This window comes from Triplophysa dalaica, chromosome 14 (genome assembly GCF_015846415.1).
Source record: "Triplophysa dalaica isolate WHDGS20190420 chromosome 14, ASM1584641v1, whole genome shotgun sequence".
In the NCBI taxonomy this organism is placed as follows: Eukaryota; Metazoa; Chordata; class Actinopteri; order Cypriniformes; family Nemacheilidae; genus Triplophysa; species Triplophysa dalaica.
The window spans coordinates 4,117,738-4,325,393 of record NC_079555.1 but is presented as its reverse complement, the minus strand read 5'-3'; the positions used below and the strand labels follow the sequence as shown (position 1 = coordinate 4,325,393).

The window sequence follows — 207,656 nt, the reverse complement described above, 5'->3', positions numbered from 1 at the left end:
TGACACTGACACACACTCTACCGGAAAGAGATTGAAAGCCCAAACTGCATGTTGCCTCCTATTCTGACGAAAAACAGCTGGGCTTTCCAGAAAAAGCACAGCGAAATTGAGCAGTCCTCTCAGAAGGTTAACAAATCAGCAGGGCTCCCTTAATGCTTTCCAATAACCACCTCTTTTCCATCTCTGCCTCGGTTGCTCATTCTTTTGAGCTCGCTTCTTAGTCACATGACGCTCGGGTGAGGTCAGGAATGGGGTGTTAAGGTTATGCTGAAATGAGCTAATGTGCAGGCTAATGAGGGCATCGTTTAAACACACAAACACACAGTGGAACAAAATTAATGAGGGAGTCTTATAGACTCGATGCTTTTCATACTAAGATTCGTACAAAGATATTTTCTACCCCCAGCTAAACCTGTTTACATTTATAGATAAAAACTCAATGTGGGTGATTTAACTTTTAACAGAAAGATGATAAAAAAGCTGAAAGTATTTTGAGAAGAAACACAAGCCATATTTATATAATACAATATAATATAATACAGAGTTATATTATTATTCATTACACACATCCTATATAATTTCTTGTGGATTGTGTGAATGCCTCATTTACCCACATTTTTATTTACTTGTATCTCATTTTATTTTTTGTTACATGTTTTATTGTGTCTGTGCTCAGATAACTCTGTCACCAAAACAAAAACTTTGCAATATTGTTCATTCGATAATTTGTTGATTCAATCATTAAATAGTTCATTCATTCATTCTATTATGCGTTTATTAAATTATTGAACTTTTCATCCAATTATTTGTTCATTCAATTTTTTTACTATTTACTCAATCATTCAATTACTCGTTCATTCAATCATCCAACTATTTATTAAATCATAACATTTTTGTTCATTCAACATTAAATTGTTTATTAATTCATTCATTCTATCATTTATATATAAATTATTAATCTACTCATTCAAAAAATCATTCAATCATTATTTATTCGGTCGTTCGTGAAGGGGCAACACGCTAAAACATCTCAAAATACCTTAGCAACGCCCTAGCAACCACTAATACCACACTAGCACTTTACATTATTTCGTTTAAAAGTACACATTTCATATTGATTATAATTGTTTTGTTTTTGTCACTTCAAAGTATTTCAAAGTTGAATCTCTATATCCGCACTTTAACTGTGATCAGATAAAATCTAGTTACCACTGAGAATAAATCATGCTAAGAAAGATCAACTTCTCATCTCATCAACCCCCATTGACATTTGTTTCAGCTCTTGTTTTTCAAACATCTCTTTAGCATGCTGACAGAATTTTGGAATGAGTTCGTAGTCATCACCCCAAAACCGCCGGGTGAACGACAGAGGGGGTGTAAAACAAAAGACGAAAAGTCAGAACACAGGCTCTGCTGAGCGATTCATCACAGTCATCTTTAACCTTCTCCTCTTTCTCATCTGCTGGGGCTGTGTGTACTTCAGGACCCCCGGCTTGACACAAATGCGTGTGTATGTGAGCTCCCCGTCGGTGTCAGGCTGTCTGTTTCTCCATGTAGCTCCGATACAGACCTCCCGCCAGCATCATAAAAAACTCACCCCTCCCACAGCCGACACCACGCTGCGAGGTTCTCTGGGACTGTGTGTCACACACGACTGCAGGCTGGTACCTCCACACCCTCTGACAAGCCTCGACTGCTCTTTTGCCTCCACGAACAAACCCATTTTCCACTGCGGCGCTTTTCGACCATTCTGTGGGCGTGAAATCAGTTTAATTCAAATCAATATGCTTCATTTCGTTTAAATGCTTTCAAAGGAGTGTGTTGTCCGTTTTTCTTTTTAGAGTAATGAATTACAACAGGGTGTGTTTTGTGTCCATTTAATTTGTCTTTTCAATTATTATGGTATTACATCCAAATTCATGCAAGGGAAGTCAAAAGGGCTTGGAATGAACAAAACTATCACCTGAATGAGAATATGCTTGAAAATTTGTCTATTTAGCACAATTGGTATGATTTACCACATAACTGGGCTGTTAAAATGTCAAATAAGAGACGGAAATGTCTCAACCTCCGAAGGTGTCAATTCTGAAAACTACAGCTACATTTTCCTCTCAATGCAACTCACTGTCAACCCAAGACTATACTCTACAAATCTTTTTTTTGCTGACTTAAGTTTAACGACTATCAAATTAAGTCATTTTTAGCAATAATTCAGCAAAAAATGTGTATGTATTATCACCATGTCCAACGATGGGTACGTTCTCGCAACCCAACATTAATTCAGTAAAGTAAATCACTGAAAAACTCAAAGTATTCAAAGTATCTATAGCCCAGGGACAGCAGATGTAAATTAGCTATTAGCTAACTCGGATGCAATTACATTTTTGTAATTATAAACAATAAACAAACAATCTATAGACAGAAATGCAATATAATATACATAACTATATCTTAAGAGGTGTATAAAGACCTTAGATAATGAAGTCTCATGTTTTTATTACGTTAGAATGAGCTATTTCTATTTACATGCACCGCAGGTCCCCTTACATGGAATTTGTCATGTTTATATTGTAGCTATAAACGTGCTCTAAAAATGCCCTAAAAAATGCTTTACAGAGCACGTTTCGTAAAAGACGCGAAAAAGTGACGACATCTTAGTCCTGTGTCAGCCACCATAGTGCTTCAAAAGGGAGAGGTGGAGTGAGCCATTGGTTGCAATTTACAAACTCGACCACTAGATGTCTCACAACTTCATACATTGGACCTTCAAGACAGCATAGATATTAGGGCTGCACGATAATTTATCGCGATACCCCTAAATCCTATTGACATCAAGCTGGCTGCGATATGTCTTTTTATTTTTTAATGCGTAGCTTGTCCGTGAAGCACGGCTCTGGGATCAGTAGGAAATACTGTAGGAGTCGCTTATAATGTGCATTTGAAAAAGCAAAACCCGTCAAAAAAGAACATTATAAATATACTTTTTTTATCATAAAAATAACTGATGAGGCTTCAATAACAGTGATAAAAAGATGTCCTCAGGCATTTCCTAGATTCTAGAATGTGTTATGGTCTTCTTCTGCAGTGCGCATTTGGAGTTTCGGCACAGGAGCGCCCTCTGGCCTTCGAATGCAGCAGCAAGCTGTGCATAAATCATGTGCTATTTATCGTTGGTTTATTTCAGCCCTAATAGATATTGTATCATAATCCAAACATTAGTAATGGTATGCTCCTCTAATCTAAAACTAGACGAATTCTCAACCCAACAACGGCAAAATTCTAATCGTGGAAGAATCTCAAAGTAAAAATACACTGTACATAGTAAACAGAAATACCTTGCTGCGTGTTTTAACATTAAAACAGAAACTGTTTCACAGAAGCCATGTTCAGTGGGCTGAAGAAAGAAACCTTGATATTTGATCAATTGATTAAGGTTGTTCTTATATTAGCATCTTTAGCTCCATCCCTGGATAGAGAGGCAGGAGCGACCTTGACTTCCCTGTGGACTCTCTCCTCATTCTACTGTTGATAATTAATTATAGCTGCTAATTATTCAGCATCAACCAATTACAAGGTTGAAAGAATCCAAGTCATAGGAATATACGTCTCCAAAGAAACACAGAGAAAACTGCAGATATTCTTTTGTTTTAAGCGGAATGTACGGCCAATTTGATGCTTCGGGTTTTAAAGGGTTAGTTTCCCCTAAAAAATGAAACTGGCTGTTAATTTACTCTTAATTTACCCTCAGGTCATTCAAGATGTAGGTGACATTGTTTCCACAGTCGAACAGTAAAGAAGAAATCTGAAATCGAGGTATTCATAAAATGCAAGTCCATATAGGTTCATTGTCCTTGAAAGTGTAAAAAGCACATGCAGGCACAAAAGTAATCCCTGCGGCTTTTGGCGTTATACTGATGTCTTATGAAGTGAAATGATCGCCCCTTGCAAGAAACTGAAATGGTACATCATTATAACCAGTAATCCATAGCATCAGCCAAACGTCAATGTGACCTCTTGGATAGCTTTAGGATGAGAAAATGAACAGCTAACATTCAGATGAACTAACGCTTTAAGGCTCAATCACACCAATAACGATAACTATAAACATAATTATATGAATGAAGTTATTAAATCGTTCTTAATGTTAGAGAATTTGTCAGCTGGCTAACAATAAAACTTTTACAGCAAATAAAATTGTTTAAATTTGAAGGGCTCACACACATTTTAAATGTGAGACTTAAGCGCAAGAGCTTAGGATGAACATAACCTTATCATTATAGTTATCTTGATAGATCTCATTCTTGATTCTTATATTTACAAATATAAAAATATATTTGACCATAAATATATCTTCACATATATTATTTGATTTTAACTGAATTAAAGGAACAGCTCACATTCAAAATGAAAATTCTGTCATCATTTGCTCACCCTTTGATCTTCATCTGCAAAACATAAAAGAAGATATTTTGAAAAATGCTGGTCACCAAAACCCGTTGGTCTTCATTGTCTTCTACTGTATGGACACAAAACCAATGCAAGTCAATGGGGACTAATGGTTTTCTGTTACCAGAAATACATTTTTCAAAATATCTTCTTTTGTGTTCTGCAGAAGAAAGAAAGCCATACAGATTTTAAAGACAAGAGGCCTTGTAAACAATGACAGAATTTTCCTTTTGAAGTGAACTTCTCCTTCAAGTATACAAGAAAGGTCCCATTTTATGCTATTAGATAGCAGGTACAAAACATTTTGTTTTTTAAACACTTTTTTTACCACAATTTCCGGGCCTTGTGTTTCTACCCACATGGGTTTGATTCCTGGGTCTAAATTTGCCGGTCTAAAATTACCATGAGTAAACACAGCGTTCCATTTATTTCCCAGAGGAATTTCTGAACAAATGCCTTACGTGTTGTCATTGTTTATTGTTTTGAACTATTTGGCTTTTGTTCTTCTCTAGAATATATAAACAGCATTTTTTTTTACAATAAAAATAGACTCTCTTTCCCCATCCAATTCCCTACTAAGGGATTTGAATTATTGTACCAAATAAGTTTTTGTTCGACCCTGTTTACACACACACACTCATTCACAGTAAACGTGTTTGCTTTGAAGCTATCGTGCAGCTGGACCGGTCCTCAACCTCAGGAATTCTGACTCAGCAGCAATAATGCGCTTTCTCCTCGGGACCTCAACACTGTGTCCTCATTAGGCAGAAGTCTCTGTAAGTAAGCCTGTAATTGCTTCTTTCTCTGCCGGCAGATAAAGCACAGGTTTCTCATTGTGGTGAGGTCTACCCTCAGAGGACGCTTGTTTCTCGGGAGCTGGGCTCTCAGTAATCTCGGTCTTAATTGGACAGCGCGTGCCCAGAGCTCGAAGTAATCTCATCGTGAACTGGTGCTTTCGAGCCTGGGGCGGACAGGTGAAGCCGTGAGCAGATAGGGGCTCTGATAAAGAACAACCACACAGACAAGAGCACACGTACTGTGAAACCGAAATGCAGAACAAAAAACGTGTTCAGTGCGCACACACGTTTTTATAATGACTTTTATACTGTACAAACCAAACCATGATGTTTGTCTATTTTCTAAACCTAATGCTCACTTTATGCATTTTTACATGTAAATATATATAATTAAAATAATATATATAAATTCAATGAAATCAAGTCAATTAAAATAAAATTAATAAAAAATAAAATACATTTAATTATAAATTTTATTTATATTTAATTTAAAAATATATATTTTTTAATAAAAATGTATAATTTATAAGCTACTCACTTCACAGGGTTCCCATTAGGTCAAAATTACTGGAATTACATTTGGTCCCCACAACATACAGTTTATTCTTACCACACTCACACAAAAACGCACGCACTAGAGCAGGTGTTTCATAACAAGTTTAACTTTTCTACTGTCACTTATTTTACCAATTCTACAGTCCAATGACAGACAGGAGCCAGAAGAGCTCAAACACAAAACAACAAACTCAAACTTTACACTTCCTCATACCGCTAGACGATTGTTTACACTGGCACACCTAACAGTGATCGTGTGTAATGTGCCAATATGAAGGGTGAGGGGGTGCAAGGTGCTAAGCGCTGCGAGTAAATATTACATCACGAACTTCAAACAATGCACAACCCTTTGTAACTCAATTTTAAAATAGCTGAATTAATGTATTTAAAACCTCTTTAAAACTCTGTTTTGTTATTAGGGACTTGATATCATTAACATTTTAACCTTGAAAGCAGTTTGTAAATATTTTGTGCGTGTTTGTCATTGAACCGTGTTCAGCTATGCACGGCTACGCCGCCTGTGTGTTTGTTCAGACCTGTTGGGTACCTGCTCCATTTATAGCAGCTGATCCTGTCAACGGAGCAGGAGCCATCTGGCAGTGAAAAGACAACTTTGATCTGATTTTTTTCATCCAAACAACCTCTCGTCCTGGCCATTATGGACTAGACAGTCCTAAAAGGGACTCCAATAGCTAAAGTGGTTCAGAAAATGTCTTCCCTGAAGTTCTGTATACACATGTACTGTATATGACATGAAACTATAAAATTAAAATTCTGTCATTATTTACTCATCCTCTTGTCATTTAAAATCTGTATGACTTTGTTGAACATAAAAGAAGCTATTTCGCAGAAAGCGCCGGCACCCATTCACTTCTATTAAATGTAGCCTACACAAAACCAATGCGAGTCAATTGGTGCAGCTTGACAACATTTTTCTAAATACAATCTTTCTTGTAAGAAAGTCATAGAGTTTGAATGAGTAAATGATGACAGGATTTTCATTTTTGGGTGAACCATCCCTTTAATTGTACTTTTATTGACTTAGTGAAGTAAATGTGTATTAGTACATACGATTAGTATATGAAATTTGCAGTAATATACATCAACTTTAAAGAACCAGCTTTCCTGTAGCTCAGTGCTTAGAGCATGGTGCTAGCCACGCCAAGGTCATGTGTTTGATCCCATGGATTGCAAATATACAGAAACATATGTCCAGTATAATGCAATGTAAGTCGCTTTGGATTAAAACGTCAACCAAATGCATAAATGTAAGTCATAGCGATACATCTGTCCAGCTTTCCAGCCATCTATCTACTCATCTCTGTGTCAATCCAAAGATCTATAAATATACCCGTCACATGAAAAAAATCACCAAATGTCTGTCTATGTGAGATTCCAAACCCGTCTGTCTTATTCCAATTCTCCTTTTCGCCTCTCTCTCTCTCTCTCTCTCTCTCTCTCCTGCTTTGTTTTTGTCTTTCCCACAGCTCTCCCCTAAATATCACTAACTCCCCACCCCACACTGTGCTCATTCTGTTCCTCTCCCTCCTTTTGCTTTCCTCAATTTTTCACAGCCTCCCTCCAGAGTCCTGCCATCTTGCTCGGTATATAAAGGAGATGAGCTTCCTAATTCAATCTGCTTGTGTGTTACCTCTTAACAAGCCCTTTTGCTGCAAGATGCCATCTGATTTCAATACTTCACTGAACAAAAAATTCAAATTACAACTAAACCCCATCACGCTCTTATTTCAATCAAAACAATACGATTTAATGTCCGTGAATACAAGTGTAGTATTCTGAGAACACACACGTCTACTAGGAGAGGTATCTATACTATTGATTTCAATGGAGCATTCAAGGAACAGGTACCCAAAAATTAAAATGCAGTCTTCATTTACTCCCCACAAATTGTTTAAAATAGTTTTCTTCTGATAAAAACAGAGAAAGATATTTGGAAGAATGCTTGCAAGCGAACAGTTGTTGGCCACCATTGAATACCATAAGAGGAAAAATTTCTTTGTTCTGTTAAACAAAAAACACACAAAAAGAAGAACACAAAAGAAGATATTTTTAAGAATGTAGGAAAGCAAACAGTTCTGGGGCACTTCAGACAAAATTATCATTTTTCCTGATAGTTAATGGTTGCCAATAACTGTTTCCTTATATTCTTCCAAATATCTCTATTTTTTCATTATTATTTTTGGGTCAACTGTCCCTTTAAGATTGATGTTTATTGGATAAGAAGCCCCAAACACAGTCGTATGCAGTAAGTTGCCTATTCCCAAATCATACCCATTTTGTAAGTTAGGAACATTGACTGTTTAGTATTTCAAATATTGTGATAATCTTACATCATAGAGAATGTTAAAGCACATCTTTTCCATCCCAACATAAAACGCACCAAGCACCACTGATGCGTGCACGGGTATGTAAGCTTCATCGATAGCACACGTGTTGTTTTCTTCCGCGCGGTAAAGACTGAGCCCCCTGTTTCATATTCATAATGTTTGGCTGTGTTTCCTGTTTGGTAGAATTATTCAGCCGGATGTTTTTTTAATAGGTCACACGCCAGAATGTCTTTTGACAGTTTGCTTTCAAGGTTATCTCGAACTCATGCCCAAAGGGACTTTGGGCTTGTCAGAGTAACTGCAGGCTTTCTCCTACATGGCTTGGCCCGTGGCATGTGCTTGACACAATGAAAGCAAACCCTGACAGTATCACCAGAAAAGGTCTATGCACATAAAATTAAGCTGACAGGAAGCTGACTAGCAGGAGGCTGGATAGTTCAGTGTCAAGAGGTGAGAGAGGACTCAGAGATTCTTTGTTTCTATAAGCACAACAACATACAAGTAACCGGTTACAGGAATAGTCCATCCAGAAAAAAACTTTGTGCATGTGGCTTACTTCTGTGGAGGAACTGGGGACTGGAACTGTCAACACAATCTCAAGACAAACAAGTCACTCTATTACGAGGTGGCTAATTTTGGCTAATCCGTATGTATTCAAACCATCTCATTCGTACATTTCAGTTTAGGATTTGCCTTCGCACCAGTGACGTAAGGGTTGGGTCGGGGATTCACTATTGCTCTTTTTGAGTAATGGCATGTTTTTGTATGATTCACAGCATACTATTCGATAAAGCCATCTCAAAATAGTTACGAATTCCTGTGAGATCAGGTTGGAACTGTTCACCAATTTCAAAAAACAATATGAAAATCTGAAGAGAAACAATACGTCTGTCAGAGAAAACACGTACAAATTTGACCTTCTTTAGCACGATACATTGCATTCACGCTGAACATTTTGTTCTTTTCAACACTGGGTCAAAAATGAACAGTTGAGTTAAAATTCACCCAACAGATGCTTTATATTTGACCCAACGATGGGTTAAAACAACCAAAGCTATGCTATGCAGTGGTGCTGGATGTCCGGTGGACAGCCCGATCCGCCTCCTGGCGGTTGGCGATGGCTCATCCGTGTGAGGGCAGCGGCAGCGAATCAGTCCGCCATTTCCTGCTCCTCACCTTCATGGCTGTTGGCAGCAGGATTCTGGCTCACGGCCAACGGCGCTGACTCCTCCGCTCCCTCTTGGATTGCCGCCACCCCACCTCGGCCCAGGAGCACGGCAGCGAGCTCTCCGTCCCAGCCGAATCCCCGCTCCAGAACCACCGCCTCGGGCAGCCACTGGTGGATGTCGCTTGTCCGCGCTGCCCGAACTTCTCAGCACCGCGATGCCCCTCAGCAGCGAGGGCTCTCAGACAGCATGTCTCTCCTTCCTCCCGGGTTTCGGCATCCGTGTAATAAGGTTCATTAAAAGGAAGGAGGCGGGAACCGGAAGACAGTTAAAATAAAGGTTTAATATAAATAATAACAGCCGGCGGCCCCTCAAGGCCGACGCCAGCGATAAAAACAAATCACAAACAAAAACACGGAAGTAAAATGACAGCCGGCCGCCCCTCACGGTCGACGGCCGGCGTATAAAACATAAATACAAACGTAAAACATGTTCGGGCCCGGTATTCTCTCTTAGACGGTTCTCTTATATGCTCCCGATCTCCTACGTGATTAGAGACCGGTGCGTGCACAGCTGCCGCTCATTAACAATTACTCACCGGTCTCGAACCACGGTCTCGCCCCGCCTACTCCACTACATAGTCATTTACTTCAAAAGCAAGAAATGAGATCTACTTATGTACTTTGTATAAACTCATGGCCATTCGCTCTCCAAATGTCCATTAATATAGAGACACAGATGACGGGTGCAACCATTTAATTACTATTTTACCTGCAGTCTCAAATCACAAATCACATTAAGTCCAAAGCAATGAATAATGGCAGAGCAAACCTGTAAAGGCAACAAAACATTCGGGTGGAACAGGAATTACAGACCACTCCGTTCTATTTCCTTTTACACGTCATTCTGCGCAAACAACTGAAAACAAATTATCGCTGTAGACTTAATACACACACCCTTTAGTGGCAGAGAATGGTTTGTTTTAAGGCATTGCTGGAAAATGAAAAAGTTTGTTGGTTAATCATGTTTAGAAAAACACATTGTCGGGAACATTTACTTTCTCATCTTGACCAAATTCCAATAAATTGCTTTGTGCATTTGAAGGATTTTAGGCTACTGAACAGCTTGCTTTAAATTTGAGCGTCCTTTGATGATTTCAGAGCTGAATAACGCAGGTCTGCAGAATGGATATGCACTGGGTTTCCTTCTGATGTTCCAGAAAAACCAAACCACGAGTTATTGTTAAAGAGCGCCAGCTGTGTGCACACAGGTCTCGAATCACGTAGGAGATCGGGAGCATATAAGAGAACGAGCGACCAGACCATCGGTAAGAGAGGACCGGGCCCGGACATGTGGTATTCCTGATTGTGTGTTTTTGTTTTGTGATATGTTTTGTTCGCCGGCGGTCGGCCGTGAGGGGCCGCCGGCTGTTATTATTTATAGTAAAACTTTCATTGTCTTCCGTTTCCGGACTCCTTCCTTCCTTTTATTGAACCTCGCTACAGTATTTTGTACAATGTGGGAAAGAAGAAAGTTATAATTTTCCTAATTATGGTAATCAATGCTGTCTGTTTGGAACTGTTTGGTTACAAGCATTCTTCCAAATAGCTTTCTTTTTGAGTGAACTGTCCCCTAACATAATATTAATGTAAATCAACGGGACAAACTTCAAAAATACAAGTTTACAAAAGTAAAAACACCCAAGGCTGAAATGATCTACAAGGTTAGTTTGGTATATTATTTATTGGTATATTATTAAAACATTTTTCATTCTTAAAATGTAATATTAAGGGTATAATGATGAACTAAGCTGCAGTAATATACAGACATTGCCACAACTAATTGTAACTACCGCCAATCCCAGAGCAGGAGCTTTACCGCTCTCATGAGTCGGGTTGGCCCACGCGCATGTTGACAGGATGAGTTACATCCCAAATAAAGTGTAACTCATGTGTGCCTTCCTACAGTTCACTAGAGGAGAGACAGCACAGGCAGAAAAGTCATGAGACAGCATTTCTTTCAGCTAATATAGCTCTCTCACTCTGCACTCCTCCGAGACTCCCAGAATCCTCTCTACCTATCTGCTGCCTCAATATTTGCCCATTAAAAGGCAGAGCCTGAGTTTGTAGTGAATAATTGAACGCTGCTGCGCTCTGGTCGGAGAACAGAAGCCTGCTGATCAGAGACTCATAAAGGAGTTTTGACAGCAGCCAAAGGGATGGGAAGGACGGGGGGGCGGTCTCTGTTTTAATACAGTGTTTTTACAAACGGAGACCACCCAAACACACGTTTGGATAAATCTCTGAACAGATCTGGTCCAACTTCAAAGAAATACAAACCAATATAAAATGTACATAAAAGAAGTTGCTTTTAATGACCGTTACAATTTTTGCATTCACATACTTTCATGGCTATTGTTTTTTCATTTTTCTTTCCGTTATTTCCCTTTAATTCAGTTATTTCTGTTTATTCTCATCATCTTTATATTTCCATTCTTTCTGTTTATTATTTCTTGGTCTTGCTATTCTGTCTTCTTTTTTTTCGTTCTTGCTGTAGTTTTGCTCATTCTTTCTTTCTCTCCCTTTATTCTTTTATAATTGTTACTTTCTATTTCCTTTTTACATTTCCTTCCTATCTTCTGTTTCCTCCTTCCCTCTTTTTTTACTATTCTTTCCGTCCTTTTTTATAGATCTTTTTCTTACCTTCTTACTATTCTTTCTTTTCTCCCCTCTTAAAACTCTTTCTATTTCTGCTATTTGAGATGTGAACCGGGCAAGTTTTAGTGCACCTGAATTTCCTGGAGCTCAATCTGTCTGGAACACAATTACAGAGCAAAATGTAATTCATGTTGGCAGAGAAACACACTTAGTCAGTTATGTTATGCACATACAAGAGCTTAAATTCAGGAGGAAACTTTTTACACACATTTCTATACACACATTGGCACATCACTAATTGGTGGAGGGAGGTTTGGACTGAGGGTTCAGTGGCACACTAGCTGTGTCACTCACATTCGTACCTGCCTAATGAGTCTCTCTCTCTCTCTCTTTCTCTCTCTCTCTTTCTCTCTCTCTCACACACATACACACACAACGTTCCTGCCCTCCATCTCTGGAGCATGCTACTGTTTTCCTCATGAGCAGAGTAGCAAACATACCGTTTAAATGACTGTGGTCAAAATCACCATCTGGGCTTATTAACTAGAAATCTGGAGTCCAGGGGAGTGTCTGATCTTCTACTTTCTAGCAATTTTACAGTGTACAAAAATAATCAGCGGGTTAACGCGACAGCTGCAGGAGTGAAATAAGAGGCAGACATAGACATATGATTTCTTTAGTAAACCGAGCATGTTGCGTCTATCGGCATAGCGGGCACATTAAATTGTGGATAATAACAAATCTGACCATGGATCTGAATGTGTGAGCCGTCATACGTGGAGATGGAGATGGTGGTCTAGTGGACTAAACCACTGAACTGGTAAATCAAAGGTAGCTGGTTCGATCCCAGCAGCCACCACCAGTGTGTCCCTGAGCAAGACACTTTACTCCATGTTGCTCCAGGGGGATTGTTCCTGTAATAAGTGCACTGTAAGTCGCTTTGGATAAAAGCGTCTGCCAAATGACTAAATGTAAATGTAAATGTCATACGTAACTATAGAGAGATTTCATGAGTTACTCCCTGTAGTTTTTTTGAAGGACTGGAATCCTTGTGAATATGTGAAACTCTTGTTTGTTCTTGGGGGGATCTGAAGAGCTCTATCTCTCTCTTTCTCTCTTTCTCTCTTTCTCTCTTTCTCTCTTTCTCTCTTTCTCTCTTTCTCTCTTTCTCTCTCTCTCTATGCGTGAATCTTCAGGGTTCGAAAGAAGTTGATCCCTTGACACTATCAAACATATTTATTACGCAGAACAGACATGTCCCAGATGGTTACAGTGTCGTTCAAGCACATACTAAAGCCAAACAAAAACAGATACAGATTTTTTTTTTTTTTTAATTGACATTTTTCATCAATGCTCATACCCAGCTCTCCAATTATTGAAATTTCAATCATACAATAAAAAAAACATTGGTTTAAAAAAAAGACAAAAAAACTAGACAGTGGATAAAAATGTAAAATCTGTTTTGTACATTTATTTATAATATATATAATAAAACGTTTATTGTTATACAATAAAATAGATATGAAAATATATAATAATTAATATAAATGATCACTAATATTTTTGTACATATATATTAAGTAATATAAACAATATACAAATAATATGGTTAGTTTAAATACATTTTTGACAAGTTAAAAAGTTTAATTGAACATCAATTTCATAATTTTTTATAGATTTTTACTGCTCTCTAAAATTTGAGAATCTCAGACTATTCAAACGTTTAAATCTCAATGTATATATTTAATATTCCATAAATCTTGATCAAAACCTGTTGGAACAGTAGCCAAGCACTGTTTAAGACATCTGCCCATGCCCAATATAATATGTCATATTAATTTAAAGAAGAAACCATACACCCCCACCGCCGTGCATCAGTAATGCTCCCTGCAGGGATCTGTAGTTCTTTTTAGCCATGAATAATTTACCCGAGGGAGTACTTAACCATATACTGAAAGCAAGAAGATGACCCAGACTAGTCCTCTCTCAATGATCTCGAGTGAATAATGCATCGGTATTACGCAATGATATCATTTGCATTGACTCTAGTCAGAGTCACACACAATTACAGTAAAGTCGAGCAGAATGCAGCTGCGCTATTTCAGTAAATCTGCTGGGTAAAGTCAGACCGAAATACTCCAAGATCACAACAGCGCAGAATTCACACTATGAAGCTTCAGTGCATTCAAAGCATATGAAGCTCTTGCAAAGACTTGTGGGGTAGAGATTTTACATGATTGGTTTACCTTCGCCTCGACTGAGTCTTCAAAAGAACCTTGAGGGAATAATTTATTGAAAGAGCTCACCGTTATTGCACATAACACGTTTTAAAGGACCAGAAAAGACTGCTAAGAACAGGAAGGACGTGATCAAGAATGACTCCAGATCCGGACTTGAATGCGTTTTGTAACCATCACTAATCGAATGGAGTAAAACTAACAGTGATACAACAGCGTGAGATGTAACTACAGATAAGGTTGATGATCCTCATCTATTACTCTAAGCAAACTCCCTGCATAGCACTGCTGAGGTAGATTGGAACAGGGTAATTACCAACATTTACACTGCGGAAATCTTTAGAGCTATCATCATAATCTTTGTTTATCGCCAACAACATTTTACACACAAAATAATCACCCCAATTCCATTCGCTAATTAGGTCAATACATTCAATCCTTGGGGACGATTCTAATGAGCCAACCTGCAGGATGTTGAAGAAATTAACAAAGCTAATAGCTACATTAAATTCGGCGTAAAGGGAAATTCACTGTGTAAATGGGCAGTAAAGCAATATAATAGGAAATATATATATAAAATATGCAACGCCTCATAAAACAAATAACGGACATTTTTATAGTACAATACATCACAGAGATGGCAAATAAAACCAAGCAAATTATTTAAAACTCAAAGCCAGTGAGAATAAAAACTTGGGCTCACAGCCCAATTGTTCAAAAGTATTGGATTGAATAAAAATTTAGATTTGATAACATAATCCAGACCTGGTTTTAATCTGGATGAAACCTTCTGTGTTCAAAGACACCTTCGATCCCCAAAACAGGATTATCCTGATGTCAGCAAAAGGAAAAAATTTCAAGAACAAACCATAATAAAAAAAGTATGTTTTGGACACAAATAGATTACAGACCTTTCCAAATTTTTTATTTAATAGGTTGAATTTTTTTTATTGCAATATTTTTGTATTGTAGCTATTCCAGTCCAGGGTCTGTTGAATTTAAACAAAATCAAACCACCACATTTATCTTTTATAATAAACTCACTTCCACAATTACTTAATTTTATTCTGCACAGCAGTCGATATCAAACAAAAATTATATTTAAATGCAATTTATCATTATAATCATCAGAGAAACCTTAAAAAAAAAACATTAAACCCAAATTTGGGATTTCCAAATTCTGATCAAATCTTTCAAACAACTAAACCCAAGATGTCCAAAAAGATGAGATCTTTAAACAGCATCAATGGCATGCTGTTGGTTCCCAAAGACAGAAATGTGAACTTTTTTTTTATAAAAACCAAAAACCTGACTGTACATTGCTATGACCCCCTATGTTTTACAAAACAAAGAAGAGTCCACTTAAATCTTCCAAACCCTTAGCTATGACCCTTCTTTGTGTCCAAACAAGCATTTTTAGTGAAAGTCAAAGGAGAGACACTCCACATCTCTGAATCCCACTGATACAAAATATCCATGAAACTGTGAACACTGTTTCTTTGGTTTTATCAGTCAGGTACATCAAGCACACTAGAGCACACATGGTTCAAATGACTCCTTCACCATCAGAGTGAAAAAGACTGAGGCACACTCACTTTCTCCTAAGACCTCACTATCCTTAGAGTCTCTCACTCAGGATCCCCCATGGAGCAGTACCCTCATGAAACTTCCACTCAGAGAGAAAGAACCCATGATCAAAGCATGGTGGAGACAGCTATCAAACTCATCCAATCTCCCAAGGACACGGGAGAGCGAGAACTGGTGTCTGACAGAAATATGGTGCAACATTAAAAAGTTATCAGCCACTGGATGAAAAAGTGGCCTTTTCAGAACAGAAAATATCTGGAGGATAATAGTTAAGAGATATTTGATGTGTTCTGCTGAAAAGCAACAATAAAACAACAATATAACAAGGGATTGGTTAATACAGTATGTTACTGTACAATGGTAAATGTAAATTAACCGATCAAGTATATTTAATACCATAAAAGCTGTGTGTGATTAGTTGGTTATTTTTTTAATCGACTGACAGAACTAAAATAAACATGTTAAAGAAAATAAATAGTGTATGTTTAATTTCACTATACATGTGCGGTTGATCGCAGCTAAAACATTTAAGGGGTTGAAAAATTTATCTATTGACAGCCCTAGTAAAAAACATTTATAAAATGTTACGTTTAAATGCATTTTTTATCATATTTTGATGTGCTTTAGATCAATATGGCATAATCCAAAAAAAAAAAATTCATTGTTTATACATCCAGATGTCATTTAAAAGCTGTATTGATGATACTGAGGTTATTTGTCCATACAATGGATGCCAATGGGGTCCAATGTTGTTTGGTTATCAACATTCTTCAAAAAATCCTCTTTTGCGTTCCGGAGAGGAGAGAAGAGTCAGATGATTAAATAAAGAAGAGTAAATGATGATTTTATTCCCTATATCTAAACCATAGTTTGTGTGTCAAACTGGACAATATTAGAAAAAATATATAAATATCACATCAATCATAAAACATTAAATCTTCCTATGTTCCATAATTCTCAAACCTTATTAATGCTTACAACCACATGTGTTGCCTTAAAACACCCTGCATCGGATGGCTTCTCGATACATCTTAACGTATGTGTCGCAAACCTGTACGACATTAGGGTGAATAAATGATGACAGAATTATCATTATTGGATGAATTATGACTGTAACTCTCATTCCTCCGTTCCTCTTGATACACTAAATCACAAGACTAAGATATTGGTTAAAACACCCTGCCGCAAATTACCGGAAAGAGCATTCAAGAGTTTACGCGAAACTTTCCATCACTTCATTTCATTATTACTTGCATAATATTCATAAACCATCACTCCGTTGGTGTGCGGCGCTTGTACAATGATGAATTCTGTCAATCAGCCTGTGCCTGGTAAATAAGGACGCCAGCACAAACACATTAAGCAAGACACCAGAGCCCCGTTCAGCCCCTCATAGGTCAGTCGCTGGCTCTGCATAGCACCCTGATGAGCATTTTATGGCAAATGTAATAAGCCTAGTGGAGAATATGTCAAAGGTGACAGCAGACACAGGCTGGCTGAAGGACGGATCTGTTATACGCCGCAACTGTCTCTTATGCAGATAGATTAGAGTCTGTCGCATAAAAAATAATTGTCCTTGAAACATATTGCTGGGGTCTTGTGATGGATTTTTCCTGCTTCTGTCCTGGGTAATTGAAGCTGACCTTAATAAATTAGTAAGACAGGTTGTTGTCTCGACAGAGGTGCTAAAGATTAAGCTGACATCCTGAGGAGGAGATTCAAGGAATTAATAGCATTTATTCCATTATTTCTCGCTCTTCACACACACACACACACACACAGGCACTCGAAAGGTTTTTTTAAATCTGGGATTATTACCACTACACACTGGTCCAGAAGCCCTTTAGTTTCATTGGTATTTATTATATTTTTTAAACAGTACACATATAATTAAATCTTAAAGATATTAGTTAAACATCTGATTCAATTATAAATGTTCAGTTGGTTGTATTTTGTTCAAATGTTTAAGCAACGATAAAGAATTGGATCAGCATTGCTTACGTTTTAGAAGTGGTGTATATAATTTGATTTTACAAAAACTAATAAAACATCTCTTTTTATTCACATAAAATAAAATGTTGGGATAATCATTATTTGTAATATAATATATAATACAAACAAAAATAAAATGCAATAAATGTATATAAACAAAAAAATAATAAGGAAAGAAATAATAAAATGGAAAGAAATTTTAAATATGAATAGGACCATTAAAGTTGAAATTAAATAAAACATAAAACAAAACAACAAACAAAACAATAAAATTGTTAAAATACATAATATTCTTTTTACAGATTTTCTTCTGTTAATTGCAATTAATTGTTATCTGACTTAATAAAAACGATACAATTTTATAGGTTTAAATAAATATTTATCCTTAAATTATATTTATTTTTTATATAAATATATTATAATATTTATTTTAGGCTATTCTTCCATTTACTCAGATAATTACATTTCTAAGATTCCAACTTTGAGACAAGCATGATTTTATAAATATTAAATATGTTAAATATTTGAAAATCTTTTTCTTATACTGCAGCAGTTGCCAAATTATGAGTCCTAAAGCATTTGGGTACCTATCTTAATCTATTCTAAACCCCAACAGCCTGTCACCCACCCACAAAAATGATGTCAAACTGAATTACATAAAGCGAATGAGGTTTTAGAGACCCAGTGTAGGAGCCGGCGGTATGATTTGCACATTTGATCTGGTAAACAGATTAATAGAACCTTGCATAAAACTAAAGGAACACACTGTTTTCAGTTCAGCACCTATTTACCACCAGAGATTTGAGAGTCTGAGGAGAGAGACAGATCTGATGGTGAACACACTCAGAAATTCTTCAAGTTCTGTCAGAAAACCAGAAGAACTGCCAACCGTTATAAATACCCCACACAACAAAAAACGTATAGTGAATAATAAAATTGAGTCACTTTAAGAAGCATGCACAGAGTATGACGTAAAAAAACTTTTTTCTATTTGTTTTAAGTTAGCAAGGACGAAAGTCAGACAACTAAAATATGCTTTCTCCGTAAAAAACTATTTTTGGTGACACAGAATTGATAAACTTTAAAGAGAGCTAAATGATTGATATGCATTGTTCTCAATACATTTTCGGCACTAGCAGGTGCAACTCAGAATTTTTTTCCTATGCTTTTGAGCCATTATTAAACAGAAGAATGAAAAGGAAACTGCAATATTGTCTTGGTAATTTCCCCAGAAAGAGGACATGTTATGAGAAATATAACTTTCCGTCATCTTTGAAAATAAAACTTCATTGCACTGTGGAAACTTTTTAAAGTCCATTGTTCTTTTCAGATGGTAAAAAACATTTCAGTTTAAAGGGGTCATATGGCATAAATGTGTGTTTTTCTATGTCTTCGGTGTGTTATAAGTTGCCCATGCATGTATTAGACACGTAAAATTGCAAAAATTAGTGTCGGAACAATAGATGCATTCTATCTAAAAGCGAATGCTCACCCAGACCTGCCTGAAACGCCTTGTGTAACCACAACCCCACAAATCTACATCAGTTCGTGGGATGATTTGACTAAGACCGCCCAAATAAATACGCAAGTAAGGTGGGTGTACCTGTCTGTACAACTGCTTTGGAACCTGATGTTTCAAACATGGTAAGAGGCGTTGCATTTCCGTCACATGCTTGCAGTATTCGACCAATCACTGCGCACTGGTTAACTGTCCAATCATAGCACACCTCACTTTTTAGAGCGATGTGGTTTGTAAAAATCTGCGTGTTTCAGAGAGGCGGGGAAAAGAGAAGATACAAACATGTACGGTATGTGGAAAATACAGCATTTTTGAACCTTAAATCGTGTATATACATTGCATTACATCTAAAACAAACGATATTATTCTTTTTAGGCCCCGTCATATCATCCCTTTAACAAATGCTCACATAACCGGACATCATTTTTACAGTCTAAATTTAAAAAGGTAATACAGAGGAACAAGTATAAACAACCAAGAGTAAAATCTGGAAAAAAAACATCAAACCTTATTAAATCCAAGGATCAGACATACATGTTTTACATTACAATACAATTACAATAACTAATGTCACATACTCGAAATGTAACTACAGATAGCAGGCTAGAAAAAGCTAAAATTGACTTAAAACCATTTAAAAATTTACAAATGATTCCCTGAGCTGTCTGTAAAAGATGAAAAATTCAAGAGAATGTTTTAGGTTTTAGCACATTTCTAATAGCGCTTGCAGAGCAAAAGGCTGAATGCTGAGACAAGGTTTAATGAAGAGAAGCACACGCACACAGCAGAAGTTTCCTGCAGGCCTTTCAGAGAAATTAGACTACATCAGCTTCACAGTTTTTGTACGATGTAACAGCATATGGTTCGGCACGTGAGCTCACAGCTGGCTGGTGATGTGCTGCGCTCTCGACTGAAGCTAAAGTGAACTTAAAGTGCAATTCACATGCAACTTAAATCAAACTGGCCAGCAGGGTAAGACTGTCCTCAAACTTAATTATCTAAGGCAAGGCTTTGCAGATTTGTCACACACTGTGTGAACTGAGACGCAGGAGACGGGCTAACATCATGAGTACCGAATGTAGAGAGCTGGATGTGGCTTCATTTTCAGTTTTCAGTGTTTAAATTGTTACGCATTGAATACTTCATCTAGATGTCTATCTAGCAACTTTTGCACACACAAAAAAGTATGAATCTGTCTTTGAGATTTAAAGGTTACTTACTCTCAGGTTGTTCCAAACCTGTATAAATGTCTTTGTTCTGTTGAAAACAAAGTAATTTTAAATAATGTCAGTACCCGAACCGATCTCATACCCCATTGACTGCCATACCAGGGAAAGTCAATGGGGGATGAAACCTATTTGGCTACTGACATTCTTCAAAATATATTCAAAATGTTCAGTTAAGTTTGTATTTTTCGTAAAAAGTAATTCAAAGCATTATCTCTTATATCAAAATATCTTTAACTTCACAAGAAACAAATTTGGTTATTTCAGTCCAAATAGAGTATACAGCATTCATATGAATTATTTAGCATCAAACGGGGAGCGAAAGTGGGTCAGCAGCTCAAACACCGGTGGATCATAATATTCTTTGAATTTAACAACTTCACTATATAAACAGGGCTTAAAAACATGCAATGTCCTAGTATGAGCCATTTAAGTTCACCTCAACAGGTTAGCAATGAAAGCATCTTCATTTAACTCTGAAGACAATAAAACAGAGCCAACAACAAACAAGATTCACATGGGACAGGATACCAAACAAAACAATAAACAGCTGCACATCAGGGCCATCAATAAAGTTAACAGGGCCCTGGACATGACATTTAAATTGCATTTATTCATTTGGCAGACGCTTTTATCCAAAGCAAGTTACAAGTAGGAGAGCATATAAACATCAGGAGAGCATTGCACATCAGTCCAATCCAAAGGACAAACAAAAGTATTCATGCCAAATGTGTGGTTCGCAATGTCAAAGCCAAATGTGACAAACGTGAAATAGAAAATGTTGTCTTTACTCCCCTTATAGTGTTTAAAATATGCATGCTTTTGTTTTGTTTCTCTGGAACACCATGGGAAACGCTCTCGCGCTAGTTTGCCCTGTTTAGTAAATCTGGCCCCAAGTCTGTTAAAATACAACAACATAAACACACCACGGTAGCACAGCACTCCACACAACACTCTACACTCCAAGTGTTCAAAAGCCATCCGGTAGTTTTGTGCAAGCAAGACACCAAAGAAATACCACAAGTGTTATGGCTACTTTTATGCTGTGTTTTATAAATATTTTTAGCTTGACAGTCAAGTGAACTGCTGTATGGATCAAAGTTTTGAAAGTCTTTATTTGGTGTTCCACTTTGAAAATAAAAGCATACGTAAGGAACAACATCAACGTGGATATACCACTCCTTTGATATTGCTGAAATGTTTGTGCCACATAAACAAGTGATAATGAGAGAGAAAGAAAAAGAGAGAGCGAGAGAAGAAACGCCAGCAGACGGGCAAACAACATAAAAATCTCCATTCTGCTGCGGTCCCTCTCATTAAAGTGACGTTTTGACTTTGAATCCGAGCCAGCTTCATGCACGAGGCCCACGACGGACATCGCGCTAAAAGCGTCCATTCGAGCGTGCGTCCATTTGTCTACGTCTTCTTCTGCCAGGATAAAAACCCTTTGTTTCCTACTTGTGCCATCACGTTGAAGGGCTTGAGTAAATCCTACAAATCAGTGAATAACGGCACTCAAATTAGTCAACAAACAAACCGCCGCAAACAAGGAGTGAGTGTCTGCCATCGTGACTCATAGCTTCACGCGGTGCATCTTTGAACACACATCACAGAAGGCGAAATCCTGTTTTATCCCACAAACGTACGCAGAAAAACATGATCCAAGTTGTCTAATGATTATAAAACTTTGGAAAATTGTGCTTTTTGGTTCAGCATCAGTGTGAGTAGGCGACAATTCAATGGTGCGAGGAGAGCAAATCGCGCGGTACAGTGATTCAACGAGGCATTGTGATGCGTCAATGCGAGTAATAGTGCTGTCCTTTGCGATATTTGTCCCACCAATGATTCTGTTTATTAAAGAAAACTCATGAAAATTAAATATCGATCTCACGTTCACTGGAGATATTGATCCGTGGTCCTTCGGATGCCCACTGACGTCTCAGGAGGGGGACAGGGGGAGTATTCGGTCCGGTGGAAGTCGCGCGGTTTCACGGACCACCTTCGCTGCAGACAAAGTTTTATTTTACAAGAACTGCCTAAGCAGAAAGCAATTACCAGACTGTGTCACTGTAGTGTCCTCAGGAGAGATTACTTGGTTGGAGGCAAGGACTACCTCGGGATGAGAGAATGGGGGCTTGACTTGCTATTCAGAGGGCTTGGTGTGTAATTTGAATCTGCAGATGTAACAGCCTGATCAGAGAACCTAGGCGTGATGAGAAATCATGGGACTTGGTGTAAAAAGATGGTTCATCTTATCTAAGGATACAAAACGAGAGAGAGAAAAACTAGGAGATTATTAAATCATTATCGCTTTTGTATATACTGATTGTCTCCGTACTCTTGTCATCAAGCCATGTTCAGTGTCGCTTTCGTGTTGCTTAGAAACACAAATTAGACTCAACTATTGCATATGTGTTGTAAACACAAACACATCCTGCACTCCGGATTGAATCTGACTTAAACATAAGCAGAACGGAGCACACACCCTCTACGGCAAGATGCAACCCATCCCCGGCTATTGTGTTCTTGAAAAGTGGGCTGTAATTCCATTCTCAACAAACATTTGGCATAAAAAACTGACTGAAGTATTCAATTGAATCTTTTCTTCTATCTCAAAAACAGATGACACAATGGTGCGAAGGCAACTATTCTTGCATCAGCGTCGAGAAGCACAATGAATGTTTAGCGCTCCTAATTGCGTCTAATAGTGTCTCTCTTAAATGGCCATTGAGCAAAATCACATTTTTCCCACAATGCAATTTATGCGAGAGACGAAGAGAGATGCATGCACAATACAGCCTCCTTTGTGAGCAGAATTACTCATAGAGTCCTTGCGCTTGCCATTGTGCCGAGCAAATTGTTTTTTGGAGGAGCCATTGACTTTTTAAGTGAGGAGAAGCGTTCAATAATTCAAGGGTCTAAATACCTGTCTGAAGACCCGGAAAGCGGCTGGTAAGTGGAACAGATTTCCCTTGTCAAAGAAAATCATAAAAGTGAGATTGTACTGTTTAGCAGATTGAGGTATATGAATGCATTGTGACCGAATTTAGCAAACCAGAAAGATTTGGCAAGGCCATGTTTGCCACCATTTATTACAATGAAGAGGGTTTGATGAGACAAAGCAATTTACTTGGTTCTGCTTGGTCAGTCACTGGTTCTGAGACGAAGAGAAAAACTAATGGTTACAATATTGTTGTGTTTTGATTGAGAAAGCTTTGGCTGGCTTTAATTTCATATGCTTTATTTGTATATTTTGTAAAGAATATAAGTGGCACCTATTACTGCTGTAATCTGGTTCTTGTACTCTTAAAATCTGAGTGCTACAAAGGGTTTTTCACAGTGATGCCAAAGAAGAAAATTGTTTGGTTCCCTTAAGAACAATTCACTCAAAGGTTCTCATAGAGCCACTTCTAAACAATAAATGATCTTTTTCCACAACAAATAACCTTTCGGATGTTTAAGGGATGGAAACGAAGATATTTTGAGGAACGTTGGTAATCAAACAACGAAGGACTTGTTGACTTCCATCACATAGACATTACACAAAATATGTGGTAGACATTACTGTAGACATTTCTCAAAATATCTTCTCTTGTTTTCCACAGAAGAGCGAGTCATGTAGAGGTTTTGAATGACATCAGAGTGAATAAATGATGACAATTTTCATATTGGGTTGAACCATCCTAAGTTCTTAAATCAATATACATACTTTTTTATGAGATCTATAATTGTATTGCCCATTTTATCGTCCATTTAGATATAAAAGCCTAACTGCCTAAAAAAGCACGATTTGAGTGATCCCCTTAAAGAAAATCAATCATCATAGTGCTCATCTGAAAAGCGTCATACTTATGTAAAATAAGTCTCTTTATGATATTCTCTCATCCACACACATTTCCTCACACACTACAAAAACCCATGGAGGTATTCACAGAGACTACGGACGCCAGTAATGGGGGTAATTACAGAAGACGTGACCCCGTTTCCACTACCCAAGCGAGTAGGCTATGATTCATAAGCGACTGTGAAATCGGAGTAATGGGAAAAAGCACAAACAAAAGCTGCCTGCAACTCATCGCAGCTGGATGTTTGTGGTGGAGGTGAAATTCAGGCCACAAAAAAAATAACCATGGCAATAAACGTGAGAAAAAGTTGGCACATTTTAGCCAACAACCCTTAAGCTGATGAGAGTTGTAGCATAATGGCTGACTGCTGTTTAATGGGTGATCAACTTAATCGGTAGGCCTTACACCTAAAATGGACAAAATGCCCTCCAGGTTGCATTGCCCTTTTAAAAACTACACTCCGCTTCCTCTCACACTTAACACAAGAAAGCTTTTATTGAAACTGAGGGCCACTGTTGCCGAATTATTCATCCCGCAAATACGTTCAATAAAATCATACGTTCAAAATCTGTAGTTCTCAGTGGCTGTGATTTATAAACCTCCACATCTTCATGATTGCAGTTATTGTTGCTGGAGTTTAACAGCAGATCCGTAGATTCTCCGCTGTCCTTGTTAGATGTTGTCTACTCAGTTCGAAAAGGAACGGTTGTACGCTTTCATTAGGTCAAGTGGGAGTTGGAGTATTCTGGGATATTCCACTCACAAGTGGATAGCACTCAACTTCACCCTCTATTTCTCATTCTTGAAGTCTGCTTGTAATCTCGTCGACAAGAGATCACCAAACTATCTTCTTCAAGCCTTTTTACTACAGTAAACATGAAAAAAGCATTATTTAATGCGATTTCTGAAGAAAGCCCTATGTGATGAAAATGTTAATTATTTTGAAATTATGTTTAATCATAAGAACAAATGAGTGGTGTTTGCAAAGCTCACCAGCACTATGCTAGGCTAAGGTGAGTGGTTGCTAAGCACATTAAAATATGTGCGACTTAACGGTGCTGCGAGTATGTTTTTGAAAAGTCTATTGACAGAAATGTATTATAATCTACATAACTATGTCTTCAGAGTTGAATAAAGAATCACATTATAATGCGTTATGCTTTCATTACCTTTTCATTAGAATGAGCTATTTCCATCTACATTCACCGCGGGTCCCTTTACACGGAATTCACCATGTTGTTTCTACAGTAGCCCCAAACGGACAAACTGCTCTACAGAGCGCGTTTCGTAAATACATTATCTACTTTGTAAAAGATGCAAGAACTTGACGACATCTTAGTTCTGTGTCAGCCACCGTAGTGCTTAGAAAGGGAGGGGTGGAGTGAGCTACTGGTTGCAATCGCAACCTTACCACAAAATTTCATACACTGGACCTTTAACGCTTAGTTGACCAAATATGCGTAATTTGTGATGAAAAGAACATAAGCATAGAAGTTACAGAAATAATACATAGACGATCTAAAGGCACATAGATACAGATACACAGGTGTGATACTTTTTATCTACTAAATGATACGAGTTACTGGTCTTTGCTAGTATGCAATACAGAATTCACACCATCTCCAAATGTACACAGTGAGTAAATCACAGTTTATATATGAAACTCGCCACAGTAAACACTTTCAAATATACACCATATCTATACACTGAATACCTATGGAGGGGGGGGTACGGCTGCTCAGCGACCATGCTGCAAGGATAGAGGTTTGTACTGTAAAGCCCCAGCTAAGTCTCTTTATGATTTGGACACAGCGGTGCATATTAGACACAGAGTCTTATCACCGAGGACCATGTAGGAATAACTCCTCCTTCCCCGAATGTCCTCACACAGCAGAACCCTCCAGAACGGTTCTCCTTTCCCCCGCTGACAGATTCATTTCAAAGAGTATTTACACACAAATAAATAAATAAATGTGCACGGCGATAAGGATGAAAACGGCACATTATACCGAACATTTCTTGAAGTTAGCCTGCAAAAATATTTTCTGTGTCAGTCAGGGCTTGCTATGGTAGAGAATGTTGGACTATTTTTACAAGGAGAAAAGCAATATAGATGGTTTCAGTGGCAACAACATAAACAAACGTTACGTGGCCCACATTAAACTTTTGATAGACTTCCTCAATAATTGTTGAGTATTTCAATTTAATTTAATAGGAAACATAGTACAATTAATATACAATAAAATATTATTATGAATTAATATTCATATAAATTCTATATCAACTAAATTGTTATCCTCTAGCAAATCACAGACGGGAAGTTAACTGACCCGAGTACATGCAGGTATCAATCACTTAATTCATCAATGCAAAAAAGATTTCTCTAGGACAAAATCTGCAAAATCTCTTACAAAAACATTTCCCTAAATCCCTTTTTGATTTTTGATTTGATGCATGAATGAACAGTATCTTCCAAGCACTCTGCTGCATATTTCGGAGTGACCTGAGCGTTTAAACCTGGGTGACTTGATATAGCTGAACCGAAAAGGCACAGGTCAAAGGTCAATTCAACCTCATGTGACTCAAGCAGCGCCTCATCACCTGCACTCCCTATGGTGCCCAAGGCAACTAAAGCTAGTCTCCATGGCAACGGCAGCATCAGCAGTGCAGTGTCCTTGATTTGAAGATGGAGGAGAGATATGAACACAAATTGTTCCCTCTTTCTCTCTCTCCTTCAATCCCTTAGGTCAACTTGACAAGCAAAGTCGAGTGTCTATTTAGGCAACAGATCAGAGCAAGAGCACTCAAAGTTAGAAGACGAGGTTACTGTACCCACTGTAAGACTCCTTGAGGAGCAGTTGTGTGTACTCACGAGGCGATGTGCCACTGTGTTTTGATGCTGCTCGCAGCGAGCTTTGTTTTTCATCATGTGCTGCAGTATGCAGGGTTGTGATTCATCGCGCATGTGTTAATACCACGTGTGTGCTGCACGGCCATTTGTGGCGTTGATTTGCCATTTTGCCACATAATTGTGATACTGTCAACTAACAGAAAGACAATAAGAAAAATTCCAAGCAATACAAAAATTAGTTATAGTTTTATAGTAGTGTATAGTTCTGATTTCAGTTTGATTTATATATTTTATATTTGCTTTTATTTTTTGATTTTTATGTTAATTTTCGCAATATTGGCATATGCTTTTGTCCTTTTAATCGAATTTCAATTTATTTGATTATTTTTTATGTTTCTATATAATATTTTTTCATTTTAATTTTAGTTTATTATTATAATTTTAGTGCTTTAAACTTATTTCAGTTTATTTTTGAGGCAACACTTCAATTAATAATATAGTTCAAGTTTTTACTATAATTTTTTAGTCTTTTTATACTTTTTAAGTATCTAAAATAACCTTGTTTAATTGTATAGATCACCTTTTAGAGCAAGTTAATGACGACAGAAGTTTCAATTTAAAGCAAATGATCTGTGGATGTGACTATTACACCGGCCAAATTTAGACACGTGAGTGATAATTTCTGGTTTTATTCAAGCACAGTCCCTACAATGATGTTTACAATAATATAAAATAAAAATTGTAAAATATACACATAGAAATAATATATACATATATATAGAACACCGATAGAATAATGATGAAGATTATAATTCAAGTCACATTGAGCAGTTTAAAACACATTTGATTTTTCTGCCCATGACCTCGTTAATTTCTATTGTATGGAAGTGGCTGGAATATCTTAATATAAGTGGAAAAGACATTTTTAAGCTGAACTTTTTCATGAAAACAAAGCAATAGAAAAGGCCTCATCAAATGATGAGTTTTACTGGCATATAAAGGCAATTCATGACTTTTTATGTAATAATTAATCTGAACTGAATGCAGTGTAGTGAATCATTACATTTTCCCTCTTCGTTGCCAATGAACAAGATACAATGTATGACTCTATTTCAGAACTCAATTTACTTCAGATACACCCTTTAAACTTTAAAATTGAGTAATTTTCTTTCTTGCTGCATTCGAACAATTGCATCCGTTTCATTTTTGGATATCTTCATTCAGGGACTGAAACTCTGTCAGTTAATGCCTCAAAAAAGTGAAATAATCAGTCAACCAACACAGTTAAACCACAAATATTATTTAGTTTCGAATTTCTTTTCGCACGGAGATGATTGATACTGTGGTATCAACCCGAGCTGTATGATAGTATCCGTTTAACACAGCAATAAAAATAATTCTCATTCAAAGAAACCCAACGCTGTCACATCATATGCAACGGTTGCTGAGAGACAGCTAGACTGCAAGAACAAATAAAAAAAATTTAACTAGTAAAAAGAACCGCCTCGAACACATTTGAGTGTTCCTCCCACGGGTTGAACTCTCTCTACCTTTCTCACCCCTTCTTTCTTTCTTTGGGTTGTTTAAGGGGACAGAACATTCAGAGTCATTTTTATACTCCATTCACCCACCATGGCGAAGTAGAAATCAAAGCCCCTGACAAACAGAAATGTGTTATTGGCTTTATCTTATTAAGCATCTGCTCAGACGAAATAAAATAAAAAGTGAATTTAAATAATTCGTCATACGAAACTTTAAATAAAATTTCACAGTTGCTTTAATATGCGGTTTTCAAGCAGACATCGCCAAACATGTACTGTATTAATAAGTGTTCAGTAGAGCTCAAGGCTAAAATTCAAACACACAGATGGTAATTAGAAATAGAAAAATGTATACAGTGAGATTATCAGAAAGACAGCACATCAAATTTGCCATTAACCGCATTAACCTATCACACATCTGTCTATTCACTGTAATATTCTGCAATAATGTATTCAATTAATTCCAAGCAAAGAAAGGCTGAAATCACGCTACGATAAGCTAATGGTCATGAACTGCTCTGTCTGAGAACTTAACCACTTTTTTATACTGAAACGTGTGGTGTACTCTAATCTGTGTTCCATTGAGCATCAGAGGAAACGCTGTAAAAAAAACAATTTGCCATATGTGAGAATCAAATGAACTGGCACCCCATCATGCAAAAAAATTAAAAGAAAATAAAAAAGCGGATAAAACCCTAGGCGTCATTTTGTGGGGTCATTTGCATAGCCACGGTGCTGTATCAAACATTACGGACGTTGCCAAATCATTTCCTTGAAAACTCCCCGCAAAACAAGATTATGGAAAGAAAGTGAATCTTAAGTGTTTGTTTACCATATATTAGTTTGCTGGTTTATGTGGAGGAGTTTTGAGTTGGTGTTGTCCTGGCAAGCGAAATCCACACCTACAGTTTTTTGTGAGATCTCAGATTTGATCTCGCAACAGTTGGAATGAAAGATGCGTTCTCAAGCCAGAGAGCCAGGAGGCCAGGTTTTCAGATCACGAATCAAAGTAGTACTTCTCAAGCAGCATAGGGACAGCCAGCGAACTGTAAAGTGCAAACTAAGTTCTTACATCTGAAAACGTGATACTTATTTCAAAGCACTGGTTAGGATTAACCAACACAATGACTTCTGATGCCCAAACCCACTGGAAATTATACAAGTGGCTCTTTGGCAGGAATACAATTTGTTATTAGCTAATTACAGTAAATGCAATGTAAGAGGACATTTATATAATAGTCCTTACTACATATATCAAAATGCCTTTTTTGGTGTAAATATGAAGCATAATATTAAAACGAGTCACTCCGGGCATGTATTCTTCAATACATTTGTTTCAGTGGTGTAGTGTTGCCGAGAGAAGTGGGTAGACTATTCATTTGTGTCCCCATTTTTGAAGCGGCCCTGCACAGAATAAACGCCTCGGTTTTATAATGTAACCAGGTTTCCACCCTGGTTTTATGCACATTTTGAAGTTCATATCATAAATGAGGGAAGACCACAGAAGACCCTCAGATTCGGCTATCAATCCAAACGGAGGATTTAAGAAATACCGATTTCCCAAAAAAATGTACGGCCTTGAACTATATATTTGCATTTTACGAAGTTTATAGTGCAAATTAGATAACAATAGCTAACGTACAACAATGTCTGTTTTTTCATGATTATCAGCATCGGTAGAAAAGTAAACTCATGGTCAATTATTTGATACAAATATTGTACAATCTATGTTTCATGAAGTAGCATTTGGGGTTGAAATGACAAAGGTAAACCAGTGATAACAGATTGTCCAGTTTTGAGTGAACGATGCCTTTAACTTTTTGTGTGTTCTTAAAAACATACATTTCCTGTAGCTCAGTGGTAAGAGCATTGCGTTAACAATGCAAGGTTGTGGGTTCAATACCTATGTAAAATGTATAGAATAAAGCAATGTAAGTCGCTTTGGATAAAAGCGTCTGCTAAATGTAAATGTATGTATGTAATGCATGTATGTACATACATGAAACTACAAAAGTTGTAGATATTTGTAGTTTTAAAAAAATGGTCAAATTTTAAGAATATAGAAAAAGCTACTTTCATTACGCACTTTCACAGTTAAACTGACCTCGATCTAGGCTTCTGTCAAAAGCAACTCCCGCCTTCTTTCATTTGATTGGACAGTAATGCTCCGCTTCCTTCATTTGATTGGCCATCTCAATTAGATCGATGAGCGCTTGTAAAAATGAGGTGGATCAGATCTGAGATCAGTCATAGGCGTTTTCTAAAATATTGGCAGCAGTTCATTGAGTCTGTCCCGTTATTCACGACTTATGACACATCATGGAAAAATTACAGAGGGTATACACCGCATACCAGTGCATACCCTGTACTACACATGTGGGTATACGCAATGTCGACCGATGAAGAAGTGGGTTTAAGCCGTATACCCTCCACTATTGATTTGTTTTGATGTAAAGGCTATTTTTTTTATAAAACCTACATTTTAATGACATTTCTTCTTTAAATAATTGAGTTGCATAAGAGTTGAGTAACAAAATTAGCAAAAGCCAAAAGTGGCCAGCACATAGTGCACCACCTTCAATACTAGTTAAAAGACGTATTCAATGGATGGACCTCATAAAGTAAGCTTTCTACTTAAAAACACAGAACAAAGTGCACAACACAGACATTTCATATGTGATATACTACTTCAGATCAGCTCATGGTTAATTACATACGTGAGTGCATTTAATGGATTCAAGGACTCTACATAACAGTTCAGTATATAAAAATTCTTTATTATAGGTCCCTTCCACATTACCTTGGATTTAACCAACCGTGTATAAAAACAGAATGATCGCACAGGACGTCATAACAATTAAAAATGTTACAGCTATGGGAAACTGACAAATATACCGTACATGTTTTCTGTAGAAATGTAGATATGTAGAAAACTATATATGTAATATATTATTATAATACGTAATCTATAATACGTATAATCATGCTCTCAAACCATTGGACATATTTATGCTTTATTTGTCAACTTCCCATATGTGAATACAAAAACATCTATTTATTAAAAAAGCAACACTGAAGCCCAAATTTTAATTCCACCCGATAGAAGCAAAATGAACGAATGAGAATAAAAGTGTTTTGCTTTAAACTGTTCATCATCTTTAGTGATGTTTATATAGCTTTTTCAACTTTTTCAACTTGTTTGTCCTCACCAAAACATCAAAAACATTTTTTGTCGAATACGCTTTAAGATTCCTTGAAATTAAGCCAAATGTAAATATTTATACGAATCATTTGATTTGCATCTATCGAGGTTCCTCCCCTGCCAAAAACAATTAAATAGTACAATTAAATAATTCATAAATAACTTTTTCCTGAAAAATAACATGATACTATTGTGGTAAAGTTATTAAACTTCTCATAACGTCGCAGAAGTTAATTAAAAAAAGCTGCTTACTCCCATTAGACAAAAACCACAATAACAACATGTCCCTACTGCAGTGTAGGCACATGCAAAGACCAATCTTATCAAACCATTGGCTGAGAATGTATGAGTATTGTTGATGAACCATAATGGCGACTGCATAATATTACAATCACACACATCAAGTAAAACAAGTTCTGTTATGACAACTCCCGGAGGGTGGAGCTGGGGATGGAGGAGGGTTTCTGAAGCATGCTGCTCGCTACGACAATCACTAGCCAAGATTTAAACATTGAGGAGCAAGCTCATTGGCTGCTGATACAGAAGGAACAAATCAGCTGCGCCGTGTGGTAAAGTTATTGTGTCAGATTGGTTTAGACTAAAGGACTGCGCCATCTAGAGTTTCATGCCAGAACTATCTCTGTCATTTATACAAGCCTGAGTTGCAAACCTGTGACGGTAATCATAATTTATCACTGCATGCATGCATACAGTATGAAAGCACGTTTGAATGTCAAACACTTATACGGTTGCTTTGAGAGGGATTACATGCATGTATGCTCACATGCTTTCTGACATCACAGTTTGTGTACACAACCTGTTTCGATGCATAAGCGTCTCTTTGAGAAATCCAGCCTTTATGTAAGAGAATCATCTAGGTCAAGATACCTAGAGGAACAGACATCATTATAGATCCAGAACACCCTCGCTAAACTTAAAACCGCCTGTTCCAAATGAAGGTGTTAAACGAGATGAGATGAGATTCAATTTGTCAATATTGTCATTACACATGTACAAGTACTATGCAACGAAATGTATCATGGAGATCGTGGAGTAACGGAAAACAGCGTTACGTAATGGAAATATTATAAAAGGTATTCGGTTATACTTTTTTCAAGGCAATCATCAGACTTTCATTACATTTAGTAAAATGGGATCTTTAAAGTGCAAGAATTCTCACACATCATCAGTGGCGGACTCTCGGCACAGATGTTCGTCTAGACTACACCAGGCGTTGGGAAAACAATTACCTTTGCAATTTCGTTTGGTGACGCCAGCGGTGCAGAAATTACACACATCATCTTTAACTAATGTGGTGGAAAACATGCTAAAACAAGCTGGGTTCTCATTCCGAGAGCAACGCTTAATGTCTATTTCCTGGAGACAGTCGTGCTTAGCAGGGCTGTCCGTTGTCATCGGCGCCAACGGCAGGTTCTACATTACTCTAAATGAGAGTCAAAGGTGAAGCGAACACCAAGACTGTCTTCAAATTGAAGATGGCAGCACTGCACATTTTGATACGACCGGGTCCTTCAGCCTCCACCAGAAGAACAAATGATTTGTCTGTCTTTCCCATTCTATTCATTTCAATGCTTCTCTTGGTCTCAATGGTACGGATGCTCTATCGCCATCCTCTTTGAAGTACGGATGGAGTGCAGAGTGAATGGAAGTACAAGGGGAGGCCGATGACTGACACATCAGTGTGCATCCGACCTGCTCTCCGTCCTCCGGAGTACACAGGAACCCTTCTTATTGTGTATGCTACAACTACAGCTCTCAGCGAAGCCGTCCGCTCATTAAACATTCATAAAGCGAAATCTGTTTTCCTTTTCTTTTCCTAAACACCGGCTCAGCTTCAAAGAGAAAGTGTGAAGGAGACCTTTCTATATTTATAAGCCCTTATACAAATCCCCCTTCTGCTTGAGCGGTGGAGATATGAACCATATGGGTCCAGAGGACTTTCGCTTCGATGAAGACCCTTTGCGCACATTAAAATTTAAAATGAAACCAGGCTTCTGTGTCTTATTCCTAGTAGATTTCAAGGCAACTGTTTCAGTCTCCATTCGCCGCCCGTCATCCCGAATTTAGCCGCGAACATTACCATTTGTTTTTAGGCTTATTAGCTGCCAATTAGTTTTGCAAAAATCCCCCGTTAGATCAAAAAACACTTGTTTACAACTAGTGATAAAAAATGTACAATATGGTTATAACATACTGAGAGGGAGTTTAATCGCAAACTATGCAACGAATGTATTTAGTTAAATATATTTATGACTTAAACTAGAAGGTGTTCTCTATGACACACATTTACAAGTACAGCTATAGAAAAACAGAAACGCAGTCATGGAAACACAGTCACAACCCTTTCCGTTCAACATGAATCAAAAACCTATATTTTTAAGAAGAGCTTCCTTTCGGAAGAATACATGGCAACGCAATCGTCAGATCAAAAAGTGTCTACACCTCTCATACAGTACACTGATAACCTTCTCTTCTTTATTTCTGTCATCAATCTATATTCGGAAGCCAGTCATTCTTCTCCTGGGAGCATTCAGGGTTGTGTGGTAATTTCCTTTTAGAACAGAATGAGATGAGCGAAAGACAAATGTAGATCTAAAGTGCTGCATTATAACACGATACATCATTGTGCAGAATACTAGGTCTTAATTTGTGGGGTATACGTCACAATCTCAAGGCTGGAATTGTGGCAAAAAACAAGGCAAGGCAAATAGTACCAACAGCCTGGAATGGCACAGGTACTTTAAAAAAAAAAGTGCTTCAAAGGGTTCTTTGATGCCGTAGAGGAGACTTTTGGTTCCATAAAGAACCTTTAACATCTGAAGAACCTTTCTGTTCCAAATAAGGTCGGAATATAAAAAAGTAAGAAAGAGACTGAATGGTTCTTTGTGGAACCAAAAATGGTTCTATGGCATAGCTGTGAAGAACCTTTCAAGCACGTGTGTGTGTGGTTAAGGTGCACCTTCATTTGCATCATGAGAACCAAAGACAACAGTATGTGTTGAACCACTGCAGTCGTCATGTAAACCCCAGAGGAGGCTTAATCATTTATGGACACCCGCCGAGGGCACGAACGCTGACTTCCTCACATCACGCCATTCTAGAATTGGCACAGCAGTGCGCCGAGAAATCCTCAGAAATTTCATAGTCGGCTCAGATGATGATACTGTGGCTGGGAAACGGTATGACAGAATCTTTATAACAGACTTAAAGATGAGTTCTGTTTGCTTGTTGCACAAGAAACATTCTCGAGCGGTTTACATGGTTCAACTGTGAATACATCTTTCTTGACACTGTTTTTGTTAAGCCTGTATCAATGGCTTTGTATTGACCGAACCAGCTGACACCTGGACGCTCCCGCAGACGCTTATTCCCACACGCACCCGTCCCCTGCAGTACTCTGAAGAGATGAAGACAGTCGTGCGGTTGTGGTGCTGGTTTGCGTCTCTCAGGTCTGCTCTTGAGAGCGTCAGGATAACTGCTGCATACTAAGAGCTCAAAACAAAGAGCTGTCAAGCCTTCAAAGAAAGACTTTGCCTGAAATCGAAAATAGCAATACAGCACGAATGAGACGAGAGAGAGAGCTGCTTTCTCTTACCTGTGTGTGAGAACGATAGCGAGAACGACAAACAAAGATTAACGCTGCACGGAATGATAGCAATTAGAAAGAATAAATGAAGTAAAGAATGACAGAACATTAAAAAAAGATAGAACAGGGAGAAAATGACAAAGAGAACGACAGGTCTAGTGGACTGTGCCCCGCCATCTTCTACAGCTTCACTTCGGGTGAACCGTGTTCGAGTCCCAACTTGTGGAACTTTCAAAAAAACCTGTCTCACTATCTACAATAATATAAGCTATTAAGGCCAAAAAAAGAAAGAATGATATAACGTCAGAATGAAAGATCAAACATCTAAACTAGAATAGAACGTCTAGAGAACAAAAAAGCATGATAGAATGTTAAAAAGAATGATATGCAGTGAAAATTATGGAGCAATATAAAGAACAACTGATCGACAGATTGAAAGAAAAACTAAATAAGGATTGATGGAACATAGATAGTACGATATAACAAAAGACAAACAATAATGAGAATGACAGTCTGAAAGATCAAACAAATGGATAGAATGATGGCTAAATAGAAAAACATAAGATTTTATTTATTTTTATATAAGTTATATAATAGAACAATGAAGAGAAAGATAGAGAGAATTATAGAACGATAGAAAACATGATAGTTCGGTATATAAACTGATAAAACAACAGACAAAATGACACAACGATTGCATAAAAAACAGAATCACAAAAAAGCAAAGAGAATGACAAAATGATGGACACAAGAAGAGAATGATTAATGGCAAGACGATAAAGTGCATTATTGAATAACATAGTAAGGCAAAGAGAACGACAAAACAATAGTGATAATTACTGTAAAACAGTACACGAAAAACAGATACAATGAAAGAACAATGGAGAACATGATAGAATGATAAAAAGAATGACAGAAGGACAGAAAGAATGATAGAACAGTAAATGGACTGATAGAATGACAGAACAATAGCATAAAAAAGCAGAACAACAGACGAAATGATGAAAATAGAATAACAGAATGATAGATAGAATAGAATAAGTGGCAGAAACGATAGAGAGAATTATGGAATAACAATAACGGAAGAATGGTAAAATTAAAACAACCGAGAACAACAAAATGAGAGAAAACAACTGAATAAAAGTGAGAAAGATAGAACAATGGATAGTTAAAAGACAGACTAGGAGAACTACGGAACAACAGATAGATTGAAATTATGAGAGAGAGAATGATATAGGATAGAAAGAATGATAGCACATAAAAAAATAAAAATAAAAAAATAAAATTTAAATGGGGTTAAGAAAAAAAAGAGTCAGTGTCATATAGGCAGTGGTCCAACATCACCTGACTCAGGTTTAGTAAATCAAGAGCCAGTAGATCAAATCCATTCAGAAGCAGCTGTTTGGAGGGGCAACGGAAATAGATGAGCTGCTGCAAAGTGTCTAATTCATTATCAATCGCTAATGCATAAACCAGAGCTACACGCCATCGCCACCTGCCCACAACAACACGACTGCGAGAGAACACGACGCTCCCAAAAACTAAACCATGACAAAGACAAAGAGAGAAAAACAGAGAGAGACTTCCTCTCTAAATTCCTGCTGGATTTGTATCTGTTCTGATGGCTCCGAATGTGGGCAGACATCATGCAGGCAGTGTCAGGAATTAAGGTCTTAGCTGAGGGCTCGCTTGTCTTTCCCTTTCACTGACAGTTTCTTCTGAAGAGATTACCTCTCTCTCTCTCTCTCTTTAGAAAGAGTCTATTAAATATATGGCGCTCTCGGGCCCAGAGAATCCATTTCCAAATCATATCAACTGCACTCAACCCAGAAATGATGCTCAATGTAATTAAATCTAAGTAATTAAAGAGCAGGAAAAACTGAGATCCCATGACACCCGCATAAATGTAAAAATGACACTGATGATAGAAAGAAAGATAGAAATATTGAAACGTAGATAGATAGATAACACACACACATGCGCACACACACGCACAGCAAGGGAACAAAGTGCTACAGCATTCGAGCATCTGCTCATCCTCCTCCTGCGGTTACGCTCCTGACACTGACACTTTTTTATAGGATTGTTATGCTCGCAGGCGCGCAAGCTTGATTAGTTTGAAATGAATGCAAATTAATTAATTATCATATTAAGACAAAACACGATTGAAAGTCAATTTTATGCCCCCAGGAGTTCAAAAAGAATTGACAGCCTTGTCAACACGGGAGGAAAAGGCTGTGCGCAGATGAACAGGTGAGATGCTGTGTTTGTTCTTCAGTAACTCATCTCATCCTTCCCTTAAAAGCAAAGCGAGTGACATTTTGCTGAACTTTGAGCGGTAATGGCCACTGTGTACTAATGAATGTCACACCGACGGCTCGTGGCATTTAGCCGCTGCAGACTTAGCATTAACTGCCTTTAGAACTTAATTTCTCAAAATATAACAACTTATTAACCAGAAACTATCCACAAAGATTCTCACCATCAAATCATATGATTATGCATAACACTGTAGGATCGTGCGGTCCTGGAGATGACCTAGTAACCAGAGCATCTTAGCATCTACATAACAATGTGACAAAAACACTTGCAACACATCACAAGTGTAACACCCTGGAGATTACACGACACATTAAAGAGACAGTTCACCCGAAAATAACAATTCTGTCCTCATTTGATCACCCACTTGTCCTTCATTTTATTCTGCAGAACACAAATAAGATATTTTAAAGAATGTCGGGAACAGAACAACGGTAGAAGATATTCTTCAAAATTTCTTCTTTTGTGTTCTGCAGTCATACAGAATTTTCAGCATTCGTCAATTTTCATCACTTTAAAAAATACCATCAAGCATCATCTCAGAAACAAAATAAAAACACGTTAAATACAAAAATAATAAGCAATAGCAAACCTAAAGTTTTGCTCATTTATTTGAGTTTCATTCATTTCAGTTTTTTTCTGTCAATAATTTCAGTTAGGCAACATTTCACATTTTTCTTTGGTTTAATAAAAAAAATATTTTGGCCAATAAAGTGAATAGTTTTAGACAATAAACTAAGATGACCTTACTTACTAAACTGACTCTTCTTATGCCATGCTCTGCATCAACACGACGCCACATTTTACAAATAATAGTCGTAAAGATCCAATGTGAACATCAATTGACAAAGAGTTTGTTGACATCTCACTGTTCTATGGATTGTTCAATTCGATAAGAACTCAAAACACATGAAGTTCAATATCAATATCAATATTACAGCACAGAAGTGAATTGACCTATTCAATCCATTAAAATGTTGCACACAGACCTATTAAACGTCCAGATTTACGCCAGATATCTCCCAATTATTAACTTATTAGACAATCTTTCATATTATTACCATGTTGTTCAATCTGCAAGGTCAATATTTGTTCATGTAAACCTAAAAGGATTCAATTAATATAAAGAAAATAATCCATGAGAAATCCATGCGAGACTGAGATGCATTTCACCCACCGGTCAAGTTGTGCAAGTGAGGATCATTTCTAATTAAAACTCAGAGCATAAATTAAGTTGTTTATTTATTGCTGTTTGCTTATTTAGAAGGTCGTAACATCTTCTTATTGTTGACTACTTGTTCCTACTTGTTGTAGTTAAACTTTCTTCATGTTAAAAAATGAAACGCTGGCAATTTTTGTCCGAAGAATCAGCAATATTATTATAGCTTTCCTGTAGCTCAGTGGTAAGAGCATTGTGTTAACAACGCAAGGTTGTGGGTTCAATCCCAGGGGATTGCAAATACCTATGTAAAATGTATAGGATGAAGCAATGTCGCTTTGGATAAAAGCGTCTGCCAAATGCCTAAATGTAAATGTAAATGTAAATATTACACGACTCATCATTATTTCCCAGTTATCAGAGGTGTGACAGTATCCAATTTGAAGAGTTAAAAAAATCTATATTTGTAGAGATGTAGTGTTGGCAGTTGTGCTACAGAGTGCAATATTAAACGAACCACATCGTGAATCAAGTATTCATAACAGAACTATTTGCAAAGCGACCATTCTGCCTCTCAAAACAGATAATATCTTACACAGAAGTAACTGTAACCATTGTCCTATTATTAAACATATTCGTTCACAGTAAGTGATCTTCTCTTCTTTGAAGTGGGTTATAATATCTGCTTGAGATACTATTGTCGGAGATTAATTATTCAAAAACTCAAATGTTTCATCCATGTGGGTTTAGCATCTTTAAAGAACAAGGAATCACTGCACACACACAAACATTCTCACAGAGGTCTATTCATTTGGCTAAAGGACCTAATTACACGGACGACTAGGTCATCGAGTTTCTCTCCTCCTATTGGTGGAGAATGATGATGAAGGTAGCTAATCGCTTTTCCTCCCAGTTTCTCATTTCGCCAGTTTGACACATTGTACCCCACATCTTCAACCGCCACAACCTCCATCCTTATGGCTTCATCTAAATGAAACAAAGTGTTTTGCGGTCCAAACAGAAGTAAACCCACGACATATCTTAAAACTGTTTAAAAGTCTGATGAGCGCTGCCGTCAGCTATTAACGCACCCCCGCATGGACGTGCAGGTCCAAAACGCCAACACAACACCCCAAGTGTTAGCACATAAACATCAATGTGCCATCCTCTGATGTTTTGAGCTAAATTTTGGAGAGGCTTTCTTTTGTTAAAACAGTGTCACTGTTGAAACAAACATTTGAGAGATCTGCTCTTTCTGTAAAGCTTTTTTTACAGTTTTGTTTTTGAAAAATCCTTTTTCTGTTCAAACTGCCGGAGGCTTTAATGAAATACTTAACTTCACACAAAACATTGTCAAAATATGTGAATTTTTGAAGAGTCTTCATGCATGCACGTCATACATTTTGGCCCTTCAATGCTTTTAAGACGCAAACATTCAGGGGCAATGCAAGAAACTAACTATTTACCAGAAAAGAATGACAACATGGATAAAATCACATTCAGAGACAAATCAAAGTGTTGTTTTCCCATCTTGCATCGCATTCACAAGCCTCTGCCTCTGATCTCTGGGCCAGTGTCTATATTTGGCTTGTTCTGTGAAATGTTTACTTGCATGAGTTAAAATCAAAAGTAAATATTTCGGCTTTAAGAGCCCCGAGGTTTCAGGTCCTCAGAGAGTGAATTAAAGAATAACTGTCTGCTTTTATAAACATTCTGTTCCTCCTCCGCAGTCCGACCGCATTGTGTAAGCGCAGTCTTAAATGTCCCAAAACGCCAAACACAGGGTGCAGCTTGAGATTTTTTTGTTTTTGTATTATCATAATCATATTTCTGAATATACAGGGCAATATGGTTTCGTGAGATTCTGTAATATCTGATGAAATTCACAGGCAAGCGTACGAGCAAAGATGAGATGTCATATCACGGCAGTAAGACAAAAGAGTTATTAACTGGTTATATTTTACTAAGGCCAAGGCTGTCAAAACTGTGTCAAAATAAAGACAAATGCAGACTGCTCCAGCACAGATGTGAAATTTATGGTAATTCTGTGTGCGTGGCTGTCATTCTTTAACAGGTATGATGATATGATATTCAGGCTTCTCTAACATTACACAGAGCAAGATGGGCACACGCATCTGTATTTAGCCGTGTGATGGGAACACGTTTCATCCAAAGGTAAAAAGACCACACTTGCCTGTTTGCCACTTTTTATGAGATTGTAATATGATATAATACGGTCATAAGTTCATATTGTTTAGAGAGTAGAATACCTTTAAGGATTGTTATTTTATAGATTGTAGAATAATAAAAAAACAATAATGTGATGATGAGAATTATGTTGTGAATAAACAAATCAAAGCTATATCAGTCAAACTCACACATGTATGCATTATTCTATGCCATTTTGTGGTATAAATAGGGTTAGTAGAGCATTAACATGAAAAATTCTGAAAAGATAAGTGCACTTCAAGTACCCGGATGATGCACTTTTTCAATCTAAAATATGAAGCGTGGAACTGTGGACACGTCACGCACTCAAGCAGACATAGTTTTGCTTACGTAGCGGAATGGAGGAGGGGCTATCGCATGTTGCTCGAGCAAAACTCTACTGCAGAGTGATAACGCTTCAATCTGATGATGACTAAAGTAATAATGGGCAAAACATGAATTACTATATTACTTTTACAATGTACAAATAGATTTTTATTCACACGCATTGTGCCGTGCGATTGACGTCATTTGTGCCCGTCTGGGAAAACAATATACTTCTGATTAGTAAACCATTTGGGACGATACTACCGATCTACAACGTATACACTACAATAGTTTAAGTGCATAGTATGTCATTTGGGACACAACTAGGGTTTTACCATGATTATTTTTGAAAAGTATGCTGCAAGGCCTCTTATTGGCTGCATAAAAAAAAACATTAGTTTTTAGCCAGATTTATCTCATCACAATCATATTTTTGTCTACAAATATACATGTAAGCAAATGCCCTTATACCATATGATTTTTGATATTGAGATCATGAAATACATGTCAGTCAAGTGTTCCTAATCTTTTTAACTGTAGATTTAACATCACTTTTTTGCAAATTCCACATATTTTCAAAATGTATCGAATACAAATAAATGTACATTTTAAATTCATAAAATGCATACAGATGATAAAACGTAAGCAGCACGGCTCATTCGGTCAACCATTCGGTCTGATGAATATTGTTACATCGTCACCTTGGAATTATATGGTTCAATCTGCATTCTGAGCAGTTGTGACATCATAAGCATCAAAGTTTTTACATTCTATATAACTTTATAGGTAAAACGTTTTTCTTTTCTTAAAAAAAGTCCCAAAACGTTCAGAAATGAAAGAAAGTACAACCCACAATGTAAATAAGTTCTCACAGAACAAAATGTGAATAACTCAATTTTGACCAAAACCTTATAATTTCAAGACTGCAATATGGACCGTTTCATCAGACGCGCGCGCGCATGGACTGCACTTGCAGTCTGTGATTGGTTAGTGTCTAATAATATTACTATTTTAATTTTATTTAATTTATGTTAATACTAATTTACAGATTTTTATTTTATTTTATAATATTTTTTTTAAACAAAGGTGTGTTGATTTTGTTCTGTGTTCATTTTATTAAATAAAAAAAATTCCTGCAGCTGGTCGCATGCAAAAAATCAGTTGGTACATTGACTTCTAGCGGTTGAGCTTGGTATCGCAGTCTAAATTCGAAATTTTGGAGAGACAAGTTTAGCCAAGGGTTCTTCTTGGTTTCTTTTGCTTGTTATCAGAAATAATCTAAAGGCACTCGATTGTTTGTGAATGTGTACTGGAAGTTATGAGCAGTCCATGAACACGCAGTAGCGTTTGTCTATGTTGTCACTTTGAAACCGTCTATTTATTCTTTATGTGGTGTGTTGGAGGAGCTCAGTCTGTCCATTCAGAATGTAATCCCGTAAATCGAGAATTTACACTACCTGCCGTTCCATTTGATCTTAGCCCGTTTTGTTCCCACCAGAACATCTGTAGCTTTACCACAAGAAGTGTGTCGTGTCTCAAGGGTCATTGATTTGATTTCTATCTGTAGTTAACCGCCGATATGCCCTTGAGCGAAGCACTTCGCAGCTGGTTGCTCCGAGGTCACCATAGAACACACTTCAAAGCAGAGCAAAGGTCACCATCATTGTCCAATCCACGTCCCTTTATATCTGAAAACTTGCATAATTGCATTTACAGTAAGCAACGGAGTTGTAGCAATAAAGGCCAATATTGACAAATCATTTAAACTCTAATGATGAATGCCCCGGTATGGTGCATTCTGATCTGATATTAGAACTGCACAGAAGTACATGAACAGATCTGTTTCTAACAAAAGATCTTTTGTTGTGTTGTTTTCCTGATAGCTTTTTTGATACACATACTTGGTATAGTTGGCAGATGAGTCTAAATTTAATTTAAATTTTTAAATTTAATAAACAACAAAAAAAAAATCTCTAAGCAAATGCCATCATACTGATTCATGTAAATATGGTTGCGTCTGTTTTATATGCATAAGAGACACCGAACGAGACAGTTTCCAGCGAGCTTCGCTAATGTATCCCAGCACTTAGAAAAGCGGGCCGCCCATTCGGAGCCAGAGGGCTCGAACATGTCTCGGATTCAAAAGCAACTTCAGAAGCATACAAATAGGACTCGTAATTTAAAAGGGGACAGACATTTTAGCAGTAAATTATGCGTTAAAACTGCACAGGTGGCAAAAGGGAGTTACGCAAGCAGCTGGGAATTCACACATCATCGGCGGCGAAGACGCTCTTCTCAGCCATGGACCACAACCAACAGATGTTTCTCCGTCTTAACATTTGTCTCCCAGCTTCGTCTTCAACCTCAGACAGCTTAATCAAACAGTGGTGAGATTATGCCGAACAAAAGTGCTCGCTCGTATAAAACCAGGCAGCTGTTGTGACTAATGATATGTCAGCTGTACAGCTGTCAGTCAGCGAATCCGTTCTGTCTCATTCAAGATAAAAATCAAAAACATACGTTTGCAATAAAATCAGATTACAAAGAAAGTACAGAGCAGTCATCGGAATAATACGCTTTGTAGCATCCCTGAAGACTCTTTAAAGATTTCCCGAGGCACAAAGGAATGACGTTCAAGGGCTTATTTATTTTATCCCTAATGCCGTAAGCAGAGGCGATATAGAGATCGTGTCTTTTTAATCGGCATTGCCGCATATCTCGCCATGACTCAGAGAAGCTTCACACATATTGTGATGACGTACACGCACACAAACTTAGCAGGGAGGTTATCCTGCCCACAGCATCCATGCAATAAAAATATTAGCACGCATGTGTTCGCCTACATCTTGTGTACTCCCAAAAAGAGTCAATGGTTAAAACCCCCAGAAGACTAACATAAGCTTCAAGAACCAGCAGCAAAATACAACATGTCCTCAGGGCATCAAAACAGAGAAAATAAAACGCCTAAAAACAAACCCTCACGCCGGCTCACTCCAAATTCAGCCTTCAACTGACTGACAGCAAAGACTACACTGGCTGTATTTAACTTAACCTTTCACGCCCAACCGAGGCCTGCATTTCTGCTATTTTTATATCTCAGTTGCGGTTTGTGGTTGAGACTGATCTGTGGTTCAACATGCAAGGGATTCAGACAACAGGCGAGGAAAGAGAGGAAATCACCACGCCAGGTGTTCAGAGCGATAGTGCAGTACAGAAGAGGAGATGAGATTTCCGAGGACACGGAGAAAAAAGACTTCTCGCATATCAGCTGTACGTTTCAGTTTCAGGGGAACGAGTCAAGTGAAACATCGCTCACAATTCTGTTGTTTGAAAAAAGGACATAACTCGACGATGCCAGGAAAAGACAGCTAGACAGACACACCGAGACCTTTTCATCAACAGGGTACCACACATCTCGGGGGCCCGCCCACAAGAAGTGACATCAGACAAAGGTGTTATTTTAGATGTTTTGGATTTGGATATCAACAACTGTGAATATTGTTAAAATACAACACACGATGCCTAGTACTGAAACGAACTAGTATTAGTGTTGCAGATAGATTTAATGAACATGGTTCGATTGATAAGACCATTAAATACTACTCCAACACAAAACACCACACTACAAAAAGGAATTTAATAAAAGCGTTTTAATGGAAACCATTAACATTTCTGTGATAGCTTCTATTGGGTTTTTTCAGCAGGGTAGTCATACTTCTGTAGTTATTTTGATAATTCAAAAGTAGTGTAACGCATTACAATTCAGACAAAGTAATATTGTAATATATAACTAATTACTTTTAAATGACAGTAACTAGTAATTTATAATCATTACATTTCGGAAGTAACTTGCCCAACACTGTCAGTGACGTGAATGAATGAAAGTAAATCAATTCTGCAGCAAAGATTCTGGAATGGAGCTCTGTTCTATAATCTTTAGTTTGTATCACAGGAAAGAAGATTACCTGCCAAAGTCTGCACCTACAGCGTTTTACACAGCTGATCCACAACAGCTTAGTGATGACAAACAGGGTGCACATTGCTCCTGTGCACACAAAACAATACACATTCCACTTAGTGATTTATTTTTATTTTTAGGGGCTTTTTGCCTTTTTAATACCATAGGACAGTGGAGAGCAGACAGGAAAGCGTTGGATTAGAGACGGGTAGAGGGACCAACAAATGACACTCGTGACAATCAAACTCCGCTTGTGCCGCAGGTGCGCTGACACTATATGTCGGCACACTAACCACAGGGCTATCGGCGCTGACGACTAAGTGATTTTTGCCTGCAATTCTGATCCTTTTTAAAGCAACTAACTCATGTGCAGCATTAAAAATACTGTGTATTTGGTTTCAATGAAGTCTAAAAAAAATCATAATGCTGTCAAAGTTAGCACTAAATAAAACATATATTTTTGTATATATTTAAAATATACTTTGACATAGTCCCCAATGTTTCACATATGCATTTCAGAGCAAAGGCTTTCAATAATAATAAGTGATAAAAATGGCAGCCATAGACGTCATCTTTTCACCTTACTTCTGGACCAAACTAAAATGTATTTACTTTTCCCTCTAAAGTGAAAATGCATTTTTGTTTGAATTACATTAGGCAACGTGAGAGATTTTAGTACTGATCAATATGCTGACAAAACAGATTTTCAGCATCCTCGTGCGTTCCCTCCATGGCGCCCGTTTGAAGAGCCAAAAATGGATGAACTGTCAATAAAGTCCAGGCTTTGACCCTCATTGTCTATCAAAAAGAAGCCCTATTGACCAGATTGTCCAAATGACCTTTTTAAAAAGGACTTGAGTCACCAGCTGTCTCTAGAGACACGCTTGTTTGCTGATTATAAACAAAACAAAAGAGATTTTGTGTAAAAAAAGAGGACGGTATGAAGCTGTGCAAGCCCATTACAACAGAATACACAGCAAGAAACTGCTCAAGCAGGCTGAAGAGGAAGCATTTGAGGGCAAACAGACTAATAATAGTAAAGAATGCTGAGAGATTTAAGGGTCTGTGTACTTTCCAAAAAACAAGATTTACTGTGTGAGCGTGACGTATGGTCTAAATATAGCAGCATGTGATGTCACGCCTTCTACAGGGAGCTGTGAAGAAAATTGACGAGACGTTATTCTCAGTGGGCTTCCGCCCAAAACCGGGACTGTGTTGCTCAAGCTCCCTGCAGCTTTGATGCGTCAGCAAAAACACGCTGGTCAACAATACAAAAGCTGCACTGATGCACCTCACAAATGCACCGTGAAAGGCACTTATGAAACAACCTTATAAACGCATTTTGATACTTCATTATTCTACGTGGAATATAATTGGAAAGAAAACGTAAATTATGGGAACGTTGCAAAAAATCTGATTTTGTGACATAGTTGTCACCCATTAAACTCAACAGGGCTTGGTGACGTACCTGCACAGCACGTTTCTAGTTTTGACATGCTGCAGAGCTATTTTCCCGTCTGTTGGAAAGAAAATAATTTTATCTGCAAATGTTAGATATGTGAATGGATTGATTTAAATAACTTCTGACACTAAGGTGACACTTTAGTTCCCTGGGGATAAAATCTGAACCCGCTGAGAACTATGTGTATGTGTGTCACACAGTTCTAGTAAAGGCTTTAACCACCACAACTCTGAATATCTAAAAATAAAGTAATTTTACAGTATACATTTATGAAGTGAATACAATATTCAGTTTGTACGTATAAAAACCATTATGTTGAAAGTCCCCACAATTTCCAAGTGTGTGGCAAGTATAATCTTTGGTTTAGTAATATTCATTGTACCGCATGACATGATGACCTTCGATCAGTATTGGTAGCCTGTGGTTTGTAGGTTATTGCATATAAGTCAGATCTCAATCTCTGCCAAGCTGCAGGTAGCAGACAGAAACACACACGTATGCGCACGCACACGCACAAACTCACATAAAACACACACAGAACAGCAAGGATGTTGGTGCTACAGGCCTTATCTCATCAAGTGTAACAGTGTGTTGAATGTATGTTAAATAAAGTTCAGAGTTATCATTGTGAAACTTGATATTATGTCTTTTGAACATTTAATTTCCCCAGCCCTACAAATGAATATATAAATGAGCATTTATAGTCAATTTTATATACTGTATAGCCGCAGAAAAAATTAAGACCATTCCAAATTTTTACTTTAAATCTGCCTTTCTAGATGATTGTGCTCATTTCAGTATTGTGCTCATTCCTATTATTACCGAGTGTTCATTATACAAAAACAGTCCAGTGTAATTTCAACAAAATCAAACCTCTGAAGTCATTCAACCGCAATGTGAAAGATACATGTACAACGATTACTGTTGTACTGCTTAAAAGTGAATATGAACTTGTTTTCTTTGCAGTATTTGAGGTCTGAAAAAGGTTTCTCCAGTTTTCATTTCCTCCAAATAAATGTAATTAAAAACAATATTTTTATTAGAAATTTGGTAAAAACATTGTTAGTAGTTAACAGAATGAAACGAAAATTATTGTTTTTCCTAAACACATACCTACTATATAAATAGTCAATTTTGAAATACAAAAAGGTCTCTGAAATGGTCTCTTTCCACGGCTGTATACAGAAGTCAGTTTATTTACTTGATTATAGACCAGAGAAAATGTTAAGAAAGCCTGGGTTTAAAATTCACAATGTGGCTGTAAACATTCTATAATCATCCCATTCAATCATTTGTAATTGTTTTATTATGCTTCAAAAAGAAGTGTTACGAGGCATTAAACTAAAACAACACGGTACGAAATCTGTTGCCTTAGACATTATTTTGTGGTCATTATACAAATACATGAACGCTGGAGTTGACTAATCAGATTCAAGTATGTGAGACCCAAGTAAGGTCATGTCCTATAAGGGTTATATAGTTCTGGAAGACTGAATTGGCTCTGAAACATGACTTAAACTGAATTTCACCCGATCGAACAGAAGGCATAAGCGATCAGTTTCAGCAATTCACTCGGCCTTCATTCAAATATATTGTTTAATATGTATTAAAACTTTTTGCATGTGTGCTTTGTCGTTGCGCTTCAAGTGTAAACTGAAGTTCTGCTTTGAGAAGAATTTAAGGAAGCTTGACAAAGAATGACAAGACATGAGACATGAGACTATCAAGGATTAAGAAAACATTGTAACCTAAATAATATTAATCAATCTATGCTTTTTGCTTGTTGATATTTTTATAATAAAACACTGCACATTTTGATGGTGTTCTCCAGCCTGGGACAGCATTAAAAGTACATATTGTACAAACATACCCTCCAAACATCACTTTTGACCAGTATTGTACATTCAGTATCGGGAGTGAAATTACACTGATAACATTATTTGCAGAACTAGAAGGTCAAATTTGGGTTGAATAATTGGAAGGAAATTAATTATCATCAAAAGTTAATGCAATCCCAATAAACGTCTTATTTGTCAATAATAATTGTCCTGATTTATGATTCTAAGGGCAAGAGCAGTACGCTGCTTACAGTTTTGTGTAATGCAGAGAAAATGCTGGAATAAGAGGTAGATACGTTTTCAATAACAATCCGCCTGGGCTGCGTTTCCCAAAAGCAAAGTTAGCTAACATCACAAGTTCCGTCGTTCAACAATTCAAGTGTTTCCCGAAACCCTTGTTACAACGATCAACCGCAAGCAGCATCGCAAAGTTGCGTGGATTGAACTACAGGTCTAGAGCTGTGGTTAGAAGCATACAGTAGTTCCTTATAATTATGATGACATGTAGCCTTAAATACATCATGCTTTTGAGCAAGGTAAGGCCGTGTTCAGACTTGACTTTTTTTTCGAAACTGCTAGCGTCTGTTTTACATTATAATCAAAGGACGTCTTTTTCAACTCTGCAGCTCAGGGCGTCTTTTTAAGTTGAAAAAAGTTAAACTTTTCTGAAAAAAAACGCCCCATGTCAAGCTCCTTTTCACAGCTAACCAATGCCAAGAGGGTAGAGTGTCGTTTTCATAAAAAAATGCCAGGGAGCTGATTGGTCGAGCAGGATCAAGCTAGAAAAAATTAAATGGCGGCCGGCACGTCGGATGGAGCGTAGTTTTGAATAAATGTAAGTTGAACTTTCTTTGTTTCAATCACTTTTGACTCCATTTCTATCGAGAAATTAGTATTCTATTTTTGCAAAGACACTCTCTGTTTGTAATTCAAAATTACGCTGCCTATCGGTTTCTCTGGGCTGCCTTCATGCACAGACGCTGACGACAAAGTCATGGCGTCGGGCTGCTTTTTGTAACCAAAAGCGTATGCCATCTTTTTCTTGTCAAAATGACGTCAAGTGTGTTCAATGCTTAAGCAAGCAAAATGCAGTGTTTTTTTTAAAGTGAGCATGCACCTGGTCCTACGGCCCTATGACCCAGGGGAATCCCTGGGAGGAGTTACATAGGAGAAAACGTATGAAGAGTAAAATATTGCAAAATAAAACAACAGAGCAAAAATACAATATTTTTTTAGATGCAGTGTAGCCTATATTATTTAAAGCAATAACATGACATTAAATCGATCTCATTGGATTAATTAGAAGATGGTATTAAGATGTTGATGTCATCAACTATGTTGTTGAACCAACGTGACAAAGTTACTATGTTTTCGGAGAACAGTAGTAGCTAGTTAGTTTCTCAAACGTTGCATCGTACTATGGTGGTCAACCAGCTAGTTATGTTGTTGTTCACCCCTGGTTGTTTCCATTTAATCAAGAGACTAGGTAGAAAGTGATGATGTTTGGGGTCATAAAGGAAAAAAAATCAAGCAAGAGTAGGGAAGCCTTTTTGAGAGTGAATTCGTCAGGCTGACCCTGCAGAGAGATCTGCGCTTCCAACCACAGGAAATAAAGCAGGGAATGCGCCATCTTACAATCAAAGGAAATGAGGCGGGTGCTGTGCCAGCCATTGGGGGCTATAACCGCCACAAAATAAGAGTGGGAATATTAAGGGGGGAATGGGGGCTAGAAGGTGCAGGAGGTTTGGAAGACCAGGGCTGTAAATGAAAGGCAAAAAAAGATGGACAGGGAACAACAGCGCGGGGCCAGTTGAGCTTGGAGATGAAGACACTGCAGAGGCAGCAGCAGAAAAAGAGATCATTTTAGATTTATTGAGATGCAACTGTGCTTAGGGGCTGTTGCATCTGAGTGAAGTGAGTGAAACTGTAGAGTTGCTGATGTGGAGGAAAAAGTGCCTGGTGAAGGTATAAACCCAAAGTTTATTTGATTCAGCTGGTCAGTAAGTTCAGAGAACCTGTTGCAAGAATTGAAAAGTTTCTTGAGTAGCTTTCTGTGGATATCTGGGAATATACTGAAATTCTGATACTTGGAGATAGTTCACCCCAAAAACATCTTGACATCATTCATTTATCCTCTTGTCCTTTCAAACCTGTATGACTTTCTCCCGCAGAACCCAATAGAAGATACGTTGAAGAATGTTGGTAACCAAACAATGGCGGTACCCATTGGTCCATATAGAAATGAATGGGCACCACCATTGGGCCTCATTCATGAAACATTCGTAAATATATTTGTAAATTCCGAGTGATTTGCACATAAAACTTTTTTCTCTAGAATGTCCACCAAAGCGCTTTTAGCCAGCGAAAATAATAATACTTTGTGCTCTTCCAAAAACGACCAGCTGGTGGCGCTTGAGAATGCTTTGGAGATGCTACGAATTATTCTGGAGATGCGTTGGTTGCTGTGATTTAGAATATCCACAACAGTTAGCCTACTTGTTACTAGTATCTTATTTCAAATAATAGTACTTATTATGAATATGCAGTAATCATTAATATTAACTGCTCCATTGTTGTGTATAATAGTTGGTCAATGTAGTATTTGTCCCGCCTCTTTTCCACTGTGATTGGACGGCTGTGTAAAAAAAGACCGTGATAAGCTCTGCGTTTTACCCAAAGTAAAAAAAAAAATGATAAAAGACAGGACAAAAGAACTCGTGAAATATCATTATGATACATACTGCATCATGCAGTGTCATCAGTTTGTCTAAAAGACTACAGAGCGTTACGTGCGGTCTTAAACAATATTACCACATGGAGTGGTAACACAAGTGTACATCTACAGTATTGAAGGTGCAGTTATGAAAGGTAACAGAGACGCACAGACGATGAGTTACATAGTTGAGAAGTGACAGGTTATGGCCGCATGTCTGCAGCGTTTGCGCAGCATATAAAACGCTCCCTCTGCTGGGAGACAGACGGCCAGCAGTAAAGCACCGGCGTATCTGATCTCTACCATCGGTTTTTCAGAGTCATGCACTATGGAAAGCCTTGTTCTTACTCAAGCAACCATCACCATCTCACAAAAGTGCCTACAAAAATAAATTAAACTTTCTTGCACAGTTCTCTTGTTTTCCTGAATTCATAAATATAAATGGACATGGATTCTCATGTGCAGGACGGTGGAAGAAACCTTGTTGTTGTCTGCCTGTTGTCATTCAAGTGTGTAATATCTTAAGTGAACGAGTGCCAGGGGAAATACAGACTTCTGTGTAGACTGAGAGCTGCTCGGGAAAACAAGCCAACGCATTAGCCTTAATATTGATTACAACACAAGGGCAAGATGGCAATTTTACACACAGCAGGGCATTTAAAAGACGCAAGACCATAGTAGGAAAACTTGCTTTCATAAATATGTTTTGACTGTTCCTTTAACTGTAACTGTATGCTTGATTTCCACAAATATTGATGAGTAATGCATCTGCAAGTCTTTAGTTCTGTGGAAATGCAATTTTCGGGATGATCTGCGATGATCTGTGCTGTTTTGTCAACGCTCAGCCCAGATGGATACATAGAAAGGATATAATTCACTGGAAAAGCTCTTCTGTGACTGATATGGGAAACATCTACTAATTTAAATAAAATCTAAATACTTAATCTTGCATGACACAATGACTGATATTAACCCTTTTTTCATTGTGCATCAATATTTTATCATCATTTGTATCTCAGTTACTGTAAGCAAAGAACACAAAGCTATATTTACCCCACTAAAATATTTTACAATTAAATGCACTTACAGTATAAACCACTTATGTGATTGTGGTAAGTATATCATATATCAGTTTAGAGAACCAATGACAGACATATAAGCATTACTTTATGAAATATTTAACTGAATGTAAAAATAACATCTATATGTTTATTATAAGAGAATGTTGAACCCATAGACCATAGAAAGTTATTTTAATTTAAGAATCGGATATAAAGACATTCACATTCTTATTCCCATTATTAGCACGATCGATATTTTTACAAACAGAAAATTAATATATTAACGTAGTAAAGATAAAGCCTATACTGTAAATACCATTATAAAACGGTGAGTTCTGCTCCTTGATTCTGATTGGATGGGCCGAGTTGCAAGCGGTTATGAAATACCCTGATTTATAATGTCTGACTGCATTATATAGCCTAAATATAATTGTTTAAACTTTATTTTATGAAACCTTGCTACGCATATCTTCCTTGCATCGCCCTTAGCTGTTATAAAATACACTGTAACACACTTCTTCGCGAGGCTTATTGCTTTAATAACCTTCAAGGCAAAAACATTGAACACACTAATGCTTAACATGTGAAATGACAAAAAATCTTCTTGGTATGTTCACCGCACAAACACAAAACCCTTATAGCAAGAGTATGCAAAAGTTAACATCCACCACCAGGCAGCGTTGGCAACCAATGAAAGTGTGTACTTGTGAGCTTTGAGACATATTTGGCCTCCCAAGAAGCTAAAAAGAGGCCAGCACAACTTGTGTGCTCCAGCTTACTGTCACTGCTACACTTTTTTTAAGAGCAATTTGCAAGATGTGCCACCAAAGTAATTCTCATCTCCCATCATACATCACTGCAGGCAGTCGCAGAAGCCGTATGCCTCCTCACTGCATCAGCTGAGAGATGAGCTGCTTTTTACATTTCCCATAAGCTTCCTAGTCTGCTTTAATGCAGAGAACAGGATGAAGCAGTCCATTTCAAGAGTCCTCTTATCAGATAAAGGGCTAGAAAAAGTCTCTATACTGGTCTACATTCAACAGTGAATTTGGGGTCATTTTAAGTTGAAACAATGTAATGCATCTAATATGCATAGTGCATGTTACAATTAGAATTGTGAAGTTGTAATTTAGGCTTAAAGGAATAGTTCAAACAAAAATGAAAAATCTGTCATCATTAACTCATGCTTGAGTTTTTCCAAACCTTTATAAATGTCTTTGTTCTGCTAAACACAAAGGAAGATATTTGATAGAATGTCAGTAACCAAACTGATGATGTGATTTATCTTACAAAACAGCTGACCCCAAAATTGCCATTACAGTTGGGAGTGCGTGCATGGTAGGGCAAAAAAAGCAAGTGTTTATTACATCAAGCCTGATTTTATTCGTTTGTGAGAAAAGTTAAAATATAAATGTAATTGGTGGTGTTATATTTGGTGCGTGTGTGTTGGTTGTTTGGCCAGAAGTGCTATAGAGTTTATGCAGGAGGAGAAACAGACGAGAATAAAACGAGCAGCTTAAAATGAAATTGCTCAAGGCAAGTACATAGAGTCACACGTTTTACATAATTTCACTCTACAGAAGTTAACCCAGGTTTGATATCGAGAGATATTAGTTACCCCAAAACCTCTGGAGGAATTTTCGACAGCTAAATATGGAAGAGGTTTCCCTTTCTCTCATGTCCTCAAAGAAGAGAAAGAAGTCAACATGAAAGAGGAAAAAAGACTGAACACACATCTAACGGGTGAGCGAAGGCCCAAAGTTGTCTTTTTTTTAAGAAAGCTTTAAAAATACATTTACTTTACACACACACACACAAACTGTACACCAATGATAGACAGCACTGTAACGGTGTAGCACCACATTTAGTAAAAGCACAGATCAAGAGACATTGTTCCATTCCCAAAACGTTGTTTGATTGAGCAAAGAGATTACAAAAGCACAATTTCAGAGACTATTGCAATGATTCTGTCACACTGCCAAGACAACAGACAAGTAAAAACATATATTAAACAAAGAGGCCATCAGTCCCCAGTTGACACTAAACCCCACAACAAAGTTTGCTTTTGTGTACCTGTCAGGAAAGAGACAGCTCTGTTGCCAACAAAAGCAGACAGAGTGAAAGAAACCTTACCTAGCCACAGAGTACAGCCAGGAAACCATTAAAGTGTATGAAATTATCACAGAAGATGGTAAGATTATTCAAACTGACAGTATTCTCTGAGCCCCATAAGATACGTTTCAAGCAAGCTGAAGATTATTTCCAGAACAGATTCCAAAGGGGATTCTGGCTCATACCCCACTTTTGAGAAATTATCTTTTCAAAAATATATCATCGTCCAACTCACTGGACTTGCAAAAGCGGTTTATTTTTTTAAAAAGATATCCTATTACTACTTTCACTGCTGAAAGAAAGTCTCTCAATGATTTACGTTTTAGAACATCTGTGTGTGAATCCTGTAAACGTTTACAAACTCTATTGTGCAATGATGCTTTTGTATAGTGAGATTACTGGTAAAGGTTATGGCCTACAGTTAAAAACACATTAAAGGGGAAGTTCACCGGAAAATAAAGATTCACTCCTAATTTACACACCTGCATGCATCCTTTTTACAATTGAACAAAAACGACTTTTATTAAAAGATGTCATCATGTTATCCTTTTGAGTCTTTCTGAAAATGTTAAAGCAAATTTTGCACATTTTATATCTTATTAAACACTTCGGTCTTCAAATATATTTTGGTCTAATATTTAATTTTATCAATACTTTGCTTACTTTTTTATATATTGTCCCTTATGTTTTTATCTTAATTTTATATTTTACACAGTCTTCAGAGTTAACCAGGTTTTCATGTTACTACAAGTTGTATACCTATATAACTGTGTGCATGACTAAAAGCTTATTTATTCTGCTTTCAGATGTATAAATACCAATAAAAAATACCTTCTTGACTGGTTTTAAGTATGAAAACCAGCTTCTACGTTTAAATATGGTGACAAATCAACACCTAAAAATGTCATTGGTGGTTCTGTGTTGTCATAATATTTTATATAAATATGCTCAAAATAAGATTTTTTTTTCTCTGTGAGTTGAGTGGATATAATACGCCACATGTGTTCTTTTTGATATGTATATTATTGAATTTTTAACAATTTAAGTAACTTATATGAAGAAAACAAATTTTAATATGATAATTGTGTTAAAATAAGAAGTCATACATATGAGATGGCACAACTATGGCAGAATTTTCATTTTTTGGCAATAATGATAAAATAGAATGAGTTTCACAAATACCTGGAAAAATAAGGCAACGAGGTGGTCAGTGGCAAAGTTATGGTGCTGGTGTAAACCCATTAAACTAATCCAGAACCAGTGATGAATTCAGATATGTTCAAATGTAACCTGGCACAGTATTTCATCAGCACGAGCAACTGTAACCTACTTATTCCATAGCATTAATGAGCTTTAGTTTATCACATTTTATTCTGTTCTCAGGTAGGAATTTATTCCATTTATGTTGTTTGAGATAAGCCTTTTATACATTATGAAAAATGTTTTTTCATTTCAAGGGGGACGGTGTGAAATATCTTTAAAGGGACCAGTTTCCTCACAGCATTTCATAATAAAATGAACAGCTATTAAAAAAACACAAAAAGCAGAGGATAAAAGGCAATTTTTCTTCATATAATGTGTCCACACTGCAACAGAACTTTGAATTACACCCGGGGCATTACAGCGATTTGTGCATTTTCTTCTTTTCTGACGTATATACGATGAGGCAGTTTAATACTTATGCCATTAAAATGCACTAACCCGCACACATGCAATTACTTAGCACACTTGTACATCTACAGTTAGCCAATCCTCTGAGGTTACAAGAAACCATTGAATGTCAAAAAAGATAAGAGAGGAAATCGAAATACCCTGCAATTACTGACTTAGCATCAAGTTTACAATGCAGCCATTCCACAACCAGAACAGCTGCAATTCACAATCTGAAGACCTCAAATCAAACCCAAGCAAGATGATTTCTGTGTTGCTATCAATGCATTCATTTACCAGCGACAGATAAAGTTGATGGATGCTGGGGGGAGCTATTTGATTATTCTCTATGAACTAGATCTGGGTGAAAGTGTTAGACCAAGGATTGTTGCAATACTATATCAAAGGACCCGATTGATCAACAGAGTGAAATGTGATCAATAGAGGAGTCAGAGAAGACACTCGCATAATCCATCTCTCTTGACTTACACTGTAACCAAGCAACAGAGCACCAGTCTTAAAAGAAGACCCGACTGGTTTTTGTTCCACCGGGTGATGGGGAAGCGCGAGAGCGAGATTGTGCTATAAAACAGCTTAAGATGTGACCTTTTCTTTGCTTGTATTACACATGTAATCTGTCAACGAGACAGATTTTTGTTTGCAGTCCCTGGAAGGGGCACGTAGGGTACACGAGAATGCATGGGTTTAGAGGTTAACACATCGATAGATACTGCTGAAGACAAATCTGTAAAAGTCTACAAAACATGTACAGAAGTCAGTAGATGATTTGATGCAACACATGATTGCTGTAGTCTGTTTTGCTGACATTTAAAGTTTTTTTTTACTTATTTTGTGTTTAATTACACTTTTTAAAAAACAATTTTTGGTTTAATTAAACTTTCTGCATGCAAATTAATGAGTAAAAAAGTGAAGAAATTTAAAACCAGAATTTATCATATAATTAATATTAAAAAAGGAATAAAGATAGCTCAACCTACAAAAGCTAAACTTCTTAAAGCTGAAAATTTGCAAGATAAAAAAAGTTTTTGTTTAAGAAGCTTATACCAACTTAAATTGACATTTTATAAGGTTTAAATGGATACCATATCCGTCCAACCAAATCATATTCTTGTATCACAATAATGTCACAATATATTTTTATACCACCACTCCTAACCAAACACGGCTATATGTAAATAATAATCCACGGCTAGCCATGCATTAAAGGATTTTAATGCACGACGTGGAGGCAAAGAACCTCCGCGAAGTGCATTAAAATCCTTTAATGCACGGGTAGCCGTGGATTATCCTGCTTAAACCATGGTTATTTGCCAAGTTAAAGCTCTAATTGATGTTTACAGTGTCATATTAGATCAAACGGTTGAAAATGACGGTTATTTTGTGAGTTAATTTTAAATGTAATCAAACTGACTGGAGCTACCCGTTCCAGCCAATCAGAATCCAGATTTCAAACAGACCATGGTATAAATGCAACATACGTCACACTATATTGCCAAAGACAGCAGTCATTTAAAAGAAATGTTTGATCGCCTAATGCTGTGACTGACCAATCGGAATTAAAGGGGAAAAATGAAATTTCTGTCATTATTTAGTTACCCTAAATTAAGAAAAATTCATCTCCAAGTAATTCAGAGAGCCATGTAATACTGAATGCATAGTATCAAGGCGGTTTTCCAATATGGGTTAAACCAGTTTCTAAACAACAGAAAGGGGCTTTTTTATAAAATAACTCATCATGATTCTGTTAATTAGATCAGAGATTCAATGAATTCATTTATGAAATGATGAAGAACGCAATACACGCTGTAATGCTCTACTAAATAAACTGTCTTCACCTGTAGGCTGTGCACTCCAACAGCTGCTATAAATGTCACTTTACAACAACGGCCCATCCAAGCCAACAAACAAGCACAAGAGATATTAAATCAATACTGAAATGATGCAATAATATTTCTGTTGGCAATATACAGAGAGTTTTATTATGTGCTTTCTGTACTGCTCAAAAGCACAGGGCCGTTCTAAACCATCGCAAAGACTTTGACAGTAATTAAACCAAAAGCAATTGATCAAGCTAAAAATGTAAAAACGTATTAAAGTCATTTCAAATAAATGAATAGTAGAGTCTGGTCAGGCGCTGAGCTGTTGTGTTAGAGTCACCATGTGGTGTTGGCTATGCGGTGTGGCCTGCTGGGATTGAAATGAACAAAGGAAGTGCTCAGTATGGGGCGGCAGAGGAAGAAACTGAAAAACGATGCAGAGACAGAAGAAGATGCTGGGAAAAAGACAACGGGGCTTAAACATCTTCCCTTACCCGGTCCAAAAGGAAGCTGGCACGCGAGCTTAACCCCAGCAGCAGTCTGTCAACCGGGCAGGGACTTTTCTCTCTCGTAATGAGCTAAGCCTGTTTTAAAAGGGGATGGAGAGATTATGCTGGGCCCTAGTGAAGAAGCGGAGCTGGATGCAGTCTTTGCCAACTGCATGATGGGATAAAAAGGATCAAAAGCCTCGGGCAGCCCCTGTAGGACCCGGGCTACCCCTTAGACTCCCGTAATGCGCACTCCTCATAAAAGACTAATGTCTACTGCCACCACTGGCTCTTAATTAGATTAACACGGCATTAAAAAGAGAAAGTACACAGATCATTCAAATGACTTTAATGTTTGATTCATATCTTGCAATAAGCATTTATTTTGGGGTCCATCACTTTATGACTTCAAGGGCAGTCGGATGTTTTTACAGAATGCTATAAAACCTCATGCATATTGCATAATATGTGTTTAATGAACTTTAATATTAATGTCTGCTGTAATTGTATTTTTGGATAAGTTTCTGTAGTAGTAAAGTAGTAAAATATCTGCGTATCAGTTCAAGTGATTCTTATTTTCAGACTTTTGGCTTAAAACCAAACATTTTATGTAATTTCCAGCCAAACATTATTGTCAAACAGCCGTTGCATCACCAAAGAACCATTGACATGTTCTGTCTTTGGCATCACTATTATCCGTCTACAGTACCGTCCTTTTACTCTCAGCAGGTTATTCCAATATTTGATTTTTTACCCATAATCTCTATCACTCCTCCCACACACATTTGTGCTAAGACTCACAGAAAAGCCAGTGCTTGATGTGCCGGTGCCAGCCATAGACAATAAAATGCTTCTTCCAGAACTCCACAACCTCTGAAGAAAATCTGCGAGGAAAAGGAGGTATATTAATACACATTTTGGAGACACTGTCAAGCTAATGGTTTTCCTGGCACTGGCACATTTTGGCAGAGAGAAGAGGAAACTAAGGAAAGTGAAACTCCCGCGTGACATGTTCTGAATATCAACACAGCAGATCTCAGGAAAACACTTAATTTTTACTTGAGAAGAAAAAATGAAATTTGTTGCGTTAAACTGTAAGCAAAAATCTGTCTGAATAATGCCACGCTGCTGTACATCATTACCTACAGTAAGAGAGGTGGAAATAAAACTATAAAACAAGTCAAGATTTCAGTCTAAAGAGCGAGTTCTACACCAGCTTCAAACACACAAAAAAAGAAACACACAAAGAAATAAAATTAATATAATTGATAACTTCCTTTTAACCTTCTATTAGTAAATCTTCACCATTTTTCTAGCTTTATATCTCTCTAATATTAATGTAATGGAAATGTTCACCATGCATGTGGCCTCTCGCAGTCAATCACATGGGCTTGTCAAACAAGCAAACTAGAGAGATATAAATTCCCATGCATTATTCCCTCTTCACTTGTAATGGGTTGAAGCCAGAAATACGATCTCTCGTGAAAAAGCACCATATGCAACATTACGCATGTTTATGAATTTCTGAGAGGTGGGTGAGAAAATTCTGGGGTATTAGATAGGTGTGATGTTTATGAATTATCTGTGGTAGCCAAGGTCATTAGGTACTGCAGATCTGTGCCAAAACACTGATGCATGGCAGAGAGCACTATACATACAGTAAATGTATGATGTATACTTACTGAAGACCCCTTAAACTGTACTGCTGTATAGAAGATATGTTGCGTCTAAAATTTAAGATTCTTCCACTCATAATTGCTTACTTGAGGTTTCAGAGAATGGATTTGAATATATCAACTATAGTGAGTACGCCTGTACTAAAGTATCCAAATGCGACCCTGGATCACAAAACCAGTCTTAAGTAGCACAGGAAAATTTTTAGTAAAAGACAAAAAATTATTGTGTGGATCAAAATTATCGATTTTTCTTTTATGCCAAAAATCATTAGCATATTAAGTAAACATCATGTTCCATGTAAATATTTTGTATATGTCCTACCTTAAATATATAAAAACTACATTTTTGTGAGTGGATGGCCTGCCACAGTGCCTCTGATTAACAACTTCAATGGCAATTTTCTCAATATGTAAAATTTTTACACTCTTAGATTCCTGAGTTTTAAAGGGTTGTATCTCAGCCAGATATTGTCCTATTCTAACAACTCATGCATCAATAGAAAGCGTATGTATTCAGCTTTCAGATCTTGTAAAGATATAAATTAAATGTCATGATATTTATATTATTGGCCACAAGCCAGACCGGAATGTAACTTCTGGGCAGGCGTGTGCGTCTGATGAAACCGTCATTATGAATAATTCCAGCCAACTTTCCAGTCACATTCAATAACTGTTACATGAGAATTTAATATAAACTAACCGATTTAATCAAAGAAAATGTCTTAAAAGTAGCATGTATACAAAGTTGACAAATAAACCGTAAATGTGTAATGGTGGTGTCACTGTTAATATATTTTTTGTATTATTAATATTTACAATATTACCACATAACCAAGTTAATCATAAAGAAATGTATTTCTGAATAGAAATCTTAAAAGAAACATCCATACATAGCTGACAAATACACAGTAAATGTGTCCTACGGTGTGACAACAAAAATGTTGAAAACAAACTCTTAATAATGTATTATTTAATTTATTAATATTTGTATCATAATATAAAATAAAATAACATAATGGAGATTTATCTTCATTTTGATGTCCACCATAGAACACGTGTGTTTCTTTGTAAACTACCCACCTGCCGAAAGGTAATTTTAAGTGCAAGGCCACAACAACGGTTACATCAAATATTGCGTAGTTGAGATGCTAAAATTTATCTTTTCATTACCGCTAAACATATTTCTGATCAAATTATTTTATTTTCCACTGTATGCAAGACGTTTACTTGTGCTCGAAATTACTTTCTCGACCAAACAGCCTTTGGCAAGTGAATTTAAGGTTATTCTTCACCTCTCAAAAACTTTTTGTGTTCAGTTTCACGAGACACTTGTAGGTGCCCTGAAGAGATCCACCCCATCTGTTTTTCCACATCACAAGTCTCTTGCTATTTATATTCTGTGATAGCACGCCATATTTCTGTCTCGTTTCTGATTGATCACCTCCTTCACAACACAGAGTGACCCAGAGACTCTTTCTTTCAATGTTTTTAAAGGAACAGTTATCAACCAGTCAAGATTTGCTCCCTGATATATACTTCCACACCATGATGTGCATGCTGTTTCTATTCAAAATCCATTTTTCACATGTTAAAATTGACTTGAGAAACAGATCATTCTGACTAATGAACAAATCAATCATTTTGGTTTTGTGAAGTGGCAGAAAAGGTTTCTATCACAAACTAGTAAATGCTGGGTTATTTTCAAACCAGTGTTGAGTAAAGGGACAAAGCCAACCGTTGGGTTAGATCATAACCAATACAGAGAACGTTTTAATTTGAACCAACTATTGGCTAAAAATACCAAGCATTTTGGGTTGAAACAACCCAGGGTAATTTATAACCCAACGGTTTGGTTCATCCCCTTTTCACCCAACGCTGAAACCCAGCATTTTTTTGAGTGTCAAATACAATGCCAAAATAATTTACACATGTGAAACAACATTGACCACTTTTGGGAACCTTCACAGCCCCTTTTGAAACCTGATTCCTTGAAGATGCATGTGTCAAGCTAGAAGCCAGAAGAAGAGATCACAAATATGGCAAGAGGAAGTGAACAGAGATGCAAAAAGAAAGAGATGATAGAGAAGGGGAAAGAAAAATCCATCACTTTAGCAGCAGAGTGAAAGCACAGCTGAACTCAGGGTCTCCAGACACTGAAAGAAGGCTCACCAGTGATTATAATGACAAATGACCTCTCCCGTCTATTACTCACGAGGAAAATAAAACCAGCAGAATCGCAGCCGTAGAGTCCCTGCACAAATACAAATCCATATCAAGAGACCGGAAGAGTAAATGCGAAGTATCATTATTTACGATACAACACTCTGTTCTGATAGCTACCCAAGTGAAGGTACAAACTTCAGAACGATTTTAATTTCCAGTTATGTCTTACTCCCTGAAGATGCTGGACAGTGGAACAGTTCTGCTCAGTCAGCAAACTAATGAAAACAATGAAAAAAGAATAGAACACACGGAGGAACCAAATCACAGCTACTGCAAAGTTAAAGGGGCAGTTCACACACACTATTTATTCATCTTAAACTTATTTCATTTCAAACCGGACTTCTGTGGAACACACAAAAAAGATATCTGGAGAGAGATGTCTGAGTGGTTTTGTGTTTTTAGTATACATTGGAAGTCAATGGGGGTCAATGTTGTTTGGTTACCAATGCTCTTCAAAACAGTCTCTTTTGTGTTCTGCAGGTCTGAAATGACATGAGGGTTAGTAAATGATGAAAGAATTTGCATTTGTGGGCTAAATTGACAGTTTATGAATCTCTATAAAGTGGAAAAAGCTTATACCAAGCCACATCATTTTTTGGGGGGGCGAAACCAAACCTACAGTATTTACCCAAAAAAAAATTCTTTTTTTAACTCTTTCATCGCCATTGACGAGTAATCTAGTCATTAAAAAGAAACGTTCCCCACCAAAGACGAGTTATAACGGCAATCTGTGTTTGTACTGTTGTACAGCAGGATGGCGCTGTTACACACCTTTGGGGAAAAGTAATGAATCCCAGAACCTATAACGTATAAATCTTATCGGCTTAATTATCTCAGCTGTTTAATCAAAGTGATGCAATTGTGAAGACTTTAAGACCCACATTAAAGCAGTGATAAAAAAAACGAACAAATGAAGATAGAAGAATACAATTTATTTTGTTTAAAAGCAGAGACTCTGTTCTTGAAAATGTTAAAAAACGCTGGCGTAGGCTGGCAACTTTTTTAAAAATAGGCTGGAGGGTAAAGAGTTAACTATAACTGTTCCCAACTGGTCAAATGGGAACTTTTAAAAATAACCAAACATGCATCTAATGTAAGAAACAGTATCACTACTGAGAAAAATGACACTTGACAGGACAAAAAAGCCTCAAACTTACATCTACAATGAAACAGCATTTCTTTGAAAAGTATGCATCATGTTCCTCACAAAGCTGTAATTTATGGTAGGTCTTCCATTTGCGTTCCCCTTTCATCCAAAGACACAAAACCTGAGCCTCTGGGCACCACTAAAGCAAAATGTTCTGATAACTCATGTCCCATCCTGTTTCACATGCGGCCGAATTTACATTTGGAGAAAGTCAAAGAATGCCTTCAACCCACGATGGCCTTTGCCAACTGCTATACATAATGAGAAATCCATAATGGCACGCCAACCATCTCGTGGGTGTCATTAGACTATAAGACTGTGCTCTATGGCTTATTGTGATGAAGGAATATGAGGCCATTTAACAGTGAGTGCATGTTATGGTGCAAATATCCATCAAGGTATTTCAATGCAAAAGGGTCACATATAGCAATTCCTATAGCTAATAAGAAATTCAGATGCATATCTTCTTCAATGTACTGAGATCAGAGCACCTTATATTTCAATGCCTACGTCCTACAGCTTTTTGTGAAAGAGCAATAGGAGTTTTACAACAGCACGAGTCATTTACAGTTGGAGTCTTTTGTTTGGAGCGTCACTGCAATGCCTCCGTAAAACACATTTACAGTGTCAATAAAAGTGTTCTAATCCTTCCAAAAGCATTTCAATTTACAGTGCTCAGGGCCCCATGGCAAAAGCATTTTTCTTCCGTAATTGGCTCTCGCACAGGCTAAAACACCTTTTCCCATTCATTTTGCAGACGGAAGACAAACACGTTTTGTGCAAAACGCTTTAGCGACTCACGTGGGATTATGAGGAAGAGGCAGGGACACCCGGAGTCATCTGTATTCATGTCCGTACCCTAGAGCGGTGGATCTACTGCTCTCAAACTTGATAAGCTATCGGTACATGGCCCTTCTTAAAAGCAGTGCAACTTTAATCAGGACCCCATGCCTGAAGTGCTTTAAAGCCAGAGAATCTCTAATGGGTTTAAACACAGTCAGAGCTGAAAATAAAAAGACATAAAGGGCCTTTAGAAGTTTAAACAGGAAACAAAACAACACACTGTGTGTGTCTGCTGTGTATATGTGATGATGATTAGAAAACACAATGATGGCGTGCAAAAGTGTTTCCTGATGTACACAAAATGCCTCAAAATTCCACATTTCTCGTCTTGTTATACAACTTGTAAAGTCTCTCATGATAATTTTGTCTAAATGGACACTATGGAAAATACATGCCAAGCTGCTACCGACAAGCTTGGATTTGCCAAAAAGCAGATACCATCTCACAAAATACTGCTGAAACAAAATATATTTAACTGGTTTCAAAATGATCTGGTTACTGTTGCAGACAGACTTGTCTGACAGGTGAAGTAATATTGACTATCCAACAAAAAAGGTGTCCAACATACTTAAACCGATAAAATTGTAACACTGTCACATATGACACGTTTTGACCGCTATATATACATATATTATTATTTTATTTGAATTATAGTTTTAAATATTATTTACATGTTGTTTCAGCCATTTTATCCCATTTTATTCATGTTAATGTTTTATCTGTGTCTTTAATTTAACTGGGGCTGCGTTCAGCCCCGACAAAACATTGCAAAACGTTTTATAAACGGGAACAGAGGTGTATCATTATTTTATTTATTATTATTTTAACAGTTTCAAATCAACACAGCAAGATCTTTTAACTTGTGTAACTTAGCTAATAAAGCTGATGTTACAAAATGATGGACGATTAGCATTGTACCAAATCCCCTCAAAACTGTCTTTGTTTACTCACTGTACACACCAAGTAAAAAGAAACAATAATGCTGATTTTCCCTTTGTGATAAACACACCAATTACACAGAAACAAACAAAAAACAATTGGGAACCACAAAAAAAGGTTTACAATTATTCACAGAATGTTAGCATTATTAAAGCAATGGTTCAAAAGCCTTCAAAATTAAAAATGTCATTATTTACACGACCTCTTATCATTTTCAAACTTTCTTCTGCAGAGCAGAAACCGTTGTCCCCATAGACATCCATTGGTTTCATGCATTTTGGTTAAAAAAATGTTTATATATTTTGTGTTTTTCAGAAGAAAGAAAATTAGTAGTGTAAAAAGACGGACAGAAAGACAGATAGACACAGTTGATAGATAGGAGGAATATACAGTATATAAGTGTAACAAGATTCTAGTAGGGAAGGAAGGAGTCAGGAACCGGAAGACATTTTAAAACATTTAATAAAGTAATATAACAGCCGGCGGCCCCTCACGGACGACCGCCGGTGAACAACAACACAGCCTCTGGCTGTGGCGGCAGGGGTGGTTTTCGTTCGCTTGGACGAAAGCCACCCCACCTCGACCCAGGGGCGCGGCAGCAAAGGTCGCCGTTCCACCGAAGCTTTGACGGTGGCCACACTGTGCACTTCCGTTTCCCCAGAGCAACCACTTCGTGCAGCCACTGGCGGACGCCCTTCGTCCGCGCTGCCCGAATCTCCTACGCGGGCTCGAATCTCCTACGTGATTAGAGCCCGGTGTGTGCACAGCTGGCGCTCATTCACAATTACTCACCGGTCTCGAACCACGGTCTCGCCCCGCCTACTCCACTACAATAAGCAATTCTTACTTCCGTTTGGGACTATTACTACTGCGTTTTCAGACATGCGCACATAAACAAAACAGAGAAAACCGGTTAAGGCCTTAACTTGAACATTTCCCGGCGTCAATTTGCAATCACGTCCTCTGTGCATTCGCTATCGAGTTCAAAAGGTTGGGGTTTCTGGGAAGCGTCGCGCCCCACCTGCAGTACCTCTGTGCCCCACTGGTTGAGAACCACCACACGATATAAATCCAATGTTTTTTACTAGGCTATTTTACAGTATCTGTATTTTCCTCTCGTGTCTCATTGAGAAACCGGCTTCTATTATTACGCCTCGGGCTGCATTTGTTCTTGAGATACATCCCCTGGAAAACCCTCTCTCATTCCATCCAAGACAAATGTAAAATTATTTTAACTTAAGATATGATGCAGTAAATTTGGATTTTTCCAAAAGCAGAAGCATATTTTAACTTGATTTGGGATTTCTCTCCTATGTTACACAATTGTATATTGTCTCTAGTTAGGAAATCTTTAATTGCACCATCAAGTTCGGCAATCCACTCTCAGGTCCGTTACCAAGCAACCAACACTGCTCGAGCTGCCGATGAGGGTAACAAAAATGGAAAAACAAAGCTTTTCATTTTAATGCAGCGGAAATTGAAACTTTGATAAGTTCGGTAGAAAAGGCATTCACCTTTGCTCACTCACGAAGATAAAGACAGGGAGTGGGAAGGAGTTGCCGAAAATGTGTCCGCAGTGTCCTGCATTAACCGTACAGCTGAGGTGAAGAAAAAGTTTTCCACCCTTGCTGGTAAAACAGAAAAGAAAGTGTTGCTACAGGCAAGGGAGAGGAAAAACAGGAGGGGGAACATACGACGCTTCATCGCTTACACTTTCGGAAACACGAATGTTGGGTGTCATTGAGAAAGTGCACTATGATGGTAAAGTAAATACAGGTTTCTATGTGACTCTAATTTAAGGTAACTGCATTAGGCATTGGTCACTTGCACTACAACCGGTAATCCTCCATGATGCGTTATTGGTCTCTGTAATGCTGGTTGCAGTTCCTGTCCTAACTGATATATGATGTTGCGCAGCATTCTGTAATTTCTTATAAGTGTTTTGTCATCAAAATGTTACACATCTTCAGGGTCCTCAAATAGTCTTTCTCCCATTAAACATCTCTGTCCTTCATTTTCAATTATTTATGAATGTAATGTCATTGTTCGACTGGTCAATTGTGAGCGTTTTTTCTGATAGTTTTTTTTAAAGTTTAGGACAGCTGTGGGGTTGTCCTAAAATTAAGATCGTTTATAGGATTATTTGTCAAGTTAAGACGCTTCTGTAATACCCCTTTCCCCCCGTAGTTAAAATAAGATTATGCACTTTTGAAGTGCTGTTGTGTAATAGCTTTTTTCCTAAATGAGGTCCTAGCTGAAATTACCATGGTTACCAAATGGACAGGATAAGATTTTCAAGTTACGATCTTTCTGTAATACGCCCCCATGAAGATTCTTGAAATACTGCCTGTCAAGCAGTCTCCTTGATCACAGCTGACAGCCCTCCGCTCTTCCTCTGACCAGACATGTCTGCAGGTATTGTGCACCTAACCTGCCTTTGAAAGAGAAGCATTATACCTTGCCAATGGAGAAACTCACCAAAATACAGAAAGTGAAAAATGGAATGAATTTACACTCGGAAAGAATAAAAGACAGACAAAACAGACTACTTTTACCATCTGTTGTCAGCAAAGATCATATCAGAAAGGCTTTGTCTGTTTTTGTACCGATGCCAAATGTCTGCTTGATGTAATTCAGCATTGGAAGATGAAACAGCTTGATATGATTGTGGGTTGATCGGATGCTGGCGAGTGCTTTAAATGCGCAGCTCCTCAGTTTGTGCTTGATGTTTTAATGCGTTTTTCCACTGTTGGAAACTTCAGAGAAGAAGTCGAACTCCTCTATTAGTAGTAACTACCTCTTCGATTGCTATGAGGGGAAGACGACAACTTCTCCGGTGTAATAGGAATTACCTCTGACAGCTTTCGACTAAGCCATTGAGACGATGCCCTCTGGAAAAAGACATCTGTGATGATCTGAGAAAGCGAAAGGGGTCTCATATGTAGATGATGTTTTGATATAAACTGAAATTCTTTGCATAATGAACTCCATGTGTGTGGTGATATTTATAACAGAACCAATGCAATATATCACTGTAGTAGAGAAACACCTGGGAGAAATCCACTGCCATGTGACTAAATAATCCTGGCTTTCACAACGGTGATCGGCACTACAATGATAATCCTATCATTACATCTAGAGTAACAAATTACCTTCAACATTACTTGTCATGCAACAACAAAACATACTGTACTATTTTAAGATATAGAAATTTGCAATTGCAGCTACATTAAAGCTGCAAGCTTTAACTTCTTTTGGTTATGAATAAAAAATCTGATTAACAGCAAGTACATTAAAATTCATTGATTTAAACCATCTTGTTACCTTAACCCGATTCGGATTGATACAGTACGCTTTTAATAATAATTTATACTATACATGGAGCTGTGGGGTGCAATTAAATCGAAAATGTTGCACATCACTTGACTTTTAAGATGCTGTATGTCATATTTTTGGAGGATCTATAGACAGAAATGCAATAATATACATAACTTTGTCTTCAGAGGTGTGCAAAGACGTTACATGATGAAGCGTTATGTTTTTATTATCTTAGAATGAGATATATCTAAATACACCACGGGTCCCCTTACATGGAATTTGCCATGTTTCTACAGTAGCCCTAAAAATAACATTTCACAAATCTACTAAAAAAAATACTATAGCAAATAAAAGCAAATCGTACTAAAATGTACAATTGAGATTGTACGAATTCATATGAATTAGCCAAAAATAGCCACTTCCCAAAAAAGTTATGTTTTTGCGATGGGATTTGGCTTTTATGTTTTAGCTAACAGAAATGTTTTTCAAGGGGAGAGAGAGAGCGAGAGAGAGAGAGGGATGCCATGCGTCCCAATAGTTTTCGAAAATACTAGGATTGCCCAAATCGTAGTATGTTGAAATGAGTACCTATAAAGTTCCTGGATGGTCTACTGTTTTTGGTGAAAATTCGAAGTGTAGATCAATGCACACTCAAACAGCTGATATTACCCACAACCCCCACGAGGAAGTGGAGTTTAGTTGCACTAAACAGAATTACTAAATTAAACGCATGATGCATAACTGAATTACTAAATTAAACTATAAAGTTAACATTACATGACAAATGTTTTATGAAAAAAAGTTTTAACACAAAAAAAATCATTTGGATGTTTGAGTTTGTTAAGGAGCACAGACAAAAAACATCTTCAGTTTCGTCACATGTTATTATGTCCAAGTGTGTGCGTAGTCTTTTGATCTTTTGTATAGTCTAAAGCACCTACTATTCCAACACAAAAACATTACTTACGGTTAAGGCATGGTATAAGTAGGTGAACAGGGATGGTCTCAAAAGAGTGTGTAAAAAATCTTCCAGAAAAATCCTCAAATGTTTGTTTTGTCTTCTTACCCTACTACAATCACTGCACATTTTCTGAAATGCCCAAGAATGACCACGTACTGTACGCTGCATCCACTCCAAGCTGTCATTTGTCAAACACGTACTATATGGATCCGAACACCTCATCTAAAATCAATGACTTCACGGAAGACCAAGTGCTCGGCCTAACCGAATCATTCACTTTAACCAAGTTCATTCAGGGTTAAATTATTCAGCCCGTCTAAACGACATTGTTCCGTTCATTTCCTCTAATAAAGTCTCCAGTTCCGTACCCAGCAAGGCACACACTGGTTGGAGAGCGCATCTCAATAGAGCAGATGTGGCTCCATGCTGCTCTTGCGGGATGTAACAATGAGGGAGTAAACAGAGAGACTTATTCAGCACAAAGCCTTTTTGCTGTAATGGATTTTTAAATAGAGAGGAAAATGTGTGTCTCCAGCCGCATCACAGGCCTGTTTATTCACGCTCGCGAGCTGAAATAACTTAATCCACCGTCCTTTCGGAAGATTACAGTAGAATTACTTCAATTAAAAACAGACTTCACACCAAACGTTCAATACACGGCCCACTGTCACATTGTTGGATTCCTGGGAGGTTTGGAGTTGCCGACAACATCTAATGTAGTTCTGCTTTTCTTTTAAGGCAGCGGCTATTAGCACTAAGTGTAAATAGCAATAGATGCTATTTACACTTAGTCAAAATAGCGACAAATGCTGATTACACTCATTTTTTATATCAGTAAGTTCTGGAGTCGCTGTTTGAAATGGCTTCGTTTTTACACATTCTCTATTCCAATCACATATTGGTGGGTGGAGCTAGTGCAAATAGTCTCTACCAACAAGGCGGACTATTTGTACTCCGTGTAAATAGACAATTCGGATATTTTATCATTGCGTTACCATGGAGTACGATTTCTATAAAGACAAATTTTATACTTAATTTGCATTTTATAATTTAGAATTGTGTCCAAACTCCCTACGGGTTATCTTCTGCATTGATTTAGGGTGACCTACAGTACGTAGTTTAAAAGCTTACTTTGCAAATCTATAAAAGATCTGTACAACATGAAATACAGGATTGAACATTTTTTCAAGGTTTACTTTTAAATAAGGTTGCTGTATGCCCACAGACGCGCCCCTGTTGAAGGCACTATATGGTAACTACACCAATGATAAAAAGCACTACAACTCACGCTACATGGCACTGGTCCACCGCTGAGGGCGTGTGAGCTTCCCGTTTACTGTACATTTACGGCTGCATGTGAATCAACGCTTTCTCTATGTCAGCAGCCAATAAATTATCACAGCCGTTGCACCAAGTGTCTGCCTCCCTCGCACATCAAACAAACTTCTGAGCGGTCATTACACAAGCCGTTATTGGATAGAGCCATAAACATTAGAGGGCTAGAGATATAACACTGTACCAGGACTACGTGTGGACCGTATGTCCGACAAGAACTTATGTTATGATGCATATAAAAACTATAACATTACATTTACGCATTTGGGAGACACTGCAAAGCGACTTACATTGCATTATCGTATACATTTGTTTCTAAGTATGTGCAATCCCCTGGGATCGAACCCACGACCTTGGCATTGTTCGTACCATGCTCTTAGCACTGAGCTACAGGAAAACTACAAAGTGGGGTTACATTGAAAGTATGACTACTTTCTATGACTAGCAAATTATTAAGACAGGCATTAGGGCAACTATTGCTGCGCGTGAACCAGAGGCTTGTTTTTCCGGCAAATGACGGTGACGAATGTTCCTGCTCAGAGGAGACGGTCTCCTATTGTAACAAAAGGTAAAATGCCGCGTTCATCACAGGAACTTACAACACGCCTGCAATATTTGCCAGCAAAACTAGCCTCAGGTCCAAGGGATAATGGAAGTAAGAGACTAATGTTAATAGCGCTCTCAATATGGATATTTCTATTAAACAAACGCATCGATTTCCTTCAGAAGACCTTTGATCAGACCACGGAGCCATGTCGAGCAGTCCTTTTTTCGATAGATGCACTTTTTGGAGCTTCAAAACGTTGCCTCCAATTCTAGTTCTAAGAAGAAAAACAAACCTTGGTATTGTAACTCCCACTGCATTATTCTACAAGAAAAAAGTCACATCGAGTCAGGATGCCTTGACTGCGAGTAAAACATGGGGAATATTTTTTTACATCTGAAAATATCCCTTTAAAACCAATACAATTGCGATGGAATTGTTTCTACTGATTTGTGATGGATTCTATTGGTGGGTGTTATCTGGCAGATTAATCCAACTGGGATAAATTTAACGGAACATTTTAATGGTTTTAATGGTAAAAGCTAATAGTTTATTATGGTATTTTAATGGAAACCATTAGAATTCCTGTTATGGTTTCCGTTGGGTAAACTTCTACACTTCGATTTTAGGGGCCATCTATAAACTAGTTTACTCCAAAACATTGACAAAATTCACATCATCATTCTGCACGTTACCTTCTCATCAAATTTCAGGCTGTACCGTATATTCAATTCTACAGGCTGTTTTAAAAAGGGGGAGGGGCCACTTATTATGTCCCACCCTGCCTTAGTGTTAATTATGTTGACTGATCATAGAAAGCTTCAAAGCACTTCGCAGGGTCTTTAAATTAAAATAATATAAAAAAGGCATAAATTGGAAATCTGATTACTCATTTTTGACATGTCCATAGTAATCCTGTCCACTAAAATCAATGCAGATATATATATATGACAGAATAAACAGAAAATAAATTCAATACTGACCAACATATTACATCATTACACCATCACACCCAACCCCAAACAGAACTATTGACAAAAAAAAGGTGTGGCCATTGTAATAGCGGTACTTTGGAAACAAATTAACATCGGAAAATTCGTTCAACAAATCATTAACTGACTCTTGAAATGTGCTCAGATTTCATGATTTTATTTCAGATTGAAGCCTATGATGACTTTCTGGTCTGGAGGTTTGTTTTATAGGCATGAGATGTCTCCATAAGCCTGCACATCATGTGGACACATCCCATAATACTCTAGGCTGGTGTTGAATACTAATGCTCGAATATCTTTACACAGACAACCCGAAAAAAAAATATGCCGGGTGACGCATACATATTGATACAAATCCATGGCATGCATACTTAAGTGACCTACTCGATAACAGTAAAAACTTTTTATACATGCAGATCTTAGTTTAATACTTTGGTCGAATTAAAATTATGTCCATAATTAATTTTTGTAATGACTTTGATGCAAACCAAACTAGACATCATACATTTTTAATTATCAGAACTGACCCACGTGGGAGTTACTTTAATGTGATCCAGTTTTTATAGGACTGATTTGGGCTAACCAGTCACTCGGACTAACCTCCAAGGAAACGAAAAAGTCTGAATGATGACCTTTGTAAAAGAGATCTATAATAATGTCAGATATCGGATTGGTTCAGCTCCCTCAGGATTGGTGTGTGATTGGCTACTTAAATCGGGGTGATTTGTATATATCTAATTCTGACGATTTAAGGCGACACGGTCTCTCTGGATCTAACTGGCTATTTCCTGCCATCCACACGTAAATGGAGACCTGCTAAATGGCTTTACCAATAAAAGCCTTCAGGAGCTCTCCATATACTTTAACTAACACCACTGGAGAAAATCCCCCACTGAACGTTCTCAAAGTTCATTTCTCCACTCTATCGAGCGAGTCCACATTGAATGGATTGTAACGGTCTAGTCTTTGAAATCAATACCAATAACCGCCATCCCTCGTCCTATGAAGGGTTCTCCACCAAATCAATGAATGCCAAATTACATTTAGTCTATTATGCATAATTTTCATTTGAAAGGCAGCGATTGTGATTTCATAAGAATAAAAAAATCAATGTTAGTCATTGACTTGCCATGGAAACAGAGGTGAATGATTATCATGTTGAAGCTGCAATCTGTCATGTAATTTTGCCGTTCTATGGCCATCTTAAATTGAACGTAAAAATGTATTTCTATCTTTTTGATCATTATTACAGTATAAGCTAAACGTTGTGAATCAAGGTAATAAGGACAGTTTTAACACTCAATAACAACTTTTCTTTTTTAATAAAAAAAGTGATACAAAGATAAATATTCTATGCATGCCGGAAATGCACCAAGTATTACAGAAATAGTACTCGTACAGCAGTAAATTATTCTGAACGCAGCCCTGGACTTTAAAACCTAAGTAGCTCTGCACCTTAATATATAAAAAAAAGAATTCGACAAGCATGTCTGTGAAAAGTAATTGCTTTTATTTCACGGTCCCTGAACTTCACTGTATAATTCTGAATCAAAATTGACACAGTCCCTATTATAGCTACCGCATTTTATGGCTCTTTGCTTGGCTGACGTTTCTGTAACATATGATTACATTACAATACATCATCTATCTACCATTAAAGTTATCAAGAGTACATTCAAAACACCTTGACGTGCCAGAACACGACCAAACCCGTAAACCAAACGCAAGACATGACAGGGGGCGGGGCTTCCCTTTGTCCCCAGAAGACGTGTTGACATGTTGAGAGATTAAAAGAGGGCATGAACATGAAATCTTTTCAGAGGACTGCAGCAAAGAAAAGACAGCAAACGTCCTCAATAGCTTTCCATGCTAATTGGAGCCGACAGTCAAGTCAACGATAAGAGAGAAACAAGATATGGGGGCTTGTGTAAACAACCAGTGCCAGAGACTACGAGCGCCGCCACTGTAGTGCATTAGCAAAGGTTGGCGATATCTAAAAATCTCATCATCTCTAATCAAATGATTGAACGCACGAGCGGACGGTATACACCACATGGGGAAAAACAGGAACATTTGTTAAGGTTAGAGGACCGCCGGTCTGGGTTTATGGATATTGATGCGGGTGGAATTGCGTGTCAGAGCAAAGCAGGAACTCGCAGAGAAAACATCATTCATCCCAACGGCCTCTTATACACGCACTGAATGAGGTGCCAACCTGTGTCATTCAAAGAACCATTTCTGTCCACCTCGCTCTATTGTCCTCTGACAGAAAGAGAGGAAAGGGGGGTTGAGAGAGAATGTGGGTGTGTGGCACAACGGGAAAGGAGAAGAAAAAAGAAAAAGAGAGAGAGGGATAAATGATGCAGGAAAGAAGAGTGGTGGAGGAGGGCAGACATTCATCTCTATAGCCTTTTTGTCACTTTTAAAAATGCCGGAGTCGGGGTAAGGAATTGCTTGTCGTCTCGTTGAACTAAAGCAATGGACAAAGATGGAAAACTCTGGTTAGACAGAAAGACAACAGAAGGGGTTAATGTAGAGAGAGTCCATTAAACTAAACTAAATTGAAACCATTAAAAAAAAGTTCAACATCATTTGCTCGGGTTTCTATGGACCAGCTGTTGGGAGACAAATAGGGAATGCTGTCCAGTGGCTAGAATTATTCGCGAACACAACAAATATTTATTCAAACAAAAATGTTTTTTGTGTTAAGATTACGATAGCATATAATTAGTTTGGTAGAATGAAACTGTTCGGGGCAAACTCTCTGTCTGTCCATTGCAGCCTTGAGTGTAGCAATACATGTCCCCCAAAACAAAATTATTGCCACCAAAACAAAATCATTCTCCCAACCAAATAAGCATGTCTAAATAGCATAAAGAACATGCCTCATTATGCAGACGCTGGGTTAAAGTTGCAATACGGCTGGCAGGGGAAGCATGCACCCTGCAGCAATTTGCACAAGTTGGGTGAGCAAGTTGTTAAGTACCAAATGGGTTAAATTAGCTGTAAGCTGTCAGGGGAAGCATACACCCTGCAAAACAGCACTAGAGTTGCATGAGCGATTGTTGACGAGACGAATGGGTTAAACTAGCAGTTAGGCTGGTGGGGAAGCGTACACCCTGAACAAATAGCACCGGAGTTACATGAGCAAGTTGTTAAGGAGCCAAATGGGTGAAACGAGCAGTAAGCTGGCAGGGGACCCGTACACCCTAGTCCCACGTAGTCAGACCTACATACTAGAAATATATTTTGATTTAAAAATAAATAAACTTTTAAAGGTCATTTAGGTCAACTTTGGTTTCCCCATAAAAACATCTCTAAGTTTGGACCCCCGTAAGACGATGGTGAAATCCATTGAATTTTTTCCACTTGTTTTCCACCAAATATGAGCATATTTTACAAAAAAACATATGACAAGGAAGTTTCTTACATATTGCCGGATGTTCTGGGAAGTTTGTCTAACCGAGAAACAGTAACCAAAGGGGGCGGAGCTCAGTGATCGAGGGGTTTTAAGATTGTCAACCGACAATATCAGATTCATATTTCCATGCACCATGCATCAATATACACAAAAGCATCCGCAGCAATCTCTCTCCCTCTCTTACTTACGGAAGCATATGGTGATGTCCATCAGCACAGCGATGCTGTTGTGATAGAGTGCACTTGTTGAATTATGCATACGCAATACAGTCACAGATCAGTGCGGTGGTTGCAACTGACGGATACAGACACCTGCGAGGAATGGTGCAACTATATGAACTACACATCTAATCTGTCTCTGTCCTGCTCTTCATATCTTCCAGTCACTGCTGATGAAACTAACATCACGCATGGCACTTGATAGTCCTGCTGAATAAAACGCATTAAGCTGGTTTGAGTAGGACTCCCAGTCAGATCTGGTTTGGTGGTTTAAAGAGTGGCTTAGGCTAGTACATTTTGGCTCTTTGGTCTACCAGCAGAACATATTTTAGCCATTACTCACTGCGGCTGCGTTTCTGTGTTCTTCTCAGTGTCGTGAGAATATCAGGTGAGACCCATCCGGTTTCCAAATCAAAGTATTCGAATGAAGCAATTAATGGCTCAGACACTGTAGGCTTATGTGGCAGACCATGACCTCAAATCTGTGATTAAACGTGGTTAGATGAAGTACAAAAGAAGGTCAGATGAGCCTCTGGAGAGCTGTTTGAGATCTGAAGGTTTAAACGATCCTTTGCTCGTCAACCAAAGCCCAACAAACTACACTGTGCACTGTGAGAACTACATGTGAACCGCCTGGTGTAAACTCCACACAAAACGGCTTCAACTGCAATGTCGACTGGCACGAGACTCGCATGCCGAACATGTGAATGGAGCAGCATCATGGGACTCCTCAAGAACCTCATTTCCTTCACCTAAGGTTCTCTCACATTCGCTTTCGTCTTTCTCTTCACCTCCTGCCTCTCTGGCAGGAAATTTGCTCAGCAGATAACCAACCGTACCAGGGTCAAACGCTCACCTGAGCATCGCCAATTAAGCCTCAATAAGATTCTCTTATCAAATTGACTTTTACAGCCAAGCTCTGCAGACGCAGGGATGCTGCGAGAGAGAGAGAAAGAGAGAGCAGTCACAGACATTTAAGAAATGTGCCACTTTCAGATAAAGCTTCCTTTATACACACACGCAGTCCTGATGAATACAGAAGCCTAATTAGACTAAACGGCATTCACAAAGACCATACCGGAATACAAAACAGGCCGCGTGAGCTGGTGTGTGCGTGTGTGTTGCGGAGGGAAATGTCATTTTCAGTTATTCAACAAATTAGCCACATTGAAATCTTTGGAAGGGCTCCGTAAACACCCTCAGGGATTCAAAGGCACTTTTAACAAACACGCTACTCAGAAATCTATAATTAAGACGACCGTCGAATACATAATATTGTCACATGCATTAAAAATGAACATGCTGTGGAGAAAATCGAGTTACGCGTCTCGGCGTAAGGTTGTCAACACGGGCGTGGAGCCAAGATGGCCGACTTTAACGTAATCACTTTTTTTTCTGAATGGAAGGGAGAGAAATTATTAACGTCTTTTTCAGAACACATCTCGCACAGGACGTGGCAGGAGGCGACCTGAATGGCAATAATTTAATGACCTTCACGCCGCAAAAGAGACTTTGTGAAAGTTATCATTATAAGGTAAAATAGGAGACACTTTGGGGAAGAAAAGAAGCACCTTGAATCTCCAACACGAGCTAAAACTCTCAAAAGAATTCCATCTCGAGTCAAATAAATGAAAGCAAGATCGTGGAGAGCGATGCGAGATGAATTTCTTTTTTTTTCATTCCGTTCCATCTCTCTCTATTTCACATGTACGCTCAACAGCCCTGGTTTGTGAGGGTGACTCACCCGTCATATGTGAATAAGAGGTTGTGAATGGGGATGCTGTTACCTTAGTTACGAGGCATGCTAACCCGTCTCCTTCTGGGAAGGACACTGAGACAGAATGTGCAAGACAGCTCGGACCAAATCCGTATCCACTGGAGCATGAAAACATCTGCAGTTCATTTACAGACGGGCGGTGTTCTGACTGTACTTGACACGTACATGATTCTTGAAGAACAAATCTGAAGTGTTCTCTAAAAAGCACTTTTAGCTTTGTTTAATAATGAACCATTTGGAGATTTTCGAGACTATGTCTAGCGCTTCTCCATTCAAAATCAACACCGTTACGTGGTTGCTAAGGTGTTGCCAAGGTATCTGGACATTACTTCTGGCCTCCTTGCAATGCAAGTAAATGGGATTTTCTCATCAATTTTTTACCATCCACAATTTTGTGTAAAAAGTCAGATTGCTTAAAAAATAAAAAGCACATCTGATCAATAAATTCCATAGCACGGAGACGAGATGTGCCAAAATGTAAAGCCTGGCTGTAGGGGTGTTCAAATCCCACATCTAAGGTACTGGTGTTTTCGCAACGACTTCATCAGCAGACGCCGCTATAGAAAATGTACATCATGTCAGTTCCAATATGAATTTTACAATTGCGTACCAAGATGTACTGCATTTCATTGACGATGCGGAGTAGCTGTGATTGGATATTCATGATGTACTCACCGCCGCAGTAATGAAACACATCCCTACAGAAACAGAAATGGCAAGGGTGTGATCATTTCTCTGGCACCTGCAGGCGGACCTTTGAGCTCCTCTCTTTAATGACCGGGAAACAATAAAAGAGAACTTGTTATTAGGAAGTAATTGTGTAAAGGAATGTAAGTGCTTAAGCCCCAAAACGCTGGTTGGCGAGGACGGTGTCCTGTCAGGTACAATCTTCAGTGTTTTAAATAGTGCTCAGACAGGCCAGGGTGTGAAATAACCCCCCATTTATCATCCTCACATACCCAGAGCCAGGGGGCTGTCATATGCCCATGTGCATAACCGTGCGCACACACACACAGCAATGTTTCAAAGATAAAAAGGGGAATCACTCTCTCGTTCAGACACATACAGTACATATATTCCCCTATGGTTCTGAGCCCATCAACATGCCAGTGAAGCAAAGGAGAGAGAGCGGGCATGACGCCAGTGTTGGACAAGGCATAACAGCACATGGCATCACACAATGCCCAGTACCACCTTCTGTTGAGTAAAGAGAATGTGCACACATGACAGAGAGAGAGAGAGAGAGAGAGAGAGAGGGAGAGAGAGAGAGGTGCCATCACAATGATGGAAATCAACCAGTACCATAGTAAACATGGTACTGAATGTCGGAGCCTGAGGCTGTGTGGACAGTGCTCCAGACACATGGCACAACTGTGCCCTAGGAGACTCGAGTTCAAGTCCCGGCCGGGCATCTTTTCCTTATCCTACTCTCCTCCCAATCACTTCCTGTCTCTATCCACTAATTAATAAAAAGGCTAAAAGCCTCAAAACATAACAAAATTGGACTGAAGTCATACCATGGTATGAATAGGTAACCACTGCACCCAAACAAAGAATTTTTATAAGGCCAAACAGGCAACCACGCCGAAAGCTCTCTACACACCACTAATAACTGTCCTCAAACAAACAAACGAATTCCAAAGGTCACCGAATCGTCTATAATTAATGGCACGTCTCGGTGACAGCTCCGCTCTACTGTCATATTTCATGCGTGTAAGCAGTCGTAAACAGCCATCAGCCGAATGTGACGCAAATATTAAACATGTTTCTAAAAGAGGTTAGGTCACCGAGCGGGTGTCTCCTGAGAGACAGCTTTAGTGCCGTGTACGAGAGCGTGCCATCCAAGCTTTCCAAAGGTGAAGTGCATCCACGTGTAATGGGCCGTGTCTGGAAATCGATTCCAATTTCAATGCTAAACCACACCACCCCTTCCAAAACACCCAATCCGGCCCTCGTGCAACTCTCCAGCCACTGAACCGGGGCGCTTAGGGGATTTACCCGTGCCAGTGGGTTTGGTTTGGAAATGAAATGTTAACGGTATCAAGCTAATAGCTTCTGTCAGGCGAGTTACATTTGTCGGATGGTATGGGATTACAAAGAATATTTCAAGACAAATTGTTGGGGATCTCCAAGATCTAAACACACTTCTGAAAAACAAAACGTTCTTCTGGACCAGGCATGCTTGTCTGTAAGATATGCTCTAAACTAACTAAGACCTAGAAAAAAAGGGTTAGCACACATGCTCCAACACGTCGAGCTGCCCTTTCCACACCATCACTGCTAATAAAATTGGCAACAAGGCTAAAAAAGGTCATGCAGTCATTTAGTTAAGAGGTAGAGAATGACTTGGAAAAAGCTTAATCATACAAGACATCTCATTTAGGTGGTAGACTAAATTCATCAAGTCTCTCGAAACCCAAATTGTCATCAGCAAACCTCAGGCACTGGTTTGTGTTACTCTCCAACAATGAGAGAAAACCATGTGACTTGTGTCTATTTGATTCAAAACTTGTCACAACGATCACTCTCAAAACCGTGTACGGATTAAATGATTGAAAATTGTTGAAAATAATGAACGTCGAACAACTGTTAGTGCGGTAGCATATTTTATGGGATCAATAGATAAAATGATTGAGGTCAGAACTGAATGACACTAGGTGTTTCGATAACAAGACATATTTCTATATTCATTGCCTACTTGATATACCCTCCTGGATAAATCTGAAAATGCTTGACAGGACCGGTTCAGTGCCAATGCAATCATCTTTAATCCTTTAATCAAAGCAAAAGAGGTAAACATATTAAAGGCCACACAAAAAGGTTTGTATCCAATATTTGCACAATGCAGTTGAAACATTTGATTACCGCCGCAAAGTTGATATTTGTATTTTGCTGCCTCTTTCATCTGCGGGGCGAGAGATCAATTCCTATTTGTCAACTATATTTTCAAAACTCAATCGTCGTCCTTCCAGAAGCTGCCCAAAGTATCTGAGAACACTTAATAAACGGCTCGGCGTTATTGACTTCAATTTAGAAAAAGGCGCTGAATGCTTTCTTCCGTAGAGCCCCAGAGCACCTCGGGGAAATCCAGAATTGCATTGCCATAGGAAACATATTACCACAGGTCAGAACCTCCAGTTTACGGGATTTATCGCTGAGCCTCAATCATATTTTCACCTTTCTCAACTCTCGCCGCTTGTCCGTAGCTTCTTTGTAGATGTAGAGGAGTAAGACATGGACTCCATTCATACAAATACAATGAGGTCTTTGAACGCTGGACTGCTTACTGTATAATCACTTGTTTTAAGAGTGAAACACCATCTCCCACCTTAGACATTGGTACAGTTCATTTAAAAGAGAAAAAAATTGAAAATGGGGGATAGTTTCTCATCACGATCAATTTGATATTAATCTTTAGTTTTATATGGAAATTGGTGTGCAGGCTAAAGAATACTCCTTAAAAGTACGTTTTTCATAAATGTAAATTATAAATTTAGACAATCAAAACATTTTTTATATATAAATAAAATGAATGAATTAAAAATAAAATTATTAATATTAAAAAAAATAACATTATTTCATGATATGTTGTGTCACTATGGTACTTATTTTTTAGTTCATTTAGACAGTCAAAAATAAATAAATAAAATCAATATAAAATCCAATAAATATTAATAAAAGTTATACAACTAAACAAAGTGATTTTATGGTACTATTTCTTTTAGTTCATTAATGCAAATGTTACATTTAGACAGTCAAAAACATAATAAATGAAAGAATCTAATAAATATAAATAAACATTAAAACAATTAAATACAATCATGTTATGGTACTTTTTCTGTTAGCACATTAAGGCAAATGTATAATTTATACAGTCAAAAACAAAATAAATATATAGATAAATTAAATTAATATAAAATAAAAGTATTAATAAGAAAGTGATGGCTCACCCAAAAATGAAAATTCTGTTATTATTTACTCAAGCTCTTCTCATTTCAAACCTGTTTGACTTTCTTCCGCAGAACACAACATTTATTTTGAAGCAAGTTGGTAACCGACAAGCACCCATTCACTTTTATAGTACAGCATAGTACCAAAGGCAGGGGAATGGGTGCCATTTAACAACAAAATCTCCTCTTTAGCGTTCTGCAGAAGAAAGTCATACAGGTTTAAAATGACAAGATGAGTAAATAATGATGAAAGAATTTAAATTTTTGGGTGAACTATTACTCAAGTAAAATCTTTGTCAGTGTCACATTAAACTACAATTTCCAATGCATATTGATGCAGACGACGTTATTCATTGAATGCAAAATAATTTTCTGTTAACAATTTATAATACTATTTCATACTTCATCGGTACTTATGAAGGAACTAATGCAGAACAAATGGTTAGTGCTCCGCGAACACTGTACTCATCACTGATAACTAATTAGGAAGAAAGATGAACTTATCAGTAGGTACCAGCATACTGATGTTTAAAGTATGTAACAACTAGTAACGTATTACTTATTTAATAGATGTTAATAACAACTATACTGTGTGCTGTGTGTCTCCTGCATAACTATGCAATAATTAAGCCTCATTTAAAATACCTATCCATTAACTACTCACTAACAGTTGCAAAAAATAATTTTGCCAGTAAACAGCATATTAAAGATATCTGTTTGGTATTAGGGTTAATTATATGAATAGTTTTAATGAATTTAAACAAAATGTTTTTAATTTTTTTTATTGTCAATCAATCGTTACAGTTTTGTAACTACAAATAATGCACTGTTACTTTAAGGGGGAGGGGCATGAACATGACGTCCCTCTATGCAGAAGCCACAGCTAAACCACATCTATCAATATACTTCATTAACATATTCAACATGAAATTCCTGCTGTCTTTATAGTATAAATTATTTATACAAACAGATGAAAGCTTCAGTAAAGAGAAACAAACAAGACACTTTGATTTACAGAAACAACTGGCAGCTAATAACCGAAACATGGATTTAAAGTTTTTGTGATAAATTAATACCCAGTTTTATATATTGCATTGACAACTGTCTCTATGTGAGGTCAATACACTATTGTGTGTACTGTCACTAACTGTCAAGTTTTTGTTACTAATTAAAAAAAAAAAATTGTCAATAAAAATTCAGCTCCGTTCTGGTTTATGTGTGTGTATGTAGATTACAACAAGCTTTTGTTTTAGTCATGTTTTATTTATTGGTAATACTGGGGATATTCAATTTCCTATACCCCAGAATTGCTTTTTAGTAACGGGTTATCATGATACTGTTCCATATCATAATTACTTAATACTAATATGGTTAGACATGATTAATTATTAAAAAGTTACCTTACTTTATAAAACTGTTCTGGATAATAAGTATTTACTTAATATTGATATGGTAAGTCATTACTAAAAAGTTACTATGATTTTCACAGAATAATTCAGTAATAAGAAAAAAATAATACTATTTTTTTAATAATTAATAATGAGTTACCAAGAATTTCTTAATAGGTCATAATGAAAGCACAACTCTTCAGCTATTATCCACCAGATTCATGAAGAAGATATATGTCAGAGTTTGTGAGGTAAGTTGACTAGTGATTAGGAGGCGTATTTCTTAAGTGTCTGTCCTTTCAAATAAATACAATAGAAAATAGGATAATGGTAAATTAGATGCATTTCATTGACACGATTGATATGAAAAATACAATCATGAAAAGAACAAAATTGGACAATAGTTTGGTGATACAAAATTAAGTTTACTGAACGCAATCAAAATTAGTTAAACTTTTATTATTTATTATTAATCAAGATCATATATACCAGTTTATTCACATAAGTATTTTTAGCAGCTGTTAATGAGTAGTTAATAGATATTGAGCCGTAGTTATTGCATAATTCTGCAGCAGACACAGTATTCAGTATTTATTTATGACTTTTAAATAATTAAAAAGTAACTTATACTTGCATAAAACATCTGAAAGCTGTTACCTAATGATCAGCTAATCTTTCGTCCTTATTAGTTATCAGTTATGATTACATTGTTTGCAGCACTAGTAACCATTTGTTCTGCAGTAGTTTCTGCATACCTACCTATTAAGTATGAAACAGTATTATAAAGTGTTACCCAATTTTCTTCCTCTCCCACAAAATCCTGGCTTTCTCCAAAAGTACTGCATCTCAAGGACTCTTAAGTTTCGAAAAAAGGACCCATCACTGCCAAATCCTGAAAGGATCAAGTTAGCTGCATTAATACCTCTTCAAATAAATCACGGCAAACGTAAACATTAAAGGCAACAAAATATCTGTCAAACTGCCATTCTGAGGCTTTATCATATTTGCGAGGGATCGGTACGCAGTGCATCAGTACACACGGTATATCTGCTAGTGGTTTATATAGCATCAGAGAGACTTTTTTATTGCAAACGTGTTGTTTATGACAGAAACTATAGAAGAGGCCCATATGCGGTAGCGCCAGACTCGTATATCAGCAGCGGCTCTGTATCTCTTCTGTCAATGTTTAATTCATTAACTTGACTATTCATTTATGGCCTCCCACTGAACTACTGCTGAAAATGCTGATTGTGTCTTACTTCTTTAAACTACAGCCGAATAACAAGGAAAAGTTTGTTGTCTGAAACCGTTCACAGTGGGCTTTTGTGCTCCGGCTCAAAGTCGAAGAGCATCAGGGTCTCGTGCAGCTATAATTAACATCTCTTTACCAAACATCAAACATTGACAAAGTCCCTTTTTACTGCAAACTGCTGGCAGAGCAGCGCCGAGGTAATGAAATCAAACATTACCGGAATGTTAATTGCGACCGGCCAATCTCAGTTCTGCATGCAAATGTACCATTTGCATATGCCTGGAGAGAAAAGAATCCTTGAAACTATAAGGCCGATTGTTTCGTGGGAGATTCCCTCATTTCCGACCGCACACGGGAACACCAGACGCGAAACGTGAGGGATGGTTGAAAATTAATCAAATTTCAGCCCACGCTGATTCCCAGCGACGTTGGGGAGGGGCTAATGTTCACCTTTGAGTGACAGCCACGGCCGGAGAATACACCCCTAATGTTAGCATCACCCTTCACTGAAGATAAGTTCATGATCTGGAATGAGTGGCAGTAAGCGTAATGATCGCTGTGCAGACACATCTGAACATATAAATGACGTCATTAAAGAACTAATAGCATGTCTGTCCATGTTAACACTGCATTAAGAGTAAGCTTTGTTTTATTTAAATGCATCATTTAAAAGTCAATGCCACGACTCGAAAGGCTAAGGCTATAGATGTTACTTGCGCTACAAAATCTGTCACGATTCAAGTTTAATTGCATTGCAGAAAAAGCAAGCCAGAACTGAGGCTTTGGATAAAAAGCTAAAGAAGAGATGAATAGCAGTTCTTAAGAAATCGAGTCAAAAAGTAAAAGTGAATTTGAGCATGATTGGAACCAAAATGAAAGATTGGTCAGAATGTGATTCAGAGTTAAATGAGTAATGGAGTTTTTGTAAGATTGCGGTAGTCTCAGAGTGTGGATGTTGTGGGAAGCGTGATGAGAAACTCACTGTACAAAATAACTCCTTACCTTAAATGTTTATGTTGCTTTAAATATAAAGTTGAAGTTTATTACCTTATATGTTTACATTACGTACATTAACAAATATCCCCTGCTGAAATACAGAGCCGAAAACAGAAAATTTAAAAATGTGAATGGAGTTTTTGGTTTTAATGGAAACAAAGGTGTCTACTGGTATTTGATGGATTCTATTGGTGGGTATCCCTATAAAAAAACATTAGAAACTCAACAGAAACCATAAAATAAATTAGCTTTTTCCATTAAAACACTTACAAAAGTCCTTTTCGTAGTGTGTTTTAGGCATTATCCCAGTAAGATTTAACATTTGACCAATAGAATGCATCAAATCTACAAATTTCCATTAAAGCCAGTACAAATCCCATTGACGCCACTAAAACCATAGTTCTTTAATGGTTTCTATTGTTTTTTCAGCAGGGCCCTGTTATAATGGTTTTAATGGTTTTACAGGGATTTGTAACATTTTTATACATTTGGCAGACGCCATATCCAAAGCAACTTATGTTGCATTGTATTATACGTTTGATTCCGACTATGCGCAAAACCCTGGGATGGAACCCATGAGCTTGGCATTGCTAGTACCATGCTCTAACACAGAGCCACAGGTAAGCTGTACTGGTTTTAATGGAAACTGTACTATTGGTTTTTGATGGATTCTATTGGTGGTTTGTTAAATCCTAATGGAATAATGCCCAAAACACACTACAAAAATACATTTTGCAATGATTGTAATGGAAAAAAGCTATTGTTTTTTTTTCAGCTGGAACATTGTCTGACTTTTTCATGTATTGTTTTCATGTTTCTTGGGAAAAAGCACAAGAAGAGAGATGAGATGAGATAAATGAGATAAATTAGATGGAGCAGGAGGCAAGTGTGTGGACTGTTCAAAGCCCAAACCAGAGTGAGATCTCAGTCACCAGTTCCTCAATAGGCTTCCAGAGACTGTGGTGAAAGCTGGCATGTTCTTCGTATTCGTGACTCAGTGAATGTCCATATACAGAGCTTCACTAATGGTGCAAAGTATCATTCAGTGACCAGTCTTGAAACACCCACCCTGCCGGACCCGAGAGAAAAATTAAACGGACACAACACAAGCCAAGCGTAAAGTCAGGAAAGTCTTTGGTTCACTTCAGAGATACTGAATCTTTAAATAGCCTACACAACCAAACTCACAGAAATTCAAGGATTATGCAAAACAATGCTCACCTGACCTTGAAAACAGACTATTTACACTGTTTTGCATCACACAACACTGCCTCAATGAGGGATTTAGGCACAAGCCTACTTACAAAGGAGATAAGCGCTAAATTTGATTTAAGTGAAAATGATTTGAGAGGAAATCCACCTTAGCTATAAACCCTTCAGCAAACTGAAGGCTGATACGTTTATTTGTTTGTCCTATAATGCTTTGAACATATCCTAGATACTGTATATGCAAAATCGAGTAAAACTATTATTTTACCTCACCATCATTGAAACAACATGAAAGTTAATTTAAAGTCCAAAACTTTACCCATTATTGCTTGTGAAAACTGTTGTACTGTGTGTACAATATAAACTATTGTACTGGATACAAAATGTACTTTTGTAGACGCCTGTGCTTTCCCGTAAAAATCAGGCATAACTAGGCAATGTGAAAAATCACCAACTTGACTGACACTTCATTCTCTCAATGAAGAACCCTTATCACCGGCAGACTATTTCTGTTTATTCAAATGTTCAGTGTTAACCAGCTTGCACGTCTTTGAGGGAGCATCAGACTGCAGGCATAAGCCAAAGATGCTTAATGGAAAGCATACAACCTGAAGTTGCCACTTTTGCTGCCATAGGAAATTTGATAATTCCCACTTCAACCCGGAAATAATTCATGGAACTGTACCCTTTTAATGTTAAAAGATACTTGTAAGGTTTTAATGCATTAAAATACATTTATTTACTCTGAAAAATTGTTGTTTGTAAATAAAAATAAACAGAAAGAAGCAAAAAACAAATCAATCATATCTAAAAATTATAAATTTCCTATTCTTCCCACATTATATTCACAAAACGTTGAATGCTTAGAAATACAATTTCCATCCCTTATACAACAGTTTTCGGTAATGGAATCACAATGTTACACTATAGAGATAGTATTGTCATGAATTATTTCACAACACAAAAAATCCAGACAAAACACAAGTGTGTAACTCTAATCTCTCATCCACTGTTCTCAAGCTAATATTAACATGCTCTTCTTACAAGAAGGTGATGGAGAACAGTGCAGAAACCATAGATGGTCAATTTATCCTCCCAACCATCCTGTTACTGCAATTGGCAGCAGCTCTAGGGAATAATTACAGTGAAGATACAGCAACCACCGAAAGCAAACATTCTGCACCGTTGTGTGATCTCAGCTGTATGAACCCAACACGCTCCTCAAATAATTAAAGACATTAGTCTATGAACAACAAGATCAACAAAAGCTGTTACGCAAACACAGCATACATCAACAGGAAGCAGGAAGTGAGTTTTAATTCAGACATACAAAAATCAATCACAGAACAAATCAGAATGGCAAATACGATTAGCCAGGCTCGAGTACTCGGGGACGAAAACAAAAGCAAGATAAAGTGGTGCTGCTTCATGCTAAGAACGAGCTCATAGAAATCTAAAGCTTCACTCTCACGGCATCTGAATGAATAATTCCATCTGAAACAAAGAGTTTTTATGTTAAATGAGTCATGCAGGCGACTGCGGCAAGCAGATTTGTGGAAGGCCAATTAAAGACATTTAGGAAACCAGTTTCTTAGAGAGCTCAGAATTCACTTCATGTATGAAATGCGAACTTTGTTGCTGGAACAATCACAGGCTTATATAGTCACATTAACAAAATACATTTTTACCGTAGCAATAATTTTCCACATTTTCAAAATTCTTGTATACATACAGCCCCTGAAAAAGATTAAAGTGACCACTATCTGTTGGAGTTTCACAGAAACAAACCTCAGGAATGACCCAACATCAACATTGAAGACTAAGAGAATGGAAAGATGCATGAAAGTCGTGAAAAACATCTGGTTAATTCCATCATACATACATTTATGAATTGATCTGAAAGTACACGTAAAAACAATATTGTGCTTCTTAAAACATTATACTTTGCAGTATTAAAGATTTGCATTTTCTGTTATATTGACCGGTTTGTCCCATTTCAAATTTTTTCAAATAAATGAATATAAAACAAATGTTGCAAATATAAGATTGTATTTTCATTTGGAATTTGTATAATGTTATAACTAGATCACAGAATGAAAAAAATGTTTTATCTTAAACACGAACCAATAAATAGTGGGGCTGGGTTTTGCGACTAAATTGTCGATTCGATATCAATTAGTAATCAGTACTTGGATTTAAATGCTAGTTTTCCAGATATGGAAATATGGAATCCATATTTAAATATGCTGGTAACCCTCTAACTCAGCTATATTAGTGAAATACACATACAAATAAAATATTTATTATTATATTCATTATTAATAATAATATTTATTTTTGCTTTGGGTAACCAAACAAGTTACCAAAATATTTATTTTTACTTTCTATTTAAACAGAACATGAAACATGTTGATAAAATAAAACAGATTTCAACATTCAAAACGGGCCCATAAATATCAGCGCGAGTTACGACGTGGATGAGAGGCGAAAAGCACACGCATTAAGAATCGATTCGGGGATTTCCCGATATTGTTTGGTTGAATTAAAGATTGATTAAAATCGAAGAATCAATATTTTCTAACCAGCCCTAATAAATAGTTAATTTAAAAAACAAAAAAATATTTTGGAGTGGTGTCCTACTTTTTTCTGTGGCTATATATATTATGGCTGCTGTACCTAGACAAAGTTTCGATAATTTACGCTTTTATAAAAGAACTAGAAAAGTTGGATTTCTCACGATACACCCATTTAAAAAAACATGAACGTTACACACCTTTGGCATACTCATTTCCCCCAAAATATTATTAATCCCAAATATTCGATGGTCAGAAAAGAAAGAAAACAATCTGCTCTGAATTCTAAAAGCTCTGGTCAGCGGTCAGTTACGTGCACAGATATTGTTTTTCAGATGTGAAAGCAGATACTGGCAGAGCTCATTTGAAGTCAGGTAGGAGCGTTCACAGGGCAAATAGAGAGATAAAGTTGGGTCGACCCTCATGTTTCAACAACACCCACATATCTACACGACACCATGATCAGGGTCGATGAGGGTGAGCAAGATCAGACAGCTAATAAATCAAACCAACCTCCCCAATCCAAAAAAATGGAGGATGAGGAAAGCAGAAGGGATTTCATCATTACAGCCCAGATCGATCCCGCTAAACCCAAAGTCCTGAGAGCAGCACTTTGCTAACATGCTATGCTAAGCATTGATGATCCACAGCTTCATAGCCAAGAGCCAATTCATTCATTCCCTCGTTCAGGTCTCTGCCTCACTGGGATACAGAACATGTCTTATGATCAGCACTCTGCAGTAATTACAGTAATGAAGTGTGTATAAGACGAGTAAACCTTACGGAGCGATATTCAGGCCCATATTCTCGCCCACTGTGGCTCACTAACACCCTTCACGGTGACCGCCAAATACGACTGAAACTGGGTCGCAGAATGCCACATATTCAATATGCACAGGAGAGAAGATCTAGGGATGTAGAACAGAGGGAGCGGTACAGTATGTACTTTATCGATGTGGGCCCGTTTTAAACGCTCGCCATCCTCCATCTTTCCACGCCTCCACCCCCTCCGGGCTCTACTTGTTACAAGCAACCCACAATCAGGTCACCAAATGAAACCAGACTTATTGTCCCTCCATCTCTCCCTCACAAACACGGTCTTTAGAGCTCATCCATAAACTGGCAGAAAAACCTTGGAATCAAGTGTGAGATTCTGTGTGATGCATCCACACTCGTCCAGAACTCTCATTTGTACATCTGTTGTTTACGCTGTTATGCAGTAAAAAGTTTAGCATCAATAACAGAACAATATTTTTTAAACAATCACTTCTACTGTTTTACACACCGCACTTTTTAAGTGACCAGTTTATTTAAATAAAATGCTTCGAATGTAACACATAAAAATTTTGTTGACAGCAAAAGCATCCTTTGTTCATGAATATATTTATACTATAAAATTGCAATATTAAAAATAAATAATATATTTTTTATATATGGGTAGTTTGATTCTAAATGTGACTTGGTGTTAGCAAAAAATCTAGTAATGACGATAAATCTCTCTTCAAAATAAAATAATGAAATATTATTATTATTAAATAAAAATATTATTAACAGTTTAAATTTGTTTAATTAAATAAATTTTCTTGCAATTTAAATAATATTAAATTGAGTATTAATTATGATTATTATATGTGACACTTGACCACAAAGGTAGTCTTAAGTAGCATGGAAACATCAAAAACACATTGTGGGGGTCAATAGTATAGATTTTTCTTTTATGCCAATTTATCATGAGGATATTAAGTAAAGATCATGTTCCATGAAGATATTTAGTAAATATATCAAAGGATTTCATTTGGACAACTTCAAAGGCGATTTTCTCAATATTTAGATTTTATTCACCCTCAGATTCCAGATTTTCAAATGGTTACATCTTTGCCAAATAATGTTCTAGCCTAACCATCAGATGATGTAAAAATCTCAATTTGTCATGTAAATATACTCAATTCGACTGGTTTTGTTGTCCAGGGACACATATATTACTTAAATATATTATTAAATTAATATTAATTACATATTGATTCATATATAACAAATATGCTTAAAATAAAAAAATATTATTTAATACTTTATATGCATATCATATTTGATAAACATAACCAATATAATAAACAAATTAATATTTTATAAATTGCATTGAAGTGTTTTTAATCCAACACCTTACATAATGTATACTGTACATCACTTTTGTAAACAATAGGACACACATGAAAGCTCCTAACATTGGTATCTCTGCTAAAGATAAAATATTTGCCCACTTCAATTCGTAAACATTTCCGGATGCTTTATATTTTTTTTCCATGACAATAACATTTTAAGCTAGTTTAGCTTCCAAGTCAGAACTGTATTTGATAAACAAAGCTATCTACTTTATCCACGTACAGCCAAATCTCTTAGCCAATCTATTAGTAATGCATCTCTCGGTTTAAGTCTCTTTAGCACGTGTAGCGTTTTCGCCTCAATGCTCTGCTGCACCGTCTGCATTTGGCACCTTCTGTAAACTCGGCGACTCGCTGTGAAGCGAAGCAAATCCGAGAAGAACTTGCATGCTAAATCCTGACCTTTCCATGCATATGACCTCCATAATGATATTAGCACTGGGATCTGCACCGTGGACATCAATTACCTCCACTGGAGGGTTGTTAAATGTGTGGGCTGGCCGTACACCCAGACTGGGGTGATTCACAGAGTTCCCTGGTGGGTGAAATCTCTGATGCCTTGACTAACAGTGTTATGACTCTTCACCTGACCCTGTAAAAGATGATAAGTCACTGTCCAAAGTGACATCCTGAGATTTTGGCAGCTCTACTCAAAGACCACAACTAATGAAACTGTTTTGGACTGAACTGTACCATTAAAACGTTAAGGTCTGGTGCAGAAATGTCACTTCAAATATGTAGGTAGATGGGAAATGCTGAACCGTACTATGAAAAGTGACTGCTTGGATGGATAAGTCAGAATGATGACACACAAATTTACACGCTTAACCACAAAGTGGCAACACCAAAGAAATATAACTTTTTTACACTCTATAATTCATGTATCGAGCCATAAACAAACAGACATAAAATCCTTAAAGGGATAGTTCACATAAAAATAAATGTCTTTCATCAATTTCTCACCCACATGTCATTTCGAACATGACTTTTTGAAAAGAGAAGACACAAAAGACGACATTTTGAAGAATGTTAGTGACCGAACTACGGCAGTAACCTTTGACTTCTATTTTACCGACACAAAACAAATGTGTGTCGATGGTTACGGGTGTTGTTCGGTTACATTCTTGTCGTTCACAAATTATACGCACACACTACGTATTTGCTCTGACAGTGGATGAACATGTTGATGTTATATCTAAAAACATGGCTGTGCTGATCTCAGCTGGGCTCCTGAGGTGTTAAGACCCCTGAGAGCGCCGTCTCTCGTGTGATGTCACCTGGCTTTGCTGCCCATTTCACAGACGACAGAGAAACTGCAAGACAGTCTGAATCCTCCCTGTAGAAACATGACAAGCTAACACGGTTGATACGAGCAATGTCTTTAAATGAGTTCAACTGTGGACGCTCATGCAGTCTTCACTTCCAGTGAGATTTATTCACTGCGAGTAAGTGATGGCATAATAGATTAGCACTTTAATTAGCACCAAGATTGAAATGTGCAAACGTTTGTAGACTTAAACAACAACAGATTTTTTCTGGAGCCTAACGCTAATGGATTTTTTTTCTTGCAGGCACTAAAGTGATGTACTGTTGCTCTGAAGAAGGTATTCAGAGAATTATGAGTTGAATTTCAATCGTATCCTCACACAAAACTACCATTTGGCTTTAAAAGACTCGGAATAAAGTGCACAAATCACATGTACGACTACAATGGAGTTTTATGTTTCTTTGTTCAACAACCTCCACACTTCACTTCTGTTTCACAGAAGAACACCATAAAAGTTTGAAAAGACATGAGGGTGAGTAAATGCTGACAGAATCTTACTATTGCCAGGCGATTTAAACGTATCATGATATCACACACCATATCCTTCAGATGTACCTTATTCTTTCATTCTTTTTCTATCCCACTCCTTTTGTTTTAACTTTGATATTTTATTGCACACCTCTGCTTTATTTTTCTTCTTGGCTTACATACACCAGTGGCTTTATTTTTTCATCAAACCGACCCCTTATCATCCAAGAAACAATTCAGCCATCAACTCTTTCACATCATTATGTAGCTGTATACTGCTATTTTGTCTGTGAACTGTACATTTTTAAGGAATCTTTACATTGATTAGTTAAGAATTTAAAACATGTATTTATAAGTAAACTAAATAGTGCATGTATGCAGAACTGAAATTCAAGGTGCTAGTCAATATAACACACCACTCCACTTCACTCACACTTTATCTGACTGTGTTTTTGTTGAATGACCGGTCTTAATATACAGTATACTACACGAAAATGATATTATCCTGTGAGCCTTCTGTAGTCACATATCTGTCTGTCTTTTGTGCGTTTGTTTTCATTTGAAGTAAGGAAATGCAAATATATAAGTATAATGGTGTTTCAATTAAATGTCCATTTAATATTTCTCCAAGATGTCAATGTAATGTGACGACACACTAGACCAACACTTAAACAAAAATGAAAATCTGAAAGATGATGAACATAATAAAGACACAATGATTCAGAGTGAAATAACCTCGGATGCCTAACTGCAGCCTCAGTTTTCAGCAAATGTGAAGCGAGATAATCACAGATTCTTGAGGGCTGAAGTCCTTCTAAATAGAGTCTGAAAGACGAAAGAGAAGACAGACAAATAAGAAAACATGTCAAATCAAAAGTATGCGAATGTAAAAAACGCACAGAAAAGTGAATCAGGAAGACTTAGGGAGTGTATTGGTGCGTGTTTGAGAGAGAGAGAGAGAGAAAGAGAGAAAGAGAGAGAGAGAGAGAGAGAGAGAGAGAGAGAAAGAGAGGGAGAGAGAGAGAGGAAGAGAGAGAGATAGAGAGAGGAAGAGAGAGAGATAGAGAGAGGAAGAGAGAGACAGTGCACTCAGCGAGGAGGGGGAGAATTTGTTAATACACAAGAACACTGCATCAAACCAATGCACTGCTCTGAGCGGGATGCGTCAGCAGTACATTCACGTTTCAACTGAAGGACGAAAGGAGGAGAAAGACTCTGCCGCCTGTAAGCCGGTCACACAGAGAGAAACAGAGAGAGAGGGGGGTGAGCGCTGGAGGTGAGGACCGCTGCTCTTGTCGCTGTAGATGGTCTTCTCAGGCACGTGTGCGCGTCTCTCTCTCTCCCTCGTGTGCTCTACAGCTGCCCATCTCCCACTGCAGAATCGCTGCCAACCCGCAGCCTCACAGCCAGAACAGGCGAACTGCCACAACTTACTACCTCAAAACAAGGAAAAAAAAAATCAAGGAATACCGCAGAATCTACAACAGGAGGAGGGAGGGCAAACTAAGGAATCCTCCGCAAGGTACCTCTCCGAAATTAGCCACGCGTCACACGGCGGCATCAATCCTCTTTTTCTGACACTGAGAAGAGAGAGCGATGAAGCCGGAGTGAGAGCGAGAGAGCGCAAGAATCGGGCGAGCGACGGATAGAGAGAGAGAGCTTCACCACCGCCACGCCGCTGTTGCTGCCGCTCTCCTCCCGTCCTCCACCCCCCTCCCCCCCTCTGCTCCAGCAACACCACCCCCGAGCCCCCCTCTGGAGAAATTGATGGATTATTGCTAACTGTGCACGCGGCAGTCCGCAGCTGCTACAGCGACAGACAGGAGAGCGGAGCGAGTTAAAAAAGCAAGACGGAATGACCGCAGTGTGCGTCTGTTAGCCTTTTTAGATTCATCAGCGCATGGCTAATCGGCTGAACAAGTGTCGTGGGGAACAGACGATGGCAAACTGAAGAAAAAAGAAAGCAGGTCAGTGTTTAGCGAACGGGAAGACAAATCTTTGAAGACTTTGGGATACTGCTCCCCTCTTTTTCTTTTCTTTTTTTTCTCGCCTTGGTTTTAATTGTGCATGTACTTTGGAAATGGAGTCTTGTGAAGATTGTTCGGTGGTATTCAGCATCGCCTTCCAAGGACAATCAATTGGGAAACTGAGAGGAGATCTTTTTCAAGCTGACTGGATCTGTGCACCTGCTTAGCTGACTGGGCCTTACCCCTTGAATCAGTTTCATTGAATGCTGCTTCTCTGTGGAATTAACAGGGGCCATTTTGTCAAATCAGTTTATGATCTACTTTACTTTTCTATGAGACATAGCCGAAAATGTTGCAGTGAGTTGGAAGCATGAGCGAACGGTGCTGGAGATTGGCTTCAGTGTAAAGGATTATATTAAGGACAGCACTGAGCTAATGAGGTAGGTGTCTTCAATTTCAACATACTTATTCTGTATGTCAGCTTTTTTCCCCATTTCTCCGCTCATCTTTTTCTCCCCCCCCACCTCTTCCTCTCTGTGTTTAACGCAGCACCATCCTGCACTGTCGATGGCAAACAGATGCAGTGTCTTGCTCAAACCAGGGTAGGGCCACTGTTCTCCGTTCCCCAGCCGAATCCCCACGCGATGTTGAATTATGAACGCGCCACATCATGAGTCTCTTGTGGCAGGTAACTGTGCACCGTGCCTGGAACGCAGCCCTGCTCTGTGCAGTCTACCTCATGGTACGATCGTGGAGTGTGCATGCCACCCCCTCCGGACCGCTGACCTGCCCCGCCGTCTGCTCCTGTGGTAGCCAGTTCGTTAAAGTGGTGTGCACCAGGCGCGGCCTGGTTCGAGTGCCCCCGGGCATCCCTGCCACCACGCGACACTTAAACCTGATGGAAAACAGCATAGAGACAATTGAAGCTGGCACGTTTCAGCATCTCCACCACCTGGAGGTGCTGCAGCTGGGCAGGAACTCTATTCGACAGATCGAAGTGGGGGCCTTCAGCGGCCTCAACAGCCTCAACACGCTGGAGCTGTTCGACAACCGGCTGACGGTGATTCCGAGCGGAGCTTTCGAGTACTTATCTAAACTACGGGAATTATGGCTCAGGAACAACCCCATTGAGAGCATACCGTCGTATGCGTTCAACCGGGTTCCCTCTCTCATGCGGCTGGATTTGGGAGAGCTAAAAAAGCTGGAATATATTTCTGAGGGTGCTTTTGAGGGATTATACAACTTGAAATATCTTAACCTTGGAATGTGTAACCTAAGGGAGATGCCAATTCTGACCCCTTTGGTGGGGCTGGAGGAGCTCGAGATGTCAGAAAACTACTTCCCAGAGATAAAACCCGGATCTTTCAGGGGCTTAAAATCCCTGAAAAAACTTTGGATTATGAACTCTAGGATCACCACGATAGAGCGAAATGCGTTTGATGATGTCACGGCCTTGGTTGAGCTCAACCTGGCCCATAATAACCTTAGCTCTTTGCCACATGACCTTTTTGCGACCTTGAGTTATCTGGTGGAGCTTCATTTGCATCACAACCCTTGGCGGTGTGACTGTGATGTCGTGTGGCTAGCCTGGTGGCTGAGGGAGTACATCCCCACCAACTCCACCTGTTGTGGCCGCTGTCACACCCCTGCTCACCTACGTGGGCGCTATCTTGTTGAGGTAGACCAGAGCACCTTTCAGTGTTCTGCACCTTTCATTTTGGACGCCCCAAGGGATCTTAACATTTCTGCTGAAAGGGTAGCAGAGCTTAAGTGTCGTACGGCTCCTATGTCGTCTGTACGGTGGCTGTTGCCCAACGGAACGGTTCTGACACATGGCTCTAATCACCCACGGATATCAGTGCTCAACGACGGGACTCTAAACTTCTCCAACGTGCTGCCAGCAGATACGGGTGTCTACACCTGCATGGTGACCAACATGGCGGGCAACTCCAACGCTTCGGCCTACCTGAACGTGACTGCAGCTGAGCTTAACACTTCTAACTTGAGTTACTTCACTACAGTGACTGTGGAGGAGGTGGAGCCCACCTCACAGGAAGTGATCAAGCCAAAAACAGTAACCGCTTCCCCCTCCGTCTTTCGACCCGCTTTTATCTCAACGCCAACAGTTTTACTTCAAACTCCCCGGCAGGTGTCCGTGCCGACCGTACACGGAACAGTGCGCCCCCCTGCCAGTCTCGACGAGGTCATGAAGACAACAAAAATCATCATCGGCTGCTTTGTGGCGGTCACCCTGCTCGCTGCTGTTATGCTAATCGCTTTCTACAAGCTACGGAAAAGGCACCAACAAAGGAGCACGGTGGCAGCTGCGAGGACTACAGAGGTCTTTCAGATGGAGGAGAACGTATCTACCACCCACGCAGGCACGAGTATACCGGGAGAAAGCGGGATGACTTTACCTAGCCTGAGAGATAACAACAGCACCTACAAACACAGCTACAGTTCTTACAGGCCGGCTCACTTTGCTCCATGGGAAGAGAACAACATCGGAAATTCCCTGCACCGCTCCCGCCCTACGACCATCAGCACCATCCCCGAACCCTACCTGCTCAAATCCCACACAAAAGAGAAGGTACAGGAAACGCAGATATAACGTTCTTACAGCCTTCTCTTCTTCTGTCTTTTATTCTGTTCATCCTAAAAAACATGCAATAGAATGCACAACAGAAAAGACAGCAATTACTTTTGTACCCAGTGCAAAAACGAGACTGTTTTTCTTGTACATGCTTATACATAAATATATTAATATAAATATATAAATGAATCCACTATGGGATGACAAAAGAAACAGATTATATAAAAGTGAAAATGAGTTTAAACTATTTTCTAACGTGTAACTCCTATTTAAGATGGGAAAATGTGACGATGCTGATTTGACGATGCAAATGAAGAGCGATTTGTTTGAAAAAGGGGCAACCTGTGATTTTTAGACCATTCTGTATAGGATGCAGTAAAGTCCCATTTATACAGAGAGAACTTTCTAAGTCCACTGATTGATCTTTAAAGGCTTACCTTCTAAAAGCACCAAGAATTTGTATCGTGCCAAATGTTATACTTGCAATAAAAGAGAACGGCTTATGAGATAGGAGAGACGAAACATTGCAAAACGCAGCATGGAGACCCAGAGAGAAAGGAGCTGCTGGATACACAGAGTCTGCTGTTCTGCAGCTCCCAGCCAAATGGTTTTTGGGCTGCGCCATAGTTTTGCAGCAAGCATTTAACTTTACAGTACCTTTCCAGAATAGGCATCCTGCTTGCTTTATGAGTTTAATCTACTGCTTATTACCCCCGAAGTTCCTCTTGGTTTGACGAATAAGATGGACTTATCCACCAACGTTTCATAATTTGGATATCGATTGCCTTTCCTATTTGATTCCCATCCTGTACTGTTTTCAATATGATTTGACTGGCTTTTAGGGCTAATTCCGTAAACGCATTACAACAGTTGCCTCAGATTCGTAGCGCAAGGGCTCGACTGGATCCTAGTTTTTCAGACTTCCGGTCGCAGTGACTGGACGGTTTGCTGCAGGCTCACGTTGACATTGTTTCACATTTTCTTTACCGAGAAAGGGATTCAAGTGAATGTGTGCATTATGGACTTTCCTTTATGGAGATCGTTCAAACTGCGGTTTCCATTTGTCCTTCTTTTGAGCAACACTATTTTTATGAGGAGTCTACAGAGGTTACAACAATAAAAAGAAAACATTTGGTTTGTATTTCTCTAAACTCAATTCCCACCTCTTGTCTTTTTTTCAAAAGCGACTGTGGTAGAACCACGTAAAAGGTTACGAAAAGGTACAGAAATGAATAAGCGTCTTTGTTTTTAAAGGTAATTAATTAATACAGCCAATTATCCTCACGCTGTAACACATCATGCGGTTTGTCAGAAATTTGACTGTGTGACAAAGTACTGTATGTGTGGTTACATGTCAATAGCAAATAAATCTGTGATGGGTTAACGCACATCCGCGCACACAGCCATCAGCCCAATTTTCCAATGCAGTGCATAATGACAAAATGTTATTCGAAATGTGATCTCGGCTCATTTCTAATGAAGTTACGGGCTGCCTCATTCAGGTACCAGTGTGCTTTAGTTGAAGCATATGATAAGAGGGTTGAGTGTGGTATTTATTACAATCCTTTATTGATCTGCTTAACCTGTGACATCCACCAAATTAGAGGCTCAGAGAGGGAGAGAGAGAGACTGAGTGAGAGACTGACTGACTGCAGGTATTTGGACGACTCAAATTTGAGGGTTAAAATAAGGTTTCTTTCCCAAGAAATGTAAGTCCTTTTAATACCCCCAAGATATTATTTTCCTTCACAACAAAATCGCCAGTGTTAAAAAAACTAAATTATCTCAAATGAACTCTAACAGTGTATATATAATCCAAACTTCGATAGTGTGGATTAGCCTTTATGTAGACCAAGCGTTCATCTGACATTTTTTAACACTGCCCATTTGGCTGTGGTCGAATTAAGAATGACGTAAAATCCTTAAAGAGATGATATCTTCCACCACCCTCACAAACTCAGTGTGTGTGACATATTACAACAAAAGATTAAGCCATTTCCTCATGATGACATGCAAACCACAAGCATTTTAGGCTCCATTGGGTACTGATGTTCTATTATGCTGTACATTTTAAGAACGGAGCAGAAAACAGGTGCAAGCAATAATCAGGGGCATGGGCATCTGGAGATCTTTGGCTACTGTAACCCAGTCAACTTTACCTCCCAAACACACAAATAATCTACAGCCTTTAGAGAACAGCCAGACCAGAGCGCCTCGGTGACACGCACAAAACACCTTCAGTGTACATTATTCAAAAGGAAAAGGGCTTTATAGCACACAGAGGTGTTGCAGCTGTGGTTGATGATGGTTTGTATTTCTCTAAACTCAATTCCCACCTCTTGTCTTTTTTTCAAAAGCGACTGTGGTAGAACCACGTAAAAGGTTACGAAAAGGTACAGAAATGAATAAGCGTCTTTGTTTTTAAAGGTAATTAATTAATACAGCCAATTATCCTCACGCTGTAACACATCATGCGGTTTGTCAGAAATTTGACTGTGTGACAAAGTACTGTATGTGTGGTTACATGTCAATAGCAAATAAATCTGTGATGGGTTAACGCACATCCGCGCACACAGCCATCAGCCCAATTTTCCAATGCAGTGCATAATGACAAAATGTTATTCGAAATGTGATCTCGGCTCATTTCTAATGAAGTTACGGGCTGCCTCATTCAGGTACCAGTGTGCTTTAGTTGAAGCATATGATAAGAGGGTTGAGTGTGGTATTTATTACAATCCTTTATTGATCTGCTTAACCTGTGACATCCACCAAATTAGAGGCTCAGAGAGGGAGAGAGAGAGACTGAGTGAGAGACTGACTGACTGCAGGTATTTGGACGACTCAAATTTGAGGGTTAAAATAAGGTTTCTTTCCCAAGAAATGTAAGTCCTTTTAATACCCCCAAGATATTATTTTCCTTCACAACAAAATCGCCAGTGTTAAAAAAACTAAATTATCTCAAATGAACTCTAACAGTGTATATATAATCCAAACTTCGATAGTGTGGATTAGCCTTTATGTAGACCAAGCGTTCATCTGACATTTTTTAACACTGCCCATTTGGCTGTGGTCGAATTAAGAATGACGTAAAATCCTTAAAGAGATGATATCTTCCACCACCCTCACAAACTCAGTGTGTGTGACATATTACAACAAAAGATTAAGCCATTTCCTCATGATGACATGCAAACCACAAGCATTTTAGGCTCCATTGGGTACTGATGTTCTATTATGCTGTACATTTTAAGAACGGAGCAGAAAACAGGTGCAAGCAATAATCAGGGGCATGGGCATCTGGAGATCTTTGGCTACTGTAACCCAGTCAACTTTACCTCCCAAACACACAAATAATCTACAGCCTTTAGAGAACAGCCAGACCAGAGCGCCTCGGTGACACGCACAAAACACCTTCAGTGTACATTATTCAAAAGGAAAAGGGCTTTATAGCACACAGAGGTGTTGCAGCTGTGGTTGATGATGCTTGTCAATTTAATCTTTAATGCCTTTAGGACTCATTCTAAATGGGTTGATGTGACTTGGGGTTTTACAGCTTGGTTTTAAGGCCATAATGTCAGATTGTCATGATAATGCAAGAATCATCTTCCGTTCAAGTTGAGGTGTATAACAGGTCTGTGTCGATTTTGTTTTTGCCAATTTTCATGAACCAAAGCCTACGACCGCCATCTCTCCGAATTACAGTGGGGGACATAGCTAGAATAATTACCTTTAAAAACAATACACTGTAAAAAATTAACCTATTCAATCTAAAAACTTTAATTCAAAAGCAGCATTAATGTTTAAAGGGAAACAAAGGTATATTTACAAGTCAATTGAACTAAAATTATTAAACTGACTTAATAACATAAAAACTTTAGTTGAAAAGCTGCCTTAAATTTGTGAGTTAAATTAAATGGACTTAACCTTGATTTTTTTAAGTTGTTTGTTAGTTTTACTTAAAATGATGGTTCACCCAAAAATAACAATTCTATCATCATTTACTCACCCTCTTGTCATTTCAAACCTTTATGACTATCTTTATTCCGTTGAACACAACAAAATAACAACAGTACCCATTCTTTCTTTTGTATGGACACACATCCAAGGGGATGTTAAAGTGGGAAATCCGCCCAAAATTTTTAATTCTGCCATTAATTACTCACCCTCAAGTAGTTTAACATCCAAGGACCTCCGTGTTCCCCGAGAAAGCAAATTAAGGTAGTCCTCCATAGATTGCAACGCACAATTATCCAACATTCTTCAAAATATCTTTTTGTGTTCTGCGAAAAAAAGAAAGTCATACGGGTTTGAAATGACAAGAGGGTGAGTAAATGATGACCACCAAGATGTTTCAAGTTTACCGTGAATGCATAAATGTACGAAAATGTTGACCTATTTTTGTTTTTTTAAACAAAATCCTTTACAGTGTATATGGTTTTTGACACAAAGCAGCCATTTAGCAATGAGTTCCAGTCAAAAAACAACCAAAATCTTACAATAGCTGTACCTCTAGCTTGTCATCAGGTCATTGACCTCACAAGCTCACCTGGTGTATCTTTAAAGATTAGACGGAAATGGATTTGTACATTGAAATACAAAAAGGTACCATTTAGGGATAAACAAAGTAATTAAGGGTATAGTAGGCCCTGAACACAAACACAATCTTAGCCATGAACATTTCTCGACATGCTATGCCCTAAAATATTTAATCAGCTAGAAAGATTCATACAATCAAAACATCATCATGAACAAAAGGTCATTGGACATTTTTAATGAGTATAGCATGTGCAAACGTCCAAACCTTTTTCTCATCTTTTTATGACACTAATTGACTTAACATTATTGACTTCCTGCGTCAACACCAGCACAGTGTGAGACTATGGAAGGAGGCTCGTTTTTGATGGATTCTCAATGGGAGACTTATCAGTCGCACAATTATCCTGACAGATTTGAGGATCGCATTTTTCTCTCTCCCTCCTTCTACTGACAGAGGCGTTGGCTTTCTGTAGCGTGATAGATAGAGATGAGGAGAGAGACGGACCTTAGAGAGGAGAGCTCACCAGATGCTTATCAGTTAATGAAGTGTCGGTGCTGGATTGGGCTTTTCTTTCAATGGTTCTAGGTTCTGACGGTCATCTTGGCCACCAGTAAGTGCCATTCCTGTGTGCGGTTATTACAGTTGTGAGGTTTAGGTTAGGTAGATTGGACCCTAATATTTTGGCAACAGAAAGAGGAAAAAAAAATTCTTCGCATCCACTACTGTCCTTATTAATGACTATGCGTGGTACAAGTAAACAGTACTAGAAAGACATTTTCAACAGAGTAAAAATTTGTATGCATTAGTAAAAAAAAGCATTCTCAGTTCTCAGTATACTTATATTTGTCTATTTTATCTACATTAAAGTATCAAAATATAGTAATATTATAACTGATTTGGAAAAACAAGCACAACATCATATATATGTATATATAAATATATTCAGATCAGTAAATCTTAACCTTTTGTTTAGATAAAATAAATCTTAATTTGATCACCCCAAATAATAAGAAAAATAAATTAATACACTTAGGGAAAACCTAATTAGTTTTTTTAATGCAAGTTTTGCCATAGATTAAATGTATTCTACATAATTATAATAATTTGCATATTGTATATATTATTTTATCATATAAAATGTATAAATTATTATAAAATCTAATTTATAATAAAACATAATTGCAATAGTCATTTTAAGGCCCCCTTGGATATTTTGTTAAGGCCCCCATTTGACTGAAAAATTGAGTCAATAAGACAGGAAGGGGTTACTCATTAAGATGTACAAAGATACTGTTGCCTTCAGCACGTTATAATCCCAGGATGCTCTGGGGTTGTTCCTGTACATCGCTTTGCACTAAATGGTCACTAAGGACAAAGAATTTGCTTTTAATTAATCAAAAACAAATTTGCTTTTCCAATTCAATGTGGTGGACCACTTGAATAGGAAACAAGAACTAACTCTAAACACAAAGAATGTTGCACAAAAAGAAAACGCACTTGGATTAAACCATCAGATAAAGAAAATGTAGAGTCCTATCTCTATGCCCCAGGAACATCCAGACAAGATCCATAAAAAGTTGAATCATATATCAGTAACATTTTTTCGAGGGATGTAACAACATTGTTCTGATAATCAGAATGAGCCGCCTTCCTCAATCTTTTAAAACAACCTGACAGCTAGAAATTCCTCCCATCGATTTTTGTTTGAGGACAGCCAGAGCTGTAATGGATAGATGTTGCGATGTTTTCTGAGAGACAGACAAATTAGACATCTGTCCAACTCCATTCTGGAGAAAATTAAATGTGTGATTTGTTATATCTGCAAGATGCTTTTAACCATTTAAGAACGTACATTTCAGGAATCCATTACTTAGATCAACACATGCAGTCACCTAACAAACCAAAAAATGTAAATTTGTTGTATGACTCAAGCAAAGAAGGCATCTATAAACTCCTACAATCGGAAAATTTGACTGAATTTAAAGAAACAGTTTGCTTGCTTAAAGCTTTTAGGAATTAGGACAAAAAAAATAGCCAATAGCCAAGCGCCAAAAGACTCTGACGACATGCAAACCAGCGGAGGATAAACATCCAGAGGGCAGAACAAACAACGGCAGTGAATTCATGGGTTCTTCATGAGAACATGGCAACATAATTCTGTTTGACAAGGCTATATGAAAAATATATGAAAAAATGGATTTCTCAAGGTCCCTTCAAGGTTGTGAAACATTTGAGCATAAGGAGTTATGAACCGAGCGCTCACGGATAAAAATATGTCACGCAGAAGGTTAGCGCTCCCTCTGCTCGGCATCCACATATCAACCAGCACAATTCACACCAGTCTACACATGACAAATTCACATGTACGTTTGTTCACGGCCGTTTATGGTTTTTCAGAAGTGACTACACGTGCTTTGTAAGAATCACTAGAAAGTGATAAATTGGTCGGTCAGTCGTGTTTACGATCCTGTGCTGTGGCACGAGAGGACTGAATCTGTTAGGATGTATTTATATAAACCTCAATGTAATTTTTACCAATGATTAGTGCAAAAAGTCATGAAGATTGTATAAAAAGATTTTACTTTAAAAATGTATCTTTGCTATAAGAAAGCTTGGAACGGTAAGTGCTGTCATTTCTGTTGAGGCAGGTTGGACTAAATTAGACAAAATTGATAAAAAATGCAAATCCTTACTGTTAAATTGCTATTTTACTATAGCACACTATTGACATTACCAACTTGATTTCTATTACCAAGGAAAATATTGAAATTCAATTATGGAATAAAATAATTTATCGAAAGTACGAATTTCGTCAACATTAAAATCTAGTAGCTAGCTACAAAGTTAACACAATACTTTACACTTCTCAAAACATACGGATGGCAATACTGTGAACGGAGAACCTCACTCTGTGCGTGTTAAAAACATTAGCTGAATATTACAATAACTTTGTGTTATGTGGGAACTACTATAAAGGTATCAATGCACATTTATGTACAATACAATTTTACTATTCTGTTATTGTGTGTTTGGAACTTAGCATCTCCCTCATTCTCTCTTTATTTGACTTAAAAAAAAATACACTGAGTGTCAATGTAACAGATGAGGTTTGAGATAGAGGTAAGAGATGAAAAGAGAGAAAGCAACATGTTACAGTGTTGACTGCTCTCAACATAGAAGACTGGATCTGATCTTCAGAGTATATAACTAATTCATATGCAAGACACTCACACCTCGGCTTAGGGCACATCACAACACACAGTCTTGTCAAATTGAGCATCAAAGATAAAGCCATGGCTAAGCAGACCATCATCCTGAATCAATTCATGAAAAAAGGCATTGCTGAATTTTTAAAGCATTGTACCATTGTGAAGAATCAAATTAATAAACGATGTCAAAACGTTTAAAATAAGTGAAAATAATGTTAGTGCCCCGATCAACACAAAGGTAACTGAATGAAGTATGAATGAAGCAATTCTGCCTAAACTGTATCTGGTGAAAATGAACCATGGTTTTAACTATAGTAGCCACAGTTTTTATGAGGGCTGTTAAACGATTCATCGTGATTAATCGCATCCAGAATAAAAATTGTGTTTATGTAATATACTGTATGTCTGTGTACTGTGCATATTCACTTCGTATTTAAAAACACATAAATGTATATATATTTAACAATTTATTTATATTTATATTTATATTTAAACAAAAATACAAAGATACAAGATTTTTTTTTTTACATGTAATTCAAATTATTTATAAATATACATACATATACATATTTCCTAAATATATAAATGTATATATATTCTTTTTGTATTTATGAACACATATACTGTATGTACACATACACATATACACATATACACGTGTATATGTATATGTATATATAATGTCATCTGATGCATAGCAACATTTGTCAGATTTGGTATAGCACCAGAACGGATTGAAAAACGACACATGTGGCAAAATTGATTTGTGCTGTGTTTCAGTATCTGCAACACTCCAAGCGCTAAAGTCAGACTGTTTCAGAAACTCGAACCACAGTGCAAATCAAAAGGCCAATACACATCACTGTTATATGGTGACATACACAAGAGCAAATCAATACAGCGCATGTGTGTGCGAGAGCAGGTTTTCTCAATAGTGCGCGAATCATGCTTTGCTCTATACCAGGTGGTGAGGTGCGCTGCCAGATCAATAATTTAATCCGGGCAGAGAATGAGAGAGAGTCAACAGTCTAGATACAAACATGGCTTCCAAATGAAGAAGCATATGAGCTAAAAAAAGAAAGTTTCTGACAAAGTTTCAAACCTCATTTCACATTTTCCTAAACCATCTGAAATCTATCAAATACATACCAAAAAAGTATTACAGACACCGTGCAGAGCGTAATGCTTGGGTCACAGTCAAAATTATTTGAATTGCACACTCTTATTCAATATTATAAAGGTAATGAATAAAATAGAGCAGTCTGAATGGGTTAGCTCACCCAAAACTGAAACGTCTTGAAAATACCTCACATGTTTTATAGAAGACAGACAGAACATTTGGAACAACATGAGGGTGAACAATGACAGAAGGCTAACGTTTTTTTTCAATACAATGATGAAAGAATGAATGATGACTGAGGCTGTCACTGCCTAGCATTTTGCCTTACATCATCTTTTGTGAGATGGAAGAAAGTTAGTCATATGGATTACAATTAACATGAAGGTAAGTGAAAAATGACACTGAGACTCAAGAATTAGTTATACTGTAATCTATTCAATTAGTATCTACATAAAGTATAAAGAATGAGTATACAAATATTTTTGTGACTGTTTTGTGCATGCTAATGCTTACGGCAGTGAAGTATTCTGAAACTGAAATGGAAATTAATAAAGAGAGACAAAAACAGCGAGGGGAGAAGCATTGAAAAGCAGAAGAGATTGATTAATACCGAAAGATAGAAATCAAAAAAAGGGAAATTCATTTCTACAGCTTTTAAATTTCAAACGCCACTTTTCCAAGCATCGTACTAATCTTGCCGCTCCAAAGCGGAAGAAAAATAAGCCTCATAAACTGCTGGCTGCAAGAAAGCAGGATTGCAGAGCAAAGGATATTAAAATCCCAAAAGTGCCTTTTCTTTTGTCGAGTAGAGGGGATTGAAACAGTGAACCTGACAAACTCATTTAGCTTAATCCTCACATTTGTGGCCCCGGGAGAGTCACACAACCTCACCTCGCACGAGGCCCAGCAGCGCACACGACACATTAGAAAAGCGTCTGAATCAACATGACCTCTTTAGATGAGCGTTTATTTTCCTTGACGCAGCCGATTTTTATGTTTGTGTGGGGGTGAGCACATTTTATGAGCGTAAGTACAGGAGGGGAAAGGCAAAAGGGTGTCTAAACTGATATCACTAGATATGTACTGGGAACTTAATAAATGATATCCTCCAATCTGCAACACTATAATAATATAGTTGTTCCATACGTTGGTTAATAAATAAGTAATCAAAATATAAAGAGTCAACTATGTAGTAAAAGTAGATGTTAAATAGTTAAACAAAAATGTTGTATTATTTACTTATGTCATTCCAAACCCGTTTGGTTTATTTTTCTAGTTCAGAACATGAAAAAAATATATTTTGAATAAAGTTGGTAATCAAATAAACCTGGCCCCCATTGACTTCCATTGTATCGACACAAAACACAGACATTTCTCAAAATACCTTATTTTGCGATCCACAGATGAGTCATAAACAGGTTTTGAACTGACAAGGGTAAATAAAGGATGATAGAACTTTTTAGAGAATTAAACTTGAACGTATAAGTTCAGGACAATTTTATAAACATCAAAAAGGGGCAAGTTACCACATGGATGTAGTAAATTTTTAAATGATTCAATATTTTATTTATTCATCTTTACTTTTTTGCTAGTTTTGCAATTGTTTTTCCATTTTTAAATGTATTACCCACGTTTAACAATAACAATTGGGGAAAAATGTGAATTGAAACAGAAACATGCCCCACCCCCTGGGCCATTACCTGGGACATTTTAACTTTTTTAGGGTTTGTGTCTATAACAATTGACCAGCCACAAAAGAAAAAGTGTGACCAGAAGCACCCATCTCTCCTGTTCACTTTTCCATTTACTAGCCTTACCACACTGCTTCATCCTGAATAAAAACAATTTGATGTTGAACATTACTGTATTATTTTCAAGATGCAATATGGCCCATTGTTGAAAAACACTCCAGGAATGTCGCTTACCATCCCTACATAGAGCACATAATCATCTAGACGTTGACCGCATCAACAATCGGATGGAAGATGTTGAACTGCAACCATCCAGCCTGAACGGGAGATTTCCAAGCAGCGCTTCATTAACAGGCATGTAGTGATACTTCCATGGCTGCTCAAGGCAATGTCCCATGCTAAGGTTGTATTTGTAATTAGCCTTGATGCTTTTGGGATCTACAGCAGCGGAGGCCTCAATGACATTCACCATGGCAACAGACTGTCCATTATGACTGGGTTAATTAGGCCCTGGACTGCCTGACTTCCTAGTGAACTTTGCCATATTATATATGAAGATCATCTGCAAAAACAGATTAATAATAACTCAGAGGGAAAAAAACTAACACTATTAAGACATGATAATAAAATAACATGACTTAACATTTTTTAAAACCTACTTATCTGTTTTGGTCAATGAACTCTTCATATAGAGATGGATCTCCGTCTTTGTCAATACCATGCCAGTTGGGCGGCAAGATATATCTAAATTATCAGAATATAGCAAATCGCAAAGATGTGTATTACCGGAATGATTTTAATACTTGGAGGGGACGTGACCCACAGGGGGACTCCAGGTGACTTCCAAAGGGAAGACTAATCATTTAAGTTAGAGCATTGAAATACATTTTAAAACAACTAAAACCCAAGATATTTCTAATTATGTGCTGAATTTTTTTATTGGTCAGTTAATACCAAGCTCTAAAATATTTCATTGGGTAGTAACTGAGTTTTGGTAAGCGGAAGGGGGGCCTTTGGGGGGGCCTTGGAGTGAAAAAGGTTGAGAACCTCTTCTTTAGAGTTTTAGGTCGATGTAGATTACAGACTGACTAGACTGAAAGTGTTAGGTATTCTTTTCCTAGAAAGGATGTGAAAAAAGTGTGCTGATAATGTGATGTTTAGCTTTTAAATACATTTTAATATAATTTAAACCTTAAAGCATTATTGTATCGCATATCACATTATTTTGCAAGCGATCACATATCACATATTTTTCTTCAATATCATGGAGCCCGACATGCCAATAGTGTAATGAAACAGCTTTAAGAATGCTCTTATCAATACAGATACAGTATAAAAGCCTTGGTTATGGCTAATGCTTCAATGCCGGTGGCAAACTTTCATTACATTAGGAAAATGTGCACAGGAATATCCTGTAGGTAAGTTTATTTAGATTTCATGTTGATCTCAATAGTGCCTGAAGGTGCAAACTAAAACATCCGCGGAAGTCCATCAAGAAAAGCTCGAGACGGAGATTTAAAAGAGCAGTAGGGATCGAAAGGGACTGCCAGATTCTCTGTTGGGTCATTGCAATGTGCTTGTGATTTTAAACCAACACCATCGGGGGAATATGACACAAAAGCAGGTTTGATATGCCTAAGTTATTCATTTGAAGCCTCTCTCCAGGAAACTCTCCTGCTCGATGGCGTTTCGCGCACAACCCTCCAGAATCGCTTCTGGCTCAAAACAATCAATTCAAACCCCCTGAAAGTGCTGGAATTATGATTTACTCCGTTACAACCGCAAGAATGGCGCAAGCCAAAAAAACTTTGCCAGCGTGACATCCGAACCCTAGACGGGACATGGCGTCCTACATCTGTACACCATTTCGAGGCAGATCTCCGCATAGATCACGAGTTTGTAGAACCGTCGTTGTGCATGTTGCTAATTCCCCGGACCACTGAGATGTGCCCTGCTTATTCAGTCAATTCCCCTCCAGCTATTAACCCCCAGCTGTTCATATGCCATTAGATAACCATCATCTTAATAGATGTAAACAAAATCTGCCAGGCTCCGCGTATCAGGAAGGTGCCGCAATTTACAGGGCTTGAATTCGATGACATTTGGTGTGACTCATTTCAGCTAGAAAATTATTTATCGCATCTTTCTTGGCAAAGACCATGAACATTTACATGCGCACACGACATTTTAGCGTGTTTGTCATCTTGTTCAAAGTACAAATTTGAGGATTAAAAGATCATGTTTGGATGCTGTTAATTAATGCGTTAGCTACAAAAATTGACTGCAGCTTGCATGAGTTCCAAGTCTTTATGCAATCCAGCTGTTTATATCATTACATTTTACATCAATTCATTTACCAAATGCGTTTATCCAAAATTACTCAAAAATCATGTAAATCTGCGTAATAAAAAGACACTAGTGACGCCGTTCTGCCGACGACTACTCTCATCCATGCGCCACGTTGCGGTTTCAGATACACAGAGTAGAAATTTTCTCTGAGGTGGCAGTGCGTGGAGTCCACAGGGAGACGGGAGCGATGAGCAGAAAAGCGCTAATCTCAGCCATGTTTCATTTCACATGTTGCTATGAATAATTCAGTAGTGGATTACTCCATCTCACTCATGGCCTCCCTGCCTTCAATTCTCCTCTCATTAAAAAGCCCATAACATCAGAGTCTGTGACTCTAAACCCCTGCAACACGCAGCCCTGTCTAGCCACACACTTCGGCGCATGGCTCCGTTGCCCGTGGCTACAAAGGGAACAGGTTATAGTACATGGTATAAACTCGGCTGTATTAGTCAACATGTATTGTAAGTTTTTAATAGACTTCTTGTGCACCATCTTGTCATCCTTGTTCCGAATAAAATTTAACCACGGGTCAACCCGTTTAGATTTTTTACTGTCCATAAAAGTTCCGGAGATGGACTCATATAATCCATCATCATACGATTACCTTGTGTATGAAATATTCATAACACGCATATGAAGCACAAGGTTGTGTTTTGCCACTGTGGGGAATTTCTGTTAAAGAGAATGAATACTAATTGGCAAGAAGAGGCTGCTTTGGCGACAGTGATCGAAGGCCAAAAGCCAAAGTCATTAAAAAATTGTCATTTAATTCTAATTGTACCGACGGTTTCGGCGGTAACAACATAAACAAACATTATGTGGCCCAAACTTAACTTCCGGTAGACCTCCCCAAAGAATCTATAGCTGTGGAGTAGTTTAAATTTAATTTGATTATACAATAATTAATACTAATATAAATGAAACGTAAAATAATTGTTATATTATAACCAAACACGGACGTGTGCGTCTGATGAAATTGTTTATAGCAAATAAAAAATATTTGGTCAATGTGAAACTTTTAAACAAGTACTGTATGTTAGGGCAATATGGCTGTTGCAAACACATATACATCCTATAAATATAAATGAAGTTTCAAACAAAACAGAGTAAATTATGTTTTTTTCCACCAATGAACTATCCCCTTAGAGTTTTAATAAGATCAAATTTGCAAGATTATCTAAAGCAGTTGTTACATTCATTTAGATGGAAATGCTAATGTGTACTTCGGTTGCATCATTTTCATTTAATCATAAAAATCCCCAAAAGAGGCTCATTTAAAACTTTTAATGGAATCCCCAATGGTGTTATTATCAAGAAAGTGCTCATTTGTTGAGGGCTGAACTCACATCGGGGAGAAGAGGTGCTTGGGATGTGAAAGTCAGTCTGAACGAGACATGGGCTTGACAGACAGCAGGGGGTTCTGGGCGAGAGGCTTTCCACTAGATTACACTTCACGTATGCAACTGGTATGACAGCAGCGTCGACTCAGCACCTTCCACAGATGTTCCACATATGCTTACCATCGCTAAAGCCCCTCTGCTCATAAAACCGGAGTGGTTTTTCACAGTCTGTGTGTGGGCCAAAGGCGTGATTATCATCTTGTTAAAACCAAATGAGGTGAAAACTAACAAAGAATGTGGGGGAAAATGGGGGAAAGAGAGGCGGCGAAACCTGTACAAGGTCATGTCTGAATGGGTTTAATTAGGGGTGTATTCCACTTATGTCTAGATTATCAAAGCAACACAAAGAAAAGCGATAAAGTTTGACAATGATTCATATGCACCCTAGTCTCAGCCTCAGACGTCATGCCCACGGACCGTTGGCTAAACTTCGGATGCATTAGGCATAGTTTTCTTGGAAAACACTTCAGCAAATTCAAAGTAGTCATCTGATTGGTTTAATTTCAAAGGAGTTCAACAGTCTGCCTTGAAACAACAAAAAGCCGTCTGATCTGAGAAGTAAGCTGTGGTGTTTACAACGGTTGCTAAAAGAATTCATCACAATCGACTAAACATTTAAATTCTCACAGTATGCAAGGTTTACAGATGGACCCTTGGGCGGGCCTTGGCCAAAGAAAGCAAAGCAGAGATAAATTCCAGACCAGAAAGAGCAACCATGGTATCGTCATTCAGACCCTTTGCCTGCCGGAACTGTCCCCATCGTGTAAAAGATGAACCGATGTTAATTCAACTTTTTCCTCTTTGATGATCCAGACGTTTTTTCGTCACTGTATTTTTAAAAACTGACTTTCGTTTTGTAGATTTACTTGTCGGTTCCGCAGGAAAGTTTTATTGTCCGCCATTCTCCCTACATTGAAACAGCGGACATGAGCGCAGAGATGACTCATGATGTCCAAAATACGTTGGCTGAAAATGTAAACATGACCAGTCAGCGTTCAGCCAGAACGTTTGGATTGGATGTTTACTTTGTCCTACGAGGACATATAATTATAAAAATATTATTTGCCCACTATACTTCTTGATTGCTATCAGGATGTAATGAGATTTCCAACCAACACGACAAAAAAAATCTGCACAGGATTACCCAACCTGCCTTTAAATTGTGCATCAAATTTCTTAATGTCTTAAGTGTCTTAATAAATGACTCACTGAATCATTATCTGGTCCGAGTCATTTGAAATGCAGAGAAGCACCAAAAACGCAAATGTAAGTTTTAAAATGAACGTTAATGCACATACGCAACATACTACGACACTACCGCTTAAAAAACAGAGCGCCATCACATGCTTTTTGAAGCTTTAGCATTGCGATTCTATCGTAGCACCGGTACACTGTGAAGCCCTACTTCAATCAGTCTGAAACTACCAAAGAGTAAGTTCTGAGTTTGATTCCAAATACCATTGATTTATTTGTGTCATCTAATGAAAATATAAGCACAAAGAAACTTTGGGGTCACTGTTCTGTATGTCATCATGATGAAATAGTTGGGAGACTTTTCATAGTTGTCAGTAAAGTAAATTCCAGATTAGGGATGAGTCCACAGGTCAGCAATCAGTTGCTAGTTTTATGGTCAGACCAACCAATTTGGATGCCAGACGGGCGGAGCAAATAACGGCTCTAATTTACCAAGATGATCGCTAATGATATGCTTCCGATCGGCTTTGTCGGAGGAGAGGGCTTTAAAAATCTTATGGAGTTTGTACAACCCGAGTTTACTGTTCGTTTAGAAAAACAATCACTGCCACACTGGAGAAACTTTTCATGCGATCCCCGATGACCCTTCTCAATTCACACTTAAGCTCAGCTCTCTCACAGAGTCCATTCCCAGCTCATTCACAGACACTGAAGTCTTGAGCGAACAGACCTGTTTGGATTTGCTTAAGGCCTCGTGTAGCGTGAACTCAGAGTCGGCTCAAGGGCAGAGGTTCTGAAAAAGTCTTCAAGAGAACACCAGCCTGCTGGTCAAAGCCGGTTAGAAAACCCGAGGTCCAAGCCCATGGTTTTAATGCACGCACACACCGACACACACACCAGGGGAGTCAGCCAATTTCACATTGACTGAATTACAGGGGAATGGACATGGCTGCAGTCAGGCTAGAAGCGTGAGGTGATTAGCTCAGAGGAATAACATGGCTTTCTGCGCTCACACACACGCATGGCTGTCTGCGTCTTTCACACAAACTCACCCGCTTCTAATGACATTTCGCTTGTACCTGACCCTGCTCCTACTCCATTTTTTTTGGCATATCCACACTCAACCGTGTTTCTGCTCGCTTGCCCTCTTACAGGCAGCTCAGTGTGAAATTGGGGAAATGCCACCTATGTCTACGTTACTTGTTCGATAGCGAACGTGTGATTGCGAGCCGTCTGAGGCTTAGACAGAGGGCAACCGGGACAAGCAAACCCAATGCTTACATGCTCTCATCAGCGCCTCAACATGCTAAAGCTCTTCGCTGGCCCAGTGGTGAAGCATTGCAAACATGAAAGTAATCAATTAGACAGAGACGTCTTTCTCTTCCTAAAGTTTTTCTTCCGAATTCTAGAAGAATGAACCTTTTCAGATTTTAAAATCATAGGTATTATATGTAATTCCATATTCACATTGCACAAACTAATAAAACAGACAAATCTTATATCAAATGAAGGCTATCACTTTCAGGATTATGGCGGTGTTAACCTCTACAGCTCTTGTGAATTTTTATTGACTTTTTTATTTGTATTTATTCCTAAAACTGGTTTTATAGTTCAATGTCTGTAAATCCAAAATGAAGAAATTCTGCAACAGAAAAAATGGATTTGTGCATGACGATGTGAGGCACAAAGCTCTTCTCAAATATTTTTGTTGGACATGACTAAATGAAGTTCTTTTGGAAGGGCTTTATGCCTGGAGTTGACTGCGATTAAGAGAAAAGATACAAATGCAAGTCCCAGTGAAATAAAAAATTACAATGCCTACTTTCCATGAAATATTGCAGCGTTTCTAGTAAATAGTTTATCAAGATTTATAGTTTATAAATAGTTTATAAAATTTGTGTGCCATCATAGTCTTCACTTCAAATCTGAAAATGCACTTCCTTCCTGTAATGACTATCCATCTTAAATGACGCAAGTCATTAACTCCTCCTCTCCAACTGTCAGTCATTTAAAAAATGCAACAGCTGTTTTTATACATCCAATCAAATCACAGAGGAATGAAAAGCAATTTACACTGTTTTCATCATTTGAAATTTCATTTCACTTGGAAATGCGTGAAAAAAAAACGGAACTAAAAAACGGGGACTTAAAAAGAAATCAAATTTACATGAAATCATTTAAAATAACAATTATATAATCATGTACTTGATCATTGTGTCATTCCAATTAAATACATTGAAGGTCCAGTCAGTGAAATCTATCGACAAGGTTGCGAATTGCAACCAACCGCGCACTCCAACCCTCCCTTTCCAAACACTACGACAGCTGACAGAACATGGCGAATTATGCAACGGTGTATGTAGATAGAAATACCTCATTTTAAGGTAATAAAAACATAACGCTTTATTATGCAAGCTCTTTACACGCCTCTGAAGTCATGTATATGTATATTATATTGCATTTCTATCATTAGGTCATCCCAAAAATTACACTGGGCCTTTAAATAAATGTTGATGCAGGTCACTGGTCGGCAGCTTAACAGAGTATTGACCGATGTCACGTTATAAAAACACTGCTCTACAATACATATTGTGATTTTTTTGTATTGTATTCATTGTGCTAACGATTTTAGTACATCTCAGATAAGATAATCAAATAGTAACTAACGTCCCAAAATGTATCATATACCTTTAAAAGCCTTGGAATATATTCCTAGACCGTAATAATACAACTGAAAATGCATTCTACAGAACAATTTAATTCTGACTAAATGATGACAATTTCGATATTTCTGTAAACTATTTCTAAGCTTCCCGAGCTAGACTGAAGCATCCTGTAAACACAGATCCATGTTGAGTCAGATTTGTGCTATATTTTAATCGAGACGGTTCACGGTCTCCCATCTCTAGGCAACACCTTACAGAAAAGGTTGCATCTGCCCTTACATTTCCATTCCGCCCTCGAGTGCAATGATAACAGGGCTTTCTGAGCGGACTGAAATTCTGAATCTGCTATCCTTTCAAGCTCCCGCAATTTCTCACTTGTAACTTATTCGAAACAAGCTTCAAGTGTTCCCAAGGTATTTCCTCTGCGTAATGAGATTCGGGCTTATTTTCGACATCAAGAGAATGGCTTCAGCGCGAACACGCAACACAATTTAGCGACTCTGAGGGGGTGGATGCTCAGTAAGACATGCTGCCAAACCTCATGATGTCTAGCTTTCTCTCACTTTTTCCTCTAGGGTGGGACTGTAAAGTGGAACTGAATAATGTGTCCATTCTGAGCAGCCCTTGATCCTCGGTAATAACAGCTGGTTTTTCGCAACGGCCTGTGGTCTACACCCTATTCTTTATCCAAATTAGTGTGACAGGTGTGTGTTTTCAATGGGGTACAGAGATCTGCACGGCCCGAGGCGCCCACAGCTGGTAATAGAGATGGATAAGGAAAGGTTGATCCACTCGAAAAGTTCTTCATTACACATAAGCCCATCAAGAGGACCACACAAATGCACGAATCACCATTAAATTCCACAGATGGCCCGTATTAATTAAACTGATTTAACACACTGTCAAAAAAAAGCGAATAATTCAACATTATAAAGACTGGAAACTTTGAGTAATGCAGAGAGGCCAAGTGGCAAAGTCAGTCTCTCGACCTTGAGTTAATAATCGGGAGAGTGTTGAATTTACATATGGCCATTTTTCTGTGTATACACACACACACATTACAACAAAGCAGCCAGGTGTGAAAAGGACACAAAGTTGAGCAAATGCAAATATAGGATTGTTTATTTGACAAGGCACACAAGAGTAATTTGTGGTCAGTGAGATATACGGTTTTATTTTGGCAGTACAGCTAACAATTTATTTTATTAAAAGCAAGAGGGTCAAGGAAAAATAATGATGTCCGAGAAAAATCTTTAGGTCGTTTCATTTGTTGTGATCTCTTAGACGCTACATCCATGATTCCATAATAAAAAATGAAGATGATCAATTATCCATAATGAAAAATGAAAGATTTGGAACATTTATATTAAAACCAGAACACTTTAAAGGGATGACAATTTTCTCATCATTTACTTGCCCTCAAGTTATTTCAAACCTGTATGTCTTTCTTTCTTCTGCAGAACACAAAGAAGATATTTTTAAGAATGTTGGTAACCGAACCTTAGTCGTACCCATTGATCTTGTATCCAAATCAGAGTATGTGAGCGGTTTCGGAGTGGTAGCGAATTAGAGAAACATAATTTTGACCGAAGCGAGTATACATTTTCTCCACTCCAAGAACGCTCCATCTCGAGCCCATAATGCAATGCATTTACGTGTAAACACATGGACAGACAGACGCATGGATTTTCTAAAATTTTACATTAAGGAAGTTAAACAAAAATACAAATGTACACTGAAAGGTAATGATGGCAAATGTGAATGGGAAGACTTTTCGGCAAAAAACAACAAAAATACATTTATCACAGGAGAGGAAGAGTGAACTAGACCAGGCATTCTTTAAAATTGTCTACAGGGATTAAATGCCACTTACCAAAGGAGAAAAGAAGGCATGTGTTGTTTTGCGAAGATTGGTTATTACCTTTCTTTAAAATTTCCTCTTTTATGTTCTGCCGAAGAAAGAAAGTCTTTCAGGTTGATTTTAACGAAACGTTGATAGAAATTTCATTTTGGTGTGAATAACCATTTAACACCTCAGAAACAACCCAGAATTCCAAACCAAACCCTAGACGCCAACCATGGTTAACATATGTTTTAATGGGAATGCATAAACCAGTAAACTAACCCAGGCTTCATATGCGTATACACATAACCATCAACGTCTGCCAGTTTCCTCAATGTCAACGTCTCCTTCAGCTGGAGGTTTCTCTAACTGAGATCTGAATTATTCAGCCTGATCCTTCCATCATCAAATGACCTGAAACTGCTCTCAACATCACCAAACTCTTTAGCGAGCAACAAATGAGGAGAGAAAAAAAAACAGGATAATTACAGAATAAAGGAAAGAAAGAATAAAAGCAGCGGAAAAAAAAAAAAATCAACGGCAAATGTGAAACAGATTGGGGAACGAAATGTGATTGAACAACAAGCTGCTTTGAATTTTTACAGCGCTGCTTTCACAACAACAGGCTAATGAAAATCACAAAAAGATGCAAATTACAGGTGTGAGGAGGCCGAGAATATTTGCGTTGCGTGTTTTATCATAAACCTGCCATGGCTGCATTACGGTACCAATGCACACGTTGGCAATACATCATACTTTAAAAACAAACAGTTGTGACTTTATTGCCCTCATGGAGGAGTCATAAATGGCTGTTGGAGAGACTTAAACAGGACTAAACACTTCATGAGAAGCGCACTGGAGTTCTCAACAGATATCAACAACTGTCACGTCACAACATGTATGCATTAATACTCAAGAATGATCTTTTGCAGGTATCTCAAATGTTTTTCTACAACATGTCCGTGAGTCTTTTTAGAGCTTTTTGACATGCCAGTATCCATACAATCGGTCCCTGGTGTACATTGTGCCGTGCCGCATTTACATCAGCGGATAAATAATTCATAGCCTACACAGATGGAGTGAGATTCTAAAACCTTTAATATCAATGTATCAACAGCCTTTCTGAGATACACCCCAGCCTCTGTATCACCAATATAAACTCACTCTATTAGAATATGACAGGAAGCTATGCAGTTTTCATGATCCTCCATTTTATTGGCAGTAATTTTGGAAGAAAGAAAAACTTGTCGCATCCATTCAGTAGCTTAGACGATGCACACTTTACACATGAAAATGTCTACTGACATAATGTTAGAAATAAGTTTCATTGTACCTATATCTGTCAGTGCATTGCAAAAGCTTTCCTGTAGCTCATCGGTAAGAGCATTGCATTAACAACGCAAGGTTGTGGGTTCGATCCAGCTATTGCAAATACCTATGTATAAATGTATAGGATAATGTAAATGCAAGTCCCTTTGGATAAAAGGGTCTGCTAAATGCATAAATGTTAATGTAAAACCGGGAACTTGGGAACCCGAGCTAATACAGCTTTGCTATATATTTCTGTAAACTGTAATGTGCGTTTTGAATACTGAAAAGTATAGAAAATTCTCTCAGTGTGCAAAAATCTGACATTTGCTGCATTGTGCAGCTATTCAAACTTCCATTGTTATTCAAATGGTCAAAATTAAAATATAAAGATGCAAAGCGTATTCTGTAAGGGTTAGGATATTGGGGTCAAGGTTTAATGTTATAAGAGTAACAACATGCTACACAACATTCAATTTACTATACTATAAAACAATTGTACAAAAATGTTTATAAAGGTTTTGACGAACGCTACATCACTAAACTGGGTGAATAAAGAGTCCTGTTGCTTAAGTTAACATTGTTCATTTTTCGCTTCTCATTTTTGCTGAGACACTCAAATGAACAGAGCAACAATGTTTACACTACTCTGAGGAGTTAACCCATTAATGGCTTATTGAACCGTGTATGCATATCTAGGATGGGAAAAATATTTTTTGATTTAAAAAGCACATTTCAGGTTTCAAAAATGTATCAAATATGAAAAAATCTAATCATATTTGAATAGGGCAAATCTGAATTTCAGGTATGCATAAGAATGTGAATCATGTATGCTGCTCATTCTTTTTCAATTCTTTAGCATGGTTTTCACCGAGTGGGTCACATGTTCAAGTAATTTTTCATGATGTAGGAATTATGTCTATCCTGTTAGGTAATCATCCAATTAGGAAACACTTACTGTCTGAATTGTGAGTAATACAAATCTTAATAAAATTTACATTTGTCGTCTGGAATTCCCTAGAAAAAAGTACTAAATTAAAACTCGGGGCGGGCACATTCCTCTGAGGACAAAAGCAGTGTTGGGCAAGTTACTCTGAAAAAATAATTACTAGTTACTAATTACTTTCTATATCCTATATCAACCTTGTTTAGTTAAGTGATTCAAGGATAGACACGAAACGGCTCTTAAGTTTAATTACAACAGAAATAACTAATTAAATAAGAGAAAAAACAAGAGTAATCCCTTACTTTAGTTTTTCAATGGAAAAGTAATTACAGTAACTAATTACTTCGTAACTAGTTACACCCAACACTGGTCAAAACTAAAGGTACTGCATGATATAGATAAACACCTACAGTACACTTAAATTGACTGACTTCAATTCTAAGCTAAGGATAAACTAAGGATCAAAAATGTGCAGAGAAAAATGGCTATTGAAATGCATGAGAGTAAGATTTTCAAGAGTGAGGTTAAGTAAACAGTGTGTAAATTACTAAGCGTGTGTGTGTGCGCTGGTATAAAAGCAAAGCCGATCGGCCCCAGCCTTGCCACCGACAGGCCGGGGGAAGCAGTCAGTCAGCTTTTATGCGGCACCTTGGCGTGACTGGAATCTTTGAGTTTCCAATTCAATATTTCATAGATGCCCAGATTTAATTGAGAGGTTATAATTCACTTCCTGCAGTCTTGGCCGGCGCGAGTCCCCCAGCACACCAACACATCATTGAATTACAAGTGCCCACTTTCCACCCAGCACAGGCATGGTTCCACTCTCAAACACTCGCACAAAGAATCCGTAAAATCTGATACGAGAATAAACGATTAAACAAATAATAAAACATAAGTCGGTGGTGAGTTGGAGTAAGAAGGGGAGGAAGAAAAAGAACAAACTTAAGAACAAAACCTTCATAACTGTGGGAAGGCATCCAGTTTGAGAAGAACCTCTGGCCCGCTAAACATATTGCTATTCATGGTGTCATCCCTGCTGGGTATAACTCGCACACAGAGTTACTGGAATATTTTGTTGCAAAGCCTTCTCATTCACTTATCCGCATATATATTCCTACATCAAAAGTGTACATTCTGTCTCTGTAGATACCGTCAGAATTGCAAAAGCTCTCAGAGCAGCGTCAATAAAGTTAGAGACGCAATATGATGCGTTTGTAGGGGCTGTGTGTGTACTTCTTTTCATAAGTCCTAAAACCATTCAACACCTCATAAGACAAACACGTACATAAGCATATCAGATGCTTCAAAAGTCCTGCGTAGCATCCACTCCTGCTCTTTGTAGACGCACACACATACTCTATGTGCGACCCGTGTCCACTGACTGCACTGTTTCACAGTCATTGATATTCCACAGAGATACTCACTCCATCCAGGAAATCAGAAGTCGCCTATAAAAAGTGCATTATGGGGTTCTGGCACCCGGCAAGACGCAGCCTTGGCCCGCAACACACACACACTCTCTATTTAGAACCAGCCCAGCTCAAGTCCAGCTCATTCAGGCTTTGATCCAGCGCTGCTCTTACAGACACGTGTCCATCAAGTGTCAATGCAAATTAATATAATACTCTGCAGCACATTGCTGAAGACGGAGTCTTGGCATTTCTTGATTTCGTGGAAATTCGTAACTATTTTACAAGATTGCAAATTGGTACGAAAATATATGATAATTTGAAAAACACCATACCGAAGCCCCTCCCCTAAACCTAACATCACTGGCACAAAAGCCAATCATGCTAAAACGTATATCGTAGCTTGTAGAATGTGTAAGCCAACTCGTAAAATAATCAAAAATTGCTTTGATATTGTATTTGGGCCCCTCAGATAATTTTTTTTAAAAACGATGCTATTAAAAAAAAATATATATATAAATATTATATTTTATGGAATGATAGTTTACAAAAAAGCATGCAAAAAGAATTCAGTTATTTTTTATTTTCATAATTAATAATTAAATTTAAATAAAGGTTGAAGTAGTTAGCATTCATGCTTTAACTACTTTTTCCAAAAACCCTAAAATTACAGACATATCGCAATCATTTTATATAAGCTACAGCAAAATCCTTTAAAGGTATTATACTACATTGAATATCATAATGGTATGGAAGGTAGATTCATCAAACTTAATAAAATTATTACATATAAAATTCCATTTTGTCTTAGTGTCTACATCGGACGTGACTCGACATAAAAAAACAATTACAACCCATAATAATTAAAATTTTGTAAATTTCTAGATGCGGCGTCGTAGTCTAGTGTAGACGCAAAAATATATGTGTAGTGTAGTCGCTTGCGTCTATTGTAGAAAAGGTGTGACTCTTTATTTTATATTTATTCTATATTCTTTACCAATGTTATTAAAAGTACAGTTGAAAAGAAGTTTCCTTGATATTGATATTATGTAGTTTTCACACTTAAGTCCTGAAATAAGTCATATAAGGCCCATTAGGCAACACCCAATGACCAAGTGAAGGCACAAACAAATCTACCTAGTTGTCTGTAAGGTTCCTACTTCTAATCGGGCTTATACATAATATAATATAATGTAAATGTCAGAGGTCCATAAAGCTTAGGCTATGATCCTACTAAAAGAAACCTAACAAACATACTTCACACCAAATTATTACAAGAAGATGGGTTACCACAGAAAAGGAGTGAAGAAATCTGATTCTTTAAAGGCTTTATAAAACATGATCATACGACTCGAGCCGTGTGTCTAAAGAAGCAAAGGAATTATGTTTCTTCAAATCTTTCAAGTGGGGCAGCAAGGCCTGCCACAGGAATTCATTATCCATAATGAATAGTGCATAATTCCGTTTATTCAACAAAGACCATGCGGACATTCCCTGTGTGTGTCATGGATCTAAAAAAGCAAAAAGCTCTGCCCTTTATTTCTTTTATCTTTCTTTTCCTCATTCAACATTTCTTACTCGTTTTATTTTCATGCATGTAAAATTCTTTTTCTTTGACAGCATTCTCTTTTCCCATAACTTCTTTCCATACAGTGTCATCATGCCCATTCCTCATTCATACAAAACACTAAAAGTCAAGGTGGTTAAGCCTGACTTCTAAACCTCGGCGTCACGAGATTCTCATGTGACTAACGGCACACTGGAATGGGAACGCAAAACCGGGATACGCTAGCGGGATCTTCCACAGAAGAAAAGACGAAATGAGGGTGCACTATAGACAGTATCCCGAGCGCATAAGCCTTCCCCTCACACCCCTTTCCCTAAGGAGCGCTTATAGTTTTGGTCACAGTCGGGAGTCCCCCTTCTCCAGCATGACACAGAATTACGCATATGCAAAGCTACATCAAAAAACACATAAAAGCCCCGTAATGTGCTGTGACTCTCTGCCTTTCTCTCGGCCGGATGAGATTTTTTTAAATCGATTGCGAGCACACTCTCAGAAATGTCTTTAAACCGACATTTTAGATAATTACACAGCTGTGGCTTAGCATTTACTTTCCTTTCTCCCCCCATATAAAAAGGGTTTTTACCAGCCATCACGAAACCGTTCCCGGACCAATAAAACAGTCAACCAATATCCTCAGCCGTCTAAACTGCATGCCTTTCAGCATTTGCTTTATATCTACAAGGCAACATATTAACATATCAGGATTGTTTATGTATCTGTTAAAAGGCCCAAGGTCGCTGGACCTCACACCTGGTGTGTGGGGAATTAAAGGGACAGTTCACTATAAAAATACAAATTCTATCATCATTTGCTCACCCTTGTGTTGTTCCAAATCCGTGTACATTTCTCAGCTCTGATGAACAACCAGAAATATTTTTGGGAAAATGCTTGTAACCAAACAGTTTTTAGTAGGACCATAGTGCCTTAGTAGGAAAAATAACAATGGTAGTAGAAAGTGCCCCGGAACTGAATGCTTTCCTACATTCTTCAAAATATCTTCGTTTGTGGTCAACGGAACAAAAAATGTATAAAGCAACTTTTTCCCGCTATTATAATCAATGGTGGCCAAGAACTGTTTGGTTACAAGCATTCTTCCAAATATCATTCTCTATGTTCATCAGATTCAGAACACGGAAATGTATACACATTTGGAACAAGTTTAGGGCGAGTAAATGATGATTTTTTGGGTGAACGTTCCTTTTAAGCCAAATTAAACACTATGGAATAGTACACAAGACTCTACTTAATATAGTCCACGTAAAACCTTTTTAAAAAGCGCACACACATCCTTAAAGAATGAGAGATTTGGTTAAAAATTAAGTGGACAATATTTTTCGGACCAAATGGCCAGCTGCCTAGTTTAGCTGACTTTGTTAAAAATGTGTTTGTATTTCTTTGTTTCCATAGCTCAAGGCACTAATTTTACAATCCATCTGTTCTTCCCGATTGTTATCTATTCTGCAGTGCAAAGATTCTCGTGCTTTTACTCAAAGCGCAGTATGAAAGCTTTATTTTAGCATAAATAATATCGCTTCACTTTTTAAAGAGGTCTGTGCATCAGCTCTGAGGGTTCTAAGGGAAACATGTAGAATCACATGCAAGAACAGTCAGAAGTTGCAGGCCAGACACATCAGACCAGCATGTTTAAATCCTAGACAGGCTAGAATACAACCTGTAAATGACTGACATTCATTAAACATGAGTGCAACCATGCAATGAATTTCAGTCTCATCAACCTCAAATGAATTGATTTAAAAATAATTATCAAAGCTATCCCACAAATCCTAGTGATAAACAGGTGCATAATCTGAACATCGGATAAACCAAAACAATCAAGGTGACATACGCCAGCAGGAACATAAATGTTGTGGGGAAAACAGTCCTCTGTCTCCATGTTTTATGTATCCATCATGTATGTGTAGACAGACAGACAGCTGCATAGACGGTTTCATCGGATGTACGTGCCTGGCCTGGAATTAACTTTTGGTCTGTTTTTTGTTACATATAACAATTTGTTTTAAATATAATTCATATAAATAATAATATTAATTCATTTTGTTAATAATGCGCCTTTCACTCAAGGCGCTACAAAATGGTAAAACCATAACAAAAAAATAATCTCAACTCCCTATAGAAGAGGGCAGTGAGTTCCACAGCCTTGGAGCCATAAAAGAGAAAGACCTTCCTCCAATAGTTTAACGTTTCGAACAGGGCTGAACGAGCATAAGAGAATCAGCAGAATGAAGAGACCGTGCAGATGTTGACAGTGTGACGATGTTTCAGATGTATTCTGGTGCCGGCCCATATACTGCTTTATAGGTTAAGACGATAACTTTAAAATCAATCCGAGATCATACTGGAAGCCAATGTTATTAAGAGAGCACTGGAGTAATGTGTTCTCATGAAGAGGTGTAAATCAGTACACAAACGGGATTATTGTATGTATCGCAACCTTTTTATCAAATTAGCTGGTAAACCTGCGAAAATTGAGTTGTAATAATCAAGCCTAGATGTTATAAAGGCGTGAATAAGCCATTTTGCATCAGGCATAGATGAAAAGGGCCGTATGCGTGTGATATTCCTTTAATGAAAAAAAGCTACTTTTGTGATACGTTTAAAGTGAGCATTAAAACTCAACTGTGCGTCAAAAATAACACCCACGTTTCGCACCTGCTCTGAAGGGGAGATCAGGTTTTCATCCACTATCAGTGCAATTGAGTCATGTTTTTTAACGGAAGCTGGAGTGCCTATCAACAATACCTCCATTTAGGAAAAATTTAATTAATATTTACATTTAGTCATTTAGCAGACGCTTTTATCCAAAGCGACTTACAAGTGGGGTAGGCAATGGAAGCAATTGGGACAGCATAAGTACAACAAAAGCAGAAATAAAAAAGAAGACTGTCTCGTATAACCTAACGCAGTATACAGAACCATGTTTTTTTGTTTGTTTTTTTGGAGTAGATAAGAAAATAGAGTCAGAACAGATCAGTCAGATGTTGATATTAGGTGATCAAAGATGTATTTCTAGCAACAACATATTTCCCATGGTTATATTTGTGTCATTCAATAGCTTTGATGACTCTAAAATGTGGGAACATATTTATATTATATTAAAATATATATCGTTTTTAACCAATTTATATATTATAATCAAATAGAACATAAACATTAATAAAGAATGAGTAAACGACCCTTCATTTTTGATTGATACTGCATCCTCTGAACTGTATAGACAGAACTTTCTATTGCGTTGTCCTCGCAAGCTGCGAAAATGAAAATACACCACAAGGTGTTCATTTCCCAAACAAGTTCTTAAATTAACCAGTGCAAAGTGCTAAATATCATTTTAAAGAAAAGTTTGCTCTCTTAGCTACACCCTGCCGTTATGGGTCTTTTAAAAGTGCCAGAAAATACATCTGTTATACCAGTATGTAGTCTCTCCTGTAATCAGAACCCCCCTAGACAGGAGCCCACAAAACACTCAGACCAAGACTAAATCAATCAGGAAAAGAAACAGGACAAATTTACACCCATGCAGCCTCATTTCAACCTCTTAAAACAAACAACACCTACAATACGTGCAATAAGCTTAAACTGTTCTTCCAAGACCAAAACCACAGAAAAACAAAGCCCACACAACCACCGGCATGACGAAGCACATTTACTTTTTTTAACCCCAAAGTACACTCGCTTGGTGTCACCAGTGTCGTCCCTCTTGATCTATGCTTCCCTAAACTGCAGTGTCAGAACTCAACGCTGCTTTTTCCTGGACAGTGAGATGCAGACGGGTGTAACAGACGAATACATCACCTCTGATTGATTTATAGCAGTTGTCCGGTCTTTGCGACAGTATCAAGGTCACGCCGATGGACCGTTGTCAAGATTCTGACACCGTGATGCACTCATTACCATAGCGACGGAAACACTGATCTCAGTAGGTGTAAACTATTAAATAAATCTGCTTAACCACTGTAAAGATGTAATCATTTTACACGATTTAATCCCATCCGAGTCACAATTTGCATTGTTACAAGGCCGTTTTACAGAAAACACATCATTGAACGAACTGAAGAAAGAGGACTGCTGAACTACACTTTATAGTTACTCTCCTTAAAAGTAAGTAAATAAGGCTCAAGTCAGTACATCAGAGTGTAAAACTGGAATATCATTTCCTTTGAGACATCAGAGAACCTACTGCAAACTGCTCATAAATGATGTATTAGCCAAATGACCATTCCCTGGATCCCCGGTATAACCCTTTCATTGCGGCAAGAGGCCTTTTCAGCATCCTCTATCAGCCGCTTTTAATTTCCCTTCTAATGAGGAGCCATCTGTGGGCCGTCACAGGCTAAATGTATGGTACTGAAGCTAATGGGTGAGATGTGTCGAATCCGGAGAGAGATTTTGACAGGGATGCCGACCGGCTGGCACCAAACATTTGCCAACTTAAAATAAGTGCGAACTTACGGTCATATCACAATGTTCCAGGATGAACCCTGTATATAATGGGATCATTTTTTAAGTACTTGGGTTTGTCAAGAACTTTGCACTAACAGATATGTGCTTTAACAATGATTTGGGATGACCTTATTGCCCTAATTGTACAAAATTGTATTCACATTCATTCTGAAATACCTGCTTCTGAAACCGTCAAAGTAGCAATGTTCTACTTAATTTTGTTCTTTCGGTGCAAAACCTTTTTGTATTGGGTGGCTTTTTCGAGCACCTAAGCAGATGTGTATATATGAACTTCTCTTTTAATACATAGAATTCTTTGGATTAGAGAACCACATTTTTTATTATTTTATACACCATATAGCACTAAAAGTGTTTCTTGGCTCGAAATCATAGGGGAACCACTTTTATTGCTATATAGAACCATATTTTGGTGCGTAGGTGGTTCTTCGGGATGACTGAGGTGCTATATAGTACCACTGAAGAACCATACAGGGGCTAAAACAGGTTATATATACAGAAACGGTGCTATAGTGCACCGATAGAGCACAAAAATTTGGTTCCCCTATGATGATGAGCAAAGAACCACTTTTTGTGCTATAGAGCACCTTTTTTTTGTGTAAATTATCCTTTTAATAGATTAAATGACAATAAATTATATCAAAAATAATGTTATAATATTGTTAATACAGCCGTAGATAAAATTTAGAAATCATGTTTCAGATTTTAACATGTCTATTTATAGGTATGTGTTCAGGTAAAATGAACATTTTAGTATCATTCTGTCAAATAAAAACAATATTTTAACCAAATTTCTAATAAAAATATAATTTATATTTGCACTTTTGCAGAAAATGAAAACCTGAGAAACGGATCAAAATAAAAGGGAAAAGATGCTTTCAAATATGTATGAGAAGTTCATATTCACTTTAAAACAATACAAAAGTAATATTATACATGCATTTAAGAAAAGATTGAAAAACTAATTTTGACAAGATATCATTTGTTAGGACAAAAACAAAAGACAGAACTATAGAAAATGCATGGCCTCAAATACAGTAGTGCCCAAAAGTGAATAAAGGTATAACAATGTATGCATGAGTGTCAACTGATAAAACCATTTATTCTATACTTTATTTCCTGTAAGCTGTTTTGTTTTTCTGTGTTGTATATCGCAAATCACACCCATAATCCTGATATGTTATAGCTTTACTTTTTGCGAAACGATTTTGTCCAATAAATACCTTAAGAGTTTACCGTTTAAAACCATACACCTCATATTGCGATCATTCTAACCTGAGGGGTATCAAAGCATATACTAAACAAATGTCCACTGGGCATCACTTTTGGCCACTTCTGTTTGTGCCACTAGGAAACTGAAACTCAGAGTTCTTTAATTGATGATGACCTGAAATGCTTGGATGTTATGGACTCAATCATAACCGAGCACCAATATTACTACCACCCTGAATTATTGAAATATAATCCCTGAATTTATGTTGCATAAAAGCCCTGATAAAAGAATGTAAAGCACTCCCATCATGTATGCAAAACACTATCTGCTCCACAGTCAATAAAACCTGAAAGTCCTCTCTTTCCTCTTGCGAACGGTCCTAAATCAACGTCACATGATCATTCGTAGTGTAGTTCAGTTCATGCAAATGGCCCTCTTAATCTGACACCTTGGGTGCCATTTGAATAAATTAAGACTCTTTCACTATTTTACATGCTCATAGACATTTCCAGACGCGAAAAGGTCAAGGGCAAAATGTCCCGTTCACTTACAGAGACCGAGGCAGATGCATTAATGCACAATTGACTGCTTAGCGAGTGGAACATGCAGTGATTTTTCTCAGGACACTCTTCTCAAATGCTACAGGGGCGTAACAGCGATGACCAGCATGACACAATGCGAAACGTCTCTGCGCGGACTAATCACAAAAATAACATGAATGCTGATTTAGGTGAAGCAAACTAATGCAATGCTCACGGTTCATTACAACACAGGCCATTTCTATTCACGTGGTGGGACAACGTTTCTCGAGAGGGCTTGAAACATAAAAAGCAGGTCTCTCAGACTGTCCTGATATATACCGCATTCTGCTTTTCCTTATCGGCATGCTCAGATAAGAGACAGACAAATCAAACATGTTGCGATAACTAGTCTCCTGGCAAAGCTATTCTTCCTCCAGTGGGGAAAATAGACTGGAATATGAGGCGTAAGAGGAAAGTATAAACACTCTCGTACACAATGAAGAGAAGTAATGATAGAAACGGAGACTGAAACCACATGGTTTTATATAAGTTAAGGGCATCATAGAGATAAATGATTCAACTAGCTAGTGTAAAAACTTATTAGGTAATTAATAAAAAATAGATGGAATCTATAAAATCGAACTATTTCTAATAATAAAAAAATGATTTCTGGAAATCATCTTGCGACCCTCCTCTCGCTGCTCCCACTTTGGGAACCCCTGGTCTATAGTATCAAAGCGGCACTTAGGTCCAGTAGGACTAAAAGTGAGATAGCGCCGTGATCAGATGGTACAAGAAGATCATTTGTCAATTTAAGTAGTGCTGTCTCCGTGCTGTGGTTGGGCCTAAATTCTGAGAGAAATTTCACATATAAGCTATTTTCCTGCAGGAATGTGCATAGTTGGCTTGAGGCTACTTTTTAGAGTATTTTGAATGTAAAAATGTATTTTTAAGATTGGTTTTAAGTTAGCTAATTCTACCGTATCTGCGTTTTTATGAGGTGCCTGATGACTGCTACCTTGAAAGCATCAAGATTGTTTTTGCTAGATGAATCGTAAAGGCAACAAGGCTGCGGTCTGAGATAACATTGCTCTGGGGTAGGAAGTCTACATTATCGACAGAGACCATATGACAGAATTAAGTCTAAAGTATGATTACGCTTGTGTGTGGGTCAAGTCACATTTTCTTTAACACCAGCATATCCATTTTGATTATAGATGTGAATGTTAAAGTCACCAACGATTAAGGCTATTTCTACTATAACTTCCAATTCAAATAAAAATTATCCAAATTATTTTAGGAAGTCTGTATGATGATCCGGTGGTCTGTAAATAGTAGCCAGAATAAGTGAGATTTTTTTTAATCTGACAGCATCATTTTAAGCACCATTATCTCAAATGATTTAAAATGAAGACAAGATTTATAATTTGCTTCAAATATTCTTTTTATAAATAGTAGCAAAGCCATCCCCCTTTACCATGAAATTTTTGTATCCTGTCATGTCTCCTGTATGGTGTTTTTTAACCTGACAGTCACATCTTCTCGTTGCATAGAGAAAAAGAAAATCTAATTGATTAAGAACTTGATCAGGATAACTAAATAATGATACTTCATTTTTGTGCAAATTATTATTGTAACTCCAGTGAGAATGAGAGAGACATCAAAATGGAATTCAGGGCCGTTTTAATTAAGTCTCTATGGGCACGTGGCGTCCTTTATCATCAGCTTCTGATATAAAATAAAAAATAGACCATAGCTGAAGCCCCATCCACAGTGAAAACACAGACATGCCGCATGTAATGCGAAGTTTCTTGGAGTGTGTGAAGCACTGAATTATGTAAGTGAACATAAATCATTCATTATCCGGGATTCCCTGAACAGAGCCATCAATAAAACACATCCAATAACCTGCTCCAATAAAACCTGCAGCAAACAGTTGGCTCCGACGTTATTCCCTAATCAGCCATGGGGGGCCGAGGATTCTTTCCTCTTTGATTTAAAAAAAGGACAAAAAGAAAAAAATCCATCTGGCTTCAGAGCATATGCATGTCAGATAAACTACAAACCGGCTCCTTGGGTTCAATTACAAAAAAAACGTGGAGGTTCTCCTGAAAAAAAAAAAACTGCTCAAATGTTTGCAGGAGCCATGATGCATAATGCATTTACGTAAGGACAACAACAAAAATAAATGATTTAGGGCGCCTGAAGAAACGTCCACGCAGAGTTTTAAGGGTCAGTTTAAAATCAAGCAGGAAATGAGTAAATTAGATTCAAGAAAAAACAACAGCATCCGCCTCGGTTTCTCTTTGGTCAAAGCAAGGATGCCTGCGTTGAATTGCATTGGTTGCATAACAGCCCCTCGCCTTATTTATTGCAGAACATATGTAGAATCTGATGTATAGTGTTGTAGCCTTAAAACAAAAGTTCTCCCAACAAAAATTACTCAATATTTATAATTAAACAAATATATAATTTGAAATCACATTTTCAACATATATTTTTTATCTATAGGACTGAAAATGTTGATCCAACTGATGAAGGTTTGTTAAAAAAACAAAAAGTGTTTCTTTGAGATGCATGTGTACTTTACGAAACTTCAACGTTTTGAGTCAAATCCAGGAAAATAAAATAAAACTTTTAATAAATTATTGTATGTGTTTAAATGAGAGATGGAAGTCAAATACACAGGAGATGGTTAAGTTACACTGCTTATTTTCATAGAAATGGATTCTGAATGAGTATTGATAATTTATAAATTCGATTTTGTGGATGATTGATAATAAAGTGAATGTGAACATGAATAGTTGAGAAGGGGAAAACTTCCATTAACCTGAATGTGAATCAGAGAACAGCACTATCAGACCTGCCATCAATCCAAAACGAGTCACTCAGACTCCTCCACACGCCGTCAGCATTCTCGCACAACAGCAAATTAGCATTTAAATGATAAACATCTGCAAACCAGTTTTCTTGCTGGGAAATCTTATTTCCTTCTTAAATGCAGAACACTCAACAGACTTGAGACAATGTCTCCGAATCTCGAAGGAAAGCGGAGGAGAGAACGAAAACAAGTGTTCTAAATTGAACCAGGCTTTTCTGAATTCCCTCCGAGACATTAATGATGGGAACCCCGACTCCTTTCCCTTAAACTGTTTTCTTCAACCAACCTGCTCGTTTCAGTGAAGCTACCTAAAAAATACAATCCAGAAGTCTTTTCTTAAGCATGAAAGAGCATAATCTAGAATCACATCATGTCTTACAGGAGCCTTTGACTTGAGAAATCAGTTCATGAATGTGTTGACTCAAAACATACACATGTTAGAACTTTGAAACCCATTGAACTGCCTTACTAACTCATTTGAGATATTTGCAAGTCAGACACGCCAAATCTTAAAAACAAAGCCGGTGAATCAGAGGAGATTCAGTCATGTTGAATGTTCATAACAGGAACTGGTTTAAAGGAGCAATGTGGAGATTTTAGCGGCATCTGGCAGTGAGTTTGTGAATTGCAACCAACGGCTCACTCCACCCGCCGCTCCCTTTTAAACCCCTATGGTGTCTCTCACAGGACAATGATGTGGTTGCATTTTTATTTCTTTGCCGTGGGAGATAACGTATTTACGAAATGCTGTCTGTAGAGCAGCTTGTCCCTTTAGGGCTACTGTAGAAAAAAACATGGATAATTCCATGTTGGGGGAACCGCAATGTTTTAGAAGCTAGAATGAGATATTTCTATCTACATACAAGACATTCTAGGTAATAAAAACGTAACGCTTCATTATTTAAGGTCTTTTTACACCTCTGAATGCGCGTTAATGACTTCACAAAATACGTAAACGTCAAACTTGATGTAGGTGGAAGTATGGAGTCAGTGTTTACAAGTTGAACGTGCAAGTTTTCAACGTAATTACGTACTACGTGAAGTCATGAACGCGCCTCGCAGAACAGAGCAGGGCGAGCATTTGTGTTTATAAAGCATATACATTTAGTTTTTTTATGACCGATCGTTTCACTAAATAAGACCCTTATTCATCATCTGGTATCCTTTAAAGCCATTGGAAGCTGCACTGAAACTGTTATTTTGGATTCCATTGAAGTCCACTACATGGAGAAAAGTCCTGGAATGTTTTCATCAGAAACCTTCATTTTGTTTTCGACTAAAGAAAAAAAAAACATATTGGATGACATGGAGGTGAGTAAATTATCATGAAAATTTCTTTTGAAAGTGAACTAGTCCTCTAAGACCTTTATCAGAAGTAATATGCCAGCAACTGGCAGAAGAATATTCATAGAATGATGATCAATCACTAATTTAATTATTACAGTAATTGTTTTCTTTACATCTTTGTCTATATTTTATAGGTTTTTTCCTGCTTCACAGGAAACAAAACCATCACACAGGACATAGTGAACTGACTAGTACAAAATACAGCCACTATTGTATTAAACTTATGTTCACATACATTAAAACACTTGCACTATTTTTGCAATTTGTAACGTGTGTGTTTGCAGTGTATAAAACTGTACTGAGAACAGTCGGTGCAATTTCCGATTGCATGAAAGAACAACCACATTTGCCAAAATGTGAAGCATACAACGGAGCGCACAGTGAGCTTGATTTCTGTTTTGAATGTGACAAATGATCAATGAAAAATATCAATTACTTTTTCAAACATATTTTCTGGGCTCATCATCTCATATCACTGTTCAGAGTTATATTTTACCTTGTAAGAAAATACTAAAATAAATATTGTGGCATGCATTGCAATGTATTAGAAAAAACACAGAAAGAAGTACACTATGAAAGTATGCATTTATGCAAAAGTGAAACACATTGACTTCATACACAATAAGACTTATAAAAAGTGATGTTTTTTAAGGATTAATCAAAATGTTACGTCTTCAATCTCAAAATATTACAATCTAAATCTGGGACTAAAAATCGCAATCTGGCACTAAGGACAAAACACAAATCTATATATTGAAGTGGCATGCAAAAAAAAGTGTAGTAATGTGCATACGTCAACTTAAAAAATGAGACTAAAGCAAAATTCCTCTAGTATCACTGACCTCAAGGTTTTAAATAAAAGACCTGTCATTTGTAAAAGATCTTGTTTGCATTAACCTATGCTTCTCAATGGCTGTTCTGGTGTGAAATGCTGAATTCATGCCTTATACGGTTCGAGTACATATATGGAGTTAATCCACTTAAAAAGAGTGCTCAAAGAAATTAAATGTGAGGGAACAGACCAAGTGTGGTTTAACATTTAGCTTCAAGCATCCATTTCGATTTAGCGACTAAAGGCATGTGAAATCAGACCAGGCTCTCCAAGAGCAGCAAATTTGTCCTGATAAAAGCAGCCCAGTAAATGCGTCCCAGTGCGATTTCGTAAGGGATGAGTGGGTTGAAACACATGTATAATGCCACACACGGGCCTCTTGTTCTCATTCCGACGATCATCATTTCCTCTAAGGCTCTGAATACAGCTGCATATTCATTTACACACATGCACGGCGCTCCCTTGAACGGCCTAAACCCGAGACTTTGTAAGTTTAGTAGGTCACGCATAATGGCACACGGCTAAAAGGCTAATACCTTCATTGTCACGGACTGAAATACAAATCTCATTGTAAATTAATCTGCACTTCTCAAGGCAATGCATTTCACACACTTTTCACAGCGTGCAGGTGGCAAGAAGTCGAACTGGTTGACAATTGAGCACACAAAGACGAAACTTAACAGAAGAATAGAATGACTTCAGCCCTGAAAGATAATGAAATCAGCACTGAGGAGTGTAAGAGGGGAATCCGAAGCACTCGAGTCATCCTAAGAAGCACGCAGGGAGCGGTTAAACATTCCCTCCCTGGCTTCGGATTAAAACCAGTCACGATTTTGCAATCTCTTTTAAACAAGCAACGCATAAACCAAAGGGAGACTATCATATCCTTTTATCTGTACTATCATATTCCCTGGGAAAGCTAGTCTGTCAGAACGCCACTGTCTAGGGCTAAGGGTTTTATAAAGACAGAGAGAGAGCATTACACCAGGGTAAAAATGAGAGACAAATCTGAAATGTATTTCCATCTGCCTCTGTCCAGACTATCGTGGCTATTGAGGCAACAGTGACACCTGGCATGGAAACGTCCCCTCACGCTCCTGGCTGCGAACCACAAAAATGCGTGAAGTCAGATTCCACCTTCAAGTCTACTTTACAGATTTCCTTAGTCTTGCATCACTGGATATCCTAGAGCAGCGTGTCACCCTATGACTCCAAAAAACAGGAACAGAGAGAGAAAGGGGAAACAGAAAGTAGATTGCGCAATAGACAATTATATAATTAAACCCCACAAAATGAGGTCAGATCCGTTACAGTGTGCGCAGAACTCCTCCTAGAGCTTACGGTTCCTTTCTGAGAAGATGGATTAGAATATTAAAGGATCATGTTAAAGAAATAATTCTTCTAAAAATAAAGATTTAGTCATCATTTGGTTGACAAAGGTCATTATTTACTGATAATCGCGACCTCCAGATACAAAAATGGAGTGTGTACGTCATCAATGCCCTGATTCTCGCACGTACTGTGTGGTGACAGAAAGCAAGTGTTTTTGTGTGTTTTTTTCTTCTGAATGCAAACCCAGGCTAGAGATGAGCTTCACAAAAACGTTGAAGTGAGAAACAGGAACAAAACATTGCGTTATGACAATTTGGGAGCGTCAAATCGCAATGTTGAGAGAACATCCTCGAAATGGAACGTTTCCAGTTACTGGTGTAACCTCGGTTCCCTTAGAGATGGGAACGAAACATTGGGTTATGAAGCTATGGGGTCTCCCTTAGGGTCATAACGCAATGTTGAGAGACCGTCCTCGAGAGGCATCCATAACACATGAACTGCTTTAAAAATGTATTTCTCGATAGCAAAAGTTTAGAAAATGTTGCATTGAGCTCAGTGGTGCACCAAGGATAAAATAACATTTTAAGCGTTTGCAATATCAAACATGGGCGTTTTCACCTTCAGCCAAGCTAATCATTTTGAGACCGATTAAATACAAAATGCGCAACACACTTTTAACTAAACGTGCGCCATTTTGTGCACACCTGTCCGTCTTCCCAATCTACACGCCAATTCTGGCTAAACTTGAACTAAAAAACGAACACTATTGAAAAGTACAGTGAAGGGAGACACTGTGGGCATTGAGTATTAAAACGGTGTCTGAACAAGCCTTTCCAGATTACATTAGCCTGGAAACAAGACTTGCTGGCGGCTATCTGTGGATGATGTTGGTAATATTCACTAAAGCTGGTGAGAGGCGGTGTTTGATTGCATAAGACCACATTGTCCGCCTCCCCCCTCGGAGACCCGATCTCCGGCCTTCTCCCACGCAGAAGGGAGGACGCCCACTAAACAAGCAACCAGTGAGTCAGCGCTTACTGCAGAACACAGTACGACAATAACAGGGCGAAACTTGCACCACGCTGGGTCTCACTACTGCAGAGTTTTGAATAAGCGTGTGTGCCATTATTTATTTCATTTATCAATTATTTTGAAGCAAAGGTAATACTTCACGATAAGGTTTTATAGCGTACTTATTCATTAACATGAGTTTATGCTTTACATAAGCTAACATGAACTAACAATGGACAGCATGTTTCTACTTACTTCAATTCTAATTTATAGATCTTTGTTGGGTTATGCAATATACATAATACAACTGCTTATTTTTTATTTATGTCAGTTCACAGTGTATGCATCAATGTTAAAGGGATAGTCAACCTAAAACAAAAATTATGTTACGGTATATTCTCCCTTATGTCGTTCCACACATTTAAATGTCAAAATGTCAAAGTGTCTTTTTTCCATATAATGGTGAAAGGGACCAATGTTGTGTGGTTTGCAACTTCTTAAAATATTTTTTTTGTGTTCTGAAGAAAGATAGTCATACGGGTTTGGAAAGACATAAGGGTGAATAAATGATGTAAAAAAATCCAGGTAAACCATCTCTTTAACAGAAACAACTTTTGACATTAAAATGCATTAGTAAATGAAATTAACTTCTGTTCAGTTCATTTAAGGGTTAGTTCAAATGAAAATTCTGTCATGAATTACTCGGACATGATTGTTACTGTACACATTTCTTGGGTTGAACACAAAGAAAGATATTTGAAATAATGTTGGCAGCTTTCATGTCAGGATCGTCATTGACCATCATATTGAAAAAAATTAAAATGGTATTCAAAGGTGCCCCAGAAAGGTTTGCTTTCCAAAATTCTTCCAAATATCTTGTGTTCAACAGAAAAATAAACAGATCCAATTATTTTCCTCCTATTGTAGTCAGTCATGCCCCAGAAATGTCAGTTGCTTACATTTTTCCAAATATCTTCCATTGTGTTTTACAGAATATCTTTATATGTATATAAAATTATAAGGGTTTCAAACAATTCATGACATAATTCTCATTTTTTGGTGAACTCTCCCTTTAAAGAATGTTTGCAACTAATTTCAACAAATGGATTCTTATTGTAAAGTGTTATAATATTAGTGGATTTTTTTACACATGAAACTTAAATTTATTTTATTTACCTTCATGTCTTAACCAAAATTGTTTTGTGCTTTTATTCTATGGAACAATAAAAGAAAAAAAAACATACAATGAGACCATCTTACTCAAAAGAACAGTCAAACATTTCTGCTTTTGTGCTCGACAGAGAAAAACCACAGCATTTGACATGACATAAGGGTTAGTAAATGACAGAATGTTCATTTGGGGTGAATTATTCCAAACTCCTGTTTAAATTTAATGGCATGTCTGAATCCGCCAGGACAGAGGCTGTCGTAACCCTGACTGATGATGAATCACACATACTGTCAGCTATGGAGAATGAGACCTGCACTTATGAACCTAATCCTATATTAATTTTTCACGTTTGTTTTTGTTTCGCCTTTTCTAACCCCCTTCTCTTCAATCGTGACTGCACTAACAAAGGGACCTGCGAGGGAAGTTGCAGTCGATTTGCAGGCATGTTGGTTGCCTGGGAAACGGGTTTAAAGTTGTGCGTAACTGACGGAGGGTCCTCTGCACTGCAGTAAGCAGCACGCCTCTGAATGGGGCAAGAGCACGTGCCGCAAGGCAAATCACATCAGCCGGATATTTAACGCCTTTAAATCAAGATCTTGAGGAAAGAGCAAGATAACACGAAACCCAAGGTCACTATTAGGGCGATAGTGTACAACACTAGAGATGAAGTTTAACGTGTTGTCCATGACTAACAAACATTGATAAACATTCTCATTTAGGAGACATGATGAAAAAAGCAATAAAACTAAATGCCAGAGGTATGCAGAGTAAACAAGAAAGATTTTCTGTGCCCATATTGTTTTCCATTTCTTGTTATAAAAATATTTGAAAGGTAATTTTTAACAGAAACAGAGTTATTTAAAGAAGCTAAAAAAGTAAATTGAATTTGCCTGATTTTTCCATTAAAAAATATTTGGGAAATATTTAAAAAAGCATTTAGATGACGACATTTTATAAAAGCTGACACTTACAGTATATGGCAAAGACTTTGACCAAATTTTCCAATTTTTGTAAGAGGATGTTATTAAAGAAAGTTTTGAAAGGGAATATGAAAACCAGACTCCTTTTGGTTTATATTTTCGCCCACCACAAACAAGAGGGAGGAATTCTAATTTGAGCAACACCGGCATCTCTCGCTCGGCCTCTGCAGAGGTTTATTTTATTAAACAGCTTGTCTTTGGTATGATAACAGTTGATGATTCAGGTCTGACCTTTGGCCAGAAGTGTCTGGCAGAAGATTTTTTCCATGGCAACACCTCAGATCAGACGGCAAGGAAACGAGAGATCAAGCAATGCTGTGAGGCTTTCCTCTTCACCTGACCTTTAAAACAATCAGACCCCGAGACAGTCTAATGAAGAGCCTCGATTGTTCACCTCCAGTTGTACGACACAACACAGGACACTGGCCAACCACCACTCCAATGTAACAAACAAGGTACTTTTTTCAGGGGTTCTCCTTGCTGGAGAAAATATGTAGCTGTAATGTTTATCTGTCCAAAGACTTTCTCCACTCACAATTTCTAACCATAAAAATATATTTTAAAAAAATGTATTTTTAAATAAATATACAATTAGAGTTCAACAGCAGGTTAAGTCACTACAGAATCCCACTTTTGTTCCGTTTTGAAGTGAAGAACGTAATGTCGCTGGTGCTGGTGTTTACTCGTTATCCAGCTTGACAAGTTAGCGTTAACTTGCTATTAACAATAGTAATGCAGGGGTGGTAACATCCTTTTTTGGACCATTCATTTTCATTCTGTTGTCATGTATAGCCACACTGCAAAAAAAATATTTTCTTACTAAGTAATTTTGTCTCGTTTCCAGTCCAAATATCAAAAAAATTCTTAAATCAAGATTACTAGAAAAGAAAAATGGCATGAGAAAATTAAGTGATGCTTAAAACTTCTGTTTGAGATTATATCTCGTTAAGCTTATTTTTCTTACCCCATTGGCAGATCAATTTGCTTTTTTTAAACAAACAATTGCTTAATTTTGAGGTGTTTATTCAGAAAGCAAGAAATACTTTCTTATGCTATTTCATGTGTCTAGTAAATGTTTCTTGATTTAAGATTTTTTTGATATTTGGACTGACAACAGGACAAAGCTACTAAATTAGAAAAGCAATTTTTGCAGTGTGTATTCTGTGCTATGTCCCATATAGGTTATTATTGATAATTATAATTTAATGAATGAGCTTCAAGTCAATTTTAGAGAGAAAGTGTGTGTGTGTCAGTGTGAGAGTTTGTGAGAAATCCTGTTAAATTTTCTGATTTGAATTGTTCTTTATTTTTTATATTTTTATTTTATTATTATTATAACAGCTCAGGGAGGTTCAAGGCGCAAATGTTTGTGCACTTCTTCACACTTGTGCAGTTCTGTTTTTGTATAAAAGGTTGGATATTAATGCTTTTCTTGTTTTTTGGTTTTTATCCGATTCATCGATTAATCGAACAAATAATTTATAGATTAATCGATTATTAAAATAATCGTTAGTTGCAGCCCTAATACAATTTATACATGTCATTTTATATAAGTATTTGTTAATTTAATATATTTATATATTATATAAATTACATAAATACATTTTAATTTAAATTATTCTAAAGCTTGGCATACAACTTTTTTATAAAATTACAAAAAAAACTTGCCATAACTATATTCTAAGTATATGGATATTTTATAACAAATATGCTACATGACAGAATTATCTGATTTTTTTGTTTAGCTTAATGTTCGTGTCGTCTTATTTTAATTAAATTTAATTCATCTTGCACACAGGTTTAGACTACTGTCTGTTTCTATTAAGCAGTTATTTGTACTGCTTCTTTCTCTCTTCCTCTTCTTTCATTTGTTGAAACGTATTTTGTATCGTAGCGCTTCTGATCTTGATGCCTACGAAGAAAAAACGGTTTGTTTTCCAAATTTTTGCAAGTTGCTTTTGATAAAACCATCAGCCTTAAAGTAAATGTAAAATCATGTAAAAAAGCGAACATTTTTTTTACACCTCTGCTTTGCTCAAACCCGTGGTTTGGCTGTTCTGCCTAAAAGCCGAGGCCCTCGAGTGATCCTCCTATTTTCTACTTGACAGTGCAGGTACTTCACCCGAGAGACGGCGTGACCGAGCCGTGGCTGTCACTCAACTCTACCTCCATTAACGTTTCATTCAGTTCTAATGCATCTATTCCAGGGCCTTGCCCAGGGTCCGGCCCCACTCTGATACATATACCTCAGCTCTCTTCCACACCGGTTATGAGAAACCTCTGTTCAGGTAACCCGTTCGCTACGAGCCATCTGGCAGCCCACGTCAGTTACAAAAGGAAATAAATCAATTTGTCAGCCAGGCAGAAAGACGTGCAGCAAACAAGGTATGACCTAATTTACGGGGGCCGTATCCAAATCGACAATGAACGAACGTTATCAGGCGAATCTGACGGTAATGCGAGAGGAAAGATTAAACGGTTTCGAATGAAGCAATCCACTCCGCAGTTGCGTCAGCGCAAGGAGTCAAAAATGAATATCGTTCTTTCTTATTCTCATTGAACTCCCCTCGACGGGCCCGTCGCAAATGAGAGTTTTACTTATCAAAGCAAATGTCTCCCATCGGATTTAATGAGGTAAATATCTCGCCTTTTATTTAATAAAATGAGTAATAAAACAAGAAGTTATGACATTCTGTTTTATGATGAGCCCCTAAAGTGCTTGCGAGTCTTCTAAAACAGTTGAAATGGAAAAACAGCTTAGGAAATGCAACAAATCTCATTAAATACTGTAGCGGTAATGTTTCTCTAGAGTCATAATAAACGTGTCTGTATGTGACAGACTCACCAAGTGGCTTTCTCTTTCACTAAAGCAGTCTGAGGAATAGAGAATCTTAATGTATAACCGCATTCAGCCTGATGTTGGTCTAATTGGACAAAATGAGTGAAATGAGCATGCATACAAACAGAAACAGACAGAGTCAGACAGACATGGTAAGACGGAAAGAACTAGACCAGTGGTTCTTATCCTTTTTGGCTCAGCGCCCCCCTTATTCATTTTCCAGGTCCTTAACCGCCCCCCCACAAAAATATAGGGATACATCTCTTCATTATAATAATACATTATTTGTTTTTAAAATATAATTTAAAGCCCATATCATTGAATTGGGATAATCCGTAATCTCAATAAACGTGTATTTATTTTGTCTCATGAAATGGCAATAAAAATTCATGTCACTGAAAGTCAAATAACAGATTTGATTGCTCCTTGGAAAACTTTGGTAATATTCCAAGAGGCCAAACACGATGTGAACTTAGTTTCAATACTCTCCAAAATGCATAATAAAAACCTAAAACGCTGCATATATTCACCTCACTTAGGTGTTGTTGTGTGTAAGTTTATAGAACTAAATGTGTGCTTCCATCATAGGTATTATACAAGGTTTGTCAATAATAATTTGTGTTCATAATTATGCAAATGAAAACAATACAATCCTCTTACAAGAATAAACACTTACAGAATGCAGTGTACTACAATGCAGAAATCACATTTTGGGCTAAGATATGTCGATGATTTGATACGTAGAGAATTAAGATCCTACCCAAACGCACTATGTGGAGAGGGCTCAGCTGTCGCTTTTCTCGTAGCGGTCCAAACGTTATGTACAGTCAAGGTGGTGTTCGTTTTTATAGAATTTGTTAAAGCCGATGCGGCTGCCACGAAGAGCTGTGTCCGGGATGAAGAGCCAGGATTTTGGGTGCAGGTCACAAGCACAGATACAGTTACAAAACAGTTTTATATGTTAAAAAAAACACTTTCCGAAACATTTAAGATTGCTGGGGGAGTGTATCGAGCACAGAAATACTACGTAATATGGCCAACTCGTTTTTTGCCAACTTGACTATGTTAAGCATGAGAAGACAGCACGTTTAACATTGTAAAGAAGTCAGAATGCATGACACATCCCTTTTAAACCATAGTTTGCACCCTTGCTGCTCCTGATGGAGATCGTAATCTTTTGCAGGTACATGTTTAATCTTGTCTTGCCTGGACATTTGGTGCAAACTTGCGAACCCCTCCAAAGAACGGCTGAACGCCCCCCTTTCAAAAATCTTGCTTCCATCGTACCCCGACGTTCTCTGAACGCCCACTGGTGAGAAACACTGAACTTGACAAATGAAGAATGACAAAAAGAAAGTGAAAGAAAATGAATGAACAAAAGAGAGTAGAGGGAAGGGAAGGCAAGGAAGAGACGAAAGAGAGCGAGTGAGACAGACAGACAAAGACCTTCAACCAGCTCACAGGCTTTTTAATTATGGTCTGTTTGTCTGAGAGTAGGTCATCATGTTGGCATGGGATCTGGGGTCAAAAAGGTCAATGGGCAAAGTATGTACACACCGAAGCCCCGCTGTGTGCCCCCATAACCTCACGCCCCATCCATCGTCATACACAAGTATATATATACACAACCATCCATTCCACATTAATTTAATTTAAGAGATGACCACTGCACAATTTAATTTACCATTCCTTCAGGCGTTGGCTTTGCCTATGCCGGGACTCTTGTTGGTATGGTAACCACCGGCACTTAAAAACACAACTTTTTAATACATGAAAAAAAAAAGAAAAAAAATAAATTCAGAGCTAGCTAGACAAAGCCTCGAGCAAAACGATGTGCAGCGCTAGAATGTTAACCATTGAAAATGGCTTATATATATGGCAATGGTGCACCATTTTGATATTTGCATAAACTTTTGTTTCAATAGTTCTGCCCCAAACCTAAACCATTAAATCTTCAAGTAGGGATGCACCGATCCGATACTCTGGATCGGAATTGGGGCCGATCCGGATGTTTTTTGCTGGATCGGGTATCGGACTGACGGGTTCTCTTCAGTCAGATCCGTTGCGATACCCGTGGATGTTACTCTAAAGCTTCATAAGGGACTATCTATCAGGAAATTACCATAAACTGTGTCATGCACTGTATTCGTTTTCATGTATTTTGATAGCTTTATGCGAGGAATAAACCAATATAGCATAATTAAAAAACTCTGACCTCCGCTGGTGCGGTCATCTGTCAATCTCAATCCAGCATGCGTGTGTCCGGGAACAGTCAGGACGTTACTCGTTCCAAAGTTTTCAATATTCTTCATAATCACTAGATAATAGACAGTGGTTTTGTTTAAAATGCATTTTGCCGGAGACTGTACTCGCTGAGTGTAACGTTATTAGATTCAAGCACTGGAACCGGTCTATGTTATGCGTCATTCATACACTATAACTCTTTTTTTTTTACTTTAGGATGGATGCAAAGTACTATGATTTAAACACATAACATATCTCTTCTCTTTGTGTTATAACTGTTTTGAACTTGGGAAGCAAAGATCCCCGCGAACACACGATCATCACTATCCGGGATGTGTGTGAGTGAAGCGGGTGCATTAAGCGCATCATTCTGCGTCCAATCCGCATGACTTTAAATAACGTAGAAGCGAATGTATTAAGCGCATCATTTTGTGTCCAGGATGTGTATGAGTGAGTTTGGAGACTTTTATATTGTGATAGCTTTGTGCAATAAACAGAGATTTATTTGTTAAACATTTTGTAAGTATCTGTGCTTAATGAGACCACATTTTGTTTTGTATGTATTTTTAAGTTAAATAAAGCACCAAATAACATTAAAAAAAAAATCATACTTTTAAGTAAAAATACTTAAGTGAAGGAAAATGGTAGATTTTAATGTACTCATGGATTTAAAGTAAAAAAATAAAAAAATGTATGGACTGTAGTGGAGTAAATATGCTGTGCATCATACTGTAGGAAAGTATTTTTTGTCCAAAGTTCTCTGATAAAATACACATTTTAAAATGAACTTGAAAGTAAACATTCTTAACTATCCACCTCTGGCAATAAAAGTTAAAATATGCAAGTCAACATTTATCATGAAAAACAGTGCTAGTATCGGATCAGAATCGGTATCGGCCGATACACAGAATTCAGGTATCGGAATCGGATCGGAAAGGAAAAAGTAGGATCGGTGCATCCCTATCTTCAAGTCAGATTACTTTAAACCTTTCACACAAAGTCATACTTGACAACTTGCAAATCACTATTTTAAGCTTAACATTGCAAACTGAGGTACAGTTTTGAGCACAGATTTACTATTTTTAAATGTACTTTAACAAAAATGTAATATTTTGTTGTCAAACGCACTTGGGGCAGAAAAAAAGCAGAAAACATCAGTACAGTAATGAGATCCAACCTTAGTAAATCATATTGCGTGGTTAAATACTCTCCTTCCATAAAGAGGAAAACACCTACAAATGAATATGCAATAAGATAAGTCGCAAAGGAACTTCACATTGTTCATTATTTATTCATCCTTGATTCATTCTTCAGAATTCTTGAATGAAAACAAACAGAAAACAGAATGTTGCTTTCTTTCAATGCAGTTACACAAATATTGCCTTGTTTATCTTACTCGTCCTCTGACTCCAGTGGGACTGTCAATAAAGATGATGATTTCTCAAACATTGTAAATAGGCTGGACCACAGAGAACGCCAAAAACAAACAGCAGAGAAGAATCTCCATTTCTCATGTTATTTAAAGGATTAATGTTTCCTTACACTCACAAGGACGAATCTGCCAATCCTGCATGTGAAGGACACGGTTATTTACCGTTTACCAGGCCAACACAAGCACTGACGCACAAACACGATTATAAAGAGTGAGAGACACACCTGCACACACCTCTGAGGTAACACACACGTAACGTTTTCGTTAGAGAACATAATTCAATTATTTGCATTTAACTCGGTTCATTTATTGTGAAAAAAGTAATCATGCCCCCAGACTTCCATAATAGTTCTGTATTTAACATCATCAAAGAAAGGATCAAAGCCCATGATACGTTCTTATGTAAAAAAAAAAAAATAGCAAACGTGTTCACTGAGAGATGTCACAATGGCAAAAAGACGACGCTTGCATGTTAACATATAATAGACAGACTCAATAGACGGCTTATGACTTTCTTCCTTAAAGCACAAAAGATGTTTTTAATAAGACTGATAACCAAACAGTGGCCTGCATTGATTTCCATTTTACGAAGCCACTGAGACATTCCTCAAATTATCTTCTTTTGTGTTCCACAGAAAAAACAACATAAATTTGAATGAATATATTTGTTTTGTTTTTGAGTGATCTATCCATTCAAGTCCCTTTCAAGAGCTTTCCTCTGCAAATCTTAATACATTTAATCAGGATTATTCAGCAGATTTACGGTTTATAAATCTAGTAAATTCAAAAGCAAATTCAAGTTGTTTGTGATCAAAAGCATGTGGATTTTAGTGACAGTTCATTACACATTCTGAAACAAATATATATTCTGCAGTACTCGGAGCATCCTCTTTGTAAACAGACCCCGTAACACACATACACTTTGCTCTTCAACAGACCCTTCAACACCTCTCCGCTCTAGTAAAGAGCAAAAAGGGCTTATGCCTGTGTGTGTGTGTGTGTATTGGTTGGCAAGCATTCTGAAACAGACGTTACTGAAGAAGCTGAAACTTTGAGTGCTGATTTGGCACAACACCTCCAGGCTGAATCAGCCCATTACTCAAAGTGTGCTAATTACCACCGACATGCCCGTGTTCCTCCCAGATACTACTGTATTCATATTTTACATCTTCGTCATGTATAATAAAAACAAACGTGAAACTAAAATCATACTGAAAAAAAAAATATTTAAAGTGAAGTGCAACTTTGAAAAGCAAGAGCACACTTCTCCTCGAGGACCCACACAATTTGAGAATTACTCCAGTGCAAATGACAGGAGACAGCCGTTCAGATATCTGAACCGTAGCATTAGCGCAGGTCTCTTTCTTAATAGTCGCTAATTATTCAAAGAAACCAACACGTGTCCATTATTCTGTTGTTTTATGATCATTCTATTTTCAACTCCCTCCGGGCATCTCCAACTGTTAGAAACATCTGTGTGTGGGAGTCCGGTGCTAAAAATGTTTTAATAGCGAGGACAAAAACAAAACATGTTTGATATTTTGTTGTGTTAGAGTACCATTAGTGAGAAGTGGCAGTGTTAAAGTAGCTCAGAAATTACTTGGACGGACCAATCAGAAACAGAAGAGCCCTACAAATCATCTTATGATTACACACACACACTCAAACTTGCACACACCCACGCTCACACACACAGAGTGCACTTATAATTTAGGGTACTTGGGTCCAGCAGTTTGATGGCCATTCCTTCATTTATGAGACGGGCCTCAGCCTTCGAAGAGGAATTTTGTGAAACGCTGTAAAGTCAAATCAACTTTTTTATTTACCAGCCGTCTGCCTGGATAGAGCGTTGTTAGGTTTAGGACTGCTAAATCAAATCCATAAATTTGACTATTCTATAAATCAGATGCCAAAGTGACACGGAGACAAAGCTTTGATTATTCACTGTGCCTCCTATATAATGCATAGTCCTGAATGGATTCACCCTTCAGTTAGAAACTGTCTGAGAGCCCGTCTGCATGGAGATGCGTTTAGCTGTACAGTATGCGTAAATTCGTATCATATCAGTTCGACCAGACAGTTATTTTTAAGACCCATAGTGGATAAATCTGAAAACGATACCCTTGCGTTTCCGCGTGTATAGCCAATACGTATATTTTCTGAAAACGATGACGTCATCAACCCACGTCTTGCAAAGTTTATAAGCATGGCTTCCAAACGACTTTTCTACATTAGCTGGTTCCATCAGCTTTATATTAAACAGATTCACGTGTTTTGCACTGACCACTAGGAAGCCTATACAGCAACATTTTTTACAACACTAGTTACAGACAATTGCACTTATCAACCATTTTCGATTAGGGGGTCTGTGACGTCACGTTCAAGCTGCGCAGTTATAATGTCTCCATAAGCGAGGTAGACAGTTTGAACATCAAGCCTCAAGTCAAACTTGAGTATCCAGACACATACTATAGTAAACTGTGTTTTCAAAATAAATTAATCTAATTTCATTCATTTAGCAAAAATAAATACACTTGCATTGTCAAAAGCCTCAAACAGAACGTTGCATTACCTTCAAGACACTTCATCTACATATTTTCCTTAAAGATAATAAAATGTATAAAAATGTATAAGTTTGTACATGTTCAAGAGATAATGGCAATACATTTTAATATGTCTTCATTGGAGAACATTTGCATATTTTCACTGAACTACGGTGCAAATGTGCACAGAAAGATGTTAATTTCTTTGAGATATTCCATCGATGAATATTAATCAAACCAAAACAACGCTCATGCTTCTCTCCCTTTTATCTACTGAAGAAAAAAGCAGCTAAAAATCACAATGAGGTTAACATGAAGCCATTTGCTTAGAAGCAAAACAAGCTAATATGAAAGCCCAAGAAGGCATCAATGTTGCTGGTAAACCACTTGGTTTCGTTTGATTAAAATATTTCACATCGTCAAATTTTTAAATAATAGATATTTTCTTCTCTCGCAGCTTTGACATCCCCGGTTTCACCTTCTAGGCACATGGAGGACATTTTAAGTAGAACAGCCTGCGGTTTTCACGGGGGTCTGACTGCATTAGCATAAAAGTCTGACTGTGGCTTGTAAGATAGTCGATCAAAGAAGCGCTTCAGGTTGCTCACGGCCTGGTCAGTGGGACAAAAAAATTATAGAGTGGCCTTTGTTGTTCAATGGTTGTCTGACATCTAATAGATCAATATAACGGATGAGGGCTGTTCAATTCTCTTACACTGAAATGGAGTGTCACCATCCCAGTGACGGGAAATAGAGGTCTCCGTTGTGGAATGAGATTTTGGAGATGAGTCTCTCTGTTGCCTAGGTGACCCAATATCACCAGAACCATTGAGACAAACCTACCGACCTTTGGAAGACAAACAAGAAAGATTTCATCTCAGAAGCAAGACGTGTGAGAGACAAAGTGGAAGGTGACATCAAGTCATGTGACCTTGAAGAGACCATGTCCACCGGACCAACTGCCTGCTGGGAAGGATATGGTACATATAAATATACATGGCTTTCCCTAGGGACTCGGTTTGAGCTCGAAGGACCCATTGGGTCAGCGGGACAGAGATGTGTCACAGTGCATAACATGCAACATTCTCTGTACGTTCAATCTCTTACATGCATAACTAACAAACCACACAGAGATCAAACATCATAAGAGTCTGCTCACAGCATTCTAACCCACTGTGAATCTATACACAACTTACATTCTTACTAAACATCAAAGCACAAACAAACTGTTTTTCTATCCTGCCCATCACGACTGCACGCTACCCGAGGACTCCCTCACAGTTAACAAAAAAACTTTTATATCCATTAATTCTCTATCGCGCTCAACAGCTTTCATTTCAGTCTGAACTTTGCATGCGTGCCTGCCGATTGTTGTGCAGCGCGACGCCCCCTTCATGACTCTCTCTTTGCCTTAGACTGGCTCGAGGCCGTTTCCAGTAAACATCAATTGAAGCCTCAATATATAACCACTCCCAATTAGATTCTGTATCCTCTAACTGCAGCTGCAGAAATATAAAGAGACAGACAGACAGACAGACACACACAACCGATTCTTAACCACAATTATTGACCTGCTGAAATTGAACTGATAATAGGAATTAAAGAAAATAGTACAGGAAGTCTGTTTTATTGCATTTTATGACTATGTGTTGTTTTACAAGGTCATGACCGGTAAATCAAAACACTCCATGTAACACGACTCAGAAATACAAGCCAAATTCTTTTTAAGCAAGTCACACCTCTCAGTATTGCTTTTGTCTACTAACCATATGTTTTTGTACTCTTGACATTGTTCGATTTCAAACAAAAAAACATCTTGACAAGGTTTTTCGCGGCTCAAAATGAGGCTGCGGTGGTACCATACTGATTTTGCACACACAAATAGGCCTCCCGTACCTTTAAGTGGCTAAACCAAGGTGACTTTGAAATATTAAAAGTTCACTAGTGCGTAGTGATTGGTCAAATACTGCACGGAAATGTAACGTCTCTGCTTTGTAACCTGATGTTCCAAATATGGTCAATTGTACTGACAGGTACGCCCACCTTACTTACGTATACATTTGTGTGGTCTTAGTCAAATCTTGTTACGAACGGACATAGATTCGCCGGGGTGTGGTTACAAGAGGCGTTTCAGGCAGGTCTGGGTGAGCATTCGCTTCTAGATGAAATACATCTTTCGTTCCGACACTTACATTTTTGCAATTATACGCGTCTAATACATGCATGAGCAAGTTATAACACACAAAAGACAAAGAAAAACACGTATTTCCGGCAAATCACCCCATTGAATGCAGGCAGCATTTCTTGTGAAGACACTCAACATAATTTTGGCAAGAGCCTGAGGCGGCACAACATTTGACAGAGGCGGCTGCCTCCAATTTCTCTTTGCAGGAAAACCCTGCTTGTAAATAGGTATGAATTGTCATGAAATCAGGCTTCAAATTTCACTGTAAACCTGAAGGTTTAAAGCATTTTAATAAATTAAGTAACAAACTTAATTTTATAAAAGTACCGAGACCAGTTAAAGTGTTTGATTTATACGCAATTAAATATTGAGTTTAACATTAAATCTTCGTTTACACATTGTTTTTAAGTTCTGTTAACTTAATGTGTAACTTAAGATGAATGGAAATTTGAAGTGACCAAAAGAACTTTCATTCAAATGTAATTTGTTTATTCGTTTCATCCGTAAGTCATCCCAGAATCTAAGGCTATGTTCATAGCGAGAACTTGCCAATATAAGTCAGTTCTCATTTGAATGTAATCGATACCTTCAAAGTTCCGCTAATTTAAACCAAGAATTTCTTATCCTCAAAAAAATCGTAGGCAACTATTCCCACATTTATTTGTTCTGCCATCTTGTTCAGGTTTTCCAGGTTTGTTAAAGCTAAATAAAGTTAAATAGAAATATGATCATAGATTAGCATCAAATTAGGCAATAAAAAATAAAATGAGTTTCAAATTTTTTGTTTGTTAAACATAAATGCAATTACACATTATGCAAAACGTGTGGACTGTCTTTACACTGTAAAAATTGCCCTTAAATAATAGATAATATTCCAGCAGCTGGGGCGTCAGACAACATTTTTCTAAAATATAATGACATGATTTTTACACCAAACTTGTAAATCTGCAGTATATTTTTGAAATATGCATCATATATGAACATTCTGTAAAGTAAAAGGATGTTAAATTACAGTCATTTTACAGTGTAGTATAAAGACCTTGAAAAGGCTTAGACTAATAATGTCTCTCTCTTTATGTCAAGCAGACCCACTTTAGTTCCTTTCTGAAGTCAAATCTACTCGCCATATTGATCAAGATGTCTTGTTCTTCCATTTTGTAAAGACAAAAGGTCCATTCTTGTGATATGGAACTGCTGCTGACCTCACCAACCGAAGCCAAAACCACCAACCTGCCATTATAAGTGCATTAAACAATTTCTGTTCACATTCCCTAACGAGCAATTGATTGCACAGCACACCAAGCCAGTAATCCAGCAACAAAACCACCTAAACTGAGACCATTAAAGACCTTAATTCAGTGTGCAAAGATTACTCTTGTTGTACAGTATCATGAATGGCCTGCAGAGAAAGAGTGCTGCTGCACGAGTAATCGCTAACATGAACTGCACACCCAAGAGTATAGCAAATAAAATAAACCTCCTTCGTTCACCACGATGCGCATACAAACACAAAACTGATTCAGAGCAGGAAACTAAAGCACATCGCTTATAGCAACACACATGTCCCGAGAGTCAGAAGAAAACAAATATTTCAGACTGCCTTTGTGAAAGTAATCATCTGAACTCTATGCCATGAAACCGTATCAGCCCTTGGAGCAGATCGCAGTCAAACAGGCACCTCAACGTCTTGCATCTCACACACGCAGCTCCATCACGAGGCATCACAGAAAAGAGCTGGGAAACAGAACAGAGTACCATTTTGGTAGGCGGGATTATCGGAATGTGCTCTTTCCTGATAAATGGATTATTACGATATTTCACTATGTGGGGTTGAAGCACATTACCAAAACCGCAATTTATAGCATCTGGATTATGGAAGAGTGATAGAGTGTCCGGATTTTAGGAGTGGAGGCCCCTCACTTAGCAGAGCCATAATTACCCATCAACCCTCAACACATCACATGAGGACACATGATCTCATCCACTGATGTCATACTGTTCACGTAAGCATTTCAATATAAGAGATTCTGTAAATATCAAACTTAGCACAAATTAAAGTGGTGTGTATATTCTTTAAACAGTATTAAAGTAAATGGTGAGGATACAAAGATGATAGCATTCCTTACTAGGTGTCAAGAAAAAGTGCAAAAATATCTAATTTTAATCAATTTTTATTTAGTATTTATTTACTCAATGTTTGTACAAATGTTTTTTTTTTTTTTGGTGGTTGTCACCCATTATTCACTTCCATTGTATAAAGTGTAGTAGCACATCTATCATTTTGTTCCTCTCATTCTGTTTTTTCGATCTATGAAAGAAACGTGAATAAACCAAAAACGTATTCTCAAATGTCTTAAAATACCTCTATGACAATGGCTTAGATCTTTGAAACCGTGCAGTGAAAGCATTAATAATCAATTGTTTTTTTCCTAAATAGTAAATTGCCTTACATGCCGTCTAACCGAAGCTTGCCATCTCAGCAGTGAATGTCGATGAATGAAAATATTACAACAATGGCTTCTATGCCTGGTTGTGTAATTGAAAAATAGGAGTGTAGAGGTAAAAGAATATTTCCTCAAGGACACAAAGACTCTTGAAGCAGATTCATGCACACAGAGGAACAGTGGGTAGTTGAAGGGATGGATGCATATATGAATTAAGCAGTAACTCAAAAGTAAAACTTTCCTCTAATCGTTGTTGCAACACACTATAAATATTATAAATGTTACTTACCTCAAGTACCTCTACTATGGATATGATATGCCGGTACAACAAACACATACCGTCTCAAAATCTAGCTCAGTGGTAAGAGCACTGCGTTAATAAAACAAGGTGGTGGGTTCGATCCCAGGGGATTGCAAATACCCATGTATAAATTATAGGATAATGCAATGTAAGTCGCTTTGGATAAAAGCGTCTGCCAAATGCAAAAATGTGATTTTGAACGCTTTCCACACTGTACAGTATTACACAACTGTATTTCACAAATTAAGATGATTTGAACTGAGTTTTGCATTAAATATTCACAGTATTCTGACAGGCATAAAGAAAATGTAATTTAAATTATTAATAAATATTAATTAGATTATATTAAGTGTATGATATAAAACATAAACATGAATATTTACCCAATATTTTCATGATAACTTCCAGTCAATTGAATTATATTTATAATTATGATAAACAGGATTATTCATCCAACAAATAAATGTTTTAATTGAAAATTATTTAAAATATATGATAAACAGCATGTCCCATATTTTTGTGCTGAAAAACACGCGTGTGCAAAGAGAGTGACGTTTTGTTTCTTAGAAAATTTTTCCGCCCCATACTGTCATGTAATATTGTTTCCATCTGCTGCTTTTTTGTGCATTCATGCTGTTTTGCAACCACTGCATTATAAACAGATAAAAAGAAGACAGATACGCACCTGCATGCTCATATCTCCGCTATTCACTAAACCAAAGACTACATATATATTAACAAATACTATGACCCCATTTACAACTTGTGTATCATCTGTCTTTTCCAGAAATCGTAAAAAAAAAACGCGGATCAAACTGAAAACGTATTTTTGACTTCACGCAGCGCTACGCAGAACTGCTCGGCGTAGTACCGCGAGAGCGGACCGCGCGTTCTGCTTTTGAATTACTCTCGCGATATTTTGATGTCACGAAGGCGATCAGATTGCGCAGCAGTAAGTCAAACAAACAACGGACAGTCAAAACAATACTAAAACACAATACAGTAAACGAGGATAATTTGTGTAAAATGTTTTGCACATTAATTGTTTGGAATTTTGGAAAAAGCACATACTCACTATACGGTTGCATTTAACGGAACTTGCCTGATATTGACAGGACACAAACCGATTGCATGATATTTTTATTGCAAAGTTTTGTTTTGTTGTGTTGTAAGCTGATATAACTTTACTCGTATTAGTCCCTTCTCTCACCACAAAACACAATTTCACCGAAATAAACGAATCTACATAAGACATATTGTACAAGGCACAGGCCTTTAATGAACGTATCAAGTAAAACTTGGCCTATTCCTGAAAACCTAGCAAACAATTAAAGTTATAAAACACTCGTTACGAAGATTCACTTACCAAGAAAAACTAAAAGTAGTCATAACAAACGATCCTGCTGAACAAAACTGTAACGTAATCCATTTACCTTCGATAAATTACCCTCGTGAACAAACGAGAAAAACGTAATTTACGTTAAGTCCTTTCAGGTGAACGTCTTAGGTCACGTGTCATTTGTAATCATTCTTAGTGGTTGACTGTTGAAGTGATGCTGCTGGTTTGTGTTTTTGCTCTTAAGTGTTTGTAAATATGTTACTTCTCAGGATCACTGCACATTTATACAGTGTAGCGTACTTTAGTTTAATAATAACACCTACATGCTTTCAGTTATCTGATAAAATGAGTTGAAGGAATGTTGAAAATCATGACACCCCCACTTGTGGTCTTTGCACTTGACCACTTAACTACTTTCATGACGTATTTCCTGTTTTTGGCCCTGGGCGTAAAGATCCAAAGTGAGCATGTAGTACTTCTAACCTGATGGGACACTTAGGAAGTGCAAACATATATCGTTAATTAAAGTGGTTATGAGATAAAAATAAGTTGTGCAAAATACATGACTCTGGAGTTTTCACCAATAAAATATGTTACACTACGCTTTTACTACGCCTTTATTTTTATAGCTTATTGTTTGTATTGTATCAAAGCAGCAGTACCAAAAACAAAAGAAAGCAAACATTGTTTAAATTAAAGATGTAACCTTAAAAAGAAGTAGTATACCATACACTAGACAGGTTTCCGCAACATCTCTCAAGACTCAAGAAAAAAGTCCCATGATATAAATCCAGAACAAGATGCATGATGGGATACACTTAGCCTTAATACAGCTCCGAAGCGGTATTCAAGATAGTGTGGGTATAGTGTACGTTAAGCACAATACCCTGAGGCATTTTTAAGACGTTGGACACACTTGCGCTCTTCCTTCCTGTGCACACGCTCCCAAGTGGCCAAGACTGCAAGTGGGGGTATTTGGACGCAGCCTAGGTCAAGTTAAACACAAGGCATTGTGGGAATGAGACATGTAGTTCATCCAGTGTGGTATGCTTCTGTGTACACTTTGAGTTTACTATAAAATATTATTTTATAAAACATATTAAGTGCAAACTGAAAACTAAGCAATGAAGCAACTTTTATTCATATATGCTATATTTCTGGGGTTTTTATTTAATGTTGCTTTCTACATATACAGTTTTTTTGACTGATGCTTTTATCCAGTGTCAACACACTTTATACATTCAAGTATACATTTGTTTATCAAATTTACATTAAATGTGTGTTCCCTGGAATAAAACCCATGACTTTAGGCATGGCTAGTGATATTACTTAAATCTATTTGCATATGTGTTCACGATCAATAGTAATTCTACTGATAATTTACATTAGTAAAAGACTGCATCATTTATCCTCCACAATTCATTTGGAGAAGATGTCTTGATGATAATGAACTGCTAGTGTGTTACTCCAAATATATCGAGAGCACCAATGCAAAGCTATTCCTGAAAATGATCAAGGTCTGATGCATTTCTGAATGTGACGTATTTCAAGCCTGTAAATAAAATATTGTGAATCACATTAAAAAAAACATAGTATTAGACTGTAAGTGAAAACAGTTCACTGCAAAGAGCTGACCCACTGACCACTTTAATCCTCATTCTTATCAGATGTCAGCAGATGGGACATCTTGCTAGTGGGTTCACCGTGCATGACCGGGCTTTCAGTTTTGATGTGTGCTAGTTAGCTGTGCCGATGTAAGAGGAGGGGAGGCGGGCGGTAGTGTCTCCAAATGCTCTCAAAAGGGTGCTTGACTTATTGGCTTGAAGAGGACATCTCCACTTCATGTTCAGACTCTCGTAGAGATGCCAGGGCCATTTGAATTGGTTACATAACACACACACAGATGCCTTCTCAAGGGACTTCCACATTTGTGTTAGTGTTTTCTCTTGTGTGCGAAAAACTCATTTTGCATGTATGATTTCAAGCAGACACTACTCGCGCTCCAAAAACAAAGTAAGCGTTTTAGCAGTGGCTGTCCTTGCAGAAAGGAGGCCAGCAACTAATTAATCATTAAATCTCAAATTAGCATACGACATCCTGTGCCTGTGTTTATGGAGGCCCAGAGGAGAACACAAAGAGAGAGGAAAGGAGTTGAAAGAGAGATATGGTTTGATCTCAGGTCTGGAGAACTTATTCGTACTTATGAAGGACAGTCATGATAGATTTTGTAAAGAATATTTAAAGCCACTGGAAAATTAAAGGACCATTGCAGTTTTGTGTTGTTTAAATTTGAAAATGAACTTCTCTGCAAACAATTGCCTCTTAAAGGGATAGTTCACCCAAAAATGAAAATTCTGCCATCATTACTCAACCTCTTGTCATTTCAAACCTGAATGATTTTCTTTCTTGTGCAAAACACAATAAAAGTTATTTTTAAGAATTTTGGGAACCAAAAACCCCTCCAAGGATAACATGATATGGCATCTCAGTCCTCTGTTTTTGATTAAATTTATATATATATTTTGTGTGAAAACAAGTGATGTTGGTTGGTTTGACATTTAGTTTGATTGCCTGGTCCGGACTCTAGTTCGATTGCTCTACCCCTCCCCTTGCTGGACTGCGTTCATATGATAATTTTTTGGGTCCAAACCGCTGGTTGTTTGCGTCATCAGCCTGCAGCTGTTAACCCTGTCGCTTGTAACGACGACGCAGGGCAAGGCGGCAAAATGCATAACTTGCACACATCACTTTTACTGTATATGTTTTTGAACCGTTAGTTTTGTTTTCAAAGCTTCAGTACATTTCGCCTGTGAATGTACTGAAAATGCTCTTTAGAACGCTGGAGCCTGGGCTCTCCAAGCTCTCTGCTTGGAGCGCCCCAGTAACGCTTGTAAGAAACGTGAGTGAAACACACACACAAGCACACATTATTACCAAAGAATACGTCAATAATAGCAGTTCACTTCCACGATTTGGTACGATTGCGTTCATATAAACAGTGAAGCGTTCTGCAGTTCACATGAACCGCACACCAGACCTCTCTTTTTCAGTGGACTCCGGCAAGGGCGTAGATTTGGTTTGGAACGTCCCAGATAGCACACGAACATCACGGAGACGTCTATTTGATGTGTGTGTTTACATCTGGAAGACATATTTTTTAGAGTGTTTGCTCATCTGTAATACGTCTATAGGACGTTTCCTGTTAGAAGATGTCTTTAAGATGTAATGATTTAGAATGTATGTGTAGTGGAGTAGGCAGGATGAGACCGTTGTTCGAGACCGTTGAGTAATTGTGAATGAGCGCCAGCTGTGCGCACACCGGGCTCGAATCACATGGAGATTGGGAGCATATAAGAGAACGAGTGACCGGACCGGGCCCGAACGTGTTTTACGTTTGTAGTGGTGTTCTTGTATTTTGTATTTTTGTTTTTTTCGCCGGCGGTCGTCCGTGAGGGGCCGCCAGCTGTTATTTATATTAAAACTTTGTTAAATGTTTGCCGGTTCCCGCCTCCTTCCTTCCATGTCTGAATCGTGTTACAGTATGTTAAACTGACATAAATTCTAACATAGAAGAGATTATAAAAAGAAAGAAATTCAGTATTGAAAGCGCCAGTAGGCGGCCGCGATTCACTGTTTTAATGAGTGAGCTACTTAAATTATTCATTCATCCAATTCGTTCAAAAGTCAGATTATTAAAAAAAAAAATACACTAACCCTTCTCTCAACAGGTAGTGGTCTAGCTTTTGTTGAAACCAGTAACTTTGTATTGGCACCTAATGTATTATGGCTCCTGTATGAACTATCGCTTATTGCTCCTAAACTCTTTGTAAGTCGCTTTGGATAAAAGCGTCTGCTAAATGTCTAAATGTAAATGTAAATTTTAGGAAGAAAACAAACATCAATGTGAATGCTTTTGTCATTGATAATTACAGACACTATCGAAAAATGAACTAGCAAAACAGATGGCTGCTTTGGTAACTTGTTATACTGATAGTTATAGCTAAATACATTTCAATGGATTAGCTAGCTAACATATATGGTGTGTACTTAGCTATTATTACACAATATTCTCACTCGCGTTGTTTTGGTGAAAGTGCGACTCATTGGTTGGGCGTTACCAATCGGTTCAATGGAGGGGGAGTATTTGTTGTCTAATTTATTATGACACACTCATATTTGATTAGGAACAAAATCATTGTCACAATATAAAGTAATTCTACATATTTTTCATTTGATCTACTGTGATTTTCATGTTGAAATATTGGAGGGGTTGTAACTGATGGATTTGAATATTGGGCCGGTTACCTCCCACCCATCCCCCCCATAAACTACGCCCCTGGACTCGGGTACAGTACAAGGGTGCGCATCCGTGCTCGGAAGACAGCGTGCACATCACCCAAACGAATCGAACTCTGACGTTAATCGAACCCGAGTGCGCACTAAAAGTCCAAATGTGAAACCGCCCTACTGAAGAGAGTTAGGCACTGAGCTGTGGTTACTATGCAAAACCATTAGTGTTCTTTTAGACATTTGCAATCATGTGCACCACAAAAAAACCTACTCCGACAGGGTTTGGGATATTTGATTGAGGTTTGAATGAGCTAAAGGTGTAAAGAAAGACACAATTTGAGAAATACTTGGCAAGCCAGCTGTGAGCTAGAGAAATGCATACATAGGCTCGATAACATTCTCCCTTGGGCTACTCTCTCTTCTTTGCGCAGTGGAATCATAAATGGATTTACTAATGAAGGACTGCACCTGTGTAAAGTTTGCCTTGGAGGATGGTATAGCTAATTCCTAATCTAACATAATAACTGATAAAAGGGGCATGCACATGTAAACATGAAAAACAGCAAACACTGCAGGCTGTCAAATTTATATTTGTGCAACAAAGGATATTCTTAATCTCTTCCGGCCAAAACACTGACCATATACAGCCCGCCCTCGGACCGTCTGAGGAATACTGGACAAGATCTGGCTAAATATCCACAGTTTGCAATCTTTTTGGCTGGCTTTAAACAGCATCCAGAAATCAGCGGGCACCCGTCCATCTGGACACAATGTTGTGTTTATATAAGGTACGTGGATGATAATAAACACTTTATAGAAGGAAAAGGTTAATGGATTTTGGCATTGCAGAGGTTGTTGGACTAAAGATTAAAATAAAAATCATTAATAACTTTCTTTCTTGTGCAGAACACAGAAGAAGACATTTTTTAAAATATCAACAACCAAACAACATTGACGCCCATTGACTATCATTGTATGAACACGAAACCACCGAGACATTTCTCAGAATATCTTATTTTATGTTCTATAGAGGAAAGTTTTAATAACATGAGAGTGAATGATGACATCATTTTATTGTGTGAGAAATTAAATATCCCTTTAGGTCTTAGAATGATATTTGAGGTGAATATTTCAAAATATAAAAGTATATAAAATATAAGTGAATTGTAGGATTAATGTTTTGTGTGAATTTACAGATGCTATGTAAGTGACGAAGAGGTAATTATACAGTAGGCTGCATGAAATGATAAATAAGCAGGAATGAAGATATGTTTTAACTATAAAGAACAACATTCAACCAAAGATTCTATATGCAAATAGACCAATGCAATGTTAATATATCTGGCCACATTTAATTGAATGCGTTTTATCTCATTCTGCATTGCTTTCTGCATTACTCTCTTTTCCACTCTCTCATTTATCTCTCTCTCTCTCTCTCTCTCTCTCTCTCTCTCTCTCTCTCTCTCTCTCTCTCAGGAAAAGAGCATCTCTCCTGCCCTACAAATACTCCTCAAATTACTGCACTAGTCAATCAACAACCCTCAGCAGCCCCAACAGACAACCCCACTATAAATAGCGACAACACTCCAAACAAAGCGAGGTAACTGCACAGAGACGTTGAGGTAACAAAGCTGCGTACTACACCACCAAACGAATGACACACAATGTTGTGAGCACCCCGGGATGCCTGGCCCCCTCTAGTAAATGACAAGTCCCTGTGGTTGGTGAGGTTTTGCCAGGAATAGTTCAGCAACGAGCCAAGCAGAGAGGACGCCTTCCCCACTGGGACACCTCAAGATGAAAATATTGAGGTAGGAAAGCAGCGCAGGGTGGTCCACCCCCCTAAAGGACCCAATGATGTACTTTGAAGTCAACAGGGCCTGGAGTTGGCCCATTATCTGTGGGGAGAGGATGAAAAAACGAAGGGAAACAAGAAAGAACTGGGTGGGTAAATCCCTCTGAGTGGCACGTGGAAGATGGAGAGAGATACAGCAGTGCCGGAGGAGGAAACATGCATATGCACAGCTTACACAGGGGCTCCACTGCAGGAGGGAAAGAGGGGTGCCAAAAGCTCCAGATCCCATAGATAAATATTTACAGAGTAGGAGACAGTCCCCCTAGTCAAAAAAAGAAACAAGAGCGAGAGAGAGAATGAGAGTTCAGCTTGAATAAAATAAAGATGCGGAACATTTCAACTGTTATTCAAGATTACACAGACAGAACAAAATACAAGTATGAGAAAACGGAAAACAGACTTTCAAAAAGAGAAACTACATGAGTTACAGTGTGGACCGGAGTAGATCATGTTTTTTTATAATTAATCGTTTGTCAGCCATAAATTAAATGCTTTTGAAATTGGACAAAAATATATATATATATATATATATATACATATAAAGTCAAAATATTTTATTTTTTTGCTTATACACATTTTTGTTTATAAAAAATGTCATTATAAAAAAATCTATAAAAAACAAAACTTAACAAGCTATATTTGAAAAACTTTGTAGAAGTTAAATCCAAATCTTCAAAATCCAAATTCGAGTAAAGGTTCAGTTGAATGTCAAGTTGTCAATTTGATGTAACTTAAGCATTTAAGGGAGCTTTTGAAATAAAGTTTATAAGTTTAATTTTAAAAAGCCTATCCAAAACTTTTTTTTTACATACTTATAATTATTATAATCATTATTTTTTATTTTATTTTTATTTTTTTTTCCTTTCCTTTACTTTATTTTGTTATGTATTTATTTTGTTTTGTTTTAGATTTAGATCTTGGTATACACGGTATGTCCATGTCATTATGTACCCATAAGATATGAAAACGCAGGTGCGGGCGTTTGTAATATTATTTTCTAATTCTTTCTTTTCAAACCTAAAACAAAATGCAAGATTTGGAAGATGTGTTGCAGACGTACAGATATGAATTCCTTCGTTTCCTGATGACATTCCCCTCAAATTTGTCCCATTTCCACAGAAGGGCTGAAAACAAACAGAAAAAGATCAAAAATTTCCTGTGTTTTTTTGCTCAAGCATAAGTAAATCTGACAAGAAAAGGTCACCAGATTGCCTCCTAAAGTACAGTATGAATGTTTGATAGCCCCAGGCACCCGTGCGGAAAGGGGACGGTAGGTTTTGACAGCGGATTAGAGGGTAAAGAAGATGGTAGAGGTGATGATAGAGGAGCACTGCTCCAGTCTGACAGCAGTGAGAGCAGGACGGCCATATGCGCCATCACTCTGGACCCTTAGGGAGAAAGGAGACAAGGTGACGTACTAAACACGCTCGTCCCCGCAGGAGTACTGGAACCCGATCAACAACAAGGCCCTGACAGTCTCTCTCACGCATGCATGCACGCACACGGCGAGATGAAGACAGCCCAAACGCATTTACAGAAGTTACAATGATGAAGTCAATGATCATGTGAGATCATTAGTCTCGCCTCATCATTCTTCCTTACAAGATCTTGCGCTAGAATCGATACTGTATTTCACAACAGATTAAAATCTACGTACAGATTGAGAGATATCTTAATGGAGGCTCCTAAAAATGGATGAATTCTCTCTACGTGCATAGCGTCGAATTGCATTTATAGTCCTACTAAAGATCTAAAAATTAAGCTGTCAGCTCCTTACAACTCTGTAGTCATGATTTTATTTCATTGTCGCGGAAAATAGCAGCATCCAAGCGTGTTCTCTTAAATCACTGAATAAACTTGAATGAACTTCTCTGTGCCTGATGTATCGATTGACAAACTGATGCAATTTTGGCTTATTTAAAGGGAGAGTTCACCCCATAATAAAATTCTATCATTGTCTATTCACTCCCATGTCATTCTAAACCTGCATATGACTCTTTCTTCTGTGGAACACAAATGAAGATATTTTGAGAAGTGACTCCATACGATGGAAGTCAATGGAGGCCAATGTTATTCGTCTACCAACATTCTTCAAAATATCTTATTTTGTGTTCTGTCCTAGCCAGCAAAGACACATGGAGCCCAAATGGGTTTGATAAAGTAAATAAAACACAACAGCTACAACTACAACTGACCACAAGCCCTGTTAACATCTTTACTTATTTATATTATTAAAAATAAACAGATTTTGGTAATGGTGTAAAAAGCATGTATGTATAATGCATTATAAAGAGTTATTAAAGTGTATAATGCATTATAGTTCTTCATAATTAATGCATTAAATGTAGTTGTAAAGAAGTATAACCAAATTAAAATGTGTAGCGTAACAATTAATTGCTAAATGTTATAATGTATTAACTGTAATAACAATTATTTATAAGACATTACAATGCATTAAAAAGTGCATTACAATGCTTTAAAACATGTTGCATGCATCACACAAAACTCATTCATTTCCCAGAATGCATTGCAACATGAAGTATTTCACCGAGGTTCATATCCGGATTCTTGATGTCTGTGTGTGGGCAAGTATGACAATGTGCTCGGTCTACTTTAAACATGTTCAATTTCCTCTAATGAAGCTGTGCTGTTTTTCTTAATTATTTGCATTACGGATTTATAAATCACTCATTGATCAATAATTTATCCCACTAAATGATGATTGTGCACTTATTAAGCAGTCAAAAGCAGTTAATACAATTTTCTCCTGATTTTCTCGCCATAACAAACTCTCTTAGAGAGAAACTAACATAAAAAAAAATCAAGAGTCAAATTCCCCAACTAAAACAAACGCTGATCACCATTATGGTGACATCAAACCAGTTATTTTCAAGAAAACATCAACAGAAAATATTCTCAATAATATGAATAAGTAAAGATGTTAACGGTGTTTGTGGGATTGCAGCTGAAGTCAGATGTAGTTGTTGTGTCTTATTTCTTTCTGTTCATTGTTCATCAGTAATCATCACTTTATTATCTCATTACATTCAATGTCACATTTAGCAGCCTGTAGTTTGCACTCTAAGCAGAATACATTTAATCTGGGCAAACCCATGTGGGGCAACATTACAAGTGAGAAAAAGATGCTGTGTGTCTTAACTGCACATGAAGATGTTGCAGAACTTCAGCAATGTCTCATTCCACAAGCACTCTCTCTCTCTCTGTCCTCTGCATGAGGCTTAGATTAAATAATAAATGATCAATATCCTCCCAGCGATCGCCACAATGACTTAGTGCAGCATCGATCTGGGGCCATGAGGGACGTGATGAAAAAGAAGTAGCGTGACAGGTAGCATCGTCATGCATCAAGTCCCCGGACCCTGAGCCGGGCGAGGAAGATCTGCAGCTCGAGTAATCTAGAGCGGCATCTAAAGTCTGGGCACACGGCCGAGGTGCAGGACCTGGTACGTTTGTTCTGGCTGTGTGAGAATGTGTGTGAGAATGTGATTTGAGAGAGAGAGGAGTGATTGTAAGAGTGATGGTACTGGGATTACCGATGTGCATTTGAGATCTTGGTGACATGAAAGGTCCAGCGCTTATGAGAGGGATGAAACACTTTTGCTGTATACTTGAGATTCTTTCTTGATGTGGAGTTACTGATTTAGCAGCGTGAGTAAAAACAAACGGAAATAAAATAAAATAAAGAAGGAAATATGTGGCACAAAAATACAAAAATTCTGGGTTGTTTTAACCCATAATTGGGGCAAATATGCATCAGGGGTTGGGTTTGTTCTTCATTTATTTAAACAACATGGCTTTTTTATCTAACAATATTTTTGTGTTTTTTTCTAGGGAAGTAATGCGACCATGGAGGCATTTTCACGTTCATCATAAGATTATATGATACAGTTAAAAGCCATAGGATCGGTGTAGGACCATTCAAGAAATCTTATAAAATCTTTAAGGATAAACTGAAATGTATCAAAGACTTGTGATAAGTTATCACAAGATAAGGATTTTTGTGTGAATTGTCCCTTTAAATGTAGAAATGAGGAATGCTGCAACATAAGAAAGTCTGCAAATGTAAACTATAATCTAATGCAAACCAACAGCTTTCGAGAAAAAGAATCAAGTAGATTTAAAGGCCACCGAATGCATAATGATGCCATACAGCCGCTCATTTGATGCTTTGATATTCTGAACAGGGTGATTCAAGACTGTCATTCACTGGAGGATTAGCTCGTCTGCTTTCTCAGGCCTTGATTGCTCTCTGATTTCAGTGATGTTGTTGCGATTCACCGAGAAGGATGCTGAGATACTCGACAGACTTGATTACACAAATACACGCTTCCCAACCATTGGCTGAGAGACGTGCTGCCCGAGCTTCCGTGCAGAGGAATGAAATACAAAGCTGGAGATCAAAGAAAATGCCTTGTGTACTGTAAACATCTGACTGTCAATCAAAGAGACTGACACATACATGTTAGAATTTTGTATGAATTGTCCAATTAATATGCTTATCGGATAATTAGAAATAACATTTCTATGATTCATTTTATTTGAAATAAAAATCAAAAGTTGGACGACTTTAATAATATTTTTCTGCTTTTGTCCAATTCACTTTAAAGAGAAATCAGGTAACCTTCATTTTTTTAATGATTTTATTATTTCCACCACAAAACACATAAAATAAATGTTAATAACCCATTAAAAAAATATATATACATACAAACTATTTTTATTTATGAAAATATGTGATTATACAGTAAAAGTTTTTTTGACTGTTTTATTTACCAGATTTACAAGTTTGTTGTAAAATAATGCCAAAAACATCTCCAATTCAATCCACTTTTATTGTCACGGCCAATGTAATTTTAATTTACAAAAAAAATATTTTTATTGTTTTTTTCTGCCTGGCCAGCTGCCGGAATATTATCATTTTTTACCGCGTTTTTCTTTTACAGTGTACAATGTTTATTATTAGACAAGTTAGGGAAACCTCCCAAGCTATAAGCAATTCTAAACATTCAAGTTCAATAACTAACTACGTTGAGGTTAATTGCATTATAAACATGATTTTGTATAATATATCTGATAAAACCAATCTATATTTATCCGGCATACATTTACACTAAATAGGCTACAATTAATAAAAAAACATAATATTTATTCCCATTCAATAATGCCTCCCAATATGACTTTTGAGTGAAGTCATATGATTCAAGTACATAACCAAATATTCACAAAAAAATGAAAAATTATAAAGAAAATATTGTAGTCTTTACACAGTCTCTGTTGCTGACTAAGTTTCACATAATATTCATTAAATATGCAGTCATTTACCCGTATAGCAGAGATTTGCATTTCCTCACAAAATGGACATTAAAGAAAGATTCAGGAATATGAAAACTTATTCTTAATAATATGATTTCAATTCACACTTCCCACCGGACTGCTTTTATAAAAGCTCTTTATTAATCGCTCAATATCTCTAAGAGCATTTCCAAGCAGAACAGGAGTATAGTCTTACTGCAGTAATACACTTAAGCGTTTGTTAGCCGCCATTAGACTTACTCAATACCTCCTGCTTAAACTCACAGAAGTAACGGTTACCACAAAACAACACGAGCAGCTGCAGTGTCTCTGTCTCTCACACATCCCTTATATTTCACATCCGGTGATGAGTCACAAAAGTGCTTGGGAATAGATGACAAATGTGATTAATATGAAACGTTATATCGTAAGCTGCTGCAGGTGTGCTTGAAACCTGACGCATGGCTGCTGCGATTTGGAGACATCGCTTCCCAAATCACTCGAGATGTGTGACAGATGGGCGGAGAAATGAACAAAGGGGTAATTTAGGTTTGCTGGCTTCCGATCTTCCTGGAACTCTTTAGAGACTCCATAAAACTCCCATTCCTGCCAGATGTAGTTAAACCTTCATCAAGAGAAACAGGAAACTTCCTTTCCGAAACACAATAAAAAATCAATTGGAGGGCTATCAGCAAACTCAAGTGTGAATGCAATTGATCAGAAAGTTGAGCAGTTGTATTAATATTGCTCAACAAACATAAAGCACCATATACTAAAATCACCAAAAACATTCCTTGTCTTTCACTGTTTTAAATTGTGTAGTTTGTTCTGCAAATGTGTTTTTACATCTTAGCTAAATGATTGGGTATGTGAAAAAAACAGACATAATAATCTCAAAGATCAGTGTGTCCCTAACTTTTTACAATGGCGCATGCCTTTAATAAACAGCCCTGTAAAGACCCTAAATGCTCAAACTGCATTCACACAGAGTGCATTATTAATATAAAATATTTTGCACAATAGTTAATAGCCTACATTTTATTATATAAATCATGTGACAAATATAGTTTTCCAAAAATGTATACCTTTATATTAAACAGGTTATTTCACAAGGCTGTATACTCTCATAGCTTTGCTTTTTTTATTGGAGAGTTTGAGTCATCTAGTCATCATGTAAGACTCTCTTTCCAGAAATCACAGGTGTGGTGCAGGTGAAACAGACAATTTAAAGCAAGTCCAGTTTTTGTAAGTGAGAAACATGCAATAAAACCAGTTGAGAAACATTGTGTTAAAATCAATTGACCGAATACTATCTAATCTGCAGACATCTCATCAGAGCCTAAAAAATTACACTATGGACATCCTAGCAACCTTACATAGGCCTACTTATATTTTAAAAACAAATAAATATATATATATATAATGTATTTATATGACCTGTCAAACAAATTCGTCAAAAAATTGTTTGAAATAAAAAATTGGGCAAATACAACTAAAAAACAAAAAAATATTCCTCTTTATGTCTTTATAGCAAAATTTGAGCCGGCACATTCAACTTCTCTCAGATGTCTAAAATGAATCAATTATAACATTCAACCATTAAAACTTATTTCACTGTTAAGGACTGCAAATATACAACTAATTGGGCATCTAAATTAAAAGAAATAAAGACCTTTCTATTTTTCTACCTTTTTGTACATTTCAAAAGTTTATGGATAACAACAAAAGTTACACACTGCTAAAAATAAATAAGTGAACACTTAAGTCACATACAGTATTAGATCTCTATGAACAAAACATTCAAGTTAAAAATCGTAAATTTTACATAGCATCAATTATTGTAAACTAAACAATGTGACAATATACTGACAGTAAACCCTTATACCTTTCAAATGATGTATAGTTTGTGAATCTCGTTCATATTTATAGACTGTAATATATTTAGTCAGCGTAAACAACGCTAAAAATAGTGACATTAATACCACCTAAGAGGTTAATGAAAGCTAAAATTGTTAACAGATTCTTATATGTGATTTAAATGTCTCCTTGATTTTTGAGCATATGAAATAATGATAATATATGGCATATCTTTATATTCTTCAAGTATTTAAATCCCTAGTTATCAAACGTCACTTAAAACTGATATTCATTTCTTGTAAATCACACCATTCCAAACTTGTGACAATGCATGTTGGCATGCAGTCATCAAGGATGCTGAAAAAGAGGTGGACTAATCCCTCTATAAGCGCATTACACGTCTCTGTGTTTGGTCTTGTGCAATGATAAGTCTCGGCTGATGCCAGCGCTACTGTTTGCTGCAGATGTATGGCTGATGATGTAAGAATCATTCAGAAAAGCAGCCTGAAAGAGATGTAGCGGGTCAGTATTGCAGCTCATGACTCAGCTCTTCATCTCAAATGATAAATGCATGTGTTTGTAAACCTTGCTTAGCAAAATCTCCTTCAACAAAACTAGTTGTAATGAGATGATATTACATAAAGTGCTCTTGAATGTAATGAGGTTTTTGAATGAGGCTCAACGCATCTGTTTCTGGCAGAACAACATGCGTTTACCAGTATGAACGGATGCATGTGGGTGAAAGAAATAACCAAAAGACAATTAAGCTTTTGCATATTATTATAATATTTTTGTTTGCAAAGTAAAGGTTGTTTTACACAGCATAGTTAGTGATGACATATTATGAAACAGAAGAAAAGCAAAATGCACACACCAGGTCAAATTTGCTCAATCTACGGACTCTTCTAATAAATACATTTGATAAAAACTATATAAATCTCATATAAATATGTATAAATAAAAAGCATCAAGAATTTTATGTGCTAAAATTTGCCATTACTTTAACGGCCAGAATAAAGCTGCAATTTATCTTTTGGGCTCAAAATCCCCCCCCCAAAATTAGTGATAAAGTCACATTAAAAATAGTCATCAAACCATCTACTTTCCTCCATATTTGCTAAATTAAGCATTAAGAGCTCACATTTAAAAAAATACCCACATCATTTGATTTAAAGTAACTTGCAATTTTATGTTTATAACAGAAATGGCGATACCGAGGCATTATGGATTGCAGCTTAAAAAGTAAAATAAAAAAATAAAAATAATTGATCATCATTTACTAACCCTCAAGTTGTTCCAAATCAGTCTTAAAGTCTTTGTTCTCATGAACACAGAGAAAGATATTTGGAAGAATGCTTGTAACCAAACAGTACTTCTTGGCCACCATTGACTACCATCGTAGGGAAAAATGCTTTTAGAATTTCTTTGATCTGTTAAACACAAAAAATATATTTTTAAGAAAGTAGGAAAGCAAACAGTTTAGATGCACTTTTGATTACCATTGTAATATTTCATATGGTAGTCAATGGTGCCCAAGAACGGTTTGGTTACGAGCATCCTTCCAAATATCTTCCTTTGGGTTCATCAGAACAAAGACATTCATACAGATTTGGGAAAACTTGAGGGTGAGTAAACGATGAAAGAAATTCATTTTTGGGCTGTCTCCATTTATGTAGTATTAAAATAAATTAAGATTTTGTAAATATAAATAATTTTGATTCAATTTTAGTACCATAAACGCAGTGGAGCAGGTGGTCTCTTCAGAGCATGAGACTGTATAGGATATCATCAGGACAGTTGGGTTTAGCAGCTGAAGGTGATTAGAGCTCACACTGGAGCCGCATGGAGTCAAGCGCAGCACAGAGAGAACCGGTGCGGTCTAACAATGTCATAAAAACGGTTAATGAGATGGAGCTCTTTCCATAACACCAAAATATTCTCTGGTCTTAATGAGCCAAGACATATTTTTCTGTCAGCTCCTCACAATTAGGCGACAATCCCATCTGACATAAATTATAAGTTAACTCTGAATAAAAGTTGAAAATTGCGCGGCACGAAAGGACGAATGGCCCTGTAATATAATTCATGTCCAATACATAATGCTTAGAACAAATACACTGTATAATACACTGAACAGTCTTAAATGGATAGTTCACCCTGAAAATACAAATTCTGCCAGTATCATCATGTCATTCCAAACTAGGATGTGAAGCGTTTATCACAAAAGATGATATTTGAGAAATGTCTCAGTGGTTTTGTTTCCATGCGATGCAAGTCAATGGGGGTCAATGTTGTTTGGTTACCAACATTCTTTAAAATATCTTCTTTTGAGTTCTGCAGAAGAAAGTAGGCCTACGTCATACAGGTATGGATTGAAATGAGGACAAGTAAACGATGAAAGAATTTTCATTTTTTGGCCCAGTTATATGTTGAGCTCTTTGATCGCGTCAATTTTTTGTTGAAACTTGATTTTTCTCCCAATAATAAGCCATGACTAATTCCACGGCTACACAAAATCAACCCGTGTCGTGCTAATCAGCATGTTGTCATGGCAGACCACACAGAGCATTTGTGTTGAAAATTGTGTGAATGTTTGTGCAATGGTGTTATTTTTGTAATGCATCTGATGAGGTGTTATTAAACCATATGCAACGGGTGATTGACTCAACCAGTTTAGTTGGTCACGCTTCAGCAGGCTGCTGGCACACACACACACACACAGACGCACAAACACACTGCACTCCAGGCCACTGCCTAGAAGAGATCAGAGAAAATCTGCAAACCAGGGAGTGAATTATGACATTGGTCAAAACAGCATTAAATGAGACTCATGGCATTGTATCAAGCGTGCACGTGTAATCTTTGTGCGTCCTGCATCCATAAGTGCAATAATGTCATGTTTCACCATCTATGTTGTCAGTAACCGCTTTGGATTGCCTCCAGCTTTACCGCAAGGACACTTCATTTATATTTATTGTCTGATACTTGTCAATAAGACCTTCATTTGCCTGCATCTAGAAGATGTACAGGTGTTTGAAGATGTAAGATTAGATCTCAAGCTGTTTGAGTCACACATTAAGTTTAGTCAATCACTGTTGCACCTGTCCTTGATGTTGTCGTCATTAACGTCTTCATTCAGAATCACAATTGACTTTCTTTCTTTACAAACATGAATGGCGGATGAAATCATTCTGTAAATTGCATCTCAGTACATTCACTCAATGTTATATAACTTGGGAGCATTGACTTCATGATTGGGCTGAATGTTTTAAAATACAGAACAGAAAATAATTTTAAGAAATTAAAACTTTGAGAGATGGCAAAGCATCAAATATTCTACAGTATCTACCAGCAAGACTGAAATACATGTGTTTAATACAAATCATTGTATTTTATAACTTTCTATCTAGTGATCTAACCATGTGGATGATACATAATGGTCAAGATAATGACAAATAATTAAAGGTCTAGTGTGTCATTTTTTGTAGGATTAATTGACAGAAATGCAACACAATATACATAATTATGTCTTCAGAGGTGTAGAAAGATCTTTCATAAAGAAGCGTTATGTTTTTATCACGTAAGAATGAGATATTTCTATCTACATTCACCCCGGGTCCCCTTACATAGAATTCACCATGTTGTTTCTACAGTACCCATAAACAGACAAACTGCTCTACAGAGTGCATTTTGTAAATACGTTATCTCCTTCGGCAAACAAGTGAAAACGTTACAACATAGTGCCATAGTGCTTCGTAAGGTAAGGGTGGAATGAGCCGTTGGTTGCCATTCGCAACCTCACCACGATTTATGAAGAAACTAGATTTCATACACTGGACCTTTAAAGGCATAGTTCACACAACTTTTATTCCAACTCTCATGTTATTCTAAACCTGTTAGAACATAAAAGAAGATATTTTGAAGAATGTTGATAACAACATTGGCCCCCATTGACTTCTATTGTATAGACACAAAACCACTGAGACATTTTTCAAAATATCTTCTTTGGTGTTTTACAGAAGAAAGAGACATACAGGTTTTAAAACATGAGGGCGCATAAATTATGACAGAATTGTATTTATTTACCAGTGATCATACATTCTTAGACAAAAAACTGTTTCTTCACAGAATCAGATCACAGAAATGGCAAAAATGATGCAAAGAGATGATGTGTGAAGCGTGAAAACAGTTCTTGTACAATTCTGTGGCGCTTATTATTGAGGTAATATTTATTTTCATGTAGCATCAATGTTTTAATGTATACTCAGCTAAGTACATTTAGAGCTTTTATTATTAATTACGACATATTGGTATATTGCAAATAAACAAAACTGTAAAAAAATATTTTGAATTGCCACTGTCAGAGAATTCAATAATTTCTCTAGCACAGGGAAGATGGGATGAAGTGATGATGGGTGACTAAGTCTGGAACTTGGTTCATGAGGACAGTATTAGTCATAAAAGACAAAAAAAAAAACGATCAAATGTACACTTCAGATGTTTTGGACGACACATTTTTTGTAACTGTTATGTTACACTGTTGTTTTGAGCTCCGTGTTATGCGAGTACCTTGTATTTTCTGCGTACGAGTACTATACTGAAATGTATAAATGTGTGAAAATATTTGTTAGTTTTTTTGATGGTATATAATGGTAAATAAAAAAAGAAATTCATATTCAGCAAGCTAAACTTCATAAAGAAACAGTCAAAATGAAAATGAAACACAACTTTTTTAAAAAAATGTTAGATTGTGTTATATAAACAACATGCATTTGTTCATGTTTTGAGTCTCATCCAGGCTTGCGGATGACTAAGGATGTGTTGTCTTAGTGACTCTCATAAATGGGCACATCCAAATGCATTCTCTCACATCCTGCTTTTAGTGCATCCAAATCTAAACTGTTGAAAATCGCATAAAGGGGTCCAATTGCTGGTAAACTTTCAATTTTGTACATTGGAGTATCTATCGTGCATGCTTTTTACACTAATAACAGCACAACCCATCATGCAGTACAAGAGCAGGCCGGGGTTTACTTTAAAATGCTGAGGAATGCAAAACAGAGACTTTAAAGTGTGAAATAAAAAGTTGAAAAATTAATATATTTTACGGTTATGAATTCAGCTAGATGCTAACACAGGCAGTACAGTATTTATAGTACGCAATAAAAAAAATTGTATTAGTGATAAACTGTCATATGCTTCATGTAAAATGTTCATTATTGAAATTTCAGATTTTTGAACAGATGCATTAGTGTCTGAGCAAATAAGTCTGTTTGTCTCTTAGAAATATTTAAGTTAATGTATATTTCTTTAGTTAGCCATTTTGGGTTGTGAGTCCTTGTGCCAATACATTCCACTCAGCATCCCAACCTGACAGGTCCTTAATTATAATTCAGGCCACAGGACGTTCATAAACAGCTGGCTTTTTAACATGTCTGACAGATGAATTGTCGCTACATCGGTCCCATTGTGTATTCATAAAGCGACCGTACAGATGTCTACATTTGTTTAAAACATTCATTTACACAGTTCATTGCGATCCTCCACATGTTGATAAGTGAAACTCGCCTTTTCTCTCCACTAACAGAACCATGACTGGGTCAGTCTCATTCACACCTCACTAAGCTCTGATTGGCTGCATGATGACCCCAGGACACCTGCCACCTGGCCCACGGGTCTCCATGACAACCAACAGCTGAGTGACAGATATCCCCCGTGCTTGGCGCCCACAACACCTTCAAAGTATGGCCTCGTTGAAGATGCTTGCGCTGTAAACGTATAGATTTTTTGGTGGTCGATAGCAACGTGGATGTTTTCATCCTCAGACAGCACATGTCTGTTATTATCTTAAACCCCAGAGCATCGAAGACGGCGAAACAAACAGAGTGAATTCTCAAAAAGCAGAGTCTGTCATCATTCACAGGGGGATGATGGGACACTGGGCAACATGGAGGGTATGGGACAACACCAAAATAAAACAAAATGTATAATTGCGTACCTGTTTGTTGATCCTTTCGGCTGTGGACGACAGAACTCTTCTGCCAGTTCTTGTAAGCACACGCTTCTGTCTAGGAGCTGTGCACCATAAATGTTTTCTGCTGAACTGAAGATAAGTTAGATGCCATTACAGGTTTACATGCAGCAGAGCACAATTTACAATCTTCCAGGGCTAACAATGACACGATTCAGGACTAATCAGCTAATATATGACACTCTCTACAACCAGCGTCAGGAGAATATTAAAATACAGAGCACAATCTGCACAACAACACTGATTCATTATCCATACCACATCTCATTGGAGACAACCGCCATCCTTCATCTCCATTAGGACTGATGGGACTCCATACACTGAAAAAAAAACTACAATAGGGTCACAGCAACGATGGCGATAATGATGATCGCTTCTGTTATTAAAATGAGAATTATGATACATAATGCGACTATGAAAGTGATGTTGATGATCATTATGAATATAATGATGACACTGGTTTTCGCATTTGGCTAATCTGGGGGCATTAAAGTCAACATGACTTTTAATGTTTATCTGTTACACATTACTAGTCATGTGAATTAGTCTTCTTGCAAAAATAGGAAATTGGCATTATTAAAGAAAATATTGTGCCAATGCATGAATTGCATTCAAGGTGCCTATGAAATAAAAAATAATGTTCTATGAATGATTTAAATTTTATTTAATGTTAATAATATTCTTTAATGTTTATTATTAACTATTTCATTATCTAATTTGTATTATTATTCATTTTTGTGCTTTTGTGGGCTTTAAGGCTTTAAGGGCTCATAAACAGGTGCTCTACAAAAAACAGACAAAATGTACCAAAAATATCCAAATATATATTCAATATATATATATATCCAAAAATAGATACTTCACCCGAAAATGAATATTCTGTCATTTACATTTACTCATCCTCTAGTTATTCATAATCTGTATACATTTCTTTGTTCTGACAAACAAAGTGAAAGATATTTGGAAGAATGCTTGTAACCAAACAGTTCTTGGTCACCATTGACTACTATAATAGGATTTTTGTTTTTCACTAAAGAAAATATTTTGAAAAAAGTAGGAAAGAAAACAGGTCTGGGGCACTTTTTTATCACCATAGTAATTTTCAAACATCTATCTCTATTTTCAACAGAATAAGGAAAAAGGGGGAACTCACTATTACCTAGTTGTTATTAGCATGCTTATTATTGGCATATTGGATGTTTATTAGTACGTATAAAGCACATATTCTGCATGACCATATTCTACATACCTAATCCTGCCCAATTCCTAAACCTAACAACTACCTTACAAACTATTAATAAGCAACAAATTAAGAGTTTATTGGGGGAAAAGTCATAGTTAAATGCCCCCATACTGAGGTGTGACCAGAAATTGAAACAGATTAGCAATGACTCGGGGGTGAGTAAATGAAGACTGAATTTTCATTTTTAGGTGAACTGTCCCTTTAAGACTCTCATGTCACCAATACCCATAAGAAATTCTAATGACATCATTCTGCACTCCATCAAATTCCATTCCTAAATGCTATTATTAAAATTGACAGTTTATGTTTAGCTGTAAACTACGACAGTAAACATATTGCGTATTATCCCTGCACAAACTAAAAGGGGGAGGAGGCACTCGGTATGTCCCACCCTAAACTTCTTGTTTCGGTGAAAACTGTCGCACTACATCAAACAAAGGCACTTAAAGGAACGTTCCACTTTTTTGGGGAAATACGCTCATTTCCCAACTTCCCAATGTATTAACTCTTGGGGAGTTGGAAAATGAGCATATTTCCAAAAAAAAGGAAAAAGTTCCTTTAAGACACTTCAGTGAGTCTTAAAGTTTCAGTGTTTTGTTTAGTAAGCTCTGGTGTTTCAATTAAATGAAAGGACCATAGAAACATTGATGTAAGAATCATAACTAAATATACAAATATGATGACAACATTGTCATTTCAATGAAAGTATCCAAAATTGTAATGTTTTACAGATGCGAAGTCGACTCTAGCAGAGAAAACAGTTTGATAGATTTGTGCCGAGACCCTCCGAGCATGTAAACAGCACTACCGTAGTCCCAGATGGCAGCCACATGGATCTGCTAACATGAGGTGAGCCTCTCATCCTTGTGTGAAGAGCTCTCGTCGTATATGATCCTGCAGAGCTATAGCTCGTATTTACCTCATCAGTCCACCCTCAATTGTGCCCACACCGCTCCTGTAGGGTACTGTCTGCTGTCCCTGAGCACGGTTCAGTGATTAAAAGCCAACCAAGGCCAATACAACACATACACACATGCTACACGGCTTTGGCACGGCACCAGTGTCAACCTCAGCACTGCATAGAGGAAAGAGAGAGAGAGGGTGATCAAAGTACACCACTTCCATCCGCTGCTGGTTGGATAGGATACATAAATTGCTTCAGGCTTAGCAAAGAGAGAAAGAGAGACCAAACTGTTCAAGACTAATCATTCAGATAACCTCATTACATTAGCAGAACGTTGTGCCGCATTGCTGTAGCATCAACACCACCCAGTGGTCGCGGGCCGTTACTGCACACTCTGACAGCCGCGATACCAGATTGTCTGCCATGCCAACTGCTCTGCCAATTAGCCTTTGCCACTCTCACTACACTAGTGTTCAGCCCGACATGTGTGTAATGCCACGAGTTACTACTGGGAATCAGCTTGCACCTGCCAGACACAAGATGCAAGCACCGATCTCCAACGTGGCACCGAAAATCTCTTCCCGAAAGCCTTTTCCAGCCAAACCAGCCCATATCTCTCCATAAAAACAGCGCTTAACACCTTCGCTTTATGAGGAAACGCGCGGAGGAAACAGCTCAGCGCTTTTAAAAGTGTCTTTATTCGACCCCCGGGTGCCATCGGCGTAACTCTCGCGAAATAGTACATTCAGCACCCCAAAATAAAAGCTTAAAACAACCCCTGAAGTTCACCGAATCCTGGAGCATTTCTCAAGTCGTTAAAAAGGAATTGATAAACAAAACAAATGAAAACGTTTATCACGATGCACCACGTGGCTCGTCTGTCCGTGCAAATGTATGCCTTCAACGTCTTACAATTGTGGCTTCGTTTTATTTTAGGCTATAAAGGAGTAAAGCAAATTATGCTTATAAGGTGGTGCACTGTGGTTTCAAGAAGAATAAGCAGGTTTTAATGCCATACAATTACATGCAGGACACAGTTAATCTAAATAATCAATTATGATGCACTTCTGCTTAAAAGATTTAAGCAGCACTGCCCTCTGCTGGCGAGGAACGTATTTCGCTTCAAAAATGTTTACGGATGAACACAAACAATCTCACCACAAGAGGGCATCAAAATATCACATTATAGTATCATGGACAAACGTTTGAAAGGTGGAGAACACAAGGACTGATGTGTATTAGGTGCAATATACGTGTCTGCCTGTCACAACACAAGAGAAAACAATGAATCTGCCCTGAGCTGATGGTTCCAACATATGTACACAACATTATATTACTGTATACATTTCATTTTTTTATTCTGCTACTGAAATGTATACGTTGCTTTTGTAAATCTACGAAACTTGATTTCTGTATCTATATATTTTGCATAACACTTTTTTAAATTTCATTGTTTTTATTTTAGGAATAATATTATCTTTCTTTTCATTTGTTACATACTTGCACTATGTTTTACCATTCAGTTTGTGAAAAAATATTTCGAACCTTGCAATGGGTATGAAATGTTCCCTCTTCTAGACTATCTGACCCGGAAGACAATCTAGTTCTTTTAATATGATGCTGATGAAGTATGAAGATTTAACATCGAGGTTTTTTCCCAAGAATAGCAGATCGAAGAACTCAAGGGTAAAACAGACCTGAAAGCAGTTTTACATGTGCGTTATACCTCAGATTTAAAGGGGAACAGCTCTAATTTTAGTGTATACAGGCACCTTTGAGAATTACCTGCATATAGCAAAGCAATCCTTCTGAAACCTCTCATCTCCATATTTATTTCTTGCCATAAATCATTATTATTACTCACCCATTATGTTTGCCACAGGCTTTTGCAAATATCTAACCGATGAAAACAGATAGTTTACATTACAAGTATGCTCAAAACAAACACAACAATTACACAGATGAACTCGGTTAAATAATTCTCCTAAATTAAGCATCTTTCTCCTTTATTTTCCTCAATCGTTATTATTGCTGTTACTTGCGGCATATGTTGAAGGTACATATGACCTATATTTTAATAAACACAAACACAAGCAAAGTTGATAAATACCAGAATAAGATGTGAATAATACACTGAGTATGACTGTACATGTAATAAGTGAAACATTAAACACTGTACAAAGACAACATTTTACAGCTTAACATTGTCCATAGCAGCTCACTGTACATTCAAAAACTGGACATCGCTGTCTTCCATCCATACAAATAACTGAGAGTGGCATTCTCTGAATTTGCAGAGCAATCGATCGAATATGCATGAATGTTGATGGTGGACCACAGGCTTTAAAAACGCTTGGGGGAAGCCATTTCATTATCCATGCGTTTTTGTTTTAGAGCAAAACAGGCAAAAATAAAAAACACACAACTCTGAAGCTTTCTGGACAAAGCGCAAAGCCAAAAAAGGTAACACTTCGCCAAAAAGGGCTGTGTTCGACTTTTTTGTGCTTTATTAACACTAATCTCCATGTGTTCAACAACGTTCTTACATAAGGACTTGTGCCTAGGACTCTTACAAATTAAACTCATCCTTCATTTTTAGCAACATAATTAGCATCGGGAGGGGCTGGAATTCAAACACTTACAAGCTATCACTCAGACAGATATTTGTTTAAGCCAACATGGTTTTTGGAGGTAATTTCCCGATCTGATTGTTTTTGGAGGTAAGCCAGAGCCAGAGAATAAGCAGCTCGTGTTTGGAGCGATCCAAGACCACACAAGAGAGAAAATCTTCCAGATTTATCTTTCAATTGGTGTGATCGGAAAAACAGAGGTATAAATCTGTACCCTTTCCCGTGTCTGATGTCTGCCAGGTCTTCTCTGTCCTGCAGAGGTGCATGCTTCGAATTCTAGCACTGCTGCAAAATGCATCCGAGCTGTGCAACATCGCACACGCTTGGATCCCCAAACGACAAAAAAACGTTCGCAAAGGCTGATGTTTTTTTGGTATGTTTTTTATCCACTCATTTATCATAACGCTGACACAAAATGTGCATTTGGAATGAACGCAGATATATTTACAAATATATAAAACCACCCAATGAGAGAAAACGACATTGGAATGGAGGAGGCCGCCATGCCCTAACATCTTATAAAGGTCTATGAGACCTACAGAAGAACCGGGAGTGAATACACACTCCCATGACCACAGTATTTACAACACACATTTCAGAATCCTCCTCTGAATTCCTCTCTAAAGCAAACATGGCGTATGGGAACCTCAGATGCTGATATGTTATGACAACCAGGATTTTTACTGTATGTCATTACAAGCTTCAGGTCCTGTCATCTGCATTCGGCCTCGTGGACGGAACATCAACACTGGAAACTGATGGAACACCTATGAGTACATAAACGCTTAAAATTGGAAATGGCGCGACACAGTGATCTATCATATGTGTTTTCAAGTATTATCAGGAGCGTAAAAGCAAAAGCCTTCTGTGTATACTATAATCAATAAGACATTCTACATTTAGTCTCCGCACGCACAACGCTAACAGCTAATACTTTACAGAGGGGCTTTCTGAACGACACCGTTAATGAGATTTTTATATCAACATGTACTTATAATCATAACAGTCCTCTTGCTATACGAGGAGTGTCCGAAATATGTTGAGGGTACGTCAGTCAGCTCTGAGCGATTTCAAAGGGTAGATCTCCGTTGGGATTCCGGGGAGATTTCAGGGTTCGTATCCGTATATCAAGTCCTGGTGGGAATCCAGACTCCAGTCTCTGTTTCCAAGATCCCGACTGAAGTCCAGACCTTTAGCTGAAGGGATATCGTGTGGGTTAAATGTACATACGGTTGCTTCGCGGTACACTAAAGCAGGAGTTCTCTTCAAGGACTTGAGGTTTTTGGTTGGTGGCCTGGAGATACTATTGATTCTAGAAACAAATTCTGGCTGCTTGTTCTTGCTTCGGTCCAGTACTCTCCATCTTTCCGTATGGCTAGTTGCTAATTTAGCCTTTAGAGAATCTGTTCCCCAGCGCCACGCTCAGCGGTTCTGGCATTATTAGGTGCACAAATTGCTTGAATTCAGAGCAACGGATTCAGCCGCTTATTCTAGTTTCTAAATGCGTGTTTCACAGCCAAGCCGGGAAAGCTTTCAAGAACTTTATCGACTAAAGCTGTTCGGATTTTTTTTTATATAATATTTGTAATTGTTTTTGATCCTGCCAACATTCTTTCTGAAGAGCTCTGCATCAGAAGTTTAGTTCTGAGTTGGGATAATGCTTGTACACTTTATGAATCCATCCGGTGTAGAAGGCCACTTTCACAAAGATGGCGGGTCGGTTGTGACGGGCGCATCCTCTGCCGTTTATGCTCACGCCCACAATGACTTTACTGTGACTCTCCTGGCATACAAGCGGGCCGCCGTAGTCCTTCTGTATGTGTGAGAGAAACACAAACAATTTCCTGTTAGTTCAGACCCTGAATTCTGATTGGATTAGGCAAATTTGAAATTATAAAGGGATTTAAATGCGCACATAGCATTTTCTATTACTTTTTTAAGTTAATTCTCGAACAGCTTACAGCTAAAATGTGAAATATAGTAAATCATTCATTTTTATTCAGATGACTATTGGTAATAAATTAACACTCGCATTAAGTATTTTTGTGTCTTTCATCATTCAGTGGTGACAGCTAAAAAGTGTATACTTTTTATGCTTAAAGGCTCGACTAATGTCCATCCTGTGCACCTTACTGCTGATTGGCTACAAAGTTGTTTTGTTACTTGGCCCGACAAGTGTAATTCGGAAATCAGACACCCCGCCTTTAATGTTCTAATGTATGTATTGAGGGACGATATTGAGAAAAAAGCTCACCTCACACACTCCTTCATCTTTCCGACCCCCCGCACACAGTTTAGACCTGGTGATCGGAAGACTTTGTCTGTGAAGCTGTTGGCATCGTTCGTTGCTAACTATGGGTAGATAGACTCTCTTGAGTGTACCCTCATGGCCAGTGCCTGAGAGAGAAGATATTTTAAAGGTCAATAATGTATTTTACTTTTCCTCAAAGTTTACTTTCACATGTTATGAATTTCCCAAATGCTGTATGTTTGCAAAATGATTTCATAAGCACCAATAAAAGCTGTTGAAAATTGCTGAAATTACCTTTGGTCTCACCCCAGCCATACACAGAGCATGTGGTGTTCTCCTGAATGCTGCAGTCAGCCACGGGCAGCTGAATAATCCCAACACGTTCCCTCGGGAGAGCCGGTCTGCGTGCAAGAGGGAAAGAGGGCATTTTATCAACAAGGACTAAGAATGCCAGAAGATTTCATCAGCTTTACTAATCACGGACAGAACGCGTTATTGACAGACATATCGATTATTTGACCAGTCTTACTGAGTCAGTCGGAGTAAGGCGAGATTAGAGCCTTCCGGGCCACAGATGACCTGCGAGATTCTTCTCTCCTGTCTGTGGACATCATTCTCCGACGATTCATTCAAATGTGCTACACCAAGCAAAACTCTGTACTCTGATAGGTCGGGGACACTGAAAATAAACATAAATCAAAAAGTTCTTGATTCTTAATAATGTGACCCCTTTAATGAAAGCCTTTGTGAATGTCAACGTGAACATATATGGATGGTCGGCAAAAGTTCCAAAAACATCCATGGCTTTGATTTGTTAGGTTACACGCTTGAACAAATCCCGCCCCCCTGATCGTTGACTCTGTGACCCTTACGATCCAGAGGTCACGGGCAGGGCATTGTGGTGACTCTGTGGTAAAGCTGGAGATAATTACCATGACGAGAAGCAATGTCTGTCTGTCAGCACCCACTCCTCCCTGACCAGAGAACCTCCGCACCAGTGAGTGCTCCTGAAGAGACCGGGAGACAGGAGACAGTGAAGCATCACCAACACGATTCTCTCACATCATAAAACATGACAACACAGAGCTTTGCTACAGAGGATCTGCCCTGCACTATGACTTCATGAACAACTGCACTTCATTTAGACAGAATGTTACTGTCAATCGGCTTCGAGTCGCTTTTAGGGAACACAAGAAGTACAGTTCACCTTATTTACGGAAATTTCAAATACATCTTTAAACCTGCAATGCTAACAGTAAATCATGTTTCTGTAGCTCATTTGGTAAAGCTTTGCATTAAGCCAAGGTCATGTGTTTGATCTTAGGAAACACACACACTAATAAAATGTGGATAAGAGCGTCTGCAAAATGCATTAATGCAAATTTAAGACTGCAACAACGAATGTACGCTAAGGAAGTCTTTAATATTTAATTATAAACATTGCTACATAATATTGTTTCTTAATGTTTTGATAAAATGCTCACCCTCTTTGTATGCTGACCATCCAGCTGCCATCTTTTATGGGGACCGGACCCCCACCCACAATTCTCACTTGCTTATGAACAAAACATGAGTTCTTTGAAACTTCCTCTGTACAAAACAAAGACAAAACCATACTAAACACAAACAGACTAAATATACACGAGCTCTGTGTTTACGAAACAATCATTCCACCACCATACCAAATGTATGACTACTGAAAAGTGTTTGAAAGACATGATTACCTTTTGGTGGCAGATTATTTTGCGAAGGTTGACCTAAAAAGGAACAGGAAAAAATATCATTCTATAAATCTTGCTGTGCTATAAGCAACGGGTATGCATGAAAAATGGAGAAGAAGAAAACGCTGTCGCTAGTTTGATGGTTGTTTAGAGTATAATTTGAGCAAAAGTGTGTGTGAGGTCTTTAGCAATGACACGAGGATTAGTCTTGGTCCAGCATGTGGGATCAGTTAGGCCGCACAACCCCAAAGTTTAAGGTATGAATGCGAAACACTGCTGTACGTGTGTGTAGGTGTATGTGACAGAGACAAAGGGAGTGTTGACAGTCCGAGCCACCTGGACTTTACACCCTTTAATTAAACTACAGCCTCTGAAGAAAGCACATGTCTGTGTGTGTGAGTGATTTATGCGCCATATGTAGATTCGTAACACATGGTCTCCATGCTCATCACAAGCCTGGGGTTGTCATCGATGAGAGTAAAAGTCAACAGTACAGCACGTGATACTGCAATATGAGGGGATAATGTCTATGTACAGAATCCCTGTTGTGTCAGAACTTCATGCAATCCAGATGTTTCCTTGGTCAAACAATGTCATTGTTAGTATTATATAACATGCTCAACAGTCATACTTGAGTATAAGAAAAGATGTTTATATGGAAAGTGACTTTTGCGGAGTTTCAGCTGCAAGGGATTTCATTACTATTTTGTTGAGGAGACTTATCTGCATGAATTTGTACTATGTGAATGTAAATAAAAACCAATGGATCGCACAAATTTATCAACATTACTCGCAAAATGGTTATGAATTGTCACAATATTATTTTGGTTGTGGAGGGAGTCTGATTAAAAACCCAAAAGCATTCACATTTCTCTGTTGAACAATTAGCATATGCTGGTTAGGTATGTGTTTTGAAGCAAGGTACATGGTTTAAGCTTGTCATGTGCTGGTCCTAAACTGGTCCCAAGCAGCAAATTTCTAGCTCAGGACCAGCTCATAGCCATCTTAGAACCAGCTTAAACCAGCTCATGACCAGCTAAGGACCAGCACATGACCAGCTCAAACCAGTTACCATGCTTCAAAACATGCCTAACCAGCTTATGCTGTTTTTTTCAACAGGGTTTTCTTTGGGTCAGCTAATGTGCTGGACTTATTTTCGAGTGGCGTTTTTCAAGAACTCGGCCCTCAAACGCGTTGTGTAGTTCAGCTCACTCACAGGATTTAAGGGAGCAGTAGTCCCATGGGATGGATGAACTGTTGGTAAAACACCACAGGCCATGCTTGTCCTTGTCAGGGTTCCTGCAGAAGTTCTCTGCTTGTTCAGCCGTCAAGAAGCCCACATCTCTTTCTTTACTGGGAACAAAAACAAATCTCAGCTTTATACCAGCAAATTTGCAGAGCACTTGCAGCTTTAAATAAACGAATCATCACATATTTGATTTCTATCTACAAACCTCATAAGCAGGTGCACGTTCAAAAAACTAAATTCTCAGAGACTAAAACCAAAAGTCTATCCGGTATTTGGACAATCCATCTAACCATTTAGGCCCCAGCTTTAGCCCCAGCTGTGCAGAGTTCCTCTCTGGAGACGAGGTGAAGTATTTAGCTTTCGCATTACTCATGTCTGTCTAAGCTATTCCACATTATCATTTGGAAATCAGATTCATAAAGATTCACAGACTCACTTTAACAAACTATACAACCAGCGCTAAAGTGATGAGCACAAACCAAATGATTTTCTCCCCATGTCACACACTATGTAAGTGATCTATGCCTAATGCTTGCCCGGCAGTGACCCCTGCAACCTGTCCGTGGCGACTCGCAGCCTGTGAGGCAAATAAAGGAGCTGATTGGCTTTGATGTGTTCATGGACTAAGGTTAGAGGGAGGAGAGGGGTGCAATGGGGGTCAGAGGGTGGCTTTAAAGAATCCCGCTCCAGCTGGGATGACCTGCTTGCAATTTTTGGGGAATTGAGTCACTGCCACTGCTACCCATTTACCGTCAATTAGAGAATGGGGGTCCTCCACTAAAATGTGTTTTTCTTCCTCGGAAACTGCAAGGGTCTTACTTTATCAAATAAGATTAACACACCCTGACAACTCTGCGGCCCTTGTGGTCTACATCAATGCACAACCAGGGTCTACCGGGTCTGGGAGGGGAGACCTTTGACCTGGAACTTGTTCGTAAAACTAGGAAGTTATTTAACGCCACACATCTCAGGGTGAGTGTGGATGGCAGAAAAACAACAGACCTGTTGCGGAACTGAAATTTGCCTCCTCAGAGATTTACACACACACACACACAGAAACACACACATAAACACACTCACACACACAGTGGTGAGTCACTGTTAATGTGCCAAAGCACCATTTAACAGTCAAAACAATAACTGGATTTGAGGAAACAGACCTTGCTTGATTTAATATACCTTTAAGAAAGGTTGCACATGCATATTCAATGACTCCATATGCTTGTTGCTTAATGTTCAAATACATTTAAAAAAACATGAAATGCCACAAAGCATCTGTGCCATCTGATTACGCTCACTTGTTAAAGGCCAACTTGCTGAGCTTGACCTTTGAACCAAATCACTAAATGGAGTTGTTCACCTTGCACAGTAGCACAAAGGCATCATGGGATTGTCCTTGAAACCATGCATTGCAAGATATGGAACTAGATTTGTTTCCATGGAAACTGAGTGAAGGTCTATGACTATGTGATGTACTTATATAAATGATGGTTCTGGTCGATGGTTGATGATACATAGTAGACAATTATTTAGTTTTTCTATATAAAAACTAATTGTTTTGTATTGCAGTAAAACCCAAACAATTATCCAAAACCATTCCAATAGCCTTATTTTTAAGCCAAAATGTAAAGTCGAAGTGTGTAATTTCTGAGCGCAAATTTCAGAAGCACTGCCTTCTTGATCTGAATAAACTGTTCTTTGTATATTCTACATAGGTCTTACCTTTCAGTGTGGTCTTTCCAAAGAGCACAAGGGATGCCAGACCGAGTTTTTGCCTGTTTGCCATTGTATGTTTCACCAATCCCGGTGTAGCACTCTGGGAAAACAAACATCACTGATAAAAATTGCAAATTCATTAACATAACAAGAAATAGCACAAGATTGAAAGGGTTGTGCAGCAATAGCAATAGATTTTCTGATGAAATTATATACTTTTGATATGATATTGCTTGGGTCCGTCAATAGAAGTTGATGGTGGCATTTTGTGAACTATTTTATAATCTTCTAAAGTTAAAATTGTCATTTCAACTGCTTCAAGTATTAGGACACCTTCATTCAACAATTTGCATGATTGAGGTGTCATTTAGAATGGTGTGTGTGGGACAAGTTAACATGGCTAAAGGTTCTATACATATTCTCAAAACAACATCTACAAATTTCAAAGCCTTTGCTTTTCATCAGATTCTATGCAAGCTAAACACCTTAAAATTCTTATGTAACTCCTCAGGTAGTAGTCCTTAAAGAAGCACGGCGGGTTTGTGGAAACAGTGCTTATAGAAAGACAGCAGGGCTCCCAGCGCACCACAATAGTCGACCCATCATCCCTACGGCCTTAATTGGGTAAGCAGCTAAATCGATTTTAACATCAACGCTTGCGCGAGTCCTATGCGTCGTCTCATGGGTCCTGCCAGTCACAGGATGCTGTCAGCAGTGATTAATGCTCAAGTCGAGCTGTCTCATTCCCACACTGTGGTTCTTGATCGCTGCACGTTTCAAGCATCCCCCATTTGCGGCCGTGGAGATCGGACCGCAGGGACCCCCGCATAGTAATGCCAAGATAGCACAGATAGGATAGAAAACTGAAGAAAAGTTGCAACGTTCTAAATCATTATGAAAAGAAATTACACACTGTATCCTGCAGCAAGAATTAATCAGAACAAAAGCCTGGAAGTCGTTGAGGGTTGTTTTGATATGCAAAGAAGGCACGACTTCAAAAGGTATGGCCTCGTTTTTATTGCATTTTTCGGTTGGTGAAAATCGGTTGGAAGAATGCCAATCATAACATCATGGAAAACAAAACTGAGGTAGTAGATTATAAACATCTTTCTGTAAAGCAAATAAGAGTAAGAAGTTCTTCGGTCGCCGTCTTTAATGTCGCCTGGTGTACTGGAATTTACTCTCTTGCATAATTCAGAGTGGCAAGTACAGAAATACATGTCTCCACAGATAGGAGGCAAAGCCAGGGTCAGACATGACCTCATACTTTAGGAGCAATTGAGGGTTAAATGACTCCGGTCAAGCTCACAGAGATATTGAAGATCCTCTTTACCAGAATCAGGAATTAACTCAATGTGGATCTAAAATATTACAGATGCCTAGTGCTGACCCCTGTGTTCTTACAACACACAAGTCTCTAGTACAACTGCGAGAGCATGTTTCTAACTACCCTAAGGTCATGGGTTCAAATCCCAGTGAACACACATGTATACTTGTATTCAGATACAGAAAATAAATGCAAACCTGTAAGGCACAGCAATTTAATTTTAAAGCATACACTAATATCCCTACACTCAAAGGGTTCTTTGATGCCATAGAAGAACCTTTTGGTTCCATAAAGAACCTTTAACATTTGAAGAACATTTCTGTTTCACAAAAAGTTACTTTATGGCTTAAAAAGGTTCTTCAGATTATAGTTCTTTGAAGAACCTTTGGCTGAAAGCTTGTTCTTTGTGGAACCAAAAATGGTTCTTCAATGGCATCGGTGTGAAGAAGCTTTAAAGCTCCTTAATTTTTAAGAGTGTAGTTCACTTAAAAAACTATGAACCCTCATGTCATTCCAAACTTGAATGACTTTGTTTCTTCTGAAGAACACAATAGACAAACTTTTGAAGAACGCTGGTTACATTTGCCCCACATCAATTGTATGGAAAGAAAACCAATGAGACATCTCTCAAAATATCTTGCTCAAAAGAAAAGAATCATTTACACTAACATTCTACATACTGTACACTTGTCTATATGTCCCTACGGGGGACATACAGTCTAAAAGAAACAAGACCTGACAACAATGTGATCTCCATGACAAATGGGTTTAAGGACAACACGTAACTCTCTTCAACATTAGGGTTACCCAATAAGGCAATGCCTTTCCACTGTAGTTCACGGAGTTCAAAACACAGAAGCACTAATGCAGTAGCTCGGAGTCGGACAGTCTTTCTCAATACCCTGAACATGAATGAAATGCGTAAAACTAGGAAGTGTTTGAGTTTACATCTTTCTTTTGTCTCTACACAGTTATATCATACTGCTCTTTAGCACTATTTCTCTGTTGAAAAAAAAAACATATGCTGGTGAGGTATTTTTTGAAGCAAGGTAGCTGGTTTAAGCTGGTCATGTGCTGGTCCTAAACAGGTCCCAAGCAGCTAGCTCCTAGCTCAGGATCAGCTCAAACCAGATAAGCCCCAGCACATGACCAGCTCAAACCAGCTACCGTGCTTCAATACATAATTACCCAGCATATGCAGTTTTTTAAAACAGGGTTATTTGGATTTTTTCAAGTGTTCGATGGTTAAACCACTGAATAAACCAAATGGAAGCTAGCAATTTGAAAGCGCCCATGAATGGTGTTTGGGTGAACCATGCGTGTCGTGTCAAGACTACTCACCCTCAGACTTAGGTTCTGTGGTTCCACAGCGAGGGATGTTGGTACAGTATGCAATGGGTACATTGGAGTTAGTAGTGAAGCACCATGGGAACTGACGGCCGTCAGGATTCCTACAATAGTTCTCCCTGAGATCCCTGTATAAATTTTTTTTAATATCTATTGGAAAAACTGATTTCAGTTTTCTTTGAAGACTACAAATGTGTATGTTCTTACTTGCAGCGGTAGCTCTGGGGCGTGTAGGAGTGTTGATGGGGAAACTGGGCATCCCATCGTTGACAGGTCACTCCCTCGGGGGTGATACCCACCGTCCCGCGATAACCCTCCCCACGTCCACGGAAGCAGGTCGTTGTGTTGTCAATGTGAGTGCCGTTGTCTTGGTCTGAGTAAACAACGAAAGACATAAACATGGAGACAGTGGGAGTGAATGGGATAATATCACTCCTAAGGCACGATGATGGGTGAATCACGGATTCCCCCTTAACTTTAAAACTGCACGGCCTCCGCGAGAAATAACACCAGCTTTGTCCTCAGAGAATATTTGCAAAATGAGTCAATGCAATTGTCTGTGACAAATGCTGAAACAGAGCTATTTTGGGCTAAACCCGTATTCTGTCTTCAAGAAAGCAATGGAGATATTTTGTTTTTGCCTGTGCATCTCGACGGTATAAATTCTGTTCATTAGAGACAGTTATTGTTTTTTCTCCCGCTGGGGTAGCCAACAGTACGAGGATATGGGCCAGAATCCTGCTAATGATATCTAATGTCAAATTCGGCCAACACGCTGTGAGGTATAAAAATGCAAAGGCCAAGGAGCTGGGAAACAAAGGGGCACTCTGTGTCTTACAGCTTGCTGTGTTTATTACAGGTCTACGATATGTTTAGCTTTACAGACGATCAAATTGTCTTGTTAAGGAAGCTGTTCTTTCTGCAAGTGGATGAAAGCCACGTCTTATAAAAGCAGACGCGGTTATGATGGTTTCCAAAATTTGTTGAGATGCTTACTAAGACAAACTCAAGGTGTTTGAAAAGATGCTCCTTTTTGGCAAACATGTAAAAAGTCCCTCCCAGGATGGAACTCGGCGCTGTCTTGGAGAATCAGTCATGGTATTCTGCTCAAAGCTTCCGTGCAACTACAGCAAATAGCTCTGAAAAGTAAGTGTGGCCCCGCGGCTCGGTCTACAATAGTATACAACATGAGTTTCAGACGCCTGCGTTTCTGCCTCACGTCCCTCTTGAACCAACACGCCGTCATCTCGCTAATGAAAATAAACGGAGGCAGGTGGGGGGGGGGGTGTCATTACAATAATAGATTCTCGGCCGCTTGCGCGCACAGCTTGTTTGAGAGCACTAAGGGGATGAAACCCACACGTGTGTTTTGTCTTGAGCGTGGAAGGTTTACACAGCACTTGAAACTCAAGCACATTTCTCTTATGGAGATAAGGGCATGCATTACTACACTGATGAAGAAAAATAAACATGGAGGCACATTACCGAAAAGACGGGGCAAGAGCCGAGGAGAGAGAGATAGAGGAATAAAGTTTTATAGGTGGAACCTCCTCTCCTCCCGGTTACAAACAACATTCCTGTGAGGGTCCCAAAAGCGAGGGGAGCCAAGGCTACAGGAAGAGGAAGTTGTAAATTTGGCAAACTCTGCCTCTTTTCATTCTCTTTCTCTCGTTCGCTTCTCTCTCTTCATCTAAAACATAATACACAAGCGCACACTCACCACACTGTTTGATGTTACAGTATTCCCATGGAGTATTCGGGTCGGTGGTGAAACACCAGGGTCTCTGGCGCCCGTCTGGGTTCCTACAGTAGTTGTCCTTTAAACCTTTATCAGGATACCTGTCAGAGGAACGGACACAGTCAGCACGCTAAGTCTCAGTTAGACATCAGATTTACTGTCAGGATAAAACTGTAAGAACCTGGAAAAAATACGCAAAATGCGCCCTTTTAAATGTAAAGCAGGATCTCTTAGACAAAGCACACACTTCAGTACACAAAGTCACAATTTCTTGTTTTCTGTCATATTAGCTTTATGATCAGAGATGCAGGCACACAATGCGATTTGGCTTCAATCTGGTCGAATACTTAAAATAAGAAGATCCTGTCCTGTAATGTGGTCTCGAGTAAAAATCATCACAGACTTTTTGCTTGGTTGGTTAGTTTGCACAAAGCAGTCAATTGATTCACTGATTTATATCAAACAGCGACGTGACACAGTTCTCATGAGTTCAACTGGGAATACACTACTGATTTTTCAAATACTTCTGAAAGTTGCTCACGAATGCCATTCCGGATTAGGTATATGCACGCAATCTGACATGTGAAAACAGCTTGTCTTTGTGTGTTTAGAGACTCTTAAGGGAGAGTATTTCAACAAACTGACATTCATTTCAAGTTTAACAATATTTTTGTTTCCCAGAACTGTAAAGATGTAACTTTGGCACTGAGAAGGTCATGTAAAACGAAAATGCTATTTATTGGTTTGAAATGCTAGCTACAGCTAATGTTAACTCTATTCTTTGCTACGGTACACAAACCAGGTGCATAATTAGGTAAAAATGTGCAAGTATTGTTGGAAATCATGTGTGTCTGTTGAACACAGGCCAACCCGTTTCGAAACCTGAAAGTCATTATGTTTTCCTAAACAAAATGTTATTGAAGTGTAATTTTTCGTGACAGCCATCACGTTATGATTCAGCAGAGATGTTTTCACCGTTACACTTATAAACCCAGCTTTCTTCTGCTCACAAATTTTTTCCACAGGTATGCTTCTCCCTTTTGGAAAACTTACATGCACACAAACTCTTAACATGCTAAATTGAAAAGGCCTCCCACACTAATTGATACCGCCTGACCACTTGAAATCTCTTGAAGTCTATCCCATTGATGTTGTCCCCTAGGATATACTTTTTTCTGCTCGGTCTCTTACCTTTTAGGGTGGAAAAGGTGTTTGTGTGGTTCCTCAAGGTCCCAGCGTTGGCATTCCCGGCCGCTCTCCGTGTGGTCCATTGGTCCACGGTAACTTTCTCCGTTACACGTCATACATTCCACTATGGATAAGGAACATGGGTCGTAAGAATCTTAACCAGTTAGACATAGTTTGAAAAACTCCAGCTGAGCTGCATTAGAGATCGTTGAGCATGACTCAAATGAACCCTGGTTTTCATGTTAAGAATCCAACAATTTCTGAATACCGATAATACATTTGTGCACATTACTTATGCATATGCGAATCGCTGAAGATTAATGATTGCTGGGAGTGTAATCGCATGAATAAAAAGACGTGCAATTATGAAACACATGTGACCCTTAGATGGTGTAAAAGTAAATCATCTGACACTACAATTTATTGGGCCGGCGTGCCACCCATTAGGCCTCGCATTTAACCCCGAAGGTACATTTCATCTCCTAACAGATTTTATATATTAAAAGGTTAAATCAATGTGTAATTATTACAGAGCTTAGTAAGAGCTTAGTCACTGCAGGACCGAACCAAACATCACAGCAGATGGGGGTCACCACAGCTAAAATGATCTCTCTAAAGCCTGTTATTACTTGTACACACAGCAGTATAAGAACCAGATTGCCGTACAAGAAACAGATGTTAATGTAGGACACTTTCACAAAAGCATGATTTTTTGTCCTCATGTGTGTGTTTCTGATTATGGGAAACTAATTTATTAACAAACCCTCCCAGACGATATTTCACCCCTCGACTCTCGGAAGAGACAAGAGACTCACTATGTTGGCCTGATTGTTATCACAACTGAAAACCCCTCTTTATGCATGCGACTCACTCCGCCGATGTGAAAATCCCCGGGCCACCCCGACAATCAAACCACTTTCTTCTGCAAAAGATTAAGCCTTAAATCCAATTCTAGCAGATGCGATTCACATGAAAAGGGAGTTCCTAACAGGCTGAAAATTAACGCTAACTATAGTGCTAAATTGAAAACACGTAGGAAAGAAAATTCACGCACAAGATCTTAAACAGCTCAGTTTTTTTCTCAAAAGAGTAAAGAAATTAAATAGAGAATGATTGGAGACTAGCCTAAGTCTGCTGCTTTGGATTTAAGGATTTAAAAAGATTTGCCAAGATACTCTGCGAACATTGCAATTTTAAACTTAAGAAATTTTTAATCAATGGTATAATATTAACAAGCTGTTGATATTTAATTTGCATAAATACAAAGATAATTTATGAAAATGCCATTTAGTCTACTAAGCTATGAAAGAGAAAAATCTGAGCAATTATATTTTCCACCATGAATAGAAAGATGCTAGGTTACTTACCTTCCGAGCATTGTGGGATGCTGCACTCCTGATGGCGTATTTTTGGGTCCGTGGTGAAGCACCACGGTCCTGTTGTAGTGTTGTCTGGGTTACGACATAAATTATCACGCAGATCTCTGTGCTTGTGCCTCTGGGGTAAGAAGCTGAAGGAGTGAGGAGAACATATATATTCAACTTTAAGAGATGGTGGAACAAACCGGTCATTCTATTCCAAACTCACATCATGTACGTTTTCTGTGAATCGCATATTAGAAATGACACTTTTCAGATGTCTCAAATGATTAATTTATTCAACCTAAGTGTCCAGTTATGACAGCTGCTAAGATAAAGTTTTCTTTATAAAACTTTTTTATAGTGCAAAGGTTACTAAGTGCACCATTAAACTCTTATGTAGAGTTCAGGATGTTTTTTACAAAAATCTTTTATCCTTGCCATGCAAATGTTTGTAATCAATTAATAAATGGCTGTAATTAATCGCCTGTAGCCAAACAGTAATCATCTTTTTTGCAATTGCCTCCGGCTAACATAACATAATTTAACCAAGCTCATGATGATTGATGAACAAAGATAAAAAAGCAATCTGTGACAAATTATGTGACCTACAGGCCTGTGTGGTATTTTGGGACGTTCAGGTCCACTGGCTTTTCAAATGATAAAACATGCCTGTGATGTTTCCGAGGCCAGCGTATCAAAAGCTGGCTTTAAAACTGTACCGCTGTCCATTACAGAGATAAAACGATGAAAAGGAAAAAGAGAGAAAGAAAGGCAGACTGGGGAAGTTGAGGTCTCTGAATGGTAACATTTAATACTATAGCTCTTTTAAATAATTTTTTTGGGCAGATATATAGTCTTACGCCATCTTAATGACAGCAGTGATTTGAAATAACTACTGCAAGCATCCCTAATGAAGTCCTGTAGCCATAATGAACCCTTATCAAACACATCGCATTGAAAATCTTATCTCAGCTTTGTTCTGCTTTTTGTCCAACTCCCGCTTATTCACTTGCCCTCCGATCCTATGAACACGACATCTGTGTTGCAAACGCCTTATGCAAGTTTATTTTAAGAACACTGTGTCAACAAATCTACAGTATTGGCAAAAACTTGTATTGAAATGTTTATGCATGGGGGCATCATACAAAACTGTTTATTTTTTGTAGTTCGAGTACGGAAGCACCTGTTTATAAATGTATCAGCCGCTAATTGGCGTTCCTGTCATTGTCTTTAATACTCCACTGTCCCAGTCCCCAGTCAAGAGAATGGAGAAAGCTTCATCAAGTCAATCAACTTCTGCATTCATCATCATTAGAGATTAATGGGGATTTTTACGACCCATGAAGCGTATTTTGTCATTATCTGTCTAATAGCGAAATGTGTATAAATAAACTAAAACATACCAAGGAGACCTTAACAGCACTTCAGAAGATTTTGAGGGCAGCCAGACATAATACAAACAGTGGTAATTGAGTTCAATTGCCCGTAGAGAAAGACCAAAGGAAGAACATAAAGCGAGTAAGTAAAGCACTTACTTGTGTTCATGAGGAGTTTTTGAATTCCAATGCTGACACTGAACTCCATTCTTCGTCACCGACCTCTTCCCTTTGTAGTTCAGTCCGTTGCCAATAATACATTCTTTCACAAAGTCTACAAGATGACGAATGTACAACGTTATCTTATTATGCAATCTTGTGTATCTACACAGATTTATTTCTGTAAAACTGGTCTGCTACAAACGCTGTAGAAATAGACATTCAATTAAAAAAAAATATGTAAAGACATAAAATTAAACCACGATCAAAAGCAAAGATGTACATAAGACAACAGCACACATAGGGTCCCGGAAGAAAAAATCCCACTGGAAGTGACTAAGAGTCAAACTCATTGCTGCGTCATGTCATGCTGGTGGCAGATTGAGGGAATGTGTGAGTGGACTGAGTGTTTGTATCTAATGGAGACCGATCTCACATTTGTTCACACTGCAACTTAATTAATCCTTAAGTCGATGCTTGGCTAAGGTTTGAGAACAGCTCTTCATATTACGAAACCCCACAGCGATGGACCATCAACATTTCTGGAGCTGACATTTAGACTTTAAACAGAACGATAGCTAGGTGACAATAAACCCTAAAACGACAGACACCACTGTACATCTTTTTACCTTTTTTCTCATAGAGGTCGAAGTTGAAGTCATTCTCCATGCGGACTCCAAATGTGAGGCTGTCGTAGGACAGTAAATGACACTTGGTGCTTTTCTGATCAAAGGAGAATGCTCTGTAGAGACATTTGGCAGACATATTAATATTATGCATATGAAAACAGGATGAATATGAATCTGGCAGGATGACGGAAATGTCTGTGACATCAGGGGTTGAGACTCAATGCACAGAATCGCATCTGTGTCACATGATACCCTCGCAAAAATGAAAGCAGTAGTGCTACTAGTGCTAAATGCCAACAGTCAGGCAACCTTTTGCAATTTCAGTGTGTGAAGGGCGCATTTAATTATTATGCAGAAGTAGCGAGGGGTCAACGACCTGAAACATCAAAATAGGAAATAGTTGGACTGCTGATCTTCAATTTCCACTGATGAAATAAATTCCAGCTGCATCCTGACAAACAGCGTTCTTCATAACTATCCATTTCAAATCAGACTATGCTTGTAAAGGAGTTAGTTGTGTGCTTCTTTCATTTAGATGTGTAGTTGGTGTTTATGGTAGCGTAGGTAAAGTGGGTATCTGCGAGTTGACCTTTTAAACCTCCGTACCTGCAGGTGAACGGGAGCTTCCTGTTGCGACTGCACCGACGTGCACACTTTCCCACGCTCATCTTGCGGCCTTTGGACATGTAGGACAAATCAGGTAGAGTGACCAGACGCACGCCATTGGTCTTCTGGTAGTCTTGCAGAGCGTGCCTCTTGGTTTCTGCCACACAGAACACACGTGAGAATGAGAGAGCTAACAGGCAAATCCAAACATCTGGTACGTAACAGGTGGCTCTTGATTATACTTCTATTAATTTAAGACTCATCACAGGCCTCTCAGGAGTGACTAAAGGAAACCAAGATAATGAAATTGTGTAGTAAATCATATAACAAGCATTTTAGATCACAACCTAATCTGGATGTGTATGTATATTAGATTATTGGGGGCTAGGAATTAATTTAGATATACATAAATGAGCTCATTCTGAAGGTTGTATCGTACGTTTAATGAGGTGCGTGTAACTATTGTCTGTTTAGCATCTTGGCAGGACCATCGCTTCTGTCTATCCTCCAAGGGTTCTGTCTGCTACAGTGGTAAGGGATGTCTGTCCAGCACATGGCTAGAGAGAACTGATTTCATGGTCACACAGACCATGTTGTAACAAAAACAAGTTCTTTATAGACTATTTCTTATAGTAGACAACCATGCCTTTTGAAAACTCAAGATGTAAGCATCTATCATAGAAAACCCTGAACTGATTAAGCAACAGGACACTGTGAGCAGTTTCACAGGGCACGAAACTTTCCATTAACTTGCCTGCAATAGACACTGTGTCACAATGATTACTTTTTAATACAGATGATACACAAAATAAAAACTGAATTATTACTCCTGGTGCATTAATCTAAAGCTCACACTGTCAAACAGGTTCCTACAATATTTCAACACAAGGTTTTACTCCCCCATAATAAAGAATGCATTGATCCAAAAGAGACAACACAACCCAGAGGAACCAACATGTCAAGCAGTTCCCAGTGTCACTTCTGATTCAAAATGACAATTTGAAATCAATAAGCTTTGCGCAAAAGCTGCCTTTGTTTCTCTGTGTGTATTTCTACAAGCCACAACAACAACACATAACTCCATCACTTCTACATCTAACTCTCCTTTAGCTCCATGCGCATCGCCGATGACTCATTTATCCAGATGTTTCATGAAAAAACGGCCCACTCAACATGACTGTCAACATGCGAGGTTTTCCATAGCAAAACTTAACGCAATTTCCGGTAAACGTGACGTGTAATTGCAACATAACGTTATTTTGATACAATGGACACACGGCATGGACACACGAACTGCAAATAGTTGCATTGACACAGTGCTTGAAACTGAGTCTTATGTAAATCAAATTGCTTGATATCATTTAAAGATGTTCATCTTGGGTATCATAAATGCCAAAAGTACTATATCATTATACTCATGCAGTGAGCAAGTAAGCTCGAGCACAAAAAGTGCGCTCCTTCTGCACTAACAGAACGCAGCTTTTTATTTACAGTACCTAACCACGTAAAAAAGTCATTGAAGAAAATAGTTTGTCTTATTTTATTCCTATGTCACCTGTGAAACATTTGTAAGGTAGAAAAATGAACTAAACTTGTTTTTATTTGACCTATTATATTACTATATTCACGAAACATTCGCAAAACGAATGACATTTCTCAACGGGGACACCGAGGGTCCCCTTAAAAAACTTACCTGAGTACACCAAAGCGGCCACACAGAGCAAAATTTTGTAAATCCACATGTTGTTTCGGAGAGGTTAATGTAAAGCTCAGAAACGCAAATAGGACGAAGGAAGTCTTGACGTTTTGTCTCTTTATAAATAAGAAAGTAAGCTCTCTGCAAGCTGTAGATACGCGGACAGTGAGCGAGCGCGCGCAGGACTGACTGAAGATCAGCGCGAGCTCAGAGATTCTACCTCATGCGCTCCCGCCTCTTTCCCTCAGCCCATTTAAAGAGTCCTGCGGCTGTCAATTCTCCAGAATATTATCATCATCACATATTATCGCTTCCTCGTCGACACCGAGGCTGTTGAACCAGTCCGGGAAGTTAAAAAAATGGTTTATATTTGTTGACCGTATCGTTTTTTTGGTGCATGTGGAATGTGATTCCATGAGCAGCACACGTCAGCGCACCCGGGTGGTGTTTGGGAAATTTTGAATTGATAAAGTCTGGGTCACTACTTTTCATTTCATTATATATCACATAGGATTGTTTCATTTTAAATGCCTTACAATTTCATGCCGAGCTACAATTTCCGAAGTTAATGTTAGGAGGTCCCAAATCTATTCAAGGTGGTTTATAGTGTTTCTCTGTTGATGCATCACAGCTCAAAGTCTTAAAAATATACAGGAATGTCATGTCGTATGGAACCATAGTAATGTTAATCTTCCATGTTTTGATAATAATTGCATCAACTTAAATTCTTAAAATCATTCAGACAAAGCATATTATTTACACACCCACTTTGACCGACATCTATGAAGACTGTCATGACAAATTCGCGTCTAAATGAGCTTATCCATCATTATTATTGACTGAGCTTATCTAAAGCTCATTTACTCACTGTACCCTCAGTATCAATGTACATAACTCATCTCATTTCAGATCACAGAGAGAGAGCGAGAGCGAGCGAGAGAGAGAGAGAGATGAGTGCTTGGTGGGACAAATGAGTTGTTTACTAGATGGCACAACACTAAGGCACTAAAGATGCTTTCACCTCTCCTGAGAGCTCTTTTCTTCTTATCTGCCATGAAAATACACTTCATGTGTTTATTTGTGGCATGCTCGCACTTAAACAGGTATTCGCGGCTGTTTTGCTGTTTTGGACGGCTGCAAGCTTTTTGTTTGTGGGTCATTTTTCACTCAGTTTGGCGTGTTTATTTATGGCCGGTTGTTTACCCACAGTGCGTTTGTATTAGTTTAGTTAACACCAGTAGTGTTTATGTGTGCGTCTTCTGTGGATTGCGATCGTATTTCTAGCTTCCTCTGATGACGGAGGTACAAACTACAAATGCCAAATGACATCCCTGATGGCCCCGAGGGAGTGATCAGTCAGTGTGTGTGCAACCGTTTTCAGCGTTGTCATTCCACATCCTGTCCTAGCATCTTTCATCATCTCTACTCTTCAAGTACTGTCCATCACCCCCGTTCTTTTCTTTCGGTCCTGCAAGCAGCAAACTTTTATGTCAGGGGTGCAAAATGTACAATTAAAAACAATGCAAAGGATGTTTTTGTGAGCGAACTTACTTCCATGAAAAGTTTTCCCATGCAGTGCTTGAGACTAACCAACATGGTCTACATCACAGTCCCAATCTGTAAGGTGCAAACAATTTGATCAGTTGAGCATCTTTCTAACACAAAACAAACGAAGTCACAACATGGATCAAAATGTCAGTGAATTTGTCTTTGAGTTGAGACTTTAAACCAGCATAACTATTAGCAGATGCATGCAAACTGCACGTCTGGAGAATCCCACCGCTATCGTCAAAATAACAATATCCGTGGTAAACCAAACCGTTTGGTGTTTGTGAGAGTCACAGTATAGTATTGGCGAGAACTGTACGCAACAAAGGCAATGATGTACATCTGGAGAAATACATTGAACAACATTTAAAGGATTTGGGCAAAGACACAGATTCGGAATTTAACACTTAATTTGATTCAGACCCACATCAGTCAATAAAAATCAACAAAACCTATGAAGCAGCGTTCAGGGGTTGGTCGGAACCAAACACAAAAAAGGTCACCGAAATGCTTTGAAAACATTTCTTAATTAAAGGGAAGAATCACAAATTGGCCATGTGGAATCCGTTAACGCAGAGAAGAAAACACAAAGGTAATGATTTTTTCTACGTCATCGATACCCACATAACAGTGATATTTTGTCAAGCGAATCGCATGAATCAAATTTATATTCTGGTGAAGTGAAAGGCTTTATGTCTGCATCCGAACCCAAACAGCGACAGAGCGTTGTTACAGCTGTGGCTCGGTCTGTGTTGGTGCTTGTTCCCACAAATAAACAAAACAACAAACAAACGTGCATTAACTGTCTCTGGCGTTTAACTAAGACCAGGTGTAAAACAACACAAACATATAATGAGTGATTTCTGCGGTGAAGATGTGGCGGAGTTGCGAGCGACAGACTAATTCACCTTTTAGTCAACAAAAGAACATGTGCTGCTGTCCAAACATATAAACACACAATTTAACACATGTACACAGACAGATAAACACAGCGATCGTGTCAGAGATAGTTAACCCAACAATGTAAATTCTGTCATCATTTACTTACTCTCTAGTTGTTTCTAATCTGTATACATTTCTTTGTTTGGTTGAACACAGAGAAAGATATTTGGAAAAATGCTTGTAATCAAACAGTTCTTAGACCCAATTGACTACCATAGTTGGAAGAATGACAACGGTAGTCAAAAGTGCCCCAGAACAGTGTGCTTTATTATATACTAAAAAAGCTACATATACTACCAAAACATTAAGTTTGGGCCCAGTATGTTGTAAACTTAAGTGAAATGCTATCAATAATGCATCATTCAACATTTATATAGTAATGCATTTCTTATTGTTGCTTGCAGCAAAACACTTTCTTCAGATAGCAGATCACATTCTTTGCTTTTCAAGTGCATGTTAAAGGGAAAATTCATTCAAAAATAAAAGTTCAATCATCATTTACTCACCAAACTGCTGTCCTTCTGAAACCCTGTATCTCCATATTTCGTGATTTGTATAATTTTGACATATATCATTATTTTTAGTCAGTCTTTATGTTTGTCACTGGATTTTGCAAATATCTAAAAGAATTTAAAAGTGCTTGTCAACTTTGACATGTGATATGCGATCATTGAAAAAACTCAGTGTTTTTTTTCAATTTCCTGTAAAACGGCAAATCTGGACATACGTGATTTCAGCAGGACAGCGATGATAAATGTCTTTGTTCTGATGAACACACAGATAGATATTTGGAAGAATGCACACAACCAAACTGTTCTTGGCCACCATTGAAATATGAGGGAAAAGTGCCCCAGAACCTTTGCTTTCTCATTTTCTTTTTTAAATATATTTTTTTGTGTTCAAGAGAACTAAGAAATGTATACAGATCTGGAACAACTTAAAGGTGAGCGAATGAAGAGAGAATCTACATTTTTTCCTCGGACTGGTCCATTAAGTTCAATGTTAAACACAAGAGTCAAAACAGGAGATAAAAAGCAACAAGCTGATTCAAGGCTACTGTTCTTCAAAAAAAGAGGGAATCTTAAAGGAAGGTGAGCTTAAGTGTCTCAAATAAAACTGTTTCATAAACACTCACTGTCATAAACAGTTTAACCAGTCCTTCCTTGGAAGTTCTCATTATAGTAAATAAATAAAAAAACACTTAAAAAATGCAGTACTCTGACATCTGTACACCAAGCGCGAAGAGACTGCACACACCACGATCACATGCAATTCTTCTGTAGGAATGAAAGTGAACAAAGTGGACATGCTTGCAGACGCAATAATGACGCTATTAAAGAAAAATGTGGAAATCCGAGGAAGTCTGATAAACGCTTTAAAATGAGGAAATTAAATGAATACATATGAAGACGGACAGAGAGAGAATGAATTGAAGGGCAACGTACAAGCATTAAAAGAATGTTAAAGAAGGTTAGTTCCTAGGGGTGCTAAATTGATTTCCTGCGGCTTTGTACAGATTTGTCATTCAGAAACGTTACTAGTGTTCAGTTACAGCTGCTGCAAATTACCTGAACCCATTTCTGACCCCTAAACACACATTATACCTGCCATCCCTCCTAAAATACAGAAAGGGCTTTCATGTAGCACTCACACATAAAGACAAGACACGCAATTTTAATGCTGAGCCAGGTATGTGGATTATAACAGGATTATATAATAATACGCAATCACTTACAAACAAAGTGCACAGCTGCATTCTAGCGTCCTGTGGTGAAGCTCCCAGGCACAGTAAACACGAGAGCTCTTTCCAAATAAACACACATTTCCTGTGTGTGAGTCTCACTCCGGATCAAAGAGTCTGACAAAACACAGAAAAAGGATAAATAAGGAAGTAGTTGGTTTCATTTTTGTCAACTTTCAATTACATATATAATTTTTTAAGCACAGTTATGCTAAAAGGGATAGTCCATCCCCCCAAAATAAAAATGTCTCAATTATTTATTTTTTCCCACGCAGTGGTGGAACACAAGAAAAGATATTTTGACAAATGTTATTTGGTTACCAACATTCTTCAAAATTTCTTATTTTGTGTTTTGCAGGAATTAATGAAATAAGTAAATGATGAAAAAAACGTACAGTTTTGACTGACCTTTTCTTGTAAACATAGGGAATCTGTTTATTTCTGAAGAAAATGACACATCCCTCCCTCATTCCCAGTAGGTCATTTAAAAATAGTTCCTGATAAACAAGGAAAAGTCCTGGAGTAGCTTGAAATAGATCTACAAGACAATTTAATAACAAATAACATTTGTAAACATTTGAACTAAAATAGTGGACTGAGGTGTCTCATATTTACCTTTGTGTGTTACTCTTTGTCCTTTTTGTGTCCCACTACAGTATAAACAGTATTGTGCTCTCTATTTGTGTGTTCTGAACTAGGACAAGACGACTCCAGGACTTTCTCAAAGGCACGTCTATTGACAAAAATGTGCACGCTACATCAAATATTTATGGGTGTTACTGTATGACAGGCATAATACATTGTATGTGGAGTTGACAGAGCAGTCATATGACAAAGACATTGTGTTAACATCCACTTCAGTATTTAGATCGGTCCTCCTTTACAGTAGACCATTATCTCGCCTAAACTAGCAAATATCTCAAGAAGTTGAGTAAGCCTGCACAAAAGATAAAACAATCCAAACAATATTTAACAAAATTACTTCGCATATTTCACATAATGCTTTAAAAGAGATAGTTCACCCAAACATGAAAATGTTGTCATCATTAGCACACCCTCAGGTCATTTCAAACCTGTATGACTTTCTTTCTTCCACGCAAGATATTTTGAAAAATGTTGGTTACAAAAACGGTTGACTTCTACTGTATAGACACAAAATCAAAAAAGTCTATGGGGAGAGATGTTTTTCTGTTACCAACATTCTTCAAAATATTTTCTTAGTCAAATAGGTTTGAAATGACAAAAGGTGAGTAAATTATGACAGAGACTTTATTTTTAGGTTTGCTTTCAGAAATATGAGAACTATAAAAATGCTTATTTTGAAACCAAAAAGAACAGCAATTTGTTGTGATGTCAAAAGTATGAGAAAAGAAGACTACAACCATATGTTCTCAGAATAAAAAAAGATTTAAACACTTGAATTAAATCAATCTATTATAATCAATCATAATGCACTGAGGAACAAGCACATGCCGTGAACATACAAAGCGCATACAATGTATGCAAAAATATTGACATTGGCTTTGAATGTCAAGCTCATGTAGCTAAGAGGGACAAGTGAGCTAACTGATGAGTGCAAAGTACACAAACATGTTGTTCTTTGTTGTTACAGCGTATATAATAGAGCTATTAGAGTAAAGTGTTTCAATCACTTAAGGCAATTCAGAGAGGTCTGGGTGAACGTAAAGAGCATGTTTCTCACATGGCAACTGGAAATGTTTGAACACATCCCATTTGGGACAGTCTCTGGACTACATTACAATGACGGAAATGCAACTTCTTGCATTTTCAAAGAGACTGAAAGGCTACTCAATTTCCGCACAAACACATGAAACAGACACACATGTCAATCTCTCTCCCCCTCAGCAGCGGTCAATATGCATCGACTTAATTAAGCCTTTGATAGTAGCCAGATTTGGTGGGTTCTTTACAGGCAGCTGTGCAGAAGTCACAAGGTCCTGGGCCGTTTGGATAGAAGAACAAGCCGGAGGGAAACCACAGTGAACCACAGCTGGGCTAATGGAGTATGCAAAAATTCTACTAGTATCCCTTATAGTATGCAAAAGGATGTATGTCAGCAGAGAAGGATATACAAACTTGTGTCCAAATAGGTAAACAAAAGCAAAATATTCTGCATCATCTGGTGTGATTCAAAACTAAAAACGCTTCACTATGCCATAGAAGAACCATTTTTGTCTGAATGGTTACATAGAAAAACCTATACAGTATGTAATTTCTGTTTCACAAAAAGTTATTTGTGGTTGAAAATGTTTAAAGGTATAACTAACAAGCTATTTTATGCATTCTAACTTCTTTACACCGTTAAACGTGCCGGTATCTCATTCTTAACAAGGTCAACTTGTCAATTTCTGTTTCTGTGCTTTATACACTCCGCCATGGTTCGTACAGATTTCGGAAAGTTTCTAACATGAATTCCCCGTTTCATAACAAGGGTTCTTAAGTCCCTTATTGGACAATTCTCCAGGACAAGCCCACGTACACGTCAACCATTGAGGACGAGCGAAAGAGCCCACCCATCAAAATGCTTTGTTCGTTACGGAAGTTCATCTGAGTTTGTTTGTTCACGGCATTTCGGTGAGGAATGTTATATAAACGGAGTATAATGCAGATCGTTTGGAACTGATAGATGGAGCGGTCCCAGCGCTAAAAGATGCCAGACATGAACCACACGCAGTGGATGAAACTGAGTCACATGTCAGAGTTTTGTTGGCAATCGGTAAATACATGAATTAGGTTAACAACACAAACTTATAGTGAATCAACACTATTGCAGGGATAATGCGATTATGTATGCCATACTACTCTATAGATACTTAATATGAAATAGTGTTACCTCTGCTTTAATTATATTATAGGTATTTTATACGTAATAATCTTAGTAAATCGCTTTTTGAAGAACCAAAAATGGTACTTCTATGACATCCTCTATCAGCAGAGAACCTCTGTAGCAACGTTTGTATTTGTAAAAGCGTTGGCTTTCCAGGAAGGCCATGAGAGCAGAGAAGTCATCAGTTTTGTGCATTGATCCCATCCCAAAAAAATTTCGAATTTTGCCTCACATGAATTTTCTATAGGCCTACAGTATGTCGACATGTCTATTTATGATAAACTACCGAGACAACTTTCTTTAAAACAAAACACACTTGGCAAATAAAAAGCAAAACCGAATATGAAAAATGTTCCTACGCTGGTTTTGGAAACAAACACGTGGAAAAATCGGTGGATTCATGGAGAACAGATTTAAACGTGGCAATTATGTGCTGAACAGGGCTGAGAGTTCTACACTTTCATTGGAAGCTGAAAGCACAATAAAATACGCCAACATATTAAATAAACAACATGCGAAGGAAAGAAGACGTGTTGAAGTTTGTGAATGATGGCCGTTCCAATCGTGTTGAAATCTGCACAGTTTTCTGCAAGTGCAGACACCACATGAGCCTTTATAGCATATCTACACAAACACACACACACACTGAGGCACATGCAGTGTACAGTAACAAATCTGTGGGCATAAATACACACTTCTCTTGGTCTTTTGGGAAGCGTATCTGCAGCAGCCCCATGTTTGCGTGATTAGGTCTTGATGAGGCAGGACTAACGCCATCTGTAAATGTTTTAGCTCACACACGCACACACACAAACACACACACACACTCCTCTCAGTCCGTTTAGGGTTGATTCACGTTCGCAGTAAATGTGGTTAAAACAAAGTTTGTGCACTTACGGTCCTGCTAGCCTGCTATAATAATTACCGTTAATGCTAAATGACCAACAGATGAGTCATTAACACACGTGTGTTATTCTGAGATAGTTTTCTTACGCATGTCTTTGAATTCGTGTCAGGGTGTAACTGGATGGGAGGTTTGGGTCAATGTTCTGTCGTACAGTCATGGTTCTGGTAGTGGAATCCAGTGGAACTACTGGTTGTTGACAGAACATCATCTATCAGGTGGTCATATTGAGGACCTGGAGGTCTGCAAGTGTTTCTAAAGGGCATAATGAATTTGCCAGCTGTTTTGTTTTGCTCCCTGTGGTCGATGTTGAGATTTCTGTCTTTACATTTAGAGGATACCTTAGGCTTTTCCACTTTGACATTCAAATCACAATTTTAAGAATATGGATTTTTATCCTGTGTGTATTTTCACACAATAAATCACTAAATGAAATGTCACATTTAGTAAGTTGTGTTTTTATGAAACAGTGTTGCTATTGACAAAAAAAGGATAGAAACGCAACAAGATTATTCTAGTTTACTAAAACTAGAACCTTTTATTGAAATCAGATGTAATATCTATCTAAATATTATTACTTAAACCTAACAAGGTAGAAATGTTTCCTCAGGAATAAACGAAAACAGGTTTAAGTTGAGTCACTAAAATTATTACTTGAAAATGAATAAAAGCTCAACTAAGACTCAAACTGAAAGAAAAATAAATTGAACTTATAGAAACACAAACAAATAATAAATAAACAACTAATAAAATGACAAAAAAGCATGTAAGCTACAATTAAACATGAAATGCAAATTAAAAATATTAAACTATATTAGAACTGAAACCAAAATACATCTGAAATGCAAATCTACTTTGTCTACAAACCATCATTTAATTAATTGATTTATTTGTGAATAGAAGTTTAGTGTAGATATTAGTGTACATTACAATAAATTTCCAGCAACTATGGAGGGATGAAAATTGTATACTGTCACGGCTAATAAATGATATCATATTATTTATTATATTACTTATACATATGATGCACATGTATCTGTTTGGATTAACTTCTGTTTCAAAGTTAGCAATATGTATGGTTGTATGAAGGCGAGATGACCAGGGCTGCGTTTCCCAAAAGCATCGTAAGTTGGTGACAATGGTTCTAAGATCAACTTAAGGTTACGATGCTTTTGGGAAACGCAGCCCTGGTCTTGAAAAAACAGATGTGATTTAAGCTAGCAGTACAAATGATCAATCCTAAAGTTTACATCTGTAAAACAAGTCAGATGCAGTTTGAAGTCAACGCACAGTTGCAAAACTCACTTGGTATGCAATTGCATTTTTGAAATGCCATATTTCTTCATTGAAATATTATATTGTTCTTACAACATTCCACACTTTGGCACATAGCCCCTTGTTTTCCTTCTCCTGCTAGAAATTCCCAGGATACAGTCATTACTCCTGTCAGCCACACGAGAACTAATAAAGAAGAACGTTGGGATTTGTAATGTAGATGTAATGGCTACAAATCCATCCTACCTTATATGAGTCTTGGCAATTTAATGAGTCAAAGCGAAAGAAACATAATAGTCAATGAGGTAAGAGTAGATGATTATGCGATCCTGTTCCGCAGATTGCTTTCACATATGGATGCATGCCCCACTAAATTGCTAATTAAAGTTATGCATATTGCTTTAAGATCTCTAAAAAAAGGCCTGCGTGTTTATTTGACTGGTCCTTCTTACTCATTCTACCATTATAAAACTCAAGAGGATCATTAAAGGCCTTTACATATTAATGACTAATTACCATACAGCTCTGAAATGAGAATAGCATGTTGCTCCTAATGACCTGAACGATCTGGCGGTCGTGAACGCTGTCTCTCTCTCGCTCTCTTATACAGCAGGTAGAACACAACATATACTCATCAATATTTCATTACACTTAAATTAGAACTAATTTGCTTCTCTCGGTTGTTCAATCTGAGTGGCTGGCCAAGCCTTTACAAGTAGCCACTGAGGCATGGAAATGACCCAGGAGAGAGCCATGTCGCATTGTATAATAAACTGCAACATCAATACTTGCTGGAGTTCAAGCTTCACTATATAGATATCGAACCCGAACTGAATTGAGCCTGATGCGGGCTGAGAGCTGAACGAATGGCGTGTACTCTTTCATTTTCACTGCCGAGTCTGCTTGTACTAACTCTCTAAATGTTTGGCTACTGCTTGTTCGGTTTTCACGTTGTCAAGATGCTGGTGTGGGCGTCAATTTCCCACACAACATAACCTCTCAGACCAAGCTAAACCGTGCATTCGGATTGGTCACAGGATGAGAGGCTAAAAAAAACGCACAGGAAAGTTTTATTGCTCACAGGTTGCTCTTTCAGAATTTAGGAGATTTGGAATTCTCATTTGATTTATTTAGAAATTAATTGAATCTTATACACTCAAGAAATACGGGTTATTTAAGACCCAATGTTGTGTCAAAAAGGAACAAATCCAACTGTTGGGTTAAATTTTCCCAGAAAATGATTTAAATTTAAACCAAAATGGAGGTCAAGTGGATAAAATTGAGTGGCATCTAGTGGTGAGGTTGCGAATTGCAACCAACGGCTCACTCCACCCCTTCCTTTCAAAGCACAACGGTGGGTGACACAGGACTGAGATGTCGTCATGTTTTTGCTTGTTTGCTAAAGGACATCAAATATTAACGAAACGCGCTCTGTAGAGCAGTTTGTCCATTTAGGGCTACTGTAGAAACAACATGCTGAATTCCACGCGCGGTGTATAGAAATAGCTCATTCTATGGTAACAAAACTTAACGCTTTATTATATAAGGTCTTTCTACACCTCTGAAGACACAGCCATGTATATTATATTGCATTTC

At 37.8% G+C, this 207,656-nt stretch overlaps 2 protein-coding genes and 1 long non-coding RNA gene across 3 annotated transcripts; 1 reads left to right on the top strand and 2 right to left on the bottom strand.

Moving 5' to 3' along the window:
- Positions 1–1,057: 1,057 nt before the first annotated feature.
- On the bottom strand, positions 1,058–154,706 carry LOC130435888 (uncharacterized). The gene is made up of 3 exons (XR_008908894.1): positions 154,343–154,706; positions 59,511–59,593; positions 1,058–1,750 (listed from the first exon to the last, which is right to left on the bottom strand). It is a non-coding gene; the product is annotated as an uncharacterized LOC130435888 (long non-coding RNA).
- On the top strand, positions 94,549–99,156 carry lrrc4.2 (leucine rich repeat containing 4.2). The gene is made up of 2 exons (XM_056766752.1): positions 94,549–95,832; positions 95,942–99,156. The coding sequence occupies exon 2, from the start codon at positions 96,063–96,065 to the stop codon at positions 98,001–98,003; it is 1,941 nt and encodes a 646-aa protein (XP_056622730.1). The 5' UTR covers positions 94,549–95,832; positions 95,942–96,062; the 3' UTR covers positions 98,004–99,156.
- Positions 154,707–177,467: 22,761 nt separating the features above from the next.
- LOC130435850 (hepatocyte growth factor) lies at positions 177,468–197,239 on the bottom strand. The gene is made up of 18 exons (XM_056766702.1): positions 196,800–197,239; positions 195,107–195,263; positions 194,501–194,613; positions 193,872–193,986; positions 192,343–192,485; positions 190,979–191,099; positions 189,770–189,888; positions 188,257–188,422; positions 188,044–188,177; positions 185,382–185,475; positions 183,627–183,763; positions 182,414–182,446; positions 182,174–182,279; positions 181,622–181,696; positions 181,219–181,368; positions 180,984–181,090; positions 180,693–180,835; positions 177,468–180,251 (listed from the first exon to the last, which is right to left on the bottom strand). Exons 1-18 carry the CDS (start codon positions 196,846–196,848, stop codon positions 180,069–180,071), a joined length of 2,145 nt encoding a protein of 714 aa, XP_056622680.1. The 5' UTR covers positions 196,849–197,239; the 3' UTR covers positions 177,468–180,068.
- Between the last annotated feature and the right edge of the window lie 10,417 nt (positions 197,240–207,656).

What these genes read in the sequence shown, in the direction of transcription:
- LOC130435850 (XM_056766702.1), bottom strand. Translation starts at nt 196,848, where the DNA reads ATGTGGATTTACAAAATTTTGCTCTGTGTGGCCGCTTTGGTGTACTCA. An exon ending in CTGTAACATCAAACAGTGTG is followed by an intron (nt 188,423 to 189,769) that starts GTGAGTGTGCGC and finishes TTGTTTACTCAG; the next exon opens with ACCAAGACAACGGCACTCAC. An exon ending in AAGATGAAGGAGTGTGTGAG is followed by an intron (nt 180,252 to 180,692) that starts GTGAGCTTTTTT and finishes TCACACATACAG; the next exon opens with AAGGACTACGGCGGCCCGCT.
- lrrc4.2 (XM_056766752.1), top strand. Translation starts at nt 96,063, where the DNA reads ATGAGTCTCTTGTGGCAGGTAACTGTGCACCGTGCCTGGAACGCAGCC.